The sequence below is a fragment of the Bufo bufo genome, chromosome 11, assembly GCF_905171765.1.
Source record: "Bufo bufo chromosome 11, aBufBuf1.1, whole genome shotgun sequence".
Lineage (NCBI taxonomy): Eukaryota > Metazoa > Chordata > Amphibia > Anura > Bufonidae > Bufo > Bufo bufo.
Genome location: NC_053399.1, coordinates 41,798,142 through 42,086,499, shown reverse-complemented (window position 1 = coordinate 42,086,499; position 288,358 = coordinate 41,798,142). Strand labels below are relative to the sequence as shown.

General features: G+C 44.9%; 3 protein-coding genes across 3 annotated transcripts; 1 reads left to right on the top strand and 2 right to left on the bottom strand.

The window, feature by feature from the left end:
- Positions 1-43,290: 43,290 nt before the first annotated feature.
- Positions 43,291-102,263, bottom strand: RAB15 (RAB15, member RAS oncogene family). The gene is made up of 7 exons (XM_040411708.1): positions 101,808-102,263; positions 77,719-77,779; positions 74,200-74,260; positions 67,289-67,366; positions 64,646-64,735; positions 47,237-47,302; positions 43,291-44,038 (listed from the first exon to the last, which is right to left on the bottom strand). Exons 1-7 carry the CDS (start codon positions 101,929-101,931, stop codon positions 43,883-43,885), a joined length of 636 nt encoding a protein of 211 aa, XP_040267642.1. The 5' UTR covers positions 101,932-102,263; the 3' UTR covers positions 43,291-43,882.
- Positions 102,264-130,727: 28,464 nt separating this feature from the next.
- On the top strand, positions 130,728-166,106 carry LOC120982194 (protein farnesyltransferase subunit beta-like). The gene is made up of 12 exons (XM_040412181.1): positions 130,728-130,866; positions 139,655-139,719; positions 141,008-141,080; positions 141,646-141,737; positions 149,500-149,646; positions 150,992-151,075; positions 152,507-152,593; positions 152,803-152,932; positions 157,655-157,787; positions 158,281-158,392; positions 158,810-158,924; positions 163,749-166,106. Exons 1-12 carry the CDS (start codon positions 130,762-130,764, stop codon positions 163,854-163,856), a joined length of 1,251 nt encoding a protein of 416 aa, XP_040268115.1. The 5' UTR covers positions 130,728-130,761; the 3' UTR covers positions 163,857-166,106.
- A 515-nt stretch (positions 166,107-166,621) lies between these two features.
- On the bottom strand, positions 166,622-269,692 carry EIF2AK4 (eukaryotic translation initiation factor 2 alpha kinase 4). Its single transcript, XM_040411496.1, is given in 40 exon segments — positions 166,622-167,368; positions 168,509-168,624; positions 177,726-177,770; positions 178,317-178,385; positions 179,722-179,819; positions 183,968-184,026; positions 186,291-186,403; positions 186,779-186,865; positions 188,127-188,249; positions 189,269-189,379; positions 191,306-191,440; positions 193,006-193,182; positions 195,512-195,577; positions 197,294-197,410; positions 199,718-199,886; positions 200,478-200,527; positions 203,481-203,602; positions 205,696-205,771; positions 206,052-206,288; positions 210,299-210,349; positions 211,560-211,661; positions 211,855-211,934; positions 212,074-212,134; positions 212,806-212,910; positions 214,427-214,549; positions 216,348-216,428; positions 231,516-231,579; positions 233,510-233,533; positions 233,535-233,932; positions 246,065-246,222; positions 247,222-247,331; positions 247,441-247,976; positions 248,681-248,838; positions 248,926-249,038; positions 252,666-252,814; positions 253,489-253,569; positions 262,116-262,289; positions 262,985-263,087; positions 263,313-263,416; positions 269,426-269,692. Coding segments are annotated over 40 exon segments (5,004 nt in total). The 5' UTR covers positions 269,627-269,692; the 3' UTR covers positions 166,622-167,310.
- Positions 269,693-288,358: the final 18,666 nt, after the last annotated feature.

Sequence of the window (288,358 nt, the reverse complement as noted above, 5' to 3'; positions counted from 1 at the left end):
TATTTATCCAAGTCATTCAGAGATTGTTTTCTCGTGACACATTGTACTTCATGATAGTCATAAATTTGAGTCAAAATATTTCACCTTTATTTATGAAAAAATCCCAAATTTACCCAAAAATTAGAAAAATTCGCAATTTTCTAAATTTCAATTTCTCTGCTTTTAAAACAGAAAGTGATACCTCATAAAATATTTATTATTTAACATTCCCCATATGTCTACTTTATGTTGGCATCATTTTGGAAATGTCATTTAATTTTTTTAGGACGTTAGAAGGCTTAGAAGTTTAGTAGCAATTCTTCAAATTTTTAAGAAAATTGCCAAAACCCACTTTATAAGGACCAGTTCAGGTCTGAAGTCACTTTGTGGGGCCTACATAGTGGATACCCCCATAAATGACCCCATTGTAGAAACTACACCCCTCAAGGTATTCAAAACCGAAACCGATTTTACAAACTTTGTTAACCCTTTAGGCGTTCCACAAGAATTAAAGGAAAATGGAGATCAAATTTTTAAATTTCACTTTTTTGGCAGATTTTCCATTTTAATCAATTTTTTTCTTTAACACATCGATGGTTAACAGCCAAACAAAACTCAATATTTATTACCCAGATTCTGTGGTTTACAGAAACACCCCACATGTGGTCGTAAACTGCTGTATGGGCACACGGCAGGGCGCAGAAGGAAAGGAACTCCACATGGTTTTTAGATGCCATGTCCCATTTGAAGCCCCCTGATGCACCCTTACAGTAGAAACTCCCAAGAAGTGACCCCATTTTGGAAACTAGCGGATAAGGTGCCAGTTTTATTAGTACTATTTTTGGGTACATATGATTTTTTGATCATTCATTATAACACTTTATGGGGCAAGGTGACCAAAAAATTGGTTGTTTTAGCACAGTTTCTATTTATTTATTTTTACAGCGTTCACCTGAGGGGTTCAGTCAAGTGACATTTTTATAGAGCAGATTGTTACGGACGTGGCGATACCTAATATGTATACTTTTTCTCATTTATTAAAGTTTTACACAATAATAGCATTTTTGAAACCAAAAAATTATGTTTTAATGTGTCCATGTTCTGAGAGCTATAGTTTTTTTATTTTTTGAGAGATTTTCTTATGTAGGGGCTCATTTTTTGCGGGATGAGGTGACGGTTTTATTGGTACCATTTTGTGGGACATACGCGTTTTTGATCACTTGGTGTTGCACCTTTTGTGATGCAAGGTGACAAAAATTGCTTGTTTTGACACAGTTTTTTTTTTTTTTTTTTACGGTGTTCACCCGAGGGGTTAGGTCATGTGATATTTTTATAGAGCTGGTTTTTACGGACGCGGCAATACCTAATATGTATACTTTTTTTTATTTGTTTCACTTTAACACAATAATAGCATTTTTGAAACCAAAAAAATGATGTTTTAGTGTCTCCATGTTCTAAGAGCTATAGTTTTTTTTATTTTTTGAGAGATTTTCTTATGTAGGGGCTCATTTTTTGCGGGATGAGGTGACGGTTTTAATGGTACCATTTTGTGGGACATACGCGTTTTTGATCACTTGGTGTTGCACCTTTTGTGATGCAAGGTGACAAAAATTGCTTGTTTTGACAGTTTTTTTTTTTTTTTTTTACGGTGTTCACCCGAGGGGTTAGGTCATGTGATATTTTTATAGAGCTGGTTTTTACGGACGCGGCAATACTAAATATGTCTATTTTATTTTAATTTTTCTATTTTTAATTTTTTTTTTTATTCCTTACTTGGGATTTTTTTTTTTTTTTACATGTAAAACTTTTTTTAATTTTTTTTTTTTAACCCTTTATTTTATTTTTATTTTATTTTACACTTTTCGTCCCCCATAAGGTCATACAAGACCTCTGGGGGACATGTACTTCACTTTTTATTTTTTTTTACACTGTTGATTTCTCCTGTAACTGGGGCTGACATAGTAGCCCCAGTTACAGGACAAATGCACCCCTATAGAGGCTGTACAGCAGCAATCCTGCGCTGTACAGCCTCACAGCAGGGCTGATCGAGGTCTCTGAGAGACCTCACACAGCTCCTGCACTCTCCGGTCACGGCGGTCACATGACCGCCGGGCCGGAACAGGAAGCGCACAGCGCTTCCTGCTCTGCAGACACAGCGCTCGGTGAGCGCTGTGTCTGCAGCGATCGTGAAGGCAGGGACACCTGGGCACTGTCCCTGCCTTGTCTTAGGGTTGCCCTGCTGTCACTGACAGCGGGCAACCCGATCAGCAGCTGCACGATTAGCGTGCAGCTGCTATTTCTGACAGGACGTTTTAAAACGTGCTGTCAGAAATAGACGTCCACCCATAGGACGTTTATATCCTATGGGCGGACGTGAGGCGGTTAAAGAACACCACGACACGGTCCTTGCTGGGCACCCGGGGGCAAGAGCCACACTGGATCTCATCGCTCTGAGATTCTGGTGGCCTGCGCTTCGTAAGTCGGTTGAGGGTTTTGTGGCAGCTTGCGAGACTTGCGCTCGTGCCAAGGTCCCTCATTCACGGCCATCAGGTCCTCTCCTTCCTTTGCCCATTCCTTCCCGTCCTTGGACACATCTGTCCATGGACTTCATAACGGACTTGCCTCGTTCCTCGGGGAAGTCTGTGATTCTGGTGGTGGTGGACCGTTTTAGCAAAATGGTGCATTTTATCCCTTTTCCTGGTTTGCCCAATGCTAAGACGCTGGCGCAGGCATTTATTGACCACATTGTCAAATTGCATGGGATTCCTTCAGACATAGTCTCTGATAGGGGCACGCAGTTTGTTTCCAGATTCTGGAAGGCTTTCTGTTCTCGCTTGGGGGTTCGGTTGTCATTCTCTTCTGCTTTCCATCCGCAGTCGAATGGCCAGACAGAGCGCGTCAATCAGAATCTGGAGACATATCTGCGCTGTTTTGTGGCGGAGAATCAGGAGGATTGGTGTTCTTTTTTGTCCCTTGCTGAGTTTGCTTTAAATAACCGTCGTCAGGAGTCCTCTGATAAGTCACCATTTTTTGGTGCATATGGGTTCCATCCGCAGTTTGGGACTTTCTCGGGAGAGGGCTCTTCTGGTTTGCCTGATGAGGACAGATTCTCCTCGTCTTTGTCATCTATTTGGCAAAAGATTCAGGATAATCTAAAGAGCATGAGTGAGAGATATAAGCGTGTGGCGGATAAGAGACGTGTGCCTGGTCCGGACCTGAATGTTGGTGATCTGGTGTGGTTGTCTACCAAGAATATCAAATTGAAGGTTCCCTCCTGGAAGTTGGGTCCTAGGTTTATTGGGCCTTACAAGATCCTGCCTGTCATCAATCCTGTTGCCTACCGTCTTGATCTTCCTCAGACTTGGAAGATCCATAATGTTTTTCATAAGTCCTTATTAATACCTTATGTTCAACCTATTGTACCCTCGCCTTTGCCTCCTCCTCCGATTATGGTTGATGGAAATCTTGAATTTCAGGTCTCTAGGATTGTGGATTCTCGTCTTGTCCGCGGTTCCCTCCAGTACCTCGTTCATTGGGAGGGTTATGGTCCTGAGGAGAGGATGTGGGTCCCAGTGACGGACATTAAGGCCTCTCGTCTCATCAGGGCTTTCCATAGGTCCCATCCTGAGAAGGTGGGCCCTGAGTGTCCGGAGTCCACTCCTAGAGGGAGGGGTACTGTCACAGCCAGACAGCTGAGAAGCGCTCACAGGAGCTTCTCAGATCCTCCTCATTGAATTTCTTTGTTTTGGTTTAGTTTCTCATCTCGTTAGTCTATCTCAGCTGTCATGCAGTTAGACTGATCGCTACCCTTTAAGTTCCTCCCCATAATGCAGTAGTGTGCGGCTGATACAACTTCCTGGAGTGTGTGTGCATGCTGTTCCCAGTTCCCAGTTCCCAGTCGTCAGTCGTCATTCGTCTGCAAGATAAGTGCTGTTTATGTATTTATGATTTTGTCTTTTCTGGATCCAGGTGACCCTGACTCCCTCCGTGTCAGTGTAGGGAGCCGGTGGTCATGTCCCTTCACTATTGTAGGGTCTTCAGGTAATAGATAGCCGAGGAACGTGGATATGCAGCCATCCACCTTTGGGGTGTTCGCATAGGCCGAGCAGTGAGGGAGAGCGGCAGGTCTATTGCAGGGGTCTCCCTTTGTTCCTTAGTTGTGGATCCAGAGAGACATTGTTTATATGGTATTGTCTTGTTTCCTGTACACCATCCGTGACACTGTGAAGATAGAGATAATGTGACTTGCCAAAAAGCCCCAGTTTTGCCTCATCTGTCCAAAGAACATTCTCCCAGAAGCTTTGGGACTTATAAATTTTTGGAAAATTCCAGTCAAATTTTTATATGATTTGCGTTCAACAGTGGTGTCCGCCTTGATTGTCTTCCATGAAGTCCACTTTGGCTAAGACAGTGACGTATGGTGTGATCTGACACTGATGGGCCTTGACCTTGCAGTTCACCTCTAATCTCTTTGGAAGTTGTTCTGGCCTCTTTGGTTACCATTTGTATTTTCCGTCTCTTCAATTTGTCATCAGTTTTCCTCTTGCGGCCACATCCAGGGAGGTTGGCTACAGTCCCCTGGACCTAAACTTCTGGATAATATGTGCAACTGTAGTCACAGAAACATCAAGCTGTTTGGAGATGGTCTTATAGCCTTTACCTTTAACATGATTGTCTATACTTTTCTTACTAATTGTCACGGGTGATGTTGCAGATAGCTGCAACTTATAAATAAATGTCCAACTGGCTTGATCCCAAACTAAGGAGCATATAGGTGAGCCCTATAAAACCCTAAGAGCTCTCCCTGACTGCTATGCCCATGCAAGGGTCTCAATGGTAGACGATTGCATGCCCACGTACCTATGTGTGACACCTGAAAACCCTATAATAGTGAGGGGACACAACCAACGGCTCCCTGCACCTAGAATCAAGCCAGCAAGGAAACACAGCCTCCAGCAGTGAACACTTCATCCAGCAAGTAGTATAAACCGCAAAGTGAGGCAGTATGGGAGGGAATATAAAGGGAGACGATTAGTCTAAATAGGTGACACCTGGGAGAAGGAAAGGAGATGACAAAGTGAAACCAAAACAAAGAAAGTCATGCAAGAGGTAGAGAAGGACGTCTGCCAGACCTTCTCACAGAACTGGCGGTGACACTAATCTCTTGAGACAACTCTCTCCTTTCTTTGGTCCATGCTCAGTGTAGTACACTCCATGATACCACACAGCACAGTGACTACTTTTCACTCTTTAGGTCACATGCACACATTGCGGAATATGCATGGTTTTTCTGCGCAGATTCACATGTGGAAAAGCTGCAGTGTAGCACAGTACCAGCAAAGTGTGTGAAGTTACGCAACTCTCATGTAAACTTTGCAGATTGTTTCCATGCGGAACTTGACCTGAATTGCGGATTTTCAAATCCGCAGCCTGTCAATTATGATTGCGGTTTTAGATGCGGATTTCCCCCTTTTCAATGGTAGGGTGAGACCTGCGTCCAAACTGCATCTAATCTGCACTAAAATTTGCAGTTAGAAATTGCAGATTTTGTCGTGGATATGCTGCAGAAACGCACATAAATCCGCACAGATAATTGTGTGCATTCATCTGAACTCATGTGTAGGTAGCCTTAAATAGGCAAACTGATGGATTACAAGTTTGAAGACACCTGTGATGCCAATTACATGACATACCATAGTTCAAATGTCCCAATGATCAAATTATTTTCAATCTTTTCTAGAGGTACCATCTTTTTTGTCCAGGCCTTTTATTACAATTAAAAATGAACTCTATTTGTTCCAGGAGATCTGGAATGCCCCTCCTGTGCCTCACTGTCCTGCTTATGGGCTGTCTGCAAAAGGACATAAAGACTGGTAGGCCTCAAACCTTGGTCAAGCCTTGCCCCTTTTTAATGCTACCCAGCCTACAATGCAATAGATCAACAGAAAACTAATCTCTCTGTCCTTTTCATATGTGATTTCTGCAAGACTGTTTTTTTTTTTTCCGGAACATGCAGAAAATTCTGTGCACTGATAACCACTGTGGGCAAATGTATCTCCTATTTACTTTTGCCACTCATTTCAAGGTTTAGTGTTCCTTTAAAGGTTTTTTTTTTCAACTCTTAAAATGATGTGGTTTACATGTAGTAGGAGCAATTGTACCATGTGTAGCTGAGATTCCCCTACAATTGCATCTGAAATACAGTCATATGACCATGCTCATGTTATTCTGCTGCTTATGTAACCACTCATACACTAAACAAATGATTATCTCCCTCCCTCATCACACATTACATGGCTCTTATCCCCACTGCTCTTATGCTCTTCCTTCTACGTTTTAATCTCTGGAGGGATTGTACTTGACATGTTGGGCAGCAGATCAGTGGCTGAGCTGCATTTGTGTGTGGAGATGGTGAGTAGTTACTACCTTATATGATATACTAGAGAGGCATACAGGCAGCTGTAAATAGTGACAGTGCGACGCACGGCAACAGCCATGGGTCCCTTAAAGCAAATGTTTTTCGTGATGCCAGTTGCAGTAAAGCAACAAGGGCACAGGGCCCCTTTTAGTGATGTAGTAGATGGTATCCAGGTGTAGGAATGCCAGAGTGGTGTAGGGTGACCTAAATGTCCCTTAATGTTGGTGCACGTGTCACAGTGCTCCTACCTGGAAACGCTGAAACCCAGGCGTTGACGTCCGAAGTACAGCAAATAGGGGGAATAATCGAGGGATTTGAAGAAATAAATTGAGTCTAGACCTTGTGATGACGTTCAATAACAGCTTTACTTGATTAAACGTTTCTCCAGCAGTTTAAGGCTTTGTCTTGGTTCCCAGCAGGTGTTAGCATTAACTCTGGCAGGGAAACAAACTCAAGTCTGCTACATCTGTTGCTCTCTGGCTCTGCTGTGCTGACAAGCTTACTGTATAACTTTGCTTCTTACTTTATGCTGCAACTTCTCTCTGTAGTCTGTCTTTAGATTAATACCAGGGAATCTATACCTCATGGCTTCAGGCTTTGGTCTCTGTGTCTAGCAGAGCTGAAGGTGCTCTAGCTGGCTTAGGCAGGACACGTCCAGCAGGGACGTGGACCTGCTTCCTTCACCTAGCAGGGGTTACTCTCCACTGACCTCTAACTAGAACCCTCCCCTCCTTAGAGGGAGAATTAGAATGGAAAGAAGGTTCCATCCTCTGCAAATGTAGCTCTGCCATGCTTTCTGCCACTGTAAAGATATGGAATCCTGCCCACCATAAACCCTAGTGGCATAAAAACAAAGGTGCAGTGCAGAGTTGGACAAGGTAATAAAAAAAAATATAACAACTGATCTATGGTGGTGTAACTAAGGGAATAGGTACAATTCTCAAACAGAACATCTTTATTAGAGGGTTCAAAATCTTTCCACAGGAAGGCACAATACTTAGTGTAACAGCGCACATAAGCAGTTTATAGCTGAGACGATTTCTGAGTGTTTTGAATTGAATGATGTCTCCAGGGTTATTACAGGAGGCATATACGTCTATTATTAGCGGATTCTTCAAAGGGCTAGGATCCTGGGTTAAAAAAGTGATATAGTCCAACAATCTAGATCTGCAGTCTCAGATCCAGATGTTATAACTTTTACATAAAAAACAGATGACTCCGGACACCTTGGCTCAATTGAACGACTAAGTTAAAAACCATACTTAATGATTAAACTGCTAAGGTATACCTTTCAGCCCAATAGAAGTATTACGCTCAGGTTCTTCGAGGACCCAGTAGAGGCGGCACAGTGGCTAGATTACCATAAAAGTCAATTGAAAGAGTAGAACAAGGACACTTGAGAAGTTGGCGCCTAGGAGGTTATACCTTTGCTATTCCGTATGATGTCCTGGAGAGGGCTCACGTTTCCCCCCTCCTTCTTTCTTTTTTTCTTTTTATTCTTTTCTTTTTCTCAGTTTTTATTATTATAATGTGCAGGAGGACAACTCCTCACAGGATGGTTCCACGGATGGGACAATCTGATTAGTGGTAGGCAAACGTGTTTGCCGTATTTGTGGGAGGGGAGGCTGGTTACCCTATATAAACCCCCCTCCCCCTAATAGGGTTCTCGACGGCGAATGCTTAGAGCAGCGCTACTCAGCTGAGAGGCACTTCCGGTTTCACGGCCAGACGAGGTTCGCGTTCATTGCAGCAAGCAGCGTGCAGAAGATTGTGGTAGGATCGGGGCTGGGTTGGGGAGGGGAGGGAAAAGCTCTGGACGGTAACCTGGCGCGGGTAGTTGGGGGGCGAGGGGGATCGCAGGCAAGCCTGATCATGCAGGGGTTTGATGTCGGCATTAGCGCCGCGGCAAGGGGGCGTGTATCGGGTGCCGCGGCGTTCTCTCAGCTCGACACTGACGCTCAGGTCGGGTATGCTTTATACTGGCCTCTGGTGTAAGGGGCAGCATGGCAATATGCGTGTGATAAATTGAAGTGAGGTCGTAGTAATACGGGAGATGCGGCAGAGGACATATGAAAAAAAAAAAAAAAAAAGAGAGGGGGGGGCAGGGATGTGGGGGGGAATATATGGGCTAAAAATATATACTATAGGATAGATTGTAGTAGGTTTTAGGTGGCGCAAGCAGGGGTTGAAAAAAAAAAAAAAAAAGAGACAGGGAAGTGATTTAAAGTAGATTACAATAAAGTTATATCATAGAGGGGGGAGGGGAGTTTTATAAAAAAAAAAAAAAAAAAAGGGGGGGGGAGATAGGTACATAGTGGGGATTATTCAGTTAGATATACAGTTAGGTTAGTGGCTACGCTGGTAGCTTAAGTCTATAATATGATGCATTTCGCAGGTTACAAGCTTGTCGACTGGTAGGAGTATACGGCTCGTCACTTCAATTTTTGTTTCGTTGGAAGCCTGATAGCAGGTAATAAAAATAAAAAAAAGAGAAAAAAGGGGAAGGGGAGGAATACAGTCAAGGGGGAAGGGAGGAGTGTGTATTAAAAAATATATATACATTGTTATTTCAGCATACGTTCAGATACAGCATAAAGACCTGCGCATCTTTAAAATTCGATTTTTCAAGCGAGAAGTCTGTCACGTCTACAGACTCAATGTTAGTCCTGTCACGCCTTCAGGCAAGTGTACGTGCTGCCACGTCTGCAGCTATTAAGACCTGTCACGACTTCAGGCAGTTGGTTCGGTCTGGCACGTCTTCAGACATATAAGTCCTGTCACGGCTTCAGGCGTCACGTATAGTCTGGCACGTCCTCAGACTCAGTAAGTCCTGACACGACTTCAGGGTCTCATATAGTCTGTCACGTCTTCAGACTCAGTAAGTCCTGACACGACTTCAGGCACTACGCATGGGGGCCTCACATATCACATTGTGGTTCCGGTCATTGCACGATTGCGGTTCATGGGTCAGGCACAGAGTTGGGTTTAAGAGCACTAGCTGGGGTTATAATTATTTCATCTTGTCTGCAGGGGAGTGGTTCCTTTATACAGAGTTCTGTTGACAGTTCTGCACCTTTCAGGTGGGTGGCAGGGGCTTGGTGATGGGCCTTTTCATAGTGAGATTACAAGTTCTATGCTCAAAGTTCTCTTTTACTATTCTAGTGCAAGATGTCTAATATCTCGGAAATTGGGGAGACTCCTAGCTGTCATGGGAGCATTGATCTACAGTCTGAGAGTGGAGGACCTACCTACAGGTCATGGACCGTGCCTAAACTGATGGCAGAATTAACGAGAAGAGGGGTCCCATTTTCCACCGCAGCCAGGAAGGCTGAACTATATAGACTATTACAGTCAGAGTCTGCAGGGTCAAGTCAGGACGTGGTCTCTATGAACACAATTCAGACGTCCCTGACGCAACTGCACACTTTGATCAATTCGATGGCTACCTCACTGTCTAATGTGCAAAGTAGATTGGAATCTGTTGAGAATAAGGTCATCTCAGGTTCTGCGGCAGGGGCCAGTCGCCCGGCCACTCAGGGAATACAACAGGAACCCCAAACAGCTCCTATTAGTTTTCCTGATATCGCGCCCTCGAATTTCGTCCCTAGCAATATTCGGCAGGACATTGTAGAGGGTAAGGATGTCAACCTAGCTACACTCCTTATCGCCACTCATGAAACACCTGACAACAAAACAATTGCTTGCGGAGAAGTGTCAGTGGTCTTAAAATCAAAAGATGTTAGGCTTAATAGGAAGCTTACCATTCCTGAATTTGTATTAGCGTTTAGTCTTTGGCGAGACGTTATTTGTTCAGTCAGTCCTCAGAGAAGGGAAGAACTAGATTTGTATCTCTATAAGGTTGTAGAATTTGGGTATAAGTATGGGGGTACAGCGTTTTATGAGTATCACAGGTCTTTCTCTGCAAAAGCAGCAGCGGCTTTGTCCCAGTTTAATCAGAGGATCGACTGGTCAAAAATGGACACCGAATTATTCTGCCGACACTTTGCAGGCTTGAAGGCCCCGGCTTGTTCGTTATGCAATTCCTATTCTCATACGACAGCATGGTGCACTAGCAGCAATGGGTTGGTAGAATCTCAGCAGGTGAAGAGTTTCCAGTTCCCTTCCACCAGTAAAATGGCAACAGGCATGGATAAATTAGGTCGACCTATCAGATTCCTAGGCAGGTCACAACTTTGCAATAATTTTAACTTTGCGAATTGTCATTATAGTCAATGCAGGTTACTACACTTATGCTCTATTTGCTTTAGGGCCCACCCAAGGGCGGCCTGTCCACAGAGAGATGTCAAGACCACATGACTAGGCGTGGTAAATATAGATCTATTGAAGCTATTGCTGGCGGATCACCCAGAGGCAGGTTGGGTACAGTTCGTCCTAGAGGGTTTAGCTAACGGGTTCCATACAGGGTTCATGGCACTCCCGCAGGTCCCTTACGAGTGTAGTAATCTACGTTCGGCGGATAGGAATCCATCAGTTGTGTCAGATTTAATCCAGCAGGAACTCGACAAAGGTTATTTGATCGGGCCTCTTAGTCAGTCACCATTTGATTGCTGGCGCGTCAACCCGGTGGGGGTTGTGACCGGGAAATTCAATCCTAATAAAAAAAGGCTTATTTACGACTTGTCAGCGCCTCATTCATCATCCATTCCCAGTTTAAATTCTCTAATACCATCAGAAGAATTCTCCATGAAATATTCCTCAATAGACGAGGCTATTCAGGTAATATTGTCGTTAGGATACAATACGTGGCTATCGAAAGCGGATATTACTGACGCCTTTAAATTACTCCCCTTGCAACCACAGCTTTGGTGTTGGCACGGTATCAAGTGGCAAGATTCATATTATTTTTCCAACAAACTTACGTTTGGCTCCAAATCTAGCCCCTGGTTGTTTGACCAATTTGCGAAGGCTTTACACTGGGTGCTGACAGACAAATTCAGGGTTAATCACGTCATACATTATCTGGACGATTTCTTGCTAATCGAGCCATCGTGGCAGGTTCCGCAAGATTTACATGTTCTGCAGTCAGTCTTTGAGGACCTCAATGTCCCCGTTGCAGCCAGTAAAGTGGAAGGGCCCAGCACTAGAATTACCTTTTTAGGTATACAGTTGGATACACAAAGAATGGAGGCTAGTTTACCAGCTGATAAACTAGTTAGAGTCAAGGAGGCGGTATCTAACGTTACTAGGGCTACAGTAATCTCCAAAACAGAATTGCAGTCTCTCCTGGGGGTTCTCAATTTCGCTATTCGGATAATCCCACAGGGTAGATCATTTATATCTAGATTGTTGAGACTACTCTCCTTGGCACCGGAGCAGGACAGTCCGATTCGTCTAGATCAGCAGGCCAGGGCAGACTTAAGCATGTGGGACAAATTCCTGTCTCAATGGAATGGGGTCTCGTTATTTTTCCCAGTAGCATCTAATCAATCGCCAGTGGTATACTCTGATGCAGCTGCCACTGCAGGGTTTGCGGCTATCTATGGTTCACATTGGATGGCGGGTCGCTGGCCTCCAGAGATTGGTAATTTCCCCGTAAGTATGCGGTCTTCCCCTCTTTTGGAGCTTTATCCTATAGTGGCAGCTGCACAGGTCTGGGGTGCGGAATGGACGAACAAGACAGTCTTGTTCTTGACAGACAGCGCAGTAGTGGTCGAGATTTTAGCTAGTGGTAGATCCGCGGCGTTAGAAATTATGTCCTTTGTGCGGAGGCTGGTGTGGTTATCCCTACAACATCAGTTTAATTTTGTGTGCTCCCATGTTAGTGGTCTTGAAAACACGGCAGCAGATGCGTTGTCCCGCTTCAATTTCCCTCTTTTCTTCCAGGTTTTCCCAGAAGCAGACCCAGTACCGTCAGTTATACCGCGATACGCAGATCTGAGGATGGATTAGAGCTCCATCTCGAAACAGCGCGCAGGCTCATGCGCCAATCATTATCGAGTAATACGATTAGACTCTACAACACAGCATGGGCATGGTTTACGAAGTTCAGTGAATCTTACCCAGCGGAGGGTATGGGGCATATTTCCTATATAATGGCATTCATCGGGTTTTGCCACTCTCAGCTAAAATTAGCTTATAGCACCATTAAAATATATCTGGCGGGAATTCAGCATTTTTTCCATTTACTCCGCCCCGAGGAGCCGTCACTTTTCTCAGCCCACCCCATTAGAGCAGTTCTGAGGGGTATTCAGAAAGAGTCAGTTAAAACTCATGTTACCCGGCAACCTCTATCAGGCCAGACCTTTAAGTTGCTTTCTGATTCTCTGGATAAAAAACCCTTCGGGTATGATATCAGCCTTGCCATTAAAGCCGCATTATACGTGGGTTTCTTTGGGTTCCTCAGGCCAGGGGAATTTACGTGTGGTGCGGCCTCCTCCACATACTTGAGGAAGAAGCACTTCAGTCGGGATGGCGATAGTTATGTACTAAAGTTACCTCACTCCAAAACCGCATCACCAGGGGAAGTGATAGAGGTCAGATATTTTCCTACCAACAATAAGTGGTGTCCTGTCAGTACCATTCAGGAATGGTTAACGTTTATCTCAGACAGACCAGATGAATCCGCATTATTCACAATAGCCCAGAAACCCCTTAGCTTATCGGTATTTCTCAAGTATATACGCATGTCATTAGTCAATGCCGGGGTTAATCCAAGGTCTATTACTGGTCATTCTTTTAGGATGGGCGCAGCATCCGCTGCATCTAGTAACGGGATTCCGGTTCATGTGATTAAAAGACTAGGCAGGTGGAAGTCGTCATGTTATGGGCGTTACATTCCTAATATGCATAATGAACTGTCTATGGCGTTTCAGAAACTGTTAATGTAAGGTAATAAATTTACTGTGCATCGATTAGCTTTGGTTTCTCTTTTTGGCCCTCTTTAGGTTTCTCTTCCTACAGCAGTTACGGCACAATTCTACTGCTTGTTAGTGATAGATATGTATTGTCATCATGCTCTCGATACGTTTCTGATAGCCGAGCCGAGTACAAGTGGTAGGCAAACGTGTTTGCCGTATTTGTGGGAGGGGAGGCTGGTTACCCTATATAAACCCCCCTCCCCCTAATAGGGTTCTCGACGGCGAATGCTTACCCACCCTCCCTCCCACTTTACGGATGGTCAGTATAAGAGAGGCCCTCTTTAGGTTTCTCTTCCTACAGCAGTTACGGCACAATTCTACTGCTTGTTAGTGATAGATATGTATTGTCATCATGCTCTCGATACGTTTCTAATAGCCGAGCCGAGTACAAATAATATATCATCAGTTCCACTGATGCAGGAGTGTGAGTTGCACAGAAAGTGCTATTTACAGTTTATAGTTTTCATTTTGCTTTTTGTGTGGTTGGAATTGAGGGGTTGAATATGCTATCTACAAAGGTGGGCCAGTTTGTTTGTGAGTGCCCTACGCAAGGGATGATTAGGAGTTATGTCTATTGGAATAGATCCTATATTTACGGGGAGGGACATGGGGAGGAGGGAAGGTACTCACTCCGGCATGGTTATGGGGACAATACGGCACTTTGAACAAGTGCAGCAGATGACCTTAATGGGTGGGGATCACTTTTCTGTTTTGATTCTGGAATATGACACGTACGACTAGGATACTCAGCTGGAATGTGAGGGGCATGGCTGACACGAATAAGCAACATAGCATTTTTAACTACTTATCACGGTTTCAGCCGGCTATATGCTGTTTACAAGAGACACATTTGACACTGGCTAAAGAAGTCATGGGTCGGATATGCGGCTCTTGCGATATTCTCCTCGCAATTCAGGGGAGTAAGTATATTAGTGCACAAGAGTGTTAGATTTGAATGTATTAAAGAGTTCCTAGATGGGGAGTAGAGGTTCGTCTGTATACTATGCAATATAGAAGGTATTAAAATGATGCTGCTGGAGGCATATATTCCCCCGCCATTCACATTGACTCCTTTGAGAATGATCCTAGACTTTATAGCAGAATATCCGGGAATCCCGTGGCTGCTTATAGGGGACTATAACTGTACACCGAATGACCAGTTAGATAGATGTAGGGTGGAGGGAGCTGGGAGATCTCCAGGAAGCACTGCGATATGTAACATTATGAAAGAGGTAGGACTGATAGATGTATGGAGGGTGAGACATCCTGCATAACGTTAATACTCTTGCAGCTCGTCCACATATCATACCCTATTCCGAATAGATTTGGCGCTGTTGAATGATGCAATGTTTCCGTTTGTTCACTCCTCTGAATATCATCCTAGATCACTATCAGACCACTCTATACTAGAGGTGGAGCTGGACTTCGGGGAGGCTAGACTGGGGCCAAAATTATGGAAGTGTAATACAATTTGGCTGCAGATTATGGGTGACCTGACAGGCATGACTGAATCCATTAAAGAATACTTTACTTTTAATGCAGGTACGGCGTCCCCACATGCTGTCTGGGATGCTATGAAAGCGTATTTGAGGGCGCTATTGATTAAGTATGTTAGTGCACATAAAACCAGGTCCAAGGAAGCAGACGTCAGGGCTCATAAAGCAGTAGCGGGGGCGGCGGAGGCCTATGGGGCAGCACCAGCACAGTCTATTAGCAGGGCATTGAGAGAGGCTGAGGAACAACTAAGATGCCACCTGCTACAGGCAGCAGATAGGAAGCGCATCTTCTATAAGCAACATATGTTCGCAGAAGGAGAAAAGAGTGGGTCATATGCTATCTGTTATCTCTAGGGCCCAGCAAGGGTCGTCATGTATAACGGAGTTGGTGGATCCTCAGGGGAAGTCATGTGTGGGTACAGAGGATATTCTGGCATACTCAGGGGTTTCTACTCCTCTCTTTATACCTTTAGAAATTGAAGAGTGTCACTGCTCGTCTCACATGCGCCTCTCTAGACGAGCAGTGACACTCTCCTAGTCTCCCGGCTCAGACTTGATAAAGGGGACTTTAGCACCCTGAAACGCGTTGTCGAATAAATGGAACATTACTGAAACTAAAACACTGTCTTTGATCGGTTGTCTCGTGCGCCCCCCAGCAGTCCACACGCTCCACTTAAGGTTCAGCGTACTCTCTTCAATTTCATTACCCTAGTGGCAGGGTGGCTCCTGCCCAAGGCATTAGGACGAATCTTGGCTGCACCAACCATCTCTTATCTACACTCGATCTCCATTGCAGTTGCATCCAATTGATGCAACCGCAATAGGTGAGCAAACCATTTCTTTTATTAGAAATTCGTTTTGTTGAATTTACTTACCCTAGGAGCGCCTTCTCTATCCCATTGGCCATTATCTGCTTTATACCTTTAGGGCCTATAATACAGAGGAGGAGTTATTAAGGTTCCTTAGGGAGGCAGAATTGCCTACACTATCAGCAGAGGAGAGGGAACAATTGGAAACGCCTATTAAACTGGAGGAACTGGAGGAGGCCCTGAAAGATATGGCTAATGATAAAGCCCCGGGATCAGATGGCATTCCAGTGGAAGTATATAAGAAATTTCAGGGAGTATTTTTACCGGAATTACTAAAGGTTCTCAATTACTCGTTAGAGGTGGGCTCTCTCCCAGCTTCTATGCAGGAGACCCTTATAGTAGTGATACCAAAGCTAGTGAAAGACCCTAAATTCCCCGACTCGTATAGGTCGATAACCCATCTAACGTTGGATGTCAAACTTCTAGTAAAAGTCCTGGCAAAACATCTGTCCAAGGTGATTCTTAGAATAATCCATCCAGATCAGATGGGATTTATGCCCCAGAAATCTACGGCTATTAACATTCGCAGAGTATATACCAGTCTACAGGATTCGGCGGACAATTGCGGAGATAGAGCTGTTTTGTCTCTTGATGATGCTAAGGCCTTTGATAGTGTGGAGTGGGCGTATCTTTGGGGTACGTTGAGATGTATGGGCTTTGGACAGCGGTTTATCAAATGGGTGCAGGTCTTGTATTCTAACCTGAAGGCACGCATCAGCGCTAATGGGGGAGTGTCTAACTGCATTCAGTTGGCTAGGGGATCTAGACTGCACTGCTCGCTATCGCCCCTTCTATTTTCTATAGCCATTGAGCCTTTAGCGGTAGCAGTGCGGAAATATCCAGATATTAAGGGGCTTCAATACGGATAGATACAAAATAAAATTGCGTTATATGCTGATGATACTCTTTTATTTTTGGGAAATACATCACCTTTTCTATCGGCCACTATGTCCCTGATAGACCGATTTGTTAGGATGTCGGGCCTCACTATTAATTGGCAAAGACCGTCGTTAATGCCTATTGATGGTTAGACTGCGTCTGCCATGGCCATTGCTAATTATATTCCATGTGTGGAGAGTATTAAGTATCTGGGGATTCAAATCTCGCCCGGATCATGGACTTTGAGGAGTTAAACCTGTGTCCACTGCTGGTGTAATTTAGAGTAAAGGTTAGGGCATAGTGTAAGTTAATTTTCTCAGTTGTGGGTAGAGTAAATCTGCTCAAGATGGTAATGATGCCGCAACTACTATACATACTTCATAATGCCCCGGTCTGGATACCCCTGGATAGATTTCATAAAATTAACGCTATATTCAGGGACTTAATATGGCGGGGAGGTCAGCCTAGGATTAAATTGGAAACATTGCAATATGCTAAAATGGCAGGGAGACTGGCGGTACCAAATCCTTGGATCTATTATCTAGCAGCGCAGTGTCAGCATCTTAAGAGATGGATGGACTATGGTGATCAGTGAAGGGGGCGTGGTCAGGAGCATGCGTGCGGACGCACGCCGGTGACGTGCGCACCCCCCCCCCCAGGCGGTCAAGCTCCTAGCACGATGCGAGCCCGCTCAGGCCCGATGTCAAGACGCCGCTAGGATGCCGAGAGGATGCCGCTTTCCGGCGGAGCTCACTGCCGTGCTGATGCTGTTCTGAGATGCCGCTCTGACTAACGGTCTCAGTTACCTGTCTCGATGCTGTTCTGTCTGAGCTTACTGCCGTGCTGATGCTGTTCTGACCGGGCCCACTTGGGTGCAGCTCTGGGGCTGCCACTGCCTCTGCCCTGGCTGTGGGCTTTTCGCGGATCTTGGATGTCCATCCTCCTGCTGCTCGCGTCGCTGCCTGCGGCTGCCCCGTGGCCGCGTGGTCTCCTCGTTCCTCCGGTATGGTGTGGCTGTGTGGGGTGCCCTCTGTTCTGGGAAGTCGAAAGTGGAGTGGAGCTGCATGTCGGCAGCGTGGTGAGAAGATTGATCTTCACTTATTTTATATGTGGAACTGTGGCTCCCTAGTTTGGCTACAACAGCGAGTGGGGGTGCGACTGGGGGGTTAGAGGGGGCCATGATAGCAGGTCCTAAATATACAGGAGGGACTTGAGTGGTTCCCCCCCCCCCTTTTTTTACAGATAGCAGGCCCCTGAACTTTGAGCATGGCAGAGGAGGAGGAACACTATTGATAGCGGGTCCCGGGATATAAGAATTTAAAGCGGTGGACCATTGGTGACCGGGCGAGTCCACGACAGGTGCAACGGACTAACACGGACTAATACGTATTAACCTAAACAAATTGCATCGGGGACTGCCAACGATCTAGGGGCCATTAACCTCTTGAAGTAAGCGGTAGATAATCAGTTACAAAGGGGGTATTGCGGTCATGCCCCATGGCTCAACTGTCCACGGATGAGAAGATAAGGAACTAGAAACTAGCACGGCATACTAGTTTTACCACTTCGACTTATCTACATGAGACGGCACTAAAATAAAACAAATAATCAAGAGACTACTTCTAACCCCTGTGAACTAACAACCTGGAACTGTTGCTACTAACTGTAGAGCCCCTGGGCCCCTAGTTGTACTACATTATTAACAAGCACGGATGGACTGTCAATGTATTATAGCCTGCTTATACATGCAAGGCCGCTGATTTAAGTGTATGCTATAGAATCATTGATATATTATTGTTGAGGGAATGTGAGCGGTTCTACCCTGTGTGTCTTAGAAGGAGAGGATCTGTCACTTTTTCTCGTTAGAATATTCAGGCCAGTTTGGGGAGGAGGAAAGGGTGGACAGGGGAGTGGCAGGGCAATGGCGAGACAGGGCACAGGGAAAAAGGCAAAGGGGCAACTGGAGTTGAATTCCCACGGTTTTCCCAGTGCCTAAAAGAAATTAGAAATCTAAACAGCTACTCCTGACTAGTATGCGTGGTCACAGCCCTGCTAAGAAAAAAAAAAAAGAGGATGGGTTATTGGACCAGGAGGGGGAACTGCTCTCGGAATTAATGTTGGTGGGGGAAGGCCCCCAGCATGGGGAGAGAGGTGGCAGCCAGTCTGAGGAGGCCGTAAGTAAGAGAGCCGCTTTGGAACAGGCTCCTAGCCTGCAAGATATATTTTAGGAAATAAAAAAATGTAATACGGCGATACGGGACCTCTCTCTCCAGACTGGAAATATTAGGGAATCGGTCAGACTCCTTAGGGCGGACCTACAAGAATATAAAGATAGATTGACAAAAGTAGAGGGAAGAACATCGGAAGTGGAGGATATATTACAGGCAGTGGTTAAAGAGAAAAATAGGTTAAACAAGGAAATAAAATATAAATTAATACAGTTGGAAAATAGGGCCAGGAGGTCAACTTTGAGATGCCTGGGGATCCCAGAGGGAGCAGAGGGGCAAGACCCACACATTTTCATACAAGATTGGTTGCAGGAACAACTGGGTCTATGCAAAAAAAACAGTAAATGAAAGAAGCCGGTTTATGGATGTGAAAAAAATATTGTGGTCAAAGAATGTTAAATACTCAATGATGTTTCCGGCTAAGCTGAGAATTGAATGGGAAAGTAAATCGTGTTTTTTTGAGACAGCAGAGGCGGCAGGAGAATGTCACGGATGGTGTACAGGAAACAAGATAATACAATACAAACAATGACTCACTGGACCCACAACTAAGGAACAAAAGGGAGACCCCTGAAATCGACCTGCCGCTCTCCCTTATTGCTCAGCCTATGCGACCACCCCAAAGGTGGATGGGCGCATATCCACGTACCTCGGCTATCTTAGACCTGAAGGCCCTACAATAGTGAGGGGACACGACCACCGGCTCCCTACACAGACATGGAGGGAGTCAGGGTCACCTGGATCCAGAAAACAGAAAATCATAAATACATAAACAAAACTTATCTTGCAGACGACTGTGGACAGGGGACAGGGAACTGGGAGCTGGGAAAGCATGCACACACACTCCAGGAAGTTGTATCAGCCGCACACTACTGCCTTATGGGTAGGAATTTAAAGGGAAGTAATCAGTCCGACTGCATGACAGCTGAGATAGACTAACGAGGTGTCACGGCTGAGGATGGGGGAAATCCTCAGCCGTGCGATGCCAGATGCTGTAGGCCTACTCGGCCAGGAGAACAGGATAGGGAGCAGGTCACCTCCTAACAGCGTCCCTACCCTGACCCTAACTCCTAACTGCATGGGCCGACCTTAAAGGTAGGAGGACCCATGCGCAGGAACCTCGGATCCCTAACTCACCCTCCGTCCGGTCCCTGCGCTAGGAGTCAGGGTAAGACGACCTACTCCTCCTAGACGCGGAGGAGCAGGAGTCTCACTGGCCAAGCTGTTGGGAAAAAGGGGAACAAAAACAGTTTTACGGGTATGGCAGGCGAACTAGAAGTTCCACCAACCTGCCACAGCCTTGCTGACTGGACCCCTGAGCAACAGGAATCCAGAACCGTAAACTGCACAAAGTAAAAAGGAAGGTCCCAACAGAACATCCCATACAACATGACATACAAGAAGACATAAACATAAACTTAAACTTAAACTTAAACTATGACCACAGTGGTGGCTCTCACTGGCGGATGACAAACACAGGAGGCTGCTATCAGCAAGCATGCTGAAGCAACCTACTGAGCTCTGCAAGAGAGAGGGTCTTTATAGGCCCAAGTGGCCACACCCAAGGATTGGACACACCCAGTGACATCACACACACACTGGGAAGGAAGTTAACCCTTCCAGTAACACAGAAGGGAAAACAAACATACATAAAGGGAAAGTGCACACAATAACTAACAACAAGTGCACACATACACACATCACACAAAACCGCATGCACAACGTAGCAAGCTGCAATGGCACAGCTCCGACTGCTACGCTGCCCATACACACTGTTGCCAGCGGCAACCACAGGTGAGGCAAATACCACAGCCCTCACCTGTGATTGAACACCAAAGAGAACCGCTGACAACCGCATGCGGTTCAGGAGTCACGGTCATAGCCATGGCCGTGACACGAGGTGAGGAACAGAAACCAAAACAAAGAAACTCAAGGAGGAGGATCTGGACGGCTCCTGTCAGAGCTTCTCAGTAGTGATGTCGCGAACATAAAATTTTCAGTTCGCGAACAGCGAACGAGAACTTCCGCAAATGTTCGCGAACTGGCGAACCGGGCGAACCGCCATAGACTTCAATAGACAGGCGAATTTTAAAACCCACAGGGACTCTTTCTGGCCACAATAGTGATGAGAAAGTTGTTTCAAGGGGTCTAACACCTGGACTGTGGCATGCCGGAGGGGGATCTATGGCAAAACTCCCATGGAAAATTACGTAGTGGACGCAGAGTCGGGTTTTAATCCATAAAGGGCATAAATCAACTAACATTCCTAAATTGTTTGGAATAACGTGCTTTAAAACATCCAGTGTGTGTATACGATCAGGTATGATGTTGTATCGATCAGGTAGTGTAAGGGTTACGCCCGCATCACAGACATTGACAGACCAAACTCCCCTTTTAATGCACCGCAAACAGTTCATTTGCACAACCGCAAACTCCCCATTTGCACAAGGTTGGATACCAAGCTAGCCACGTCCCGGTGATGTCATTGAAGGTTTCTTCCTCCACCCAGCCACGTACAACACCAAGGGTCCCCGAAAGGTCAATTGAATTGATTTTTCGAACGGGGAGATGGTTAAAAAAACGCTGGCTCCCTCCCCTTTGTTTTTATCCACGGTGACTGCGTCTGCGCCGTGCAATTTACTGTCACACCCGATATGAGTGGTATTTTCTGTAGTACTATTCTCATCAGTTTAATCCCTCTAACGTCCCCAATCTGGGTGCCATTTATTGAATAGATTTTTCGAACGGGGAGATGGTATCAGTGGTTGGCACTGGCAGTGGGCACACTACAGTCAGTAGAAGCGGGCCTGACACACACTGGCAGCAGGCAAGCAACTGAAATTACACTAAAGTGTAAAAATTAAATGCCTTATTTATCGGCAAGCTACTGTGCCACCCGGTATGAGTGGTTGGCACTGGCAGTGGGCACACTACAGTCAGTGGAAGAGGGCCTGACACACACTGGCAGCAGGCAAGCAACTGAATTTAGACTACTGTCTAAAAATTAAATGCCTTATTTATCGGCAAGCTACTGTGCCACCCGGTATCAGTGGTTGGCACTGGCAGTGGGCACACTACAGTCAGTGGAAGCGGGCCTGACACACACTGGCAGCAGGCAAGCAACTGAATTTAGACTACTGTCTAAAAATTAAATGCCTTATTTATCGGCAAGCTACTGTGCCACCCGGTATCAGTGGTTGGCACTGGCAGTGGGCACACTACAGTCAGTTGAAGTCGGCCTGACACACACTAGCAGCAGGCAAGCAGCTGAAATTACACTAAAGTGTAAAAATTAAATGCCTTTTTTAAGCAAAGTCCTGTGCCAGCCGGTATGAGTGGTGGGCACTGGCAGTGGGCACACTACAGTCAGTGGAAGTCAGCCTGACACACACTGGCAGGCAACTAACCTTAGATTAAAGTGTAAAAATTAAGTGCCTATTTTTTAAGCAAAGTCCTGTGCCACTCGGTATGACAGGGGTGGGCACTGGCAGTGGGCACACTACAGTCAGTGGAAGTCAGCCTGACACACACTGGCAGGCAACTAACCTTAGATTAAAGTGTAAAAATTAAGTGCCTATTTTTTAAGCAAAGTCCTGTGCCACTCGGGATGACAGGGGTGGGCACTGGCAGTGGGCACACTACAGTCAGTTGAAGTCGGCCTGACACACACTGGCAGGCAACTAACCTTAGATTAAAGTGTAAAAATGAAGTGCCTTTTTTTTAAGCAAAGTCCTGTGCCAGCCGGTATGAGTGGTGGGCACTGGCAGTGGGCACACTACAGTCAGTGGAAGTCAGCCTGACACACACTGGCAGGCAACTAACCTTAGATTAAAGTGTAAAAATTAAGTGCCTATTTTTTAAGCAAAGTCCTGTGCCACTCGGGATGACAGGGGTGGGCACTGGCAGTGGGCACACTACAGTCAGTTGAAGTCGGCCTGACACACACTGGCAGGCAACTAACCTTAGATTAAAGTGTAAAAATGAAGTGCCTTTTTTTTAAGCAAAGTCCTGTGCCACACGGGATGACAGGGGTGGGCACTGGCAGTGGGCACACTACAGTCAGTTGAAGTCGGCCTGACACACACTAGCAGCAGGCAAGCAGCTGAAATTACACTAAAGTGTAAAAATTAAATGCCTTTTTTATGCAAAGTCCTGTGCCAGCCGGTATGAGTGGTGGGCACTGGCAGTGGGCACACTACAGTCAGTGGAAGTCAGCCTGACACACACTGGCAGGCAACTAACCTTAGATTAAAGTGTAAAAATTAAGTGCCTTTTTTTAAGCAAAGTCCTGTGCCACACGGAATGACAGGGGTGAGCACTGGCAGTGGGCACACTACAGTCTGTGGGCCTGCAGCTCCTCACACACAGGCAGGCCAGGCAACTGCAATATGTATATAAAGGAAAAAAAAAAAGCAGACTAATGTTGCAGCCCTAAAAAGGGCTTTTTGGGGTGCTGTCAGGACGCTGTCCTTACAGCAGAGATCAGATGAGTCTTTCAGGACTGGAGTGGACACTGAATTCACTAGCCTAGCTATCGATTTCCCAATTAAATCAGCAGCAGTTACAGTCTCCCTCCTCTCACTAAGACTGCAGCTTCAGAATGAATCTAAAATGGATGCTGTGCAGGAGGTGGGAGGGTCTGGGAGGGAGGGTATGCTGCTGATTGGCTGGAATGTGTCTGCTGACTGTGAGGTACAGGGTCAAAGTTTGCTCAATGATGATGTATAGGGGGCGGACCGAACATCGCATGTGTTCGCCCGGCAGAGGCGAACGCGAACAAGCTATGTTCGCCGGGAACTGTTCGCCGTCGGATAGTTCGGGCCATCTCTACTTCTCAGCTGTCTGGTTGTGACAGTACCCCTCCCTCTAGGAGTGGACTCCGGACACTCAGGGCCCACCTTCTCAGGATGGGACCTATGGAAAGCCCTGATGAGACGAGAGGCCTTAATGTCCGTCACTGGGACCCACATCCTCTCCTCAGGACCATAACCCTCCCAATGAACGAGGTACTGGAGGGAACCGCGGACAAGACGAGAATCCACAATCCTAGAGACCTGAAATTCAAGATTTCCATCAACAATAATCGGAGGAGGAGGCAAAGGCGAGGGTACAATAGGTTGAACATAAGGTTTCAATAAGGACTTATGGAAAACATTATGGATCTTCCAAGTCTGAGGAAGATCAAGACGGTAGGCAACAGGATTGATGACAGACAGGATCTTGTAAGGCCCAATAAACCTAGGACCCAACTTCCAGGAGGGAACCTTCAATTTGATATTCTCGGTAGACAGCCACACCAAATCACCAACATTCAGGTCCGGACCAGGCACACGTCTCCTATCCGCCACACGCTTATATCTCTCACTCATGTTCTTTAGATTATCCTGAATCTTTTGCCAAATAGATGACAAAGACGAGGAGAATCTGTCCTCATCAGGCAAACCAGAAGAGCCCTCTCCAGAGAAAGTCCCAAACTGCGGATGAAACCCATATGCACCAAAAAATGGTGACTTATCAGAGGACTCCTGACGACGGTTATTTAAAGCAAACTCAGCAAGGGACAAAAAAGAACACCAATCCTCCTGATTCTCCGCCACAAAACAGCGCAGATATGTCTCCAGATTCTGATTGACACGCTCTGTCTGGCCATTCGACTGCGGATGGAAAGCAGAAGAGAATGACAAGCGAACCCCCAAGCGAGAACAGAAGGCCTTCCAGAATCTGGAAACAAACTGCGTGCCCCTATCAGAGACTATGTCTGAAGGAATCCCATGCAATTTGACAATGTGGTCAACAAATGCCTGCGCCAGCGTCTTAGCATTGGGCAAACCAGGAAAAGGGATAAAATGCACCATTTTGCTAAAACGGTCCACCACCACCAGAATCACAGACTTCCCCGAGGAACGAGGCAAGTCCGTTATGAAGTCCATGGACAGATGTGTCCAAGGACAGGAAGGAATGGGCAAAGGAAGGAGAGGACCTGATGGCCGTGAATGAGGGACCTTGGCACGAGCGCAAGTCTCGCAAGCTGCCACAAAACCCTCAACCGACTTACGAAGCGCAGGCCACCAGAATCTCCGGGCAATGAGATCCAGTGTGGCTCTTGTCCCCGGGTGCCCAGCAAGGACCGTATCGTGGTGTTCTTTAAAAATCTTGTGTCTCAAAGCGAGAGGCACAAACAACCTCCCAGGAGGACAAAGATCAGGAGCTTCTGACTGAGCTGCCTGCACCTCTGCCTCCAATTCAGGAAAAAGAGCAGAGACCACCACACCTTCAGCCAAAATGGGACCCGGGTCTTCAAAATTCCCACCTCCCGGGAAACAACGTGATAGGGCATCTGCCTTCACATTCTTAACCCCAGGGCGGAACGTAACAACAAAATTAAACCTTGAAAAGAACAAAGACCATCTGGCCTGTCTCGGGTTCAGACGCTTGGCTGACTCCAAGTAGGCCAGATTTTTATGGTCAGTAAACACGGTAATAGGGTGTCTGGCTCCCTCTAGCCAATGGCGCCATTCCTCAAAAGCCAACTTGATGGCCAACAATTCCCTATCTCCCACATCATAATTTCTCTCTGCGGAGGAGAGCTTCTTTGAGAAAAAGGCACACGGTTGCCATTTGGCAGGAGAGGAACCCTGAGACAAGACCGCACCCACCCCTACCTCAGAAGCATCAACCTCAACTATGAAGGGTAACGAAACATCAGGTTGTACTAGGATGGGAGCGGAAGCAAAACTCTCCTTGATATTAGAAAAGGCCTTACGCGCCTCTACCGACCAGGAAGAAAAATCTACCCCCTTTCTGGTCATATCAGTGAGTGGTTTAACAACAGAGGAATAATTCAAAATAAATTTCCTGTAATAATTAGCAAAGCCCAAAAAACGCATCAGCGCCTTCTGATTCTCAGGAAGCTCCCACTCAAGCACAGCGCGAACCTTCTCAGGGTCCATGCGAAAACCAGAAGCGGAGACAAGAAACCCCAGAAATTGGATCTCTGGAACCGCAAACACACATTTTTCCAGTTTCGCGTATAATTTATTCTCCCGCAGGATGAGTAAGACCTGACATAAGTGTTCCTTATGAGTCTTGAAATCAGGAGAAAAAATCAAAATGTCATCCAAATACACTAATACAAATTTTCCCATTAAATGATAAAAAATGCTGTTGACGAAATGCTGAAAAACAGCTGGGGCATTCATCAAACCAAAAGGCATAACCAAATTCTCAAAATGGCCCTCAGGGGTATTGAAAGCCGTCTTCCATTCGTCTCCTTCTCTGACACTAACCAGGTTGTATGCCCCTCTTAGGTCTAATTTGGAAAAGACTTTCGCCCCAACAACCTGGTTAAACAAGTCCGGGATCAGAGGAAGCGGATAAGGATCACGAATAGTGATACTGTTCAGCTCCCTGAAATCCAGACAAGGTCTTAAAGAACCATCTTTTTTCTTAACAAAGAAAAAACCAGCGGCAACAGGTGACTTCGAGGGTCGTATGTGTCCTTTTCTCAGACTCTCAGAGATATAAGCACGCATAGCGACCCTCTCAGGTTGGGAAAGATTGTATAAACGAGATTTAGGCAGCTTGGCGCCTGGGATGAGATCAATAGGGCAATCATACTCCCTGTGCGGAGGTAAACCCTGAACTCCACTCTCAGAGAAGACATCCAAAAATTCAGAGAGGAAAGGTGGTACAGTTTTAGTAGAAACCTCAGAAATAGATGTTATGAGGCAATTCTCTCTGCAAAAGTTACTCCAACCATTTATTTGCCTCGCTTGCCAATCAATGGTGGGGTTATGTTTAGTGAGCCAGGGTAGCCCCAACACTAGAGGAGTAGGCAAACCGCTAAGGACGAAACATGACACATCCTCAACATGAGCATCATTCACAATTAAACGGATATTGTGAACTATGCCCTTTAATGATTTCTGAGAAAGTGGAGCTGAATCAATAGCAAAAACAGGAATATCTCTTCCCAAAGTGCATACCTGGAAACCATGGGTTATTGCAAATTGATTATCAATGAGGTTGACAGCTGCTCCACTATCCACAAAAATCTCACAAAAAATGCTCTTGCTCTCTAGCGCCACCCTAGCAGGCAGGACAAAACGGGAACTACAAGCAAAAGGAAAACCTTCAATTTCCGCCTCAACCCTGCCAATAGTAACAGACGGAACATTCTTAAAAGATTTCTTCCTTTTTGTCTCTTTATTACTCCCAGAAAACTGCCTGAATCTCCTAGAGGGACAAACATTTGCCAGATGATTTATACCTCCACAACAAAAGCAAACCCTCCCCTGCGGGCTGAATCTTCTATTGTCAGAGGCAATCAACCCCAGCTGCATGGGCTCCTGCTCAGAAGGGGCTGACAGCGACTGAGACCCCTGTGCACAGAATGAGACCGCTGCACTGTCCCGGGACTGAGTATGACAGGAAGGAGAGATCTCTCCTCTCTCTCTAAGACGCCTGTCAATACGAACAGCCTGAGACATAGCAGAATTCAAGGAGGTAGGTCTTTCATGAAAGGCAAATGCATCTCTCAATCCCTCTGAAAGACCATAGCAAAATTGACTTCGGAGTGCAGCATCATTCCAACCCGTATCTGCTGCCCATCTCCGAAATTCTGAGCAGTAAATCTCTGCGGATTGTTTACCCTGGCATAACAGACGTAGTTTAGACTCAGCCAGAGCAATACGATCCGGATCATCATATATCTGACCCAGGGCTAAAAAGAATTCATCCACTGAACGGAGGGGCCGTGCCCCCTCCGGCAGCGAAAAGGCCCAGGACTGAGCGTTACCCCTGAGCAGCGATATAATGATACCCACTCTTCGTTCTTCATCACCAGAAGAATGGGGAAGAAGGCGAAAATGGAGTTTGCAAGCCTCTCTAAAACGTACAAAATTCTCACTACCCCCGGAAAACGTATCCGGGAGCGAAATCTTAGGCTCAGTACAAACTCCATGAACGCAAGCTGAACCGGTCACTTGAAACTGAGAAAAAGTCTTACGGAGATCAGCTACCTCCAAAGCAAGACCCTGAAAGCGTTCAGCCAAAAGTGTAACCGGATCCATGCTTGAGACGGTTTTGGCGGCTGATAATGTCACAGATGGTGTACAGGAAACAAGATAATACAATACAAACAATGACTCACTGGACCCACAACTAAGGAACAAAAGGGAGACCCCTGCAAGAGACCTGCCGCTCTCCCTTATTGCTCAGCCTATGCGACCACCCCAAAGGTGGATGGGCGCATATCCACGTACCTCGGCTATCTTAGACCTGAAGGCCCTACAATAGTGAGGGGACACGACCACCGGCTCCCTACACAGACACGGAGGGAGTCAGGGTCACCTGGATCCAGAAAACAGAAAATCATAAATACATAAACAGAACTTATCTTGCAGACGACTGTGGACAGGGGACAGGGAACTGGGAGCTGGGACAGCATGCACACACACTCCAGGAAGTTGTATCAGCCGCACACTACTGCCTTATGGGTAGGAATTTAAAGGGAAGTAATCAGTCCGACTGCATGACAGCTGAGATAGACTAACGAGGTGAGGAACAGAAACCAAAACAAAGAAACTCAAGGAGGAGGATCTGGACGGCTCCTGTCAGAGCTTCTCAGCTGTCTGGTTGTGACAGAGAATGGGTTACGGAAAAGCTAAAGGGCTGAGCGGTGGACTGGGTTGCATGGGGCGCCGTAGGGGGGAATGCTAGTTTAGAGAACCAGGACTTAGGTTTCCTGGATTATTGGTGAGGGTTGGGTGAGGTATGCCGGTTGTGTTTTTTTTTTTTCTCTCTGTCGTCCCTCCTTGTCCCCCTCCTCTACCCACATTGTGTCACCCTCCTCCTGCTCCTGTCTCAATATCCCCGAGCCCTCCAAAAAAAAAAAAAAAATGGGGGTCCCCCAAGCTCTGGTAATGGAGGGGATCATGAATAAAAAATATGAGAATTATCTCATGGAATATTAGGGGGCTGAGTAAGGGTTCCAAGAGAGTTGCGGTCTTTGACGCAATACATAGATCACTCCCCGCAATAGTTTGTCTGCAGGAAACACACTTGACAAAGGAGACCAGGGATGGGATAGGTAGACCATGAATGCAAAACGCTTTTCATTCAGTGTACTCAGCATACGCAAGAGGAGTAAGTATATTAATACATCGGGACATAGACATAACAATAGTGAAAGCTACTATAGATCAGGAGGGCTGCTATATCCTGTTGGACTGTATATTGGAAGGTAGAGCATGGTTAATAGCAAGTGTGTATATACCGCCACCCTTTAAAGTTGACGTCCTACTAAAAATTTATGATATTGCACTTAAGGCAGGGGATAAATTACTGCTGGTGGCTGGAGATTTTAATAATGTGATGGATGTAAGATTAGACAGAAGCAAATTGGGGAATAATCAGGGACCCTGTATGGGATCCAAATTAAAAAATATCACTAAAGAGATGGGATGGATTGACATTTGGAGGGTTATGCACCCTAATTTACGGAAATACTAATGTTTTTCAAAGACTCATAGGAGTCTATCACGGATAGATTTAGTCTTCACAAATGAGAAAGCTTCACTGGAAATTGAAGGGGTGAAATATGGGCAACGGGGCGTTTCGGATCACAATCTAATGAATATAAATATTAAAACACAAAAAAAAAAAAAAAGAGGGATGAATATAAGTATAGGATGGATAAACATGATGGATACACACGATAAGATTCTGCGAGAGATAATAGAGTTCTTTGAGATGAACGATGGATCAACGACAGCTAATATAGTATGGGAGGCAGCCAAGGCCTTCATTAGAGGGATTATTAAAAAGTATACAGGGTTATATAAGAAAGGAATAAGGGAGAAAATAATAAAACTAGAAGGTGAGGTAGATAAAAATGAAAAAAACTACATTGCAAACCCTCCAGATCAAAGCTATACTTCTTGGATAGAGAAAGCCTCGGAACTAAAAGATGAATTGCTATTACTGGCAGAAAAACAAAAAGAAAACTATGTAAGGGATAACTATATCTACGCACATATCCCCGGGAAAAAATTAGCGGCCCTGGTAGCGACCCAAACAAAAAAGAATAATTATATCCACTGTATAACGGATGAATCAGATCATAAAAATACAGAGCAATTAGTTAAAATAGAGCTACTCCAAAAGTACTTCACTGATACATACAGAAGTAAGGTAAATAAAAACTCAGAACAAATACAATTCTTGGATGAAATTATTATTTCGAGGTTAACAGCTGATCAATGTAAGTCTCTGGAAGTTCCCATAACCCCTCTGGAAGTATATGAGATGTTAAATGGGATAACAAAGAACAAGGCTCCTGGTATGGACGGCATCCCGTTTGAGGTGTACGTCCAATATAAAGAAATAATAATTCCGAAACTGCTTACAGTCTGGGAGTCAGCGAAGCAGGTGGGAAAACTGCCAGACTCTATGCGGGAAGCCTTTTTTACACTTATCCCAAAGCCTGGGAAGGACCCGACCCTGATGGACTCGTACCGCCCTATTTCACTGATCGCTACAGATATCAAAATATTAGCTAAAATTTTGGCGAATAGACTTAGGAGTGTGATCTCGACACTCGTGCATGAGGACCAGGTGGGATTCATGTTGGGCAGGACCACCACAGAGAATATCATGAGATATTTTGTGAATACCCAGTTTGAACACACAAATTGCGGAGAACGGCTGATTGTAACGATAGATGCCTCAAAGGCTTTTGATAGGATAGAATGGCCCTTCCTGTTTAACACAATGAAGAAAATGGGATTTGGGGATCGCTTTGTTGCATGGGTAAAACTATTGTACACGGAAATCTCTGCAAGGGTGATAGTAAATGGAGAACAGTCAGGAAGCGTACCAATCGGCAGGGGGGTTAGACAGGGATGTCCCCTTTCCCCCCTGCTCTTTGCTATAGCTATTGAACCGCTTGCAGACATGATTAGACAGATATCGCACCCACGAAGAAAAAATTGCCCTATATGCAGACGATAAAATAAAATGAAGTCTCTGTAGAAAATACTCGTCCTCTCTAGCGCTGCAAATCCAAAGACAATGTGGGAAAAGTCCGTTGTATGGGAGTATATAGAAGGATTGCGCTGCAGGAGAGAAATCTTATTTGTGTGAATAAATGTTCCTTTTATCAGTCTTCAACTAGTGTGAACACAGGCCAACCTCACAATCCGACACTGGTATGGAGACCTGTGGTGTAATAAAAAGCGCACTATGGTGTAGCAAATTCCAAGCACTTAACGCACCATGTGAATAGATTATACTCACAGGATTTCCAGTGGGTAAATGCGTGTAGACAACTGGATGGTATCTTCAATTGGATTCTGCTGAAAGAAGAGAACTATAGCGTAGTATGTAGTGACACTTAATGCGCCTGCAACAAAATTCTACTCACAGAACTTCACTGGTAAAGTGCATGGAAAAATTCTCTGCGGAGTCTTCACAGACAGCTGGGCAAATGGAACAGGCACGAATCAGGACACTTAGACATGAGAAATCCTAAAAACAGTCCAGCAGATGAAACGCTTCTACACCTAGATGGCAATGAACCACAGCTTCCAAAAAGGACTAGCAGGTAGGATGGATACGCACCAAAGGGTCAGATAAAAAATTATTTAATAAAAGCCAAAAATTACAGCTTTAAAACATATATTAAAAATCTCTGCATTACAGAGATTTTTAATATATGTTTTAAAGCTGTAATTTTTGGCTTTTATTAAATAATTTTTTATCTGACCCTTTGGTGCGTATCCATCCTACCTGCTAGTCCTTTTTGGAAGCTGTGGTTCATTGCCATCTAGGTGTAGAAGCGTTTCATCTGCTGGACTGTTTTTAGGATTTCTCATGTCTAAGTGTCCTGATTCGTGCCTGTTCCATTTGCCCAGCTGTCTGTGAAGACTCCGCAGAGAATTTTTCCATGCACTTTACCAGTGAAGTTCTGTGAGTAGAATTTTGTTGCAGGCGCATTAAGTGTCACTACATACTACGCTATAGTTCTCTTCTTTCAGCAGAATCCAATTGAAGATACCATCCAGTTGTCTACACGCATTTACCCACTGGAAATCCTGTGAGTATAATCTATTCACATGGTGCGTTAAGTGCTTGGAATTTGCTACACCATAGTGCGCTTTTTATTACACCACAGGTCTCCATACCAGTGTCGGATTGTGAGGTTGGCCTGTGTTCACACTAGTTGAAGACTGATAAAAGGAACATTTATTCACACAAATAAGATTTCTCTCCTGCAGCGCAATCCTATATGCAGACGATATCATGCTATTTGTGGGTTCACATGGATCACTAAATAGGATATTTCAGGTATTCGAGCAATTTGGTGGACATGCAGGACTTAGTATTAACTGGTCTAAATCGGCATGCATTCCGATTGACCCTCTGAATGATTTTAGGCCGGGACAGTTGGAAATTAAGAGGATGAATGAACCTGTTAAATACTTGGGAATCCAAATTACCCCAGATCCCAATGACTATGTTAGATTAAACGTGATTCCTAAAATTCTGGAAATTAAGAAAAAAATCGAGGTTTGGAAAAGATTGTATATGTCAATGGCAGGACGTATTTCACTGATTAAGATGTGTGTACTACCTGCCTCAACTTATACCCTGTGGAACACACCAGTGATAATACCCCAAAAATATTTTAAAACCATAGCCAGTCTATTGACCGATTTAATATGGCGAGGAAAAAAACCGAGGATAAAGGCACAGATATTGAGTATTCAGGAGAGGGAGGGCGGACTGTCCGTACCAGATTTGGAACTCTTCTACAGGGCAGGGACTATAAAAAACATGATAATATGGAGTAACTCGCAAAACTATAAAAACTTAATAGCAGGGATAAATAAAAGACTGGAGAAATGTAATATCTTTCAAGTTATGGAAATGGGTATTCTTGCCCAACAGGGAGGCAAACATAGACCTTTGATTCGATTGATGTCCAAGAGCTGGGAGATGGTAAAAGAACTATGGTCCCAAAGTGGGCTACATGCAGATACCATAATATGGGACAATACTGGCCTTACAGAACTAGATACAATAGACCAGAAGTTCTGGTGAAAACATGGAATATACAAATTGGGACAGGTATGGGAGGAGGGGGATATAACATCTTATGTAGAGTTAAACAGGGAATATCATCTGAAAAATAAAGGGTCGAGGTTCTATTACTTACAAATAAAACATGCATTGCATAAGATGATAGGGAAGGGCACACAAATAGTCACCTTGCCACAGCCTTTGAAGAAGATTACTGGGTTAAGACCCGGCAAGAAATTGATTTCAAGAATATACCAATGGCTGTTGCACCAAAAGAACAACAGAAGAGCAGCCGATAACTTGACCCATAAATGGCAGGGCATTCTGGAACCTGTGCGGGAAGATTTTTGGGACTCAGCTATACAGGCAAAGAATAGGGTGTCAAGGAATTTCTCCTATAGAATAATCCAATTTAATGTATTGTATCGTCTCTACTACTCCCCTAAAAAGTTAATGAAGTACTATAGTACTAAAGTCTTTGCTTGTCAAAAATGTGGAGAGATAGGGGTGGACGATATACATATATTATGGACATGTATAAAAATCCAAAACTATTGGGTAAGGATAATTGAAAAAATAGAGGAGTATCACCAGTTTACAGTGCCTGGACACTTTGAGAAATGTAACTTAGGGGTGCTGGACAATATGGAAGGGTCTCAACAAAGGGAAATTGCAGCTAAATTATTGTTCCAAGCCAGGAAATGTATAGTTGGTCACTGGGGGGGGATTGAGGCCCCTACAATTAAAGAATAGGAGAACCGCACAAGGATGTCGCTAGCCAGTGAGGAGTTTCATTTGACTGGGTGGAAGAAAAAACATAGATTCGCCAGGCTGTGGCGGAGGTGGCTAGTGGGATAGGGAGGAGGAGGTAGGTGGAAAAAGAGGCAAGTAAGAAAGAGGAAAAATTAGGGATGGAGGGGGGGAGAGGCATTGGAGGGGGGACGGTAACATTAAAAAAATAAAATCTTTTTTTCTCTCCTTTTTGTATTTTCTTTTTTTCTTAATTTAAAAAAAAATTTGCTGTGGCAACCGACGTACCATGGGAGGGGAGGGGGGGAAATATTTATATGTAAATAATTTATGTAACTATGTAAAAATAAGATGTTTTTGTAAGAATTGGAAAAATGTAATAAAGATTTATAAAAAAAAAGATGGATGGACTAAACACTGGTGGATATGACTAGTCAGATCCTACAGCAACAAATAGGTGGGAGAGATCTAATGTGGATACTGGAGGGTGCAGGGATCCATATTCTGGAGGAACATCTACCCTTGATAGGGCTTATGAAAAAAGTATGGGCTAAGGTTAAGCCGCTGCCATGGACAGTGTTCCCTCTAAGCTGCGCGGGTGCTCAACCGCACAGCAATTATAGTGTCCCCGCTCACAAGTTTTTAAAGTTCGCTCAGCGCTCACCCTGCTGGCAAAATGCCCACATTTATTTCTCCTACGTCCTACTCCTACAGGACGTTCTGTGTGCCACGCTGCTACCTCCTCCTTCTATTTCCGACCGGAAGAGGAGGACTGAGCACACAGCAGCAGGGCAAGGTAACATGAAGGCGGCGGCGCCATCTTAGAGGCTAGAGTGAGTCTTTAATGAGTGTGTTGTTTTTCCCTTCAGCTCAGGGTAAATGTATGAGGAGAGGAAGTGTCAGGCTGTCGCCTTAGCATCAGCAATAAGAGTTAGAATGCACTCAGCAGCACTACACCAGCTGCATTGTTTCTCCCTGCTAGCACTAGAATGATGGCCCCCTCATTGTATATAGTGATATGGGCTATGATGGTATAACCTGGGCGTCTCCTCTCCTATACATAATTTTTTATGGATAGCTGGTATAAGTTATACATCTTGCAGTTATATGGACCATGATGCTGGTATAACCTAGGTATTCGCCTGTATTGTACAGGAGACGCCCACTTGCCCAGGTTATACCAGCATGGTTCATATCGTTGTATACAAGAATATGTATAACATACCTGCTGTACATATATAATTATATACAGGAGATATCCAGGTTATACTAGCATGGTCCATATCACTATATAAAAGAAGATCTCTAACTGATACAAGCTGTACATATATAATTATATACAGGAGATGCCCAGGTTATACCAGCATGGTTCATATCACTATATAAAAGAAGACGTATAACTTATACCATCTGTACATATATCATTTTACAGGATATACCCAGGTTATACCAGCATGGTCCATATCACTATATACAAGAAGACGTATAGTTTATACCATCTGTACATATATAATTATACAGGAGATGCCCAGGTTATACCAGCATGGTCCATATCACTATATACAAGAAGATGTTGTCACGGTGCAGTGTGGGAAATACACTCCACACTGAACACACAAGGGAAGGGAAAAGGTACTAGGCCTGAAAACTAGGGAAAGGGGAATGGTTACACCTAGTGAGTACCTACGCCGAGCCCTGACTGCTATCAGTATGAACAGACCTTGATGGTAGGAATGTTCATACGCAGGAACCTAAGCCCTATCTCAGCCTAACAGGGCCCTGCAGATAGTGTCAGGACAACGGATGGCCTATTCCTTCCCAAATGAAGGAATAGGAGACCCCCTCAGGCCTAATAACAGAAGGTAGGGGCCAACAACAAACAAATAAGAAGAAACACTTAACTTCCAAAAGTATGCGGACGAGCAGGAACTCAGAGAGAACCAACACCAGCACTTCCACAAACAAGGAACTATCAACCGCATAGCATGATGGGTCAGGCCAGACTAAATAGAAGAGAAGGAATGACCACTTAAGCTACACCTGAGACAAGAGGTGTGGTCATCCCTAGCAACAACACAGTAAAGTGAAACAAAAAAGGCTGTCAATCACGTGCAGCCAGTCTCCTCGATCTTCTTGTCCCTGTCACAGGCAGGACCGTGACAGATGTTTAGCTTATACCAGCTGTACATATATAATTATATAAAGGAGATATCCAGGTTATACCAGCATGATCCATATCACTATATACAAGAAGACGTATAACTTATACCAGCTTACATATATAATTATATACAGGAGATACCCAGGTTATACCAGCATGGTCCATATCACTATATACAAGAAGATGTATAACTTATACCAGCTGTACAGCTGTACATATATAATTATATACAATGATTATCTCTTGTTTGATTGTCCTATCGCCCACCTTTGACTAAGCATTGCCCATCTTCAAGCCGACCCCGCTCATCAGATGCCAAGGCTTAGAGGGAACACTGGCCATGGGCATTAGCAAATTATCCCCGCTATGGAATAACCCCCTTCTACCTGAATTTCTTTCTATGTCAGGACTGCAGGATTGGAAGAATTAGGTGGATAGGTGATCTATTAGATAATGGAGTGTTTAGGTCCTTTACGGATATACAAGAGAAATTCCAGATCCCTTGCACGAGCTTCTACCAATATCTCCAACTGCACCACGCGTATGATACTACGCTAAAAAGAGGCACTAACATTATTAAACTAGAGACGGACCAGAATTACCTGTTTTTACATATATTTACATATATAAAATAACTTGACAGTACACAGCAGATTGTACCAAATAGATTTATTTTTTGTTATGATTCACTATTCTTAATGTGCATCAGTAATAACATTCTTGTCAATAAAAAAAGATCTGATTTAAAAAAAAAAAAAAAAAAAAAAAAAAGAAGTATTACGCTCATGGCAATAAAGCCTTTAGATTTATGATGGCCCAACTTGGAAATAAAAAATCATTAACATATATTTAATCCATCAAACCTGCTGGCTTGCATCTCTCAAGCTACCTTCCTTGATGGATAGAAATATTCATTCACTGTCACTCCCTTATACATTAGGAGAATTTAAAATGGCACTAAAGCATACCCCAATAAAAGCATGTGATCAGGTGGATTCTCAGCTTTCCATTATACCTTTTTTTTAAATATGCTCCTCCCTGACTTCTTACTGTTTGTAACCAGGCTCTCGACGGGTGCCCCCTTCCATCTAGACTGTTAGAGATTAGAATAAAAATAACCCCTAAAAAAGGAAAAGGCCCTGTATTATGTTCTAGTTATCGTCCTATATCCCTATTGAACACTGATCTTACATTAATTGCTAAAATGATGGCCAACTGCCTCAAAGATTTCCTATTCGGATTGGTACACCAGCACCAAGTTGGGTTTGTGCCAAATAGAGAAGGGAAAGAGAATACTTCCCAATTGGTCGATCTAATACAATTTGCTAGGAAAACCGCTACCCCCGATGGTCCCTTTGATAGTGTAAAGAAGGAAACAGGTCAGCACTTCACCTTGGTATTGCACGCTGCACGGGAGAGGAGCAACCTCCAATGTATCAAAGATAAAGGAATCCCAGCTGCTGTGTCTTTGTGAATAAGCCTCTTTTTATTTTCTTATTCACAAAGACACAGCAGCTGGGATTCCTTTACCTTTGATAGTGTAGACTGACAATTTATGACCTTAGCACTGAACCAATAAGATATCCCTACAAATTTCATCCAGACTATCATGTCTATGTATACTTTGCCTACAGCAAGAGTCCTTGTTGATAACACCCTATCACCCCCTTTCTCTATTTCAAAATGGGACTCGCCAGGGATGTCTCCTTTCCCCATTACTTTTTACAGTATATTGTCAGTGGAACCCTTTTTCAGGTTTTGCAGGAGGATAATAGGTTGGAAGGGCTTCGCTCTGGAAAGTGGAACCATCAACTGTTGGCCTTCGCTGATGATTTATTTTCATTACCAACCCAGTGAAAGCTTTTCCGGCTATTGCGAAGCTGTTTAATTTTTTGGCAGATGTTCCAACTTTAAAATAAATGTAGATAAGTCCCAAGTCCTTTAGATTATTTTAGATATTACTTTAGATTTTTGATTTACTTAATTATACACTTATATAGCGCTGCTATATTCCACAGCACTTTATCCAAAGCTCCCTATCAGTATGTCTTTGTAGTATGGGTGGAAGCCGGAGTACCCGGAGGAAACCCATGCAAACACAGGGAGAACATACAAACTCCATGCAGATGTTGTCCTTGGTTGGATTCAAACCTAGGACCCCAGACTTGCAAGGCACCAATGCTGCCCATTCCCATATACATCCTAATGGCCTTTACCCCATACATATGGTCTGCGGACCATATTAAGTTTCTGGGGATTAATATTAGTCTAAAAACTGACCTTTTCGCTAAAAACTACCACAATCTGCCCACTTTTCTAAAAAGTATACTAGATTCATGGGAGATCCCTTTCACTTTATTGTTTGGTTGCAGAACTTTGGTAAGAAGCGTTATACTGCCTAAAGTATTGTATTATTTTCAGACCTTGCCAATTTCACCTTTTTCGTTCCTCTATATTGGAAACAAACTTTCCATCTATCGCTCCTTAGACTGTTTTCTAAATGCGATTATATCTACAGACTGGAAGAAATAGCTCATTGGGAAGTGAAGACACAGAAAATTTGTAAGGGAGTGACTCCATGGGCAAAGACTACCCTTGACTGTTAATATTGACTCTTCTGGCCAAGAAAACAATCTGCTACCATCTTTTATGACTCTATTCCGCCTCCTTTAGCTTTTCCTTGTCCCTCTTACCTTCCCCATTTTACCTTTAACTGTCTCCCTGGTTTAGGTTCGCTAAACAAAATATCAAAGGATAGTTGTTTCTTCTTGTTTCTCCCACCCAAATTTGGTCTATTTTCAGCTGTTCTTTATAGGTGGGGTGATGCGAGGCTCCCTTATGATTTTAACATGTTCATCTATGCTTACGACACTTGTCTGGAAAACAAACTACATGAGCTCTGTATCTTTGTGATACTTAATTATTTTAAAATAAAAGTAATCTAGGCTGAAATCCTGACCAACTTTTCACTTCACTGCTGAAAGAGGTGTGGGAAGAGGCAGCTAACCAAAAGTCACAACATTTTGTGCAAGACACCAGGTGCGAAAGCACTTGTGACATTTCCATGACAAAAAACCGGCATACCAGATTTGATCAATCTTTCTCATAGTATCTTCATCAGGGCGGATTTGGCATTTCTGGGGCCCCAAACAAAGTTATGCCTGGAAGTTCAATATGACGGTTTTCAACTGGTTCTGATTATACAGATACAGTTGATAGTTGTGTAGCTGTCAGGTGGCCCCTAGATTTCTAGGGACCACACACTTTTGCATGGTGTCTGTAAATCGTGGTAAAGACCGCCCTGATCTTGGTAAGGTGAGGACTAGAGATGGATGGTGAACTTATATATATATATATACACACACACACAGCACATATATATATTTTTTACTAATATTACCGATACCCTAGCTTAGTCTACTTTCACACTAGCAGCAGTCTTCTCCGGCAGACTGGGGGGGAACAGCCTGCCGGATCCGTGCTGTCGCTAGTGCACTGTGCCGTCGGAAGTCCGCTCCAGCCCCTTGACTATAATGGGGGTGGGCCGGAGGTCCGGCCGCAGCACGGCAAACATGCCGAGAGGCGGCTGGAATAAAACTACGACATGTTTGCTGGGCTGCGGCCGGACCTGCAGCTGAAACAGCCTGCCGGTGGAGGCTGCCACTAGTGTGAAAGTAGCCTTAGTTCAGTCATATGTATTTTATTTTCAGGATGCATGCAAAAAAACTGCGAGGAACAATTGATGTAAAATAGATATTTATTTTAAAGAGTAGTTGGCTTTTGGTAATGTTATGTTTGACGTCTGTCTGTGGTGTTTCTGCTTCCAAACACCATAAACATAAAAACAGTCTGTAAACATGCCGGTACACCAAACGATTGTCTCTGTTCAAAATGACCTACGTCAACAGGGTAGAAAACAATACTGAATTCAGCATCAAAGCACAGCAAGTACAAATGACGTGTTAATAAGACTAATGGAGGGAAAGCAGTTCTTTACAATACAGATCACAAATACGGTAATGCTTTGTAAAAACCTTTGTCAATACGGGTATTTGGCCACATGAGATGGATGTGAGGTTTTTTTGCCACCAGATGCTAGACTAACACTTGTAAGTACTTATAAGAGACAGGATATGTGGTAAAGATTTTATCATTTGTGTTTAATAAACATAATAAATCATACTAATTACTTTTAGGGAAAACTTTTGCCAGGGAGAGGAGCCAAGAAAGACCTCTCTGATGTGTTGATGTGACTTGTTTTTAAATATTTTGTATACAGGTTATACATGTTTGATATATTACATATACATTTAATGTATCAGGGTTGATACTGTGTACTTCAGACCAGACCATAAGTTGCACTTAGCAAGACAGGGAGGCTAACCAATACAGTAAATATGCAAGAGACCTGCGTGACTTAGAGCTACAGGGTAAATTTTGAGTGGTATTGATGAAAAATCCCCCAAAAAGTCATGCCATTTAGCACAGTAGATATCACCGGGGATTCAAGTTTTAAACAATACTGCAGAGAAAATGTGTTATTATGCCCCATAGCAGCTCCCATTCTCTAAAAACTTCTAGGAAAAAATGTAATGTGAATACAGAAAGTTTTCTATTAGTAACAAAGCTTGTCTTTATGTCCAGTGCTAGATTTATTATAAGGAAGGCTACGTCACTGATCACGTTCCGTCTAATGGTGGCAGGGCAAGTCGGAAGGGAGATCACACGATTGGCAGAACTGCCAAACTGACATCCCCTTTAAGGTAGTTCTATATGTTTTTGACCGATTGACCGTATCAAAGAATGTACACGCAGTCATAAATTCAATGCAATACGTAAATAAATTAGTTTACCTGTAACAGAAAATGGGGAAAATTTACCAAGAATGGCGTTTATAAAATAAACCAATTACATTTGGGCCGGTGCTTAATGGGTGTCCATGCTCATAAACCCCCACCAACACAATCTTCTGTCATGTCTAAATGACATGTCAGAAGTAAGAGAACCCATTAGCTCTACAGCTCCTGACTGATATTACCTTAGTTTGGAGTGTACTTGTCAAATTCACTGTTATCTTCCTAAAATAAAGATGTGCTCCAGCACTCCAGAAAAGCTTGTATTTTATTTAATCTAAAAACATCTGAAACATAGCTCAGACTCATAGCTATGAGTAAGAACTTTTCATACATAGATTGAAACGCATTAGAATCTTTTTTTTTTTACCATGTTTCAGATGTTTTATAGAAGATGAAAGAAAATACAAGGTTTTATGGAGTGCTGGAGCACATCTTTATTTGGATTTTTCACTACAGTGCCTGTTTTCGCACAGGATACTCCTCCCTGCACCTGCTATCCCGTGGCTGATCTGAAGTTTCAACTGATGAGCTGAACTCTGTGGGCGTCGTTTACGGTCCTTTGTGCCACAACCTGTGAATTTTTCCTGCTCACGCCATTCCGTTTTTGTTTTCCGTTATAACGCGGTTATAACAAAAATAACGGAATCCATAAGACGGAAGTCAAAACGGAAGCCTTTGGGAGGCATTCTGTTTTGATCCGTCATAATAGAAGTCTAAGGGAATCATAACGGATCCGTCTGGTTCCCGTTATGCAAGACGGAAAACAAAGTCCTGTTGACAGATCCGTTATGATTCCCATAGACTTCTACTATGACGGAAAGCAAAACAGAATGCCTTTAAAAGGCTTCCGTTTTGCATTCTGTCATAATGCAAGTCTATGGGCAGCATAATGGATCCGTCCTGGTTTTCATTATGCAGGACTGGACTCCTGCATAATGGAAACCACGGATCAGTTATGCTGCCCATAGACTTGTATTATGAAGGATCAAAATGGAATGCCTCCCAAAGGCTTCCGTTTTGACTTCCATCTTATGGATTCCGTTATTTTCAATTATAACCATGTTATAATGGAAAACAAGAACGGAATCCATAACACTGATGTGAACCCAGCCTAAGTCTACAATAACTTTTTCACAATATTCTAGTTTTCTGATTTACTGACTTTCAGGTTTTCATTGGCAGTAAGCCATGAGGGGGGGGGGGGGGGGGGGGGGGAGAAAGTAACCCTACAGAGAGGGAAGCCTGAGAGGCTTGTGTGGTCACAGCCAGGTGGGCTGCTAGACTGCTCCCTTGGACTCATGTTTGGTGAGCTGACCTGCTAAGGGTTGAAGCCTGAGACCCTGTGGGTAAACTGCGCTTTAGAGGTGAGTCAGGGAGAAGACCTCTGTATTAGCTAGGGCCCAGTTGGGCAGGTGTTTATTTTGGTTTGTGTTTGTGCTGGTGCTGAAGTACCACAATAAAGCACCATTTGGACTTGAACCCCGTTGTCAGAGAAGTAGTCTCTGATTGCAACCCCTGTGAGAGAGTGATCCCTTACAATTGTTACACTTATGGGTAGCTACTGTCTGCAAAAACACTTCTGGAGGACAGAAAAGGTCACAAATACCTTTAAAATCCCAAAAATCTGAGTTCTGCAGTACTATTTATTTATGAATATTACTAGAGAAACATTTATGAATAATTTTATCGCTTAGGCCTCATTTTCATTTGAATATTTGGTGGAGAACGAGCTAGTACCTGTGATCTGCAAGAGTCTTTCTAATGTAATAAAAGGGCATTCATGAATTGGGATTAAATATAAAGAGGGTTTGCAACAGCTCACCATTTCAAAGCCAGCAACTATAATGTGGAAAATGCTTCAAATTTTATCATTGCCTAATGAATCACATTATGTACAGTTTTCATTGCAACTTGCCCAAATACAGATAGAAAAAGTGTTTCAAATGTTAAATATAAATAATTTAAGCTTACATTTTGGTGCTTTATTGTCTATGTATTTAAGGGGTATCCTAAAGATAGGCCATATGTGCGTGATCTGTGGGGGTCCATCACCCTTCAACCCCAGGGATCATCAGACTGAAGGGGCTGCAGTGACTCCTTCATTGTATATCCAGACACAGAGGCTCATCCTCAGATGTGTATGTGCCTGGTATTGAAGCTAAGCTCCATTCACTGTGACCCTTTCATACTGCTGATTGATGGAGGTCCTAGGGTTGGGCTCCCACCAGCCACACATTGATGGCCTGTCCTGAGAATAGTCCATCAATGAGTTTTCCCTGGAAAACCATTTTAAAGAGGATTTTCATCAAAGGAATACACCTACAGCTGTCCTCTCCGGCAGGCTGTTCCAGCATAAATTCCCAGGAATGGATTGAATAAAAACCACTGTGTCCAGCAGTTTTTGTCCGACCGATTCCCTGCATATTTCCCAGGTAGCGGCCGGATCTCTTGCGGACCCTATTATAGTCTGACGGGCAGTTGGCAGTAACCGGAAATGCCGGATCTGGTATTGAACAGCCTGCTGGAGAAGACAGCCACAGATGTAAAACTAGCCTTACAGAAATGTTAACATATTTTATTATTTGTGGTGGCCAGGAAGTGCAGTCATATTAGTCATCGCTAGGGATGAGCAAACTTCTGTTTTACAAGTTGTTTTTTTGCAGCCCATAGACTTCTATTATGACGGAATGCAAGACGGAATGTGTCTTAAAGGCATTCCATTATGTATTCTGTCATAGAATTCTGTTATGGCCCATGGTAACGGAATCTATATCGGAATTGTAATAAAACCCGAACTCAAACTTGTAAAACATACGTTCACTTTGAATTAGCTTCACAGCCACAGACATTAATTTTACACTTTCTTATTCATTAAATTTGCAGATCACGTTTTGCCTAAGACAAGCAAAATTGATGACTGTTTCAAAATATGAGTATTTTTAGGTTTTGGGTCTAAAGCTTTTGGAGATTTCTAGAATAATAGCCTAGGGTTATTACATACATAGTTGCCAACGGCATCAACTTTTTATTTAGTATCCCTGTAAATTTCAAGAAGATGTTGTCAACTATGCATCTAGTTCCCAAACCAGATAACGTGAGATTATTTTTTTTCTCGTTACCTTTTCCAAAAAAAATAAAAAATCTAGCAAAAACTGGGGCCTTCCACATTAATAGCTTTGACGTCTGCCAACACCCACAGCGCTTTGAGAATAGAACATGTCAAATGTTCCTTTTCCCGTTGAATCTTCCACCCATACTGTATAGCTCTGTTTCTAGTAGGGAAACTCTAGCACCAACAGGACTTTGAATTTGCTGTTCCATCAGTTTTGCAGCCATCTTCTTCAAGCTCAGCTAGATTCAGTCCATCGTTGGACGCAATACGTAAGACATCTAATTCTTTCTTATGAGCCATCAGGACCAGCTCTGTCAGTCGAGTGAAGGACTAAAGCACACGAAACAGTGAGAAAAAATAATTAGACAATAGCCCGAACCTGCAACATAACAGTTAAGGGCCCTTTACATGGGCTAAGAATCCTAAAGATAAAAGCTAAAGAGCGTTCATAGGAATGCTCTTATCGATTATCTGGTGGTGTAAATGTACCACTGATTACCTTATGAACCAGCGTTTCGCTCGTTTATCGGGTAATCCGATAGTTAATGCACACACAAAAATTGTCGTTTGCTGGCAGCAGATCATGCTATGTAAATACGATCTGCTGCGGGCAAACAACGAGTCAGTATGGGGAAGAGCGATGGCATTAGCGATCGCTCCTCCCCGTGCTCTAGAGGAGAACTGCAGCAGTCAGGAAGGAATACTTCTTTCTTGACAATCTGCTGCTCTGTCATCACATGTAAAGGGCCCTTTAGAGACTGCCAGACAACGGTTCCTTGGGTCCACTGAAAATATTCTGGCGGCCCAGCATACAATTATATAGAATACATGCATGTCCATTTTTCATTGCATCATAAACTTTGTGGGTCATTTTTTAAGCTTAATAAACCCCTGTGCAGGTGATGGATTGCCAAAGTTAGGGTCCATTCACACGTCCGCAAAATGGGTCCGCATCCGTTCCGCAATTTTGCGGAACAGGTGCAGACCCATTCATTTTCAAAGGGGCCGGAATGTGCTGTCCGCATCCGCATTTTCAGATCCGCACTTCCGCATCCATGCTTCCGTTTCCGCAAAAAAATAGAACATGTCCTATTCTTGTCCGCAATTGCGGGCAAGATAAGGCATTTTCTATTATAGGGCCGGCGATGTGCGGTCCACAAATTGCGGAATGCACATTGCCAGTGTCTGTGTTTTGCGGATCCGCAGAACACTTACGGAAGTGTGAATGGACCCTTATGTAGAGGCACTGGCCTCTACATAACTTCAGTGCATGCAGCACAGTTTCTAAATGTAAGAGAGCTTCCTTGCTGTCTTATATTTATTCAGCGCCTAAAACAGATATAGAAAATGATCATTGAGACGGGCCTGCCGGCCCATCCCCTTCCCCGCCATGCCCACTTTTTTAGACCTGTTGTGAGCGGAGAAAAGTCACAGATTACGATGCAACTAACAGTTGTGCTGCAATCTGCACGTGAGATACGACTAATATAGGCCTATTTCAGGTTAATAAATGACCCCCCTTGCGTTTTATGTTGGGTTTTTTTCCATTGCACACGCAGAGGACATAACATGGATGAGGTCTAATAGACCCTAGTGGCAAGTCCAATTGGCTTGTCTTCTACTGGACCTTTGGGGCCCTTCATTGTGTTAGGATCAACTTGGCCTAAACACCTACAAGTTAAGCTACCTTATCTATGTAATAGTTAACTGCATATTTAAAAAGGCCCACGTAGAATATTTTTGGAAACAATTTCTTCAGCTGTGGTGAATTCCGGCACCCTAAATTCTGTACTTTGTCTTTTCTACCATAAGGATACCTGCACACAGGCATGGGGGAATGTGCAGAAGATCCGCACTAATTTCTATGTGGATTTCTTTGCATTTCTGCACCCAAACCGCACCAAAAACTGCAATTTCTAATGGCATTTTTCGTGCAGATTTGAGGCAAATCATTTGAAAAGGGAAAATATTCTCAGCTAAAACTGCAAGCATAATTAACATGCAGATTTCAGAGTCAAAAAATTGTCTATGCTGTGGTTTGGAAATAGAGGTACTCTAGAATAGATTGGGGCAGATTTACTAATCCAATAGATGGTGTAAAGTTAGGTTGCCTAGACCTACACCAGATTTATCACAAGGGCTAGGGCTGAATGATAAATCTGGTATAGTGTGGGGTTTCGCTCTGCTAGACAGGATTAGCGTACGCAGTATAGAGGCAAGAATAAGTTCTTTGGATCAAACAGTTCAGTGTTTTACTCACACTTTAGGCAAGTGACAAAACAAGCAGTCATAATCAAACAAAAAGTCCCCTTGCGGTGGTGGTAATTCACACCATGCGGCAATTCTGCCTCAAAGAGTCCTTGACCATAGCAGCACCAACCTGTTTTCACGCCAAACAGGTAGCAAGCCTTCATCCAGACACAAGGCTCTCAGATCCAAAACAGAGAGACCTCGCTTCTGAGGCCAGCTGCCTCTTTAAGGACAGCCGGGTGCTGCCAAAACCCAGCCCGGCACTTAAAATCTGGTCCGGTATTTGACCTCACCTGGCTGTAAATCAGCCCAGCAGCACATGCTGGGAGGAAAATACCTGTTTTCCCAGACAAAACCTCTCTCTGTGTCACAATACACAGACACTTTCCTCTAACTCTATACCAACTATTGGTTGGCTTACTTTGAGACAAAGTTTTCCCCCAGAATTGTGGTGCAATTTTGGCACAAAACAGCATATATTAGGCAATGTCCCGTCCCACTAAGCCCTGTAGCCTCTTCAAGCAAGTTTAAAGAACTTGTAGAAACCCAAGTTGAGCCAATTTGTGCCACTTTTAGACAGTCTGGGCAAAGGCACATTAGTAAATCTTTGCACTGATGGATCTGAAATTCCTGCAGCCTGACAGGTTAGTGTTAGAATGGTCTTGCAGCTAAAAAAAGGCTTTCCAATAATAAAATTAAAAGGAGTTTTCTGAGATCTTTTAACTGATGAACTATCCTCTGAATAGGTCATTAGTATCTGATCAATGGGGGTTCGACATCCGGGGACCCTACAGATCAGCTGTTTGAGAAGACACCGGCGCTTGCAGTAGCGCCACAGCCTTCTCCAGCTTTGCCTAGGCCATGTGACATCACGTTCTTCAGTTACATGGTCTAGGCACAACTCAGCCCAATTGAAATGAATGGCAAAGCTTTCATACCTTGATGAGCTGAAAGAAGGCCACAGCACTAGTTCGAGTGCTAGTACCTTCCCAAACAGCTGATCGGTGGGGTCCCATGTGTCGGGCCCCCACTAATCAGATACTGATCACCTATCCAGAGCATAGGTCATTAGTTTAAACAAATCTTGGAAAACTCCTTTTAATAAGGGGATTGTTGTGCTTTGCTCCATATGAATCAGAGCTGGCTTTAAGTTGCATTACGCAAAATTATTTATCACTTTAGCTGAATGAATGAAGGAATCATCAAGGTGAACTATGGTATATTTCAACAATGATGGGCATTAAATCCTCTTATGCATCCGAATGCCAACTTTCCTACCTCTTTTATATTATAGTTGGTGCAGGCACTTGTTTCGTAGAAGTCCATGCCATATTCTTCTGCAAGCTACAACGGAAAAATTATTTTGTTAGCATTTTTCTTTTAGAAATATCAGTTTGAAGAAAAGAAATCCAAATGTAATTTGTTATGCAGCACTCTTTAAAACCCCATCAATGGTCTCTTTTTAATCCCAATAAACCAAGTCTTTTGATCAGTTCAGGAGGGGTACTTTTAAGAGATCAGAGCAGGAATAAAAAAAACATTACTAATACAAAATCTAAGGTTGTGGTTGTGCCTGCTCTTAGAATAATAACTTTGTACTTGAAGCACAGTGTCTGAAACCTCCACTGCTATAGGTACTTCGAGTAGGTTGTCCTCATCTCCTTGGCTCTGGCCAATGAGAACCTAAATATGGCTTCCAACTAAGGCTAGTTTCCCACCTGCTGTAAGATCTCCATCAGGCTGTTCCGGCAGAGTTAACCACTGTACTCACCTCTGGAGCCCACTGACTATAATGAGATCTAGTGGGGATCCATACAGTTTCGGGTGGACAAAAGCTGGTGTATGCACTGTTTTTGTCTGTCCGGAAACTGTCCGAATCCCTATCGGATCACACTACAGGCAAAGGGCTCTTGGTGTGTATGGCCCTATCTGGCTATGCTGAATAAAGTGAACTCCAGTAGGTTGTTCCTCTGCCAGAACAGCCTGCTGGATACCTCACCACAGATGTGCAAGTAGCCTTACACAGGTACTATGTTGAAAGTGAATAAGAAAAACAACCTTCTGGCTGACAAAGCATTAATGAGCTTGTCCAGCCAATAACTTTTTTTTTTTCAAGTCCCAGAGTAGCAAAAAGAAACAAAAATGATCATAGTCAGTTCCCTAGCCGCTCCCCTTCTGATGTTCCCTCAGGTCTCCACTAGTCATTTGCTTCCTGATGCCACTTGACACTCTTATGCCCACTTATCTAGTGATTGGAAGAGTGAGCATGTCTTGAGGGTCAAGAGGGACCAGAAAGCATAGCCCGGCTGGGAACCTGGGGGGACATCAGAATAGGACTGGCCTGTGATCAGAGTTGATGAATGATGGTGAAACGCAAAGGTCAATGCCATTTTTTAGGTTATGTAATGTGTTGGACTAGTTTTCTCCATCAGTACTTATATTAGTGTTTATCAGACACAGGTTTCACTCACGCTTTAGAATCACTGAATTACATGCAGATAATGTAACTCTATGCTGAATAGAATAAAACTTTGATGTTTGACCGTTCCTGGTAAAAGTCGGGGTATTTATATAATGCTGACCCTGTCTCTAATATATTTAAATGGATGAAATACCCGAGCCCCTGCAGATATAGAAAGCAATTTCAACAATAAAATATATAATTCCCTCGGTGCTCATAATAACCCATCCATCATCGAAACCGTACACCACAAACTAATAAACCAGAATTTGTGATGGCAGCCATGAATTCACATCAGTAAGGCCTCTTTCAGGCGGGCGAGTTTTCCACGCAGGTGCGATGCGTGAGGTGAACGCATTGCACCCGCACTGAATCCAGACCCATTCATTTCTATGGGGCTGTGCACATGAGCGGTGATTTTCACGCATCACTTATGCCTTGCGTGAAAATTGCAGCATGCTCTATATGGTGCGTTTATCACGCAACGCAGGCCCCATAGAAGTGAATGGGGCTGCGTGAAAATTGCAAGCATCCGCAAGCAAGTGCGGATGCGGTGCGATTTTCACGCACGGTTGCTAGGAGACGATCGGGATGGAGACCCGATCATTATTATTTTCCCTTATAACATGGTTATAAGGGAAAATAATAGCATTCTTAATACAGAATGCATTGTACAATAGGGCTGGAGGGGTTAAAAAATAATAATAATAATTTAACTCACCTTAATCCACTTGCTCGCGCAGCCGGCATCTCTTCTGTCTTCTTGTTTGCTGTGTACAGGAAAAGGACCTGTGGTGACGTCACTTCGGTCATCACATGGTCCATCACATGATCCATCACCATGGTAAAAGATCATGTGATGGACCATGTGATGACCGGAGTGACGTCACCACAGGCCCTTTTCCTGTACACAGCAAACAAGAAGACAGAAGAGATGCCGGCTGCGCGAGCAAGTGGATTAAGGTGAGTTAAGTTATATATTTTTTTTTAACCCCTCCAGCCCTAGTTTACTATGCATTCTGTATTAAGAATGCTATTATTTTCCCTTATAACCATGTTATAAGGAAAAATAATACAATCTACACAACACCTAACCCAAACCCGAACTTCTGTGAAGAAGTTCGGGTTTGGGTACCAAACATGCCGATTTGTCTCACGCGCGTGCAAAACGCATTACAATGCTTTGCACTCGCGCGGAAAAATCGTGCATGTTCCCGCAACGCACCCACACCTTTTCCCGCAATGCCCGTGTGAAACCAGTCTAAGGCCTTTTTTTCTTTTCTTTTACTATTTATTATTAACCACATCCTGATTCATAAAATAAATCGGATCGCATAGCCTTAAAGAGCACCTGTCAGCAGGATGCACTCTATTAAAGCAGCCTGCAGGTATAGTGCATGGTAGGGTTGATCCTGCTGAAAAACGTTTATTCTTTATGCAAATGAGGGCTTTCGTGCACTGAGGGGCTAGACCCTAATGCTTCTTTCACACAAGCAAGTTTTCCTTCAGGGTGTGATGCGTAAAGCAAACACACAGCATCCGGACTGAATCCCATTTTAAGTCAACTTTCACGCATCATTTCTGCGTTCAGTAAAAATCGCAGCATGTTCTATATTCTGCGTTTTTCATGCAGCACTGGTTCCATAGAAGTGAATGGGGCTTCAGTGAAAAACGGAAGGCATCTGGATATAATGCGTTTTTTACTGATGGTTGCTAGGAGATGTAGATTATTTTTTTTATATGTGTGAAAAATGCATCAAAGATTGCACCCGTTTGGAAATAACTAAACCGCTAAACCCAATCGCAGACAAAAATTGCGAGCAAAACCATTAGTTTTTTCCTAAACAGACCCTGAGAGAATCCGTCAAGCTCATGTACATCATCCTTGTGCTCATGCACACGAAAGTATTTTCTTTCAGTGTCCGTTTCCATTTTTTTGCGGACCAAATGCGGAACCATTCATTTCAATGGTTCTGTAAAAAAAATATATATATATTACTCCGTGTGCATTCCGTTTCCGTATGTCTGTTTGTACATTTTTGAAAAAAAAACATGGAACATGTCCTATTATTGTCCGCATTACGGACAAGGATAGGACTGTTCTATTAGGGCCCAGCTGTTCTGTTCGGCAAAATACGGAATGCACACAGACATCATCCGTATTTTTTGCAGATCCGTTTTTTGTGGACATGAAACTACATACGGTCGTGTGCATGAGCCCTAATGCTGAGAGCTTTGTTCATAGGATGCAGAGCGCTAATACCCGTGCTCAACCACTAGAGGGAGCTTAGACTCTACTGTAGCTGCCTATCAGGGTTGCCAACCTCCATATATTTCTGGACTGTCTGTAATTTTAAAAAATAAAGTTTTTCAAGGCTTTTAATATAAAATATTGATGTAGTGTGATTTTTTTTTTTTTACGCTGGTGAAGCTTGTACTTGTAATTTTACAGTCCACATAACTACAAATGTCTTCATATTAGAGAGCTTTCAGCTTTAGGGTCCATTCACACGTCCGTTTTTTCTTTCCTGATCTGTTCCGTTTTTTGCGGAACAGATCTGGACCAGATCTGGACCCATTCATTTTCAATGGGTCCTGGAAAAAATCGGACAGCACAATGTGTGCTGTCCGTTTCCGTTGTTCCGTTCCGCATGTCCGTTTAAATATAAAACATGTCCTATTCTTTTCCGCAAAATTCGGATCCTGGTACAATACAAAGTCAATGGATCCGCAAAAAACGGAAGACATTTGGATGTCATTACGTATGTCATCCGTTTTATGCGGATTCCGTTCCTGGAAATTACATTTAAATTTTTTATTTATTTTTTTCAAAGAAATCCAAACAACTTTATTTGTTTATTGAAATTTATACATGTTTCGGATCCGCAAAAAACGGATGACATATGGATGACATACGGAAACATTTTCAGGAACAACGGATCCGCAAAAAACGGACCGAAAATCGGGATATAGAAAAATACTGACGTGTGAATGTAGCCTAATTCTGCTTTTTCTATGTGTCTTGAAAAAAAATTGTCTGTCTGTGATTTTTTTAATAACCTGTTCAGAAACAATTAACAAATCAGGTTGGCAACTCTTGCTCAAAAGTAGAAGAAACATATGCAGCAAAGTAATGAGCACAGAATTATGAACCAAAAAGCAAAATGGTGCTAAAAAGAATTGCTTACAGTCATGCCCTGAAACAGTCCAGTCCGAGACATGTCAGTCCACAGAAGTAACTAAGATTACTAAAGAAATAAACCTAGTTGTATTATATGTGCACATAGTCATGCATTATCAGCTGATACATTGTAGCAGAGCTGTGTGACCAGCTGGTGGTGCATTACTAACTGATAACGCCAATGTTTGCAATGTGAACCTTGGTTAAATACATTCTTATACGATACAATAGTCTTCTCACATTGTACATTTACAATACTGAAACATTTAGAAAAAAAAACTGTTAAATTGTACTGTATATGTTATAGTTAAGATCCGAGAAAAATTCATTCCCCCCTTCTCGAAATTATACCAACTAAAGTTAGACAATGCTCGAGCATCGCCTCCAACAGCCGGAAGGAGCTGTTTGCACAAGAAACACTGTTTAAATGTTTACTCCAAAATGTAATTTAGGGGTGGGAAGTCCCTTATCTGTCAAGGATATTAGGATTGTTCATAGAAAAAGATAAGCAGGACATTTTTATTCTTTGTAGGCTTTTATCAGGTCCTTGTCTTGTATGCAGATCTATTTAATACACTGTCTACAGAAGAACTTAGTGCTTAAAGGCTGGATTACACTGGCCGATAATCGCTAACGAGCGTTCACACGAATGCTCGTTAGTAGTCATCTTGCAGTGTAATACTGCCGCTGATTGGCCGATTAACGAGCAAACGTTCATCAGGCAAATCGGATTTTTAATATGGATCTGCTGCCGGCAAACCACTATTACAATATGAGGACGAGCAATGGAATAGCAATCGCCCCTCCTCATCCAGCAGAGTAAATTGCTGCATGTAATAGCAGCAGTCTCCTCCGCTAGCTAGCTAGCGATTGACCCTCCTGACAATCGCTTGCTGATCTGCCTGTCCAATACAGGCTGTAGGCACCTTCACACAGGCTGACAATCGGGATAATTATCATGAAGGAGCGCTTCTAGGAACGTTATTTCAAAATAATTTCCCTATGTAAAGGTGCCGCTGCAAACGTTTGTTCATTAGGTGAAAGCATTGTTGATGCGGACACCAAAAACATAATTTCTGGGCAGCAGATTGTGCTGTGTAAACAGGGATCTGCTGCCTAGAAACAATAATTCTCTATGGGGACGAGAAATCACAGTGACTGCTCATCCCCATGCTGAGGAGCTCATTGCTGCATGTCAATTGCAGCTCTAATCTCCTCTGATGAGCAGTTAGTTATCAGGAATGAATGAGGCCTTTACACATTTAGAAGGCTGGCCATACACATTAACCGTATGTATTTTGCGGTCCGCAAAACACGGATCTGTAAAAAGTTCGGATGACGTCCATTTGTCAACCGTATTGCACCTTTTTTTTTTTTTGCGGATCCATTGTAACAATTTCTTTCCTTGTCCACAAAACGGACAAGAATAAGACATGTATCTTTTTTTGCGGGGTTATGGAACGGGCATACGGATGCGGACAGCGCGGAACGGACACGGAAACCAAATTTGTTCGTGTGCATGAGCGCTTAGATAGCTGTTGGATGAACACTTAGACCTCATGCACACAATCATATTTTTTTCTGCGTCCAATCTGCATTTTTTGCAGATTGGATGCAAACCCATTAATTTCAATGGGGCTGCAAAATAAATGCGGACAGCACACTGTCTGCTGTCCGCATCCGTATGTCTACATGACCATCCTGCAAAAAAATGGAACATGTCCTATTCTTGTCTGTTATGGGGACAAGAATAGGCTTTTAATAACGGGGCTTGTGGAAACTGCGGGATGTCCAGGCCAGTAACCTATTTTGTGGATCTGCGGTTTGCAGACTGCTAAATGCATATTGTCCCACGCATGAGGCCTTATTCAAATGACGGCTATCTATCTTGATCCCTCCATACACATGCCCACTTGGATCAGATAAGCGTACATATGTTCTGAGGTAGGAACGTATGTGCCATGGCAGGGGGTGGGAGGGTTCGGTGGCCCCCCATACGCTTTAGATGGTAAGCTGGTCCCACAGAAATTTGCATGTTTGGCTGACTTATCTAATGTGCATGACCAGTTTAACAGAGCAGCCCTCTCTTTTCCAAGACATGAAATATCTCTATATATTCTGCTATCTCAAGCACAAATAGATAACTTAGTAAAATACCATTTAACATGGCCAAATAATTATTTTTATTATGATAAACTAACCCCCCCCCCCCCCCATCCCAACAACTTCCAAAAAAGTTTTGATTATGTGTTGTGAAAAAAGTTAAATATCTATTTAAGAAAGTTGTGTAAATATTCATATCTGAAGCCGCCAGTTCCATAGTATATTTTGCATGGATATTTCATCTCTTTTTAACAGAATGAGTGACTCTGCCTAAGAATCCAAATGAAAAAACACACATGGATTTACATTGTGGACAATGTACACATGTATGGTAGACCTTTTCCCCAGACATCCACACTTTATGATTCTATCCTTTGGTTGACCATACACTAGAAAGCTCTCAGCTCAATGATTATGCTCCCTAACTCCCGCATAAGGGCTCATTCACACGACCGATGTTTTTTGCGGTCCCCAAATTGCGGATCCGCAAAAAACGGATGCTGCCCGCGTGCCTTTTGCAATGAACGGAACAGGGGGCCCATTATAGAGATGCCTATTCTTGTCCGCAAAATGGAAAAGAATAGGACAGGACTCATAATTTTTGCAGGGTCACGGAACAGAGCAACGGCTGCGGACAGCACACAGAGTGCTGTCCGCATATTTTGCGGACCCATTGAAATGAATGGTTCCGTATACGGACCGTATGCGGAACGCAAAATACGAATAGATTATACGAGTGTATTACTGTAGTGCAGCGGCGGCATGAAGAGCACGGCGTCATAGCAACCAATGACGCCGTGCGCTCCTGCTGTCAGCAGGAATCCAGGCCGTCATACCTTGGACCGCTCACGGCCGCAGAACACGGCCTGTGCATTCGGCCTTAGTCCTTGGTTTCTCTGGTGCTACTTATCTCACGGGAAACCAAAGCACCGGATTTGCAAAACATGGATACAGGCTGTGTGCGTTCCGCATTTAACGGAACATCCTGCCCTCTATAGAACTGTCCTAGGACATGAATAGGGGAGGCTATTTTTTTGCAGGGCTGCAGAACAACACGGTGTGCTATCTGCATCTTTTGTGGCCCTATTGAAGAGACTGGGTCCGCATCCGACCCACAAAAAATGTGCATGAGGTTAAGCATGGTGGTCACATATTCTGTTTCATTTGCTGGGAATTCAAGAATTAAATCCCGGTTTATGCATTTTTGCAGTCTATACCTTTTCATTTTAATCAGCATACTGTAGATATGGTGTTTTTGACAGCTAAACAAGGATATGGAGACTTTTATTTAAACAAAATGTAACGTTAATGAATATGAGTTTTAGAAATTCCCTTCCACACACTGTGGCATGTGACTTTCTTATTATTATTATTATTATTATTTCATGCTCTGGTTGTGGCTCCCTCCCATTAGCAACAGTAATTCTAATGCAGTGCCCTATAGAATTGTTGTGGATATGCTTAGGCTACATGCTCATCTGCCCAACAATACCCGAATCAACATATACTGGGCACTGCTGGCGCTTGACAGATCCCTTTCACTCTGATGGGGTCCAGCGTGAATACCAGCATTTTGCCTGATAAAATACTGTTGCATGCAGCGTATTTCGTCTTTTTGCCAGAATCTAGGATGGAGGCGGCTTCTGCTGCAGAGTGAACCTATGCTTAATGTTGTACCCAATAAAAAAAATGTTAAGTTGTCAGAGTAAACTATATAATTTTTTTGGGCTGATATTAAAGTCATGCATAAGATAGAAAAAACTAACACTGACAAATTAATACATACTTATCTGTAGTACATACATTTTCTCCATAGTTCATGGTCCACTGAAAATGTTGTTCAATGTTTGAACACTGCCTGTAAAATAAAATACAGGGTTAATATATATCTACGTTCACCAGACACTTCTTAGTGTTCAAAATATTGAATTCTCAGGAATGGAGTCTAGCAGGTAGTTGTAGGGCTGAAGTGGTTGTTGTCTGTACTGTACATATCCCGAGACAGGACAGCGTCACCACTGATTTAATAACAGATTTGCACTTAGAACATGTTTCAGAGATGTACAAGATGATTTTTCACCTCAATTTTCTTTTCTTTTATAGACATTTTTGTGATAACTAAATGCAAGGTTATTGTAATATTTATAATGATGATGATAAACTGCCTTTTCAGTTTCTCCCGTGCAGCTAGAGCTGGAGCTGAGCCCTCTTGTGACAGTCGGGCTCCCGCTCTAACGGCCCAGACTGGCAGGAGCGCCACTCCCGGTGGTTTAACCCTTAGATGCAACGGCATCTAAGTGGTTTCAGAGGGAAGTGGCTCCCCCTGTCAGGCATCACTGTGAATGAGATTGCAGGGTGCCAATTTCTTCATGCAGCAGCCGGCCCCCTGGTCTGCCCTTAGTGTATGTCCATCAGGATGGGCCAGAGGCTCAACCTGATAGTGTCTGTCAGTATCTTACTGACAGGGTAATACACTGCACTACATAAGCAGCACAGTGTATTATGTAAGCGATTCGAGGATCACAGGTCAAAGATCCCTTGTGGTACTAATAGTAAAAATAAGAATGAAAGTATTAATAAAATTAAAAAATCTCCATTTCTCATGTAATTTATCCTGCACTGTGAACTCTGTACTCTGAACTTTTGGCATCCGTGCGGCCGTTCTGCAGATGATAGAACATGTCCTATTCTTGTCCATTTTGCAGAGAAGAATAGCCATTTCTATAATAGGGACAGAGTCCCATTTGTGTCTTGCAACAATAAAAAACTGCCTGGTCTGAATGGTGCCTAAGTTGTCTTGACTGTAGGAATGTATGTATGTAGTGTGAATGTTCTTGGCTCTGCCTAATGGTTCAAAGGGACTCATAGAAAGCTCTGTCTGCCACCATACACTCATTCATACACAATCTGTAAGAAAAATAATGATGGTGGGAAAAGCCCATAGGACATGCGAGCCAAAGTATTCTATACAGATATACTTCCGATGGACAGAGGTATGTAAGGCAGCTAATGGAAATTCCACCAAATAGTGTGCAGAAGGAAAAAGTCCAGTGTATAAGTAAGGCTACTTTCACACTGGCGTTTTGGCTTTCCGTTTGTAAGATCCGGTCAGGACTCTCACAAATGGTCCAAAACTGATCAGTTTTGCCCTTAATGCATTCTGAATGGAAAAGGATCCTCTCCGAATGCATCCGTTTGGCTCCGTTCCACCTCTATTCCGCTTTGGAGGCGGACACCAAATTGCTGCTTGCAGCGTTTTGGTGTCCGTATGACGAAACTGAGCCAAACGGATGTAAGTCAATGAGGACAGATCCCTTTTCACTGACACAATCTGGCACAATAGAAAACCGTTTTGGCTACGTTAAAGATAATACAAACGGATCCATTCTGAACGGATGCATGCGGTTGTATTATCTAAAACATATGCGTTTGTGCAGATCCGCACCAAATGTGAGTGTGAAAGTAGCCTAACAGGACTAACAGTAAAAAACACAGCAGAACCTGTCCTTCAACTTGACTGTGTATATAGTAACAATGTCAAATTTTTCAATCCGTTTTGTCTTCAAAAACTGCATAAAAAACCCAAACATGTGGCAGCACCCTTACACACCATACTAAACCCTTCTTGCTTTATGACTGTAGCATTACTTTTGGTAGAGTATATGGGAAATGTAATGTAATAAATACTAAATTACCCCAAGAAAAATACACAGCAGCTGGAGGTTTAAAGGGGTTGTCTGACCCCCCAAAAAAAATTCAAGAGGGCTGGGAAAGTGTATAAAAGAAAGAAAAAAAAACATCCATTATCGAATGCCCCTCTCTTTCAGTGTCAAGGCTTTCTTCCTTTCTCCTTCTGTGCGAGGAATTGTAACATCCCATCCATCATCACAAGCACCACTGCAGCCATTCGTTGATCTATGTTTGATCAATCAATCTATGATGTGGTGAGTTTGGGTCATTAGACTTGCAGTGGGGCTGGGACACTCAGCTGTAATATTAGGTCAAAAATGTGCAATAATGCACCCATGTGAAAGTGTTCATACTCTTTATGCACTCAGACAGGTATACTGCAGAAGCCATACATAAAAAGTCAAGAACAGCATCTGATCCTGTCCTGCAAGATCAAGAAAATCTTTTCCTTAGGGGCAGGGGCATAGCTAAAGGATCATGGGCCCTGGTGCAAGAGTTCAGCTTGGGCCCCCCTTTCCTCAGTGCTTTGTGACCAAGGGCAGGAAAGCACATAGGCTTCGTGCTGCCTGAGGAAAAAATTGAAATGCCACCCCCCCCATGCCAAATTCTTGACCTAACCCCTTCCCTCCAGCCAGAGGTGTAACTTGACCAGCATGCACTTTCTATAATACTGGTGTCTTCTTATGTGGCACAAGGGTCTTTGGGCCACCTCAGGCTCCTGGGCTCGGTAGCGACTTCTACCTCTGCACCCCCTATAGCTACGCCCCTGCTTAGGGGTCTTTCATGCGAGCAAGTTTTCGGTCTGGATGTGATGCATGTAGTGAACGCATAGTATCTAGACTGAATCCTCCTGACCCGTTCATTTTAGTGGGTCTGTGCACATGAGCCTCGTTTTTTACTGATCATCTCTGCGTTCAGGAAAAAAATCGCAGCACGTTCCATATTGTGCATTCTTCAAGCAGCTCTGGCTCCATAGAAGTGAATGAAGATTGCGTGAAAAACGGAAGACATCCGGACTCTCCTTCCCCTGTACTATACAAGAAGTGACTGCAATGACTATTACTAAACAGGAACCTGACTATACTCCATCTAATCGTTTTCACCTTCTTGTCAACCCAGGCTTCCTGGAAAGATATCCATGGCCCACTGGACACCAGGAATGTAAGCATTAAAAATACCTCCTTCAGTATTACTATCCTTCTACATAAAGTATTCTTTACACATAGCCCTTATTATATTACTTTCTGTATTGCTGCTAATGAACGCTTTGTATTGCAGCTTTATCAGATTACGTGGAAAACGCCGACAGTCTTCCATATACCAATATTTGAATAAGACGAGAACTGCATAGTAAATGACTGTAAACCTCAAGCAGCATCTGCTATTCAGTAAACACAAGGCTTATCATATCTGACAATACCTGCTAGATGATCAAATAGAAGAAAACACTCCTGGGTCATAATGTTAATAGAAATGTTGAGAAACTATGAAAATCAATTGTCCATAGCTACTAATAAACTGACTTCATTTTCTATGGTCTCCCATACACAGCATAACACAGATCAGACATGGTGTAACATGAAGACCATCATGAAATTGGAGGCACAGGCAGACACAGTATGGTCCAACAGATTTTTTGGGGTGTTATTTGCACTACTTTTCATCATTATGCTGTTTAACTGGACAATCTACTGCCAAGTAGGCTTTGATGCAGAGAAATCGATAAATTGAGGCGTCTACTTATTGGTTGCAAATCTGTTATTAATATCCGGTTTACTCCTTCAGTACACCAAATCCTGGATTTTGTATTGTCTGGAGCAAACATTGGCTTCTATATGCCAGCAATGAGCACATATACATCCATTTCAAAGCACTGACTTTACATGGAGAATTTATATTTTGAACACCAAGATGCATCTCAGGTAGATATATATTGTTTGTTCCCTATTTTATTTTACAGACATGCTTCATAAGTGACAGAATTTCGGAATAATGGTACCACGAACACAAAAATATACTTCACATTTTTTATTTTTTTCCAGCAAAAATATAACTACAGGTGAAGCTTATTTTTGCTACAATGTTGCACAAATTATTTTATATATGAAAGCTACAATTCATGGCATTTATTTTATTTTGCAACTTACCTTAAATATGTCAAAATTTCTTTTCCATTCAGGTTGCTGAAATGCTTTAACTACCTATTGAAGGGAATTTGTTGGCAGTTTTGCCCATGCTAAGCTGTTGGCACCATTAGTTAGGAGCAGTACAAATATACCTTTTGTGGAGCTTTATTTATGAGGAGTAGTGTGAATATGAACTCATACTTTCTGCTCCGGCGAGTGGCCAGGAGGTGGAACTTCACTGTGAAGTGCTCTGATTTGCTTCATAGCCCCTCCCCTCTGATCTGAGTGACAGCTGAAGTAGTCTCCTGGTTGGCTGCACCAGCTGTCACTCAGAGGGGAGGAGCTGTAAGCAGCTCATTGCAGGGAGCACAGAGCAAGTCACAGGGAATCTCTGTCGTTGGGTAGATTCTGGCAGAATACAAGTTCATATTCACACTACTTCTGATGAGAAAAGCTCCACAAAAGGTATGTTTATGCTGCTTACCCAGTTCTAGTACTGTCATCTCACAAGTTTGGGACAGTGGCGAGCCCATTCTAGGGATTGGTGTGTGGAACCTACATCTATCAGAGATTATGTGGCATGTCTTGTGCACATGCCATAAATGTTTCCAATGGGAATACCACTTTCATTGTGAATGATATGCACCATTGCACCATAGAAGATAGGGCCCCCGTTATGTGCCCCATAGTGGATGTTATTCTGTTAAATCTTTCTATAAGAACCAGGTCAACCTTGGAAAGAGACCTTTTCAATTTTCTGATTGTATCAATGTTCCTTGAACAGGTAAGAACATACAATAATATGAAATGTTGGCACTTCTACTACATTTGGTCATATAAAGGAACATTTTTCTGAATTAAACCCAGAGGTAGCTTATCACATACTTCCTGCTTATCGGGAAGAATGTGATTTCCGCTCTTCTCCTGACAGTTATAAAAATGTGCAGTGAACTTACTACATATTTTATCCCCTTTGAGAGATGGGAGATTGTTGCCATGAGAACAGTATCCATTAATACGGGAATTTCAAGGCTACTCTTGAGGCATCACCACTAAACAGGTTAGCCTTTTTCTTACTTGAACTATGGTGGTTACTCTATTAGCTATTCCTTTAGAAGAACTGTAAAGTGCTTCAAACTTAGTGAAGGATTTATAGAGAATCTGTCATAATTACTTTCATTTGAGTAAAAAAAAAGTGGTGCAAGCCTTCAGAAATAGCCTAAACGCCATTTTATTTTTAATAGATTTACAACAGCAAACTGGTGTAAATAGATTGATAAATCTGCCTCATCTCCAGGGGTGGATTGGCCATAGACACTACTGGGAAATTTCCCAGTGGGCCAATGCCCAGAGGGCCTCCCGAGCCCTCCTCTTGGCTGCAAGTCAGGTACATAACCAGCATTATGCCTTATTCACACGTCAGTGATTTGGTCAGTGATTTCCATCAGTGATTGTAAGCCAAAACCAGGATTGGAGCAATTACAGACAACAGGTATAAAGGACAGATCTGCACCTGTTATGTGTCTAGAGCTGTACCTGGTTTTGGCTCAGAATTACTGATGGAAATCGCTGACCAAACACCCCTGGGTGTCAGGCTGTCAGCTACACAGGGGGTGCTGCCATGCCATGCCTGCCGGCACTCCAGGCAGCGTACTGTGAGAGCTGTGATTCTCTAGGACCTTAGATGACATCATCACCATGTGACCAGTAACCTAGCAATATTACTGGTCACATGGCTATGAGGTCATCAAGGTCCTACCAGGAGTGTTGTGACAGAAGTTTGCCTTAACTGTGGAGCTTTTTTTGTGAAGATTACATCAGAAAAAGGTGACAGGGGCTGTTATGCTAATATACTGTAAATTACTGTACTGTGGGGGCCTGTATACTGTGCGGTGCTGTATACTGTGGGGGCCTGTGTACTGTGGGGGGTGTATAGTGTGGGAGGCCTGTATAGTGTGGGGGGCCTGTATAGTGTGGGGGGCCTGTATAGTGTGGGGGGCCTGTATAGTGTGGGGGGCTGTATACTGTATATTGTGGAGTGCTATACTGCTGTACTGTATACTGTGGGGGGCTGTATACTGTATATTATAGAGTGCTATACTACTGTACTGTATACTGTGGGGGGCTGTATACTGTATATTGGGGAGTGCTATACTGCTGTACTGTATACTGTGGGGGGCTGTATACTGTGGGTGCTGTATATTGTGGAGTTCTATACTGCTGTACTGTATAGTGTGGGGGGCTGTATAGTGTGGGGTGCTGTATCGTGTATAGTTTGGGGTGCTGTATACGGTGAGGTGCTATACTGCTCTACTGTATACTGTGAGGTGTTGTATACTGTGGGCTGCTATACTGCTCTACTATATACTGTGGGGTACTGTATAGTGTGAGGTGCTATACTGCATACTGTGTGGTGCTGTATACTATAGGGTACTATACTGCATACTGTGGGTTGCTGTATACTATAGGGTGCTATACTACATACTGTGGTGTGCTGGGGTGCACTGTAACACTAGTGTGAGCCGAGCCCCGGTCTCCTTCCTGCAGAGCGGTGCCCACTTCCAGCCTGAGCCCAGCTGCCCAGAGCACTGATCCTGAGCCGCTGGAGTCTTCAGAACTGGAAGTATTTACAGTTATTCACTGTACTCTACCAGGTGTGTGGATTTTTTGTGTGTGTGTTGTGGTGGAGGCTGTGATTGCATGCTAGGGTGTGGGAAGGCGGGATCCAGGGGGCCCAAGTAAATTTTTGCCCAGGGTCCAATTAATATTAAAGACGGCTCTGGTCTCAGGTGTCCTTCTAAGTATATTGCCTTCTCAGTACGATGATACAGTTTTATTCTGTGGCATGTGAGGCAATATTCTTTTGTGCTGCACTGCGGTATTTTGTTCTGCACTACTTCTGTTGTCCCTGCCTATGTGCCGATATTGCCCATGCCTACTTGCGTTGCCCAGTCATGTGTCAGTTCGGACCCACCTACAACATGCAGCTACTTTTAGGTTTTTTAGAAGGCAACTTTAAGTTCCCTATCGGCGCCTGCTCACCTCCTTAAAATGAACTTTAGGAATACAGTGAGTGTATGAATGCTATCCTCCCATGTCTCTAGCCTCCCGAGTCTCATGTGGAGTTCGAAACATGACTGTCCTGACATCTCTATCCAGGGGAAATATGAATCAGAAACTGAATTTTTAGCTGTCCATTCCATTCTCCAGGAGATTAGCAGCAATGTGGGCATCTGGAATCTCCCCACCTTGATAGAAATAATGGGGCAGATTTACTGAAAGTTTTGTACTTTGCACTGTTTAAGACTACGAATCACATTCTTAAAAGGGGTTGTCTCACTTCAGCAAGTGGCATTTATCATGTAGAGAAAGTTAATACACGACAGTTACTAATGTATTGTTATTACCCATATTTATTACTTTGCTGGCTAAACTCATTTTTCCATCACATTATGCACTTCTCGTTTCCATGAGTTATGACCACCCTGCAATCCAGCACCGATGGCCGTGCTTGCACACTATAGGAAAAACTGTCAGCCTCTCTGGTGGCTGTGACTATAGGCCAGTGCTTTTTCCTATAGTGTGCAAGCACGGCCACTAATGCTGGATTGAAGGGTGGTCATAACCATGGAAACGAGCAGTGTATAATGTGATGGAAAAATTAGTCTAGCCAGCAAAGGAAGCAATATGGATATTAATAATACATTACTAAGTAGCTTATATTAACTTTGTCTACCTGATAAATGCCACTTGCTGAAGTGAGATGTTAGACAAATTTACTATTCAGGCGCATGGACCTATGTACTGTATTTTTCGCCCCATAAGACGTGTTTTATGGGGAGAATACTAATATGCGCTTCCATTGGAAGAGCTCATTAGTACCGGAGGACCAGAAAGCTGTGAAGGCTCTGTACTCACCGCTTTCTGGTCCTCGGCTGTCGGCTGTGAAGGCTGCGCACAGCGTGAGGGCGCTCTGTGACCTCACGCTGTGTGCATCAGTTCACAGCACAGCCGACAGCAGGAGGAAGAAGATCGCGGGCGGTGAGGAGCGGCGGCGTCTGGGAGCAGGAGAGGTAAGTGTTTTTTTTGTTTTGTGTTCTGTGACTGAAGAGAGGCATGGGGGCTGAAATATGGGAAAACATGGCAATGGAGGCTGATATAATGGCTGAAATATGGCAAACATGGCAATGGAGGCTGATATAGGGGCTTAAATATGGCCATGGGGGCTGGTATAAGAGCTAAAATATGGCAATGGGGGATGAAATATGGCAATGGGGGCTGATGAGAGGCATGGGGCTCTTATCTGAGGTCTGATTATGGGTCATTCAAATTGGGGTCTGAGTTGTCTGATTGTGAGTCTAATCTGAGGTTTTATTGGGGTCTTATTAACATTGGGGGTCTGATTGAGGCTGTCATCTGAGGTCTGATTAACATTGGGGGTCTGACTGGTGGTCTGACCTGAGGTCTAATGAAAAATATTTTTTTTCTTATTGTCCTCCTCTAAAACCTATGTGCGTCTTATGGGCCGGTACGTCTTATAGGTTGAAAAATATGGTAAATTTGGAGTATTGTCAATTCTGCATCAGATTTACTGTATGCTGGTATTTTGTCCGTGCGCCAAAAAATTTGTCCATGAGCCAACAAAACTAGTGTAGTCTAAGTTTATACCACTTATAATTTGGTGTAGTTTTACTCCAAAAATGCTTCAAAATGTTGGTGCATTTTTCCCCTTTCCAGCGAGACCACACAGTTGGAAAATGCAAAGTTGGTATGCACACCAGTTTTTTGGCTCAAATTAGGCCAAAAAACGGGCGCATTTTCATTAGTAAATTTGCCCCAGTATGTCTGTTTGGCTTGGTCAAGCAGAACCCTTCGGGTGTCTCTCTGTCTACCACGTGCACCATAGTTGTAGTTGAAATATGTAGGATGTAAAGCAGGGCCATGTTCTTGTAGTGAAGGGTGTCAGGACACATCGGTATGTCTGCCCTTTATGTGCGGGAAGTGCAATTATAAAAGTCAATGTGCGGCATGGAGTCATCATCCATTATTTTCATACAAGTCATTACAACCCTTTCTTGCATTTCCAGTGGCTGACGCATTTCAGCTATATTTTAAGCAGGACTTACCTTCATCCCTTGATGCTTCCCAACCTGCCTTTTTTGTTCTTCATCAGCTTTGTTTCCAATCAATATCTTCTGGACGCCATCGGGTGCATACTGAAAGAAAAGTGCATTTTATTAGCTTTCACATGTAACATGTAAAATATCTCATGGCAGTATAGGGAACGGGGATATTTTAAAACTCTTGGTACACTCTTAGTTGAGTCTAACTATAACCCAAAAACACTTGAAGTGGTAATGGCACCATGGATTCCAGTGGCTGAACAATTCCTATGCTCACATTGAATTGATTCTAAATCCCAAATATCAAGCAAGCATGTGTTATCATTCACAGTGTTATCATGTTAAAGCAGATAACTGCTAGACAAGTCTTTTTATTCGCTTTATATGCCATATAATATAACCTGCCATGCATGAGATCTATGTGTAGGAGGTGTAAGCGTATCTTTTAATGACAGCATGCTGTTCTTCAATGGCTATCTGACGTCTATCCACCTCCACATGGCGATGCATTAACACTGTACCATCTGCTGAGGAAGATTGTAAAACTCTTAGCTTTTCTGAGGAAATCTCTTCACATTAACGGATGACCTCAAGCAGAGATATTGGGGCACATTTAGTAGCTGCAAGCGTCACCAGAACATTTTGTTAATGTCAGTACCTGGTACATCTGAAGCTAGAGCACTTCTATCAATGCATTCAATTCAATGAATTCAAAATATACATTAGTTAGCAATCCATTGCTTCATTCTGAAGAAAAAAAAATTACATTTTATCCATATTCAAATTAGTGCACCAAGGTCAGGCAGGAGACACTCTGTGCACCCTTGCTTCCTCTTCTAGCTTCTACAGTACCTCTTCTTTTTGATTGACAGGGCCAGGAATGATGACTATGCAGGAACCTGGCCCTATCAATCAAGAAGGAAAGGGAGGGACTGGCAAATGGAGGCAGAAGGAGCAAGGGTGCACAGTGTGGTTTGGACCCGCCCTCAGTGCACTTAACTGCTTATTTGCATATGGATACGGATACGCATAAGTACTTTGTCTCCATCACTAGATTGACAGGGCCAGGCAGCCTTCACCTCTAACTGCCGGCTCTGTGCGTTGGGAAAATCTCGCGCCGTTCAGTATTCGGCGCACAGTGAGGAAGCCGGAAGCTTGTGAGCACCCTTCACTCACTGCACCTGCTCCAAATACTGAACGGGACTGCGCAGGCGCAAGATTTACACGGCAGACAGGGCTGGCAGTAGGAGACCAATGCTGCCTGGCCCTGTCAATCTAGTGTAGCAGGGAGTACCAGAGGTGAGAGAACGGAGCCTCTAGGAACAGGGGCAATGCCCCCCCCCCCCTAATTAGCATAATTAGCTAATTATAAAAGTTATATTTCTGGAGTAACGGGGCATGGATAAAAGTAGGAATAGACTAGTTAGGTTCAGCTGACATTAGCACATCGCTAATGTCAGCTAGTTTAATAGGGTTAATTCTGGTGACAGAATCCCTTTAAAGCTCAAATCATCTGGTCTCCAATGCTGTATTTTGTTCTGTCATCTGTTGGCCAAGTACGCTGAAAATAAACTTTATTTCCTCAGCTCGGCATATGTAAGTGAGGCAGGTGGAAGTCAAGGGGCCAGCAGCCTTTTTGCTTCAAGTCAAACTTGCCGTCCCACTTTCCTGCCTCCTTAACTCTTGATGGACAGCTATTTTTTTTTTCTTCTGGCATGACGTGCCTAATTGTCACGGTGCCTTCTGTGGCAGAGGTTAAAAGATCGGAGAGACTGACTGCACGTGAGGTTAACTGACAGCCTCTTGATTCTCAGTGTTGTTTTTGGTAATGACCACACCTCTTGTCAGGTGCAGCTGCGGTCATTACTGCTTCCCTATTTAGTTTGGTTTCACACTTCATACCATGCGGTTGATATTCTCTGCTTGGATTTGGAAGAGTTGGTGTGTGGACCTTACCTGTGTTCCTGCTCATCTATTTTCTATAAGATTATTTATACTGCTCATTGTATTTGGTTGTTTTCTTTGTGCTTGTTGTTATTAGGCCTCAGGGAGATGCTGGTTCGTTCACCTGGGAAGTAACCAGTAGTTTCATTCCCTTTCACTTCCTCTAGGGAATCTCAGGGCTTCTAGGGTTTATGTTGGCGTATGTATTTTCCCACCTTCAGGATCTATACATACTGACAGGAGTCAGGGCCAGATCTAGGGGTCTCCTAGGAGGTGACCTTTCCCCTCTCCCTAGTCTTGAGGCCTAGTTCTTTGTCTTCTCCCTTCTGTTGTCTTTCTGGTGTCCCTCCCCATTATTCGTGACACTGATATCCCATGCATGTGCTGTCCTCCATTGTTTTTGGCACATTTGCGGTGCTCCCAGCTGTAGTATACGGGACTTCTGAGGCTCATTGCTCAGGCCCAGATTCCCAGGAGAGAGCTCGCCTTACACCACTGATCTGTCTCTGGTACAAATTCAAATTCTCCTTATCTTGTCCACCAACAACAAACAAGCCCTAACTGAAGTCAGTAATGGGAGGGATGAGTATAAATACAAGGAATAAGAATTTCAGCCAAGTCAGAAGGTTACAGAAAGTATTAATATTGATCGTTGAATTACATTTTGAAATGTCATCACCGACAGACTTAAAATAAACGTACCTCATCCACATCGCTTGCCCACTTCATTATATGCTGGTAGGAACGCTCGCTTGTTATGTCATATACTAGAAATATACCCTTAAAAGAAAAAACGCAAAATATATTAATAATATTACAAACATACAGATCATACAAATAGTGGCCAAGAAGCCATTCTGCAGAATTTTCCCTAAAGAGAGCTTGAGGATTGTGATCCTTTTGCATGTAGAACTAGAGCATCTATCTTGTTTCTTTCCCTAGCAAAAATACAATAGAAATTCCTGGATATCACCCTCCTCCTGACACAGCGATTTTCAATTTTTGGAACTTCGTTGCAGATTCCAGCAAAAAACTGAACGAAACACCGCTGCATGTAGGGAAACTTTCTCTGACTGAATCAGAGACTACAACGAAACCTCGATGGACCCATTCACCACGCAACAAAAAAAAATTTCATCTGCTACTGGGCAAAAACCATTTGTCCTATACTAAATCGAGTGTGCGGATTACAAATCCGAAGTCAGAATTGTTGTAACAGGTCACAAAATTTTGCTATGCGTAAGTATGCCTAAATGAATTAAGCACTTGGAAAGCATTGAATAATTTTGAACAGAAAGAGATTTACTCCAACAATTATCTGATCTACAACAAAGTTTGATCTACAGTGTATGAAAATATAATGAAATAACAGAATTTCAAAAAGTCTCGTTTTCAGTTTAAAAGTCTTACTTGAGCAAGGCCCAGTACTGTTAAAAGTGCTTCAGGCATCTTCTTTTGCGTTTGTGAACAGTCATATTTTCCCGTTGCAAAAACCAGCAGTGGTCCCCCATCATGTTGGGATTCCAGCTGCCTTGATACCTGTTCTCCATTGTAGAAATATCTTTATGGAACTGCTCTCCATGTTTGTCACTTACGTGTCCCAAATTGGGTGGGAAAAAGTCAAGATGGGAATGTGAGAAATGCACTTTCAATGATATTCGGCAGCCAAGTTGTTCATATGCTGTAAGCATGTTGACTACTAATTCAGCATAGTTTGCAGCTCATCTGTTCCCAAGTAAGTTCTGCACTACTAGCACAAATGCATCCCAAGCTGCAAGGCACACTCGCTTTGTCAGATTCTTGCGCTGATCATAAGTAATGTGTTTGCCACATATGTAGCAGAAATTATCTGGATCGTTAACACAATTGCGTTTATCCATCTTAAATTTCAAAACTGATAGCACTATAACAGATCACTTTATCAAACTCTGTCCGGTTTGCCTTATATACATGTACTTAAAATCTAGACGTGCCAGGCAAATTCCGAGTTCATATTTGGAATCAGCGCGCTCATTTTAGTATAATTCACATGTTTTTCTCTCAATAGCAAAATCATTGTTGCACGGTGATTAGTCCATGGAGTCCATCAGACACTGTTGGTGTCAGGCATACCCTGGATCTGGGTATGAAGAGAATTTGTCATCAGGATAATCGCTATTGAAGTAAAGCAATTGCCTAATAGCACTTAACACCTTATTTCCAGATGTGCCTTTGTTTCAGCAATAGTTGTTCTTTCTCTACCAGTTTATTTGGTAGGCAAATGAGCCACGTAAGGTGCCCAGAGGGGTGTTATTCTAGCAAAAGGAGCCCAAATCTGCCTCCTCTCCGCTCTCACATGACACCCCCTGCCACAATGTGTCCACCCAACACCCTCCAGCATCTCATTGAAGCCATACCTCCCCCCCCCTTTTTACCCTGCTGCGACGCATCTGAATCTTGAGCATAGAAGTGCTGAACACTGCCTGCGCACATCCTGTCCCACTGAGGTCATCAGCCTTAACTCTACAACTAGGCATGCGCTGAGCCCAATGATGTATTTAGCCTATGCTGGAAAGGAAGGAAAAGAAGCGCGTCACTTACATCACTGGGCTCAGCACATGCCCAGTAGTAGAGTTAAGGCTGATGTTCTTAGTGGGACAGGCAGTGTTCGGCACTGCTGCGCACAAGATTTAGACGTGATGCAGCAGGGAAAAGGGGGGGACGTATTGCTTCAATGTGATGTAGGGGGGTGGATAGACACATTGTGGCGGGGGCGTCATGTGAGAGTGGAGAGGAGGCGGGCTTGGGCACTAGCAGGAAGCGTGCCTGGGCTCCTTCCTGCAAGAATAACGCCGCTCTGGGCACCTTACGTGGCTCATTTGCATACCAAATAAAATGGATTTTCAGAAGGAAGAAAAAACTTATTGCTGAAAAAAAGGCACATCTGGAAATAAGGTGCTAAGTGCTATTAGGCATTTGCTTTGCTTCAATAGCGATTATCCTGGTGACAGGTTCCCTTTAAGGCAGGACACATGCGTATTATTAGGACAAGTTCAATGATGTCAAAGCACTGGGAATATTGACCAGTTATCCTATTTGACCAGTGATGTTGTATGTCACCGTAATCCATATTAAATGCATTTATTGTACAACTGTGCAGATCATACATAAAAATAAACAAGGCTTCTCCCTAACTAAATACACCTTGTGTATGTACCTGTTAATAATCCTGATGCGTCGATGCCACAGATTCCAGCATTACCACAGGGGCCTAGACCATAATGCTAATAATTCTGCAACATTGGGCATTAGAGCTTAAACCAGAGGGGATTGAGAAACTCATCGGCCTATATTTACTAATGAGATTGTTTCTATACCTTGATGTAAAATGTGTTAACATCAGGCACATTTAGTTTTAGAAAAATCCACTGCACCTAGCTCGTCAAGGTGTGTGACTTAGCATAGAAAGTGGTGGCCTAAGATGCAACATTTTGTGCCAGAATTTTGCAGCAAAATTATTTTGCAAATTAAGCAAACCAAAAGTGTCTAGTCAAGAACCAAATTTATCATCCATCCTAAGCCATTGTGATAAAAGTGCATATCTGTATATATTTTAAGCAGGATTAGTAAATCTTCCCCATTGTATTTATGCATGCCATGTCCTATTCCATTACTGACGATAAATGAAGCATAGGGACGGCCACGATCAAACTAGTCATTGCAAAGGATAGCATTTGTAATTGTGAAGACAGGACTCATGAACAAGCAATTTCAGGATATCCAGCAAGTGGATAAAATAAGATTTACACTGGTATGTGCAGCATATGCACCAGTAACCAAATCAACAATAATTATAGTGCTCATTTTTAGCTCATCGTTTTAACCTCTTTTTTTTGTAACTTTGTGCTCTATACAGATAAATGGCTAAATGTGCATTAAAAAATGTTAGAAATATTCCTGAAACTGTTCATACAGAAAGACCATGCATGGTGAGGTTTCAAGAGACTTGAGCAGGCCTGCCTGTCTTCTGTTCCCTAAAAGGGATTGTGCAGGATTTTACTATTGATATCCATCAATATCATATCAGCAGGGGTCCAACACCCGGCGCCCCCTTCCAATCACCTGTTTGGCACTGGAACTACACAGCTCCGTCTGTTGTGTATTGTATGGAGGCAGTTACTGAAGCACTGCTCTCATAGAAGTGAATGCTGCAGGAACCAGCTACATCCACTACACAACGGATGAAGCTGGGTAGTTCCAGCACCAAAGTTACCCTGAAATAGCTGATTTAAAAAAAATGTGCAGGGTCGGATATTGAATGCTTATCCTGAAGATAGGCCATCAGGCTCAAAATCCTAGAGAACTCTTTTAAAGGGGTATTTCTGTCTCAGAATGCAAGCCCCTTCTTCCCAGCACAGAGAGCTACTCGGTTTCTGCAACTTACTGTGTTTTATTGTTCCCATATCTCCAATTTACTTGTATGGAAATAGCAGAACACAGTTCTCTCAACTGTTTCCGTAGTTCCCACCATCACTGCCCATAGTATTCAGGCGAGATGAGAAGGGAAGAGGGGCACTGTTCTAGAGAGGGGTTGTCTGTCTCTTATGTGTCATTCACTTTCTCTCATTTTACAGCATATAGCAGTCGCACCTAAGGTTTAGGATGTGTTCACATGACCATTTTATTTAAGAACAGAAAAAAAGCAGGATCCTGTAAAAAAATTGATCCTGTGCATACGTTATGCATATTTTGCAACTGTTTTAGCCATTTCCGTCTGAGATCCGTTTTTTTAAATGGAAAAAAAGTCCTGAATGCAGTACTTTCTTTTTCCATCTACAAAAAACTGATCTCACGTGGAAATGGCTAAAACGGATGCAAAATATGCATAACATATGCACAGGATCCATTTTTTACAGGACCCTGTTGTTTGTTTTTTTTTGTTCTGACGGATCAGAAGAACAGAAAATGGAACAGTGATGTGAACCCAGCCTTACTTGTAACAGATATAGCAAAGAATAAAGAGATCAAAATGACCAATGTGAGAACCAGGAGACCCACCATGTGCATTTTACAAAAAATGCTTAGTTTTAATGGGCAATTTTTTACATTAGTAATGATGGATCATTTTCTCTTGTATTCCTTCTGTGCTTTCTTATGTTGTATTTATGCGATAAATAAAGTGCAATTTGGAGCCCAGTCAAATACTGTATATTAGTGATTTGACTATTGTCACAATTAGTGTGAATAGTAGTATGGTTAATAGATGGGACGGGGCTTAAAGTCTATGTTCTGAGCTTACAGGATTCAGACAATTTTAATCCAGATGATGCTTAGCTATCGGTGTGAAATAATAACATTCATGATAAATTTGTACAGCTGCAAATGGTGCGTGATAAACTAGTGTTCCTGTTCCTTTGTTTTATTGTTTTACAGCTGATTTCCCAATATCCTCCCTGATCACTCAACTGTCTCCTTTTCATAATGCATAGGTATGCGCAGCAGTTTTTTTCACCTCTGTTTGTCTCATTCCATTATTGCAGCATCGCTTGAGTTCTGAATCATGTAAATACTTTGAGTTTTCTTCTCACTTCAAAGCGTTTTTTTGGAGAGAATTTAAAAACAAGGGGGCAAAAGAATTTAAAAACAAAGAAGCTTTACTCACCTCCACTAATCCCCCACCGCCGCTGTTCTAACACTGCTCACGTCCCTGCTGCTCTGTAGTTCATATTCGTGCTCGGTAAACTGGAAACACCATGAAAGGCCCATTCAGCCAATTGTTAGTCTTTTTGTTTTGACCTGCCTCAGCCAGCAAGTAGTTGATCAGGTCTTTCCTAGCATTTACGGCATGACAAGCCAGGACAGGAAGTGCAGAGCAGCAGGGACTGGAGCAGAATTGGAACAGCTGCACCCGGGAAGTTGTGGAGGTAAGTAATGCTTCTTTTCTGGGGGGGTTTTCTCCCAGATCACCACTTTAATGAAAATAAATATGTACTTCTCTTGTTACTATACTTTAACTTTACATTTACACAATTTACAGTCTTGTAATTTAGTCAGATACCTATTGCCAACAGCCATCATCCAAATTTAGTTGTTTAGTTTGTTTTTGTGATATAATCAGCTCTTTCAAACAATTTTTTTTCATTATGGCAATATCACACAAAAAGTGGCATAAAAGACCATCTTATTTATATATGTAGATTTATTATTCTGCTTCTTACGTGCATCTAGATCTTTATTCACATGATAGGTAATGACTGTAGTGTTTGGATATTTATGTAATTTAGTTATCTCGCATATTCAACCACCACGTCATGTAAAATTACTCCTCACTGCAGTCTGAGGAGAAGCAGGGACCCAGGACCCCCATTATAGAAACTAACCTCTACCCAGCCTGGAGTCGATTTAGCAATGGAGCCTTCATTGAAGGAAACTGGTGATAAATGTAGGATTCAAGTCATATAATGGTTAGATATAATGGTATTCCTTGTGTACACACTCAACAGCTTATTCTGAAAATTAACCTGAAATGATAGGTAGCAGAGCCCATTATTAGGACAGTTGTTCAAAATGGATGTGCCTGTGGCAGTTTTCACTGCACCTTCTTCAGGTACCGCTACATAAAGGTATATTGTACCTTTTAGCTTTGTTTATTTTCCTCATTCACTAAAAGGTACATACATGCATTTTTTTTCAAAACCACAGGATTTGTTGTTTTAAATCGTTAGTGACTGGGAATACACCTTTTTACAGCAGTCACTAATGGGCCTTAGGATAGGCCGCCACAAGAGCTGCACAGATTTCTCATTTAGCGGAGAGCAGGAGCCCAGCTGTCTCATGAGCCCAGCTCCTGCTCTAAAGGCCTGGATCAGCAGAAGCTCCGATCTGGGCCGTTTAAGTGACCGCGGCATCTAAGTGGTTTAGAGTTAAGGGGCTTCCTCTCTCAGGCATCGTCCTGCAAAAATCAAACCCTCACACAGCTCAGTAGAAAGAAAAAAGAAAAAAAAGTTATGGGTCTTGGAATGAGGCAATGGAAAAGCATTTTCTTTTTCATTTTTTTTTAAAAGTATTTTATTGTGCAAAAGGAGAGCGTTATTTTATTGTATGGGGAGAGCGTTTGGCGGTGACCATACCCCGGGGAACCCATGTTCCTCTGGCCACCACTCTCCCCGCTCTGTTCTCGGCGAAGGAGCAGGTCCCAGAGGTGGGACCCGCACCTATCAGACAATGGGAGCATATCCTAGCGATATGCCCCCATTGTCTGTCATGGGAATACCCCTTTAAGGTGCTGTTGCATATTAGATGATGACCATCTACTTTACACAGAATCAAGATCAAGCATCAGATACTCCTAGACGAATGGTCTTGGACCGAAAATGTCCAAGTTGCCAAGTTATGTCTGGATAAACTTGCACTAGCCAACAACTGGGCATAAACATGACTATATGAGGTCATTTCTAGTTAGGTTTGTGCCTAAAGATAATAAAGAATGGACCTGGCAGCCATGTTTAAACCATGTTCATGCCAGTACTAGTTGGACCAGAATATACATATACAGGGCACAAAGGCAGCCATATATCATCACAAATACCTTTAAAAGAAAGTCTAAGAGTATGAGATATGCAGACAGCCATTACCTGTGCTCTTCTATAGTACTGTTTCGTTATTGTCTGGTATCTCTCTTGACCAGCCGTGTCCCTATGAAAACAAAATTTTCCGTGGTTAATAGCTCAAATATTATAGGTATCAAATCATTTCTACCAAAGCGTGTGACATGGTCATAATTATGTCAGTTCTGCTATGTCCTGCGAAGACGCTTGATCACATTGTGATGATTTAGACAAATTGACACTAAGCCATGGGGCTTTATGTGCGGGATGTCTTGACTCATTCTATGGATAAGCATGAAGATTGATTCTTTTTTTTTCCAGCCCAATTCTTTGTCTAGACAAGTACTTCAGCACAAATAAGAATTGAATTGCTTTCCTCTATTATTATTTACCACACAGCGCGTACCCACCAGGCTGCATTCAGCAGACTCATTTATAATCAGGACGGCAATGTCCAGTGAAAATACAGAAAATACAGCTGATCAAGCTGCTGGTTAACAGCCGTCCAAATAAAAGTTACCTCTGAGCTTAGAAAACCAATATCCAGTGTCGGTGTCAGACTTTCCCACCAGAGGATCCTCCGGTGGGCCCAGGCTCTGGTACCATAGTGGCCCCAGTGAAAATACAGCTGATCAAGCTGCTGGTTAACAGGCATCCAAATAAAACTTACATCTGAGCTTAGAAAACCAATATCCAGTGTTGGCGTCAGACTGGCCCACTAGACGATCCTCGGGTGGGCCCAGGCTCTGATGCCATAGTGGCCCCAAAAATTAAAGAGAAAATAAAAACATTTGGAGCTGCTTTTGGAGACAATAAATTGCCACTATGGTCTATTTCTTTGTATCAATACCTATTAGACTTTATTGATTGTATGAGGTTTGGGCCTGAACAATAATCTCTTCTGGTAGGCCCAAGGAACCTGTCAACACTTCAAGTCAAGATTAAAGTCTCCACTTTGGAACAGCCATTCAAAGATTACATAAATAATTCATATCCATAATAAATAGTAACTTAATAATTACATTGTGTTCATATCTTATACCGATCCTACGTTGCAGCCTGTATTATAGCTCTGAGCTGCATTCAGTTCTACAAGCTTTAGAGCAGAAACCTCCAAGAATTCCTTGCAGGCTTAACACCCCCACAAAGTTTGCTGTGGTCATTTGCATTCTGGACAATGTAATCTTTACACATGGGACTATCCAGTAATCTGATGTAGGGGAAAACTGCTCAAGCCTGCCAGAGATATTTTGTTCTTTTATAAGATATTTTGTCCCAGAGTTGGACTGGGGTGCCTATGGCCCACCAGTAAAATTCATACTGGGGGCCTACTATACAGCTACATGCAAATACTACTTGCCCACACAGAGGCAGGCAGCAATAAGATACTCAAGATGATTATGGGTCCAACAACTTTGAGAAATTTTGGCCCAGCAGAAAGATGATACTGGTTGGCCTGCCTCTGTACCTAGAAGTCATCTTAGTCACCTTATGCATCTATAATAAACTAGATAGTTTGATAAATAATCTACCCAGTTTTTATATGGATGTAGGCCGGCTGATATGCTGTGCTGTGGGGGCCCATCTTTGTCAGAGGCCCACCAGGGAATCCATCTGTTCCCCTTTGGGCCAGTCTGAGCCTGTTTTCCCCTGTTAGCCATATGGTCTTCTCATTCTGGCCCTGTGCTCCTTATCTCATTCCTAACTGATGTGAATCATGGGCTTGCATTAAAAGGCACAATATGTGGAACCAAATGCAACCACAAAGAGGAAGTTTTTAAAACTTGTAGATGACTGAATTTTCCCAATGATAAAACAGCAAAGTACAAGTTTTAAATGGCCACACTTACACAGTAAATGGCCCAGGAAAATAAACTAGAAGACCATGGCACTACTGTAAGCACCAGTGCCTTCTCAAACACCTGATCAGCAGGGGTCCCTGGAGTCAGACCCCAACCGATCAGATAGGTCATCAGTAGTAGAGTCTCGGAGAATCCCTTTAAGGGTATGGCCTTACTTAGCGGATATGCTCCAGAGTTTTTTTTTTGTTTTTTTTTATGGTGGAATTGCATGCCTATTTTCAAAAGCTCATCCAAGCACCGCGGAAAATTTCTACAGCGGAATCCACACAAAACTTGACAGGAGCTGCAGATTTTAAATCTGGAGCATATCAATTTATTTTGCAGATTTCCCAATCTACTTAAAAATCTGCATGTAACTAATTTTTTCTGCATGGAAATATGCCCCTTGTGGCCTACACTGAAGAATATCTTTCCTTAGAATGCATTTTATATTTTTAATGATGTTTAGAATTGATCTACCTAAAAATGAAAGGGAATCTGTCAGCTTCAAAACACTTCCCAAATTAGAGAAAGCGGTGAAAAATGTAAGTGATGCAGAGTCCAATTATGTAATTTTTATCTTCATTCTCACTTGCATTCTGATGCTGTGCTCAGACAATGCAAAAGTAAAATACATTGAGAGGACTCCTCCTTGAGTCCTCTCCATTATGTGTATGAGCCCAGGAGTCCTCTCAATGCATTTTCCTGCGGGCAGGGGCGGACTGGGAACTTGGCCTCGATGTTGTAGATGGGTCCTAATTGACAGAAGGTGGGGAAAGACAAGTAGATGGGGCCAATAGAAGTTTGCAAGGACAACTATACCATAGTGCCACACAGAATACCATTCCACAGAACCACACAAAATACCTCCCCAAAAGCTGTCCCTTTGTGGTGGCCATCAATAGCTGCCATGTTCTGTCCTGCTCCCCTAATTGTTTCTGATTCAAATATTGAGCAGCAGGTGAAATACAGCCACGGCAAACCAGCCTTACCTTTAGCAGGCTCCTTGACTTTCTGTGATCATGACCCCTATGTTGCCCCAATAGTATGTTCCCCGGCCAGTGGCAGTGAGAAGGCCTTTGGTGGCCATTTTGGGCATTGGCCCACAATGAATATTCCATGTAAGGTCTATGGCCAGTCCGTCCCTGCCTGCTGGTTTCTTGGAGCACAGCGTTAGAATGCAAGTGAGTATGAAGATAAAAATTACATAACCGAACTCGACATCACTTAAACAATTCACCGCTAGTTTGGGGGGTTTCGGAGCTGACAGATTCCCTTTAAGTAGATAACTACATACAGTATGTATTTTATATTGTTCCTAAACCACAGCCTGTACTATAGTCCAAACCTGCATTCACAATGCTGCTGACCTTCAGTGGAAAACGTTAACAAGCTTGCTGTCAGCTCAGTGAACTCATTTAATGCAGTGAGAAAGTTTGCATTTCCTTTGTCAGATTACAATACGCTGGTTAAACACTGTAATTCCCAGAATGTACAGTAAGCCAGAGCAGGCTGTGTGAAGATACTGAGTCAACAAGGGATGCTGGGAGACTTGAGCTCTGACGTTTGTAGATGCAGTTTTGAAATATAATACAAACTGTAACTCAGGATCAATGTATGTACTGTATTTGGATGTTCACTTTAATGTTACCCCTGCTCTACCCTACAACTCTAGATTAATACATTCTCCACAATTCTAACTTACCAGATCTGTATCCGTACTTTGATGCCATCAACATCTATGGTCTTCATTTTAAAATCAACTCCTGAAAAAAAAACAAAAAAAAACAATAAATGAATAAATGAATAAATAAATAAAAAATGAAGAAACTGTTGAGTTACAATTCTTTGTCCACCTATTAACAGAAATTTAGGAAAGTATTCAAGCACCTTACATGGTATAAGCATTATTTGGCAATAATCAAAGTAAGCAATACAAGACTACAGTGCAACTGCTTGTATGGGTATTACAGGATGTGCTATTTCATATTTTTTTTTTAATCAGTTTACTTTTTATTGAAATAAAGGATTATCACATGAACACCAAAAAGGAGTTCTTAGTTTTTGTACAGTTGAAAACAAGTACAAAAGGATGCAAAGATGGTGGTGTATGCAGACACCATAGTCAAATGTGGGAAATCAAGAATTGTATGAGCAATACAGCATTAGAATGATTAAAACGCTGTAACATTTTACTCAATAACACCCTCCCATCCACCCCTTCCGAACTTGAGCAGAGAGACAACAATGTCGGCACATTACGGACAATCTTACGTCTGGGAAACAAGACAGCGCTATCTGAGTATAGTGGATCAGACGATCATTCACTACATGGCAATTATGTAGAACGCCTGGGGAGGGAGTATAACAAGGTCAGTTGTCCCCGTACGCAATCCTGAACTAACGCTTGTGAAGCTAGTTGTGCAGACTCAACCCATCCTTGCCAAAGAGATAAAAACTTATTTGGACAATTTCGCTTAACATATACCCATCTTTCAAGTCTTAGGGTTACATTCATCCTATTAATAAACTCTTGCCTGGTTGGCGGAACTTCCCGTATCCAATGTTTAGCGATCAGTACCCTAGCCTGAAACAGTAGTCTGTGAATACATAAGGAGTTCCTATCCCCCTGTCCCGGGAAATCTATTAGCCCCAGCACACAGATCCTAGGGTCATCAGGTAAACGTATCTGAGTTGCAGTCGCTATAATACTTCTAATTTCCTCCCAATAGGGCCGCAGCCGCGGGTAACTCCAGATCATATGAAGTAATGCCGCTTCAGCTTCCCCACATCTAGGGCACATTGAATTCGGGCGGACACCAATCCTGAAAAGAAATTGGGGGGTCCTATATACTCAGTGTATAAGGAACAATTGTGACAATTGCTGGGATTCACTAATAGTCAAAGAGGGAGTAAGGGCCAAAATATCTGTCCATTGTTCCTGGGACAACGCTCCAAGATCCTTCTCCCACTGGGCCTTTGCCCTAATGGTAGTAGAAGAGGAGGTAGAATCAATAATATATCTATAAAGCAAAAATATGAGGACTTTAGTGGAGGAACCATTTAATAAGTGCTTAATCACAGAGGGAGAGTCAGCTATCTGCACTCCCCTGGGAAATTGTGCCTGAAACGCATGCCTCAATTGTAAAAATTGAAAAAATGCTGTATTGGGCAAGTTGAACTCTTCCTGCAACTGGATAAAGGATTTAAAAACTCCACCCGATTGAAGTTGTCCCAAGAACAATAGACCCCTCTTCTCCCATGGAGAAAAACCTTCTAAACGAAATATCTCCGGTAATTGAGGGTTACGCCATAGAGGGGTAACATCACAGAAACCAGTAATACATATCAGATTTTTTAATTTAGACCATACTTTGGTCACAGGAGACAGTGTGGGAAGTGTTCCATGAACCGACCGGGAGTAACCCAATTCCACTGTGGCAATAGGAGCCTTCTGTTTCATGACAAATTAAACAATGGCAGCCGAGGAGTCCAACTCACCAGTTTGAAGCCACCCTTTAAAATGTTGCAGCTGAGCGGCAATGAAGTAAAACCACGGATTCGGCAGAGATAGTCCACCCCTCTCTTTACTTTTTTGGAGCGTTTCAATACTTATCCTCGGTTATTTTCTCTTCCAAATTAGGGATCTAAAAATCCCCTGAATTTTAAAGAACAAACGCTGTGGGATCCAGACTGGAGAGTTGTGGAGAAGATACAACAACTGAGGCATAAATACCATTTTTATCAGGTTACTGCGACCAATAACCGAAAGAGACAATTTCCACCAGGTATTAGATTTAGTGACAAATTTAGCAATCATAGGTTCTAGATTTACCTTAATATAGTCAGTCGGGGATGGAGTCACCATCTCCCCTAGATATTTAAACCTGTCAGTCACCTGCAAAGGTAAACCACCAATATCTAATGAAGCCGGTAGTGGATCCAATGGAAGGATTGTGGACTTATCCCAATTAATGGCGAGTCCGGAATAAGTCCCAAATCCAACAATTTCCTGCATTATGGAATCTATGGAATTTTGCAGGTCCCCCACATATAGTAACAGGTCATCCGCATATAGCGAGACCCTCTCCTCCTGGTGACCCACCTGGAAATCCTGCCAGCGCGACGATGTATGCAACAAACAGGCAAGAGGCTCAATGGCTATTGCGAACAGCAAGGGTGACAAGGGACAACCCTGCGGAGTACCCCTGTGTAAAGGGAAATATCCAGAGAGCATCCCGTTCGCCCTAATTCTCGCAACTGGGGAGTGATACAACAACCGTACCCAGGAGATAAAACCGTTACCAAAGCCCATAGCTGCCAGGACTTCCCATAAGTAACACCATTCTATACTGTCGAAGGCCTTGGCAGCGTCCAAGGACACCACGGCCCGACAGCCCCCTGTGTGTATCGGTCTTTGTATATTAAGAAACAACTGCCTAAGATTAATGGCTGTACTTCTATCTGGCATAAACCCAGATTGATCTTTATGTATTAGCGGAGAGATGACCTTATTGAGCCTGTTGGCTAGCACTTTAGCTAGTAGTTTGAAATCGTTTGGTAAAAGAGAAATGGGCCTGTAAGATTCGGGTTGAGTTAGATCCTTATTTGGCTTTGGAATCACTACCACTATAGCTTCGCGCATAGATGCAGGCAAAATACCAGCCTGTAAGGCCTCATTAAACGTATTTAGTAAGTGAGGGAGAAGACACTCCTTATATCGCTTAAAGAATTCCGCCGGAAGTCCGTCTGAGCCTGGGGACTTCTCATTAGGAGAGGAGCTCAATGCCACCTCTAATTCTAGTGTCAGGGGTTCATCCAAGAGATCAGTGGATTCCGGGGATAGCCTAGTAAGCAATATTATTACTCCTTATTCACTGCTATTCTAGGAGGAGTACAACTCCCTATAATAGCCGTGAAATACATTTAGTATAAGGGCATCCTCAGCGGAAAGATCTCCGCCAGGAGTCCGTATTGTCGCAATTCTAGGGCCTTCTTGGGAATGAATCACCCTCGCTAGTAATCTACCCGTGCGCTCACCCGCCTCAAAATATTTTTGTTAAAGAAAATACTGCTTATTGTTAGCTATATGTAGTAAATACTCATTAAGCCTAGCTTGCGCCTCTCTCCATTTGGCCTCCATATGTGGGGATGGGGCACTAATGAACCTGTGTTCCCACGTCCGTACCTCCAGGTGCATGGCCTCAGTCAGTGCTCTAGATTTAGTTTTGCGCCTCAGGATCCTATGAATAAAGAGGCCCCGGGCATACGCCTTCATGGCATCCCAAACCGAACTCAAGGATGCAGACCCTACATTATTATCAAAAAATTCCACAATAAGTCTGGTCAGTGGTTCCTCCTCGTCCAATAATTGGATCCAGAGTGTCATGCCTCGGTGACTCCCAGATTCTTAAAGCTTCAGTTTTGAGATGAATGGGGGAGTGGTCAGAGAGGCTACGGGGTAAGTACTCCACTACCGACACATAAGAGGAGGCACCCAGAGACCCAATAGGCAAATCTATCCTGGACAGGGAGGAGTGGGAGGCTGAAAAACAGGAAATCTAATCCTCCAAAGATCATATGAATCCACCTCCCTCAATAGCCTTGCCAATGACTCCAATGAGGTCTCTCCGGTAGGCACCGAGGCCTGAGGCGACGGAAATCTGTCCAATGGAGGATCAAGACAATTATTGAAATCTCCTAGCAACATAATAGGGATCTGCGGGTTGCGAGAAATCCAGTTCAAAATCTCCTTGATTGCTACAGTGGAATACGGAGATGGAACATAGACAGCTATCAACAGGAACTGTACCCTGAAGACAGAGCAGTGTAGACAAACATAACGCCCCTCCGTGTCTAATTTGCTAGAATGGCATACAAATGGGATGGCTCTATGAACTAGGATACTAACCCCCCTGGCTTATGAAGAAAAGGTGAGATGAAAGGCTTGTGAAATCCAAGGCTTAGCAAGAAGTCTATGGTGCTGACGCGACAAATGGGTCTCAGTAAGACATAAATTGTCTGGCTAATAATGTTGAACAGCCGTAAAGACCGCTTGACGCTTGATTGGACTGCGCAAGCCTCTAACATTCCACGCTATGATATAAGTTTTACCCGCCATCACTCAAAGGTAAGTATAAAAGAAGTACAGTAAGCAATCAGCTATGCAGGAGCCCAGCGCCTAACAATAGCATGATAAGAAACGTTTTCTCTCTGCCTACATAAATCCCCAGAAAAACATAAGAATAATATACACAAAAAGGAAAACTCTCAGTAATCTCAACGGAGAGTGTGAGGCACAGAAAACTTTCCTGCAACCCACAACATAGAAAGCAAGAACAAGTCCACATGAGAAGTAGACATAAAAAACATCAGAACTCCAAAACGACAGCCCCGGCCAATAATAAGAAATTATGACAAGCGACTGTTTAGTCCTGTGTGGTATCAAAAGACCACCATAGCAGCAAGCAGCGCCCCTGAGAAAACATGTATATAAGTCCACATTAGGAAAGGGCAAAGAATCATTTGAACAGCGGATATTATCCTACAAGAAAAAGTAAGGTTAGTGCAAATAGAAGGCAGAATACTCATCCGCCTGACTGTGAAGGCAAATGTCCATCATAGCTGCAGAAGAAGAGCATCTTCAGGACTGCGCCGACGAAGCATCCCCTGGCATAGCAGAAAGACATGCCGATTGTTCAGTCCAGCGAGAGGCTTCCTCCGGTGAATCAAAAAAATGGATTTTACCCTGAAATTGCACACGTAATTTAGACGGGTAAAGCATAGACTATTGTATTCCATGGGACCGCAGGCTGCGTTTCACATCCAAGAAGCTGGCTATACGCCGTTGCAATTCTGCCGAATGGAAAAATTGAAATTTTGTATCTATCAATAGAATGATCCGGATGATCCCGGGCCTTACGGAGAATAATATCCCTGTCCTGGAAATGGAGAAGCTTCATCAAGACTGGCCTGGGAGGGCCCCCCTGGAGGCGGTGGACGAGATGGCACCCTGTGCGCTCTTTCAATAGCAAAAAAGGGAGATAGGGAGTCCTTAGCGACCGTATTTCTGATCCAATCTTTACTGTTCCTCAGACCTTTCTGGGATTACTATTAGGCGGAGATTACTGCGGCAGGACCAATTCGATAGGTTATCCGTTTTATTTATCAGGAGTGTAATATTGTGTATGACCTTGGCTAAGTCATGCTTTACCGGTGGAACTTGATCCTCCAAACGACCCACACGGTCCTCAATTTCTGTAACTCTTTCTGTTATTTTCTGCATATCTTGCCAGATAAATGACATATTTTCCTGTAGCGATCCAACCGAAGTATTTAAAGTAAGCAATGTGGAGCTGCAGTGCTGTACTGCAGCATATATATCTTTACTAGTGGGTTCCAGGATCTGTGGCAAGGGAAGGATCGGAGCCCCTGCATGGGCCGCATGGGCCTGAGCTGGAGCCGCAAGGTGGGCCTCTGGAGCTAACTCCTTCTGGACCGCATATTGCCCGCCATCTTGCGTATCAGGGGCCGCTTCATCATGAACGGTGGTCGAGGCCTTATCAGGGGCCGCCAAAACAGGAGGGGAGCCCGCATCTGCAGAACTGCCCGCAGGAGAGGAGACCCGGGCATATTGCTCCAGACGCGCCGCGATCTCCGCCTCTTTAGCTGCTCAGCGAAGTGCGGCTTCCTACATTGCCGGTCAGGCCACGCCCCCGATGTGCAATTTCTAAGCTAGCTCTTTCCACTCTTATAATATAAGAACCAAAATAACTGCAACAGAAAAACCATTAAATATGATCTGTCGCAGTGGAACAATTAGATGTAATAATGATGTATGGTCTATTGTTTTTATAGACTTCCAGCTCCCTGTGCCAATGCTCTCTATTTTCTGGTGAACGAGCGCTTGATTCCTCGTCTCTGGGTTTGCAAATTAATTTCATGTTGTGTTGCCATCAAAATACTTCAGGAAGCACACAATATTGATGCCGCAGGTGACCAGGAACCATGCATTGGCCCTAATTTCAGTTATAGCCTGTGTGCAGCATGTGATATACAGAGCAGCAAAAGATCTGTTCATAGTAATTTTAATGATAAGCATGCTACAGAAAGCATATGGTAAAATAAGAAATGGCAGGGGCAGAGTCTGAGGGCGCCAAGGGCTTTCTGCCACTGTACATAAGAAAGCATGAGTATTATATGGCACTCATAGTATAATCCAGCAAGGGCTTCAGGGAGGACTCTCACTTCTGCCCGACCGCACCAATAGTGAAGTATCACAGGGACAGGTACCTGCAAACGTTTTTATTATACTCACCAGATCAAAAAGTTTAAAGGCATAAAACATCAAACATGTACAATGTACACAAGCCCGACTTGAGTTTAACAATCAGCTTCTTCCGGTGCGGTCGGTTTGTGCTTTGCCTTTTTCTAGAAGAAGGAGTACTTGGCTGCTTGTAAGAACCATACGGAGTCCTGGTACCTTTGCATGCCTTCAGAAGAGCGGTGGGTTGGGCAGGAGAGTCCTCCCTGAAGCCCTTGCTGGATTATACAATAAGTGCCTCCAATACTGTTTCCAGCTGTGCACACCTTTGTTCTATAGTTTTGCACCTTTGTGTAACGGGGTGCCGAAGGCGAACTCGGTCTCCCATCACTTGCAGACCTGCTGCTTAGCTTCGGGAGCGAGGATCTGTGTTTGGCCTCGTTCCCAGGGCGGCTTTGCTAGCTGGGAGGCTCCCTGCTCCTAGGTCTGCCTTGAGCGCCGAGCTGATCACTCGGTGCTCGACGTGTCTGTCTGTCTTACATGTGACGCTGGACACGTCACATGACCCTCACTCCCCACTATAAATACAGGCGGCCTGCTGGCTACAGGTTGCCTGTGATTTTCGTCTCTAGGGCTGTGTGTACTATTATTATTGCTTCCTACTTGACCTCTGGTATTGACCTTGTTTGTTTCCTGACCTTGCTTTGCCCACTCCCTTGGTACCTACGGTATCTCTCGGCTGGTTCTCGGATTTCGTCTCCTGCCTCCCTTGTATTGACGCGACCTCCCGGACCGACCTCGGCTAGTTGACCCGCCATTGCCTTTCCCATCACTGGGTACTGTTGTCTTATCTACCTCCCTGTCTATCCGTTTGCCTTAGTCTTGTGTACTGCCTTCTGCCTTGGCTGTCTGTTACTCTCTTTCTCTGTTCGCTCTGCTCTACACTTATGTAGGTCAGGGACCGTCGCCCAGTTGCGCCCCGTCACCTAGGGCGGGTGGTGCAAGTAGGCAGGGACAGGGTTGAGGGTGGCAGTTTAGGGGGTGCACTTCCTCTCTACCTTCCATACCCGTGACACCAGGGGCGGATTGGCCATAGACGTTACAGGGAAATTTCCCGGTGGGCCAATGCTCATGGGTGCCACCTGACCCTCCTTACAGCCTCCAAGTGGAAGTTTCTGGGGATATATTTTGTGCTGCTGGCAGTATTTGTGATGGAATGTGATATTTGGCTCTGTTGGGGTGGTATAATGTGCCACAATATGGTATTGCTGGCCCTGCCTTCCATCAATTTGGGCCCAACTACAAAATGGGGCCACTTTTAGTATATTTTCCAGGGCCACTTTAAGTTCCCAGTCCACCACTGCGTGACACTTTGGGTGTTACTGCACTAGGTGTGAACAGTCCCCAGGACTATCATTCTCTTTTTTTTGTTTTCATCATCATTATTATATAATATGTGAAGGCCCTGTTAGAGATTTACCATCGGGGTCCAGGAGCTTCAAAACTCACCTCTAAGCACTGGTAATAGTACTGTCATTTCAGGAGACTCCTGCTTTTAGGAGAGATATGCAAAAGAAACCAATTACCTATGTTAGTTGATTTATAATTATGATTTTGTCTTACTGGGGTAGCATTATGGCAAACTTGCCTGTACTGCCAAAACCTTGCAATGATCTAGCAGCACACATTTTATCTATAACCTCTAAGCTGGGCATAAATTGTAGTTTTCCCAGTGACAGGGTCAATTTGATAAGAATTTAGTTATAATGAGCTATCAGTTCAGACAAAAGGGCTACAGATTAAGCTGGCAGAGCAGCTCCCTGACGGATTCAGTCTAAGGCCAAAATGAGTAAAATGCAATGATAAAATAAAATTGCCCTAAAAGAGTCCATCGCCTTTAAGGTATAGAACAGATGCATTTTATTAGTAATCTAAGATGGTAAGCTAGTCACAAGACCATAAGTGACTGACATCCAATGGCCCACATTAACATAGAGACAGTTTTGCCCAGAATATACACGGGCTAAGGGAAGATAACTCCATTGGTTGAACAACCAACTGGCAGTGGTAACCAATTACAAAAAATCCTTTATTTGTGCAATTGGACCATTTTGGTCATCCTGATGCTTCGAATATGCATGGCTGTAATTGGAGACTACAGCTTTGATGATGTAAGGAATTTGAAATTAAAGTAAAGCCTCATTCTCTTTTATATAAATGTACAGTCCTTAGCCATAACCCAAAGAAGCACACAGTAGGAAGCAAATAAAAGATACAGCATTACCAATGTACGTGTTATGCCCCTGGATATTTCTCTAACAAGATGAGCCATTTGCTTTCAGTGCCGCCAATGATTTAAAGGAATCCTAGCAATGAAGCATCAAGACGTTTCAGCATTAATGAGAATATACAGAACAATTTAATTGATGTTAGAAGGCTCTCGGCTATTCTTGACTTCCAGCAGGAATTATGTTACTGAGACAATAGGAATTTGGCTTTTCCTGCTCCAAACAGGAATATACTTGAGAACTGTAATAGAATTACTGCAAAAAAAAGCTAAATTCTAAATGCGAAGAATATAAAAATAATATTCAAGCCAAGGTATTAAAATTATATATGTGTGTGTGTATATATGAGAGAGAGAGAGAGAGAGAGAGAGAGAGAGCGCGAATCCCCATATATATATACATACATATTAGAGATGAGAGAATCAATTCTAAACTAATCAGATTTGTTATAAATTTCACCAAAATTTGTGTGATTCCTAGGGGAAGAAGATAGGGGATCACATAACACTGGGAGGAAGCAGGGGGAGGGCTTGCCCTGATTGGCTTAGAAGCTGACTGCCAGCCTGGATCAGCCAATCAGGGAGCAGTGGACAGGTAGGTCCTTATCTTGAGACAGAAAAATCACCAATCTGTCTTCAGCTTCTGACCTGGAAGGGTGTTAGGTGGCAGTGTCTGATAAAAAAAAAAAAAAAAAGCTCTTACAGACGCAAGTCACTAATGTAGTGTGATAGGGACACTAAGGGAGAGAATAAGAAGATGTAATTGGGTAGATTTTTTAGGGAATTTAATCAGGGGGAGCTTTGGGGAAAGCTTTGAAGGAGTGTGGGACTAGTCACCCAGTTATGTATTTAATACAGCTGCTGGCAGCTAGTTCTGTATTGCAAAACCCCCTGCAAGAAAAACAAACTTATGTTTTCTGTATATGAACAGACAGTTTTGAAAAAATGTGTTTCTACAGTTCATAGGCTTATTGCCAGCACTGCAATAGCATTCTGCTGCAAACGCTGAGCAGATGCACTTTTTTTTTCTTCTAAAAACCATTTCAATGCATTATACCCATGTTATTAAAGTGTTGCATATTACTGCAAGAAAACAGGTAGATATAGCAAAGACATTTTATGGCAATAATGCCATTATTATATCCGTGTTATTAAACACGTTGCATTATAGCAAAAGCATTTTACTGTAATAACACCATTGTGCTACCCATGTAAATAAACACGTTGCATTATAGCAAAAACCTTTTACAGCAATATCACCATTATTATACCTGTACTACTAAACACGTTGCATATTACTGCAAGATAATGGGTAGTTACAGCAATAGCAATAACAACATTTTTATACCAGTGTTGAACACATAGTTTAAAAACATTTCACTGCAAAAATTGCATTGTTATATCTTTGTTAGTGAATGCATAGTTCAAAGACATTTTAGGGTAAACACTGCATTATTATATCCATGTAAGTGAACGCATTACTGATTAAGAAAGTGTAGATCAAAGACCTATCTCTGCAAAAAATTGCTTTGTTATGCCTGTGTTAGGGAACGCATAGTTCAAAAACATTTTATCACAAACATTGCATTGTTATATCCTTGTTAGCGGATGCATTACTGCAGCAGACCGTGTAGTTCAAACATATTTCACTGCAAAATTAGCATTATTAACAAGGTAAATTGTCAATTCCAGTGTGCATTGTGTTTGAAGAAGGGGAGGAACATTTAATTGTGCCTTTAAATTAGAAAATAAAAATTTGCAAGTTTGTTAGTACCATTAGATTTTTCATCTATAGCCCTCATATTAATGTGCAAAATGAAAGACCCAGGCCTTGTCATCTGAGAATCATAATGTGGGTAGTAGCAGCAGTATCTGCACTAGCCATCTGTCCAGTAGTAGCAGTAGTAGGCCATAGTTCTCTCTGGCTTCCGATAGGTGCCACATTATTATTGAGGACAAAAAGGATGAGATTGTGGGCTGGATCGTTCACTCCTCATCTCATTCACAGAAGGATGATGTGGATGTCCATTCTGAGTCTAACAATGTGCCTTGGAGCCAGGGATCACAGCATTCCTCCTGCTCCTCCTTGTAACCCCAGAGAAGCCTATCAGTTGCATCCTTTCTGTCTTCACTGCCTCCTCCTAGTGGGACACCTTCTTTTTTTCTAAGAAGGGGCAACAAAACTCCATGTGCTATGGAAGATACTCAAGATAGTCTACGTATTGATGACTTGTGTGAGCACAGTCAGCATTTGGACTGCCATGTGGCGAAGGATCAGGCAAAGGCAGGGGACCCCTTGCGTAACTGTATTGTTGATGATGTTGGTAGTAGTGGCACCTGTTGCCACTGTGGTGACAATAGGAGCATAAGTAGTGATATTATCACTCAGGCATATCACAATGACATATCACAGTCTGATAAAAGTGGCGTGGAGGGTGAGGATGACGATGATTGTGTGTTGAACAGGACCTGGAAGCCGGATCAGGGTGCAGAGGAGGAGGTAATATCAGAGGAGGAGGAGGAAGAGCAGCGTACGGCCAGGATCTCCCAAAAAACTGCCAAGGTTAGATCTGCCTCTATAATGGTCAGCTTGGAAACTTAGCTGCTCCATGCTGCTCTGGTCCTCCATGTTGCCTCTGCTTTCTCCATCTTCCAGTCCCAGTGGTGTTTACATCCGGCGGTGCATGGACAATTGAGCATCGTCGCATTCACCTCTCCAGCTAGTGAATGGCTTTAGCAGTGGCCACAAGCAGCATGTCACCGTCACAGGCTGGAGTGGTGCATGTGACCTTACCCATGGACTGCAGGAAGAAAACAGTTTGAGGACTGGAAGATGGAGAAAGCGGAGGCAGGACAGAGGACCGGAGTGGCATGGAGCAGGTGAGACTGAATCTTCTGTTTTAGGGGGCAGGCTGCAGGCATAAAATCTCTTTAAAGATGATCTATCACCACAAAATCCAATGAAATATGCAGGTACCATGTTATAGAGCAGGAGGAGCTGAGCAAATTGATATAAAGTTGTAGGAAATGATTTAATAAAACTTGTAATTTAAACATTTAAATCTCTGCTATTTCTGATTTCATTGTTTAATATCTTTATCAGCGAAATTGCAGAAGGCCTCAATGGTAAGGTGTGTCTTTTTGCTGATGACACAAAGATTTGTAACAGGGTTGATGTTCCTGGAGGGATACACCAAATGGAAAAGGACTTAGGAAAACTAGAGGAATGGTCAAAAATATGGCAACTAAAATTTAATGTTGATAAGTGCAAGATAATGCGCCTGGGACGGAAAAACCCAAGAGCAGAATATAAAATCAGTGATACAGTCCTAACCTCAGTATCTGAGGAAAGGGATTTAGGGGTCATTATTTCAGAAGACTTAAAGGTAGGCAGACAATGTCATAGAGCAGCAGGAAATGCTAGCAGAATGCTTGGGTGTATAGGGAGAGGAATTACCAGTAGAAAGAGGGAGGTGCTCATGCCGCTCTACAGAGCACATTGTGAGACCTCATTTGGAGTATTGTGCTCAGTACTGGAGACCATATCTCCAGAAGGATATTGATACTTTGGAGAGAGTTCAGAGAAGAGCTACTAAACTGGTACATGGATTGCAGGATAAAACTTACCAGGAAAGATTAAAGGACCTTAACATGTATAGCTTGGAAGAAAGACGAGACAGAGGGGATATGATAGAAACTTTTAAATACATAAAGGGAATCAACAAGGTAAAAGAGGAGAGAATATTTAAAAGAAGAAAAACTGCTACAAGAGGACATAGTTTTAAATTAGAGGGGCAAAGGTTTAAAAGTAATATCAGGAAGTATTACTTTACTGAGAGAGTAGTGGATGCATGGAATAGCCTTCTTGTAGAAGTGGTAGCTGCAAATACAGTGAAGGAGTTTAAGCATGCATGGGATAGGCATAAGGCCATCCTTCATATAAGATAGGGCCAGGGGCTATCCATAGTATTTAGTATATTGGGCAGACTGGATGGGCCAAATGGTTCTTATCTGCCGACACATTCTATGTCTATGTTGTGTTCAAGCGGGAGGTGAAATCCGTGACTGACAGCTAACACACAGAGATCACCACCACAGCTGAAAAGGTGACCATGTCCATTCACCGCTGGAGTGTAAACAGTCCGGGGACCAGAACTTGGACATGCGGGAGCCAGCACAGAGGAACGGAGTGGCATGGAGCGGGTAAGTGTGGAAAATCCCCTTAACCCCTTAACGCCGTACATGTACGGCACAACCGTACGTGACTTAACGCCCAGCGGCACAAGGTCCGCGTGCTCTGGGGAACGATCGGGGGGGAGTCGCGTCACCATGCCGGCTCTTACCGGCAGGCAGCCATGCTGTGTAAGGGTAGCATGGTGCTGCACCGCCCCCCTGCAGCTCCAAGCGCTGCAATTGGCCGATCAAAGAGACCGGCACATCGCAGCGCAGGAAGCTGTCAGAGCCATCGGGGAGGGTAGGGAGGAGGTCAGGGGGAGGTGGCAGGTGCCGAACAAGTCAGCACCGGTCACCTCCAAGGTGAGGCAGGGGACACCAGTGTTTTGGCTCCCCTGCCAGCGCTGCTATTGGCTGGAGCAACGCTCCAGCCAATGGCAGCGCTATAGCTGCACAGGAAGAGGCAGAACTTCCCTGCATGTAGCCATTCTAGCTGGTGACTGCGTGCAGAGAGGTTCTGTGCTGCTTGTTGGCTTGCTGGGACTTGTGGTGCACACCACAGCAATTTAACCCCTTTCCTGCTGAAAAGAAGAACAACATCTGGAATAGCTGCACAGATTTTTATTTATTTTTTCATTTGCAGCTGTTCCAGATCCCTAAACCACCCTCCGTCCCTGTCCCTGTCCCTGTCTTTCTCTAGTATTTCTGCCTTCTGTGAGACACCTGTTTGCTGAAAAGTACCCTTTCCACCACTTAAAATGTTTGTACGGGGGTGCTCTTTCCGAAATGGGGTCACTTCTTGGGGTTTTTCATTTCTGGGGACCTCAAGAAATGTATTTAATGCAACATAGCACAATACATGTGTGTTTATTCAGGCCTGCAAAAAAAGAGTTTTTGCACTTTGCCTCTAGAGACCTGCTGTGCGCCAATACAGCAGGCTACAAGCACATATCGGGTGTTTGCAAAAAGGGGAGAAAATGGGGAACATATACTGGGCTGAATTTTCTCCTTTAACCCCTTGTGAAAGTGAAAAATTGGGGTCTGCTAATAATTTTTCATTTTTACAAATGTGTGCTTTGAAATCCTCTCTCTAGTATTTCTGCCTTCTGTGAGACACCTGTTTGCTGAAAAGTACCCTTTCCACCACTTAAAATGTTCGTACAGGGGAGCTCTTTCCGAAATGGGGTTACTGGTTGGTGTTTTTCATTTCTGGGGACCTCCAGGAATTTATTTAATGCGACATGGCACCTAAAATCCATGTCTGCCAATTCATGCCTGTCAGCAAAATTCATATATTGCCGTTTGTCTGCTGTGCGCCCATACAGCAGGCTACAAGCACATATGGGGCATTTCCTGAATGGGGACAAAATAGGGAACATATACTGGGGTGCATTTTCTCCTTTAACCCCTTGTGAAAAAAAGGGGTCTGCTAGTAATTATTTTATTATAATTTTTTTCCCCACAAATATGTGAAGGCATCTTCATTTATGTCAGCACTGATCTTTAATGGTAGGAGCCCAGGTATAGCTGTGCTCTGGGGTTCAGTAGATTTAAGTTATTCCTTTCCATGCTGGGTACTATGATTTTGCTTGGTAAAGCCCAGATCATTGTAATACAGGAATATTAGTTTGGTTTCTGCATCAGACTATGATCAGTGAGGCACACATGGCACCAATCACATGGAACTTTTTGCTAATATTAGAATAGTAACATAGTTTGTAAGGCTCAGTTCAGCCTGCTATCCAGCAAGTTGATCCAGAGGAATCCAGATGGGGAAAAAGTCCCTTCCCGACTCCAATCAGGAATCAGAATAACTCCCTGGATCAACGACCCCTCTCTAGTAACTATAACCTGTAATAATATTACACTCCAGAAATACATCCAGGCCCCTCTTAAACTCTTTTAGTGAACTCACCATCACCACCTCCTCAGGCAGAGAGTTCCATAGTCTCACTGCTCCTCTTCTATGTTTGTGTAGAAACCTTCTTTCCTCCAGACACAGAGGATGTCTCCTCGTCACAGTCACAGTCCTGGGGACAAATAGATGATGGGAGAGATCTCTGCATTGCCCCCTGATATATTTATACATAGTTATTAGATCTCCCCTAGTCATCTTTTTTCTAAAGTAAATAACTCTAATTTTGATAATCTTTCAGGGTACTGTAGTCCCCCCATTCCAGTTATTACTTTAGTTGCCCTCCTCTGAACCCTCTCTAGCTCTGCTATGTCTGCCTTGTTCAGAGGAGCCCAGAACTGTACACAGTACTCCATGTGTGGTCTGACTAGTAATTTGTAAAGTGGTAGGACTATGTTCTCATCACGGGCATCTATGCCCCTTTTGATGCAACCCATTATCTTATTGGCCTTGGCAGCAGCTGCCTGACACTGGTTTCTGCAACTTAGTTTGCTGTTCACTAAAATTCCTAAGTCATTTTCCATGTCAGTGTTACCCAGTGTTTTACCATTCAGTATGTACGGGTGACTTGCATTATTCCTTCCCATGTGCATAACCTTACATTTGTCAGTGTTAAACCTCATCTGCCACTTCTCTGCCCAAGCCTCCAATCTATCCAGATCCATCTGTAGCAGTGTACTGTTCTCTGTAGTGTATATACACAATATATTGTCCTCTGTAGTATATAAAAAAAATATATAAATTATATATATATATATATATATATATATATATATATATACACACACAGTATATATACACACAGTATACTGTCCACTTCCATGATAATTACTTGACATACTTTAGTATTATCAGCAAAAATTTATATTTTACTGTGCAACCCTTCTACAAGATCATTAATAAATATATTGTAGCAAATTGGACCAAATACTGACTCCTGAGGTACTCCACTAGTGATGGTGACCCAATCTGAGTATGTACTGTTAATAACCACCCTCTGTTTTCTATCACTGAGCCAGTTACTTACCCACATACAGACGTTTTCTCCCAGTCCGAGCATTTTCATTATATATACACACTAACCTTTTATGTGGCACAGTATCAAATTCTTTGGAGAAGTCAACATATGACATCCATTGACTCCTCCAGGTCCAGTCTACAACTTACCTCCTCGTAGAAATTGGTTAAATTAGTTTGACATGACCAATCCCTCATGAAGCCACATCTGATATCTCTGCATGTACCATAAATACTCTAGTTTTTCTCTTCTGACTTTCTGACTGTAACAGTGAGCTGATGTGTGTACACCAGAGGAGAAGTATTTTCGGTACATGCACAAGTTTTCAAATGCACTGGGATGACTTAGAGCCAGGCAGGGGGCTGTCAATCACAGTTTGGGCAGGCTTGCAGCAGGGACTTTGTAACTCTGGCAGCGGCAATACCTGAAGTCATGTAACACTTATGGCTCTCATTGAACATTTATGCATGAAGAGAGCATTAAGTTATACCTAGCAAATGCCAAAGTGATTTGCTGACAAGAGTGCAATGCTGTAAAGAAGAGTTATAACAGAAAGTCTTTGTCATGCTTCCTATGATTCATGTTTCTAAGCACCAGATGATACTTATATTTTATGGTAATGACACCCAACAAGAATAGCTTGTCATTTTATATGAAAACACCTTATTGTCCCAGAAAAAGTGCTGTGTTTGGTATTACAGTTTATTAACCCGTTCCCAACCGCCTGTTGACTATATATACGCCTGGGTGGTCGCCCTTCATCTCTGCAGGGATGGTTTAAAACATCACTGCGAAAATCGCAGCTGCATAATAGTCTGCGCAAGCTGCTGGGTCTTAGCAGACTCTGATCACCACTGCAGAGAGGTTTTACAGCCCTGTACAACCTCTCTGGGGCTGTATTCCCCCTGTAACTGGGACTAGTATGTCAGCCCCAGTTGTAGGAGAAATCAGCAATACATTAAAAAAAAATTAATGTTATATGTCCCCAAAAGATCTAATTTGATCATATGAATGGGCACAAGGTTAAAAAATAAAATAAAAATAATTGAAAAGTAAAAAAAAAAAATTATATGAAACAATGATTTAAAAAAGGCACCACAGCTCTCTCTGCACTGCCACACACCCTGCACTTTAATTGACAGGACCAGGCAGTGAAAACATCATCACAACAGGCCCTGTCAATCAAAGTGCAGAAGAAGCAGCAGTTGCAGAGTAAGCAGAGCCTCTAGGTGTAACGGCAACGCCCCCGTTGCTCCTAGAAGCTGCCAGGTGCACATGTAACAGGTCAGCCAGTGTCATAGGTACAAATCTGCTGACAGATGCCCTTTAAGAGCTAGAACATGAAGAGCTGCTGCATACAGGAATATCCGATCTGATAAATGTAGCAGTAATGAGTGCAGTTGTATAGAATAAACATTCACCTTATTTAGTTGTGCAGACACATTTTTATACTACATGCTGCTCTTCTAAGAGCACCCATAGGGACCTCATCAAAAATGTATAATAGAGCTGGCTCCCATAAAATATATAGACCAGTAGCAAGCGGTTTATGTTTATAAAGGGAAAGCCACTAGCAGCAGATTGGAAAGAGGTTTTTTTCTTTTTGTTTAAATTGTATTAAAAACAGTTCAATTATTAGGGCTGTTTCACACGAGCGAGTCCATTGCGGGAATCGCGCTCCGTGTGTGAGTGTGATCCTCCACTCTGGACTTGCAGGAGCGCACGGCATTATCATGACTTATAATGCTGTGTGTCTCTGCTTGACCTTATTTCTACAGAATCATACTGACAGCTTTATGTCACTATGATTCTGTGGAAAAAAAGGCCATGCAGAGACACACAGCATTATAAATCATGATAACGCCGTGCGCTCCTGCAGGTCCAGAGCGGAGGATCTCACTCACACACGGAGCGCGATTCCCGTAATGGACTCGCTCGTGTGAAACAGCCCTTACATTGTACCATTGTACTCACTAATACGCAATCCTCTTGGACATAACCACATCCATGATGAGCTCAATTCCTCACATACAATCAGTCAATGATAATATTACTATTTATCTGAGGTGGAACGATTGAAGTCATTGACCGAGAATATATATTTTCCCCTAAAATTGGTTATAGCCTCCTGGGGCATATTGTATCTTTTTCTGGATCAACACTATAGGGTAATAGATGAACTTGAGTCTCACATCAACCTAATACAAGAATGTCATCGGATTAGGCCACATATAATGCTCTTTAAAAAATTATACAGTATATACAGAGAGGATTCAAGGGTTTTTCTTTTTTTTAACTCAGAAGATACCAGAACATTTCCTTCATCTAATCTAGGTAAACCTGTAGCCAAGGCACACTAGCTATGAATTTCAAATGTTATGCTGACATCACCTCCTTGACATATCCACATCGGCAGCTGATGTAAACAATAGATCCACCCTGCCAACTCACATATTCACCTGCTGTGGTGACCTCATCTCTGCTCACCAAGGCATTCAGGGTTTTAGAATAGTCTAGGGCGGGGATCAGCAACCTCCGGCACTCCAGCTCAGGTCTAAAAAAGTAGACTGGTGTGGACAAGCAAGGGGACGGGCCAGTAGGCCCGTCTCATTCCTCATTTTCTACGTCTGGTATAGGCGTAGAAAATGGTCTAAATGTAAGACAGCTAGGAACCATACTCATATTAGGGTTTACACATGGAAAAGTTGTTGCAGAAATTACTGTGACTGTTGAATGTGGTAATGTGGGTCTAGTATTGATTTTTGGGGAAAATATCTCTGTAAGGTGGTGCACAGAGAACCATGGGTGGCACACACAGTCCAACAGCCTCCTTCTTGTGGCATGGTCCACATACTTCGTAGCAGCATGCTTCCATAATATATATAAGCTTTCTTTTCCAGGAGCAATGACCTATTGAGAAGCCATAGTTATAGTCTAGGTATACCTGTATAGGATCCTACCCAGAGGACAAGGATCCCTAAATATGTAACACTTTAAATTAATTGCAATATTATTATTTTTTACAATGCCCATTCTGCTTGTTATTGTGTTTCTGTTCTCCTTTTCCTTTCAAGATGATGATTATAATGATGATGAGATTATAATAACAATACTTCAAAAATTGCACATAGAATGATGCCATTCTTTTACTTGGTGGCTTCAACACTGTGGATCAAGAAGAGGTAGGTGATTATTATCCACACTTGGGACTTTATACTGTACTTACTGACTGTTTTTATGGGGGCGAAGCCGAGTAGCCATACGCAGTGGTTAATGGGATGTATTGTATGTGCCGGACATGTAGCTGACTCTTTGAAATGACACATGCTAATTCTTCCGTGTTTCCATTTTGTTCCATTAAATATTAACCATTCTAATTGATGATTTGCTGTAACGTGTAATCAAACACCTTTTTGCCATAGCACACACTAATTAGGGGTTGCACAACAGCATTTGGCTAAGCAATGACCATTCTTGTAAAAAATGATCAGGTCCTCAGAGCTACAATATAGACTTCTCTACCATTATTTTATGTTCCTATGCTATTTAGCATACAAAATATATTACAGGTGACAGTTACTAGATTTCTGGAGAAGGGTCGTTGATTCAGGGAGTTATATCATGTTTGGGCCATTTGTGTTGTTTACCTGTTTTCTACGGGAAGTTCTCCTACGGGAGATCCTGCTGTTTTGCCAGGTCTTCCCTTCTTTGGTTTTAGCTACTTTTTCCTATGCGATTTTGAGACATATACACATGATGCAGTTTTATGTTTTATATATTAATGTCCGGCCTATATTGTATATGTTCATTATTGTTCCTGAAGCTAACGGCTCTTTCAGGTATGGTGTGCAGGGTTGGGGGTCTAGCTTTTGCTCTCCCTTCCATTCCTGTTTCTTTTTCATTCTTATCTAATTTTCTTGTTCTACCTTTGGGCTATATTTCGCCCTTGTCCCTAGCTGTTTCTTTCTATGGGATTGGAGGGAGGAGCATACGTTTATCACAGCCTGAGCGCACCATGAGGCCGCAGTGTTCGAAACGTGTCAACCGAACTGGAGGAGGGAGGAGATGTCCACCGCATGTATTGTCCCATGTATATGTGAAAAATAAAGACGACAGAATTGTTCCGCTGCTGGATCACTTTTTCTTTTTGATTTTTATGTATGCCGGAGTTTGCCTTGGCTCGTACCGCGCACGGAGGACATGAGGCGAGCTGGACTAACTACTTGTTCACTAGGTCATTTTTCAGCCTTACAAACTATGTTAGTGAGAGTTCACATCACCATTATTTTTATGTTCTTCTAAACCATCTGAAGAACAGAAAAATAAAGAAAAAAAAATGTATCCTGTAAAAAAATTAAATAAACTTATCCTGTGCATCAGTTCTGCACATTTGGCATCTGTTTGAGCCATTTCCATCTGAGATAAAACATTTTAGACAGGAAAAAAGTGAGGCATGCAGGACTTTTTTTTTCGTCAGAAATAACGGATCTCTGACGGATATGGCTCAAACAGATGCCAAATGTGCAGAACTGATGCACAGGATATGTTTTTTTTGTTTGTTTTTTTTCTGTCCTGATGGATCAGAAGAATGAAAACTTGATTTAAGAAGAATAACGGTGATTTAAACTCTCCCTAGGCCTCATGCACACGACCGTTGTTTTATTCCGTGTCCATTGTTCAGTTTTTCGTGATTTTCTGCTGACCCATTGACTTTCAATGGGTCCGTTGAAAACTCGGCTAATGCCCCGTTTGTCGTCCGCGTCCGTGATCCGTGGTTCCAGTCCGTCAAAAAAATATAACCTGTCCTATTTTTTTCACGGGAAAACGGTTCCCAGACCCATTCAAGTCTGTTTTTTTCCTATCATTTGCATGGCAAACTTGACTTAGACTTTTTTTTTACTTTCCTTCATGTCTGGTAATCCTCCAAAAATAAAGGAAGACACACGGAAACTGAAACGGATCAACGGAACCCCATTTTGCGAAACGGAACACAACAACGGTCGTGTGCATAAGGCCTTACTATGTAAAAAAAAAAATATATATGATTTGATCCCAATCAGGGAGTAAAAAAAAGTCCCAATGCGGTTCCAGTTGAAAACAGAGTGGATAAATACACTACTTACCTTATCCAGTGCAGGGCACCAGTGAGCACCTTACTACTACAGCTATCAGGATCAATGTCTGAAGGACTCCCTAATGAATAATTGTAATGGAAAACAGTTTTTTTCAACCAGAGCTCCCTTTTAGTAGTAGTATGTTGCTTAGGCTACTTTCACACTGCCGTTTCTGGGATCCGTTTCAAGGCTCTCACAAACGGCCCCAAATGGGTCAGTTCAGCCCCAATGCATTCTGAATGGATGCGGATCCGCTCAGAATGCATCAGTTTGGCTCCGTTCAGCCTCCATTCCGCTCTGGAGGCAGACACCAAAACGCTGCTTGCAGCGTTTTGGTGTCCGCCTGGCGGTGCGGAGCCAAATGGATCTGTCCTGACTTACAATGTAAGTCAATGGGGACGGATCCCTGTAAACTGATCCATCCCCCATTGACTTTCAATGTAAGTCAGGACGGATCCGTTTGACTTACACTTAGACTTTTTTTTTTTACTTAGTTATGCAGACGGATCCGTTCTGAACGGATCTAAGCGTTTGCATTATAGGTGCGGATCCGTCTGTCCAGATACCAGACGGATCCGCACCTAACGCAGGTGTGAAAGTAGCCTTAGATAGCAATTTCACATTAAGCCGATGAGAAGAAAGATACAAGTGATACAACATTTTCAAATGAATTGTTATTGCGATATACATGCAATAAAAATATTGGGGGTCATTTATTAGGACCGGCGTTTTAGACGCCGGTCTTAATAACCCCTATATTTGGTGTTTGATCCGCCAAAGTTATGAAGAAGCGCCAGCCTCTACATAACTTCAGCACATCCATTGCCAGTTCTGAATATAAGACAGCTTCCAAGCTGTCTTACATTTAGATAGACCATTATTTATGCCAAAAACAAGGGAAGAAAATGATGAATGAGATGGGCCTGTAGGACCGTCCCCTTCCCCGCCCATGCCACGGCCACTTTTTTTTTAGACCTAGCGTAACTAACTGTTGCACTGCAATCTGCGCCAGGAATATGCCTAATTATATATATATATATATATATATATATATATATATATAAAGAAAAAATGGCGGCACTGGCTCCAGAGGGAGAAGGCGGGTGCGCGTCCCAAAGGGAATGGACTGGTTTCCCTGATGAATATTGTCGGAAAAATGAGCGGCACTCCAAGGATAAAAGCAGTGAACCCTTTATTCACACCGGTGGTGCAACGTTTCGGCTCTAGTCACGAGCCTTCCTCAAGCTTGAGGAAGGCTCGTGACTAGAGCCGAAACGTTGCACCACCGGTGTGAATAAAGGGTTCACTGCTTTTATCCTTGGAGTGCCGCTCATTTTTCCGACTATATATATATATATATATATATATATATATGTATTTCTGGATTATAAATGAACCCCATTGTTTGTTTTTTATGTACACTACATTTTTCTCTCTGGTAGCGCCCCCTGCCATTTAACCTTTAGGTCCGCCTTCTCCTGCATTCAGTGGTGGACTAACATGCTCAGTAGCTTTCTTGCTCCCCTCCCTTCAGTGCTCAGTGATCTCATAGAGAAGCAGGTGAAGCCGTCCAGACACCTTTCATTCTGTCGACCCTACTTTCATAGAAATATATGGCTCTACCTCTAGGCGGTGTAAAAGGAAATCGTGGGGTAAGACATACAGGGGCGGACTATGAACTTAGTGGCCCTGGAAAAAAAATACTAAAAGTGGCCCTGCTTTTTTTAGTCAGGTCCAAATTGATGGAAGGCAGGGCCAGCAATACCATATTGTGGCACATTATACCACCCCAACAGAGGCAAATACCACAGTCCATAACAAAATACTTCCAGCAGCACAAAATACATCCCCAAAAGCTTCCACTGGCCGTGAGGAGGGCTCAGGCGGCCCCCTCGGCATTAGCCCACTGGGAAATCTCCCTGTAAGGTCTATGTCCAATCCGCCCCTGAACACATACCATATGTATCTCTGGGACTATATGGAAGGGGTTTACAAGAGCTAACTGCAATGCTTCCTGGGAGATGCAGGGGATTAGAGAGTTGCTGCCCACCCACAGAAAGGAAAGCAAGTCCTCCACATACATGAGTAAGTTTATGGGCTAACTCCATTAAATCAGAGATAGGAAATTTGAACATTTCCTAACCCCCCAGCTGCCTTGTGAATGTAGAAGACTACAGACTCCACCAAGATAGACAGGGACTTTATAATTAGCTGTATACCTGAATGTATCTTAATAGATTAGTCCTACTGCCAATGGGAGCGATTATAGCACAGTAGGTAATTGCTATTTAAGCCATACATCCTTCGCCTCAATAATCTAGACTCCTACAGGTACAGGGTATGATCTCATGGAATCGGAATTCCCAGCGGAGGCAGTGGCTGATCAATAGCAAGGGCTCAGTTCCTTAAGGTAAGCAATTAGCAGAATTACAATGCAATTGTTGATTAGCAGGGAATAAAACCAACCTTGTTATTAGCAGCCTGATTATTAGGCTGGGTTCACACACTGACATTTTCTTCCCCAAACAGACTGAGGTCCCAGTAATTTAATTATGGGGAGGCGAGCTGGTCCTTCACATATGGCGATCATTTACTAGGTAGGAAACTATGTTTTTTTTACACACACAAAAAAAATCATGCTCATTATAGCAAAATGAAACTGCTGTTCTCCATAATGGGTTCCACAGTAACACTCAGCATCAGGATTTATTGGATGCAAATCTAGAGAAACCCCTGCATTTCCTTACATCACACAGGCGATTGGTATAGAGTTCAGGATCATTACTCTACTGGAATAATCTATAAAATCATTACAGGCAGACATCATCACGCATATGCATATGATTACTGGCTCCATTAGATAACACACATCATCGAAGATGAGGATCGGTCACGTCTGTGATAATAAGGAGGGTATATTTCACAGTGGCGGCACATAGTACAATGAATACATGTCTAACACAGGCACTACAATCTCCTTCAGCAACATCTTAAGCCTCCATAAAGACAAAAACAACATCTTACCTATTGTCGAGATGTGGGACGGATGAAACTCATTGTCTGTGAATCTGCAGAGCAAACATGTTTTTCCAACCCCAGAGTCCCCAATGAGAAGTAATCTGAATAGAACATCATATTGTTTGGCCATTGTGTGTCTGCTAGCAGCCTGTGCACATAGACAGTGAGTAGCAGGGAAGGGAGGAGGCTGGAGTCAATCAGGAGGCTCCCTGCTCTCCATCCATCGCTGCTGATGCTCCTTCTTAAAGGGATTATCCTTGGAGCCTCTCCTTAAATCTTAAATGAGAAGCAGGATGTGAACGATTTGATTCCTTCTTCTTGGAGTCTTTAAACAACAACAAAAAATAAAAGATAGACTAAGCCTTGTGTGAAATACCCAGATGGTAGATCTCTTATCAAAATGGTTTTGGAGGAGGGGGAGGAGGAGGTGGCAGCCAGACTCCACCTTATGCAGTAGACTGGATTAGGAGAGGCTGATGTGTACACCTCATACAGACAGAAAAGCTGGGTGTGTGTGGAGGAATGGCCAGACAGGTAGAGCTGTGATGTAGATCAGTAATCGGATGCCAGCAGGTGCTCCTCAGCTATTTGCCGGTCACACGTTCCTGCTTTTTTACATCAGGGACAGAAACAAGCAAAGGACCTGTCACGCTGGTTTGACAGGGTTAGAAATTTAGTAAAATAACTAGTTTATACAACCATATAAAGAAATAATCCCTTTGGATTGCTGACTGCTTTTATATGTTGCAGTGAGTTTATTACATAGCAGCTTGAAAGTTTTAGGCAGGTGTGGAAAAGATGCTAAAAAGTAAGAATGCTTTAAAAAATGCAAGTGTTAATAGTTTATTTTTATCAATTAACAAAATGTGAGGTGAATGAACAAAAGAGAAATCTAAATCCAATCAATATTTAGTGTGACCACCCTTTGCTTTCAGCATCAGTTCTTCTGGATACACTTGCACGCAGTTTTAGAAGGAGCTGAACAGGGAGCTTGCTTCAAACAATTTGAAGAACTAACCACAGATCTTTTGTGAATGTAGGCTTGCTCAAAATCTTATTTCTCTTCATTTAATCCTAGACTCAATGATGTTGACATCATGGGCTTTGCGTGGGCCATATCATCACTTCCAGGCAGGGCTTTTTTTCTCAGAGAAAAGGTGGTGGAACTCACCCCCCCTCCCCTGGCCACGCCCCTCCCCACCCCTAGGACCGCCCCCTAAAACCGCCCCTTTAGAGAACAGGGATGCAAGTAAACTTTGGGGGGGGGATATAAAAGTCCAGCCCAGCAAAGAAACCCCCCAGATGGGGATGGCGCTGTTAATGGGGGATCTGGGGATGGCACTGTTAATGGGGGATCTGGGGATGGCACTGTTATGGGGTGGAGGATCTGTGGATGGCACTGTTATGGGGGATCTGTGGATGGCATCCACAGATCCCCCATCCTATAACAGTTCCATCCACAGACCCCCCATCCTATAACAGTGCCATCCACAGATCCCCCCCACCCCATAACAGTGCCATCCACAGACCCCCACCCCATAACAGTGTCATCCACAGACCCCCCCATTGCCGCTCCAGTACAGTTATAAAATGTGTAATTCAATTAATAATGATTCATGCTGCCCCCTCTGTAGTATAACATTCAATATATCCTACTCACAGGGCTACTGTTATATCGTAATGCAGGCCGGCCGGGCAGACTAGCGGCAGAGTGACTGACTGACGTCACGTGCCTGCGCCGCCTGCTAAATTCATAAAATAGACCGGGCAGGCACGTGACGTCAGTCAGTCACTCTGCCGCTCGTCTGCCCGGCTGGCCTGCATTACGATAACAGTAGCCCTGTGAGTAGGATATATTGAATGTTATACTACAGAGGGGGCAGCATGAATCATTATTAATTGAATTACACATTTTATAACTGTACTGGAGCGGCGGGGATGGAGCACAGTGAACGCACCGGCCCCCAGCTCCTCCTCCCAGTCCCTCCCCGCTGATACATCGCAGCCTGCGATGCTGGAGCATGGCAGGCTGCGATGTCAAAAGGTCGCGGAACGCCGTTCCGGTGCGTTCCGCCAGAAAAAAAGCCCTGCTTCCAGGACTGTTTGTTCTTTACACTAAAGATAGTCCTTAATGACATTAGCTAGATGTTTGGGTCGTTGTCTTGCTGCAGAATAAATTTGGAGGCAATCAGATATTTCTCAGTATTGGGGACACAGTTAATCCTGACCACATTGAAGACTGTAGACCCAGTGGTCATCCAAGACAACCTAGTGTCGCAGATGAAAGACACATTATGATACTTCCCTTCGAAATTGGAAGATGTACAGCAGTGCCATCAGCTCAGAATTGGAAGAAACCAGTGGGACCCAGGTACACTCATCTACTGTTCACAGAAGTCTGGTCAGAAGTAGTCTTCATGGAAGAACTGCAGTCAAAAAGCCATACCTTCAAAATGGAAACCAAGGGACTAAATTATGTGCAAAAACATAGGAATTGAGGTGCGGAAAAATGGCAGCAGGTGCTCTGAACTGATGAGTCAAAATGTAAAATATTTGTCTTTAACAGAAGGTAGTGTTTTCGCTGTAGAGTGATACAATAATGAGTGTCTGCAGGCGACAGTGAAGTATGGTGGAGGTTCACTGCCAGTTTCATGCTGCATTTTAGAAAATGGAGTTTGGGATTTAACCAGGAATAATAATGCCCTCAATGCTGAGAAATACAGGCAGATACTTATCCATCATGCAATATCAGGGAGGTGTCTGTTTGGCTCCAAATTTATTCTGCAGTAAGACGACAGCCAATGTCATTAAGAACTATATTCAGCTTAAAGAGGACCTTTTACCAGTCGTGACATTACAATATAAGTATCTTCAACATGTCCTACAGTGGCAGATACTTATATTGTAATGTCACGACTGGTAAAAGGTCCTCTTTAAGCTGAATATAGTTCGCTTATTTTTTTCTGATGGGATGCTCCGTTCCCCTGCTGTGCCCCCCGTTGGTAGTCCATACCATTGGTACAGAGTGGAGGAGACAGTATTGTTTCTCAGGGAGCGTCTACTTTTCCCCTTCTCCTTGTCACAGCCTGTGAGAAAAAAAAGCTCATCTTCTCCCCGGGCAGGACGTGGACTGTGCTCCGCTGTGATTGGGCAGCTCACAGCCAGGGAGAAGGAGAGGCCCCCTGAGAAACACAGATGTCTCCTCCACCCTGTACCAATGGCATGAATTAGAGTACAGAATGGGGGGCACAGCAGAGGTACGGAGCAGCCCATCGGAAACAAAATAAGCGGGAGGACATTTCCTTAACATGCCCTACAGTGCCAAGTACTTAGATTGTAATGTTAAGACCAGTGAAAGGTCCTCTTTAAAGAAGAACAGAGTTGTGGAAGTGATTATATGGCACCCACAGAGCCCTGATCTCAACATCATCGAGCCTATCTGGGATTACACGAAGAGACGGAAGGATTTGAGAAAGCCTACATCCACAGAAGATCTGTGGTTAGTTAAAGTGCCAGTATGTATAATAGCCCTCATAATGCCCCCTGTAGTACTAGCATGTATAATGCTCTCATCAGTCACCCCTCCCAGAATTATAATGCCCCCTGTAGTGGTAGTATATATAATGCCCCCCTCAATAGTGATCCTATAGTATAATGTCCCTCTGCAGCAGTAGTACTGTATATATAATGCTGTCCCCCTATATAGTTTAATAACCCCTATAGAAAATGATTCTCTACCACTTTACAAATCGCTAGTCAGACCACACATGGAGTACTGTGTACACTTCTGGGCTCCTGTGAACAAGGCAAACATAGCAGAGCTGGAGAGGGTCCAGAGGAGGGCAACTAAAGTAATAACTGGAATGGGGCAACTACAGTACCCTGAAAGATTATCAAAATTAGGGTTATTCACTTTAGAAAAAAGACGACTGAGGGAAGATCTAATTAGTATGTATAAATATATGAGGGGTCAGTACAGAGATCTCTCCCATCATCTATTTATCCCCAGGACTGTGACGAGGGGACATCCTCTGCATCTGGAGGAAAGAAGGTTTGTACACAAACATAGAAGAGGATTCTTTACAGTAAGAGCAGTGAGACTATGGAACTCTCTGCCTGAGGAGGTGGTGATGGTGAGTACAATAAAGGAATTCAAGAGGGGCCTGGATGTATTTCTGGAGCGTAATAATATTACAGGTTATAGCTACTAGAGAGGGGTCGTTGATCCAGGGAGTTATTCTGATTGCCTGATTGGAAGGAATTTTTATTCCCCTAAAGTGGGGAAAATTGGCTGTGGCCTGATTTGCTGTTTTCCAGGTGCTGGTGGTTGCGATGAAATCATTGCGGCCTCCTGTGCTGGGTCACGTGCGGCGTGATGATGTGGTCATGTTGCCACATCAACACGCCACCCATGACCTAGCGGCCAGAGGCTCCTGTGCCACCCCCTGAGAGGCAGGGCGGCTGCCACTTGAGGCAAGATTCTCATCTCGCCTCATGGCAGAAGGGGGCCTGTAGAGATTCACCAAAGACCAGCTTTTTACATCGGTCATTAAAATCTCCTGCACTGCCGGGGGGATGTGACTAATTTATGGCGAGGCACAGGCCTTGTCATAAATTAGGCGCATCCTCTGGCAGTTCATGCACCAGAATAAAATCTATGCAGCTCAGAGTCACCGTAGACTTCAGTCTTAATTTGTGCCTGAATACAGAAGTAAATGAAGATAAATGTGAGACACATGGAAGACCATAAAGCTTGTTGCATAAAAAGAATTTCCTGATATCTTAGCATCAGTTAAAACTGGTTCTTATTCTTAGAAACATATGATTATTTTGGCCTTGTCTGACCCTACACCCCTATGGAATGCTTATAGATCTCTGAAGTGGATAAAAGCCATGCCACATCTTCACCCTTTACTTAAGTTGACCTTAAAATATTTGCTAAGTGTATCCAACAATACAAGTGTTTTCACATGATGTGCCAGAAGAGGTGATTGTGTGTGCAGCTTGTACTTCTATATTACTAAGGTTTGGAAACTCCTTTCCCTTTGTTTGGAGTGTCCGTGTTCCGGCTCTGCCTGCACTGATATCTAGGAGAAATATGTGGCCTTTGGTAGTCAGCGGAAATCAATCAACATCAAAGAAATGCACTGCTTAGGGCTTGTTCAACATAGCACTATTATTTTCCGTTCTTCTTCTGTGCTACAGAAGCAGAACGGAAATAACGGAAGTGCCGGATTCGGCACATAACTGGAAGGAATGGAATCTAACAGATACCATAGACTATAATGGGATCTGTTTGGTTTCCATTCTGGAGAACATTTTTATAGCAGAGAAAAAAGTCCTACGCGCAGGACTTTTCTCCAATATTTTTGACAATTTCTCTGACGGATGCTCCGATGCAGATGTGCACATACCCTTAGGCCTCTTTCACACGGGCGTCATGGTTTTGGGCTGGATAAGATGCGGGTGCGTCGCGGGAAAATGCTCGATTTTTCAGCGCGAGTGCAAAACATTGTAATGTGTTTTGCATGTGTGTACCCAGACCCGAACCCGGACTTCTTGACAGAAGTTCGGATTTGGTTAGGTGTTGTGTACAGTCGTGGCCAAAAGTTTTGAGAATGACACAAATATTAGTTTTCACGAAGTTTGCTGCTAAACTGCTTTTAGATCTTTGTTTCAGTTGTTTCTGTGATGTAGTGAAATATAATTACACGCACTTCATACGTTTCAAAGGCTTTTATCGACAATTACATGACATTTATGCAAAGAGTCAGTATTTGCAGTGTTGGCCCTTCTTTTTCAGGACCTCTGCAATTCGACTGGGCATGCTCTCAATCAACTTCTGGGCCAATTCCTGACTGATAGCAACCCATTCTTTCATAATCACTTCTGGATTGACCACAAGTTCTCAATGGGATTAAGATCTGGGGAGTTTCCAGGCCATGGACCCAAAATGTCAACGTTTTGGTCCCCGAGCCACTTAGTTATCACTTTTGCCTTGTGGCACGGTGCTCCATCGTGCTGGAAAATTGTTCTTCACAAAACTGTTGTTGGATTTTTGGAAGAAGTTGCTGTTGGAGGGTGTTTTGGTACCATTCTTTATTCATGGCTGTGTTTTTGGGCAAAATTGTGAGTGAGCCCACTCCCTTGGATGAGAAGCAACCCCAGACATGAATGGTCTCAGGATGCTTTACTGTTGGCATGACACAGGACTGATGGTAGCGCTCACCTTTTCTTCTCCGGACAAGCCTTTTTCCAGATGCCCCAAACAATCGGAAAGAGGCTTCATCGGAGAATATGACTTTGCCCCAGTTCTCAGCAGTGCATTCACCAAACTTTCTGCAGAAGATCAGTCTGTCCCTGATGTTTTTTTTGGAGAGAAGTGGCTTCTTTGCTGCCCTTCCTGACACCAGGCCATTTTCCAAAAGTCTTCGCCTCACTGTGCGTGCAGATGCGCTCACACCTGCCTGCTGCCATTCCTGAGCAAGCTCTGCACTGGTGGCACTCTGATCCCGCAGCTGAATCCTCTTTAGGAGACGATCCTGGCGCTTGCTGGACTTTCTTGGACGCCCTGAAGCCTTCTTAACAAGAATTGAACCACTTTCCTTGAAGTTCTTGATGATCCTATAAATTGTTGATTGAGGTGCAATCTTATTAGCCACAATATCCTTGCCTGTAAAGCCATTTTTATGCAACGCAATGATGGCTGCACGCGTTTCTTTGCAGGTCACCATGGTTAACAATGGAAGAACAATGATTTCAAGCATCACCCTCCTTTTAACATATCAAGTCTGCCATTTTAACCCAATCAGCCTGACATAATGATCTCCAGCCTTGTGCTCGTCAACATTCTCACCTGAGTTAACAAGACGATTACTGAAATGATCTCAGCAGGTCCTTTAATGACAGCAATGAAATGCAGTGAAAAGGTTTTTTTGGGATTAAGTTAATTTTCATGGCAAAGAAGGACTATGCAATTCATCTGATCACTCTTCATAACATTCTGGAGTATATGCAAATTGCTATTATAAAAACTTAAGCAGCAACTTTTCCAATTTCCAATATTTATGTAATTCTCAAGACTTTTGGCCACGACTGTAGATTGTATTATTTTCCCTTATAACATGGTTATAAGGGAAAATAATAGCATTCCTAATACAAAATGCTAAGTACAATAGGGTTAGAGGGGTTAAAAAAAAATATTATAATAATTTAACTCACCTTAATCCACTTGTTCGCACAGCTCGGCTTCTCTTCTGTCTTCTTCTTTGAGGAATAGGACCTTTGATGGCGTCACTGCGCTCATCACATGGTCCATCACACGATCCATCACCATGGTGATGGATCATGTGACGGACCATGTGATGAGCGTAGTGACATCACCACAGGTCATTTTCCTCCTGCACCGCAAAGAAGAAGAAAGAAGAGAAGCCGGACTGCGCGAACTAGTGGATTAAGGTGAGTTAAATTACTTTTTAACCCCTCCAGCCCTATTGTACTATGCATTCTGTATTAAGAATGCTATTATTTTCCCTTATAACCATGTTATAAGGGAAAATAATAATGATCGGGTCCCCATCCCGATCGTCTCCTAGCAAACGTGCGTAAAAATCGCACCGCATCCGCACTTGCTTGCGGATGCTTGTGATTTTCACGCAGCCCCATTCACTTCTATGGGGCCTGCGTTGCGTGGAAAACGCACAAAGAGGAGCATGCTGCGATTTTCACGCAATGCACAAGTGATGCGTGAAAATCACTGCTCATGTGAACAGCCCCATAGAAATGAATGGGTCCGGATTCAGTGCGGGTGCAATGCGTTCACCTCACGCATTACACCCGCGCGGAAAAGTCGCCCGTGTGAAAGGGGCCTTACTGTGCAAGCTGGATGCTGCATGGTTCTCAGCTTTATTTAACAGGGTGGGCTCCTCAGCAGGACTTCCATCACTTGCCAAACAAAGCCACCAGTAAACAGTGGTTGTTTGAAAGAAATCAGTGAAAATAATACAGTGCACCAGAATATATCCATGTGGTTGGTGGTGCATTTTATCTACTTTTTAGTGCTGTATTTATATTATTTTTCCCCAGTGTCTTAGATGCTCAGATGCTTACAAAGATGTTTTTTGTATACTGCAGTTCAGGTTTCCATCAATTTAGTAACAGACAAGGACAAACTGTAGATATAACGTCAAGCAATGTGCCAGGGATAACGTAAATGTGTCATGTAAAGATGGAGGTACAGAAAGAAGTCAGCACATACAAACAAGCAAACTGTAGTAAATGCATAATGTGTATACAGTATATAGTATAGTACAAGTGATCCCTCAAGATACAATGTCCTCAAGATACAATATTTTAAACATACAATGGTCGTCCCAGAACCAATTAATATGTAACTTGAGGGACCACTGTATAGTATAGTATATACCAGTGATGCCCAACCTACGGCCCGGGGGCCACATCCAGCCCGCGAAGCTGTGTGATGCAGCCCGTGCAGTGACCGAAGGTGGAGCTTACACACAGTTGCAGAAGAGATGCGCCTGCGCCGCCATTTCTAATTATACTGTGGGGCAGTACTATTATTAGTTTTGCGGTGACTAAAGACCCCATCTCCCCACACCTGCCCATACAGACCCCCTCTCGACTCTCATCCAGGCATCAGAGCACGTCGAAGGAGAAGGTCAGGACGAGTCAGATGGGTGCCCATGGAGGATGTGACTGGTGAGGTGTGGTGGAAGTGATTGGACCTGAGCCTATTTCTTAATATGTGATTACTATGTCTGGTGCCCGTGTGGGCCGCCTGGGTTGCTCCTCAGCAATATTAATGAGGGAGAGAGGACTCATAATATTGTACCACAAAGCATTTCTAGAGAGTTTCCTGCATTCCACTCCTTAGTCTTGCTATGCCCAGAGCAGAGATGTGTCACGTTCACAGTAGTAATGCCCAGAGATGTGCCCCCTTCACCGTAATGCTCACATGCTCCCTTCACAGTGGTAATGCCCTTATGTGCCCCCTTCACATTAGTAATGCTCACATGCCCCCTTCACAGTGGTAAATTGCCCAGATGTGCCCCCTTCACAGGGGTAATGCCCACATGTGCCCCCTGCACAGGGGTAATGCCCATATGTGTCCCCCTGTACAGGGGTAATGCCCACATGTGTCCCCCTGTACAGGGTAATGCCCACATGTGTCCCCCTGTACAGGGGTAATGCCCACATGTGTCCACCTGCACAGGGGGTAATGCCCACATGTGCCCCCTGCACAGGGGTAATGCCCACCTGTGTCCCCCTGCACAGGGTTATGCCCACCTGTGTCCCCCTGCACAGGGGTAATGCCCACCTGTGTCCCCCTGCACAGGGGTAATGCCCACCTGTGTCCCCCTGCACAGAGGTAATGCCCACATGTGCCCCCTGCACAGGGGTAAGGCCACATGTGCCCCCTGCACAGGGGGTAATGCCCACATGTGCCCCCTGCACAGGGGTAATGCCCACATGTGCCCCCTGCACAGGGGTAATGCCCACATGTGCCCCCTGCACAGGGGTAATGCCCACATGTGCCCCCTGCACAGGGGTAATGCCCACATGTGTCCCCCTGCACAGGGGGTAATGCCCACATGTGCCCCCTGCACAGGGTAATGCCCACCTGTGTCCCCCTGCACAGGGTAATGCCCACCTGTGTCCCCCTGCACAGGGGTAATGCCCACCTGTGTCCCCTGCACAGGGGTAATGCCCACCTGTGCCCCCTGCACAGGGGTAATGCCCACATGTGCCCCCTGCACAGGGGTAATGCCCACATGTGCCCCCTGCACAGGGGTAATGCCCACATGTGCCCCCTGCACAGGGGTAATGCCCACATGCGCCCCCTTCACAGTAGCAATGCTCACATGCGCCCCCTTTACAGAAAAAAATGCCCAGATATTTGCCCCTTTACAGAAAAAATGTCCAGATATCTGCCCCTTCACAGTAGTGATTCTCACATGTGCCCCTCACAGTGTTTGCATTTCTTTCTGGCAAAGCTACCTGGTTCTGGCCCGCTTATACCATGTCTAGTGCGGCCCTCAGGCAACAAATGGTTGGGCACCACTGGTATATACAGTATTTTATATACCGTGGGGGTCAGCTCAATTGTGGTAGGCACAGCAGTCAGAGACAGTGACACAATGGCACAGTTCACACAGGGATTTTGTAACGGTCGCGTACACAGGGGGGAGGGAAGTGACCACTGCGCTCCACCCTTACCCCTGGCCCTGCCTACTTGCCTCGCGAGTCCTAATGACAGGGGACAACTGGACGGCAATCCCTAACTTGGAGTAAGTGCAGGGATGACAGACAGACAAACAACAGGACGTGAACGGACCGAGTCAATACCAGGAAAGCTGCAAAGTACAAATGGAGCAAGCAGAGAATTGTCAGGAGAAGCCGGGGTCATAAATACCAGGAGAGCAGAGAAGTACAAGAGGAGTCCTAAGAGAGTAGTCAGGTGGGAGCCGAGGTCACAATACCAGGACGAAGCGCAGTACAGGAGGAGCAGGCAAAAGGATGGTCAGGGAACAGATCAGGTAAGTATTCAGCAGTCCAACAAATAGCCAGGAACCTAGAAATTAACAGGCAACCTGTAGCCAGCAGGCTGTCTGTATTTATAGTGGGGAGTGAGGGTCATGTGACGTGGCCAGCGTCACATGACCGACAGACCAACCAGTCGAGCACCGAGTGATCAGCTCGGCGCTCAAGGCAGACTAGGAGCAGGGAGCCACCCAGCTAGTAAAGCCGCCCTGGAATGAGTTCAAACACAGAACCTCATTCCAAAAGCTAAGCAACAGTTCTGCGGGCAATGGGGGACCGAGTGCACCTTCGGAACCCCGTGACAGATTTGCCTGTTTTCTTTATTCTCATCCACATGCAAAATATAAGGCCTTTACATTCAGGCAAAAATACTAAATAAATTCCTGCTCGGCTGAACACTAACTAAACATAAAATTACCCTTTCTATACGGGGGCCTACTACCAGCCACACAACACAATTCCAAATAAACTCAGTGTCCTTTTTGTTGTTTGAGCGGACTTCAGCAGCAATGGTGAAAGCCAGTCAGTTCAACCAGTCCCCCACCTAGACATGCTCATAGTGCAAACCTTTATAGCCCAGAAATGAGCTGAGCTCCATCACCTAGCTGAGAGCTCTATATGAAACCTGTTCTGGACAGGAAGGGAATGAGGAGCCCCGCTACCAACCTGCATCCTCATTTCATTAAAATCCAGGCCCGACAACACCATTTACCAAAGTCCTCAGCAAACTACGTTTTGCTAGAGCAGACCATATTTCCTGGATTTCTGATATCTCACCCAGGTTTCCTAGTTGAGATATCCACCTCCTGCAGCCTAGTACATGGTATATGAAAGAAACCTAGGCGAAATATAACGATTCTCTACTACTTTTCCAGTCACTGTCTCACAATACATATAAAGATAGAGGTAACACATAATTTTATACAGTTCTTTCCTTCAGTGTAATGACACATGGAATGGACAAAGTAACCCAAAAGGGAAAAAAAAAGCTAATCGGGATGCAGTAAAATTAGAGATATTAGCTCAAAGTTTAATAAAGCACGCAGATATAATACATAGAAATAGACTGACCTTTCTACTAGCATTAGTCATATATCTCCCAGGCAACAAGCACAGTGCGTCTCTACATGACATGGAATCCATTAAAAAAATCATAGATTTCAAGGGTGTCTTGGAGGACTTTTATCTCATGTGTATGGAGTTGTCCACTCCTCTGGATAGGCTGTCAAATAATATCTGATCGGTGGGGTTCGATACTCCGATCAGCTGTTCTAAAGTAGCTCCAGCCCCAGGACCCACACAGCTCCGTCCACTGTACAAAGCACAGAGCTGTGTAGTTCTGGAGCCAACTTCCACCACTGAAGATGATGCAGAACACTTGATTGCTAGGGGTGAGGGGTGTTAGACCCTCACCATCACTTGTGAAGGGTTGGACAACCCCTTTAGTGCAAAAGATTTTCATTCCCATCATATATTATGAAGACCACTTCCCTAGACATCCAATTTTCAATGTCATTTTCATCTTCTCAGATAGGCCACTTTGTATTAAAACTTAGGGGGTCATTTACTCAGCTGAAATACGGCTAAATTAGGCGTATTTCAGGCACAGTTGCGCCGCTATCTGAGACTTCTACGTCTCTGAATTTCTGGAGATATTAGGGACAAATTCGGAATTGTTAAGCTCTTGTTAACGAATGAAGACCTCGCTATTTAGTGGGTCTGCATTGTTTCCGGCAGCACCGTATGGTCCTACCCTCAGGCCTCCTGCACGCGAGTGAATGCACATCAGATCCACACAAATTTCCGTGTGGATTTATGTGCATTTCTACAGCATATCCGCACCAAAATATGCTATTTCTAATTGCGGATTTGATGCAGTTTTGCAGCAGATCTCAGGCTTCCATTGAAAAGTGTGGAATCCGCAGCTAAAACCGCAAACATAATTTACATGCTGCAGATTTGGAAATCCACAGAGCAGGTAATTTTTCACACGGAAACAATCCGCAGAGTGTACATGAGATTTGTATAATGGTACTGTAATACGCTGAGGTTTTTCCACGCCGGAATCCGTGTGGAAAAAATGGAGCGTATTCGGCAAAATAGGAGGTTGCATCTTTGGTGTATCTTACTTCGACAGACTTCAGTCTAAGGCCCCTTTCACACGAGCGAGTTTTCTGCGCAGGTGCAATGCGTGACGCGAACGCATAGCACCCGCACTGAATCCTGACCCTTTCATTTCAATGGGTCTGTGTACATGAGCTTTTTTTTTCACGCATTAGTTCTGTGTTGCGTGAAAAACGCAGCATGTTCTATATTTTGCATTTTTCATGCAGCCCTGGCCCCATAGAAGTGAATGGGGCTTCAGTGAAAAATGCATTGCATTAGGAAGCAAGTGCGGATGCGATGCGTTTTTCACCGATGGTTGCTAGGAGATGTTGTTTGTAAACCTTCAGTTTTCTATCATGCGCGTGAAAAACGCATCAAAACGCATTGCACTCGCGTGGAAAAAACCTGAACAACTAAACGCAATCGCAGACAAAAATGATTGAACGTGCTTGCAAAACGGTGCGAGTTTCACTAAAAACACCCTGAACGTATCCGGAGCCAATCCGTCACGCTCCTGTGAAAGAGGCCTAAGGGCTTATGCACATGGTCGTTGCCATTTTTGAAGTCCACAAATTGCGGATTTGCAAAACACAGACACCGGCCGTGTGTGCGTTCCGCATTTTCCGGAAATGGAACATCCTGGCCTCTATAGAACAGTCCTATCCTTGTCCGTAAAACGGACAAGAATAGACATTTTCAATCTTTTGCCGGACCATGGAATGGACATATGGATGCGCACAGTACTGTTCGCATCTTTTGCTGCCCCATTGAAGTTAAAGAGTCTGCATGCGATCCGCACAAAAATATACCCTCAGCACTCCAGCTGCTGTGAAACTACAGCTCCCAGCATGCAAACATGCTTGGCTGTTCTTCTAACTCCCACAGAAGTGAATGGAGCATTCTGGGAGTAGAACAGCTGAAGTGCCGGAGGTTGCTGATCCCTGCTCTACAGGAAATAGGAAACACAGGACACACATGCTTTTGTTTTGGCAGTTTTGTAAATTAGCTAAATTATGGTAATTATGGTGTTTTTTAGGTCTCTGCCCCTTTTTTAAAAAAAAATGGTTTAGGCCTCATGCACACGTCTGTATGTATTTTGCGGTCCGCGAAAAATGGATCCGCAAAAAGTACGGATCACATCCGTGTGCATTCCGTATTTTGCGGAACGTAACAGCTAGAACAGTCTATCCTTGTGCATAATGCGGACAGTAATAGGACATGGTTACGAATAGTCGGACAGCACTGCGTGAAGGTATGGGTGCGCGGTTAGCGGACGTCACTCCGGATGCTTGAATGAAGGAATTATAAACCTGATATAATTGCAGTACAAAGGAGTGCCGGTTCCTTCCTTCAGTAATAGGACATGTTCTATTTTTTGCAGAATGGACATACGGATACGGAATGCACACAGAGTAACTTCCATTTTTTTGCGGACCCATTGAAATGAATAGTTCCGCATACGGTCCGCAAAAAAAACCTGAACGGACACAGAAAGAAAATACGTTTGTGTGCATGAGCCCTTATACCAGGCATGGCCAACCTGCGGCTCTCCAGCTGTTGTAAAACTACAACTCCCACCATGCCCTGCTGTAGGCTGATAGTGTAACACCCCAGAGTTGTGTTACTACATGCCTCTACCCCGCTACTATCTTCTAAGAGCCTTTATACTGTCATCAGATGTGATTTTGCTCATGTCCTCCACAAATGTGCATATAAATCTATGTTAAATGCAATTGTTCATGTAATTATCCTGGTTACCAGTAGGTAGCAGCTTCATTGGCAGAGATAGTCTTAATGTTATGTAATGTTATGGCAGTTCAACAGTGGGCTGGTCCCTCTTTCTGCAGCATGGGAGGGAAAACCAGTTAGAACCAGATATACACTCACCTAAAGAATTATTAGGAACACCATACTAATACGGTGTTGGACCCCCTTTTGCCTTCAGAACTGCCTTAATTCTACGTGGCATTGATTCAACAAGGTGCTGATAGCATTCTTTAGAAATGTTGGCCCATATTGATAGGATAGCATCTTGCAGTTGGTGGAGATTTGAGGGATGCACATCCAGGGCACGAAGCTCCCGTTCCACCACATCCCAAAGATGCTCTATTGGGTTGAGATCTGGTGACTGTGGGGGCCATTTTAGTACAGTGAACTCATTGTCATGTTCAAGAAACCAATTTGAAATGATTCCAGCTTTGTGCATTATCCTGCTGGAAGTAGCCATCAGAGGATGAATACATGTTCTCATTCTGTTACGCCAAATTCAGACTCTACCATTTGAATGTCTCAACAGAAATCGAGACTCATCAGACCAGGCAACATTTTTCCAGTCTTCAACAGTCCAATTTTGGTGAGCTCGTGCAAATTGTAGCCTCTTTTTCCTATTTGTAGTGGAGATGAGTGGTATCTGGTGGGGTCTTCTGCTGTTGTAGCCCATCCGCCTCAAGGTTGTGCGTGTTGTGGCTTCACAAATGCTTTGCTGCATACCTCGGTTGTAACGAGTGGCTATTTCAGTCAACCTTGCTCTTCTATCAGCTTGAATCAGTCGGCCCATTCTCCTCTGACCTCTAGCATCCACAAGGTATTTTTGCCCACAGGACTGCCGCATACTGGATGTTTTTCCATTTTCACACCATTCTTTGTAAACCCTAGAAATGGTTGTGCGTGAAAATCCCAGTAACTGAGCAGATTGTGAAATACTCAGACCGTCCCGTCTGGCACCAACAACCATGCCACGCTCAAAATTGCTTAAATCACCTTTCTTTCCCATTCTGACATTCAGTTTGGAGTTCAGGTGATTGTCTTGACCAGGACCACCCCCCTAAATGCATTGAAGCAACTGCTATGTAATTGGTTGACTAGATAATTGCATTAATGAGAAATAGAACAGGTGTTCCTAATAATTCTTTAGGTGAGTGTAGTTTACCCCCTGTTGGGAAAAGAAGGGTTTTTTGAGTAGTACTCCCTGCTTAGGGAAGAAAGTAAGGGACGTCTCCGCAAGAGACGTGGCCATATACCCAGTCTGAGCACCTTGAGCCTCAGCTGGATGAAGAAGCAGAAACTACAGGCAAACTCCAGAGTTCCAGGAAGAAAGCATCCCCTGAGAATCCATCTGTGAGATAAGTCCAGTGCCTAGGAGAAGGCCATTCCTCCTCAGCTAGTCTGTCCTCACAAAGCAGAAGCTACCAGATAAGTTCAAAGTGAATCCTGCCATAGTTATAGAGCTATCAGACGTTTTGTCACGGATGTAGTAGGGGAGAACACAAAAAGACAACAAGAAGGAAGGGAAGAGACACTAGGTGTACAGTCCTACGGGCTCACCTGAGTCAGAGGACCGCTGGCTGGAGGTAGGAGTGGAGCCCAGTGGCAAGGACCGCAGGCAGGTAGTAGGTGGCAAGAAGTCTGGCAGAGGCGTAGTCGGTAGGCAGGCAGTGGGTCAGGGCAGCGGCAGTAAGCGTAGTCAGACAATCCGGATGGCAACGGTGGTAGCAGTTCAGTAGGTAGGGTCAAGCAGAAGAGTAGTCGGTAGGCAGGCGGTTGGTCAGGGCAGGCGGCAGTAAGCGTAGTCAGACAATCCTGATGGCAACGGTGGTAGCAGTTCATAGGTAGGGTCAAGCAGAAGAGTAGTCGGTAGGCAATTCCTGTCAGCAGTGGACTTCAGTTGTAGCAGGAGCAGCGGATGAGGAGAAGCTTGATCAAGGCTCAGGAGCTCAATAATCAGCAAACTGGAGTGCAAGGGGCTGGACTTAAATAGGAAGTACCAGGTGTGTGGGAATCAAGGGTAATGAGCAAGGCTTGGCAAGACTGAGGTTAACTAATAGGCTTCAGGGAGGAATGTCCTGAGAGGACGGTAGCCTAGTAAGCAGGGCTACCGCCTGGGATGTGGCTGGTCACGGGTTCGAATCCCGACAGTACTCCCCCCCTTCCAAGGTGACCGGGGTGCGTTGGTGGAATTCTTTTACCAGTCTGGGGGCGTGGACATTTTCTTCTCGCTCCCAGGAGTTATCCTCAGGAGGTAACCCTTCCACCCAATTAGGTATTGTAGTCTTCCCCGGTGGATCCTGGAGTCGAGAATCTTTGCGACACATATTCCTTCTTCACCCTGTACCCTCACGGGTGGTGGAGGGGGAGAGTGGCGGCCTGTGAAGGTGTTCTCCACGTATGGCTTGAGGAGAGAGCAATGGAAGACAGGGTGCACCCTAATGGAGTCCGGAAGGTGAGACGGAAAGTGACCTCGTTGATTTGTGCAGTGATCCGGAACGGACCCATGTATTTTTGGGCAAATTTTTTGGAGGGGACCTTCAATCTGAGGTTCCTGGTGGACAGCCACACCTTGTCTCCCACATGAAGCCCGGGGTGGGTTTGCGACGTCTGTCTGCTCCCTGTTTAAAGCGCCTCTGGGCAAGCTGGAGGTTATCAATAATGTTCTTTTGTGCCTCCTGTAGGGTTGTTAGGCGTTCGGCCACTGCTGGGAGGGTGGAGGCGACGGGTAGGTGGGGAATGAACACCGGGTGCGAGCCTGTGTTAGCAAAGAAGGGGCTGTGCTTGGTTGAGCTGTGCTCAGCATTGTTGTAGGCGAACTCGGCCGTGGGAGATGATCCAGCCAGTCATCCTGCAGGTGGGAGCTGAAACAGCGTAGGTATTGCTCTAGGGTCTGATTAGTTCTCTCCGTCTGCCCGTTTGACTGAGGGTGGAAAGCAGAGGACAGGTTCACTTTAACCCCCGAGCGCCAGGCAGAAGTTCTTCCAGAACTTTGAGGCAAATTGTACGCCTCGGTCGGAGACCACGTCGTCCGGGATCCCATGCAGCCTGAAGACCTCTCTGAGAATAAGATCGGCCGTCTGCTTGGCTGTGGGTAGGCCTTGTAGGGGATGAAATGGCCATCTTGGTGAGACGGTCGACCACGACCAGGATAGTGTTCATCCCTTTTGAAGGAGGAAGGTCTACCACAAAGTCCATGGAGATCGAGCCCCAGGGGCGGGAGGGAATAGGGAGGGGTTGTAACAGACCCACAGGGGAGGAACGAAGAGTCTTATTGCGGCACAGACCGCGCACGAGGAGATGTACCTCTTGATGTCCTCCTTGTATGTTGGCCACCAGAAGGAGCGGGAGAGAAGCTCCTGGGTTTTTTTATGCCAAAATGGCCGGCCAGCTTGGAGTCATGGTTGAATTTGAGCACTTCGAGCCGTGCGATTTCTGGTACATATAGTTGTAGGTCCTGATGAAACCAATGACCGTTCTTAAACGTAAGGCTGATATTCCTTGTGGGGTGGGCGAGGAAGGGGTCATTTTCGTATCCTTCTTTGATTGTGCCCAGGAGTTCTTTAGAGTAGGTGGCCCCTACGACCCTTCTCTCGGGTAAGATGTTATTTTGGCCCTTGTTACTCTGTGAGGGCTCGGAAAACATTCTGGAGAGGGCGTCAGCCTTGCCGTTTTTGATCCAGGGCGATAGGTGATGAGATAGTTGAAGCGGGAAAAGAATAGGCTCCATCTGGCCTGTCTGGCTGAGAGTCTCTTAGCGCTGCGGATGAACTCGAGGTTCTTGTGGTCAGTTAGTACAATTATGGGGTTGGTGGCTCCCTCCAGCAGGTGTCTCCACTCGGAGAAGGCATCCTTGATCGCCAGCAGTTCTTTGTTCCCGATGTCATAGTTCTTCTCGGAGGGGGACATCTGGCGGGAGAAATATGCGCACGGGTGTAATAGCATCCTCTCCCCTGTCCGTTGTGACAAAACCTGCCCCCACCGCAGAGTCTGATGCATCCACTTCACCTGTAAATGGGAGCTCGGGGTTCGGGTGGATTAGGATTGGGGCAGAAGTGAAGAGGAGTTTCACTTGGTGAAGGCCTCCTGGGCCTCGGTGGTCCAGGAGAAGGGGACTGCCTTCTTGGTGAGTTGGGTGATTGGTGATAAGACCTTGGAGAAGTTCCGGATAAACTTCCGATAGAAGTTGGCGAAGCCAATGAATCTTTGTATCTCCTTCTCATTTTTCGGAATGGGCCAGTTCATCACAGCTTGGACCTTCCCGGGTCCATACTTAGGCCCTCTGGGGAGATGATGTATCCGAGGAACTGAGTGGTGGTTCGCTCAAACTCGCATTTCTCTAGCTTGATATAGAGAGAGTTCTGTCTGAGTCTCTGCAGTACCCTGCGGACGTGTTCGCGGTGCTGCTCGAGGTCTTCAGAGAAGATCAAGATGTCGTCCAGGTAAACGACTACTAACAGATCCAGCATGTCCTGAGGACGTCGTTAATGAAGTGCTGGAAGGTGGCGGGAGCATTGCAGAGTCCGAAAGGCATGACCAGGTACTCGAAATGACCAATAACGTGTCCGGAAGGCGGTCTTCCATTCGTCCCCAGGGCGGATTCGGACGAGGTTGTAGGCCCCTCGAAGGTCGAGTTTGGTGAAGATCTTCGCTTCCCGGAGTCTCTCAAGGAGTTCGGAAATCAGTGGGAGTGGGTACCGGTTTTTTTACGGTTATGTCATTAAGCTTTCTGTAGTCTATGCAGGGACGCAGGGAGGAGTCTTTCTTCTCTACGAAGAAAAAGGGGGCTCCCGCGGGGGAGGTGGAGGGCCGGATGAACCCCTTCCTCAGGTCCTCGTCCAGGTACTCTTTCAGGGCCTTGAGTTCAGGCTCTGAGAGGGAGTAGATACTGCCAAAGGGTATTTCGGCCCCGGGCAACAGTTCTATAGGGCAGTCATAGGGTCGGTGTGGTGGCAGCTTGTCTGCGTTTTTCTTGTCGCAGACATCCTGGAACTCACGGTATTGAGGGGGTAGCAGATCCTTGACGGATAGTTTTGAGATGGTGGTGTCTTCGGGTGGAAGGACGGGTTTGTGGGAGCAATTTAGCGTGCAGAACTCGGATGGGAATCGTATGCAGCGGGTTTCCCAGTCCACCGAGGGGTTGTGGGTGGTCAACCATGGGATGCCCAAGATCACTGGGAACTTCGGGGAGGCGATCAGAGAGAAGTGGATCTTTTCACGGTGATCAGGTTCAATGAGGAGTTGTAGTTCGGTGGTCTCGTGAGTGGCCGGCCCCGAGGAGAGTGGGGATCGTCGACGGTTTCCAGGTCACGGGGGCTGCCTTGATTGTCAGTGGAATGTTCATTTCGCGGGCGAAGGTTAGGTCCATGAAGTTGCCTCCCGCCCCGGAGTCTAACATCGCTGAACAGGGGAGTTGTCGCCCCTCAATGTCGATGAGGATGGGGACGATGAAGTGGGATCCATGAGCCGCCGTGTTGTTATTTTCCTGGGCTGCTGGCGGGGTTGGAGTCTGTGGTTGCTCCTTTACTCCGTGACGGCATAGTCTTCGGATCTTATGAGGACATTTGATGGCAAAATGACCCGGCTCCCCACAGTAGAGGCAGAGGTTTCGGCCAGCCTTCTCTCCTTCTCAGCTGTGGATAGAGACCTACGTAGGGCGTCAACCTGCATAGGTTCAGTTACTGACTGGGGGTCGCGCTGGCGGTGGAAGAGAAGGAGTAAGTGGTCTGTGGTCCGAGGACCAGAGTCTTTCTTCTTCCTCTCGGAGAGTCTTTGATCTATCCGGATGCATAACTGAATGAAGTCCATCCAGATCGTCCGGGGCCTCAACTCTGGCGAGTTCGTCCTTTATTAATTCTGACAGGCCTCGCCGGAATTGGCTTCTCTGTGCCGCTGGGTTCCAGGTGGTGTCCGTGACCCAACGGCGAAACTCGGCGGTGTATTCGGCGACGGAGCGTCTCCCTTGCCGCAGACCATGTAGTCGCGCCTCGCTGTCGCACAGCGGTTTGGGGTCATCGAAGACTTGGCTCATGGCGTTGATAAAGTTGTTTAGGTTGTCCAGGAGCTGACTGTTAGTCTCCACGTATGGTGATGCCCATGCTAATGCTTCATCCGTCAGGAGATTGACCACGAATATCACCTTCTTTTTCTCGGTGGTGAAGGGGGCCGGGTACATCTGAAAATAGATGCGGCATTGGTTAGAAATCCCCGATACTGGCGCTGTCGCCGCTGAATCTTGATGGAGTGGCATGCGGGTGTCTGCGGGCGCGCCGCGAACTGTCCAGGAGTTGCCTCTGTAGTTCAATAATCTCCCTCTGTTGGCTTTGGGACTACGCCTTGGAGCTGGGGCAAATTTCTCCTGAAATGTAGTACCAAATCTTGAAGTTCGGAGACCTGCTTACGCAGAGTGGCCATTGCGGACTCCATGGTTTGGCTGATTATTCTGTAACAGTCCTACGGGCTCACCTGAGTCAGAGGACCGCTGGCTGGAGGTAGGAGTGAGCCCAGTGGCAAGGACCGCAGGCAGGTAGTAGGTGCAAGAAGTCCTGGCAGAGGCGTAGTCGGTAGGCAGGCAGTGGGTCAGGGCAGGCGGCAGTAAGCGTAGTCAGACAATCCGGATGGCAACGGTGGTAGCAGTTCAGTAGGTAGGGTCAAGCAGAAGAGTAGTCGGTAGGCAGGCGGTGGTCAGGGCAGGCGGCAGTAAGCGTAGTCAGACAATCCGGATGGCAACGTGGTAGCAGTTCAGTAGGTAGGGTCAAGCAGAAGAGTAGTCGGTAGGCAATTCCTGTCTAGCAGTGACTTCAGTTGTAGCAGGAGCAGCGGATGAGGAGAAGCTTGATCAAGGCTCAGGAGCTCAATAATCAGCAAACTGGAGTGCAAGGGGCTGGACTTAAATAGGGAAGTACCAGGGTGGGGGAATCAAGGGTAATGAGCAAGGCTTGGCAAGACTGAGGTTATCTAATAGGCTTCAGGGAGGAATGTCCAGAGAGGACGGTAGCCTAGTAAGCAGGGGCTACCGCCTGGGATGTGGCTGGTCACTGGGTTCGAATCCCGACACTAGGCCTCACCGCTAGGGATGGAAAAGGGTCACCACCTATAAAACCCTGCTCCTGGCCCTAACTCCTATTCATATGGGCACCTCTCGATGGTAGAGATGCCCATACACAGGAACCTAGAAAACCCTGGTGGCCCTCGGATGCCCTAATGGTAATGACAGGGCAGAGACAATGCTCCTTCCCTGGTGAAGGAACCAGCGTCCCGCTGAGGCCTAGTAAACAAAGGTGGGGGGAAATACAAAACACAACAAGCGGAACGCTTAACTTCTGAGGCTGATGGATGATGGATGAACAGGACTTCAATTAGAACCACACTCCAGCTCTTCCAAAAACCAAATGAAGCTATCCAGAGCAAGGAGTGATGGGTAAAGTCAGACTAAATAGGGGAATGTAAAGGTCACATGATCTACACCTGAACAGGAGGTGTGGACATACAAGCAACACACAGCCAAAGTGAAAGCAAGACCAAAAGAGGCTGTCAGATCACTAATGTGCAGATAATCTTTCAGACCTTCTAAAACCTGTCACCGGTGTGACAGTACCTCCCCTTCTACAGGTGACCTCCGGGCACCCAGGACCAACCTTATCAGGATGAGCTCTGTGGAATGCTCTCACCAGACGACTAGCATTAACATCGGTCGCTTGAACCCACATCCTCTCATACGTTTCCTGTCAGCTGCACGCTTATACCTGTTGCCTATCTTTTCCAGGTTATTTTGGATTTTCCGCCAAATAGAAGACAAAGAAGAGGAAAATCGTTTCTCCTCAGGAATGCCAGAATTATGAGCACCAGAAAATGTACCAAACTGTGGATGGAACCCATATGTTTCCTGTCTACGGTTATTTATAGCAAACTCAGCTAACGACAAAAATGAAGACCACTCTTCCTGATTCTCTGAAACAAAACATCTCAAGTAAGTCTCCAGATTCTGATTAGTGCGCTCCGTCTGTCCATTTGACTGAGGATGAAAAGCCGAAGAGAAGGACAATTGTACACCCAGACGAGTACAGAACGCTCTCCAGAATCTGGAAACAAACTGAGTCCCTATATCGGACACCACATCAGAGGGAATGCCATGTACACTGCTCAAAAAAATAAAGGGAACACAAAAATAACACATCCTAGATCTTAATTAATTAAATATTCTTCTGAAATAGTTGAATGTGCTGACAACAAAATCACACAAAAATTTAAAAATGGAAATCACATTTTTCAACCCATGGAGGTCTGGATTTGGAGTCACACTCAAAATTAAAGTGGAAAAACACACTACAGGCTGATCCAACTTTGATGTAATGTCCTTAAAACAAGTCAAAATGAGGCTCAGTGGTGTGTGTGGCCTCCACGTGCCTGTATGACCTCCCTACAACGCTCCTGATGAGGTGGCAGACGGTCTCCTGAGGGATCTCCTCCCAGACCTGGACTAAAGCATCTGCCAACTCCTGGACAGTCTGTGGTGCAACGTCACGTTGGTGGATAGAGCGAGACATGATGTCCCAGATGTGCTCAACTGGATTCAGGTCTGGGGAACGGGCGGGCCAGTCCATAGCATCAATGCCTTCGTCTTGCAGGAACTGCTGACACACTTCAGCCACATGAGGTCTAGCATTGTCTTGCATTAGGAGGAACCCAGGGCCAACCGCACCAGCATATGGTCTCACAAGGGGTCTGAGGATCTCATCTCGGTACCTAATGGCAGTCAGGCTACCTCTGGCGAGCACATGGAGGGCTGTGCGGCCCTCCAAAGAAATGCCACCCCAGACCTTTACTGACCCAATGCCAAACCGGTCATGCTGGAGGATGTTGCAGGCAGCAGAACGTTCTCCACGGCATCTCCAGACTCTGTCACGTCTGTCACGTGCTCAGTGTGAACCTGCTTTCCTCTGTGAAAAGCACAGGGCGCCAGTGGCGAATTTGCCAATCTTGGTGTTCTCTGGCAAATGCCAAACGTCCTGCACGTTGTTGGGCTGTAAGCACAACCCCCACCTGTGGACGTCGGGCCCTCATATCACCCTCATGGAGTCTGTTTCTGACTGTTTGAGCAGACACATGCACATTTGTGGCCTGCTGGAGGTCATTTTGCAGGGCTCTGGCAGTGCTCCTCCTGTTCCTCCTTGAACAAAGGCGGAGGTAGCGGTCCTGCTGCTGGGTTGTTGCCCTCCTACGGCCTCCTCCACATCTCCTGATGTACTGGCCTGTCTCCTGGTAGCGCCTCCATGCTCTGGACACTACGCTGACAGACACAGCAAACCTTCTTGCCACAGCTCGCATTGATGTGCCATCCTGGATAAGCTGCACTACCTGAGCCACTTGTGTGGGTTGTAGACTCCGTCTTATGCTACCACTAGAGTGAAAGCACCGCCAGCGTTCAAAAGTGACCAAAACATCAGCCAGGAAGCATAGGAACTGAGAATTGGTCTGTGGTCACCACCTGCAGAACCACTCCTTTATTGGGGGTGTCTTGCTAATTGCCTATAATTTCCACCTGTTGTCTATCCCATTTGCACAACAGCATGTGAAATTGATTGTCACTCAATGTTGCTTCCTAAGTGGACAGTTTGATTTCACAGAAGTGTGATTGACTTGGAGTTACATTGTGTTATTTAAGTGTTCCCTTTATTTTTTTGAGCAGTGTAGTTTCACAATGTTGTCCACAAACACCTGCGCATGAGTTTAAGCATTGGTAGACTAGGTAATGCAATAAAGTGTGCCATTTTACTAAAACGTCGACAACCACCAGAATCACGGTCTTTCCCGAAGAATTCAGTAAATTCGTGATATAATCCATGGACAAATGGGGTCCAAGTCTTGGACGGGATGGGCAATGGAAGCAGAGAGCCAGAAGGCCGAGTATGTGTCACCTTAGTACGTGCTACAGGTACCACAGCTGACACATAGTCCTCAATACACTTACCAACCCCGGTCACCAGAATCTGCGAGAGATGAATCAACAGTCTATCTGCTCCCAGGGTGCCCCAGCAAGCACCGTACGTGAGGTTCCTCGAACACCTTGGACGTAATTCGGAGAGAACAAACAACTTCCCCTGAGGACAAGAGTCCGGAGCATCCTCCTTGCCTCCAACACCCTGGCCTCGAGATCAGGATAAAGAGCGGATATAACCACCCCTTCAGATAAAATGGGACTAGGGTCAATAGACTCACCCCCCCCCCCCCAGGAAAGCTACGTGACAAAGCATCCGCCCTGACGTTCTTAACCCGCAGGGCGGTAAGTGACGATGAAAGTTAAATCTGGTGAAAAACAATGACCATCTGGCCTGCCTTGGGTTCAGTCGCTTAGCCGACTCCAAGTAGACCAGATTGCTTGTGATCCGTAATTACCGTAATAGGATGAATTGCTCCTTCCAACCAATGCCGCCATTCCTCGGCCACTGCAACGCCAACTTAATGGCCAGCAATTCCCTATTCCCATATCATAATTCTTTTCAGCAGTCGAGAGTTTTTTAGAGAAAAATGCACATGGGCGCCATTTACTGGGTGAAGGACCCTGCGACAATATTGTTCCTACCCCTACCTCAGACGCGTCAACCTCAACAATAAATGGCTGAGATACGTCCGGTTGCACCAGAATAGGGGCCGAAGCAAAACATTTTTTCACAGCAGAAAAGGCCTGTAATGCCGCATCAGACCAGATAGAAATATCATCACTCTTCCTAGTCATGTCTGTTAAAGGTTTAACCACCGATGAATAGTTCAAAATAAATTTACAGTAGTAGTTGGTAAACCCCAAAAACCGCTTAAGCGCTTCAGATTTTCGGGTCGATCCCAGTCCAACACGGCACGGACCTTCTCGGGATCCATACTAAAACCTGAGGATGAGAGCAGGTAACCAAGAAATTGCACTTCCTGTACAGCAAATACACACTTTTCCATCTAGCATACAACTTATTCTCTCTTAGGGATCTGTAACACCTGTCTCACATGATCCTGATGAGTCTCCATATTAGGCGAATAAATTAGTATGTCATCAAGGTATACAACGACAAACCTCCCCACCAGATGATGAAAGATGTCATTGACAAAGTGTTGAAAAACCGCAGGAGCATTGGTTAACCCAAAGGGCATGACCAGGTTTTCAAAATGACCCTCAGGGGTATTAAATGCGGTCTTCCACTCATCCCCCTCCTTGATCCTTACCAGATTATATGCCCCCCCTCAGATCCAATTTAGAGAACACCTTGGCACCGACAATCTGACTAAACAAATCTGGAATCAAAGGAAGGGGGTAAGGATCACGGACGGTAATACGATTGAGCTCACGAAAGTCCAGACATGGTCTCAGGGTACCATCCTTTTTCTTTACAAAGAAAAATCCAGCCGCCACTGGGGACTTGGATGGTCTGATATGTCCCTTTGCCAAACTCTCGGTGATATACTCTCGCATAGCCTTTCTTTCGGGTTCCGAAAGATTATACAACCGAGATTTGGGCAATATAGCTCCGGGAATAAGATTGACGGGACAGTCATACTACCGGTACGGAGGCAACTCCTGATTACCACTCTCAGAAAACACATCAGAAAATTCAGAAATTAACGAGGGTACAATTTTAGTGGTAACCATAGAGAACGATGCATTAAGACAGTTGTCCATGCAAAAATCACTCCAATCGAGAATCTGTCTCGCTTGCCAATCAATGTTAGGGTTATGTTTGCTTAACCATGGTAAGCCCAACACCAACGGAGCAAGCAGACCCTCCAATACATAACAGGAGATAAATTCCTGATGCAAATCACCCACTCTTAAATTAATGTCATTCACTACCTGCGACAGGCATTTTTGGGGTGAGAGGTGCTGAGTCAATTGCAAAGACAGAAATACTTTTCTCTAATGCATTAGTAGTCAACCCGTGAATGCGTACAAACTGTCCATCAATCAAGTTAACTCCTGCCCCACTGTCGATAAATGCTTCGATTTTCACAGTTTTGGACTCTAGCGCCACCTCGGCAGACAGGAGAAAACGGGTACTACCAGTAAAAGACAAAAGTAGGTTTTCTTGCTCCCCACCCACACTACCAATAGTAATTTGGGGATTCAACTTTTTTTCTTTTGTTTACACCTGATGCTGCAAGTACGGACAAATATCACAAAATGTCCCTTCTTGCCACAACAAAAGCAGACTCCTTTCACATGACCTAAGCTTTGCCAGTAGTAGCTCCTCCTAACTGCATAGGCTCATCACAAAGGCACAACCACCCGAGTCTCTCCACCATAATTGTCAAAGAAGCAGTACCCTTATTGGACAGTACGTCCTGAAGGTGAGGACCCCTAGATCTCTCTCTCAGGCGCTATCAAGACGTACAGCAAGGGACATAGCTGCTTCCAATGACTCAGGATTTTCATGAAAAGCCAATGCGTCCTGCAGTCTCTCAGAGAGACCCTGGCAGAATTGCTTCGGAGAGCAGGATCGTTCCACTCAGTATCGGTAGCCCATCTCCTAAATTCAGAGCAATAGGTCCTCGCAGAACGTTCTCCCTGCCGCAAACCCGTAACTTGGTCTCAGCCTGAGAGATCCGATCCGGGACATCATATATAAGACCCAGGGCTCTAAAAAATTCATCTACCGACCGATGTGATCCGTTGGCAGAGAAAAAGCCAAGATTGGGCGTCCTCTTTAAACAAATAAATAATCATACCCACACGTTGACACTCATCACCAGAAGAGTATGGACGCAGCCTAAAGTATAATTTACATGACTCCCTGAACCGGATGAAATGTCACTACCCCCGGAAAACCTGTCCGGGAGAGCTACCTTCGGTTCAGGGCAGCCTGGAACCCACCACCGGAACCTGCAGCCTGTGGCCTCTGAATCTGCAAAACCATCGCACGGAGGTCTGCTACCTGCAAAGTCAGATTCTACACCTGTTCGACCAGTGCAGACATAGCATCCATAGCTGCACAGATCAGAACAAAAAATGGCGGTATTGGCTCTGGATAATGTCACAGATGTAGTAGGGGAGAACACCAAAAGACAACAAGACGGAAGGGAAAAGACACTAGGCCTCACCGCTAGGGATGGAAAAGGGTCACCACCTATAAAACCCTGCTCCTGGCCCTAACTCCTATCCGTATGGGCACCTCTCGATGTAGAGATACCCATACACGGGAACCTAGAAAACCCTGGTGGCCCTCGGATGCCCTAATGGTAATGACAGGGCAGAGACAACCTGTTCCTTCCCTGGTGAAGGAACAGCGTCTTGCTGAGGCCTTGTCAACAACAAAGGTTGGGGGGGGGGGGGGAATACAAAATACAACAAGCGGAACACTTGATGGATGAAGGATGAACAGGACTTCAACTAGAACCACACTCCAGCTCTTCCAAAAACCAAATGAAGCTATCCAGAGCAAGGAGTGATGGGTAAAGTCAGACTAAATAGGGCGAGGTAAAGGTCACATGATCCACACCTGAACAGGCGGTGTGGACATACCAGCAACACACAGACAAAGTGAAACCAAGACCAAAAGAGGCTGTCAGATCACTAATGTGCAGATAATCGTTGTTCAGACCTTCTGAGACCTGTCACCGGTGTGACACGTTTATCCTGCAAGCTCCACATTTAAAGCAGAAGCACTCATTTCTGCCAATCATTGCCAAAACCTGCTGGGACCAAGAGACCAAAGCTGTATACTGCTTGGATGCAAGTTATGTCAAGTAAAGCAACGTTTGAACTTCATCTAAAGGTCTGGACATCATTTATTCTGCAAAGTTCCTCTATTACTCCTACTATCACTACACTCAAATTTATTGCAAGTGAGCCAGGAGTCCGACCGTACCCAGGTAGGAGACGCGGTCCGTGACACAACTACCACAACACTACAAAGACATTATAGGCCATTACACCACTCTGGCATTCCTAACCTGGGACGTGCGTTATAACACTTCATAAGGAGCCTGGGATAGTACCCTGCGCACGCTGCAATTGGCGTCACGACAAATACAGAATATTATCCACCCGTGCCTGGCCACTGCAATAGCTGTAGACTGTCCGGGCATGATGGCGGTTGTAGTTTTTACAACAGTAGTTGGCCATCCCTGCCTATACAGTTGTTTAAGGGGGAAAAAGAACATGAAAACCATATAAAATAACAAATGCAGTTTAGTGAGCAAAGACACCAGAAGAAATACTAGAAAGCCTCACTGCATTAACGTAATTTAATCATTTTATTTAGTTACATTAAATTACTTGTGTTTTGTAAATGCGTTTGTAAAAAAATAAATTAATTAATAATTAAAAAACATAATAATAATATAGAAGCAAAAAGAACAGGAAGCGCATGGTTTCCACATGCGGCACCTTGAGCTGCTGGCCCATAGATGGCGCGCTAAGCTAACGCCGCGTGACTTCCAGTGTCCTGCAGCAGGTGGGCGTGGCTTCGTTCGCGGCTTCGCTTATTCATTTCCTGCAGGGCCACCGTAGTGACAGTTCTGCCGACAGTAGGCGTGCAGTCTGCCAGTCATGGCGGAGACCAGAGAAGCGGCGGCGCTGCGGTGTACACGGGGGAACCACGCCGCCGAGCGGCTGAAGGAGGACTTCACGTCTACGGAGACCTCGGTGGAGCAGGTAGAGGGCGCTGTCCGGGGTGCAGTCAGTCAGAGATAGGCTCCTGGGAAACTTTATGGGGCGCCCATTACTTCTCATGCGTTCGCCTGTAGCTTTATGTCACTTTGTGACAGTCCTGTGCTGTGTGGCCCGGCTTGTCATCTCCAGTCCTTGCCTGTCACTTCAGGTGCAGCCCTGCTGGGGTCATGCCCTAGATCACTGCCTTACTGCTCTGACATATTGCATAATAATAATAATTATTATTATTATTATTATTAAGGGGCTTTTTTATTTTATTTATTTATTTATTTAACAATATGTCCGATGACGTCAACGTGCAATAAATGTGCGTGTTGTAAGGTCATGGAGGCCAAGTATAAAAGAGACGGTGATTGTAATCACGTGCGATGATCCGCAGGTTGTACGCGTCACTGTGAATTACCGTATGTAGCCTGCCTAGGTCACGGACAGTCACCGCCAAGAGCCCCAATGTATATTCCTAGTACTTTAGCTGATAATTAGCAAGGAGTCTCTGCCGGTGTGCCCTTAAAGGGGGTTGTCTCGTACACTGGTGGCATATCGCTAGGATATGCCATAACTGTCAGATGGGTGCTAGTCCCACCTCTGGGACCCGCTCCTATCTTCTCAAAAGGCACCCCGAAGTGAGGGAGAGCGCACAGCGAAAGCAACGTCTACCCTCCCATTGACTGCTATGGGACTTATGAAATAGCAGCGCATGCTCGTTATTTCTGAAATCTTATATGGAGAATGCACTGCGCATGAGCAGTCGGCTCTCCTCACTTTGGGGACCCCGTTCTGGTGATAGTGCTGGTCCACCTCTATCTGACATTAATGGCCTATTTTATCAATATTAAGAAGAGCCAACCCTTTTAAGAGCTCCCCTTAGGGTGTGGCCACACGTGGCATAAATGCTGTGGATTTTCCGATTTACAGTAGCGCAAAGGGAATGGGAATAGCACAGATCTCATCCACACGTCGGGGACATTTTCTGCAAGGAATCTGCACACGATGCGCGGTGTGGGTTTTAAATCTGAAGCATGTAATTTATGGTGGTGAAATCGGTGACAGGTCCGCTACAGATTTTCTGCCGCCACGTGTGCTATAACCATACTTTTGCCCTCTGTGAACTGTGTTCAAGCCATTGACTCTAAATAAAAAAAAAAAAAGTACACTACAGTAGTATACAATTTCATGCAGTGGCCTCTTCTTCTGCACAGCTGGCACAGACCTCTGCTCTTACGATGGCTTGTCTAGATAATTAAAGCTGTGGGACGGCTGCAACGTCATTACTCAAGTCATGTTAATGTTTTATCCATGGTCATGGTCATCAATAGCTGACATTTTAGGCCCCTTTCACACGGGCGAGAATTCCGTGCGGTGGCAATGCGTGAGGTGAACGCGTTGCACCGGACCCATTCACTTTTATGGGGCTGTGTACATGAGCGGTGATTTTCACGCATCACTTGTGCGTTGCGTGAAAATCGCATATTGTGCATTTTTCATGCACCGCAGGCCCCATAGAAGTGAATGGGGTTGCGTGAAAATCGTAAGCAAGTGCGGATGCGGTGCCATTTTCACGCATGGTTGCTAGGAGACCATCGGGATGGGGACCCGATCTTTATTATTTTCCCTTAGAACATGGTTATAAGGGAAAATAAAAGCATTCTTAATACAGAATGCATAGTAAAATGTCCATTGAGGGGTTAAAAATAATAAACAAATTTAACTCACCCCATCCACTTGGTCGCGTAGCGGATCTCCTCTTCTTTCTACTTTCTTCAGGACCTGGTTAAAGGACCTTTGATGACGTCACTGTGCTCATCACGTGGTCCATCACTATGGTGATGGACCATGTGACGTCATCAAAGGTCCTTTAGCCAGGTTCTGAAGAAAGTAGAATAAAGGAGATCCGCTACGCGACCAAGTGGATGGGGTGATTTAAATTTGTTTATTATTTTTAACCCCTCAATGGACATTTTACTAAGCATTCTGTATTAAGAATGCTATTATTTTCCCTTATAACCATGTTATAAGGAAAAATAATAAAGATCTACAGAACACCTAACCCAAACCCAAACTTCTGTGAAGAAGTCCGGGTTCTGGTCTGGGTACCAAACATGCCGATTTTTCTCACACGCGTGCAAAATGCATTAAAACGCTTTGCACTCGCACGGAAAAATCGCGCATTTTCCCGCAACGCACCCGCATTTTGTCCTGCCCTCACACGCGACGCCCGTGTGAAAGAGACCTTAAATGTAAAAAAAAATGAAATGGACCGCCTCCAGCGTAAAGTTTCACGTTGTGAAATTATTTTAACTTTCATGAAATTTTAGAAATGCTAATCATACATATATTTTATGTTTCCATCAATCTAAGTATTTATCAGCAGGGTGTTCTAGTGGAGATAGATAATCAGTTCTCACCTCTCCCTAAGGCCGAATGCACACGGATGTGTTCCACGGGTAAGAGCGTCCGTGGTATGCGGCCTGGATTCCTGCTGACAGCAGGAGCGCACGGCGTCATTGGTTGCTATAACGCTGTGCGCTTCATGCCGCCGCTGCACTACAGTAATACACTCATGATCTATACGAGTGTATTACTGTAGTGCAACGGCGCCATGAAGCGCACAGCGTTATAGCAACTAATGACGCCGTGCGCTCCTGCTGTCAGCAGGAATCCAGGTTGGCATACCACGGACCGCTCACGGCCGCGGAACACGGCGGTGTGCATCCGGCCTAATACTGTAATCAGTGATAAGTAGGGTGTTCTAGTGGTGATAGATAATCAGTTCTCACCTCTCCTGTCCCTCACACAGAGAAAACAGCACCATCTGCACCAGGGGGCACAGACCCACAGACTTGAAAAAGGAGTGTACCAACTCCAAAACGCATTGTCACCTACATATTAAGAAAATGAATCGTCTCCAATACATTGTGATCTTGTTTTTGCGCCAAGAAGTATCGAAATTTGTGGACTCTCCTTGTCCACATCCTTTTATTGTATACAGTGTCATCTGTTGCCATAGAGTTCCATTGTGGGAAAAAAAAAAGTATACCTTAGCGTATTAATATTTTTTTTTTTATCGAACTTTGCATGATGGAGAAGTGTGGTGTGCTTATATGTCAAACGGATGGGAAAAATGTGATATGAGCGCACCCTGAGCTCTATGTTTGTTGTATATGCAATGAAAATATTCCAGCATATATGTTGGATGTATCCATAGGACTCCATTCACCAAGCTAAGGCCAGAAGTGTCAGACTGGGCTTCCTATATAGTGGGGTGACCTCAAGGAAACAGATATTGTGCGGTAGGATTTTTTAAAATAGTGAAGTATGCCACTGTAAGTGCTGGTGCTTCTCCAGGGTCTGGTAGGCACGGTGCCATTTGTTAGTAGCAGCTCCATCTCTTTAATGTGAATGGCACAAAGCTACAGGTAGTACAACACAGTATGGCACCCTGACTTTTAATGAATGGGTGCTGGGCGTCAGACTCCCGGCAATCTGATATTAATGGACTGTCAAAAGTATAGGTCATGGATATCAAAGGCCGTATCCCACCAAAAATGACTTATCACGGAGTGGTAGTGCGCATGTCAATCCACTGCTCCATTCACTTCTGTGTGGGTGGCATAGGCACCCAGTCTTGAGGTCAGGAGGGGTCTGTGGCCAGACCCCCTGGAATCTGTTATTTATCACCTATCCTGTGGATAGGTGATCAGTTATCATGGTATAAGCCCTTTAATGAAGGGGGTGTTCATGGTAAGTCCATAGGATTTGCTATGAATATCTGGTAGGTGATAGTTCCAGGGACAGTCCTGTCGGACTCGCATTGTAATCCGAATATTGCGAGTTGATGGTCACTGGCCAATTTTTCCTCTGCTGACACTTGGGTTAACTCACTAATCTTGTAAAGCGTAGGCGACAACCCAAATACTACATTTCACTATCCAAATGTCGCTAAAATATAACTTCGTCTGAGGGGGAAGTTGACGCAGAGAGTACATCAGCGCCATACACGAACGTCAGAAACAGAGGTAGAGGACGTGGCTGGCGACCAAATGGAGACCGAGGCAGGGGCAGATCTAGCAGGGGGGATGGAGGTGTTTTTTTAGGAATGGGCACGGAGTACCCTCTGAGAAGCAGACAGAACCAATAGCTCCACTGAGAGACACGGAGGACTTGCTAATAATCAATCTGTCAAGCCGCTAGTTAACAGTGCATGAGATGGAGCTTCTGCGGAAGGCGCTGTCTTGTTGTCCCGGTTTGTAAATATAATCCATTTAAAACTGGGTCAAAGACTTTGAACCTCTTTATTAGAAAGCTCAAATGGAGAAAATTCTTCCTCACCACATGACCGGGACCAATGTCGCAAATTGGGCACTAGATGAGGAAGAATTAGCGGACGTGCGCCTGCTGGCAGATCTATGGGATGAGGGGCAAAGACCAATAGAACCGGTCCCTTTACCAGTTTGAAGCCAGTATCTAGAAAAAGCCCACCCATCAGTGACTACTCTCCTAGTGCCTTCCTAGCGACAGTGACGGAGCACACTGAAGGACACGATGTGTATATGATCAGGGGCTAAATAATCTGACCCGGATGAATCTGAAGCTCTAATGGCACTACAAAGTGACATGGAGATTGTGATAAAGGCGGTAACGTAGTAGTCATGGGAAGGGAAGCATATAGGGAAATGTGCCTCCGTATTCTGAGTGATCATGTTACGCCAAGCTGCGCTCGAACCCTGCCATGTCCTTAAGAGTGAGTTGGCAGGGATATTGAGTGAGGCTAAGAAACCAGGACTAATCAATGTTACTGAATTCAACTATTTACCAGAGAACCCCATTACACCAGTGTTTTACGCACGGCCAAAAATACACAAGGGCTGAATCCCCTAAAAGGCAGGCCGATAGTGTCTAATGGTCGGAAGCCTCACGGAGAAGGTCAGCAACTATGTAGATGTGATCCTGGCGCCCCATTCGTGGTGAGCTTACCGGCCCTATGTAAGGCACTCGATGGACGTGCTCAGACGTCTTAATGATGTAGTTTGCGATAAGGGGCACGCTCCTAGCCAGTTTAGACGTGGAAAGCGCTATACAGCATCATTCCACATGAAAAAGGATGTGAGGCTGTGAGTGCTTGCTGGCATATCTGGGATCACATAATGACTGTATTAGATTGCTGACCATCATCCTTGAGAATAACATCTTCCTTTTTGACAGACAAGTTTCCACAGCTCAGGGCAGTCCCTGTGACAGTATGAGTCGATGGACCTCGTCCTTTACACCAGTGTTTCCCAACCAGTGTGCCTCCAGCTGTTGTAAAACTACAACTCCCAGCATGCCCGCACAGCCAAAGGCTGTCTGGGCATGCTGGGAGTTGTAGTTTTGCAACAGCTGGAGGCACACTGGTTGGGAAACACTGCTTTACACTATGGTTGAGGTTCATCGATGACGTGTTCATACTATGGGATAACACCACATCTGCCTTCACGGAATTGGTTTCTGCCCTGAATCATTCTCAATTAAGATGGGACCGGATAGGTCAATCACTACTAACATGTACAGGAAACCTATGGCCACAAATACATTGCCTCAGTGGGAAAGCAGCCACCGTTCCCACTGAAGCGCGGTATTCCAAAGGGACAATATTTACGGGCGAGACGTAATTATTCCGAATGGGCTGACTTTTAGAATTGCTGCAAATGATTTGAGGACCAGATTTAATCGGAGGGGGGTACCCAGCAGAACCACTCAAAGGCATACCATCATGCCTTTCCTAAAACTGTCAGTGCTGACGACTCCAAAGCTAGAATCATTGGCACATTTGATACAGCAGATAAGGAGATACGGAGGGTCCTTAAAGACAACTGGGGCCTCCTGCAATCCGATCTGGTAGTGGGACATCTAGTGGGTGATTACCCGCTTGTCACATACCGCAGGGGTTGTAATCTTAGGGACAAATTAGTACACAGTGCCTTTTCTACCCCAGCACTGGAAACTTGATTACCGAAGAGACCACCGGGTACCTTTTAGTTGCAGTGGCTGTGTGACATGCAAAGCCATAAAGAAGGGGAGAACGGAAAGGGTGTATGACATCCGGTCTTTCATTAATTGCAGAATGACGGGGGTGGTATATGTAGCAACGTGCGTTTGCGGGCTACAATTTGTCGGCAAAACAGAACGCGAGTTTAGACGCCGTATTGGTGAACATTTACACGACATTGTCAACGAAGCTGATACACCTATTGCTCAGCATGTTGCGACATACCACCCCAATGTGACCAACGGCATGAGCTTCCAGGGATGGAGCGTATTAGAACATCTGCCAGAGGAGGGGATGGTGACAATCTCCTTCGTAAAGAAGCTTGATGGACCTTTACCCTGCAGACCGTTCAGCCCCATGGACTAAATGACTTCATCTCCTATGTTAGTTTTCTATAGGTGGATGTAGTATCTGCATGCCATTACTAATTATCATATGGGTCCAGAGATAGACCCTGTTCTCTGGGAACTACACTCGTATCTCTCTCTGATATTTATACCAGTCATAGTAGCAGTGGCATTATGACCATTGTCGGCTCATGCAGGGACATGGAGCCGTCTGGCAACCATGATGGCCACTGTGACTCTCTCATACTGTGCAGCGGCCACATTGGGTTGTTTATGCCGCTGTTCTATTGGCTCCCGCGTCGGCTTGGGCCGGCCTAGGGGGCGTGGCTTCTCTTCTTTAGTGCAGCGCTGGGCGGCGGTCCCAGTGCCGCAGGCTACGTGTCTGCACGCGGTGTATGGAAGCGTGCAGTACACGGTTTGTGTCCTAAAAGCTCCTGATGAAGTGGTTGTACAGTAAAGAGGCAGCCAGAGAAAGGTGTCGAGCTGGGCTAGTCACCTGAAAGAGAGGGGGGGCAGCTCATGTAGGAAGGGACCTTATTGTAGCCATTTTTATCTTTACCATAGGGCAGCAGTGCTCGTGGCTCGGAGTCACTGGAGTTGGGTTGTGCAGGTGGAGAAGCTCATTGTGCAATCAATCCACCTCCCCTAATATCCAGTTAGTCCACTGCACACAGACGTAGGGGTGAGTGTCACACAACATACTCCTACCCGGCACCTACGCCACCTAGGACGTCCTGTGCACGTTTCTGTGTTTACATGTTAGTGGAGAAATCCTTTTTTATATGATGTATCAATAAAAGTTACATTTTAGCGACAACATTTGGATAGTGAAACTCTGCTGACACTTGATGGCATCTACTGTGGTTTTTCTACTTTGTGCCTAAACTAGAGAAACTGGGAGTTGTACTCCAGAAGCAAAGGGGCAACCTATGGACGTAAATCCTTAGTAACACTTTTTTGGGTCTGAGATTGTATTTAGCCCCTTTTGCTAACTTTGGTAGTTGAAGTGGTTCAGACGTTACACAAGCTCTCATTGTGTAGTACAGTGTGGGTGCAGGGGATTCGGGGGAGGCATTCCCTGCATTTGCTCAGTTCATATGTTTTTTTGGTTTGCTCCTTCTTTTGTGTACAGTGTATGCTTTTTTTTTTTTTATCATTGTTCATTTAGTACTTATCCCATTTTTTTTTTTTTTTTTTTTTTTTTTTTTTTTTTTTTTTTTACATTGAATGGATTTTCCAGAGGTTCATGTATGTATTATAGAGTCTTATGTATACTGTAATGTTAAAGGGCATCCGTCAGCAGATCTGTACCTATGACACTAGCTGACCTGTTACATGTGCACTTGGCAGCTGAAGCATCTGTGTTGGTCCCATGTTCATATGTGCCCGAAATGCTGAGAAAAATGCTGAGCCTCTATGAGCAATGGTGGCGCTATTAAAGGCCTGTCCGTGCCGTTCTGCAAATTGCAGAACGCACACGGACGCCATCCGTGTTTTGCGGACCCGCAAAACACACAACGGTCGTGTGCATATAGCCTTAAGCTGCGATACGCTGTCTTTGTAAATCCCATAGAAGTGACACCTGTCTGGATGCTATGGGAAGCCGGTTAGGGGACCCCCTTCTAGAGACGGGTTCAGATCCTAGAGGTGGTACCCATATGTATTAGACATTTATGGCACATCCTGTGGATATGTGTAAGGAGGGAATACCCCCTTTAATGCTGTACAACATCTAACCTGACATTTTTGTGACCCTTCTAGTGGAATCAGTAGAAAACAACCCAAAAAGTTCAGTTCTTGAGAATGTATTTTATTTTTATTTATTTTTTCTGTCTGCTTGATATAACATAGTAATATTTATCCTATGGTATGTTATGTGAACACATTTCAAGTTGCAATAATGCTTAGCTTTTTTTTGCTGCTTATTTTCAGTATTTATTTAAGACCTATCTACAGGATATACCCTAAAGACCTGATGGATGCCGATCTGGGACCCTTGCCTGTCAGGAGGCCAGGGCTCTGGAGACCACCGCACTCTCTGTACACTTCACTGGCGTTATGGATGAAGCTGAGCAAACAGCGCACCACCTTTCCGGTTAAAGTCTATGGAGAATGGGGTGGCAGAGAATCCGCAAACGGGGATCAGTGACCCCTGGAGACTCGAACCTATCTGGCCTTTATGGTATAGATCAGGGATGCTCAACCTGCGGCCCTCCATCTGTTGCAAAACTACAACTGCTAGCATGCCTGGACAGCCTACAGCAAGGCATGGTGGGAGTTGTAGTTGGAGGGCCGCAGATTGAGCATCCCTGGTATAGATACTGCTTACATGCTATGGGTGGGAATACCCAGTCATTCTTTTGTCTACAATTAAGATTTAATTATGTATTTGCTACAGAAAAAGGTCGAGAGTTCAGTGGGCGCCATATTCACAGCTGTCAACAGCCGCCAAGGAGCCATTCAGTGAGTAATGCAATTTCCTGCCATGTTTTGTGATGCCAACAAATGTACCAGTCAAATAGTCTTTCTTTTCCCTTCCCTGGTGGTCCAAGGTGCGCCCAAATAGAAGTCAGAAGTCCAAAGCTGACCATTCTCATTATAAAATTTAGGAGGGTGGTTGATCCAAAACCATTTTTTCCAGATTTGGAGGTTAACGGGAGTCTGTCAGAGCCATATACGCCATACAACGTATTCTATCGCAGGGTGTTGGCAGACACAGCTCTATTGAGGTGTCCAGTGGGTGGTCCCATCACAGCAAGTGCTCATGCCCTTACCCCACGCCACCCCCTCTGTCTCTGTCGTGTCATCTGCTAAACCTTCAAAATTTATTATATTCATTAGATTTTTTAGCCTTTTACCAGAGGTCACCAAACATTTGCATCACTATTTGCATATTAAACATGGAGAAACTCAAAAAATCTTGATATTTCTGACACTTGCAAATAAATATTTCAGTCGGAAGTGGTCACACAGGTATTAAACTATTCAGAATAGTACGGTTCTGGGTATAGGGTACATCTGCTGCTTAGCTAAAGGAGTTGTACAGGCAGTATACATCGATGACCTATCCTCAGCATAGGTGATCAGTATCTGATCGGTGGGGGTCCTTCTTATTCATGTGAATTACACTGCCCGCTTCTGCAATGCCAACGGCAAGCGGATAAATGGTGACGAGAACCCATTGCTCGCAGGAGCACTGCAATCTCTTTAGCTGATGGGTGGGGGTGTTGGGAGTCCTTACCAGTTGTTGGTGTGTCCCTGAAACTATCCAATCAGTTCTACCAGTGTCGGACTGTGCAGGGGCACACGCCCAGCTGGACCTTCATTGCAAACTGCTAGCAATTCATAACTTCTAGTAGGAATGGCACAATATAGTTATGTGAACAGATGCTACAGAATTATTACATGGGGAACGCATTTACTAAAGAGGTTTGTCTGGAGAGGTGATGGGTCCTCTTTGAATGTTCCTTTGTGTTCTGGCCATAGATCTTGGGCCTAGAGTCCCCTTCTTTCGGTGAACACTGCTTAAGCACATGTGGTGCTACGTCATCTTCTGAAGGTCTATCTGCTATACAGGACACTACCTCTCGGCGTCACACAGACTTGTCTCATCTCTGCCGGATACAGGAAACCGTTTCACTTTGCTGCAAAAATAATTATTTTTGAACTAACTTTTGGGACTTATTACAGTGTCCAGCATATTGTGTCCTCTGTGTATATACCACTTATCTTACATTGCTTGTCTTTTTAGACTTGTTCTAGAGAGAGAACTCCATTCACACTACCTGCGGAAAGGCTTACAGCAGCTATCCGAATCGTATGAGGTACAGAATCCTACTGAAATATCTGGGAAAGGCTGTATTTAGGGATATCTTTTTAAGTATAGTACATGGGGTTGTAATGTAGTGGAATAAAGGGAACAAATAAAGCATACCTCCAACCTAGCCTTAGGATAGGCCAATTTTTTTTAGATTTGTGGGTACGTTTTGTAGTTGCTGTTCTGAGGATTGTTGCAGTCTTGGTCCTTTCACGTGGCAGTGCATAGCCGTACCTCCGGTCATCTAATTTTGATTAATTTTTCAGATCTAGATAACCCCTTTAAAAGCTTCTAATGTAATAGAATGTTGCGCGCCTTCCGATTTGCCGGCTTCACCTCCAGATTTAAACTTCTGGTGATGCACAAGAATTCTAGCAGCACTGAAAGTAACCGTCCAGGGTTAGAGAGTCTGCGGGCAGAGCTGCAATGCCAGACAAGAGTGTCGCTGCTCCTGTGACTAATCGGACCCTTTTTCTAATGCCATGCAAGACCAGGTTGAGATTGGGTTAGACGTGAGGTGTTTTATTTAAAAGCGTGTTCACAGCCGGCTCCTCTCATTTTTTATCTCCTAGTGCCTAGATGCCAGCCGACCCTGGCTATGTTATTGGATTGTCCACAGTCTAACCTTGCTAGATGAACCCATCCCTGAATCTGTGGCATCAAGGTGAGCAATGTCCTTCTCAACAGAGGATCAGATTTATTCACATCACCTCTGGAACTGATGTATATGCTGTGTAGAAGAATTGCTCCTTCGGTAAGCAGGAGTGTTGCAGTAGGGCATATTCACAGGCAGCAGATTTGTGGGATAGCCCCAATTATCTGAATGGGGCTTGTAAAAATCCAAAGCAACCCCATTTAGACAAGCTGATTTTCAGCCACAGAAAGTTCTGCACTAAAAAAGTTATGCATCAGCGACTCCCAGAACACCACTCTACTATAAGGGCCATAAAAATATTATTTAAAAAAATTGCCAAAGGGGTTCTTTAAGATGTCTTAAAATGTCTTGTGCTGCCACTCGGATCCCCGTCAGCCTGGAGCGGTGGTCATGTGGCTTTCATTGTTCATGTGACCATTGCAGCCAGTCACTGGCCTTAGTGGGGATGTGCCTTTCATTCACACTTGACCTCTGAGGCTGAGTAATTGCCACTACAAACCCAGCAGGGATCGGTGCAACGGAAAGCTTTTTAAAGGTGAGTTTTATTTATTTTATTTTACAAAATCTCCTGCTCCTTGTCAAATGTAATATTTTTTTTGGTAGAACTCCTTTAGTGGTTAAATGGTCCGATTTTTCATTTTGCTATTAAACAGAAAAATGGTGTCGGACGTAGGAAAGATGGCTACATAGAATCAATAATCGATGAACTAATGCATTATTCAGTGTATAAATGAGCAAATATAAAAATCATTTGTGCCCATCCACCACAACAAGGTAGCCTCTTTTAGATGGGACCCTACACTATAATGACTCCTTTCCTTGTGCCTGCAGGCTTTCCTAACAAACCCATCTTTCCCACAGGCTGATTTCAAGCAGTGTAGTAAATAGCTGGAGCCTGTTGGCACAAGAAGAGGAGTCATTCTAGAAGTTCACTATTGTGAGGGGGCACTCAGAGGGGAGCAATAATGGGTTAGCCTTAGGTCTCCGTTGCCCTGCTGTGGACGTATTGCGTCCCGCTTACAGCTGGTCAGCAATACACGGGCACCGGCCGTGTGCACACCACATCACTGATGCAGACCCATTCACTTTAATGGGCCAGCAGTCTGGGAGATGCGGTGCGGAATGGAGGAACGGATCGGAAGCACTAAGGAGTGCTTCCATGGGTTTTCTATCCATGCCTCCACACTGCAAAAAAGTAGTGCATACAGTACTTTTTTGCGGTGCGGACCCCATTCAAGTGAATGGGTCCGCGATCCGCATGCGGCAGCCCAATGGTCGGTACCCGTGCATTGCGGACCACAATTTGCGGTCCGCAGCACAGGCCCTGCCAGCACACGTTCCTATACATGAGGCCTTATTGTGAGGGGGTGCTAAGGCAGCATTCTACTGTGAAAGGGGGACTAAGGGGAATCCCTAATGTTTCAGGGACACGAGGGTGGATAACTGTGGCGGCCCTAACAGGGCATTCTTACTGTAAGTGGGCACTAAAGCATAACTACTGTGGGGGGGCATTAATGGGAAGTTTTACTGTGAAAGGGGCATGAAAGAAACATAACTACTGAGAAGAGGGCACTAATGCATAAGTACTGTGTGGGGGCACTAAAGGAGTATTCTGTTGTAAAGGGGCACTAAGGGCACATAACTACTGTTACAGGGCATTCATACTGTGTGGGGGCACTAAGGGAGCATTCTACTGTGAAAGGGGCACAACTACTGTGTGGGGGAACTTACAGGGCATTCTTGCTGTGTACGGGCAGTAAGGAGACATAACTGGTTTGTGGGCTCACTAAGGGGGGGCATAACTGGGTGCACAAAGGGGACTGGATGGGATTAGGCGTGTATACATAGAAGTTGGGCTTAGTTAGAGGCATGGCTTAATGTTATAAAAAATTGCTGCAGCGGTCTCCGCATGCCGCTGATATAGGCCTTTCTTGGGCTTTTCAAAAGATGGGATTTAAGAGTCCTGCTCTATCAGATGATTCTTAATTACATACTCCTGTGAAACAAACATGGAGGGCTTCACGTGATATATATTTGTGTCATAGTTTGCTTTTTCAGTAGTCTTGCTGGACTCCCTCTCTGCATGTGATGTGCAGGTTTTTATCCGGCTACAAGTCTGTGTCTTGGACACCTACAGGTGGGATTTGCATTGGCAGCCGGACAACGTTCAAACCTCCTATCTCAGCTAAAAAGCACTGGTTATTTTGTGAGGGGATAACTGCTGGCAGATCTTCAGGTGTATGTTCCCACATTACAACTGGCCAAAATCTGCAACGTATCATGTACATCTCAGTGCAAAAACGCTCCAGATTTCACTCTGTGCATTGTAAAGGATCCACTGTGGAAATCTGAAGCATACATTGACATGCTGTAGACTTAAAGGGGTTTTCCCATCTTGCTAATCCATCCTCACCTGCAGCCAGCTCTGCTGTTCACTTCCTGGTTTCCTGCTTCTAAGTCTGGGGGGGGGGGGGGGGCTTAGGCCATTTGAGTGAAGGCCGGCCACGCCTCTTTATGACATCACACTGAGAACTCAGTACTTGCGTGCTCGTTCGTGTCTCTCCCTCCGTCTCTCGCTGATGTCCGCCGCGCATGCGCAATGATAACTTCTTGCTGGCCGAGTATAGTACAGAGCAGCGCAGCTCTGTAGTATAATCGTGCTGGAAAAAGTCTCCATTGGTGCATGCGCGGCGGCGTGCGCGTTCAAGACAGCGATGTGCGGCGCAGTCGGGGTAAGACAGTGTCATGCGCAGCACACAAGCGGTGGCCGTATCTACTGGTTACCAGAAGACAACAGTGGGGTAGGAGTGACCAAATTTTGCCAAGATAGGTAGGGATTTGATAAAGGAACATAATTAATGAGATGGGAATACCCCTTTAAAATCCACATTGCAAGTCAAATTATATTCATATTCTGGTGTGAATGTTCTCTGTGGATGAGACTTTTTTTTCTCATTTTCCTCAATGCTGAGGATTACAGAGGTAAATCTGCGGCATTTATGCGATGTGGGAACATGCCCTTAGAGGGGTTTCCAGCCTAGGCGTCATCTGATTCTGGGTCTGAAAATAAAAATGCACTCGCCTGTCCACAGGTCTGCCATTCTAGTGTGGTGACCACCTTCCTAGCCACTTTAGGTCTCCACTGGACCAGAAGCTGCTTAGTCCCATGACCACTGACTGCCGTCAGTATCTGGCCTCAGTGGTAACGTGCTAAATTGGTACGTCACTGCTAGTGAGTGTTTTTAAAAAATAAATAAAAATTCTCCTCCATTTTTGTACATATTCTCAGTAATGGTTAAAGGGGTTGTCTCGCTTCAGCGAATTGCGTTTATAATGTAAAGAAAGTTAATACAAACCACTTACTGATGTATTGCTATTATCCCTATTGCTTCTTTGCTGGCTTGATTCATTTTTCCATCGCATTATACACTGCTCGTTTCCATGGTTACAGACCACCCTGCAATCCATTAGTGGTGGCCATGCTTACACAATATAGGAAAAAAGCACTAGCCTATGTGTGCTCTCATGGTCCCGGCCACCAGAGAGGCTGACGCTTTATCCTATAGTGTGCAAGCACGACCACCGCTGATGGATTGCAGGGTGGTCTGTAAGGCTTTATTCACACGTCCGTGGAACACGATGCATAAGATACTGGACTGGCATTCTGCTTAGTGCAGAAGCGCACAGCGTCATTGGTTGCTATGACGCTGTGCGCTTTGTGCCGCCGCAGTATAGTAATACACTCGTATGATCTATACGAGTGTATTACTGTACTGCGGCGGTGGCGGCACAAAGCGCACGGCGTCATAGCAACCAATGACGCTGTGCGCTCCTGGACGTGTGAATAAAGCCTAACCATGGAAACGAGCAGTGTATAATGTGATAGAAAAATGAATCCAGCCAGCAAAGGAGGCAATATGGACAATCGCAATACATTAGTAAGTGCCTTGTGTTAACTTTCTCTACATGATAAATTCCACTTACTGAAGTGAGACACCCCTTTGGAGCTCATGTACACAGCCGTTGTGCAGCTGTTCCGTGCCGGTGGCCAGGACGGATCGAGACCCATTCAACTTGAATGGGTCCGTGATCTGTCTGCATCGTAAAAATATCCGTGCTTCCATTACAAGTGGCCCGCATATGGGATGTGGGGTGCACACGGCTGGTGCCCGTGTATTGCGGGCCGCAATATGGCCACGGCCAGGTAACTGCCGTGTGTATGAGCCCTTAAGATGGTTTTTAGGCCAGATCACCCCTTTTAAAGGGTTTTCCTGTAAGTAAATTCTGGGACATGGTCTCTGCTGCCACAGATGTAACAATTATTACATCATTGATTCTAAAAACGAACAACGCTTTTCCCATCTTTCATATCTTCTCTGCACTACTGCAGTGAATGGAAATTCAGGAAACGTATGATTGTCTTCACATACTGTATGTGTATAATTGACAACCCTTTTTTGTGAAGGTTAACCCTCACATCTGCCCATAGGATATAAACGTCCTATGGGTGGATGTTTAACTCTGAATGGACGTTCTGGAATGTCCATTTAGAGATGGCTGCTGCACACTAATCGTGCAGCTGCAGAGCGGCTTGCCTGCTGTCAGTGACAGCAGGGCAACCCAGAGAGAAGGCAGGGACAGTTCCCAGGTGACCCTGCCTTCTAGATCGCTGCATACACAGTGATCACAAAATTAAGTCAAATGTCCCCCAGAGGTCTTGTATAACCTTATAGGGGACACAAAGTGTAACATAAAAATAAAAAAAAGGAAAAAATAAATAAAATAGACATATTTGGTATTGTCGCGTCCGTGACGGCCGGCTCTATAAATATATCACATGATCCACCCCGTCCAATAAACACCATAAAAGAATAAAAATAAACATTTTTGTCACCTTACATCACAAAAACTGCAACACCAAGTGATCAAAAAAGGCGTATGTCTCACAAAATGGTACCAATAAAACGGTTTCCTCATTGCGCAACAATGAGCCCCTAAATAAGAAAGTCGCTCAAAAAAAAATCGCTCAACCTCTCAGGTGAACACCGTAAAAAAAAAAAAAAAGCCATAAAAAGTGTAATAGCAAGCGATCAAAAAGTCATATGCACCCCAAAATAGTACCAAACAGTCATCTCATCCTGCAAAAATGATACCCTACCTAAGACAATCGCCCAGAAAATAAAAAACTATGGAGACACTTAAATAATTTTTTTATTATTATTTTTTCTTTAAAAAATGATATTATTGTGTAAAACTTAAACTATAAAAAAAAGTATACATATGAGGTATCGCTGTGTCCGTAAGAACCTGCTGTATAAAAATAGCACATGATCTTACCTGTCAGATGAACATTGTAAATAACAAAAAATAAAAACGGTGCCAAAACAGCTAGTTTTTTGTTACCTTGCCTCACAAAAAGTGTAATATAGAGCAACCAAAAATCATATGTACCCTAAAATAGTACCAACAAAACTGCAACCTTATCCCATAGTTTCCAAAATGGGGTCACTTTTTTTGTGTTTCTACTCTAGGGGTGCATCAGGGGGTCTTCAAATGTAACATGGTGTCAAAAAAAACAATCCAGCAAAATCTGCCTGGCAAAAACCACATGGCGTTTCTTTTCCCTCTACGCCCTGCCGTGTGCCCGTACAGCAGTTTACGACCACATATGGGGTGTTTGTGCAAACTACAAAATCGGGGCAATAAATATTGTTTTGTTTGGCTGTTAACTCTTGCTTTGTTACTGGAAAAATTGATTAAAATGGAAAATTTGCCCAAAAAGTGAAATTCTGAAATTTTATCTCCATTTTCCATTAATTCTTGTGAAACACCTAAAGGGTTAAAAAGCTTGTAAAATCAGTTTTGGATACCTTGAGGGGTTTAGTTTCTAAGATGGGGTCATTTTTGGGTGGTTTCTATTATGTAAGCCTCACAAAGTGACTTCCGACCTGAATTGGTTCTTTAAAAAGTGGGTTTTGGAAATTTTCGGAAAAATTCTAAGATTTGCTTCTAAGCCTTCTAACGTCCCCAAAATGATCCAAACATGAAGTAGACATATAGGGAATGTAAAGTAATAACTATTTTTGGAGGTATTACTATCTATTATAAAAAATTGAGAAATAGAAATTTGGAAATTTGCTAATGTTTTGTAAATTTTGTATTTTTTTTATTTTATTAAAAATTACATTTTTTTTACTTCATTTTACCACTGTCATGAAGTACAATATGTGACGAGAAAACAATCTCAGAATGGCCTGGATAAGTAAAAGCGTTTTAAAGTTATTACCAATAAAGTGACACATGTCAGATTTGCAAAAAAAATGGCCTGGGCAGGAAGGGGGAAATGTTCCGGATGTGAAGTGGTTAAAGAGGTACTCCGGTTTTAAGGATCACATTTATTTATGTGTAGAGTAGGATATTGAACAATTTTCTGATATACATCTATTTAAAATTTTGCTTGCAGACCTTTTATTATCCATACAGTAGCCTCTCCATAAGGGAAAAAAAATGGTACAGCCCATTTTAACCCTGTAAATTGCATCCATAGGAGAGCTGGATAGGACTAAACAAGGTGTATCTGGGCTATACCATTCTACTGTATATAGGGATCCACTGTCTGATGTAAGAAAGGTATGTATGCACAATGTTAAATACATATATTAGAAAATTGTATGATTTTGTAAACAAATAAAGCAAAATAAAAACTGGAATACCCCTTTAACATGTATGCTTGGCTATTTTTCCACAGAAATTTGTCACCTTTAAAGGGAGTCTGTCAGCACATTTACCCCTTTTAACAGTTCCCATAGCGCTGTAGCCGCAACACAGATGATTAAAACGGTACTTTTATATGCTTTTGTGGACTTGTAAAACTGCCACAAACGAACTTTGATCTATATGTAAATGAGGGCTCGCAAGTGCCCAGGGGCGGCATCCACCGCGTTGGTGCCCAGGCAGCTCTGCCTCTTCGGCTCTTATCCCCGCCCAGCCTCTTCCTCTGCCCGCCCATCTGTTTTCTCTCCCCCTCAGCGAGATCCCGCGCCTGCGCGCTGACTTCCTTGGCCGGGGCTTGCTCACTGCGATGCCCATTGCTGGCACGGCATCACAGTAGCTTATGCGCAAAAACTGCAGAAAGGAGGCGGTCCATCGGCGCAGGCGAAGAGGAGGAAAGCCGAGCGAGCAGCTGTCACTGCAGACACAGAGAGCCAAGAGAGGTAAATTTATCTGTTTGATCCATTAGCCGGCGCATGTTCATAAGCTACTGCGATGCCGTGCCAGCAATGGGCATCGCAGTGCGCATGCCCCGGCCAAGAAAGTCAGCGCGCAGGCGCGGGATCTCGCTGAGGGGGAGAGAAAACAGATGGGCGGGCAGAGGAAGAGGCTGGGCGGGGATAAGAGCAGAAGAGGTAGAGCTGCCTGGGCACCAACGCGGTGGATGCCGCCCCTGGGCACTTGCGAGCCCTCATTTACATATGCATCAAAGTTCGTTTGTGGCAGTTTTACAAGTCCACAAAAGCATATAAAGGTACCGTTTTAATCATCTGTGTTGCGGCTACAGCGCTATAAGAACTGTTAAAAAGGGGTAAATGTGCTGACAGACTCCTTTTTTAATTATTATTTTTTTCACATTGAGAATACTAGATGTTGCTCTGCTGACCTGTTCTGCTGAAGTGTCTCCAGTATACTTGACTGATATATACTGTATGGCTTTCTAGCAATTTTATATAGCATTTATTTTTGTGTTTTTTTTTCTTCATTTTTTGTACTGTAGCGTTTGTCAGTTTCTAGCACGATGCCAAGGTCCTGGTGGTGGTTTTGGTGGTGGCCCCTGTCAGCAGCCACATCTTGCTCCCACCTATGCAGCAGTCAATGCTCTGTGCACCATTGGAACAGAAGAAGCCTACAATGTCATTAATAGGTATGTACTGTCTATAAGGAGGGTTATATATACACTCGCCTAAAGAATTATTAGGAACACCTGTTCTATTTCTCATTAATGCAATTATCTGGTCAACCAATCACATGGCAGTTGCTTCAATGCATTTAGGGGTGTGCTCCTGGTCAAGACAATCTCCTGAACTCCAAACTGAATGTCAGAATGGGAAAGAAAGGCGATTTAAGCAATTTGGAGCGTGGCATGGTTGTTGGTGCCAGACGGGCCGGTCTGAGTATTTCACAATCTGCTCAGTTACTGGGATTTTCACGCACAACCATTTCTAGGGTTTACAAAGAATGGTGTGAAAAGGGAAAAACATCCAGTATGCGGCAGTCCTGTGGGCAAAAATGCCTTGTGGATGCTAGAGGTCAGAGGAGAATGGGCCGACTGATTCAAGCTGATAGAAGAGCAACGTTGACTGAAATAACCACTCGTTACAACCGAGGTCTGCAGCAAAGCATTTGTGAAGCCACAACACGCACAACCTTGAGGCGGATGGGCTACAACAGCAGAAGACCCCACCGGGTACCACTCATCTCCACTACAAATAGGAAAAAGAGGCTACAATTTGCACGAGCTCACCAAAATTGGACTGTTGAAGACTGGAAAAATGTTGTCTGGTCTGATGAGTCTCGATTTCTGTTGAGACATTCAAATGGTAGAGTCCGAATTTGGCGTAAACAGAATGAGAACATGTATCCATCCTCTGATGGCTACTTCCAGCAGGATAATGAACCATGTCACAAAGCTCGAATCATTTCAAATTGGTTTCTTGAACATGACAATGAGTTCACTGTACTAAAATGGCCCCCACAGTCACCAGATCTCAACCCAATAGAGCATCTTTGGGATGTGGTGGAACGGGAGCTTCGTGCCCTGGATGTGCATCCCTCAAATCTCCATCAACTGCAAGATGCTATCCTATCAATATGGGCCAACATTTCTAAAGAATGCTATCAGCACCTTGTGGAATCAATGCCACGTAGAATTAAGGCAGTTCTGAAGGCAAAAGGGGGTCCAACACCGTATTAGTATGGTGGTCCTAATAATTCTTTAGGTGAGTGTATATGCGCTGCCTATAAGGAGGGTTGTATATGCGCACTATACTATATACAGTGGTTTCCATAGAAATGTAAGCTCATAGGTAATACACATATTTCCCACCTAATTAACTACTATTACCAGATCAGGACCTCAATAGGACATTATAGGCCAGAGTGTTAGGTGTGTCTGTGACCTGATGGCAGATCTTTGTAGGACAGTCAACTGCACCATCATGTTGGGTTTCATGACTGTTTTTTTTTCTGTTTTGTTTTTTCTTTGACAGGGAAAAACTTTTGGAATTTTTGTACGCCTTAAAACAACCAGATGGCTCGTTCAACATGCACGTGGGTGGAGAAGTGGATGTCAGGTCAGATATCGTACAATTGCATTTTGTTTACATCTCTAGCCTATGGACAACAGTCTTGTGGTTTGCCCCTGGGCACTTGGAGCTTCTCTCCTTAGTTTAAAGGGATATTCCAGCTGGTTTGTCCCCCTCCCCACTGTTCTCCATACTTGCCAATATGTTAGAGGTTGCTGGTGGAGATCTCCACTATGACATGCATGCCTAGTCAGTTCTTCGTGGACCTTATACCTGGTCTTTCCCCAGAGTACACATGTAGAAGATGAAAGGGGAGCTGTGTAATGTAGCATGCATAGCTGTGTGTAGACATGGGCATGTGAACGCTGCTTGTAATGCCATCTCCACAGCAAGTCAGAAACTGCCGGCAGCCAGCACATAGTAAAATAAAAGGCTATATAATATAGGAAGGTCTCCGCATTAGGTAAGTAGTAACGCCATTTGTCACAGTTTACGGACAAAACACGGTCACTGGAAAATTCTCTATGGAACAGAACTTCTGGGATTGTATGATCTGTACTGCCTAGAGCCGTATAGGTAGTGAAAAGTGAACTCTGCGTGGTTCTGTATGAATGGTCTATAGGGCTTTATGCACACAGTCGTATTACGGGTCTGTGTTGTATGGAGCTATATTCCTGCATCTGTAGCCCATCCCTTACAGTATGTATACACGGAGAAAAAAGAAGCCATACACATGCAGTGTTATGGAGGTTTTCTCCCCTACTAGCAGTGGCTCCACGTTGCAGCATATGTATACGCCTTTGTCTGTAAACCTGACCCCTAGGGACATCGTGTGCTGCTGGGCAGGGTCCTTTCACACAACTTTTTCATAGTATTCCACATATAATAGCCCATCAAGAGTCTCTTTCCTAAAGTCATATGTGACTCATTAGTGGAGAAGCTCTGATCTATTACTGGGTCATCTAGAAGTATTCATTTAGTTTGTCTATTGAAATAGAAATGTCTAGTAAGGCCTCAAACCACGGATCCGCGATATACATGTGCCGTCCACGTTTATTAATTTTTTCTGGCATAGACTTCAGTTTCTGGCACACGGCAGGGCAGAGATGCGTCTGATTTGTTAAGAGTCCTCTGCCTCTTAATAAGTTAGCCGCATCTCATGCCAGTGCAGGGAGATCAAGACTGGCGGATGGATGCGCCAGTCTGGATATATCTCCCCCATTCTGTCTTTTTGTGGATCATCTGCGTGCTTTCCACATCTGTATGTCCGTTTTCCAAAATGATATAACCTGTCCTACACTAAAATGCAGCACACGGACCCATTGAAGTCAGTTGATCTGCAAAAAATGCGGATGCGTCACAGATGGTATCTGTATTTGGCGGATCCGTAATTTGCGGTCTGCAGAAGACATAGTCATGTGCATGAGGCCTTAAGATTACATTACTCCAACAATATGATTTGTATTATTCCTCCTTTAGAAGTGCTTACTGCGCGGCCTCTGTGGCTTCCCTCACCAATATCGTCACTCCCAAGCTGTTTGATGGCACCGCTGAATGGATTGCCAGGTTTGGAAAATAGAAATATTATCCTAAATAGTGTTTCTGTGATTTCTATTATTAATGCGAGTTGTGTTTTATCTGCCTGAGATGCCAGTGGACGTTTCCCACACGGGTACGATGCCGATTAGAAGCAAATAGGTCACTGTGGCTAATTTAGTACTTTGTTATTTTGCCTTATATCTTTATTGTATGTCTTATGATTTTTCTTGCTCTAGATGCCAGTTTTGGGAAGGTGGCATTGGAGGTGTTCCGGGCATGGAAGCACATGGTGGATATACATTTTGTGGTTTGGCAGCTCTCCTCATTTTGAAGAGGGTCCACCTGTTGGATATGAAGAGCTTGCTGGTAAGCGTTGGCTTTGTTGTCGGTCATGTTGAGTGTTGTAGTACAAAGAGATTAAGTCTGTATATATTCCATAGTTGTATCTACAGCCTGATCATACAGGATTCATTATATAAAACTATAGATTCTGCCCATAGAAACAAGTCAGATGCCAAGTATGTGATTTCTAGTGGAGTCTAGAAAATAAAACCAATTAGCTGGTATTCTGTGGGTAACACTATTAGACATTGTATATACTGTATTTTCACCCTATAAGACACACCTGCCCATAAGACGCAAGTTTTAGAGGAGATTATATAAAAAAACTTTTTTTTTTTTTTTTTTTTTTTTTTTTTTTTTTCCGTCGGGCCTCAGATGAGACCCCAAATATTAATCAAACCTCAGATCAGACATAAAAAAAAACATAAATGAACTTGCAACTCCTGTTCCGGACACAGTCGCTCCTGCGATCCAGCGCCCTCTCTGCCGCACTGTGACTTGACGTCACACAGCGTGAGGTCAGAGGGTGGCTACGTCCGTCCACGCACTGTGCACAGGTCACATCAGTGTGCGGCCCCCGCAGAAGAAGACCAGGGAGTGGTGAGTACAGCCAGCACAGTAATCCCTGTATTCACCGCTCCCTGGTCCTACTGTACTAATGATACATGAGGTCCTACCTGGACTCCCACAGATTAGCAGAAACTTGAGGCTCCTTCACCCAATAATGGATAACATCCAACATTATTTTTTTTTCTTTTAGCTCAGTATAATGAATTTTTTTATGGAGCGATTAAATGACTATAATAGACGTGAAGCAGATCAGCCTCTTCTGTGGCCTCCTCTACATATAGCAATTTATTTCAAGGGATGGATGTAACAGGGCTGACTGTTAGTACAGTGATGTGTTCCTGAATGGCACAAATCCTGGCGTTGTTTAACAGGGTTCTTGAAATATTCATGTAATGTAATAGTACTATTACATATTTTATTGTAATCCATGTATAGAACTGACCTGTGGCCGTCTGATCTATTATATTACATGCAATCATGCTGTGCATGATAGATCTTAGTCATAATGCATCTAAAGGGCTGATGCATTGTGTAACCCTTTCATGCCCAGCACAAACTGTTACCTATTGGAGCAGATATCAATAAATTTTGTAGGTGTTTTTTCAGTGAAAAATAATTGTGAGATTAGAGGCACATATATGAATCTTCTCCCATGCATAGCAATTAAGTGTACATTGTGTAATGAACATATGACATTGGTATAGTGAGCGCCGAGAACATAAACCCTATATTTAGCTTTAAAGGACTTATCCCACAAAAAGTATTACTAGGCATTGAATAGAGCATTTCAAATTATTGAATATATGAAATATTATTGCAATATACATGATAGATAGATAGAGAGAGATATATATATATATATATATATATATATATATATATATATCTCTATCTATCTATATTATTATTTTTTTTAGGTGCATTACATTTCCATTGTTTGTAGCGCCCCCTACTGTTTATCAGTCTGGTCCATCTCCTGCATTCTGATCCCTTCCACTCCCCTCAGTGCTAACATAGTGAAGCGGCCTAGACACCTTTCTTCATCCTTACTTGTAAATTCATAGAAGTATATAGCTATATCTCTCTAGACAGTAGAAAAATAAATGGGGGGGGGGGGGGGGTATTTCATACAAGATGTATCTCTCGGGCTATTTTCTATGAAGCGGAGTAAGGGATTAACAAGAGCTAATTGCAATGCATCCTGGGAGACACAGGTGCATGATGAGCCCACCCAAAAAAAGGGAAAAAGGTCCTGCAGATATGTGAGAGTTCTAAAACTTGTATTGTAAAGAATAAAAATCAGACGTCATATAGTACAAGTCCATCTAACAAAGCTAGAACCAGACCTGTACCTCGCATGGGTCCAGATCCAGAGCTTCCCCCATTCATTGCTTCAATGGCTTTGGTAAATTTGTCAATTGGTAGGTCAGGGGTCATGTCCTTCCTGCTGCCACTATTGCATCTCATGGGGTTTGTCCTTTCTGCTTTATCATTTTATCCTTTCACCAGGCAGTTATGCAGCTTACGAACTGCTGAACTGCCTTTTGCCCCTCCTTTCGACCCCACCATACACAGCAGGACATGAGGATTTATATCTCCTCTGTCCTGCAGAAATCTGTACCTGATGCTCAGGTTGCAACAGTAGGACATAGGAGCTACAAATTGCAGGAGAATAGCAGAGGGCTACTCTCCTCGCCAGCTGTCCACATATGGGCTGTGACGTCATAGGAGGCCAGTAACTGATGCCATACAGAGGCATTTGTCACCCATAAGCTATTATAGCCTCCGTTAAATGGATCCTTTTTATTTTTTTTCCCTTTTTCTGTATACTGACGTATACCAGCCAGTAGGGCCTGTCAAAATGTAGCCCTGGGCAAAATCAAAAGTGGGGTCCGAAATCTTGTAGTAATGTGCTAAAAAACACAGTCCGACGCCCCCGCCGATCAGCTGTTTGAGGAGACGGCGCATGCTGTTCACTGCTGCTGTCTCATAGACCTACAGCAGCAGAAACAGCTGATCGGAGGGGGTGTCGGGTGAAGCTACCCTTAATACTGTGCCCCCCTCCCATGTCCACAAACACTATACTATACACCCAGACTGCCCTCATTGGTAATAGTGCCCCCCCAGCAGTGCAGACATTTAGTAGTAAAAAAAAAAAAAAAAAAAAAAAAAAAAAACTCTCTCCCATCCCCCTACCCCCCGCTGACCTGTGCGATGCAGACCACAGTGTTATCTGTGGCTTGTCTTGCTGCGTCCTAATGCATGCAGGCCCAATGACATCACCGCTCCTGCTTCGGGGTCTCACGTGATCATGTCATCATGTGAGACCCAGCGCAGGAGGTTGTGTTGATGTCACTGCAGCTTCTTGCGCTGTTCTAATGCCTCACAGACTTGAGGCCTAGCGGCCTGAGGCTTGTGCAGTTGGACGGCTGTGAGTGCGCCCCCCTTTATGGGTGGCGCCCTAGACGGACGACTATCCTCCCCTATCCATCGTCCCGACCCTAATGCAGAGCACACTACCGCAGGAGGTATAACGGGAGAGGACTATAACTCCCAACATGTCTAAGCCATTACTATTTAATATCGAAGCACATTACAGGGGGACGTATAAGAGGATGGGAGTACAACTCCCAGCATGTCCACGACTTTATTATGTAATATCCGAGTACATTATAAGAGGAGAGAACTACAACTCCCAGCATATTCAGGGTGTTGTAATGTGCCCTGATAATACATAATAATGGCCTGGACATGCTGAGAGTTGTAGTCCTCTCCCCATACCTCATCTTGTAATGTATTCTGATATTACATAACAGGAGGTATAAGAGGACTACAACTCCCAGCATTTCCCTGGGACTTACGTTAAATACATTCTTCACATGCATGGCAGGTCTTGTATTTCATTACTTTAATGCACTGCTGAACTCCGCCTCCTGTTCTGGTCACATGATGGTGAGGTCATCACAGGTCCTTCACCACCTCTTCTCTGCTGAGCTCCGCCTTCTGCATCTGACATCATCGCAGGTCGTACAGCTCCAGTAGAAGTGTTGGTGTCTGGCGCTGTCAGCACTAGGGTAAGGATTTCTCTTATATGTGAGGGAGTGGACCTTACACTGCATTTCATTGTAAAGTTGTTCAGCTGTCCGCCCGTTTGCTTCCATGGACGTTGGAGCTGAACAGCCCCCCCCCCCCCAACGCCGGTCCTGCCAGCTAGACAGGGCAAATGAGTACTATTTTGTCCTCCGACTAATGAAACCCTATGGACACGTTTAGCATATACGTCTGGGGGCTCCCCAACGTACACTCTAAATGTAGATAAAAACGTGAGGTGAACCCACCCTTACAGTGACAGCATTATGTCAATGTAATACAATAGATCACAGGACTCGCGGTCACACTGGTGATGGAGGCTGATAATTGTATGTCTGGGGTAATGTACATTCTGCGTGAGCGGAGCCAGGACACATGATGCCTGTGAAAAATGTATTTGCATCAAGCAGAATGTCCAACATTGGTGCATGTTTGTTCAGAAAGGTGTGTTTGTTTGTTTTTGGAGAGAGGTGTTATTTTATTTTAATTTTTTTTCAAAGGAAACACATTATCTGCATGTTTCCTGCTGTCCCTGGTGGGTCACTGTTAGCATTGATCTGTATAGGCCTGTGATGGCTAACCTCCGACACTCCAGCTGTGGTAAAACTACAACTCCCAAGATGTACACTTGCTTGGCTGTTCTCAGAATGCCATGGAAATGAATGGAGCATGCTGCGAGACGTATTTCACCACAGATGGACTGCTGGAGGTTAGCCATCATTAATATAGGCAAACCAAGTCCCCTCTACACTGGGAAACCAATGTAATTACTGACATGACTGGGTTCCCTAGCACCCTTTCCCTCATTGAGGAGCGCAGTGTTCGGGGCTTTTTGTGATAGTGGACTGACCAGTTCCCTGTCCCAGTATAGGATTGTGCTAATCAGTGATGCACTGTGTTTAGGAGTATGAAGTGCCATCAAGCTGACCACATCAATAAACAGGGTTTCTGGGACAGATACCATATAGGCAGGAAGTGGTTAATGTGCACATAATTATAAAGAAATAAGCAAAATAAAAAACTGTTGAAACTTTGGAGTGTAGGTGTATGAATGAGTGTCACTGAAATTGCTTTTCTTTATATAAGCGATGGGTTGCGTTCAGACAGATGAGATTTGAAGGAGGATTTCAAGGCCGCTGCAACAAGCTGGTGGATGGCTGCTACTCCTTCTGGCAAGCTGGCCTAATGCCACTTATCCATAGGACATTACATGCTGAAGGTAATTTTTCCATGAATGGGGAAGCAATATAGGCGCAGCTTCCACAGGGGTCAGAGAGGCCATAGGTGGCAAATGGGCTATTTAAAGGGCATCCGTCAGCAGTTTTGTCCCTATGACACTGGCTGACCTGTTACATGTGCAGCTGAAGGCATCTGTGTTGGTCCCATGTTCATATGTGCCCAAAATGCTGGGAAAAGGGTTTTATTATATGCAAATTAGCCTCTAGGAGCAACGGGGGTGTTGCCGTTACACCTAAAGGCTCTGCTCTCTCTGCAACTGCCACACCCTCATCACGGCCAGGAGTGATGACATTTTCACTGTGTGACCCTGTCAAAGTGGAGGGGGCGCAGGAGAACCTCTAGGAGTAACAGCAACGCCCCCATTGCTCGTAGAGACTCATTTGCTTATATTAAAACATTGGGTAGTGGCTGACTGGAGGGAAGGGGTTCACATGGCAGGTATTGCTTGTAACACTCATATGATGATCTTGCAGGAGATCCTGCTCTCAGCCTCACAAATTGGATGTTTGACCAGAAAGCTCTGCAAGAATACATCCTATTGTGCTGTCAGTGTCCAAGTGGTGGCTTACTAGATAAACCTGGCAAGTAAGTGCAGCTGGTGGCGTGGTTTACCTTCAGTCATACGTTAGGTGTCACAGATAATGCTCCTGTATTATAACAGGAGCTCTATAATTCTGTCTTCAGTTTGCACCCTTACACTGCTGCATTGTCTTGTGGCAATGCATTTAGCAAATCTCGTGGATACAGGGATATTACCTAAGCTGCATCCTAGGCATCGCACCCAGCCAGAATCACACTCCGTACAGATGGGGGCATGCCCGCCGAAAACGGCTGTCTACAGAGGGATGCCTGGCCTGGATATTTTCCCTTGTCAGTCGTAAGGCTTGTTAAAAAGTGGATAGTGACTCATAGGGAGCTACTTTCACATGGTGAAACGATAAAAAGGTTAAAATAATAACAGTTACAGATTATTCGTTTTTATAATTTTTTTTGTATTTATAGATCAAGAGACTTTTATCATACTTGCTATTGTCTGAGTGGACTGTCTATAGCGCAGCATTTTGGTAGCGGAGAAATGCTCCATGAAACTATTGTAGGAATACCAGAGAACTTATTGGTAAGTAGAACTGGGCACCACTAAGACGCCAATGAAATAAGAATTGATCTATTAGGAGCCTTTTACATGGACCAACAGAACAGGCAATTATCGTAACTGAATCTTTCATTCCTGATAATTACCTATCGTTAAGCAGAGGAGAGAGCTGCCCATCCCACTAGTGAAGTATTGCTTGCTGGCAGCAGATCTCTGGCTACACAGGATAGTATGCTGCCGCAAACAATGATTTGATGTGATCACTCGAAGAACAAGTTTGCTAATTCATCAGGTGAACAGTGGCACATTTACACAGGGCAATTATCAATTCCCAGTAATTGCCCAGATTGTCAGCCCATGTAAAAGGGCCTTTAAGTTCGATAGCAAAAGTCATACAACCTGTTTTCTAATGTCCTTTGAGCTTGCATGATATAGACACTGACATTAAAGGGCTTCTGTCACCCCACTAAACTCTTCTTTTTTTTTTTTTTTTTTTTTGTGTACTTATAATCCCTATACTGCGATTTATCCATACATAATGTAATTAATCATTTTGGTTCAGTAGATACTGCAAAAAACATACTTTTATAATATGCAAATTACCTGTCTACCAGCAAGTAGGGCGGCTACTTGCTGGTAGCAGCCGCCCCCTCCTCATGTTGATTGACAGGGCCAGCGGACGCGCTCGTTCTCTGCTGGCCCTGTCTGCATTCAAAATCTGGCGCCGGTGCCGTACCTGTCTTGAGTCGGCGCAGGCGCACTGAGGGGAGGACGCTTGCTCGGCCGCTCCATCCTCAGTGCGCCTGCGCCGGGTGTAGATGTGACGTCACCAGTGCATTGAGGATGGAGCGGCCGAGCGAGCGTCCTCCCCTCAGTGCGCCTGCGCCGACTCAAGACAGGTACGGCACCGGCGCTAGATTTTGAATGCAGACAGGGCCAGCAGAGAACGAGCGCGTCCGCTGGCCCTGTCAATCAACATGTGGAGGGGGTGTCTTTATGAGAGGAGGATGCGGCTGCTACCAGCAAGTAGCCGCCCTACTTGCTGGTAGACAGGTAATTTGCATATTATAAAAGTATGTTTTTTGCAGTATCTACTGAACCAAAATGATTAATTACATTATGTATGGATAAATCGCAGTATAGGGATTATAAGTACCCCCAAAAAAAAAAAAAGTTTATTGGGGTGACAGAAGCCCTTTAACCCCTTAAGGACACAGCCTTTTTACACCTTAGGACCAGGCCATTTTTTGAAAATCTGACCAGAGTCCCTTTAAGTGCTGATAACTTTAAAACGCTTTGACTTATCCAGGCCGTTCTGAGATTGTTTTTTCGTCACATATTGTACTTCATGACACTGGTAAAATGGAGTCAAAAAAATATTTTTTTTTGCACCAAAAAATACCTAATTTAACAAAAATTTGGAAAAATTTGCAAATTTCTAAGTTTCAGTTTCTCTACTTCTGTAATACATAGTAATACCCCCAAAAATTGTGATGACTTTACATTCCCCATATGTCTACTTCATGTTTGAATTGTTTTGGGAATGATATTTTATTTTTTGGGGATGTTATAAGGCTTAGAAGTTTAGAAGCAAATCTTGAAATTTTTCAGAAATTTACAAAAACTCAATTTTTAGGGACCAGTTCAGGTCTCAAGTCACTTTGCGAGGCTTACATTATAGAAACCACCCAAAAATGACCCCATCTAAGAAACTACACCCCTCAAGGTATTCAAAACTGATTTTGCATATGTTGTTAACCCTTTAGGTGTTGCACAAGAGTTATTGGCAAATGGGGAGGAAATTTGAGAATTTCATTTTTTTGTCTAATTTTTCATTTTAACCCATTTTTTCCACTAACAAAGCAAGGGTTAACAGCCAAACAAGACTGTATCTTTATTGCCGTGACTCTGCCGTTTACAGAAACACCCAATATGTGGCCGTAAACTACTATACGGGCACACAGTGGGGCGTAGAGTGAATGGTGCGCCGTTTGGTTTTTGGAGGGCTGATTTTGCTGGACTGTTTTTTTGGCACCATGTCCCATTTGAAGCCCCCTGATGCACCCCTAGATTATAAACTCCATAAAAGTAACCCCATCTAAGAAAGGAATGCCATACAGTTTTTGGAAGGCAGGTTTTGCTGGACAGTTTTTTTTTTTTTTTTACACCATGTCCCATTTGAAGCCCCCCTGATGCACCCCTAGAGTAGAAACTCCAAAAAAGTGACCCCATTTTAGAAACTACGGGATAGGTTGGCAGTTTTGTTGGTACTAGTTAAGGGTACATATGATTTTTGGTTGCTCTATATTACACTTTTTGTGCGGCAAGGTAACAAGAAATAGCTTTTTGGCACCGTTTTTTTTTTTTGTTATTTACAACATTCATCTGACAGGTTAGATCATGTGATATTTTTATAGAGCCGGACGCGGCGATACCTAATATGTATACTTTTTTTTTATTTATGTAAGTTTTACACAATGATTTCATTTTTGAAACAAAAAAAATCATGTTTTAGTGTTTCCATAGTCTAAGAGCCATAGTTTTTTCAGTTTTTGGGCGATTATCTTGGGTAGGGTATGATTTTTGCGGGATGAGATGACGGTTTGATTGTTACAATTTTGGCGTACATGCGACTTTTTTTATCACTTTTATTACCTTTTTTGGGAAGTAAGGTGGGCAAAATTTCAATTTCATCATAGTTTTTTATTTTTTATTTTTATGGCGTTCACCGTTCGGGTAAAGTAACATGACCGTTTTATAGATCAGGTCGTTACGGACGCGGCAATGCCAAACATGTGTAGGGAATTTTTTTCATTTTTTATCAGTGATAAATGTGTTTTTTGATTTTTACTTTTTTTTCACTTTTATTCACTTTTTTTTTGACCCAGACCCACTTGGTTCTTGAAGATCCAGTGGGTCTGATGTCTGTATAATACAGTACAGTACAATATATATTGTACTGTACTGTATTTTACACTTTGTCTGAACAGATCTATGCCTTTTAGCACAGATCTGTTCAGCACCATGGACAGCAGGATGCCTGAGACAGCGTCCTGTTGCCATGGGAACCTTCCCCGTCTGCTCAGTTCTGGTCAGAACTTCGCAGACGGGGAAGGGTAAGGAGGGGATCTGTCGGGGGGCTGTCTGAGGGCTCTCTCCCTCCCCATCGGGGGGCTGCAAAGGCACAGCAGCCCCCCGATGGGAGAGGGAGGGAGCTCCCTGCGCTGTTAACCTTTATCCAAACAGCGGTCCGTACGGACCGCTGTATGGAAAGGGTTAAACGGCTGACATCGCATCGCAGATGTCAGCCGTTTATACCAGGGTGCCAGCAATGTGCTGGCACCCTGGTATACCCACTAGAAACCAACGATTATACAAGGGGAGGCGGGCGGGGGATCGCGATCCCGCCTGCCGCTCGCAACCCTCCCCCTGCACCTCCCGCCACCATAAAATCATTCGGGGGTGCGGGGGGGGGGACGTGTATGTGAATAAAACGTTTTTTTAGGCATATAAAGTTTCTGATCCCCGCGGTCAGGGACCAGAAACTGCAGAAATCGCAGGTCTGAATTGACCTGCGGTTTGCCGCGATCGCCGACATGGGGGGGGGTCACGTCGCATTTAGCCTAGGTGCCTGCTCAATGATTTGAGCAGGCACCGGGTTCCGATCACTGCCAGCCGCACGGCAGTGATCGAAAATACACAGGGCGTACATGTACGCCCTGTGTCCTTAAGTACCAGGGCACAAGGGCGTACCTGTACGCCCTATGTCCTTAAGAGGTTAAAGGAATATGACCAGTATTTGTATGATACTTTTGTATTGTACATTTGTGTGGTTGGCTATTTATTGACAGTGTTGTGTATATGCATACAGTGTTACTTATGCCCTCAAATCCGACTTAAAGGGATTCATGTAGAGAAAGTTAATACTAGGCACTTACTAATGTATTGTGATTGTATATATTGCTTCCTTTGCTGGCTGGATTCATTTCTCCATTACGTTATACACTGCTCATGGATTGCAGGGTGGTCGCAACCATGGAAATGATCAGTGTATAATGTGATGGAAAAACAAATCCAACCAGCAAAGGAAGCAGTATAGACAATCACAATACATTAGTAAGTGCCTTGTATTAACTTTCTCTACATGATAAATGCCACTTGCTGAAGCGAGACAACTTTTCTGAGGAAAAAAGAAGAACCTACAGCAGTGGTGTGAATAGAGCCTCTACACTCACCAGATGGCCATTAGTCAAAAGTACACCTTTGTGCTGTATTTGTGTGGTCCGTACAGTCTTTTTGTAGTAGAGCAGTTCCTGCCAAGTATATGTTCAAATCTGTACCATTTTCTGTTCCTTCCTAGGAACATAAAAAGCAGCATTGCAGGATCAATCATCTGAAGGAAAGGAATGGTGCCTAACAGACCCGTATGGTTTCTATCAGGGAGACCGGGATTTTACTGGATAAAATAGTGCCACCAAGGCCTGTAATGGAGCCACTGACACAAGTGTGTGCTGGAGGGGACGAATATTTTAGCTCTCTACTATTAGCCCAAATGGCACAAAAATATTGTGCTGTTTGCCTAATAGGAGCGATGAAAGAACACAGTGGACTCTGAATAAAGAGGCTGGGGGTAGTACTTCTTCCATGAACACGACAAAATCACCTCCACGGTATATTTTGATAGCTCCCCTATTAGAAAAACTGTTATTTGTACCGTTTAATAAGAGAGCAGACCTGTCCCCATACTATGTTCCGGTAAAACAGGACAGAATTGTATGCTGCCAGACCTGCTGTTAGAGTATATTTCTTTACTGAATGGTAACCCCATCTCTCTTATTTCTGTGGCAGAAACCAACGCATCCGGTGTATAACATTGTACCTGATAAGGTGGCCTGTGCGGTCATGCACTTCATGCAAAAAGAGATTCCAGATGAGAAAGATTTCAAGTCAAACTAGACTGACTAATGCATATCACCTTGCCCTTACTGTGTGATGCTGTATAAGACACCCCCTGGAGGAAGCCATCTTGTATCCGATAAGGGCTGTGGAGCGTCTAATGGTATACCCAAGGCATTTTCCTTACGTTGCTTGCAGAGAAACAGTGATTGGATGGAGGAGTGAGCCACTCAATGGCAGATCCATGGTAATCTTCCAAGAGACTTTTTTTTTTTTTTTATTAACCTGTATTAAACTTTAGCAATTCTGAATTTTATAGTTTGTGGTCTATAATTACTTCTGCAGTGACTGAAGATTGCAGAACTTCACAACTGAGATCGTCTCAACAGTGTTGTTACCATACTAAGCAAGCAAATGTTCTAGATGTAATGCAAGTATGCCAATATCCTGTCACATTCTTTACAGGGAGTAATATTTCCTCTCTCTAGTAGGATCCTTACTCTGGCCATATACTTGAGAACAACTCCCATGTGCAGTAAGGGCCGTTTCACAGGCGCGTGTGCAGTCCAGAAATCACACTGTGTGTGAGCGTGATCATCCTTTCTGGACTTGCAGGAGCGCATTGGCATTTTATACTGATTTAAAATGCTGTGTGCCTCTGCATGACCTCACTTCTACAGAATCAGTCATCTAAAGCGGTCAGTATAATTTTGTAGGAATAAGGTCATGCAGAGGCACACAGCATTATAAATCAGTATAATGCTTTGCGCTCCTGCAAGATGAGCAGTGTCCAGAACGGAGGATCACGCTCACACACGGAGCCTGATTTTCAGACTGCGCACACTTATGTGAAGGAGCGTTGTTGCTCACCTTCCATGGCTTGGTCTACTAGTGCCTATGAACCTCTGGTAGCAAAATACTATCTATGGCCAGCACTGAAAAGCACTGTGATAATATGTTATAAGGTGCACTATTTATTTTTTTTGATTGCTCCAGTTCCTTTTAAAGACTTGCTTGTTTGAACTGCTCTATACAACGTGGACATGGAAACTCTGGATCAGTTGCATGTTTTGTGTGTCATATACTGCAGACCTGATGGCATTTATCAGAGCACAGCTCTGCATGTCATCTATGAAAACTTTATCTCCATTACTAAATTGAACCTGGGAAAGATGCAAATTTAGGAGTAGCCAGGTAAGATGATGAGGATGATCAGCACTTAGCCGCAGCAAGTCACGGAGAATTAACTTTACATAATATACTCGCTGCGTGTGTCATTGTGAGTTCCTGTTCTGAACTATACTCCTGACAGGATCGTGCAGCATTATAAGTGTGTACCTGCGAGACCTGGAAGTAAAGTAGATTCCAGGGGTCAGCCTTATAAATAAATAGAATGCTGTGCTATCCTGTCAGAGGAGCAGAGGTCAGAACAGGAACTCGTGCTGCCACACGCAGCAAGTTTCTCGCATGGAACTTGCTTGTCTGTGTCGGCAGTCCTGATTCATGAGCCGTGGGGATTTACACAATTCTCCCTCTTATATGCGTACAGAGAAAGGTAGACGTCCCTGCAGCTCATGAATATCAGGACTGCTTCTCATAGTAGGACTTCAGTGCTAGTTCATACATCTGTGATTTCCATGTGTGGATCTTTCTATTATACTGTATCCGTGTAGGCTCACAATCGCTGATGGAAATCACTGAACAAACACTGACTGTCTGAATAAGACCTTTTTAAAGGTAAATTTCCTTTAAAAAAAAAGGGAATTTTTTATTTATTTATGTAGGGACACGTGTGGCCATTGCCTGACACTACTTGAGGGCAGTTTAAAGATGGTTACAAATGCCCTTTAAATATTGTACTACAATTATTAATTTACTTGATGCGTTAAGCTTTAGCCCCTATGGTGTAAGGCTCTGTTCACACCATGTTTGTGCTATACATTCAACAAACTAAGACACTGCTCCAAGAAATGTTCTCTGCAGACAGACCCAAAACGGAACACATTTACAAAAACATGTATACGTGATCCAAATGTGATGTGGACAGAGCCTTAATTAACACTGACAAACTGGTTTTTCAAAAGTACAACGTTGGACATCTCCAAAATGCAGTGTTGTCAGCATCTTGTAGGAAGACTCTTAGGCCAAATGAATACTGAAGTTCATTACTAAGCAGTGTCACTGCTCATGTTCCTACAGTATCTTCTAAATATCACAATGTGAAATGCTCAAATCAACTCTATATAACCCCTGTAATGTTTAGGCCTTATGCACACAAACTTATTTTCTTTCAGTTTTTTTTTTTTTTTTTGCGGATTCATTTCAATGGGTCCGCAAAAAAAAACAAACAGAAGATACGCAGTATGCATTCCATTTCCATATGTCCGTTCTGCAAATAAATAGAACATGTCCTATTATTGTCTGCATTACGGACAAGGATAGGACTGTTCTATTAGGGGCCAGCTGTTCCGTATTATTTGCAGACCGCAAAATACATACGGTTGTGTGCATGAGGCCCTACTAATGGTATGTTCAGCCATGGCAGAAATCTTCCATGCATCACAAGCAGATCAGTGACATCATGCTATACTGTATTGGCCATCGGTATCTAATCGGTGGGGGTCCGACACCCGAGCCCCTCGCCGATCAGCTGTTTGAGAAGGCACCACGGCTTTCTCTGGCTTTTCCTAGGTCATATGACGACATGTTCATTGGTCACATGGCTTAGGCGCACAGCCACTGTGCTTGGTGAGCAGGGAGAAGGCTACAGTGCCTTCTTAAACAGCTGATTGGCGGGCGGCAGACCCCCACAGATTACTGATGACCTATCCAGTCTAATGCTAAAAAGAGCCCTGAATATTGTATGAAATGTCTGATAGAAGTCAGTTTTCTTTTGGCAGTATCTATGGTTTTACATAGGACTGCTGGCAGGTTATCCAACCCAAAGAGACAGTCATGTCTCACATAACGTGGGAACTAGCGTCCTATATTTGGCACTTGGTGGTGGTGCGCCTTTATACAAATGTTGTGGATTTGTCAGAATTTTATTTCACACAGCTTGTCCATTATGTTTTTGTACATCCTAAAAAGACATTAAAATCACTTGCAGAATGGCTGACTATTGTTCCTAAGGATTTATAACAAAAACTGTTTTCTGTCAAATTATACATATTTATACAGGCAAAGATCTTATTTCTAAATAGGAATGTATACAAAACAATAAAAGCAAAGAAACCTTCCTTTGTCTTTCTATAAATGAAAAGCAGTGCTGCAGCAGCTGTGGGCGTCCACTCCCTGGCGCTGCCACATTATTTCTAGGTAAGCGTTCACAGTTTGTAGCCCTACTCTGCTTAGCATTGTGTGTTAGCTGCAGGGGGTCAATGATATGGCTGGTCCCATGTGTTCCTGTTACTGTACAGAAATGGGGGTCACCCGCTAACGGCACAATCTGGATCCTCAAGTTTGAGAATACTATAAAGGTAAGATTGCACGTCCCTCTAAGGCTGGCGCTGACTTAAAAGAGAACCTTGTAGTAATCATCTCTATAACTGTACAGCATAAGTACCGGCACCCTGAGAAGAGAGAAGACAGCGGTTAAGTAGGAGATATATGTAAGCATTATAATAGACCAGTAAATGCAGGCAAGGGTTAATTCTGCTACTCTGTTCCCCAACTCTCATCCAGTATTCTGTAGTCAGCAGATGACGGCCAATATTGGTAATTATTACAATGTCCACCAGTGGTTAGCCACCCTTCAATACCAATACAGATTAATATAGTATCTCCGGTTCACAGAAGTCTGGCCTGACCCACCAGGATACTGTCCTGAGAGCTGTAAGTGGTTGTCTCCAGCAGCTGGTAACCGTTTACAACACTTTATAAAAGGCAGAAACCGCACCACTTAGGGGCAAATGTGCAGTCAGTTTTGCTTGAGTCTTCATTGGCGTTCTTTATACTACATTTATCAAATGTTTGATAAATTTGGCTTATCCTTAAAGGGGTTGTCTCACTTCAGCAAATGGCATTTGTCATGTAGAGACAATTTCTACCAGACACTTACTAATGTATTGTGATTGTCCATATTGCCTCCTTTGCTGGCTGGATTCATTTTTTTTCCATCACATTATACACTGATCATTTCCATGGTTATGACCACTCTGCAATTCAGCAGTGGTGGTCGTGCTTACACATTATAGGTGCTTTATCCTATAGTGCACAAGCACGACCACTGCTGCACTGTAGGGTGGTCATAACCCCAGGAAATTAGCAGTGTATAATGTGATAATAAATCCAGCCAGCAAAGGAGACCATATGGACAATCACAATACATTAGTAGGCGCCTTGTATTCACTTTCTCTACATGATAAATGTTAGTTGCTGAAGTGAGACAATACCTTTTAATCTTTTCTCTAGAAAAACTACTCCCCCTCCTACTGGATTGAGATTGCAGCTCTAAAAAAATAAATAAATCACAATGATAACTCTGGAGTGACTCATTAACATAGCTAACCACACCCACATTTCAAAGTTGAGACTTTTTGGAGTTTACACCACTCACTCAAAGTGAGCCTAAAGTAAAAAAAAAAGCCCTATTTTGTGACTTTATAAAGCCAGAATTCTGGTGTGAAGGAATGATAAATCAGGGCTAAATAATTAACACTGACTTTCCAGCTGAATGTGTCATGAATGGCACAGTAAGGGGTGATACTTACCGCCTCTCAATCTTTATGCTACAAATTTCATCGAAGATTTCCTTTAGGTATCTCTGTTTTGGCAATTTACACATGACTTGCTTCACCGATGCATTGAATGTTTGTTCATCTACAAACTGAAAAGGAAGCAGAAGGAATAATCAATAATGCAGTCAGTTCTATATTCTGAAATAAGCCACGACAGGTGAATTGTGCTAGACGACCCCTGTCATTAGGAGTATCTATTTCACTATGTTCACATGGACAAAATACTATTCAGAAAAATCTGACAAGTATATTGCCTGTAGAACCCATGGATCTAAAGGCTGATTCGGTCCAACACTAAGGCCCCTTGTAGACGAGCTTGTGTTGCGTCTGTTATCAGGAAAAATCGTGCGAGTAGGTACGCAATTGCAGTCAGTTTTGACTGCGATTGCGTTCCGATGTTCCGTCTTTATCGCGCGGGTGCAATGACTGATAAAAAAAAAAACTGGACTGTGGAACCTGGACTTCTTCACTGAAGTTCGGGTAAGGCCTCATGCACATGACCGTGCCGTTTTTTGCGGTCCGCATTGTAGAAATGCCTATTCTTGTCCGCAAAACGGACAAGAATAGGACATGCTATTTTTTTTTTTGCGGGGCCGTAGAACGGTGCAACGGATGTGGACAGCACACTGAGTGCGGCCCCATCGAAGTGAATAGGTCCGCACCCGAGCCGCAAATAATGCGGCTCACAACAACAGTCATGTGCATGAGGCCTTAGGTGAGCACGGTGACGTCAGCGCAGGTCCTCCTGAATGAAGATCCTTTTATCTTCATTCAGCAGGACCTGCGCTGATGTCACCGCGCTCACCACGTGCAGATCCTGAAAGATGATGATGCCGGCTGGGCGAACAAGAGGATGAGGTGAGTTAATAAGGAGATTTTTGTGAAACTCACCTGTAAAATCTTTTTCTCGTCTTTTCCATTGGGGGACACAGACCATGGGTATAGCTTGAGGTATTAGTAGGAGGGACACTATGCAAATGAAATAGCTCCTCCTCCTCGGGCTATACCTCCCCCCCGACTCCACCAGGAGGAACTCAGGCGTTGCACAAGCAGTAGGAGAAGGAGCAAGAAAAAATTATGGAAACCATCGGACCAAGCCATAAGCAAAAACTGAATTGAAGACCCCTCCTGCAACAGACAGAATGGGTGGGAGCTGTGTCCCCCAATGGAAAAGACGAGAAAAAGATTTTACAGGAGAGTTTCACAAAAATCTCCTTTTCTCGTGCTTTTTTCCATTGGGGGACACAGACCATGGGACGTCCTAAAGCAGTCCATGGGGTGGGAAAAAAATCTCAGCACCGCCAGGAGGAACGTCCAACGGTCAAAACAGGAACCACAGCCTGTAAAACCCTGCGGTCAAAGACAGCATCAGGGATGCAGCTGATAAAACTTATTAAAGGAAAGTAAGGACGACCAGGTGGCCGCCTTACGCAGCTTAGACGCAGAGGCACGATTGCACCTTGCCCAGGAAGCCTTCACCACCCTAGTGGCGTGAGCGGCATTTCGTGCCGGGGGAACCCAAACACGAGCACGACAACAGCAGAGCGGATCCATCGCGCCACAGTGACCTTGGAGGCCGCCAGACCCCTACGAGGTCCCTCAGGAACCACAAGGAGGAATCAGAACTGCGGACGTAAGCGGTAGCCGTGAGATACACTTCCAAGGCCCGGACGACAGCCAGGGAGTGTAGAGCGCGTTCCCTGGAGTTTGCCGGAGAAGGGCAAAAGGAGGGCAGGACAAGATCCTTGCTAAAGGTGGAAAGAAGAGACCACCTCGAGCAAAAAGGAGGGAACCGGACGGAACACAACTGTATCCTTGAGAAAAACTAGAAAGGGGCTCCTGGCGGGAAAGAGCGGCCAGCTCCGACACCCGTCTGATGGTAGATGTGGCCACAAGGAAGACCACTCTCCAGGTGAGAAAGGTCAGGGAGACCTCTCTCAAAGGTTCGAAGGGGGCCGTCTGCAGAGCGTGCAGGACCAAATTGAGATCTCAAGGAGGCAAAAGGGGAACATACGGGAACCGAATGTGCCACCCTCAGAAGAAAAAACCTTCACAGGACCCATAAGAGCAAGGGACCCTTGAAAAAGGACGGCAGCGCCGAAACCTGACCTTTCAGGGAACTCAGCGACAGTCCCATCTCAAGTCCGGACTGAAGAAAAGACAGCACCATCGGGATGGAAAAGCAAAGGGGAGGGAACCCCGAGTTCTCACAAAACGTCATGAAGGCCTACTAGGTACGATAGTAATCCGGAAGGAAGCCATGATCATGATTCTAACCACCGAATCCGAGAATCCCCTCTTCAGGATGGCGGTTTCCACAGCCACGCCGTTAAACGAAGAGACCGTAGATTCCGGAGGAAGAGAGGACCCCGAGACAGTAGAACCTCCCTGTCGGGAAGAAGCCATGGGGCATCCGCCAGCATCCGAGCCACGTCCGAGAACCATGCGCGGTTAGGCCAATCTGGGGTGATAAGGACGGTCGGAATCCCATCCACCGCAATCTTGCGTAGACCCCTCGACAGAAGAGAAGCGGAAGGAAGACATAGAGGAGGCTGAAGACTTGCCACGGAGACACCAGCGCGTCCACCCCATACGCCTTCGGGCCTCGGGCGCGAGCCGGAGACCTGGGAGCTTGTTGTTGAACCTATGACGACATCAGATCCACATCCGGACGGCACCACCCGCCACGCACGTCATCGCAGAGACCCTCGCCTGGCTCCACCTTGTTTTGACTTAGAAAGTCCGCAGCCCAGATGCCTATTCCCGGAAGGAATACTGCTGGCCACACCGGAACGTGTGACTCTGCCCACAGCAGAATTTTATTTATTTATTTATTTATTTACTTCCCGCATCACTGTCCGGCTGCGGTCCCACCTTGATGGCTAAAGTAATTCACTCTCAGCTCAAGGATGTTGATAGGGAAAACGATTCCGTCGCCGACCAAACCCCCAGAATCGAGTGGGACCGGAGAACGCCGCCCCAGCCAGAGGCAGGCATCAGTGGTCCAGGAAAAGAACGGGAGTAACGATCTTCCCGCCGTCAGGTTCATAGGGAGCCCACAAAAAAAGAGCTTGCTGGACCTGTAGAAAAAAACAAAAAACAGAACGCGCCACCTGCAGATGTAAGCGTAAAGACCACGAGAGGTCTCGTCCCAGAGGGAAAGATCTCCTGTCGCGGCGACAGAGTGTGAGAAAAAACTGGACATATGGTACGGCCTCGGAAGAGGCCACCACAAGACCGAGGACCCACAGGTACCCCCGAAAGGAGAAACACAGGGAGCGCGACACCGCCATTTGGATCCAGAAAGGGGGGGGGGGGGAGAGAGTCGTCTGAACACACCTCTAGACGAGGGGGGAAAAACTGAGTCATCCAAGATGGATGCTACCACTCACGCTGCCTCTTATTAGTCAGGCGACCTCAGCGGGAACCACTGCGGGGAGACATTTTAGTAAGCCTTCTGTATTAAGAATGCTATTATTTTCCCTTATAACCATGTGATCAATTTACTCACATCATCTCGTAGCAACCATGCGCGAAAATCGCATTGCATCTGCACTTGATTTTAACGCATCCCCATTCATTTCTATTAGGCCTGCTGCGATTTTCACGCAACGCACAAGTGATGCGTGAAAATCACTGCTCATCTGAACAGCCCCATTGAAATGAATGGGTCTGGCTTCCGTGCGGGTGCAATGCGTTCCCCTCACGCATTGCACCCGTGTGGAATTCTCGCCCGTGTGAAAGGGCCTAAATGGTGTGTGGCCACCCTCTGCAGTCCCAGTGCTGGTTCAGGCTCTGAAAAGCAGAAGATGGGGCAGGGTGCTTCTTTTTACAGCAATGAGAGACAGATCTGAGGTGATTTTGTGATTTTCAGCTGTAAAAAAATGCAGTTTGAACAAGCCATTAGTTTTCCAGGAAACAACATGGATGGCCTACTTGATAATAGATTAGATTTACATAGAAACATAGAAACATAGAATGTGTCGGCAGATAAGAACCATTTGGCCCATCCAGTCTGCCCAATATACTAAATACTATGGATAGCCCCTGGCCCTATCTTATATGAAGGATGGCCTTATGCCTATCCCATGCATGCTTAAACTCCTCCACTGTATTTGCAGCTACCACTTCTGCAGGAAGGCTATTCCATGCATCCACTACTCTCTCAGTAAAGTAATACTTCCTGATATTACTTTTAAACCTTTGCCCCTCTAATTTAAAACTGTGTCCTCTTGTAGCAGTTTTTCTTCTTTTAAATATTCTCTCCTCTTTTACTTTGTTGATTCCCTTTATGTATTTAAAAGTTTCTATCATATCCCCTCTGTCTCGTCTTTCTTCCAAGCTATACATGTTAAGTTCCTTTAATCTTTCCTGGTAAGTTTTATCCTGCAATCCATGTACCAGTTTAGTAGCTCTTCTCTGAACTCTCTCCAAAGTATCAATATCCTTCTGGAGATATGGTCTCCAGTACTGAGCACAATACTCCAAATGAGGTCTCACTAGTGCTCTGTAGAGCGGCATGAGCACCTCCCTCTTTCTACTAGTAATGCCTCTCCCTATACACCCAAGCATTCTGCTAGCATTTCCTGCTGCTCTATGACATTGTCTGCCTGCCTTTAAGTCTTCTGAAATAATGACCCCTAAATCCCTTTCCTCAGATACTGAGGTTAGGACTGTATCACTGATTTTATATTCTGCTCTTGGGTTTTTACGGCCCAGGTGCATTATCTTGCACTTATCAACATTAAATTTTAGTTGCCATATTTTTGACCATTCCTCTAGTTTTCCTAAGTCCTTTTCCATTTGGTGTATCCCTCCAGGAACATCAACCCTGTTACAAATCTTTGTGTCATCAGCAAAAAGACACACCTTACCATCGAGGCCTTCTGCAATTTCGCTGATAAAGATATTAAACAATATGGGTCCCAGAACAGATCCCTGAGGTACCCCACTGGTAACAAGACCTTGGTCTGAATATACTCCATTGACTACAACCCTCTGTTGCCTGTCCCTCAGCCACTGCCTAATCCATTCAACAATATGGGAGTCCAAGCCCAAAGACTGCACTTTATTGATAAGCTTTCTATGTGGGACAGTATCAAAAGCCTTACTAAAGTCTAGATAAGCGATGTCTACTGCACCTCCTCCATCTATTATTTTAGTCACCCAATCGAAAAAATCAATAAGATTAGTTTGACATGATCTCCCTGAAGTAAACCCATGCTGTTTTTCATCTTTCAATCCATGGGATTTTAGATGTTCCACAATCCTCTCCTTAAGTATGGTTTCCATTAATTTCCCCACTATTGATGTCAGGCTTACTGGCCTATAGTTGCCCGATTCCTCCCTACTACCTTTCTTATGAATGGGCACAACATTTGCTAATTTCCAATCTTCTGGGACGACTCCTGTTGCCAGCGATTGGTTAAATAAATCTGTTAATGGTTTTGCTAGTTCAACGCTGAGCTCTTTTAATAGCTTTGGGTGTATCCCATCAGGCCCCTGTGACTTATTTGTATTAATTTTAGACAGCTGACTTAGAACCTCTTCCTCTGTAAAGACACATGCATCAAAAGATTCATTAGACTTCTTTCCTAACTGAGGTCCTTCTCCTTCATTTTCCTTTGTAAAAACTGAACAGAAATATTCATTGAGGCAGTCAGCTAGTTCTTTATCTTCTTCTATATACATTCCTTCTTTTGTTTTTAATTTGGTAATTCCTTGTTTTAGTTTCCTTTTTTCATTTATGTATCTGAAGAATGCCTTCTGGCCTTTTTTTCCTGACTGAGCTAATTTCTCTTCTGCCTGTGCTTTGGAAGCTCTTATAACTTGTTTGGCCTCTCTCTGCCTAATCTTATAAATTTGTCTGTCATCCTCGTTTTGTTTTTTTTTATAATTCCTAAATGCTATCTTTTTGTTTTTAATGATTTTGGCCACTTCTGCTGAGTACCACAGTGGTCTCTTCCTTTTTTTGCTTTTACTGACAAGCCTAATGCAATTTTCTGTTGCCTTCAATAGTGCCACTTTTAAGTAGTCCCATTTCTCCTGGACTCCAATGAAACTGTTCCAGTCTGATAGGGACTTGTATACCACTAATCTAATTTTAGAAAAGTCTGTTTTTCTAAAATCTAAAACTTTTGTTTTTGTGTGGTGTGACTCAGTCACTGTACTTATAGTAAACCACACTGACTGGTGATCACTAGATCCCAAGCTTTCCCCTACAGTAATATCAGATACCAAATTCCCATTTGTGAATACTAAATCTAAAATGGCCTCCTTCCGGGTTGGCTCCTCCACTACTTGCTGTAGAGATAATCCCAGTAGGGAATTTAGAATATCTGTACTCCTGGCAGAACTAGCTATTTTGGTTTTCCAGTTTACATCTGGAAGATTGAAGTCTCCCATAATGATAACTTCCCCCTTCAATGTCATTTTAGCTATTTCCTCAACTAGTAGATCATCTAATTCTTTGACTTGGCTAGGTGGTCTATATATCACACCTACACGAGTTGCCTTATGATTATCAAGCTGCACGGTAACCCAAACTGACTCTAAATTGTTCTCACTAACTTGTATCAAATTAGATTTTAGGTTATCTTTCACATACAGGGCCACCCCTCCCCCCTTCTTGCCTTCTCTGTCTTTCCTGTATAGAGAGAACCCTGGTATTGATATATCCCAGTCATTACTCCCCTTGAACCACGTCTCAGTAACAGCCACTACATCTATATTCTCAGATGCCATTATAGCCTCAAGTTCATTGATTTTATTTCCTAGACTGCGAGCATTTGTAGACAAGACTCTGAGCTTGTCATTTCTTAACCTTTGTGCTACTGCCCTTTTCTGGCATTGTTTCGGGGGGCAGTTGGACTGCTGGATTATCACTCTTTTGCCCCCCTTTCCTAGTTTAAATGCTTCTTAGCAAATACCTGGAACTGTTCACCGAGGACATTCGTTCCTTTGAGAGAAAGGTGCAAACCATCTTTCTTGTACAGTTCTTTTCCATTCCAACAAGAGCTAACATGAGACACAAAGCCAAACCCTTGGTTCAGACACCATTCACCAAGCCATACATTGAATTCCTTAATGCGCATCTTCCTGTCATGCTGAAGGTTATGCACAGGCAAAACTGCAGAGAATGAAACAGTTGATGCAACCTCCTGTATATCCTTTCCAAGTGTGTGAAAAGCTTCTTTCACCTTTGAAACCTCATTGCAAGCCAGATCGTTTGTCCCAAGATGGAGAATAACATCCACTTCCCTTTCCTGCTTTGCTTGCCTAACAATATTAACGATCCGTCGTCTATCCCTGCTAGCGGTAGCACCAGGGAGACATCTCACAACACCATTCTCCTCAAACTTCACACCTCTTATGATGGAATCGCCCACCAACAGCTGCTTACTATCAATCCTCGCCTTCTCCTTTTTGTCTTTGGCTGCAGTCTTGCATACTTTAGGCATGGGAGATGATTGTTTCTCACCCACTGTGCTTGAGCCATCCTCCATGTTGCTCTTGCACTCTGAAAGTGCTGCAAATGAATTATGGAGAGCCACAGACTGTGGGACATGCCTTCTATCCACAACTCTCAGTCTACCAGAACCTACAGTAACCCATCTCCCTATTCTAGGGGGCCTCTGTGGCAGTGGCATTGCAATGTTCTCAGCCTGAGTTTGTTTAGTGGTTAATTTAAAAACCTCATATTTCAAAAAGGTAATTTCCTGCTGCATTATGGAGAGCTGTCTACAGATCAGACAGTATCCAAACCTCTGAAGAGTGGAACCTGAAATAAAAGCACAACAATTCCTGCACAGAACCAGGTCTGCCATTGTAAAGAGGGGAAAGATTTTAAACAAACAACTCTTACTTGTTTAGATTGTATCCACCTCCAGATTACCTCCTGAGTATCTCCTGAATATCTCAATGCTCTTGTAAATCAGCTCTTGGTAAGCAGTCTTGGAGAAGCAGCAAGCTATAATTAGCAAGCTAATACTGTGTGGGTTTATATACACACCCTCCCACAAAGGCTCCTCCCCCAACAGCAAATTAACACCTTACTTGCCTATGCTCATTTGCAATCAGACAATAGAGATACTGTGTCTAGATTTAATCTTCAAGGCTCTCATCTAGATTAGTGAAGCCTAGCACATGGTTGGCAGGGAGAATTACAAGGTAACAATTATAAAGCTTACAGTTTTCTTTAAAGCCAGGAAATTCACCGTTAGGCGCCTTTCACATGAACGATATTGATTATTTCAGGGTGCATTTCGCAAGCAAGTTCAGTCAGTTTTGTCCGCATTTGCGTTCAGTGTTTCAGCTTTTTCCACGCGGGTGCAATCAGTTATGATGCGTTTTTCCACACGTGTGTTTACAAATATCATCTCCTAGCAACTGTCAGTGAAAAACACATTGCATCCGGATGCAATACGTTTTTCACTGACGCACCATTCACTTCTATGGGGCCAGGGCAATGCAGAACTGATGCGTGAAAAAAAATAATCATCTACACAGACCCATTGAAGTGAATGGGTCAGGATTCAATGCGGGTGCTATGCCTTCACTGCACACATCGGACCCACGCAGAAAACTTGCTCGTGTGAAAGGGGCCTTAGAGGGGTTGCGCAATGTGATGATATTGATGACCTGTCCTTAGGATAGCTCATCAGTATCAGATTGTGAAGGGGTTGTGGTGCTTGTGCGAGCGCTGTGTCCCTTTAGTGTCGAACTGCACGCCGTCTACATTATAGTGGTGGTGCAGTATAATTACAACTGCTGGCCCCAAAGTGACAGGAAGACTGTGTGCAGTTTAACATTGAAGAGGTCCACTGCAACCTCTTCAAACACCTGATTGGTGGGGGGTGCTAGGAGTTAGAGCCTTGTTGATCTGATACGGATGAGCTATCCTAAGGACAGGTAATTAATATCATCACACTACACAGCCCCTTCAAACCAGACACAATGTGTTGCAAAGAGCCTATTACACCAGATTTACATCTTACACTAAGATTTATCAGTAGCAACCATCTGTAGTAACACTCCTTAGCGATGATCTGGCAGTGTAATACTGCCGACGATTACCCGATACATGAGCAAACGCTCATTCATCGGGTAATCTGAGTCCTTTCAACATGTTTGAAAATAATATTTTGCCAGTGGCAGATTGTGCCGTGTAATCAGACTCAATATTACTTACCTCCAATGATAATAAATTTAGTATTGCTTCTTTTGGTAGATCTACCTAGAAGAATAAAATTATTCTAATTAATCAGGGCCTTAAAAGTCAGCAAAAAACTTGTCTGATAAGCAGTAAGCATGCTGTATGGTGCAGACAGCCACTAACTAGTCCTACCGCATATCCGGTACATGGATGTAAGGGAGGGAACTCTTCTATAAGCCCAAGGGGAGAGCTGCTCCAAAGAGCTTTTATTCTAAATAGGCCTAATGTACACCAGTGTTAAATCATTGATCTACGTACAATTTGTACCTCCATTATATACAGAGGAATACACACTGTATTATGGAGATATTCTCTTAAAGGGCATCTGTCGGCAGATTTGTGCCTATGAAACTGGCTTGGCAGCTGAAGACAACTGTGTTGGTCTCATGTTCATATGTGTCCGCATTGCTGAGAAAAATGGTATTTTAATATATGCAAATGAGCCACTAGGAGCAACGGGGGCGTACTGTATAGTCACAGTCTAAAAAGATCATCCCTCCCGACCAGCCAGTGTGTGAAAATAGGTCACACTTTATTTAATACTCAGATGCTACAGTGTTTACTTACTGCCAGAATTTCAATTTCTGTATTTCTTTGTTGGAGGTTTGTAATAGAAGTTTGAAGTTTAGAAAGAACCTGTAAAAATGAACATAAAATACTGGATGAAGCATGCATTCACTCTTACACACACCACCATGTAACTGTACATCACTGGTACAGTGTAAGTGCCTGCTCACAGGAGGGCTGCCATCATGCATAGTGTAGATCAGGGGTAGGCAACCTCTAGCTGTTGTGAAACTACAACTCCCAGGATGCACAACTGCTTCTCAGAACTCCCCTAGAAATGAATGGAGCATGCTGGGAATTGTAGTTTCAAAGCAGCTGGAGTACCGAAGGTTGCTGACCCTTCGTGTAGACACACACAGGACCAACACAAGGTTTCATGGGTGGGTTGACATTAGCTACTATGGTTGTTCCCATCTGGTATTTATGGAGGGAACATTGATCAGCCTTATGTATGTCCAGGACATTGTGGGACCAGTCCTGCTGTGTTGTACAACAATACACATTTATCACCTAGCCACAGATCGGTCACTGGAACAAGGGTCCTTGCTGCATGACGAGTCTAAATGGGAAGGCAGTCGAGAGGACCTACTGATACTCTATTCAATGTCTATGGGGCCAATTGAAACAGGAAAATGCTTAACTCTCTAAAATGTGTTTAAATTGACAACTGGGTGTCATCATTCTTCTGGTCTGTATGATCCATATACGGCAATGATTAGACTGTATAAGGACACGTCCTGTTGACAAGGGGAATGGTAACACAGTTGTCTATTTCTACATTTCCAGGAGGAACGGCACAATGTACAGTTCTAAGAAAAGATGCTCCAGAGTTGTTATAGGGAATACTGGAGGTGACAGGTCCTCTTTACTGTGGTCATTTCATGACTGTTTTAGGCTACTTTCACACTTGCGGCAGAGTGATCGGGCATTTATTTTTTTCCCATTTTCTTCAGTCTGCGCATGCGCAGACCGAAAGGACGGTTCCGGCATTCCGGTATTTTGAACGCCGGATCCAACACTAATACATTCCTATGCAAAGAAAATGCCGGATACGGCATTCAGGCAAGTGTTCAGTTTTATTGGCCGGAGATAAAACCGTAGCATGCTGCGGTTTTTATCTCTGTCCTGATCAGTCAAAATGACTGAACGGATTGCTCTCCATTCAGAATGCATGGGGATAAAACTGATCAGTTCTTTTCCGGTATAGAGCCCCTAGAATGGAACTCCATGCCGGAAAAGAAAACCGCTACTGTGAAAGTACCCTTAACTGCTCTTTCAGCTGTATTTCCACACTTTTTACCACCAAACTCATTGTTCACATAATCTTATAAATACACAGATGTCAGCTTCCAAATAAAAATCATTAGTACAGTTAAGAAAGTGAATACAGGAAAACATTTGTTACCTGAGTTTCATAACGCCGTCTCGTACTTGCAGATAACCTCTCTGGGGCAACGATACTGACACTTAGTTTTACAGCACTGCTGTGCTGCTCAGACTGGCCTGTCAAGTAAAATATAGAATGAATACAAGCTAAAATATACACAACTGATACAATATTGAAGAAGAGAAATAAAATAAAATAATAATTTTAAACCCCAAATTTAAAGGGAACCTGTCATCAACTCTATGCTGACCTCACTGAAGGCAGCATAAAGTAGTGACAGAAATGCTGATGTCAGCGATGTGTCACTCATGAGCTAAAAGTAAGTGGTTGCTGAGAACCAGAATCATAATCATTGCAGAGTCAAATCTACCTGAGAAGAGTCACATCTACCTGAGAAGAGTCCTGGTTATCCATAATCTCCTGCTCTCTCCCCATCTGCTGATGATTGGCAGTTCTCTCCTAGAGAGAAAGGGAGAAATCTAGGTAGAAGACTGTCAGCCATCAGCAGGAGATCATGAATAACCAGGACTCTTCTCAGGTGGCCGGGACTCTTTTCCAGGCCCAGTCTGCAATGATTGTGATGTTGGTTCTCGGCAACCACTTACTTTTAAATGACAGACCGCTGAAATCAACTCACCTGTCTCTACTTTATACTGCCGTTAGTATAGTAATAATTGACAAATCTGTGTAGTCAAGAGAACCGGCCTAATAACAAGCTGAATATTGCAAATACATAACCAGTCAAAATCTGTAGTTTACTGCTACAAAATATAATACTGATGAATAAAATATATCTATATTGTGTCAATTATGCAGATTCCCTGAAAGTATATAACACAATAATAATCCTCCCTGGGGCTCTCATGGGGATCTGCCACCACCTGCAGTCTCGGATAGTATTAGGCCACTACTTGTATGTTGATCCTATTGTTCACATTAACCCAATCAGTGGGATGTACACTGTAACGATATAGATGAGCCCATCGCAAATGGTGGTCACCAATGCAGTGCATCAAGCATTTATGTAAGATGTTAAGAGGGTTTTCCAAGAGTTATATATATTTTTTTTTACCTATCCTCTGGATAGGTCATCAGTATCTAATCGGTGGGGGTTTGACACCCGGGACCCCCGCCGATCAGCTGTTTGAGAAGGCACCAGTGCTCGCAGTAGCGGTAGTTTTGGTTAGTGCTGTGAGAGACTGTGCAGACATTGTAGGATTAGTGATCACATATCATAGCTCTGTTGATTGACTCTGGTAACATTATGGTAAGAGTTGATAGTACCGTATAATGTTAGACCTCACTGGACTCAGCAACCATCACATTACTCAATCCAGATGGCCACAGAGCTATGATATGTGATTGCTATTCCTCACAGCACTAACCAAAGCCTTTCTATTTATATTAGGACAGTCTGTACGACTACTAATAGTGTCAGTGGGATACCAGCCCAACATCATATTTGACTCATTTTGTTTGTATCAGCTGTCAGTGACGATTACTTGCTCTCAACATCACATACTGTATTTTCCTGCGTATAAGACTACTTTTTAACACGTGAAAATCTTCTCAAAAGTCGGGGGTCGTCTTATACGCCGTTATACGGCGTGCTGAAACTTACTTCCTAGCTGGACTGTAGAAGCTGTCCTTCTCCAGCTTCAGGGACAGGCGCCCTCTAGCTGAGCCACCGTGAGCTGCATTCCGGCCAGCTGCCCCTGAAGCGGCCCCCTCTCCCTGCTCTCAGTGGTTTTCTCATGCCGGCAGTATCACATTGCGTACTACCGCTCAGATCGTCTTGAAGACAGGGAGGGCTGGGCAGGCAAGGAGTGCTGACCCACCCAATCCAAGCAGGCTTTGTATGCAGTGTGCACAGAAAATACCGGTACATCGCTTGCCGTGATTGGCTGGTTGTTGTATACTGGGTTCGATTGGCGATTCTGAGGGAAGGCGGGGGAAGCAGGAGCATCTGCACTTCAGCCAATTCTAATGTTGGAACGGTGGATCTCTAATGAAGTTTGGTGTGCATCTTATCTGTGGTGAAAAAACGGAGTCTATCTGGGGAGCAGATACATGTGGTGGTGAATACAGTACAGCACCAGTATCTGTACATACAGTACAGCACCAGTATATGTACCAGTTCATACAGTACAGCACCAGTACATACAGTACAGTATACAAATGGCTAACAGTCAAGACCCCATCATGGCTCTACCAGCAAGAAGAAAGAAATATGAAGCCAGTTTCAAACTTAAAGTTGTAAACTTTGCCATGGAACATAATAACTGCGCTGCTGCAAGACAATATGGAGTAACAGAAAAGATGGTTCGGTACTGGAAAGCAAATTAAAAAGCATTCAAGAGTATGCCAAGGGGTAAGTGTGCATTAAGAAGAGGCACCCCACATTGGCCAGAACTCGAAAAAACATGTAGCAGACATGGTGAATGACCATCGCCAAAACGGTTATGTAGTGACACGAAATAAAATACGTTTGTTTGCACTTCAGTGGCCAAATCTAACCCAGATCACAGCAACAGATTTAAGGCCACTGTATCCTGGTGTACTAGATTCTTGGAAAGGCATAATATGGTGCCGAGGCAAAAGACAAATATTGCACAACAATTACCTGCAGATCTTGATGCCAAAGTAAATAGCGTTGGAGGGGTAGTCTTATACGGCGAGTGTAGCCCAAACCCTATATTTTAACTGGAAAAGTTGGGGGTCGTCTTATACGCCGGAAAATACGGTAAGTGAATGGTAACCAAGAGAATGAAATAGTTAACACCTTACATAAATGCATTGGTGACAACCATTTGAGATCCGCTTATCTTACCATCACTATCTCATATTGGAACAGTGTAAATTCCACTGATGATGAGATCTAGACACAGGAAGTGGCATAATACTATGTGAGAGATCGTAGGGGTCGACACATTGACCCGTGAGGGCCCCACTGTGGATTGTTGTATTATATACTTTCATAGTATCACTATCTCCGCACCATTGGCACAATATGAATATATTTTAATGTTTAATATATTATTGAGAATTTTGTAGCCGTAAGCTGCAGATTGTTTATATAATATTTCCAATATTTTTTAGATACTCTATTATCTGTGTAGTCTAGACAGAAGGCTTATTTGTCAACTGTTGCACTACTTTTGTCTCACTGGATACAGGGACCGCCTATACGCTGGACCACAGAGTAGGCTACTTTCACACTTGCGTTCGGAGCGGATCCGTCTGGTGTCTGCACAGACTGATCCGCTCCTATAATGCAAACGATGGTATCCGTTCAGAACGGATCCGTCTGCATTATATTAAAAAAATATATATAAGTGTGAAAGTTAGTCAGACGGATCCGTCCAGACTTTGCATTGAAAGTCAATGGGGGACGGATCAGTTTGAAAGTTCACCATATTGTGTCAATTTCAAACGGATCCGTCCCCATTGTAAGTCTGGACGGATCAGTTTGGCTCCGCACGGCCAGACGGACACCCGAACGCTGCAAGCTGCGTTCGGGTGTCCGCCTGCTGAGCGGACCGGAGGCCAAGCGCAGCCAGACTGATGCATTCTGAGCGGATCCGCATCCACTCAGAATGCATTGGGGCTGTACGGATGCGTTCGGGGCCGCTTGTGAGAGCCTTCAAACGGAGCTCACAAGCGGAACCCCGAACGCAGGTGTGAAAGTAGCCTAATCCTGGTGAGCGCCCCACCTTCCTAATATTCTAAATTACCGTAATTCTATACACTAGTGCTTGATGGCATTAGAGGCTTCAAACCTCCTATGATAGGGTGATGGTCATTTGTGCAAATAATTGTCACTGTCCACAATGTCTGGCCTTCCCCCTTTACTGGAAGAACAAACATCTGAACACTGGGGGCTTGCAGATGCAAATTTGACCTACCGTAGTTTAGGGAGATGCATAGATGAAAAGAATCACATAGAAAATTTATTTTTCCAATTCTTAAAGCCCTACAGATATTTAGTAGTGTTGGGCACAATAATAAAATCTCATCTGTGCTGGGCAGAAGAAAAAGACTTCCAGTACAGCGCTACCATTTTTTTTTAAAGTAATAAAACAATAGACAAGTAACCGGCGTGTGACCTTAATGTATTCATATTGAATCACTGAATCATTGTCCTGAACAGCTAGTGTGTAACAGTAGCGGCCATTCACCAGGAAGACTAATATATAATGGCAGCCCCACATGCCAGGGAACTACACCCGCTATATTCTTACAGCGGCAGCAGCTCAATACTTACTCTGTGTGCTTGAGAAGGATCCCTTCAGATTCTGCCCAGACAGCGTATCCAGCATTTCTCTAGAGAGTAAAATCCTTATATATTACTACTGCTCACAATGTGTGAAAAAAGGAGTGAAAACATCCACATTAGATGTATAAATCTATTGCTAACAATATTTCCAGTATTCCTTTACTTTTTAATTATTTCCATTAATAGAATGAATACCATAAATATCCAGCCCAACACATTGAGAAGCATTATGAAGAAGATCTAGGTCACTTCACTTATTTGGTCATTGTGATCCCAAACCAGGTGCAGGTCAAAAACACAGAACAGGAGGATAGCTTTCCATTATACCTTATCTCCGAGTAGCATCACTACTGGTTTTGGCTCACAATCAGTGATAGAAATAACTGACCAAATAACTGAAGTGTGAACTAGGTCATAGAAACATGGCAAACTAGAATAAAAAGCAATTCATTGAAAAGGAAAGAAAAAACTCACTGATACAAGGTTACAACACTGCAAGATGCAACCAGTGATATATGGTGGGTGCAGTGGTCCCCGACTTTTCATACCCCGAGAGCCACATTCAATGGGACCATTGTGCACATGCCCAATATTAATAGGACGTGTGCATGATACTTGCCGGGCCTTGGATGGTTACCACAGCAAGTGTCCCATACAATATGCTGAAGAATCTCTCTACGACCTAGCTTTCATCTGCATTTCTGCAGCTCCTGGACGCAACAAAAGGCGCTGACAAGCAAGTCGCCTCCCATGCCACATCAACAGCGGCCATTTTCGGGAACTTGGTTAACAAAGCTTACCGAGAGTCCACAGCTACCATTTGTATTTACACCTCCCCCAGACCCTCCACCACTAAACTTATTAAAGGAGTTCTCAAAATCACTAAAACTGACTGAGGGGTCTCTGGGAGACACTTGGGGTCCATTCACACAACCGTATTTCTGGGTCTGTATCCGTTCCGTAGAATTGGGTGCAGACCCATTCATTTCAACGGGGCTGCATCAGTAGTTCCGTTCCGCGGGCCCGCCAAAAAGATAGAGCATGTTCTATTCTTGCCCGCAATCTGGAGTAGGTATCTCTATAATAGGGCTGGCCGTGTGCATAATGCAAAATGCAGAACGCATACGACCGGTACCTGTGTTTTTCGGATCCGTGATTTGCTGACCGCAAACCGCTTACGGACGTGTAAATGCAGCTTTATCGACAGTGGAGGCAGTCAAGACAAGTAACATTATTTTACCCAGTGCTGGGAGCCCTAGTGCCATAAATTGTCAGAATTCATCACCATGATCACATTATTACATTTACGGACTGTCAACATGCCAACACCTTTTCTCCTGTCTAAGCTCCTATGTGGCACACAGCGTGAATAAAAGTTACACAGCCAGCACCCCAAGAGCACATAGGTACATACACCATCAAAGATTTGTATGTTGTGTAATACTTCATGCGCTTACATGCCTAAAAAGGGGTTGTCTGGGAGTTTTTGAAACCTTCAGGGGAGCAGAGGGGGTCATTTAGTATCCAGAAATATGCCTATATTAGGTGTATTTCTGGCGCACATTGCACCGTAATCTGCGACTTTTCCCCTCTCACGCCAGGTCTTAAAAACTGGTTGTGGTGAGGGCGGGGAAGAGGACAGGCCGGCAGGCCCATCTCATTCATCATTTTCTATGCCTGTTTGAGGCGTGGAAACTGGTCTAAATGTAAGCGAGCCGGCGCCTCTTCATAACTTAAAACGCCGGTCTTACTTAATGACCCCCTAAATCTTTACTCACCTGCTACTGGCTCCTCTGTTCCAGCTCTGCAGGTGGGGTTCCTTTCACCATCAGACCAGAATTGGTGATGCCACGTCAACTGTTCACATGACCACTCATCCAATCACTGGTCTTGTGTGTAAATGGCATATGACTGCCGAGTTGTCACGTGGACAATGGATGTGTCGACGTCTCTTCTGATCTGAGGGGGACCAGACCTGCAGCTCTGGAATGGAGGTGCAGGTGCCCCCCAAAGGTAAGGTGATCCCTCACTCTGCTCTCTGCGGTGACTTTCTTCACAATCTTGACTGGATGCTACAGTTGTCACTCAGAGCAGAGGGGAGGAATTGTGAAGTGGCACACTGCGAGAGCAACGATGTCTGCCATGCTCTCCACAGCCCCTACTTTGCATTGTCAGTGGTTTTACATGGTAAAAACTGCTGACAGACTCCCTTTAACCCGTATGACCAGAAAAGACGACTTGTATGTCTGACTGGCAAACACTGTAACAACCTGCCATGTGTGAAGCAGGCCATAAAAACACACGTCCGCACCTGTTATTTCTCTCTTCCTGCCCTCGGAGTCGGAGCTTTTGTAACAGGTGATCCACAAGATCTGACTCCAGGATCCTCTTCTCAGTCTGACGCTCCTTCTCAAATGCTTTCAGCTGTTAGGAACCAAAAAAACAGACACGTTAATAACATGTATTTAGTGGATGAAGCCAGTGTGAGAGCAGCTGGAGATGCTGAATCATTATGGTGACAACTCAGACCTTCCATGGAGTCAGATTCATTTTTACCATCATGTGTTAAACAGGAGTTTAACCCCAAACTATTTCCTCCTGTATTTTTTAAACTTTAGAACTACTTGCCTGGATGATGGTCAAATACTGTAAACATGGCACATCACGGTCTTCTTCCAACATGTCCGATACATTTTATCCAGAACCATAGTTGGTAAACACTGCTTTACCCAGCAAATCATATTAAATATCTGCACATATACACACACAGAGAGATCACCTCTATCTAGCTTCATGTACCTTCACGTGACTCCCTTCTTTATCAGAGACAATAGCAACAAAAGGAATCCCAGACAATCTGCAAAGTTCCTGCAGCTCATCCTGTGACTAAAGAAGAAAGACATGTTAGGTACTGTCATGAGGTCATTGGAATCAGAACTGTATCTTATTTTTATCCAGCATTTTCTGCAGGGCACACTGAAACCAAGATGAATAGAAAGTTTCAATGAGAAGGGCTACAGATATCACTGGCAGAAAAAAGAGACACTAATGGCTGGATGGTGGTGCTTTTCCTGCACAATGCGTCTTTTATTGGGATTTGCCTTTTCCAGAAAATGAGAATAGAGGCGCAGATTTATTAGTGTCTGTACCAAAAAATCTGTCTAAAAATTGTCATATCAAGGATTTCTACACTCCCCCCCCCCCCCAAAAGATATGCCACTTTGAGCCAAAATTGTTCCACAATTCTGACATAAGAAATCCATCTCAAAGTAAGAAGCCACCCAATAGTTGAGGGAAGAGTGTCTACCCCTGCACCAGATGTATCATCCAGCCTGAGCCCCTGTGATAGATCTGGTGCAGATCTAGATGGCCGGTCTAAGCTTACGCCATCTACAAGATTAGTAAATCTGGACCAAAGACTCTGAATTCTATAGGTAGATGAACTATATTCATTTCGCTGTAGTAAAGATGGGAAAGCTAATACACACAGGTCTATAAAACTTTACATAAAAAACACATGATGTATTACAGAAAGGGGGAAACATCATAGACCAGCGTTTTATGCGCCTAACCTGAAAACCAAGCCAGCCCCTACCTGGCACAGATTTCAGTCTTGTTTTGCACTAGAAAACAGGCATAAAAGAAGATAAAATGTTGAAAAAAATACAGCACTCTTCCAGTAAATGCAATAGTGATTTATTTAGACCATTGCGCCATTTCGACTCTAGAAAGGTCTTTCTCAAGGCTTGAGAAGTTTTGCTAAGCAATTTACAAATAAATACTTACACGAGGTTCTTGGTATAAGCCTACTTTTAAGCGGGTCACTAAGCTATGGGAGCGCCACCACATGGTGTAGGAACCGACCTGAAAAAGGAGCTGGCAAGTGTGCTTAGTATACATTTGATCAGTGTATACGTGCCAGCTGCACAGTGACCTCTTTGAAGCGGTTCTCTACACCATGTGGAATCTCATGTTGATTTTCTCTTAGCAGCAATGGATCAATGTATAACATGAGAAGGAACGGTCCATGTGTTTTTTATTTATTTATTGAAAACGCTCTTTAATTACCATAGTCCTATTGGCACAGACTAGTGATACATGATGAAATCTCACCTCACACGGAGAGAACGTAATGGCTGCTACTCACCTCAGACCAGTCATACATTATCTCGGCTGTGATGCCAGCGGTCCACAGCTTCTGAATGATGCCAATAGCCCTGTTCACAGACATCTGGCCAGCACTCACAACAAGCAGGTCACAGCTGCTCACCTGGAATTAATATGGACAAAAAAATATATCCGCAGGATTTACATGCATCTGACTTGTAAAAATGCATGTAGAAAGGGATGACATTGCTTCTATCAAAGTCTAGTCTTTATATCATCATGAACATCAAAGGCCATCACCACCAGAAATTAGCTGGTACAGGGTAAATGTAAACCTTTATGAGCTGCAGGTTAAATATCTGGATAGGAATTTTGGTTCAGATTTTTTCCCTAAGCAGTTAAGGGGTTATCCGGTAATAAATATTGATGACCGTCAGGATAGGTCATAAATATCAGATTGGCAGGGTACAGACACCTAGGACCCTCACCGATCAGCTGTTAGAAGAGGCTGTCGCTCCATGAGCCTCTGAGGCCTCTTCCTAGGCCAGGGATCAGCAAACTACAGAAATCAAGCTGATTTGAACCTACAACTCCCAGAAACCTCCTTTCACTTCTGTGAGTTATAAAAATAGCTACGTCTGCATGCTGGGAGTTGTAGTTTCAAGCAGTTGGAGTGCCATTGAGGGTGCTGATCCTTGCCCTAGGCCATGTGATGTCACAGTACGTCGGTCATATGGCCCAGTTGCAGCTCAGCCCCACTGGAGTGAATGGGGCTGGGCTGCAATACCAAGCACAACCGCTATACCATGTGCTTGGCAGAGATGCCGAGAGCCGACTGTGCTCCCCAGAGCTCTGGTGAGCGTGGCAGTTCCCCATAACAGCTGATTGGCAGGGGTGCTGGGACTCGGACCCCCGGCGATCTGATAATGATGACCTATCCTGAGGCCATCCTTATCTAAGTTTTCTAGTAGCAGGTGATTACTGAATTGCCCCCTTGGTGAAAATGAGAGACTAACAATAAGTCCCTAATTAAGCATTTTCATAGTGTTTACAGTGACTACAAAGCTGAAGCTTCAGAAAAAATGACCAAAATGATAAAATATATCTGGTCAATGATTCTGATCAGGTAATGTACAGATGTGGTCAGTGTATGTGCACATAGAAAGCTTTACATTAACTTACATTTTCATCAGCGCTGGAAAGTGCAGCAGAGATCTTGTCTATAGCTATGCTAATGCCAACCGCACAGGGTACAGCAAAGGATCCCGTCTGAAGTCCTTTAAACTGTGAAATCTAGACATAGAACAAAACGTTACTTCACAGATAATGTCACAAGCCTGTCATCTCTAACAGAGAATCCACCTCTGTAACATTGTCTAAAGAAAAAAAAACTATGGGAGTCATTTACTAAGCTGGAATAGGTCTAAATTAGGCGTATCGCAGATGGCAGTGCAATGGTTAGTTGTGCCGCTATCTGCGACTTTGCCCCGCTCACGGCAAGTCTAAAATTGTAGGCATGGCTCGGGAGGGGAAGGGGCCAGGCCGGCAGGCCGTCTCATTGACCATTTTCTATGCCTGTTTTAGGTGTAGAAAATGGTCTAAATGTAAGACAGCTCGGAAGCCGTCTTACATTAGGAACTGGAGCGGGATGCGCTGAAGTTATGGAGAAGCAGGCGCCCCTTATAATGTCCACGGATCCACCGCCAGTGATGGGGCTTTATTAAGACTGTCGTCTAAAACGCTGGTATCTTAATGAATGTGCCCAATGTGACTATAACATACATTCTCTTCACAAACTTCATGTGTAAGTGTGTGGGCTGTGCAAAACCATTTCTTGACAATCATTCAAGAAATCCTCCTAATCAGGCCCACATATATGTCTGTTCCACAGCTTTGCAAAAAAATGTAAAATATTTTTTTTTAAAAGTGTCCTATTCTAGTCCATATCGCGGACAAGAATAGGAATTTCTACAATAGTACGAGACCTACGGAACGGGAAAGTGTGGAGCACATGGCCGGTATCAATGTTTTGGGGACTGCAAAATGGACACACAGTCATATGCATGAGGCCTTAAAGGGGTTATCCCATCTTAGACAATGGGGGCATATCGCTAGGATATGCCCCCATCGTCTGATAGGTGAACGGAGCCGGGGAGAGTTGTGGCAGGAGGACCCCGGGTTTTGCGGGGTCCGTCCACCACCAGGCGCAGCTCCCCGCCTCTCCCATCGCGGCCACCGCTCCCATTCATTTCTATGGGGCCGACGGAAATAGCTGAGCCAGCGCTCGGCTATTTTCGGCAGCTCCATAGAAATGAATGGAGGGCGGCTGCGCATGCGCAGTGCGCCCTCCTCAAGTTTCTCCGCTCCGTTCTCCTTGTAGGGAGAACCCGCACCTATCAGACAATGGGGGCATATCCTAGCGATATGCCCCCATTGTCTAAGATGGGATAACCCCTTTAAGGACACATGGAGGAAATAAAAGTCAACCCTGTAAAAAGTGACTGCCACTTACATACGGTAATATGCTGCCTGCAGCTGCTCTCTCAAGACCCTGGCAGATTTGAGGTCCTTCAAGATACCAAAAACCAACGCACCAAAAATGGTAAAATAATGTGCCAACCGAACATGGTAGAAGCACTGTCATACATAAAATCTTTTCCCCTGTTCATGTGAATTGCAGTGGAAACTTTGTGAATTCTGTGGGCAGTAGTGAGCCTGATGTACAAAAACTACAAGGTATTGAGCTGGGGCAGCGAACCACCGGTCTTGTCCTAGTGGACGATCCAATGTCTTCTACAGATTAGTTACTAAGTGTTTCCCCAGAAGGAACCTTGAATTGCTGAGGGCCCTGCTCTGTTCTCAAGTGTTCAGACGATACCCTGAGTGTGGTCATGAAAGGCGATCACAGGTGAGACGAGAGACTTACAATGGAGCTTATTCACATGAAATTTAACAATACACAGGTGGCTGGTGGAATAGACAGATAACATGGAAATTATACAAAGGTCATGTCGCCAAGTACAACTTTGTATAATACACAGACCTGTTCCTCTTTCCTGTGGAGTCAGAGAGGAGATAAGTAAATGTCTCAGCAGATAATAAGCACATGCTCCCACAATCTGCATGGTGATGCTCAGTACAAGACAAGGGATTATTTCCTCCACAGCTGTACACACTGCCCAGTCCCTCTGTAAACCCTCCATTATGCTCCAGGCTTACCAGATGGTCATATCTGCCCCCGGCTGCCAGGATCTCCGGAACGGTTCTCTGTCGGCGCTTGATGAATGCAACAAACTGAAAAATGATCCCATTGTGCTGCTGCATCTTATAGACCAGACCGAAATTCACAACGACCTAAACAAGTACAAACATTTCCAAGTATCATAAAATGTAATAAAACATATAAACTACATGACATGCCGCACACACCCATACTGTCCTGTGAGATTATAATTGGGATATCTTTGTAGATGTTCTTAGCAGTTCTGATCAAACATTCCAGCCGACCTCCATCATTTTGTTCTAACTTCCTTACAGACGGGGCGCACATCTCATCCATCTGTCTACATATCTTATAAAAGGGTGTGCAGGTCATTGAAATAAATACAAATGTCAAGAGGAAGATATATGGGGTCATTTACGATCAGAGATTCGCCTATATTAGGTGTATTTCTGTCACAGATTGCGGCACAAAGGTTATTTGCGCTGCAATCAGCAACTTTTCCCCGCTCACGCCAGGTCTAAAAGAGGACTGGCAAACAGGCCCGTCTCATTTATCATTTTCTACACCCGTTTTTGGTGTAGAACATAGTCTAAATGTAATCCAGCAAGGAAGCTGGCTTACATTTAGACCGGCGGTGGATACGCCACAGTTATGTAAAGGCCTGCGCCTCTACATAAACTTTGATGATTTACCTCCAGCTTTAGGGGTTATTAAGACTGGCGTCTAAAATGACCCTCATAGTACTTTTACAACAGGGGATGTCATGTAGGTGTTCCTACCCCTGTGTAGGGCAGTCTTTTCCTTTTTTACTAATCCAAGTAGACATTGAAGTGTCTTATTTTGACAGCAACATATGCACACCTGGATACAGTAGAGGGAGAGCGTGGAAAGAGTCTGTATATAAACCAAAATGGCCGACTTTGGGTGCGGTCACTCAATGTCCCTGGATTACAGCAGAAAAAGCCGATAGCGATGCAGTTTCATGAGAGCCAAGTCTTTAGTATAAAAATGTGGGAGTGTAACTTGTTCTTGTCACATTAAAGGTCACACGAGTTAAGGGATACAACCAAAAAATGTAGAACCATAATGTGTGTTTTTTTAATTTTTTTTATAAGAAAATACTGAATTATTAACATCTTCAGTTATTAGAGATCGATCCTTCGGGATTCATGCGAGTATCTGTTCCAATACTTCCACAGCCCAGGGCAGCAAGGGGTGTGTATCAGTCGCATCTCCCAAAACAATCGCAGCTCCCCTGACCCGAAGAGTGGTTTATGATACAGTCAGTTCCTATTACACCATGGGTCTATTGTACTGTATTCACCTCATCATATGAGTACAGTACAGTAGACCCACAATCAGATAGGAACTGACTGCATCATAAATCACTGTTATACAGTTAGTTCAGGTCAGGGGAACCACAGCCAAAGCACAATCTGAGTCTCCCAGACCGAGCGTGGTCATATGAATCCGCCCTAAAGGGTTATCTCCATCTCAGCCTTTTATGGCTGATATTGGAATAACCCTTCTAAGCGGCCATCAGGCTAAGCAGTTACAGAAATAGCCGAGCACGTCTTGCTGCGCTGTTTCCGTAACACCGACAAAAGTGAACAGAAATGACGGTGCAATAGCAAAAGCTCATACAATGTAATGCCAGTGACATGGTAAAAGGCAGGTATAACATCACAGCTCTAACCTGGAGCTTAATGTTCATCTTCTTGACTAATCCAATAACTTCCTCCAGGTCTTTCAGTCCTTGCTTTGCCAACACGCCAACTGCTGATTTCTGCTTTGTCAGTGAGGCCATCGTGGCTTCCAGCTCTTGAAGCTCTCCTTTCTGCTCAATATACTTATACAGACGATTCAGCTGAAACTGAAAGGATTACAAAGGAAGTTATTTAAAATTCTGGTACTCGCACATATACAATTATAAACTTAGAAGATTCCAAAAAGTCCATTAAAGGGGATAGCTGAGCGCTGTACTGTTCTTTATCATGGCAGTCCCATAAGAAGCAATGGAACGACCGCTGCTCCATTCATATGGGAGACACAGGATCATGATCAGTGGTGATCCCAGAGGTTGGATCCCCAACCCCATCAGATACTAATCCGCTATCCCGTGGAGAGGGGAAACATTTAAAGGGGTTGTCTCACTTCAGCAAATAGCATTTATTATGTAGAGGAAGTTAATACCAAGCACTTACTAATGTATTGTGATTGTCCATATCGCCTCCTTTGCTGGTTGGATTCATTTTTCCATCACATTATACATTGCTCATTTCCATGGTTATGGCCACCCTGCAATCCAGCAGCGGTGGTCGTGCTTGAACGCTATAGGGAAAAGTGACAGCCTCTCTGGTGGCTGGGACCGTGGGAGCGTACATAGCCTAGTGCTTTTTCCTATAGTGTGCAAGCACGACCACTGCTGAAGGTTTGCAGGGTGGTCGTAGCCATGGAGACGAGCAGTGTATAATGTGATGGAAAATTGAATCCAGCCAGCAAAGGAGACAATATGGACAATCACAATACATTAGTAAGTGCCTTGTATTAACTTTCTCTACATGATAAATGCTATTTGCTGAAGTGAGCCTACCCCTTTAAATCTTGGCACAACCATTTCAGGTTCACCCTACAGTCCTACATTGCTCATCCAGTGCAAAAAATCAGCTGTGCCACCATCTGGAGCAACGGTTCAGATTATCTATGCAAATGAAATACCAACATAATGTTCAAGTGATACAGGGTCAAAAAAAAAAAAAACATCTACAGCCTGGGGCTATCTGGGCATGATGGGAGTTGTAGTTTTGCAACAGCTGGAGGACAAAAGTTGGACAGCATTGCCCTATATTAATGTGGGAGTCATTTATAATCGCTCTCTTGAACTAATGGAAGATTTCTGCAAGAAATATACAGTCCCTGGTCCGGAGTTAGTGTCAGTCCTAACTGTAAAAGACACAGAGGTGGTGGGGATTGTACAAGATGATAAATTGAGTCTGAACATAAACAGTTTCAAAGGGGGGCTTTTCTTTCTAAAAATGTGGCTGTAGGTAATGCAGCCTTTTACTGATCAACAAGGAAGAGTTTGGTGCATTTCCACATATTCCTATATTCTGGAAATTATGACGACACCAGCTTCTTGCACCCAAGTGCTCAGTAATCTGGAAAACAGCAATAGCAGTGGTGGCTTTATAATGACCGCTATTACCGATAATCTGTATGTGCATGTAACGTCATCAGACAACTACAAATTGAGAGAAAATAAAATCAGTCATGTTTTCACTGCCTGGTAAGGGTCCATTCACACGTCCGTAAATGGGTCCGCATCCATTCCGCAATATCGGGAACGGGTGCGGACCTATTCATTCTCAATGGGGCAGAAATAAATGCCGAGAGCACACTATGTGCGGAGAGGAGAGCACATAGTGTGCTCTCAGCATCCATTTCTGCCCCATTGAGATGCATCCGCATTTCCAGGGCACGGCCCCGAACTTCCGGGCTGCGGCTCCGCAAAAAAATTAAACATGTCTTATTCTTAGAATAGGCAGTTCTATGGAGGGTGCCGGCCGGGTGTATTGCGGATCCGCAATACACAACGGAGGTGTGAATGGACCCTAATTGTAAGTGCATTTATTACAAGGGAAAGTTGCATTAGAAAATGTGTGGATGACTAATGTTTAGTGTTGAGCGAACTTGTGTTTTAAGTTCAGCGTCCAAAGTTCAGGTTATTGAGGAATCCCATTATGGATTTCGCTACAGCGACCATAATGGGATTCGTCGATAACCCAAACTTTGGACGCCGAACTTAAAACACAAGTTTGCTCAACACTACTAATGTTTCACCTGACAAGTCTTCATTAAGGTGTGCAGGAACTTTTATGACTGGTAATCCTATAAACATGCATGGCCAGACCAGCTGAGCATGCATGTTTAAGCCGATTTTACCCCAGAAATGCACATGCATTACACTCGTGTTAAACTGGCCTTACTGCCGTAGGAAGCAGGGGATAAGCTTCCAACCAGGGGAACAAAGGATTGGACATGCCGAAAACCAACAAAACATGATCCTTGTCATCAGGTTACCCCCATAAACATAAGGCTCTCCATGTATCCTGTTGGATCTGCAGACATGTGTCTAAAGAGCATGGCCAGCTTGTGGCACAGATAATCGCCTATCACACATCATCTGGATAGACTGTACTTACATTGTTCTTTGAAAGTGAGAGGTTACAAAACTTGGCTTCCACTTCCCTTTTAGTAAGTTTGTCAATCTGAGGAGGATAAAACTATGGTGAGTATGGGAGCTGCACACAGTGTCCTACCTGAATGTACACCGCCAACATAGCAAAGTAGACATATAATAGGCCACTACTGTGTGTTGAAGAGGTCTTAGAACCCCTTGAAAGGGTTATCCAGGATTTTGATATTAAAGGGGTTATGCAGCCAGCACATACTGTGTGGATGATCTATCCTCAGGATAGGCCATCAATATCTGATCGGTGGAGGTCCGACTCCCAGCACCCCGATCAGCTATTTGAAGACGCGGCGCGCTTACGAGCACTTCTTCCTCTGCAGGATTACACCGCGCGTTGTCTCGCTTGAAGCTGCGGCGCAGTGTAAATACTCATTCAAGTGAATAGAACACCGCAGAGACTTCCGAGACGACACGCAGTGTAATCATGAAGAAGTAGTGCTTGTATGAGTGTCACCTCCTCAAACTTCTGATCGGCGGGGGTGCCAGGAGTCAGAATCCCACTGATCAGATATTGCTGAAGTGAATGAAAGTGGTGCTACAGTCACCAGCACCATCCACCACACAATGGACACAGCTACAAGGTAACAGCTGATGGAAGGGGCTGCGGGGTATGAGACCCCTGCCAATTTGATATTCACGGCCTTTATTTTTTCATTAATGTAGCTGTATCAGGGATTTCTTATGTGTATTTTGTAATGGCACCCTCTTGGGGTAAATATGTAATTATTATTATATAATAATGCTCGGTGCAAAAAACAGCAAATCAGACATTTTTTGCCGGTATAGTTATGTTATTTACTATGCAGTAAAAACAACAGATTGTCTTTATTCCACTGGTCGATACACCAATATCAAATAAGTATATATATATATATATTTTTTTTTTAACGTTTTATAATTGTTGAACAATAAAGGCGTTTTATGGGGGAAGAAAAGTCATTTTTGTGTTGTCGCATTCTTTGAGTCACAACCATTTTATTTTTCCGTCGACATGAAGAGGGTTCCATTCTGCAGAACAAAAACAAAATCTCCCAAGTCACAAAAACAGCGTAGCACAGCTCACTCGGCTGTATCTGTAACTCTGGCCACCCCTGGCTATCCGCCTACGAGGGTTAAGCCTCATTCACACGTCCGTGTCCAAATCCGTGAAAAGGTGGCCAGTGATGCCTCCGTGAAGACGTCCTTGAAGGATCCGTGTGTCCGTTTTTTGCTGTCATCCATGTTTCACGGACACTGTGCAACTGAAAAATAATTTTCAGAGCATCTCTTCCTAATGATCCTTGAAACACGGATGAAACACGGATGAAATCAATGGTTTTCACGGACCCATAGACTGTAATGGACGTGATGGATCCATGGACAAAATATAGAATGTTTCCGTGCTAAAACCACGGACCGTGGTAAAACAGGGATGTGTGAATACATACATTAAAATGAACGGAGAACACAAACACTGATGAGTAAATGAGGCTTTACTCTTATTTTAAATATAAAATGCAGAGATGGGAATTAACCCTTTAAAGACTGATTTATATAACATTGGTTGCCTATAATGACCTCTGTAGTTCCAGCACATCAGTACACACACATTTAGGTGGACACTGCCCCCTTCTGGTTTTCTGCTTTTTTTAAGGTTACAAGATCTTGAGTACATGGAAAACTTCAGAAATCTATGCTCAGTCTAAAAGCATTGTTTTATGGGTCAACAGGAAATAATAATGAAAAGGATTACCATTGCATCATACAGAATGGTGTACACTTGCATGAGTTTATCTTCTGGCACACCACAATGGAGTAAAATGGCTTTTAATAAAGATGTGTGGTTTAGGTGAATACTGTAATTTCTCTCCTATAAAAGAAACTCGGTTATAGAATGAATCCAATTGACAGTTTAACCACAACCGCATCACAAACAGCAACAGCAATTGATCTCCACTGCTACTGGGATTGCCTCAATGTTGTCAGGGAAAGAGTAATCCCAAGGAGGATTACCGTGTTATACACTGTAATGTACTGCAATAAAGCGGAGATCTAGAAAGAGAATATTTTACTACAAAGGGGTCTTAAAATGAGACACTAATGGGAAAGAAATGAATGTCTGTTGTCAACTCTTAATGGCGTCATGTACCAATTCACAGGACTGCACATCCTAACACAAGCAATAAATTCCTTGGAGTACCGTACCTCTCTTCTGATGAGCTCAATAGGGCCCCATATACTCTATCAGGACTTCAGAGAAGTCGCCCTCCTGTTCTATTAGTCAAAATCAAGAGCTGCTAACAGTCACTCTTGCTCAAACGTACATAGCCCTGCCATGTATTGACTGCTCTCCATTTTAATGCTGAATATATACATTTTCATTATAGTAAGCACTTAGTGGGAATGCAAAAAAAAACCAACATATTAAGTTACGCTTTGAAATGCAAGCGATTTTTCCATGCGTATTCCCGTGCAGAAAAACCGCAGCATATTACAGCACCAATAAATCTCATGTACATTTTGCTGATTTTTTTTCCATGCGGAAATTGACCTGCATTGCGGATTTCAAAATTTGCAGCATGTCTATTATGTTCGCGTAGTTAGCTGCACATTTCACTCCTTTCAACGGAAGGCTGAGATCTGCGGTAAAACCGCATCAAATCTGCACCAAAAACCGCTGTGAGACATTGCAGATTTTGGTGCGGATAGGCTGCAGAACCGTACATAAATCCGCGCGGAAATTTGCGCAGATCTTATGTGCGCTCAACCTCACCCATGTGCAGGTGGCCTTAAAGGGATTGTCAGCTTTTTTTTTTATATTTATGACCTATCTTCAGGATAGTTCATTAATATCAGATTTGCATGGGTCCGACTTCCAGCACCTCTGCTGATCAGCTGTTTGAAGAGAAAGCAGGGCTTGTATAAGCACCGTTTTCGCTTCACTGTTTACCTGCTCACTGTCGACATGGGAGTGACAAGCAGTGTAATTACAACTGCTCCGTCCTATTCACTTCAATGGGACAGCTCCATCCTGTTCACTTGACTGGGAAGGAGCTGCCTCATAGAAGTAAATGGGACGGCTGAGATGTAATTACACCTGCTCACCGCTGCAGATGTGATGGCAAGCAGGTAACAATGAAGGGAAAGCAGTGCTCGTACAGGCAACAGATGACTGGTGGGGTACCAGGAGTCAGCCCCTAGCCAATCTGATAAGACGACCTATCCTGAGGATAGGTCATCAATATAAAAAAGCAGATAACCCCTTTGAGGACCAACAGACATAATTTATAGCATTTAATGCAATGGAATACTGGAGTAAAACTGACAGGCCCCCATTAAGCCATGCTGTCACCAACTGACTGACAAAGGAAAAGCCTTCATTTTCTTGACACCCTATTAACTACAGCATCAAAGGTGATAAACGTCAAGGATCAGAGTTATTTTCAATCTTGGCCATTGCAGATGTCAGAGATGCCACACCCGGCTTCCAGTGGCGATCACTGGGACAAAATAGTATGGTGGTTTGCGGGAACAAGCAGTTTAGTACAATGTACTATTATGATGTGGGGCAGCAAATCTGCCTAGTCATGCAGAGATGCACCTAGGAAACTCTTAGGTTATAATGGTTGTTATCAGTGGTTGTCCCTTCTGATAATAACGTAAGTGGTGGGAAGGGGGGGGGGTTGAAATAACGAAGTATAAAACAGAATAGTGTCAGTGCATAAAAGTGAGGCCATGACTTGGGATCCTGGTACGGGTTGTTGTAAGGCTTTACCACAAATACAAGCGGTTTTGCAATGAACATTTACGTCCAGTTGGTTTTTGCACACAAACATGCTCAAACAAATGAATAATGCAAAACTGTGCCAACATGTGGTAAAAATCCAAGCTGTTGTTTTTTGGTTGTCAACTACTGCAGCTTTCTCAGAAACAGATATCACAAGCACCAAATGGCTAAAAACGAATCAGTGGCATCACAGAATCAAACAACTATAAGACGTCCACTTAATGCCTCGTTCCTACACACAGAGCATCACCAGATACCTTTCAATAGAGGCTTGAGGGAAATGCATGACCATAGGTAGGCTTTGCCCCACTCATGATACCCTGTTCATGCTCCAATATATGGACAGATACTATAACATAAATAAGAGCAGCTTTATACTAATAACTGTACCTGTAATACCGGAAACTCCTGGATAATCTCATATATAGTATACATAGTCTCTGTGACTGGAAAGTAGCTGTTAACAGATGAGGTGATCACATCAAACGCACATTCTGTAAGTTCCTTTGGATGACAGCGGTTCAGTTTCCGAGGCCTAAATACTCGCTCGATACAGTATCTGTAATTAAAATACCAATTAGGGCTTAAAATAATTAAAACTAATACCCTATGTTAGGTTGTTGTATATCAATCCACTGTGTATCGGATAGTAGCTGCCAGGTAACAGTCTAATAATTTAGAGATAATGTGCCCATATACACAACACATTACCAACAGCCTAGACCGCCTCAGTCTGCAAAGTCCTGTAGGTAAAAAAACTGTTTGGAGTTGATTTAAGGTCTCTTTACATTGGACGACAGAGCAGAAGATTGTCAGAAAGGAAGCGTTCCTTCCCGACAATCTGCTGGTTGCTAGCGGAGGAGAACGCTCCATTTACATGCAGCAATCTCCTCCAGAGTATGGGGAGGAGTGATCGCTAATGCCATCACTGTTCCCCATACTGTCTCGTTGTTTGCCGACAGCATATCGTGTTCACACAGCACGATCTGCTGCTGGCCAACGACAATTTGTGTGTCCACACAAACGATCAGATTACCCAATGAACGAGCATTTCTTTATACACAAAGACTGATGTAAAACAAGGCTCATCACGATGAAATCCCACAAGCATGTTGCTTTAGAAGCTGACAGTATGCTCACAAGGTGTTACCTTTTTAAGTTGTTTATGTTGTTTCGTGCAACAAATCGTGCAAACGGGATCTAGAAGAGAGCGAAAAGAGTTAAAGTGGATGCACTATGATTAAATATTTAATTTCTCTGCTAGATCAAGTAAAACATACGTCTTCTAATGGGTTTTTAAAAAACATGATATTGCTGTTAAAGCTTCTTTCACAAGTCCATGTTAGTGATGATGTCTGTGACCAGAATCAGGTTTTATCCATGAAGGATCCATGTTTGGTTTGTGTGTCTATTTTTTGCCCTCCATGTGTCATTCACTTCCCACTTGCACTGCTAGGCTGAAAAAGGGATTACCAGAACATCTCCTAGCAATGGTCAGTGAAAACCAGTCTCAGAACACAGATGTTATGTCAGTGGTTCCCACAGCCTCCAATGGACAGGTCTCTGATTTACTGACATATTTAAGAGGCCTTATAAGCTTGTTATATGGCACCCGCTGGTGTTCTCTCGCTCACAAAACATCCGCCTAATATGTTCAGTACCTCTGAGATGAAGCCACTTCAATTGCAACTTTTATTGGCTGCTCTGCACAACAACAGGAATGACTTTGCTGCGTGGTACAAGGGAAAGCAATCAAAAGAACATCAAGGGGGTCCACAATACATAAAGTATGTACCAGCAACTTCCTTTATGGTTATTACTTTTTAGGTAATAAAAAGGGCACATCAATTAGTATGGGTGTCTGTACTGCAATTTTACAATAGTCATGACTATCTATTTTGGCCCAAGAACTCTTGAATGGCAAGTGTATATAAATTGACTTTTCACATGCACACCAACTTATCGTTCAGATATTTGCTTCACACTTTTCTTTGTAAAACTTCCTATCTAAGTAGTTTTTGGATTAATTCTTGTTCGTTTTAATCTTTTACTCCTAATTTTATTAACCTGCTTGAAGGAGAATAATATAAACCACACTAGAGTAGATTTGATTTAACAAAGCTTTCGTGTTATTGATATCCATGGAAACAAAAGCATTCGTTATATCATATTGTAACTCCAATTGTAATTTTTATTTAAAAAAAAAAAATCGATTGATTAAAAAAAACAAATATTCATGACCTTATTTGTTCTAGACAGATAGTATTCTGATACATTATAGACACAGTGTTGTAATACTTGACACTTGTCTGTGGACCAATGCAGACCTACAGTCAGGTCCATAAATATTGGGACATCTACACAATTCTAACATTTTGGGCTCTATACACCACCACAATGGATTTGAAATAAAACATACAAGATGTGCTTTAACTGCAGACTGTCAGCTTTAATTTGAGGGTATTTACATCCAAATTAGGTGAAAGGTGTAGGAATTACAACAGTTTGCATATGTGCCTCCCGCTTAAGGGACCACAAGCAATGGGACAATTGGCTTCTCGGCTGTTCCATGGCCAGGTGTGTGTTATTCCCTCATTATCCCAATTACAATGAGCAGATAAAAGGTCCAGAGTTCATTTCAAGTGTGCTATTTGCATTTGGAATCTGTTGCTGTCAACTCTCAAGATGAGATCCAAAGAGCTGTCACTATCAGTGAAGCAAGCCATCATTAGGCTGAAAAAACACAACAAACCCATCAGAGAGATAGCAAAAACATTAGGCCTGGCCAAAACAACTGTTTGGAACATTCTTAAAAAGAAGGAACCGGTGAGCTCAGCAACACCAAAAGACCCGGAAGACCACGGAAAACCACTGTAGTGGATGACCAAAGAATTATTTCCCTGGTGAAGAAAACACCCTTCACAACAGTTGACCAGATCAAGAACACTCTCCAGGAGGTAGGTGTATGTGTGTCAAAGTCAACAATCAAGAGAAGACTTCACCAGACTGAATACAGAGGGTTCACCACAAGATGTAAACCATTGGTGAGCCTCAAAAACAGGAAGGCCAGATTAAAGTTTGCCAAACGACATCTAAAAAAGCCTTCACAGTTCTGGAACAACATCCTATGGACAGATGAGACCATGATCAACTTATACCAGAGTGATGGGAAGAGAAGAGTATGGAGAAGGAAAGGAACTGCTCATGATCCTAAGCTTACCACCTCATCAGTGAAGCATGGTGGTGGTAGTGTCATGGCATGGGCATGTTTGGCTGCCAATGGAACTGGTTCTCTTGTATTTATTGATGATGTGACTGCTGACAAAAGCAGCAGGATGAATTCTGAAGTGTTTCGGGCAATATTATCTGCTCATATTCAGTAAAATGCTTCAGAACTCATTGGACGGCACTTCACAGTGCAGATGGACAATGACCCAAAGCATACTGCAAAGCAACCAAAGAGTTTTTAAGGGAAAGAAGTGGAATGTTATGCAATGGCCAAGTCAATCACCTGACCTGAATCCGATTGAGCATGCATTTCACTTGCTGAAGACAAAACTGAAGGGAAAATGCCCCAAGAACAAGCAGGAACTGAAGACAGTTGCAGTAGAGGCCTGGCAGAGCATCACCAGGGATGAAACCCACCGTCTGGTGATGTCTATGCGTTCCAGACTTCAGGCTGTAATTGACTGCAACGGATTTACAACCAAGTATTAAAAAGTAAAAGTTTGATTTATGATTATTATTCTGTCCCATTACTTTTGGTCCCTTAACAAGTGGGAGGCACATATGCAAACTGTTGTAATTCCTGCACCGTTCACCTGATTTGAATGTAAATACCTCAAATTAAAGCGGACAGTCTGCAGTTAAAGCACATCTTGTTTGTTTCATTTCAAATCCATTGTGGTGGTGTATAGAAAGATAGAATGTTAGAAATGTGTTGATGTCCCAATATTTATGGACCCGACTGTATGTGTCCTCCTTGTAAGAGACCAGTGTTCCTGCGGACTAACATGGCTGCCGGATAAGTCTTCACAGGCTTTGTATTCAGTAACAAGTGAGACGTGTAGATGTTTAGTATAGGAATTTGGGATCTGACTGAATGCAACCAAACATTTGCTGTTCTGTACTTATAAAGACACACAATACCCACCCTGAGATTGTACGGCAGTGTCACAAGCATGCCGCTGTGGTCCATGAAACACGCAGATTCACCACTTTCTGACACCATCTTGTTTCGAGGCATTAACAATGGAGTATGTAATTTTACTGCTCCTAAACCAGAGTAACAGAGACAAGGTGACTTTGATACCAATTTACACGTTGTGTGTTTTCTTAGGTGACGTTCACACGGCGGCTTCCTAAGCGGAATTTAGGTGGGGACAGCCGCAACGAAATTGCACAGAGAACCCGCCGACGGCCACATCCTCTCTCAATGGGAGGCATTGCTGAGGATCGCAGAGCGGCGGCTTAAAGCAACGGCCAAGCTGAGAAAGGATATGTGCTTTCTTGGCACGGCTGCAGTTTTAATTCTGGCTCGGTTGTCCGTGCCCAGATTCTGTTTAGGAAGCCGCTTTGTGAACGTCCCCTTACAGCGGCCACAGTAATCATGTCATTCTTGTGTTACATTCTGAAATGTAACTCTAGGAGTTGTGTCTTTCTGAAACCACAACATGCCTAGTCTGTCAAGTGATTGTGGCTTAAACTGGGGAAACACGGCAAAAAATCCAATGTATACACATGAACACAGACGTCTTCAGCTGCCAACTGCACATGTAACAGGTCAGCCAGTTTCATAGGTACAAATCTGCGGACAGATGCCCTTTACTGGACATGACGTACACACAATTTTGCGCAAACCACCACATACATGGGACCTGACATTAGCATTGGTTACTGAAATGGATATATAAGGACAGAACAATATCATAATAATAATAATATTTATATTTATATAGCACCACCATATTCCGCAGCGCTTTACAAATTCAGAGGGTTCATGTACAAAACAAAAGAGAAGTGAAACACTAGGAGTGAGGGCCCTGCTTGCAACATCTTACAATCAGAAATTTACCCTTTTGCTGCAAGGACAATTTTCACATTTTTTGACAAACAAATAAATAGGATTATATCTCATATGTTCTGAAAGGAAATACCTGACATATTGTGAAAATGGCACTGACTACACTCATACATTATGTCTACATGCACATATCTTTAAAAAATGTTCAACTCTTTCAGCAGGAAATAAAGAACCCTTCTATATATGACCAAGGGCACATACAGTAGCCTCCAGGACCAGCTAGAAGGGTGTTGACATGTAGAGAAGTCATTGTATGCCTCCCCCCGGGTTTCAGGAGGTTCTGCAGGAGGTGATAGTAACTGCCTGTGATCGGTCTAAGGTCTGTTTCACATTTGCGGAAAACAGATCCTGGTCGGAACAGCCTGCCGGATCCGTGAATACCGGGTGCTACCTTCCAGCCCGATTCACTATAATGGGGACCGGCAGAGATCCGGCCGCAACCCGGCAAATATGCCGAGGAGCAGCCAGACAAATACCTATGCACGCAAGAATTTTTAGACAGTATCTTGGCAGCACACGATAGCACCGGGTATTCACGGATCCGGCAAGCTGTTCCCTGCCGGATCTGTTTACCACAAATGTGAAATAGACCTTAGTAATACACCCCAAATACTGCACCGAGAATATGGAGCTTGGTATCAATAAAAGCTAGCCTTTACATTCTAGCCACAGCATTTAACCCCTTAAGAGTACAGCTAATTTTTCTGTTCACATAATTTTTTGTGGGACAAGTTGTATTCCTTAATGGCACCATTTAACACCCTCCTGATTTTTCACTCCCCGCCTTCCAAGGGCAATAACTTTTTTTTATTTTTTCGTTCACATAGCCGTATGAGGACTTGTTTTTTGCAAAACTGACTGTACTTTCTAATGTACCCTAGACTGCAATAGAATATTTTTTACAGGCTGCTTGTCTTGGGAGCAGCTTTGCAGGCAGTTCCCTATGACAGGCCTTGGGGCTCAGATTGCAGAACAGAGGGAGCTCCCACCCTCTGTCTAACCCCACAGATGCCATGGTCACCATTGACAGTGGCATCTTCAGGGATAAATTACTGGAATAGGAGATTTCTCGCTTTCCGGTCATTGTCAGCAGGTGTCTGCTTATTATACAGCCTGTACCCACCATGTATACAGCCTATTCCTAATTAGAGGTACGTCATACAGCATTATGGGGTTAAAGACACCATGTATTACACATGTCCTTGGCAGTGTTAGGACCAACAGTATTCATCAACATAAATGTAATGCCTCCACTGTCCACAATGATTATGTAACATGAACTTACCATGTCTTTTAAATACACGGCACACTGTCTCACACACATGATGATGTATCCTAGCGGACCGGACTGTGAAACTACCCTGTAAAATAATGAGATCACCTTGAGTGAAAGACTATAGGTTTTACAACAAGCTGTGATGGCTTCTGTACGGAATGTGGCTTCTGTGCTTGACAAAGAGTGACCCTATTGCAACTGATATATGCTCATTACCTGCGCTAGATGACAAGCAAGAGGAGAATTTTTATTTATTAATACTCATGTTGGGTTCACTGAAGGGACACAACTAAATCTAAGGTATCGTTATCCCCCAATGAAACGAGCAAGAAGATTCATAATCATAAAGAAAGTGCCACATATACCTTAAAAATGTCACTATCATACGTGTAGTCCATAGCAGGTGAAATGCGTTGAGAAAATATCTGACTGATCATTGTGCGATAGGCTTTTCCATCTATATTGGCCAAGGTGTGATGGAGAACTTCATGGAGCTCAGACTCTTCGAGCTGTGGTGGTGGCAAGAGGTCACATTTCAGAAGCTCCATTGCCGTGGGTCGGGCTGCGGGATCATGGTTCAGAAGCCAGGTAATGACTTTTCTCTGCAAAGTACATAATATGTCTGGTTAATTTTAAAAAATAAAAATAGGCCAGAACAAGTTTAAAACTAAGAAGCTTTATTCCCTTCCGCCGAGTCCTATCTCTGCTGTTCCAACGCTCCTTCAGTCCTCACTGCTCTGCATATGCTGTCCAGGCTATCAAAGGCTAGGAAAGGCCCATGCAGCCAATCATTGACCGAGATTGTGTGACAAACATCTGTATGTCATGCAGTAGCTAACACCCATCACACAGAAACGGTCCCCGGGTTCCCACCTGTGAGCCGCATAAATATGACCATTCGTTTCTCTGCATAGGGCACAATATGCACAATAAGTGATTCACCCACATCACCACCAACTGTTCAGCCCTAGATGCATTTTCTTCTTAAGCATGCATAGCTAAATTACCCTTAAGGATCCATGCGGGGTAGCACAGAATTAGGTCACCGCCGTCATCTTGTGCTCCATGGGCAAAGCGGGGAGACAAACAGTGATGTTTATGCAGTCCACAGAGGGGGACCTGGGGTAATTATCTGACATACAGATGTCTGTCCCACAGAAAATAGAATAGGACATATCTGCAAAAACTACTTACAAATTGGCCATACCCTTTAAAACCTTGAGTAAAGAAGGGAATTCGGGGCGTGGGTGTGGGGTGGTGGATACAAATCAATGAGAGTCATTTATCAAGCTGACATATGCCTACGCCGACGCATCTTCATAACTTCTGCAGATCCACCGCCAGGTATATAGGGCCTTATTAAGACCAGCATCTAAAAACGCTGGTTTTAATAAATGACCTCCAATGTCTTTAAATAAGGCTCTAGAGCAGTGGTTCTCAACCTTTCTAAAGCCGTGACCCCTTAATACAGTTCCTCATGTTGTGGTGACCCCCAACCATTACATTTTTTTCCTTGCTACGTCATAACTAATTTTGCTACTGTTATGAATTGTAATGTAAATATCTGATATGCAGGATGTATTTTTATTGCTACAAATTGAACATAATTAAAGCAGAGTAATTAATCACAAAGACATCCACAGATCCCCCCCTAAACAGTGCCATCCACAGATCCCCCCTAAACAGTGCCATCCACAGATCCCCCTCCCCTAAACAGTGCCATCCACAGATCCACCCTCCCCTAAACAGTGCCATCCACAGATCCACCCTAAACAGTGCCATCCACAGATCCCCCTCCCCTAAACAGTGCCATCCACAGATCCACCCTCCCCTAAACAGTGCCATCCACAGATCCACCCTCCCCTAAACAGTGCCATCCACAGATCTCCCCTCCCCTAAACAGTGCCATCCACAGATCTCCCCCCTAAACAGTGCCATCCACAGATCCCCCCTAAACAGTGCCATCCACAGATCCCCCCTAAACAGTGCCATCCACAGATCCCCCCTAAACAGTGCCATCCACAGATCCCCCCTAAACAGTGCCATCCACAGATCCCCCCTAAACAGTGCCATCCACAGATCCCCCCTAAACAGTGCCATCCACAGATCCCCCCTAAACAGTGCCATCCACAGATCCCCCCTAAACAGTGCCATCCACAGATTTCCCCTAAACAGTGCCATCCACAGATTTCCCCTAAACAGTGCCATCCACAGATTTCCCCTAAACAGTGCCATCCACAGATCCCCCCTAAACAGTGCCATCCACAGATCCCCCTAAACAGTGCCATCCACAGATCCCCCTACAGTGCCATCCACAGATCCCCCCTCCCCTCAACAGTGCCATCCACAGATCCCCCCTCCCCTAAACAGTGCCATCCACAGATCCCCCTTAAACAGTGCCATCCACAGATCCCCCTAAACAGTGCCATCCACAGATCCCCCTAAACAGTGCCATCCACAGATCCCCCTAAACAGTGCCATCCACAGATCTCCCACCTAAATAGTGCCATCCACAGATCCCCCTAAACAGTGCCATCCACAGATCCCCCCTAAACAGTGCCATCCACAGATCCCCCCTAAACAGTGCCATCCACAGATCCCCCTTAAACAGTGCCATCCACAGATCCCCCTTAAACAGTGCCATCCACAGATCCCCCTAAACAGTGCCATCCACAGATCCCCCTAAACAGTGCCATCCACAGATCCCCCTAAACAGTGCCATCCACAGATCTCCCACCTAAATAGTGCCATCCACAGATCCCCCTAAACAGTGCCATCCACAGATCCCCCCTAAACAGTGCCATCCACAGATCCCCCCTAAACAGTGCCATCCACAGATCCCCCCTCCCCTAAACAGTGCCATCCACAGATCCCCCCTCCCCTAAACAGTGCCATCCACAGATCCCCCCTCCCCTAAACAGTGCCATCCACAGATCCCCCCTCCCCTAAACAGTGCCATCCACAGATCCCCCCTCCCCTAAACAGTGCCATCCACAGATCCCCCTAAACAGTGCCATCCACAGATCCCCCCTAAACAGTGCCATCCACAGATCCCCCCTAAACAGTGCCATCCACAGATCCCCCCTCCCCTAAACAGTGCCATCCACAGATCCCCCCTCCCCTAAACAGTGCCATCCACAGATCCCCCCTCCCCTAAACAGTGCCATCCACAGATCCCCCCTCCCCTAAACAGTGCCATCCACAGATCCCCCCTCCCCTAAACAGTGCCATCCACAGATCCCCCCTCCCCTAAACAGTGCCATCCACAGATCTCCCCCCTAAACAGTGCCATCCACAGATCTCCCCCCTAAACAGTGCCATCCACACCCCCCCCCTAAACAGTGCCATCCACAGCTCCCCCCTAAACAGTGCCATCCACAGATCCCCCCTAAACAGTGCCATCCACAGATCCCCCCTCCCCTAAACAGTGCCATCCACAGATCCCCCCTCCCCTAAACAGTGCCATCCACAGATCCCCCCTCCCCTAAACAGTGCCATCCACAGATCCCCCCTCCCCTAAACAGTGCCATCCACAGATCCCCCCTCCCCTAAACAGTGCCATCCACAGATCCCCCCTCCCCTAAACAGTGCCATCCACAGATCTCCCCCCTAAACAGTGCCATCCACAGATCCCCCCTAAACAGTGCCATCCACAGATCCCCCTACAGTGCCATCCACAGATCTCCCTCCCCGACGCTCACAGCAGTATATTTATAAACTAATCAGTAACTACTTTAACTTTAATCATTGCTCATTGCTGAGCTCTTTACTTGGATTATAATTTATTTGGATATGGGATATCTTACTTTGTCTTAGCTCCGGTAATAGCAGGCAGTGCGGGGGGCGGCGCTCACTCACTGACGTCACGCGCCTGCGCCGCCTAGTGGGAGGAGCAGACGCGTGACGTCAGTGAGTGAGTGCCGCCCCCCGCACTGCCTGCTATTACCGGAGCTAAGACAAAGTAAGATATCCCATATCCAAATAAATTATAATCCAAGTAAAGAGCTCAGCAATGAGCAATGATTAAAGTTAAAGTATTTACTGATTAGTTTATAAATATACTGCTGTGAGCGGCGTGGCCCTGTATATTCTGACCCCCAGGCAAGCGTCCCTGTCACCATGGGAACGCCTGGGGGTTAGAATATACCATCGGATTTGAGTTTTTACGATCTCACTGAGCTCGTAAAACTCAGATCCGATGGTATATTCTAACCCCCAGGCAAGCGTCCCCGTCACCATGGGAACGTCTGGGGGTTAGAATATACCATCGGATCTTCTGAGTTACTCAGCCGCAAAACAAGCACCGGCTCTGCTTGGCCCCGGGCCAGCTCGGGGCCCCAAACAATTGCTTGTTTTGCCTGTCTGTTAGCGACGGGCCTGGACCCACAAAAGGAAGCCTCAGGCGACCCCCCCGGAAAGGGCCGATCGACCCCCAAAGGGGTTGCGACCCCTAGGTTGAGAACCGCTGCTCTAGAGGGAACACGGGAGTACAACCTGAAATGAGTTGGAAGGAGATCAGAAGCAGTGTCTTAAAATATACACTGCTGCTAGTAATACATTCAAGCTGTTACCTGTAAACTGCTGTGCTTTCAACACAACAGGAGTAAATTACCTGCTTCTCAGCTTCTGGCTTCTCAAAATCATTCGGAAAAACTATAGAAGGCTGAAAGAAAATGAAATATCACTTGTTTTTGTCATGAACCACACTCTGCACAAAATGTACCTGTTCACACACGGAAACACTGTTGTTTGCATATACATATAATCTACATAAAAGTTGAGTGTCAGATAGGTGCACGTCCCACCTCTGTTCTCCCCCTGCCACACTTGAAGTGATAGAGAGAGCACACCGAGCATGTGCGGCCTGGTCTCCATTCACTGCTGTAGGAGTTCCAAAAATAGCCGAGCAAGCGTGCTTAGCTAATATGTGAAGAAGCAGGCACTTTTCTTTAATAAAAATATATTACAAACTTCATTATTAGCACTTATGAAAAATATAAGTTTAGGAAAGCTCAAACTAGGGCTCCATTCCTGAGATAGGAGCTTTTTCCAAATATGCAAATGAGCAATTTGGTGCAACAAGGCTGTCACTGCTGCTCGTTACACCAAAGCTCCGCTCCTTGATTAACAGGGCCAGCCAGTGGTAATGCAAGTTCGCCTGGCCCTATGTTCCTGGTCATGCGCCATAGCTTACCATATAGCCCTGAAGAGACTGACCTTGGCATGATATCATTGGTGCATGTGCAGTACAGGCGATTTCGGCCTTTCCAGGAGAATCAGGGCTGTAGGGCACATACGGCAAAACATAAAGCTTATAAAACAAAGTGAGATTACGTCGGCATTGCCTGGTCCTGTCAATGACAGCAGGGAGGGAAAGGCTGGGCGCTGAAAGGAGTCGAGGTTGAGTGCTAGGAAAGAAATGGTGATGCTCTTGCTGCACCAAAAGAGCTCATATCTCAGGAACGGAGCCTGGGATCGGGAACCAAAAGGAAAACCTTTCACTCGGGTGACCTATAGCAATCTACCCAAGCCTTTGCTTTGATAAGGAGGTTGCTGGTAACATACTCCCTTTCATGTTTAATTAAAGTGGATGGAAGAATACAAAATGGATCCACTAAGATTAAGTAATGCCTATGAACAGCTTTACACTGCGGGGACACATACAGGTAATTGGTATAATTAGGCCATCTACTGTAGGAACCTGTCCAGGATATACTTCTCAGTTATTTCCTACAGAGGTACTAGAACTTTCAGTCTACCCAAGTACAACAAGAAAATGCTGGACAGTGCATTTACAGAAACTTTTTATATACATTTTATGAGCTAAAAAATTCAAGATATATAGCATTCAATATACCCAGAGTTTAATATACCTGTCTCAGCATGCTCAATACAGAAATCCTTTCAGAACTTGTGTCCATAGGTCTGTAAGACATCTCAAATAATATAATTCCCAAGCTGAACAGGTCCACTTTCTAGGCAAAGAAAAGAAAACACAATTTTTAAAATTAGTATCAAATATTAGCTGCATGCCATATTAGAAGCTACGCAATTTTTCAGCTACCAAGTATTAGCTGTATACAGACAGAAGAGATGGATCCCGTTGAGCCCAGTTCTACTTTCACTGCTGCCAGTTCAGGGTCATTCAAACCGTAACATTTTTATTACCTGATTATAGGAAGCTTTGGCGTTCCCCTGGACTTCTGGACTCACGTACAAAGCTGTGCCCACCATGCCTGTAAGTTTCCCTGCAGAAAACGTTTGATCCATTATGATGCAATTTTAGGATACATTCTGTTACTCAGAAATACACAGGCAAAAAGCCCTGCTATATAACGGATGGACAGGAAACCTGGAAGAGTTTTCTACAGGAACTATGGCAATTACCTTCAGGGTCAACCTTAGCACAATCACAACGAGATTGGTCCTCATCTTGTGTTGATTCAGTCTACAAAAGAGAAAAAGCTCCTAAATTCAGGCACCTTGCAATTTAGAAATCTCCCCCAATGTATTTACTTATGTGCAATGTGATTAGTCTAAGGGTCCATTCACACGTCCGTAGTTCTGGGTCCGTATCCGTAGTTCTGTTCTGCAGCCCCGCAGATAGAATATGTCCTATTCATGTCCACAATTAAGGATAAGAATAGGATCATAGGGCGGGCCATGTGCGGTCCGCAAAATGTGGAAAGCACACAACCGGTATCCGTGTTTTGCGGCTCTGCAATTTGCAGACAGCAAAACACTTACAGACATCTGAATGGACCCTTATGAAAAAGAAAAAAGCTATGTTCTGTTTCAGATCTGCTGAAGTATAAAGGGTACTTTCACACTAGCGGCAGGACGGATCCAACAGGCTGTTCACCCTGTCGGATCCGTCCTGCCGCTATTTGCCGTGCCGCTGCTCCGTCCCCATTGACTAAATTGGGGACGGGGGTGGAGCTCCAGCGCTGGACTAAAAAGTCGTGCTGCGCCGGAGCTCCGCCCCGTCCCCATTATAGTCAATGGGGACGGAGTGGCGGTCTGGCGGCACGGCGAAATAGCGGCAGGAGGAATCCGACAGGGTGAACAGCCTGTCGGATCCGTCCTGCCGCTAGTGTGAAAGTAGCCTAAGGCACTTACTTTATAGGCTGGGTGATCTGTAGCCAGACCGAAATCCCCAATCTTTACTTGATCTTCTGAATCCAAGAAAATGTTAACAGGCTTTAAGTCCCTATGTATCATCCCCTGCAAGGCAAAGCAGTAAATAATATTATTAATTATTATTATTATTATTATTATTGCGTCATTCATTCCATAGCGCTGTACATATGATAAGGGGTGCACATACATAATACAGACAAGTGCACTAAGCATGAACAAGACGAGTTACAGACTGGTACAGAAGGAGAGAGGGCCCTGCCCGTGAGGGCTTACAATCTACATGATATTTGACACTGCACCAACCCTAGCAATCCCAATATCACTAATAGGCAGGTCACACATACAAGATGGCCAGCAGACAAACGGTCATTTGGCCAACGGCTATCTGTCCCGATCATAAACATGAAAACTCGGCCAAGTGTGAATGTTTCTTTCAGATCCTTCTATCAGTAGCCTTTCTCCCATGGGAACACAACATTGGGCATCTTGAAATCATCCCCAGTGTGAGGAAGCCTCATTACACGTTAGGCTACTTTCACACTTGCGTTTTGGGCGGATCAGTCATTGATCTACAAACACGGATCCGTTACAATAATACAACCGCATGCATCCGTCATGAATGGATCAGTTTGTATTATCTGTAACGTAGCCAAGACGGATCCGTCATGAACTCCATTGAAAGTCAATGGGAGACAGATCCGTTTTCTATTGTGCCAGATTGTGTCAGAGAAAACTGATCCATCCCCACTGACTTACATTGTGTGTCGGGACCGATCCATTTGGCTCAGTTTCGTCAAGCGGACAGAAAAACGCTGCAGGCAGCATTTTGGTGTCCGCCTCCAGAGCGGAATGGTGACTGAGCGGATCCTTTTCCATTCAGAATGCATTAGGGCAAAACTGATCCGTTCTGGACCACTTGTGGGAGCCCTGAATGGATCTCACAAAACGGAAAGCCAAAACGCTAGTGTGAAAGTAGCCTTAGTCAGCTGATCCTGCCAGTAGATTAACTGCAGAATTTCAACATTGCCCAAATTTCATTTGCTAAAAGTGCACAATACCAAAAACAAAAATACACGAGCCAAGATTCTGTCCAAAGCCAACTACACAGATATAGTTTGATACAGCACTACCACTTATTGTAATCCTTATTTTCAGACACATGTACGACATGTCATTTTTATGGCCGTTTTTGATACCCTTTTTTAAGTCAAACATGAAGTGGATCCAAAAAGATGGAAACGTGAAGCCTTGCACTGGAAATCACACGCAGTTTTTGGAGCAGGTTTGATGCAGTTTGTTGCACCGAAGTCCACTTATATTTCTCCTCCCTTCCGGACCCAATTATGGCTCAAAAAAAATAAAAAATTCCTCAAACTGCCACAAAAACTGCAGGTGTGTTTCCAGCCAAACCTAAAATCTGTCAATAAAACGGGAAGCATCTAGTAGATAAGAAAATCAGCTATGCCACCTCAACCAGACTTACTTTAAAGCTTATTGTTCTGACATATACTGCCTACACAGAAGGTGTAATTACCGTAATTGGAACATGTTAACAAGTATTACTAGCTGAGCCGTCCTTCTATTACAGGGCCCTACATACCTGCTCATGAATGTATGCCAATCCATCCAATATCTCCCTAAACAGTCTCCACAGGCGATTGTTGTCCAGATATAACCCTTGATCTATAGTGTCACGTAACGTGCTTTTCTCACAATACTCCATCTGGTAACAATGAAACACATAAAAAAATGCTATCACCAAAATATTACATTTACAAGTAGGGATCGACCGATATTGCTTTTTTAGGGCCGATACCGATAATTTGTGAACTTTCAGGCCGATAGCTGATAATTTGTACCGATATTCTGGGAATTTTCATTATTGAAAAAAAAAAATTCCTACACAAATCTGCTGAAAATTAATATGTTTATTGTTAACGTGTATTTTATTATTTTTTTTTAAATCTTTCTTTTTCATTTATACTTAATATTTTTGTGTTTTTTTTTACTAACTTTTAGCCCCCTTAGGGACTAGAACCCTTGTCCTATTCCCCCTGATAGAGCTCTATCAGGGTGAATAGGATCCCACACTGTCCCTGCTGCTCTGTGCACACAGCAGCATAGAGCTGAACATGGCAGGGGGCGGGGGCTTGGGTGGGGGGGCGCACTGCGCCACCAATGATTAATACTGGGGGGCTTGGGGGGGGAGCGCACTGCGCCACCAATGAAGAGAAATCTCTCATTAATTCATATACAGGAGGCGGGAGCTGGCTGCAGAATCATATAGCCGGCTCCCGACCTCTATTAGCGGTAGCTGCGATCCGCGGCACCTAAGGGGTTAACTACCGCAGATCGCAGCTACCGCTCAGAGGTCGGGAGCCGGCTATGTGATTCTGCAGCCAGCTCCCGCCTCCTGTATATGAATTAATGAAAGACTTATCTTCATTGGTGGAGCGGTGGCCACAGCCCCTCCCCTTCTTTTGTCTTCTCTCCTCTCATTGGCGGCAGCAGCAGCACAGGGGGGAGGAGACACTGCTTCCTTCTCCCCTGTGCTGCTGAGGGAACACAGAGAGCGCTGAGAGCAGCGCGTTCTGTGTTCCCAATACGTTATCGGTATATCGGCAAAATAGATGCCGATACCGATAACTGTCAAAATCCTCAATATCGGCCGATAATATCGGTAAAACCGATAATCGGTCGATCCCTATTTACAAGTGAAGGATACACGATGGCCGCATAACACAAGATGGCCTCTGGGATGTACTAATGCTTTAAGCACCAAGTAGCATGACCAGTGTCTGACCAGTCTGGCTACAACTGTGGACAAACTACAATAAAGGGCATCTGTCAGCAGATCTGTACCTATGACACTGGCTGACCTGTTCCATGTGCGCTTGGCAGCTGAAGACATCTGTGTTGGTCCCATGTTCATATGTGCCCGAAATGCTGAGAAAAATGATGTTTTAATGTATGCAAATGAGCATTTTAGTAGCAATGGGGGCGTTGTCAGTACACCTCTCTGCTATTAACACTCCCTCTGCCTTCTGACAGGCCCAGGCACTGTAAACATCATCACACCTGGCCCTGACTTCTCCTAAAGTCAATCAAAGTGAAGAGGGCGTGGCAGTTGCAGAGAGAGCAGAGCCTCTAGGTGTAATGGCAACGCCCCCTTAGCACCAAGAGCCTCATTTGCATATATTAAAAATTTATTTTTCTCAACAATGTGGGCATATATGAACATGGGACCAACATACGTGCCTTTAGCTGCCAAGTGCACAATGAACAGGTCAGCCAGTGTCATAGGTACAGATCTGCTGACAGATACCTTTACTTGACACCTGAACAATATTTTACAGTGTACACGTGTGGATACCATATTCCAGCTTAGATATAATGCAAGCTGCATGTAATATGAATATGGAGAGTGTATGATTGGTTGCAGTTGCCATGTTTGCTTCTTCTATAAGATTTCAGGATACATACATTAACCAAGAATTGTAATTTACACAGAATGACCATACCTGGATATAAAGGTAATGCACGGTCTGAATGGACATTTCAGATGGGGACTCCTTGCATCCTTCAACAGCACACTCTTCATCCTGTTGGATTCACAGACAGGAATATTAATGACAGACAAGGATGGCATTAATGCAAGCTCTTTATCTCCAGTGTCACCCACTACAGAAGACCTGCAAAGTGTTAATTTCTAAGAGTCAGCTTTAAGGGTACATCTATTGCAGTGGCTCTGCACGCCGGACCTATGTGCTTCTGCATACATTTAGCATGTCATGTATTAAAGGGGTTGGCCCATCTGTGAGACTGATAGCATATCACTAGGCACTTCTGGGACCTGCACCTATCTCTACAACAGGGACCCCAAAGTGAAAGAGAGCACACCGTGCATGTGCAGCGTGCTCTCCATTCATTGCTATACGAGTTTTGAAAATAGCCAAGCAAGCACACCCGGCTGTTTCCAAAAGTCCCATAGCAGTGAACAAAGAGCGTACCGTGCATGCACAGCAACCTCTCCATTCACCACTATAGGACTGATGGAAATAGCCAAGCTGGCACTCACCTATTTTTGGAACTCCCATAGTGGTGAATGGAGGGTGGCCATGCATGTGCGGCTGCTCTCTGTTCATTTCGGGGGCACTGTTCAAGAGATAGAAGTAGGTCCCAGACGAGGAACCTGACACCTAATTGACATTGATGGTATATCTTAGCGATATTCCATCAATAGAGATGAGCGGATTTCTCAAAAATTCGATTCGGACGGTTCGCCGAATTTTCCGAAACTATTCGATCCAAATTTATTTGTGGCGAATCACATAAAAAAACTGCCATTTCCTGGCTGCAGAGAGCCTGTATAGTGGTGTAGAACACTGTGCCTTGCAGTAACACGCATAGGGAGTCTGCTGTGGTAGTGAAACAATACTGTGAGTCAGTATGACACGCATATGACAGGCGTCGCTCTTAGAATCACTGCACACTTCACTTACAGGTGAAGCCTTACAGGTCAATGTTAGCATCAAGAAGAAGCGCACTCCTTTTACACCATCGTCAGCTGATTTCACATAGATGTCTACAGAACCTGTTCTATTAAACGCTTATACAAGTAGAGCCCCCCTACAGAGTGGAGAGGGTGTCAGCAGTAAGTTTGTGTTGACGTCACTGATTATTTTGCCATTCCTCTGATCCGTCAGAACAATAACCCCCCAAAAATCGGATCCTGTCTGCTGAGCATCCGCCTTCACTTGGTCAGCATTTGGTCAGTAATCCATCAGTATTGCTAAAGCCCAAAAAAACAGGAGTGGATACAAAACAGAGAAGACACGTGAATGGAATATATGCATGTCTTCTGTGTTTTGTACCCACTCCTGCTTTTGGCTACCAAATCATAAGCCAATTCTGATGCAAAATAGGGACCATGTCATACAGACCTTACAGCTGCTACATAGACAGGATACGTTGTGCATCTCATTTTTCTTTCCTTCTAACATATCAGAAGAAGGGTCAAATAAATGATGATGTCAACCAGGCCAAAAAGGAAAAATAGTGGCCCAGTCATGGAGTGGGGAGGGTGGGAACAGCATGAGAAGTCCACAGAGTGGCCCAGTGACAGAGTGGTGAAGTGGCAGCAGCATGAGGAGACCAGAGTGGTGATTTGGCAGCAACATGAGGAGACTACAGAGTGGAACAATGACAGACTGTGGAGGTGGCAGCAGCAGGATGAGGAGGCCACAGACTGAAAAAGGTGACATAGTGAGGAGGTGGCAGCAGCATGAGGAGGCCACAGGGTGGCACAATTACAGAGTGTGGAGGTGGCAGCAGTAGCAGCATGAGGAGACCTGAGTGGTGACGTGGCAGCAGCATCAGGAGACCACAGAGTGACCCGGTGACAGAGTGGGGAGGTGGGTGGCAATAACAGTACCCGCTGATGATAGTGGGTGTAAGAAGGAGCACTTGGCATCAGATGTGTGGCATCAGGCGGGTGGCAGCATCAGAATAGTAGCTGAGGCAGGTAGCCAGAAGAAACCGGTCTCTTTTGTGAAGGTTTGGGTGAGGCAGCATGGATAATCTAATCTGATGCATCAGGCATTGGTGGGTGGAAATCCTGGCTGATCCATGCCTATTCATCTTGACAAAAGTCATTCTCTTCACATTTTGGGTGGACAGACGAGTTCTCCTTGGGGTAACTATGGCCCCCGCCGCACTAAACACCTGCTCTGATGCCACACTACTGGCCAGGCAGGATAGCTTTTCCAGGGCAAACTCGGCCAGTTGCGGCCACAAATCCAGTTTGGCTGCCCAGTAGTTCAGCGGATCTTCAATGACGCAGTGCTCCAGCCTAAAAAAAATACCTAGTAGCCATTGGCTCCTGAACTGAAAAATTTAGGAGCCAAATCAAATTTTTAGTCGCCAAATCGAAACTGAATCAAAATTTTGGTATCGTGACAACGCTATGTCGATCAGATCGGCGTAGGGTTGTTTTGAAACCAAAATTTTGATTCGCTTTCGTCACCATAAAAAAGTATTGCGATACTCAATACCGCACAAAAAAAACAAAAACAAAAAAAAGCCGCGTGCATTTCGCATTTTATGAAACATTCGGCCCATAATAGAACCGTCCTATCCTATTTTTTGGGGTGACAAGTTGACTAAAAAATGGCGAATGCTCACCGCATAGGAGATTTTTTTAATAATTTAATAGTTTGGACAGCGCTATGTAATATGTTTATTTATTTATTGTTTATATATTTTATATGTAAAATTGGGAAAGGGGGGATTTAAACTTAATATTTTAGGGTACTTTCACACTAGCGTTATTCTTTTCCGGCATAGAGTTCCGTCCTAGGGGCTCTATACCGGAAAAGAACTGATCAGTGTTATCCCCATGCATTCTGAATGGAGAGTAATCCGTTCAGGATGCATCAGGACGTCTTCAGTTCAGTCATCTTGACTGATCAGGCAAAAGATAAAACCGCAGCATGCTACGGTTTTATCTCCGGCGAAAAAAAAAATGAAGATTTGCCTGAATGCCGGATCCAGCATTTTTCCCCATAGGAATGTATTAGTGCCAGATCCGGCATTCAAAATACCGGAATGCACCCGCACTAAATCCGGACCCATTCACTTCTATGGGGCTGTGCACATGAGCGGTGATTTTCACACATCACTTGTGCGTTGCGTGAAAATTGCAGCATGCTCTGTTGTGCGTTTTTCACGCAACGCAGGCCCCATAGAAGTTAATGGGGCTGTGTGAAAATCGCAAGCAAGTGCGGATGCGGCGCGATTTTCACGCATGGTTCCTAGGATGAAAGTCTATTCACTGTATTATTTTCCCTTTATAACATGGTTATAAGGGAAAGTAATAGCATTCTGAATACAGAATGCTTAGTAGAAGGTCAATACAACAAACATTGGTGGCGCAGTGCGCCCCTCCAACACCCCAGTATAATAAACATTGGTGGCGCAGTGCGCCCCTCCAACACCCCAGTATAATAAACATTGGTGGCGCAGTGCGCCCCCCCCACAGCCCAGTATAATAAACATTGGTGGCGCAGTGCGCCCCCCATCACCCCAGTATAATAAACATTGGTGGCGCAGTGCGCCCCCCCATCACCCCAATACAATAAACATTGGTGGCGCAGTGCGCCCCCCATCACCCCAGTATAATAAACATTGGTGGCGCAGTGCGCCCCCCCCATCACCCCAATACAATAAACATTGGTGGCGCAGTGCGCCCCCCATCACCCCAGTATAATAAACATTGGTGGCGCAGTGCGCCCCCCCATCACCCCAATATAATAAACATTGGTGGCGCAGTGCGCCCCCCCTCAAAATAATAAACATTGGTGGCGCAGTGTGCCCCCCCCCAATATAATAAACATTGGTGGCGCAGTGGGCAGTGCCAATGAGGGTTAAAAAATAAAAAAATAATTTACTCAACCCTAACCCGCCTCCTGTATTTGTATAAGAAACGTTGGTGGCACAGTGCGCCCACCCCCCCCCCCCCCCCAAGTATAATAAACATTGGTGGCTCAGTGGGAAGTGCCAATGAGGGTTAAAAATAATAAAAGAAAATTAACTCACCTCCTCCAGTTGATCGCATAGCTGCCGGTCTCCTGTACTTACTTCTTTCTTCAGGACCTGTGGTGACGTCACTGTGCTCATCACATGATCCATTACCATGGTTAAGTAGCTCAGTGACGTCACCACAGGTCCTGAAGAAAGAAGTAAGTACAGGAGACCGGCAGCTATGCGATCAACTGGAGGAGGTGAGTTAATTTTCTTTTATTATTTTTAACCCTCATTGGCACTTCCCACTGAGCCACCAATGTTTATTATACTGGGGGGGGGGGGGGCCGCACTGTGCCACCAATGTTTATTATACTGGGGTGTTTGGGGGGGGGGGGGGGGCCGCACTGTGCCACCAACATTTATTATACTGGGGGGGGGGGCGCACTGCGCCACCAACGTTTCTTATACAAATACAGGAGGCGGGTGCCGGAATCAAATAGCCGGCACCCGACCTTTGTGACAGGGGGCTGCGATCAGCTACAATTAACCCCTCAGGTACCGCACCTGAAGGGTTAACTCAACTGCAGCTGATCGCAGCTCCCTGTCACAAAGGTCGGGTGCCGGCTATTTGATTCCGGCACCCGCCTCCTGTATTTGTATGACAGGTCAGTTTTCTTCATTGGTGGCGCAGTGGCCACAGCCCCTCCTCCTCCTCCTGCCTCTTCTTATTGGCAGAGGCGGCGGCAGCAGCAGCACAGGGGGGAGGGAGAGACTCCTCCTGCGCTGCTGAGAACATCAGCTCCTGTGCCTGCCGCTGTATTGAGCAGAGCTGCGGCGGCGGGTCTAGTCGCAAATGGCGACAAGACTAAAAAGTCTTGTCGCCATTTGTAAATTCTAAGTCGCATTGGCGACCATTTTGGTCGCCATCTGGAGCCCTGTGACGGCTGGCAGGGTGCACTCCAAGTATGCAGTTCAGGTTCTGCTCCAGGTCTAGCTGCTGCTGCTGGTGAGTAGTTTCTTCACTAGGCAGGTTGAGAAAGCTGCTCATCATCGACTCTAGACTCAAGCTGCTGCTGATGGAGCTGGTACTGCTGATGGAGCTGGTACTCTGCTCCTACCCCCCCTCCCCCAGAGCAACCATGGCAGTGGAACGAGAGCGCAGCCCCGATCAGACATGCGAGAGGATGGACGTTGGCGCAGATAAGCAGCGGCCTACTGACTACATAGGATGTCTCTATAGTAATTTAGTTTCTCCTCCCTCTCAGCGGGTGTAAAAAAAGGCCCCCATTGGGACCGGTAGCGAGGGTCCAACAAGGTGGAGAGCCAGAAGTCATCCCTCTGCCGAATGGTGACCATTCAGCTGTCACTACCCAAGCAAGTGAGCATGCAGCAGGCCATTTGCACAAGTGACTCAGAGGGACTCCCTGCCTCTATCTCCACTGCATACTGCCACGGTGTGCCTGGGTCATCTGCCTCATCTCCCTCTTGCTCCTCCTCTCCTGTCACCTGTGTAGAAAAACCACCCATTTCGATACATATTGCTTGTGCTTCAATGTCGTCGTCCTCCTCCTCCTCCTCCTCCAGATTAGCCCCCACAGGGCTCATGTGGCCGTGAGATGTAGGCGCCACGTCTCCAGTTGCCTGACCAGCCAGATTTACCAGCATCTGTTCCAGGATATGAAGCAAATAAAATGGCATCCTCAAAGGGCCTGAGCAAATGGCAGGTGTCACGCATGAGCTGCCACTGACTGACATCGAAGTTACACAGGGGAGTACTCCTGTCCGTTTGGATCATCAAGAAATCGTTTATGGCCTCTGTTTGTATAGTCGGTCCAACATATGGAGGGCGGAATTCCAACGGGTGGAAACGTCGCATGTCAGCCTATGTTGGGGGACGCCGTTCTGGCGCTGCTGCTCAAGGAGGGCGTGCTTGGCGATATACGAAGTGCATGCAAAGTTTCCTGGCATTTTTTAGGATGTCTTGCAGATGGGTAGAAGACTTCAGGAACCGCTTGACAACCAGATTGAACACGTGCGCCATGCAGGTCGCATGACTGAGCCCTCCTTGACGCAGCGCCGACACCATGTTGTTCCCATTGTCGGTCACCATGGTTCAGATTTTGAGTTGTTGCGGAGAAAGCCAGGATTCGATTTCTTGATGAAAGACACGGAGCAGTTCCTCCCCTGTGTGACTCAGTTCGCCCAGGCAAATGAGGTGTAGAACAGCGTGACACCGCCATGCCCTGCACATGTGGTATGCTGGAGGAGCACTGTGAATTGTCCCTGCAGTGGAGGCTGAGGACACAGTGGTGGATGAGGAGGCAGAGGCGGACATTGTCGCAGGACCAACGGTGCAAGAACATGGAGGCGGAAGCGGCGTCATCTGGCCAAGTTTCTAGTGTGGCTGGGCAGGAACCACATTCACCCAGTGGGCCGTAAAGGACATGTATTGTCCCTGACCGTAGTTACAGCTCCACACGTCGGCGCAGCCGTGCACTTTGGCAGACAATGACAAGCTCAAGGCCTGGCCCAACTTCTGTGCTACATATTTGTGCAGGGCTGGTACTGCCTTTTTGGCAAAGAAATGACGGCTTGGGACTCTCCACAAGCCATCATTTCTCTGAAAGGTGCAGAGTCCACCACTTGGAAAGGGAGGGACTGCAGTACCAGCAACTTGGCCAGGAGCACATTCAGCTTCCGCGACATAGGATGAACACACGCGTATTGCTGTCTCTTCGCAATCGCTTCGGTGATCGACTGCTGGCGAAATTAGTGACCAGGAGTAGGAAGAGAAGCAGGAGCATCAAAACTGGTAGATGATGGGAAGGACAGACAGCTCCCTTTGGCTGAGGTGGTGGAGCCTTGACTGCCTGAAATCATGTGTGTGCCACTGGGTGATGCAGCGGTTGCTGCGGCAGGCTGGACCACCACATGGGAGCCATGATTCTCCCAGGCCACATTATGGTGACACTGCAAATGTTGACGCAGGGCCGTGTTGCCGACATTGGCACCCTGGCCACGCTTCACCTTCTGCCGACAGATTCGGCAAATGGCTATGTTCACCTCACCTGGTGGCTTAACAAAAACTGCCACACCGCCAAGTAGGTGATATTACCCCCAACACTCCGCACTGTCTGACTGCTACAGCCACTGCCTCCATGAACCCCTGCACCACTACTTTCCAGGCAGGTAGGCTCCTGCAAAGCAGGTGGTAAACCCCGGGCACGTTTGGCTCCCGACCTCCCACTGCTGCCACCCTGCTGACTCCCGGCCACGCTACTGACTTGCTGGCTCTGCTGCTGCCTCAAGAGCAAGCTGCCACCCTCTTCTCCCGATGATGATGATGAAGCCCCTTAGTCACCCGGCTCCCAACTGCGATCGGCTATATCATCGAGTACTGTCTGCACGTCACTGATGTCATCCTCAACTGTCTCTGGGTCAGAAGCCTGACTGCTCACAACACCAGCTCCCACTTCATTCTCCACATCACTAGTTGGCAGCCTACCGGAGGAAGTGGCGGATGTCTCCTCCAGATCTGGGCAGTAGCTGCTGACTGTCCTCTAGTAGCTCATCCTCGCTGTATAGTGGAGCTGAGCCCACAGCATATAATACTTGTCTGGCTGAGGGAACAGAAAAGAATATAGAGGCAGGTTGAGGACAGGTGAGGGCACAGGACCTGCTCCCGGGCCATGCCAACTAAGGGTTGTGTCTGACGTACCCACCGACTCTTGGCTGGGGGTTTCTGATGTCACTTGGGACAAAGTGGATGACCTAGTCAACCATTTAAGCACCTCTGGGTTGCTGGTGTAGACACGACCGCTAGATGACACCGGGAGCTCAGGCCTCTCGCTGCGACTCCTGCTGCCACGCCCCCTTACTCTGCTGCGACCTGTGCCTGCACCAGAAACATTTAGGCCTCTGCCACTCCTTGACACTGTTAGATCAAATAAATTAAAAGAAAATTAATACACCCCAAAAAAGGCTGTAATTTTGTCACTTCACTGCACAATGGCTAACCAGCCTTTTTTCCCCCTCTAATACGCCCGAAAAGGCTTCAGAACATATAACTGCACTGCTGAACAGCTAATAAACACTTTTTTCCAATACACCCTAAAAAGGCTGTAATTGTCACTTCACCGCACAACGGCAAATAAGCCCTTTTTGTTTTCCACTAATACACCACAAAAAAGGCTTTAAAACATATACAGTTGCAAGAAAAAGTATGTGAACCCTTTGGAATGATATGGATTTCTGCACAAATTGGTCATAAAATGTGATCTGATCTTCATCTAAGTCCAACAATAGACAATCACAGTCTTCTTAAACTAATAAACACACGAAGAATTAAATCTTACTATGTTTTTATTGAACACACCATGTAAACATTCACAGTGCAGGTGGAAAAAGTATGTGAACCCTTGGATTTAATAACTGGTTGAACCTCCTTTGGCAGCAATAACTTCAACCAAACGTTTCCTGTAGTTGCAGATCAGACGTGCACAACGGTCAGGAGTAATTCTTGACTATTCCTCTTTACTGAACTGTTTCAGTTCAGCAATATTCCTGGGATGTCTGGTGTGAATCACTTTCTTGAGGTCATGTCACAGCATCTCAATCGGGTTGAGGTCAGGACTCTGGGCCACTCCAGAAGGCGTATTTTCTTCTGTGTAAGCCATTCTGTTGTTGATTTACTTATACGCTTTGGGTTGTTGTCCTGTTGCAACACCCATCTTCTGTTGAGCTTCAGCTGGTAGACAGATGGCATTAAGTTCTCCTGCAAAATGTCTTGATAAACTTGGGAATTAATTTTTCCTTCGATGATAGCAATCTGTCCAGGCCCTGACGCAGCAAAGCAGCACCAAACCATGATGCCCCCACCACCATACTTCACAGTTGGGATGAGGTTTTGATGTTGGTGTGCTGTGCCTCTTTTTCTCCACACATAGTGTTGTGTGTTTCTTCCAAACAACTCAACTTTGGTTTCATCTGTCCACAGAATATTTTGCCAGTACTGCTGCGGAACATCCAGGTGCTCTTGTGCAAACGGTAAACTTGCAGCAATGTTTTTTTTGGACAGCAGTGGCTTCCTCTGTGGTATCCTTCCATGAAATCTATTCTTGTTTAGTGTTTTACGTATCGTAGATTTGCTAACAGGGATGTTAGCATATGCCAGAAACTTTTGTAAATCTTTAGCTGACACTCTAGGATTCTTCTTCACCTCATTGAGCAGTCTGCGCTGTGCTCTTGCAGTCATCTTTACAGGATTGCCACTCCTAGGGAGAGTAGCAGCAGTGCTGAACTTTCTCCATTTATAGACATTTGTCTTACCGTGGACTGATGAACAGCAAGGCTTTTGGAGATACTTTTATAACCCTTTCCAGCTTTATGCAAGTCAACAATTCTTAATCGTAGGTCTTCTGAGAGCTCTTTTGCGCGAAGCATCATTCACATTAGGCAATGCTTCTTGTGAAAAGCAAACCCAGAACTGGTGTGTGTTTTTTTATAAGGCAGGGCAGCTGTAACCAACACCTCCAATCTCATCTCATTGATTGGACTCAAGTTGGCTGACACCTCACTCCAATTAGCTCTTTGTCACTTCACCGCACAGCGGCAAATAAGCCCTTTTTTTTCACTAATACACCACAAAAAAGGCTTAAAAACATAACTGCACTGCTGATGGCAAATAAGCCCTTTTTTCCACTAATAGACCCTGAAAAATGCTTTAGAACAGATAACTGCACCGCACAACTGCTAATAAGACGTACAAATATTTCCTGGTAATACATCCCGTTATTGGCTGTATCACACAGCACTTGCACCCCAATAACAAGCAAGGTTTTCTGGAATTTTTTTTCCCTTTAGAGTATCTCAAAGTGTATAACCCCATATCAGCATGGGTTTATGTGGATTGGTCTGTCAAACTAATTGAAATCAGTTTCTATGAGGAGGCAAGTTCTAGACTTGACCTCAGCGAATCAATGGATGTCGTATATCTGGACTTTTCCAAAGCATTTGATACTGTGCCACATAAAAGGTTAGTATATAAAATGAAAATGCTCGGACTGGGAGAAAAATGTCTGTATGTGGGTAAGTAACTGGCTGAGTGATAGAAAACAGAGGGTGGTTATTAACGGTACACACTCAGATTGGGTCACTGTCACTACCTCAGGGGTCAGTATTGGGCCCTATTCTCTTCAATATATTTATTAATGATCTTGTAGAAGGGTTGCACAGTAAAATATCAATTTTTGCAGATGACACTATACACGGAAGAGGACAGTATACTGCTACAGAGGGATCTGGATAGATTGGAGGCTTGGACAGAGAAGTGGCAGATGAGGTTTAACACTGACAAATGTAAGGTTATGCACATTGGAAGGAATAATGCAAGTCACCCGTACATACTAAATGGTAAAACACTGGGTAGCACTGACATGGAAAATGACTTAAGAATTTTACTGGACAGCAAACTAAACTGTAGAAACAAGTGTCAGGTAACTGCTGCCAAGGCCAATAAGATAATGGGTTGCAAATAGTCCTCAAAAATGCTAAGTAGGGGTGCACCGAAATTCCGGCAGCCGAAAATATCGGCCGAAAATGCGCCTAATCCATTTCTGCCGATATTGGTACATATCGGCAGAAAATATGGGGTTTGGGATTTGGCCAGGCGGGCGGTTTACTTTAAGTCACTGCATCTTTATTTTACCTTACAATCGTGACGCTCCAGTAACAACTCTGCAGGCAGAGCGGAGGGCAGCGTAACGTCACTTACTCACGTGACGCGCCTGCTCCGCCTCCTTCATTCATAAAGTGGGCGGAGCAGGTGCGTCACGTGAGTAAGTGACGTTACGCCGCCCTCCGCTCTGCCTGCAGAGTTGTTACTGGAGCGTCACGATTAGTCTGCTGTGAGCAGCAGGGCCGGGGCTGTTATGGGTAGGGGGATCGGTCTATGGCACTGCTATGGGGAGGGGGGATCTGTGCACTGTTATGGGGAAAGGGATCTGTGCACTGTTATGCCCATAACGGTGCACATATCCCCCCCTCCATAACAGCGCCACCCACATAACCCCCCCTCCATAACAGAGCCACCCACAGATCCCCCTCTCCATAACAGAGCCACCCACAGATCCCCCTCTCCATAACAGAGCCACCCACAGATCCCCCTCTCCATAACAGAGCCACCCACAGATCCCCCTCTCCATAACAGAGCCACCCACAGATCCCCCTCTCCATAACAGAGCCACCCACAGATCCCCCTCTCCATAACAGAGCCACCCACAGATCCCCCTCTCCATAACAGAGCCACCCACAGATCCCCCTCTCCATAACAGCACCACCCACAGATCCCCCTCTCCATAACAGAGCCACCCACAGATCCCCCTCTCCATAACAGAGCCACCCACAAATCCCCCTCTCCATAACAGAGCCACCCACAGATCCCCCTCTCCATAACAGAGCCACCCACAGATCCCCCTCTCCATAACAGAGCCACCCACAGATCCCCCTCTCCATAACAGAGCCACCCACAGATCCCCCTCTCCATAACAGAGCCACCCACAGATCCCCCTCTCCATAACAGAGCCACCCACAGATCCCCCTCTCCATAACAGAGCCACCCACAGATCCCCCTCTCCATAACAGAGCCACCCACAGATCCCCCTCTCCATACAGATCCCCCTCTCCCAGCACCATGTTATATAATATGATTTATTAAATTCATGAAAAAGAATTATTAATAAAATCATTTAAAAAAAAGTATTTTGGGCAAAAAGGCAGTTTCGGTTTTCGGTCAAGGGCATCCTGAATTTTCGGTTTCGGACCAGAATTTTCATTTCGGTGCACCCCTAATGCTAAGAGAAGAGAATGTATTGCGACCCCTAGGCCAATGGTGGAACAGACTTCGATCCAGCCCAGAAGTTTGCATTACATGAGAAAAGGGAGCATACCTCCTGTATCTCGTTTAATATATATAACACATGCTTTTCAGACAGTGGTTTAGAGACTGGTAATGCAACATATTTAAAATAAGAGGTTTAAGGTGCCCATACATCTTGAATAGCAGTTAGCCGAACACGCTCTCCCAAAACCCCTATACATATAGGCCACTCACTCTTTGTTGCTACATTTGGTTTGCAGATAAAGGCATCACTGAGTCACTATTGTCCAGGAAATGCATACAGTGATCGGGGGCTGAGTGTCAAAGATGAGCGCATGGTCAAAGAAGATTGTGATTCTGTCAATGGATGAGCAAGATAGGTGGCCATGTTTCCAGAAACCAGTACTATAATTGATTGTAGAACAGGACTTATGTAGGGCAGAATATAAAGGAGTAACTCCACTCAGAGGTAAGGAGAATCCTCCAAATCTGTGAAGGAGGTTCCTGGGTTTCTGATGGGAGGAGAGGGGGAGGTACGACATTACTCTACAGAAACATAGAATGTGTCGGCAGATAAGAACCATTTGGCCCATCTAGTCTGCCCAATATACTGAATACTATGGATAGCCCCTGGCCCTATCTTATATGAAGGATGGCCTTATGCCTATCCCATGCATGCTTAAACTCCTTCACTGTATTTGCAGCTACCACTTCTGCAGGAAGGCTATTCCATGCATCCACTACTCTCTCAGTAAAGTAATACTTCCTGATATTAATTTTAAACCTTTGCCCCTCTAATTTAAAACTATGTCCTCTTGTAGCAGTTTTTCTTCTTTTAAAAAAAAATCTCTTTTCTTTTACCTTGTTGATTCCCTTTATGTATTTAGCAGTTTCTATCATATCCCCTCTGTCTCGTCTTTCTTCCAAGCTATACATGTTAAGGTCCTTTAATCTTTCCTGGTAAGTTTTGTCCTGCAATCCATGTACTAGTTTAGTAGCTCTTCTCTGAACTTTCTCCAAAGTATCAATATCCTTCTGGAGATATGGTCTCCAGTACTGAGCACAATACTCCAAATGAGGTCTCACTAGTGCTCTGTAGAGCGGCATGAGCGCCCCCCTCTTTCTACTGGTAATGCCTCTCCCTATACACCCAAGCATTCTGCTAGCATTTCCTGCTGCTCTATGACATTGTCCGCCTACCTTTAAGTCTTCTGAAATAATGACCCCTAAATCCCTTTCCTCAGATACTGAGGTTAGGACTGTATCACTGATTTTATATTCTGCTCTTGGGTTTTTATGCCCCAGGTGCATTATCTTGCACTTATCAACATAAAATTTTAGTTGCCAGATTTTTGACCATTCCTCTAGTTTTCCTAAATCTTTTTCCATTTGGTGTATCCCTCCAGGAACATCCACCCTGTTACAAATCTTTGTGTCATCAGTAAAAGACACACCTTACCATCGAGGCCTTCTGCAATTTCGCTGATAAAGATATTAAACAATATGGGTCCCAGAACAGATCCCTGAGGCACCCCACTGGTAACAAGACCATGGTCTGAATATACTCCATTGACTACAACCCTCTGTTGTCTGTCCCTAATCCATTCAACAATATGGGTGTCCAAGCCCAAAGACTGCAATTTATTGATAAGCCTTCTATGTGGGACAGTATCAAAAGCCTTACTAAAGTCCAGATAAGCGATGTCCACTGCACCTCTGCCATCTATTATTTTAGTCAACCAATCAAAAAAAATCTATAAGATTAGTTTGACATGATCTCCCTGAAGTAAACCCATGCTGTTTTTGATCTTTCAATCCATGGGATTTTAGATGTTCCACAATCCTCTCCTATTGATGTCAGGCTTACTGGCCTATAGTTGCCCGATTCCTCCCTACTACCTTTCTTGTGAATGGGCACAACATTTGCTAATTTCCAATCTTCTGGGACGACTCCTGTTACCAGTGATTGGTTAAATAAATCTGTTAATGGTTTTGCTAGTTCACCGCTGAGCTCTTTTAATAGCTTTGGGTGTATCCCATCAGGCCCCTGTGACTTATTTGTATTCATTTTAGACAGCTGACTTAGAACCTCTTCCTCTGTAAAGATACATGCATCAAAAGATTCATTAGTCTTCCTTCCTAACTGAGGTCCTTTTCCTTAATTTTCCTTTGTAAAAACTGAACAGAACTATTCATTGAGGCAGTAAGCTAGTTCTTTATCTTCTTCCATATACCTTCCTTTTGTTTTTAATTTGGTAATTCCTTGTTTTAGTTTCCTTTTTTCATTTATGTATCTGAAGAATGTCTTATCGCCTTTTTTCACTGACTGAGCTAATTTCTCTTTTGCCTGTGCTTTAGAAGCTCTTGTAACTTGTTTGGCCTTTCTCTGCCTAATCTTATAAATTTGCCTGTCATCCTCGTTTTTGTTTTTTGTTTTTTATAATTACTAAATGCTATCTTTTTGTTTTTAATGATTTTGGCCACTTCTGCTGAGTACCACAGTGGTCTCTTCCTTTTTTTGCCTTTAATGACAAGCCTAATGCAATTTCCTGTTGCCTTCAATAGTGCCACTTTTAAGTAGTCCCAAAGTCTTGGCTCTAAAGGTACCATTACACAAGCCGATTATCGTGTAAATTATCGTTAAATTGAGCAAAACTGCACAATTAACGAGCAGTGTAAAAGCAATAAACGATAGAGCGATAACCGGCAATCTGTAGATTTCTCGTGGGTACAATCTTTTATGTGGGCACATAAAATAATAATAATTGTTGGACGTTAATGATTTCATACGTGTAAACAGGAATCGTTTCACTGCACGCCAAGTTATCGCTTTGTGTAAATGCATCAGTGTGCTTTACAAACAATAGAATATGCAATCAAAATTACGATTTTGTTAACAATAACCGGCACGTCTAAAAGGATCATTGCTGAAACTTCCACTACACCAAGAAAAGACTCGTACCAATCATTGCCTTGTGTAAAAGGTACCATAAGGTAATGTTAAAGGTCCTCTCAGACAATTCCTCTGATTTTGCCAGGGCATGCTGGTAGGATACTTTTAAACAATCTATTTGAAAAGTTGCTTCATTGGTTGTAAAGGTGAAAATACATTTAAAATGAAAAAAAAAGTCATGGCACTTAAATTCTCAAGCAGCCTCAGACACTACTAGAGAACATTCATCACTTACTGCTGTCCATCACACTATTTCTAAAATCTGGGCAAATTGGCATGTAGATATGAAACCAGGTTTTAATCAAAGACACGGTGAGGGTTAAATGCAGTCATTACCTGATCAGGACTGTTCTCATCCTCATTTTCAAAAACAATCTCACTATCAGAGTCTGTTCCTGGCCTGTTCAAAGAGGAAAAAAAGTCAATTTCTCAGAGCTGGATAATGGTATACATCTATCAAATACGGTGGGTGCCGTCACATGTCCAGGTTTTGACAGTTCTTAAAGGGGGTTGTCCCACTAAAAGTATTCTAGAGTTTTCAAACCAGCACCATGACCTTGTTTTTATAGCCACTGAGTTATTCAATAAAACGTATCTGTATAGCACCACTTAATTTCTTATTTCTTTGACCTGCTCACTGAGAAGGCCGCACATGCTCAGTTTCATCTTTCAACTGCCTGCTGAGCTGTGATAGGGAGATCATGGACACACCCCCTGAGCTGTGATAGGGAGAGCATGGACACGCCTCCTGAGCTGTGATAGGGAGAGCATGGACACGCCTCCTGAGCTGTGATAGGGAGAGCATGGACACGCCTCCTGAGCTGCAGCAAAAAAGACACTCCCCTTGAGCTTCCAGCTTGATATAAATCTAGCAGAGCAAAGAATGAGGAGATCTCTGGATCCATGTGAGGTACAGGGCTGGTTCTAGCTTTGTTAGAAAGAGAATGTCATGGAATATAATGATGTCTGAATTTCATTTTTTACATTATTCATGGGATAACACCTTTAAGCCAACGCCAGGAGTGAGTCAAGAAGTGAAAACACATGATTTCATATACATGTCCTCCATTAATGATCAGTTTATGGGTTTGGCTTCAAAAACTGCACCAAAAAAACCTGTAAGTGGAACCAAGCCAAAAAGGGTGCTATAACAAGTGCTTGAGCCACGGGGACCACACAGCAGTTACCGCTACTTGCCAGGTCGCACTCGATCTGCACCTCTGTTTCAAGTGGCAATTTCAGGTGCGTACTGCTGCTAAAGTTGCATGTGTAATAGCGCCCTAATGACTTCTATCCTTTCAGGATCCACATCCGATTTGGGCTTCAAAAACTGCATAAATAAAAAAATCTGCATGTGTGTGTGATGACACCCTACCTAAGGCTAAGTTTACATGTTAGGCCTCTTTCACACGGGCGTTGCGGGAAAATGTGCGGGTGTGTTGCGGGAACACCCGCGATTTTTCAGCGCGAGTGCAAAACATTGTAATGCGTTTTGCACTCGCGTGAGAAAAATCGCACATGTTTGGTACCCAAACCCGAACTTCTTCACAGAAGTTCGGGCTTTGGATCGGTGTTCTGTAGATTGTATTATTTTCCCTTATAACATGGTTATAAGGGAAAATAATAATGATTGGGTCTCCATCCCGATCGTCTCCTAGCAACCGTGCGTGAAAATCGCACTATGCATTCTGTATTCAGAATGCTATTATTTTCCCTTATAACCATGTTATAAGGGAAAATAATAATGATCGGGTCTCCATCCCGATAGTCTCCTAGCAACCGTGCGTGAAAATCGCACCGCATCCGCACTTGCTTGCGATTTTCACGCAACCCCATTTATTTCTATGGGGCCTGCGTTACGTGAAAAACGCACAAAGAGGAGCATGCTGCGATTTTCACGCAACGCAAAAGTGATGCGTGAAAATCACCGCTCGTGTGCACAGCCCCATAGAAATGAATGGGTCGGTATTCAGTGCGGGTGCAATGCGTTCACCTCCCGCATCGCATCCGCGCGGAATACTCGCCCGTGTGAAAGGGGCCTTAAGATTTAAAAAAAAAATAATAATAAAATGTACACATTTTACCACAATTTTTGCAGTGGTGCAAGGCGGTAATTTCACACCCATTTTTTACAAAACAAAGGGGCACAGCACTAGTTAAGGAGGTAGTGTCTTAAAAGTTGTAAATGCTGGGTAACCCACTAGAGGTCGGGCCCCCAACAATCATAATGATATGGCATATCCTTGTGATATATAATGCCATTACATCATGGGAATAAACCTTTAAAGCAATGAAAACAAATCTGCTAAATATGTGCTTAATCAACTTACAAGAACGATGGAGAAAAAAACCCCCTCTTCGTCATCGTCATCTTCATCGTCACTTGAATCCTGATCAGATTTCTTGCAGCGTGCACTTGATGATCGTTCGCATGATGTGCTCCACTCCACAGAGCTGGTCACTATGGGGGCAGGAGCATTGGCCTCTATGTCGTCAGCGAGGCCAAACTCATTTTTCACCACCAGCTCCGGCTTCACTACCACTTTTTTGTCTACTGGTGTTTCCGCTTTAGAGGCACTGGAAGATGGAATTTCATGCTTCTCAATCCAAGCATTGTAGTACCTCACTATATTTTCATGGTTCAGTCGAGACAACAGCGTCACCTCACCTTTAATTCTCCTAAAGTGTTTGCTGGCAGGATTAATCTGAACTCGCTTGACAGCATAATAGCAGCCATCAAGCTTGTTCTGAACCTGAAAATAACATATGAAATATCAGAGCATGCTAGGATACGGTTAATTCACTCAACAGGCCACGTGGGGTAAATGTTTTTGCATCTATTGTGGAATTCTTTTAAGATTAAGTAACATGAGCCAAGTAAGACCACTGCTCTCCTCATGGATACCGTCCACACCTAGTGGTGCATGCGGACCTCCTGTATCGAGGGCTATCTTGGTGTGGCTCTCAGATGAAGCAGGGGTTATTAACCTCATTCTAAGGTTTGTCAAATAGCACAAAGGCCTGTAAGTGAACAGTCCAGGTATAACGGATACTTTACCTGGAGTTCTATGCACTGTTCAGGCATAAGAGGTGTAGTAAGGGGACAGATTCACTTTTTGGTATTCTTTGAATTTCTGTGCTATGCACCCCACTAAGAAACCTAGGGTAATACACATCACACACGACTGCAGTTTTCATTTCAAGTAATTAGGGTACTTTCACACTAGCGTTTTTCTTTTCCGGCGCTGAGTTCCGTCCTAGGGGCTCAAATCCGGAAAAGAACTGATCAGTTTTATCCTAATGCATTCTGAATAGAGAGCAATCCGTTCAGGATGCATCAGGATGTCTTCAGTTCAGTCTTTTTGACTGATCAGGCTTTTCAGAAAAACGTAGCATGTTGTATTTTTACCTCCGGCCAAAAATCCTGAACACTTTGACTGAACGCCGGATCCGGTCTTTTTCCCATTGACTTGCATTAACGCCGGATCCGGCGCCGTGTGTTCAGTCAAACCGGATCCGGCTTTTGCATGTTAAACCCGAAAAATGTGAAAAAAAAGTTAAAGTCCATAAATGGCGGATCCGTTTTTTCCAATGCATTTTTTCATTGTGATCAAAATCAGGATTCAAATGTAATCCGTTTTCACACGTTTTTCTGGATCCGGCGGGCAGTTCCGGTGTCGGAATTGAACGCCGGATTAAAACAACGCTAGTGTGAATGTAGCCTAAGGGTACTTTCACACTTGCGTTGTTTGATTCCAGCAGGCAGTACCGTTGCCTGAACTGACTGCCTGATCAGGCAAACTGTATGCAAACGGATGTCATTTTTTCTGACTGATCAGGCATTTTTCAGACTGATCAGGATCCTGATCAGTCTGAAAAATGCCTGATCAGTCAGAAAAATGCATTGCAATACCGGATCCGTTTTTCCGGTGTCATCAGGCAAAACGGATCCGGTATTTTTTTTCTTCTCATTTTTAAAGGTCTGCGCATGCGCAGACCGGAAGGACGGATCCGGCATTCCGGTATTTTGAATACTAATACATTCCTATGGAAAAAAATGCCGGATCCGGCATTCAGGCAAGTCTTCAGTTTTAAGTGTGAATGTAGCCTAATGTTCAAGGCCATCATAGAGACTACAGGATTGTGGATGCAGCTTTGCACAATAATACAAACTAACTTGGGTGCAATGCAATAATTAATTCAATGTATTTACTAAGTTACGCGTGTAGTAGAAGAAAGCTTTATCCGCCATGTGTGAATCGACCCTATGCTGCAGATTCATCACACAAAAATCTGTGTGTAATCCACACAGGGCGCGGGTACTCGAAAGGAATTGTATAGAATTTCTGGAGAGCATTAGTATGAAATTTTATGGGTGGAACTAAGATTTTTCAATAACCTTTCTGACGTTACACTTTTTTTTCAGATCAAAGACAAATTAAAGGGTTTGTGCAGCTTAGAAGCCAACAACCCCAATGGCCCTTACTTGTGCACCAACAAAAAAAAAAAGAAAACACCTGTCTGCAGTTCCACAGGGGGTGCTGCGCGGGAACAGCAGTACTGCACGAAGGTGCACAGGGTAGGAAGTGTTTTTTTTTTAAAGGTGCACAGGGTAGGAAGCCTTAAAATGCAAGGTTTTACTTAAAGGGAACCTGTCACCAGGATTTTGTGTATAGAGCTGAGGACATGGGTTGTTAGATGGCCGCTAGCACATCCGCAATACCCAGTCCCCATAGCTCTGTGTGCTTTTATTGTGTAAAAAAACTGATTTGATACATATGCAAATGAACCTGAGATGAGTCAGAGCTTGAAAAACGAGATTTTTGTATAACTTACCAGTAAAATCTCTTTCTCGCTCTTCCTTGGGGGACACAGGAAACCTTGGGTATAGCTCATCTCCATAGGAGGCGTGACACTAAGTGAAAGACTGTTAAGCCCCTCCTCCACAGCTATACCCTCAGCCTGGAGCGAGCGACTACCAGTTATGTGCCCAAGTAGTTAAAACAAAGGCAAGGATCAACCAAATTAACACCAACAAGTCAAAACTCCCGTCAGGGCAACCAAAACAATGGGTGGGTGCTGTGTCCCCCAAGGAAGAGCGAGAAAGAGATTTTACTGGTAAGTTATACAAAAATCTCGTTTTCTCGCCCAATTCCTTGGGGGACACAGGAAACCTTGGGACGTTAAAAGCAGTCCACAAATAGGGAGGGACCACAACCCAAGAAGAATTAAAGCACCATAGGCATTAAGGCACCACCGCCTGCAAGACCAGGCGGCCCAAAGCAGCATCCGCCGATGCATAAGTGTTCACCTTGTAGAACTTGGTGAAAGTGTGCAAAGAAGACCAGGTGGCCGCCTTACACAATTGTTCAGCCGAAGCTCGATTTCGCTGAGCCCAGGAAGCCCCGACCGCTCTGGTAGAATGAGCGGTAACACCAAAAGGCGGTTCCCTGCCCTTAGCACTGTAAGCCTCAGCAATAGCCATCTTGATGAAGCGGGCAATAACCACTTTAGATGCCGCCAGCCCCCTGCGCGGACCCTCCGGAACCACAAATAGAGAATCCGAGCGCCGAAAGGGTCTAGTTACATCCAAGTAGATCCTCAGAGCCCTAACAACATCCAGACGGTGAAGATCCCGTTCCCGAGGATGAGACGGGGACGGGCACAGAGAAGGAAGGATAATATCTTCATTCAGGTGAAAAGCGGACACCACCTTCGGAAGGAAATCCGGAACCGGGCGGAGAACCACCTTGTCCTGGTGAAAAACCAAGAGGGGTTCTACGCAGGAAAGTGCCGCCAATTCAGACACACGCCGAAGAGACGTGATGGCTACGAGGAAAAAAACTTTGCAAGACAACAAGCGAAGGGAAACCCTGCGCAAAGGCTCGAAAGGAGAAGATTGGAGAGCCGTCAGCACAACATTAAGATCCCAAGATGGAACGGGAGCGCGATACGGGGGAGCATAGTGAGCAACCCCCTGCAGAAAAGTCTTAACTGGACCGAGCGGAGCCAGAGGTCGCTGAAAAAGGATCGAAAGCGCTGAGATCTGACCCTTTAGGGTACTGAGACCCAAACCCAAGTCCAGACCAGACTGCAAGAAGGATAAAATCGTGGGGAGAGAAAACCGAAGGGGATGAACATCTAAGGTCTCGCAGAAGTTCAAATAGGCCCGCCAGGTTCGGTAATAAATCCTGGACGATGCCGGTTTACGCGCACGAATCATGGTACGGACCACGTCAGCAGAAAACCCCCGCCGCGTTAGGACCGCGGTCTCAATAGCCACGCCGCTAAACGTAGCGACCCTAAATGCTGGTGGAAGATCGGCCCTTGAGAGAGGAGGTCTTCTCTTAGAGGCAGAGGCAAGGGGGCGTCTGCCAGGAGCAACATAAGGTCGGCGTACCAAGGACGACGAGGCCAATCCGGGGCTATTAGGATCGCAGGCGTGCCCTCCGCCGCGATCTTCCGAAGGACTCGTGGAAGAAGAGGCAGGGGCGGAAAAACGTAGAGGAGAGAGAACTCCGTCCAGGGAAGGACGAGCGCGTCCGCGCCGTAAGCGTCCGGATCCTTGGTTCTGGCCATGAAGGTGGGGAGCTTGTGGTTGAATCTGGAGGCCATGAGATCCACGTCCGGACGACCCCAACGGAGGCAAAGAGACTCGAAGACGTCGGGGTGCAGAGACCACTCGCCCGGGTCGATCGTCGTCCGGCTGAGGAAATCCGCCGCCCAATTGTCCACCCCCGGGATGTAAATGGCCGAAATGGCTGGAACATGAACTTCCGCCCAGCGAAGGATTAGAGACACCTCCCTCATTGCTGCCGCGCTGCGAGTGCCCCCTTGATGATTTATGTATGCCACAGCCGTGGCATTGTCCGATTGGACACGAACAGGGTGACCCTGAAGCAGCGAAGTCCAATGCCGGAGTGAGAGGAGAATCGCCCTCAGCTCCAGAACGTTGATCGGCAGTTTGGACTCCGATGGAGACCAAGTGCCTTGTACGGACCGAGGAGGAAACACCCCCCCCCCCAACCCCGCAGACTGGCATCGGTGGTAATCACCAACCAAGTTATCGGTAGGAAGGACTTCCCTTGGAGAGGGGTCCGTAACCACCAGAGTAGAGAGGAGCGAACCTGGGGGGGAAGAGGAAAGTGCTGATCCAGACTTTCCTGGGACTTGTCCCATGCGGACAGAATGGCAGTCTGAAAGGTGCGGGAGTGATACTGCGCGTAGGGGATTGCTTCGAAACAGGATACCATCTGTCCCAAGACCCGCATGCTGAACCGGAAGGAAGGACGGCGGTGGTTCAGAAGGCTCTGAACCGACCGATGAAGGAGCTGGCGCTTCTCTGACGGAAGCCGAACCTCCGCTGCATCTGTATCCAGCAGCATCCCTAGGAAGATCAGTTGCCTGGATGGAACAAGAGCGGATTTGGGAAGATTGATAATCCAACCGAACCGGCGTAAGGTTTGTAGCGAGAGGTCCACACTGGCAGATGTCAGTGACAGAGAGGGTGCCTTGATAAGGAGATCGTCCAAATATGGAAGAAGAAAAACTCCCCTGGAACGAAGTAAGGCGAGGACAGGGGCTAGGACCTTTGTGAAAACGCGAGGGGCTGTCGCCAGCCCGAAGGGGAGGGCAACGAACTGGTAGTGGTCGGACCCCACAGCAAAGCGCAGAAAGCACTGATGACACCGAGCGATTGGAATATGAAGGTAGGCGTCCTGGATGTCGATAGAGGCCAGGAACTCCCCTTTTTCCAGAGAGGCCACCACCGACCTGAGAGACTCCATCCGGAACCGCTGAAGACGAAGGAAACGGTTTAACCGTTTTAAATCCAGAATGGGACGAACCGAGCCTTCCTTTTTGGGGACCACAAAAAGGTTCGAATAGAACCCTTTGAATCTTTCCTCCATAGGAACCGGAGCGATGACCCCCTTGTCCAGAAGGGTACGAGTGGCAGTAAAGAAATCGGCCGCCCTTTGGGGATCTCGAGGAACCCGGGAGCGAAAGAACCGAACTGGGGGGAGGGACGCAAACTCGAGTTTGTACCCGGAAGACACCACCTCGAGAGCCCAGGCGTCGGAGACGTGCGTCTGCCAGAAGTCCCTGAACAGGAGGAGACGTCCCCCCACCCGGGTGGGTGGGGGCGCACCTTCAGGTAGGGTTCTGCTTGGTCGCGGGAGGACGAGCAGGCTGTGACTTGCGCCAGGAGGGCTGGGTCCGAAAAAAAGGCTTCTTACGTCTGTCTTGGACAGGGTTAGAGGATGGACCTGAAGTGGTGCGAGGTGTGGGAGCTCTGCGGGAAGACCTGAAGCGAGAAAAGGTGGGACGGCCTCGAGTGGTGCTCCTAGTCCTGGATTGGGGAAGATGTGTACTCTTCCCTCCCGTGGCTTCAGAGATGATTTCATCCAAGCGGGCCCCGAACAATCGAGAACCAGTGAAGGGAAGGCCAGTAAGAGACCGCTTTGACGTGGCGTCCGCCGTCCAAACCTTTAACCAAAGCTCCCTTCTAGCCGAAACGGCCAGGGCAGATGAACGGGCTATAAGAGCCCCCGCATCCAGGGATGCCTCACAGACAAATTTTCCGGCTTGAACGATAAGTTGGGCCAGAGCCCGGAGGTCCTGAATAGGGACGTCGGATTCAAGCTCCTGATCCAGCTGAGACGCCCATTCTGAAACCGCTTTTCCAGCCCAAGCGGAGGCAAAGACCGGCCTGAGGGCGGAACCGGAGGCTGCAAAGATACCCTTTGTAATGGCCTCTATCCGACGATCTTCCGTGGATTGTAAGGAAGAACCATCTGCAACGGGAATAGCCGTGCTTTTGGACAAACGGGCCACAGGGGGGTCGACTTTAGGTGGCGACGCCCAGTTTGTAATGCAATCCGCCGGGAATGGATAACAGATATCCAACTTCTTAGGCGGGGTAAAACGGGCATCAGGACGGGCCCAGGCCTTAGAAACCACCGACGAGAAGTCAGCGTGGAGGGGAAAAACCGCAGACGCCTGTTTTTGGCGAAAAAAGGAAACACTGGCCTTTTCAGAATTAGGAGGGTCATCGTGAATCTTAAAGGTATCACGGATATTGTTAATAAGATGGCCCACAGCAGAAGCCAGCTTTGAAGGCAAGGCCGAGTCCATATCCCAATCAGAATCGGCTAGTTCCCCTTCAGAGGGCATATCCTGTAATGAGGAAGGACCCGACTGAGGGCGCACCCTTGGGGGTGATACCGAAGCATCCGAGGATGATAGGTGCTCCGCCCTGGACCGCTTCTGGAGTTGACGGACTCTGGAGGTGTCGCCTGGAGAGAGAGACTCAGACGGGTCAGCTAAGGTAGCGGACCCGGAGGGCCCAGCAGGGGAATTATCCAGCTGCGGTAAGGGCAATGTATCTGCAAGGCGGCCCACAACATTAGTGAGACTGACCACAGCCTGGGAAAGGGATCTAGCCCATTCAGGGGGATCCAAGAGGCCAGGGGGTGACACAGCAGATGGCGGACCCTGTAATGGGGCTTTGCAAGCCGAGCAATGCGGGTCAGGCTGCCCTTGAGGAAGGGGTCCTTACATGCGGTGCAGGTATGATACCAAGGACCAGCAGGCACTGAGGGGTCAGACATGTTGGCTGGAAGTAATATACAAAAACGTCCAGGCCAGAGGGCTGCAGTGCTGGAAGGGGTCAACAGTCCTACCAGGTCACAGTGGGAGCAGACGGCACAGCAGCGGCAACAGCAGCGGCAACAGCAGCGGTCCTCAGAGCCCTGAGGTAATCTGTCCTGAGAGCAGGCAGGCACGAAGAGGAGGCGGGGCTAGTGAGGAGCGGGAAGAAAGACGTCCGCCCCTTGACTGAAGCCTAACATGTACAGTGGAACGGAACGAAGCTCCGCCCACCGATAAAACTTCTCGCGCGCGCGCGCGTGATTCAAAATATTACATGCCGCCGAAACCCCACAGAATAATGTCCCCCGTTCACTTCCATATAAGCGGAGGCGAACGCACACCAGTGGCCGGACAAGAGCGTGCGCTTGTCAGAATATCAGCCGACAGTTGAACACAGCCCAGTACACGTGTGCCTGCTATCCAGCAGCTGATAACGAAAGGCGGCCCACGGCCGCCGCACCTGAGGTAAAACTGCGCTGTAACCCTCCCCCACGAGCATCGCTCCGCTTTTGCCCACAAACACAAAGGAGCCGCAGGACTCACAGCTAAGAGAGCTGTAACTTGTAACTGACATGAAGGTCAGGCAGAGGGGACAGCAGCATCAGGCCCTAACGGGGGGGGGGGGGGGGGGGGGGGATGGGGGGAGTAGAACGGCTGCACAGCCACCTCACCATCGACGTTTTCACCCTCTGTCCATCCAGCAGGGACGCCCCTTCAGCCACTGGCACCGAAGTGGCAGGGAGCTGGAGAGGGGCTTGCATTTGGGCGACCCTTGTGCTGGCGGGATGCAGGGGAGCTGGGCTGCCCTGGTCCTCCTTTTCTTCTGTGGGGGAGGCAGCAGTGCGGATAACCGGCACTGGCGCAGCTCAACCCCGGGAAAACAGAGAGGTCTAATGCGACTCTGTTGTCCCTGTTGAAAAAGGAAAAAAAAAGTTGAAAATAATAAAAGAGAAAAAATAAAATCTTTAGCAAAGACAGCTCTGCAGTGCAGAGAGTGTCTTGCCTCCTTGACACTAAGCAAAAAACTGGTAGTCGCTCGCTCCAGGCTGAGGGTATAGCTGTGGAGGAGGGGCTTAACAGTCTTTCACTTAGTGTCACGCCTCCTATGGAGATGAGCTATACCCAAGGTTTCCTGTGTCCCCCAAGGAATTGGGCGAGAAATATGACTCTCACACAAGTAAGATATGACTCCTGTTAATTTGCATATGTATCAAATCGGTTTTTTTACACAATAAAAGCACACAGAGCTATGGGGACTGGGTATTGCAGATGTGCTAGCGGCCATCTAGCAACCCATGTCCTCAGCTCTATACACAAAATCCTGGTGACAGGTTCCCTTTAACCACTTAAGGACCACAGGTTTATACCCCCCTAAAGACCAGGTCCTTTTTTACAAATCGGCACTCCACAACTTTAGCGGTTTATTGCTCGGTCATGCAACTTACCACCCAAATGAATTTTACCTCCTTTACTTCTCACTAATAGAGCTTTCATTTGGTGGTATTTCATTGCTGCTGACATTTTTACTTTTTTTGTTATTAATCGAAATTTAACGATTTTTTTGCAAAAAAATGACATTTTTCACTTTCAGTTGTAAAATTTTGCAAAAAAAACGGCATCCATATATAAATTTTGCTCTAAATTTATTGTTCTACATGTCTTTGATAAAAAAAAAAAATGTTTAGGTAAAAAAAAATGGTTTGGGTAAAAGTTATAGCGTTTACAAACTATGGTACAAAAATGTGAATTTCCGCTTTTTGAAGCAGCTCTGACTTTCTGAGCACCTGTCATGTTTCCTGAGGTTCTACAATGGCCAGACAGTACAAACACCCCACAAATGACCCCATTTCGGAAAGTAGACACCCTAAGGTATTCGCTGATGGGCATAGTGAGTTCATAGAACTTTTTATTTTTTGTCACAAGTTAGCGGAAAATGAGGATTTTTTTTTTTTTATTTTTTTTCTTACAAAGTCTCATATTCCACTAACTTGTGACAAAAAAAAAAAACTTCCATGAACTCACTATGCCCATCAGCGAATACCTTGGGATGTCTTCTTTCCAAAATGGGGTCACTTGTGGGGTAGTTATACTGCCCTGGCATTCTAGGGGCCCAAATGTGTGGTAAGGAGTTTGAAATCAAATTCTGTAAAAAATGGCTGGTGAAATCCGAAAGGTGCTCTTTGGAATGTGGGCCCCTTTGCCCACATAGGCTGCAAAAAAGTGTCACACATCTGGTATCTCCGTATTCAGGAGAAGTTGGGGAATGTGTTTTGGGGTGTCATTTTACATATACCCATGCTGGGTGAGAGAAATATCTTGGCAAAAGACAACTTTGTATAAAAAAATGGTAAAAGTTGTCTTTTGCCAAGATATTTCTCTCACCCAGCATGGGTATATGTAAAATGACACCCCAAAACACATTCCCCAACTTCTCCTGAATACGGAGATACCAGATGTGTGACACTTTTTTGCAGCCTAGGTGGGCAAAGGGGCCCATATTCCAAAGAGCACCTTTCGGATTTCACTGGTCATTTTTTACAGAATTTGATTTCAAACTCCTTACCACACATTTGGGCCACTAGAATGCCAGGGCAGTATAACTACCCCACAAGTGACCCCATTTTGGAAAGAAGACACCCCAAGGTATTCGCTGATGGGCATAGTGAGTTCATGGAAGTTTTTATTTTTTGTCACAAGTTAGTGGAATATGAGACTTTGTAAGAAAAAAAAAAAAAATCATCATTTTCCACTAACTTGTGACAAAAAATAAAAAATTCTAGGAACTCGCCATGCCCCTCACGGAATACCTTGGGGTGTCTTCTTTCCAAAATGGGGTCACTTGTGGGGTAGTTATACTGCCCTGGCATTTTCCAGGGGCCCTAATGTGTGGTAAGTAGGTAAATGACCTGTGAAATCCTAAAGGTGCTCTTTGGAATATGGGCCCCTTTGCCCACCTAGGCTGCAAAAAAGTGTCACACATGTGGTATTGCCGTATTCAGGAGAAGTTGGGGAATGTGTTTTGGGGTGTCATTTTACATATACCCATGCTGAGTGAGAGAAATATCTTGGCAAAAGACAACTTTTCCCATTTTTTTATACAAAGTTGGCATTTGACCAAGATATTTCTCTCACCCAGCATGGGTATATGTAAAATGACACCCCAAAACACATTCCCCAACTTCTCCTGAGTACGGCGATACCAGATGTGTGACACTTTTCTGCAGCCTAGATGCGCAAAGGTGCCCAAATTCCTTTTAGCAGGGCATTTTTAGACATTTGGATACCAGACTTCTTCTCACGCTTTGGGGCCCCTAGAATGCCAGGGCAGTATAAATACCCCACATGTGACCCCATTTTGGAAAGAAGACACCCCAAGGTATTCAATGAGGGGCATGGCGAGTTCATAGAATTTTTTTTTTTTTGGCACAAGTTAGCGGAAATTGATATTTTTTATTTTTTTCTCACAAAGTCTCCCTTTCCGCTAACTTGGGACAAAAATTTCAATCTTTCATGGACTCAATATGCCCCTCACGGAATACCTTGGGGTGTCTTCTTTCCGAAATGGGGTCACATGTGGGGTATTTATACTGCCCTGGCATTCTAGGGGCCCTAAAGCGTGAGAAGAAGTCTGGAATATAAATGTCTAAAAAATTTTACGCATTTGGATTCCGTGAGGGGTATGGTGAGTTCATGTGAGATTTTATTTTTTGACACAAGTTAGTGGAATATGAGACTTTGTAAGAAAAAAATAATAATAATTTCCGCTAACTTGGGCCAAAAAAATGTCTGAATGGAGCCTTACAAGGGGGTGATCAATGACAGGGGGGTGATCAATGACAGGGGGGTGATCAGAGAGTCTATATGGGGTGATCACCCCCCCTGGAAGGCTCCAGGGAGACGCCTGTATGTGTTTTGCGGATCCGATCCATGTATCTGTGGATCCGTAAAAATCATACGGACATCTGAATGCAGCCTGACAGGGGGGTGATCAATGACAGGGGGGGGGGGGGGTGATCAATGACAGGGGGGTGATCAGGGAGTCTATATGGGGTGATCACCACAGTCATTGATCACGCCCCTGTAAGGCTCCATTCAGACGTACGTATGCGTTTTGCGGATCCGATCCATCTATCAGTGGATCCGTAAAAATCATGCGGACATCTGAATGGAGCTTTACAGGGGGTTGATCAATGACAGGGGGTAATCAATGACAGGGGGGTGATCAGGGAGTCTATATGGGGTGATAACCACAGTCATTGATCACGCCCCTGTAAGGCTCCATTCAGATGTCCGTATGCGTTTTGCGGATCCGATCCATCTATCAGTGGATCCGTAAAAATCATGCGGACATCTGAATGGAGCTTTACAGGGGGTTGATCAATGACAGGGGGGTGATCAGGGAGTCTATATGGGGTGATCACCACAGTCATTGATCACGCCCCTGTAAGGCTCCATTCAGACGTCCGTATGCGTTTTGCGGATCCGATCCATCTATCAGTGGATCCGTAAAAATCATGCGGACATCTGAATGGAGCTTTACAGGGGGGTGATCAATGACAGGGGGGTAATCAATGACAGGGGGGTGATCAGGGAGTCTATATGGGGTGATCACCACAGTCATTGATCACGCCCCTGTAAGGCTCCATTCAGACGTCCGTATGCGTTTTGCGGATCCGATCCATCTATCAGTGGATCCGTAAAAATCATGCGGACATCTGAATGGAGCTTTACAGGGGCGTGATCAATGACAGGGGGGTAATCAATGACAGGGGGGTGATCAGGGAGTCTATATGGGGTGATCAAGGGTGAATAAGGGGTATATAAGTGACAGGGGGGGGGGTGTAGTGTAGTGGTGCTTGGTGCAACATATTACTGAGCTACCTGTGTCCTCTGGTGGTCGATCCAAACAAAGGGGACCACCAGAGGACCAGGTAGCAGGTATATTAGACGCTGTTATCAAAACAGCGTCTAATATACCTGTTAGGGGTTAAAAAAATCACATCTCCAGCCTGCCAGCGAACGATCGCCGCTGGCAGGCTGGAGATCCACTCTCTTACCTTCCGTTCCTGTGAGCGCGCGCGCCTGTGTGTGCGCGTTCACAGGAAATCTCGGCTGACGCGAGATGACGCCAATCGGCGTTAGTGTGACCTGGGAGCGCCGCAGAAATGACGCCTTTCGGCGTTAGCGTGGCGGGAAGTGGTTAAAAGCTACACGAGTTAAACCAGGTGTATTACCTTAATAACTGCTCCAAATGCCCCTCTACCGAGCATCTGTAACTCCTCAAACTCATTGAAGTAGCGAGAAAGCTGTCTCTGTGATTCTATATGGAATGCAGCATTTAATAAGGAATTGCTCGGTATCACAGTCTCTGTGCATTCGACACCTGTGTAATCTGGAAAAAGGCAACAAGTTAATTACTCCAGAACTATAGTCCAGATTCCTATGTAGAAAAGGTTCAAACCATCCCAAACAAGTGCCGACTGACGATACGCAAGCTGATCAGCACCCATTTAAATGGCTTATTCATATTGCCCGATGCAAAGTGAACGAGGAACGAACAATCGTTAAATGGGTTCTCCGAGTTTTTAAAATTGATAACCTATTCTCCGGATAGGCCGCACTGTAATCTCACGTGAGCGCTTTTACTTGTCACCTATGCGCCCGCACAGTCTCCCATCCTTGTCAGCCTCATGGAAAGAGCTGCACATGTGCCAGCTTTATTTTTTATTTTTTAAGCTGGCGCATGAGCATTTCTTTCCATGAGGCTGATGCCTGCCCAGGGATGGGAGACTGTGTGGGCGCTTAGGTGGCAAGAAAAAGCGCTTACGCAAGATTACAATGCGACCTCAGAATGTCATTGGGGCATCGAGAAGGGGACTTGAGGATGATGGTAGGTGCTGGTCTCATTTGGGCACAGCTGGGCTCAACTAACAGTAAGGACAGTCTCTTGGGCTCTTTTCACATGTGATTTGCAAACATTATATAAAATCATTATTCCAGCAAAACTACAGCATTGATAAGTTACACACCAGCATATTTCTGACATGCTATAGGAGACCTCCAATAACATGTCATCAGGTCTATGTGCATAATCTTGCTGACAGAATCCCTTTAACACAATCCAGTGCAATCACTCTCACAAACAGCAATAAGAAGAGCTGCGGAGGCAGAGATCGCACTGATGCCATTAGTGATCACTTGCCCAGGGACCACTTTGATTTCCTTGTGTCCACTGCTGTACAGTAACAACGTGGTCACAGGGCTTAGCTGCTCCACCAGGTGCTCACAGAGCTCTAATGAAGCTGCGATATAGAAAATGACAGCCTACCAATGTGAAATACTGTACAGTAGGCAAGAAACAAAACCGGTAATAAATGTCCTATATTCTTACCATCTGGGCTGTCTTCACTCGCAGGACATTTTAGTGGAGGAGGGTTTATGAAGCTGTGCCCCAATAACTGCTGAGTACCCCAGCGCTCCTTGTCTTCCAAGCACACGCACCTAATAAGAGACGAGAAAAAAAAAAAATGTTCTGGAAGGTTATGGAAAACTGCACCCAAGTTTATTTCCACAACTTCCTGTTGATCCGCTAAATTTGAACCCCACTTACTTTTTCAAAAAATCCTGAAAATCAGAAGGCAGGTCACTAGGTACTTTAACTGGATATTCTTTGGCTACCTTCCCTTGACTTAGTGACAGCAGCAGAAGACCAAGCTTCCACGTGTCTCCTTTCTTGCCAGTTTTGCTTGGGAGAGCATCCTCACTGAAACGGACCTTGGTCTGTTCAAAGACATCCTCTTTGCAGATGTCAGCAAGCCGCTTGGAAAGGCTATAGTCCGTCAGCTTGACTCTCCCGTCACCGGTCACCAGTACACTAGAAGCACATAATACTTTGTGTACCACTGAATTGCTATGCAAATAGTCCAGCGCAGATAGAAGCTGTGTTGTATAGTGTCTAAGCTGATCCACAGGAACTGGAATTTCCTGCTCAAGGAAGCCGGAAAGCTTAGAACCATTCACATGTTCAGCTACGATTCCGACAGAAATGGAATCTTCATTCTCATTAACTCGCATAGCGAGATAATGCACAATATTCGGATGACTGAGCTTGATGAGGGAATTAAACTCTGCTTCCGTACCTTGAACCTATTAGTAAAAAATATATTATAATAATAAATAATAATAATAATAATTAGATGATTCAAAATCTATATTCATAAAGTGATGCTGTAGGAACTAGTAGCTGTAACTCATCAACATGTGCAATCTGGGAAAGTGGAAGCATCAGACAGGGGTAAAGCAGATTTTGGGCGTTGTGCAGATGCAACCTGACCATCCTATCCGATGCTTCAACTCCCGTCAATAACACATTTTGACGAGATGCAGCTAATAGTTCTTGACATTATCCTTTTAAGACTACACAGAAATTTCGACCGCCCAGAACATATACAGTCACATATATACAAGTACATAAAAAACTAGTTAAACTGGTGGCCAATGGTTTAACATGTGATATTGTTTATTGAAAAAAAAATCCACAAGCTACATTGTGGAAAGGTTGCGTTCCCACAGCTAACGAACGGTGCGGTGCGTCTTTAGGTCACAGCGTCACGTATTATGGTAAACTGTATTACAGGATTGCCTTGAGTGCTCCTCCTGTACCTGTATTGTAGGCCATTGTCATTACTGCTATGTGTATGGCTGCCTATTATCATCCAATGCCAAGCCAGCTTCACAAGAAAATCTTTGGCACCATATTTTGGGGACAAAAAAAGTGCATCTTATAGTGTGAAAAATACTGTATATGTGAAAAACCAAAGTAAAAGAGTAAAGAACCCTTCCACTCTTACCTGTTTTTTACACCTGTCAACTTTTTCGCTTTCCTGGCTGGTAAGAAATTTGCCCATCTTCTTTTGCCACTGTAGAACCCATTCATAAATGACAACAAAATGTCCAGATGACATTTCTAAGCCATTATAAATAGACTTGCCCAGCTGCTCATCTTTTCCTGTATGAAATGTACCGAGTGCATTTGTAAGTACAGTATATTAGTAACAATATTCCTTCCATTTATGATAAGGGCAGGTTAACTCACCTAGACACTTTCCCCTGTGTACAACCAAATGGCCGCTGCAACAAATGTCAAACGTCAAAACTTCGTAATTTGATGCAGACTCATCACTGCTCACAGAATACGGTCGGTCACGCCTTTATAAAAAATTAAAAAAAGATCACAACCTGACTTATACGTGGCAGTGTCTAATGTAATTGCATTGTTTTACATGTGTCTAGTACTCAAGTAGCCAAAATCTTGAAATGGTTTTATCTAAAAAGTAGAAATCTTTGGATAGCAAATGTGGATGACATCATGCATATGGAGAATTGTACAGCTTTATATAAAAAGGTAATACTAATATCTTCACCAAAACCCTCACCATGTGATGTTTTGGGAGGAGACCCCCCTTCACCATGCATTTTAAAAGAGTTTTGGTTTGCATTGTGAGTGGTGACCTCAGTGGGGCAGGTGAAGCTTAGCAATTAGTTGGTTGGTGTAGACATTTAAAGGCCATCTGTCAGCAGATTTGTACCTATGAAACTGGCTGATCTGTTGTATGTGCACTTGGCAACTGAAGACATCTGTGTTGGTCCCATGGTCATACGTGCCCGCATTGCTGAGAAAAATGAAGTTTTAATACATGCAAATGAGCCTCTAGGAGCAACGGGGGCGTTGCCGTTACACCGAGAGGCTCTGCTTTCTCTGCAACTGCCATGTCCTCTTCACGTTGATTTATAGGACCTGTGTGATCACATTTACACTACCTGGCCCTGTCAAAGTGCAGTGGGTGCAGCAGTGGCAGAGAGAGCAGAGCCTTTAGGTGTAATGGCAACGCTCCCATTGCCAAGCGCACATGTAACAGGTCAGACAGTTTCTTAGGTACAAATCTGCTGACAGAAGCACCTTAAGAGACTTTGTTTTCCCATGGAGTTTCTGGGAAACTCTGATCTCTACCTTTTCTCTACCTTACTTTCTTACAATTATGCATTTCCTATTGTCATTGCCTTAGGCTACATGCACACGAACGTTAGGGCTCCGTGCCCGTGCTGCTGACCGCAAATTGCGGTCCGCAATGCACGGGCACAGACCGTGGGGCAGCCGCATACGGATCCCAGACCCATTCACTTGAATGGCGTCTGCGATCCGCATCAGAAGGTCTGCACCGCATAAAAGTAGTGCATGCGCTACTTTTTTGTGGTGCGGAGGCACGGCCAGAAACCCCAGGGAAGCACTCCGTAGTGCTTCCGTGGAGTTCCGATCCGTGCCTCCGTTCCGCATCTCCGTGATTGCGGATCGATTCAAGTGAATGGGTCCACGATCCGTGATGCGGAATGCACAGGGCCGATGCCCGTGCATTGCGGACCCACTGTATGCGGGCCGCAATACGGCCATGGGGGGCACACTGTTGTGTGCATGTAGCCTTACTACCCTTTTAAATAATTATAGTTGCATAGTTAATAAAGTAAAAAAAAAATAAAAAACACAACACACAGGTCCACTCGATAATCCTTCTATGTTAACCCAGAGGAACTAAAAAAAAAAAAAAACGTTATGAGGTAGAAGTGGTACCTGTAATGCAATCTTATATTTTTGTAAGAGGTACCCAGGTCCCTCTTGAAATTGTTCAATGAGTCAACCATCACAACCTCCTCTGTCAGAGAGCTCTATAGTCTCACTGCTTTTACAGTAAAGACTCTGTCTATTCTGATGGTGAAATGTAGAAAGTGCCATCTTCTCAATTCATTTAATAAATAAAAATAAAAAAAACAGGGAAAACTATTGGATTACTGTGTACCAGTTGTTTCAGTATATTTTAATATAGTGCAGGGACAGGGATGTTAAAGGGAACCTGTCTTCAACTTTGTGCTGCCCATACTAACGGCAGTATAATGTAGAGACAGGTGAGTTGATTTCAGCGGTCTGTCATTTATAAGTTAAAAGTAAGTGGTTGCCGAGAACCAACATCACATTAATTGCAGACTGGGCCTGGAAAAGAGTCCCGGCCACCTGAGAAGAGTCCTGGTTATTCATGATCTCCTGCCCACCTGCTGATGGCTGACAGTCTTCTACCTAGTTTTCTCCCTTTCTCTCTAGGAGAGAACTGCCAATCATTAGCAGATGGGTGAGAGAGCAGGAGATTATGGATAACCAGGACTCTTCTCAGGTAGATTTGACTCTTTTCCAGGCCTGGGCTGTAATGATTATGATACTGGTTCTCAGCAACCACTTACTTTTAGCTCATGAGTGACACAGCGCTGACATCTGCATTTCTGTCACTACTTTATGCTGCTCTCAGTGAGGTCAGCATAGAGTTGATGACAGGTTCCCTTTAAGCATTTGTGTAACATACGTTAGTTGAGAAAGGTGTTTATTTTTATTGGAAAATAGCGTGCAAAGAGCCTCCTACCCTTGCTGCTCAGAAGAGTTGGTCCTCAGGGTCTACTAAGAGCTGAAGACAACTATGAGGAACATACAGAGGCAGACTTTCAGCCCCAGCCCCCTCTACGTGCCCTCTGCCTGTGTACCTGCCCATCTGACGTGCTGCCAGCACTGACCACTGGCAGCTCTGCTCATTTAGCTCTACTACCTGCAGTGGCAATTTTTGCTAGCTCTGTTGCTCAGGACAGTCTGTCTTGAGTTCTTCTGAGTGCTATGTGGAACATACTGAGGCAGGTTTCTCAGCCTGCCTCTTTTCTCACTACCCCTATATGTTCCCTGCCTATGTCTTTGCCTATCTAACTTGCAAAAATGACCACTGGCAGCTCTGCTCCTTTAGCGCTATTAACTGTGCTTCTCTGTTAGTTACTGAGTGCAGGGAAGAGAGAGGAGATCAGGACTGCCAGTGCTTAGCGCTGACCGTAAGTGTACGGTGTTCATATATACGTATTGTCAGCACTAAGCACTGGCAGTCCTGATCTCCTCTCTCTTCCCTGCGCTCAGTAACTAACAGAGAAGCACAGTTAATAAAGCTAAAGGAGCAGAGCTGCCAGTGGTCATTTTAAGAATGGGCAAAAATCCCAGTAAAGATGTGGCAAGCTCCTAGAGAATTATCCAAAGCGACTTGGAGCTGTGTTTACCGCAAAAGGTGGCTCTACAAAGTATTGACTTTAGGGGGGTGAATAGTTATGCACATTGACTTTTTCTGTTATTTTGTCCTATTTGTTGTTTGCTTCAGAAAAAAAAAAAAAAAAAAAATCTTCAGAGTTGTGGGCATGTTCTGTAAATGAAATGATGCAAATCCTCAAACAATCCGTGTTAATTCCAGGTTGTGAGGCACCAAAATACGAAAAAAGGCACTGAATATAAGTGTATAGGAAGGAGCTGTCCCATAGAAGTGAATGGGACGACTTCTTGTAGTTACAATGCTCACTGCTGCGATGTCATCGGCGAGCAGGCAAACAATGAAGAGAAGGCAGGGCTCGCATGGAACGCAGCCTTCTTCTCAAGCAGCTGATCGGCAGGGGTGCCGGGTGTCGGACCCCCATCGATCTGATATTGATGACCTGTCCTGAGGATAGGTCATCAATATTAAAATCCTGGAAAACCCCTTTAATTATCTACTCCTCCACCAATTCCTTTTCCAGCCATGTGGGCATACTAAAAGATAAAAGTAGTATACTAAAATAAAAATCTGCTTTTAACCTTCATAGTCAAATAGTCTAGAACACCTTATCCTATTTTGCTTTAAACTACCAATAACTTAGGCTTAATGTTTTTACATGAATTGTTACAAAAATAAAAGCGTGAAAAAGGTTAGTTTAAGCTAATAAAAAGTTTACTTGGATCGCCCAACAGAGGTAGTGCGAGTCCTGTTAGTTCCTCCATGGTCAGCAAGCCCTCCATTAGTAGTTGGTGCCTTAGGCCCTCCATTATTAACAGTCTTGGTTGAATTTTCCTGGCAAGTTAGGTTGGCACTTTCAAGTCGTTCCTACAGCACACAAAAAAAGCTATTAATAAAAAGAACCTTCAAATATATAGTATTAATAAAGCATATTCTAGGCATAGAATGGAAGTATACCGGAGTAGCATTATCAGCAACTTCAAATATAAGTAAGAACAAAACATCATTTTGAGAAGAGGATTTGGAGAAAACAAACCACAAGATTTGCCCCTGGAGCCAGTCAACATATTGAACACCTCAGTCCACTATAATATACCTATAGAGTGCAGGTAAGCGATTCTCACCTCTAAATCAGCTGGACGGAAGACCTCAGAATCTGACTTCCATCTAGCTTCCCTGTTTTTGCTACACTCCGTATCGTGGTGCGGACCCTCTAACTTGAATTGGTCCGCGATCTGCAACGTACGGCAAAAGACAGGACATGACCGATCTTTTACAGAGCAAAAGCACGAATGGAAGCCCACAGAAGTCCTTCCGTGGGCTTTCCGGTCCGCAAAAGATAAGACATGTTGCAGATTGCAGACCTATTTATTCAAGTCAATGGGTCCGCACCACGATACGGAGTTCACACAGCCGGGGCCCATGTCTTGTGGACCGCTATATGCAGTCCACAACATGGTCAAGACAGCCATATGGTCATGTGAATGGACCCTAAATATGATATCCAGGTGTTACTCTAACAATAAGCTCAACATGGTTACCTGCTTTTCAATCTCTTTCCTTCTTCTCTCCTCCTTTTTCTCTTCTTCCCTCCTTTGAATTTCATCAAGGATTTCACGTCTCTGTCAGGAAAATGAAAAGGTAAAAAAGTTAAAATGTTGACAGCAGGACCAGCCAAAAAACTAATGTGTATGGGGAACTCCAGGTAGATGATTTTGTGTGGAATATGGATGGTCTCCAGGGGGATAGCCATTGCCTGATATCTCTTGGTATGGCTTTTTTCTTCTATCCCCATGAAAACACACTTAAACTAAGCATCTATGTGTAGGAGGTCAGAGGAGAGCACCTTAAAGGAAATGTGTCATCATAAAACGACCTATTGTTTAGATAATGTTTAACATATTTTTAAAGAATTTTTATGTTATTTTTAATTTTTTCATGCCAATATCTATATTTAAACAAAAAACACTTCTTGGTCTGTACAGATTACAGTTATCTGCTTATTTGTCATACGCCTGCCTGTAATGATATCACCACTGTGTACAGATAAGACATGATTCACCATTTACAGTAGGTATTTGTCAGCGCTCATCTATTCCTTCCTTGTACAATGACCTCTACAGAGGTCACAGATCAGGCCTAGAAAACTCTCCTATAGGAGTCAATGAGGTCCCCTCCTGTCCATTGGGTCTATGGCCCATGGGGCTACGGTAAAGCAATTTTCTTAATGCTGTTAAGAACAGCTCAGGCAAGAGGACCACCACCATAATCATGTTCAGTAAACAGAATAAAAAGATTTGTATTCAGAAAAAAATAAAAATAAAGAGAGATGTGTCACTATCTGGTTTTAACTGACAAGAAATATTTGCCGATACATTTAGACATAAAACAGCATTTGTAATAAAGCAGCATTGGACAGCTAATATCAATATTCAGCACTCAATAGAAAACAACAAAATCAGTAGTAGGTCAAATTAAATTTCATTTTAAAAATGGAGCATTAAGATGGAAATCAATAGAAATGATCCCACTTATTATTTCTCTGTGTCACTTGTGTATCTGATCTCTGGGGCGATTAGACTGCCCACAGTCAAATTTCAAGACCAATATTATAGTTTCTCCATCAATGCCTCCTCTTCAATATATTTTAACTGACTGATTAGACAACTACTTTAAAAAGGAAGGGGTCTCACCCTGTAGATCCTTCGGAAAATAAATCTGCACGCACCACTGCCCTCCTTGATTAGACAGCCTGCCTAGAATACTACAGAACAGCTATCAATGGGTTGTCTACAGCAGATTGATCCTTTAATATCAATGTTCAGCCAATCAAGCACTACCCTAATGGGTTTAATGGCTTCCGCCGAATGCCCGATACCAACTTATAGTGTTCGGGTCCATTTATATGGGCAACACAGGGCAATGGTCAGGAACAAACATTACTTTTGGATCACTGCCTGCTTCTTCCGCTGTATTTGCAGGGGGAACACTGTTTGAGGTTTTAGACAGCTAGTGCCTAAGGTTACAAGCAATTCATATTAGATTGAGTATTTAGGGTACCTTCACACTTGCGTTTTTCTTTTCCGGCACTGAGTTCCATCAAAAGGGCTCAATGCCGGAAAAGAACTGATCAGTTTTATCCCCATGCATTCTGAATGGAGAGTAATCGGTTCAGGATGCATCAGTTCAGTCATTTTGACTGATCAGGCAAAAGATAAAACCGCAGCATGCTACGGTTTTATCTTCGGCCAAAAAAACTGAAGACTTGCCTGAATGCCGGATCCAGCATTTTTTTCCATAGGAATGTATTAGTTCAAAATACCGGATTCGGCCTTCCTGTCTGCGCAGACCGAAAAAAGGTGAAAAAAGAAAAAAAAAATGCCGGATCCATTTTGCCGGATGACACCGGAAAGACGGATCCAGCATTTCAATGCATTTTTCTGACTGATCAGGCATTTTTAAGGCTACTTTCACACTAGCGTTCGGAGCGGGTCCGTCTGATGTTTCATCAGACGGATCCGCTCCTATAATGCAGACGTTTGCATCCGTTCAGAACGGATGCGTCTGCATTATAACTTAGAAAAATTTCTAAGTGTGAAAGTAGCCTGAGCGGATCCGTCCAGACTTTACATTGAAAGTCAATGGGGGACGGATCCGTTTGCAGATTGAGCCATATAGTGTCATCTTCAAACGGATCCGTCCCCATTGACTTACATTGTAAGTCTGGACGGATCCGCTTGCCTCCGCACGCAGCGTTCAGGTGTCCGCTCGCTGGGCGGAGCGGAGGCTGAACGCTGGCAGACTGATGCATTCTCAGCGGATCCGCCTCCACTGAGAATGCATTAGGGCTGGACGGCTGCGTTCAGGACCGCTTGTGAGCCCCTTCAAACGGAGCTCACGAGCGGACACCTGAACGCAGGTGTGAAAGTAGCCTAAGACTGCAAGTGTAAAAGTAGCCATAGTGTAGGGATAGAAGCTAAGTGAGCTTATAGCAGTGCACTAATATGACTCACTACATCCCTGACTTTGGTATAATACACTGCGAGTGAAACAGTGTTACAAATAAACAATATAACAAAGTATCCAAAGACACAGCTGATATTTTTAAACAGTTTTATTAGTCAGTAGACTATTTACATGTAGCAAATAAAAGTTATGTTTTAAGATTGAATATTAGCACATGGCATAAAAAAGTCTTTCTTGGTCTTATGGACCATTTAAAAATAACTTAAAGTTGCATAAACAATTGCATCACCAAACGCACGTTTTTTTCTTTTATCGAATGGTCGGCTGCACATTTGGGCCAGTTATTGGGACTGAGCATTGGTAGACATGTTTGTTCCCAATAGCTGGCTCGATAATTTTCCCATGTAAATGGGTGCTTAGCTGTATGTATAAAGCAGCTAAACGATGCCTCTTAGCCAGTTGGCAAGAGGGACACATTGTTTTTTACGCACACTGGAAGATTCAGCCATAGGCCGGGGGTTATGCTGGTCTTTGAAATCTCCTGCACTGCCAGAGGATGCGCCTAATTTCTGACGAGGCACAGGTCTAGTCATAAATTAGACGCATCCTCTGGTTGTCCATCCGCCAGATTTCTGTCTTCATTTGCGCCAGAAAACTGGCACAAAAGGAGATTTTGTATAACTTACCAGTAAAATCTCTTTCTGGCTCTTCATTGGGGGACACAGAAACCGTGGTTATAGCTATGTCCTCTAGGAGGCGTTGACACTAGTAAAAGCTGTTAGCTCCTCCCCTGGCAGCTATACCCCCTCCAGCCTGGAGAGAGAGCTTCAGTTTGTGTAGAAGCAGAAGGAGAAGCAAGCCAACCAAGAAAAAACTTGGAACACCAACCATGTCAAAGGACCCATCGGGGTTCAAACCAGTAACAGCCACAACTGTGGTTGAACAACAATACTGGGTGGGTGCTGTGTCCCCCAATGAAGAGCGAGAAAGAGATTTTACTGGTAAGTTATACAAAAATCTCCTTTTCTCGCCCATATTCATTGGGGGACACAGGAACCGTGGGACGTCCAAAAGCAGTCCACAGGGAGGGAAAAACCACAGACCCATGGAAGCAAGCGTCCCTGTAGGCATCTAAGAACTGACGCCTGCAAGACCACGCGGCCCAAAGCAGCGACCACCGATGCATAAGTATGCACCTGGTAATTTTTTGTGAACATGTGTAAGGAGAACCATTAGCCCCCTTACACAACTGTGCAGCCGAAGCGCGATTCCTCCGAGCACAAGAAAACGCCCACCGCTGTGGTGGAGTGAGCAGTGACACCTAAGGGCAGAACCCTGCTCCGGGCGCGGTATGCTTCAGCACTTGCAGACCGAATCCAACGTGCAATCGCCACCTTGGAGGCCGCCAATCCCTAGCGAGGACCCTCCGGAAGACAAAAAGGGGTTCCGTACGCCAGAAGGGACTAGAGGCTGCCAATAATGATTAGAGCTCTGACAACGTCCAATAATGTAACTCCCTTCCGTGTGAAGGAGAGTGACAGTGAAGGAAGGACAATTTCTTCATTGATATGGAAGTCAGATACCACTTAAGGGGGGAAGAAGGAATGGGCCAGAGAACCGCCTTATCCTTGTGAAGAACCAGGAAGGGGATTTTTGCAAGAGAGCACCCCCAACTTAGACACCCGTCTAATGGATGTGATAGCCACAAGAAAAACTACCTTCTAGGACAGGAGCCGGAGAGAGATCTCGCACAAGGGCTCAAGGGGAGAAGACTGGAACGCTGAGAGAACTATATTCAGATCCCAAGGCGGTAAGGACGGTACGGAGGAACCGTATGTGCCACTCCCTGAAGGAAGGTTTCCAGGGGAACCAGAGGACGCTGGAAAGCTGCCCCAGGACAGAAGCGCCAACACCTGACCCATCAAGGAACTAAGGGGTAAACCAAGGTCCAACCCTGATTGTAGAAGGATAGGACCGTGGGGAGAGAAAAAAAAACGGAGTGAGGGGATGTCCCGGCTTTCACAGAAGCCCAGGAAGGACCTCCAGGTCCCATAATAGATCCTGGGCGATGCAGACTTCCTGGCCTGAATCATAGTGCGGATGACATCCGCCGAAAACCCTCTCTACGTCAGAATGGCGGTTTCAATAGCCACGCCGTCATCTAAATGCTGATGTAAGTCCGGACCTTGTGAAAGAAGGTCGACTGAGTGGCAGTGACCAAGGGATGTCTCCTAGAAGCAGAACGAGGTCGGCGTACCACGCGCAACGGGGTCTATCTGGAGCGACCAGGATTTGTCGGAATGTCCTCCGTCTTGATCTTCCGTAGAACCCTGGGAAGGAGGGGAAGAAACACATAGGGAGGGAGAAGTCCCGCCAAGGAGAAATCAGGGCGTCCACGTCACATGCTTCCGGAACTCTGGCTCTGGAGAGAAAGGTGGGAAGCTTAATGGAAGAGTCCCTGTTAAAGGAGGGATGTGGAGGGCGCCACAGCCCACCATTCGGGACCGGAGCGTACCTGGAATGGAAGACCACCAAACAAATACCCCGTGCAAATGCAGATGAGGGAAGGTAGTAACGTAGGAACTACCAAGGCATGCGGGGTGGCTATGAACCATGAGCCAGAGGAGGAAAAGACAGGAGAAGAATAGGCTAGGTCTAAGCCCATTCCCCGTCTGAGACCGGCGCTATACAGAAGTAGCCAAGGATTAAGTGGCTGTGCAAAAACTCTGCCTGAGGAGGAAGCCAGGCAAGGGGAGTCACACTGTATTGCTAGCCCCATACCCCAGCAGAGGAGGGGGCCACCCGCAGAGGCCACCAATTCAGTGCTAAAAAGAGTCCACCGCCTGACGAAGTATTACCCAAGTATGTAGTGGTAACGCAATACCGCTCCCACAGTAGTAGCCAGCACTTGCCCCATCAGCGCAAAACTGAGGGGGAGGCTTGACTATCCGTTAAAGCCACGTACCATACTGCCCCAGTTAAGTAGAGCTAACCTTAAAAACTCTACCTGGCAGGACGCTGAACAGGCGCAACTGCCAAGCTAGCGCCAGGGTAGGACCCACTGCAGCGACCACGAACTCGAGCATTAGCGAAAAGCTGCACCTGTGGAGGAGAACAAGCTGTAGCAGCTAAACCAGAGTGCCAGCATAACCACTTCCCAAAGAAGGAGGAGTGGTGGATAGGGAATACAGAGTCAGTGAACACTCGACTCGCTGGAACGTACTTACCATATATGTGCAATGGTGTACGCACTACGTATTGATGCGGACCATATCATGACCGACTGTAACAAGATGGAGATGGGGGGTCTCTAGGACACATAAGTGATGCTAGGTAACCCCCTGCCCAAAACCAGCACCAAAATGAAAAGAAGGATACAATGAGGAATAGCCACCATATCCACTGGCGGCACCCATATACCACTAGAGAAAGAGTACCGGGCACCCGCGGGTACCGTGCCACGCCCCCCTTGTGAAATAAGCGAAGGCACCTAGAGCTGTGGCGCAGTTGAATTGCAGCATCCGAAGATGTTTAGTTATTCCCCCGCTAGTGGATCACTTGTGGAAGGGGGTAATGCAACAGGAAGAACGGTGATGTGCAACACTCCGCCTATGGAAGGATAGCGCGACAGTCGGACAATGTATAAGGCAAGTACTGTATCCCGAAGTAGTGCAAGTACTCCACCTATGGAAGGGCGACAAGTATTGCTGGCCACCGTAGACGCAATCTTGGGAGATTGCTTCGGATTCATGTCAGGGTCTGAATCAGTGATTCCCCCCCTCGGACGGACCCTCTCCTGTGAGCGAGGGTGTGTCTGAGCGTGACCCAGGGAGTAAGGGTGGGCTTGCGAGGAGAAAGATGTGCTGTGGTCCACTCGCGCGTAGATCTACCCCTCAGAATCTCGCCCCTGGCAGTCGCGGACTGTGCAGGTGGGAACTTATCAACCAAACTACCCAGGGGGTGGAATGGGAACTTCTAGAGGTCTCTCCACCGGATTGCGCAGGCGGTGCATTATCAATCAAACGACTCCGGAGGGTGGATTGCAGAGGTGGAGAATTATCAACCAAACGACCCGGGAGGGTGGATTGGGAAGGTCAGAGGTCCTTAATTGAATGGCGCCGGCGGAGAATTATTAACCAAACTACCCCAGAGGGTGGATTGGGAAGTTCCAGCGGGCCCTCACTGGATTACGCAGGTGGGGAATTATCAACCAAACGACCCAGGGGGGTGGATTGGGAATGTCAGAGGTCCCTTATTGAATGCGCTGGTAGAGAATTGGATTGGGAATTCCGGAGGTTCTCCACTGTATTGCGGAGGTGGAGAATTATCAATCAAACGGCCCCAGAGGACGGAATGGAATCCTTCAGAGGTCCTTCACTGAATTGCGCAGGTGGAAATTATCAATCAAACGACCCGGAAGGTGGATTGGGAATACTTCAGCTGTCCTCCACGGGATTTGCGAAGGTGGAGAATTATTAACCAAACGGCCCCGGAGGGCGGATTGGGAACTATGAGAGGTCCTCCTTATCCGAGATATGACACGGGCCCAGTGTGATACCACCAGACAGGGTGGTCCTGCGGTAGTGAGGGCAGAGGAGGGGGACCCGTATGGCGCACATTTTTATTTATTTTTTAAACTAAGATGCCGACCTCAAGCGCACAAGAGGCAGGAAAGTGTTACGTTTCTCCACATTACTAAACTTGCACTAGGAGTAGATCCCCAGATATGCAGGCCTAAGAGGTGGCTGGGCAGAAAGGGTTAAGGCCATTTGAGGACCGGGGGCGGAGCTCAGCATGTTTCTGGGGAGGGGGAAGTAGGGCAGGAAGAACTCGCGTCAGAGTGCCCCCCCTCTATCAGGGGACGAAATTTGCGGCCTAGCAGGCCGCAAAGTGGCGAACCAAGCCCCTGCGCACAGCCGATTAGGGCATTGCTGGCCCCTGCATCGGCCGGCCACAGAGACCAGAGCAGCGCGTGAAATGCGCCCGCGGGCAGGGCAAACAACATCACGGCTGGAACACCGATGCGGTGCTGGCCGAACGCATGGCAGTTATCCCCCTCCGGAGCGACGCGCCCGGCGTCCGCTCCCGAAAGGGGTGGCAATGTGGTAGGTGCCGCTCAGGAGATTCCTGTCAGGGAGCTGGAGCCTCCTGCGCTCCCCTCTCTGCATGTGCGCTCCGGACGGCGGTCATTAACCCCCTATGTGCCGTTGTCCCGGCTTTGAGGACAACAAGAGGGGGAGTGAAGGGAATGACTCCAGGGGTGCTGGGAATGACTCCAGGAGGGTTAACATACTTACCTAGTCTCGTGTACTCACCTCATCTTCATCCTCTTCTCTGCCGCCATCTTCACCCTTCCTCTTCTCCAGCAGGGTCACCCCTTCAGCTACTGGCAGCATAGTGGAAGGGCGCTGGAAAAGGGGCCTTAGATGGGAGACCCTTCTGCTGGTGGGATGCAGGGGAGCTGGGCTGCCCTGGTCTACCTTGTCGTCTTGTGGGGGAGGAGGCAGTGTGGCGAACCAACGCTGGCGTGCTCTCCCGGGAGAACAGGGAGGCTAGGCGACCACTGTTTTCCATCTGAAAAAGAAGTAAAATAAGAAACTACTGCCTCCTATTGACACTATAAAAAACTGAAGCTCTCTCTCCAGGCTGGAGGGGGTATAGCTGCCAGGGGAGGAGCTAAGAGTTTTTACTAGTGTCAACGCCTCCTAGGGGACATAGCTATACCATGGTCTCTATGTCCCCCAATGAATATGGGCGAGAAATAAAGATAAATGAGTCAGGCCCACCGGTCCTGCCCCCCTTTCAGAAAGTGGCGAGGTCGGCGTAAAAAGCCACTTGCAACAATATTTGTCACAAGTGGTGTTTAAAAAGTCAGCAACTTTTTTTTACGTAAAAAAGTGGCACAGGGAGATGATAAATCTTGCCCATAGTGTCCGCTTCCTGTTGCCCACACAGTAAGAGGTTTGCAAGAAAATGCTGCTCTGTTCGAACATCCTATAGATGTTGTAAAATACAAAGTCATTATTCTAATGACCGCAATACAGTCGAAAAATAAGACAAAATGGTGGTGTAATCAGAGACCACCTATCATATGCTGCAGTGGCACTTGTTACGATTGTGCAGTGATTTGATTCCTGGAGGGGAGGAAAGGCTGGCCAAGTAAAATGTACCACAGATGGAGTATCCACTGTCACCGGCTTACCGTCTGCTCCTCTCTCCTTTTCAGCTCTTGGATTCGTTTTTCTTCTTCCAAAGCAATTTTCTCCTGCTGTCTCTGTAGGTTCTTCAACATCTCCTCATGAAATGACTTGGGAGGCGGCTGGTTATGTTCAGTCAGGAAAGTCTGCACATGGTCAGCGAGCTGATAAATCATCACCTGGAGAAGACAAGTCAACAGTGAGGATCAGTTGAAGAGTATTTAATATTAAAGGGGTTGTCTGCTCAGCTATATATTTGTCGCCATTACAAAGGACACTCGCTTTTACATTTTGGGTGGGACTCCTCTTCTGCCTGGCTGTCATGTAGATTTTACAGTTGCAGCGTCCTTTCTGCTGACCACATGATCTCCACACCAGTTTGCCCGATCCCCTTAGACGGAGCACAGCAGTTATTTGGACAAGCGACCCGCCCATAGGCATACAGTGCGCCTGCCCTGTAGAAATCAGCAGGCAATTATTCCAAATAAGCAGCACAGAGGAGGAAACGACAAACCAGAGGGGGGAGATCGCACGATCGGTAGATAGGAGGTCTTGCCGCAACTGTAAAGAGGGTTCACACATTTTTTGGCGCTGTTTTTCACGTTTTCTCTAAAAAGCCTCCCATTCATTTCAATAGTAGTCAAAAAAAAAACAGCATGGGAAAAAACAGCAGCATGCTGTATCTTGGAGCGGATTCCATGTTGATTCTCCCATTTAAATGAATGAGAAGCTCAAAAATTGCACTGATTTTTTAAACGTGTTTTCTAAATCTGTTGTGTGAACATACCTTTACGGTCATGTGACAGTCAAGCAGAAGAGGAACGACAACCAATTGCAAGATTGAACAATAGGAGCACAGTGGAGGGTCTCTTACCTCACCACAAAGTGTTTTGGCGAGTTCCTCCAAACTGGAAGTCAAGGAATTCACATTTTCCTTTGATAACCCCTTCACATTCTTCAGCTGTACCTCAGGCGGGCTGTAATAGGAAAAACAGATTTACGGTATGGTCCAGCCATATTCATAACTCCTATAAATGATAATAGAGTCGGCAAGGAAGGAATCCCATAGATGGAAGCCACATCTGTCAGACATTAGCGGATCATCCATAATTTCTCAGAATACTCATCAATCACATATAATGGCTGCACATTACCAGTGTGTCTGATTAAATGTATTAGAAAACTGGCATAGAAATACTCACACGTCAGGGTACCTCTGTGGACATTTTACCCAAAGGTCCAGTTGTACATAGAACTCATTACATTGAGGGCGTAACGAGAGGGTAACTTCAGGTGGCTGCTTGACCTGCAGTAAACCAAATAAAATTAAAAAAAATAATATATATATATAGAAGAATTATACCCCAAATCACCTAATTTTACCACATCTATTTTAAAGGCTTGTATTGCATTGTACACATTTTGAGGTAGAAATACATTTTTCAATTGGTCTTTATTAAAAATGTTGAGCCCCTTTCTCTGTACAGCCTTGAGATTCTCTAGTAACACGCTCTGTGTTCCGTCAGGCAGCTCAGCTGATCTCTGACCTCCTAAACACTCATTATAGCTTAATTCTTATCTTTCTGATAAGAACGTGGATTAATTAAGTGTTAATGACCTTTTAGTAATTTAGCAATAAGGGCTTTAAGGACAAAAAGTGAAAGTACAATTCACACAGCTGTGACAGAACATTTAAATATTTTTAATAATGACCAATTAGAAAAAAATATTTTTAGCCCAAAATCAGTAAAATTTAATCAAAGGTGTACATAGTTTTTGAGTGCTCCCGAAGCAGTGCATTTCTGATGATTGTTTTGTTCCTGAAGGCAGATGCGGTAAAAGCTCAGAAAACTTTGTTTTATCCCCTGCCGGCGCGCTTCTCTAGTCAGGCTTGAAGTCACGGAGGCAGCGGCCTCCTTGCTTCAAGTCAAGATAACCACGTCCCCTTCCCTGCCCTTCCACTGTGACTGACAGCCGGCAGTTTGGCTGGCTTTGCCGAATTTACTGCATAAGCGCTGTCAGTCACAGCGAAGGGGCATGTCTAGAGAAGCGCGCCGGCAGGGGATAATGGAGAGTTTTCTGAGCTTTTGCCGCATCTGCCTTCAGGAACAAAACAATCGTTGGAAACACACTGCTGGCGGCTTCAGATTGTTTTTGGAGGTGACAGGTTCCCTTTAAACAACCCTATGCACAAGCAGCATTAAAAAAAAATATCAGAACAGGTATGTGAACACTCCCACCTCTAGCCATGCCTTGCTAGATTTGATTGACAGGGCCAGGCAGTGTTCACGTTCTCCTGCCTGGTCCTGAGTTCGGGATTAGGTCATGTGACTTTTTTATAGAGCAGACCGTTACGCACGTGGCAATACCTAATATGTCTACTTTTTCTTATTTATTTAAGTTTTACACAATAACAGCATTTTTGAAACCGAAATAATGATATTTTAGTGTCTCCATAGTCTGAGAGCCATAGCTTTTTTATTTTTTGACCGATTCTCTTAGGTAGGGTCTAATTGTTTGCGGGATGAGGTGATGGTCTGATTGGTACTATTTTGGGGGGCATACGCCTTTTTGATCACTTGCTGTTGCAATTTTTGTGATGTAATGTGACAAAAATAGCTTTTTTTTGTTTGTTTTTTTACGGTGTTCAGCTGAGGGGTTAGGTCATGTGATATTTTTATAGAGCTGGTTGTTACGGACGTGGCAATACCTAATATGTATTTTTTTAAATGTATTTCACTTTAGCACAATAATAGCAGTTTTGAAACAAAAACAAAAAAAAGATGTTTTAGTAGCTCCATGTTCTGAGAGCTATATTTTTTTGGGGGGGCGATTGTCTTAGGTAGGGGCTCATTTTTTGCGGGATGAGGTGACGGTTTTATTGATACCATTTTGTGGGACATACGCCTTTTTGATCGCTTGGTGTTGCACTTTGTGATGTAAGGTGATAAAAATTGCTTTTTTTTACACTGTTTTTATTTTAAAAATATTATGGTGTTTATTGGACATGGTGGATCATGTGATATATTTATAGAACCGGTCATTACGGACGCGGCGATACCTAATATGTGTGGGTTTGTTTTGTTTTTTTCTGTTTTTTATTATAAAATAAGGGGAAAGGGGGCGTTTTTTTTTCTTTTTTACTTTATCAATTTCATTACTTTATTAATTTTATTAAAAACACTTTTTTTTCCTTTACTTTATTTATGACATTCACTTTTGGGGGTCTGATCCCCTCTGCAATGCATTACAATACATCTGTATTGTAATGCATTGCCTGTTAGTGTATTACTCTGTGTCATGCACTAACAGGTTGCCTAGGAGACCCAGCCTGAGGCTGGATCTCCTCGGCTCCCGTAGAAGGCCTCTGCACGGCATCGGGTCCCCGCCACAGCAGCGTGGGGACTCGATGCGATCACTCCCCCGACACAAACCCCTTCTATGTCGCGGTCAGCGCAGACCGCGGCATAGAAGGAGTTAATCGGCTTTTACAGCGATGCAGGCGGATACAGCATGGGCCCGGCTACCACGGACTGCCGGACCCCTGGAGTGATCATGCGCGCACCGCTCCTGTGCCCGCGCGATCACTATGACGTACTATTACGTCAAATTGCGGGAACGCAGTGGTTCCCCATGACGTAGTAGTACGTCATAGGTCGGGAAGGGGTAAAGGGCTCATGCAGACGAACGTATTTTCTATCTGTGCCTGTTCCGTTTTTTGGCAGACAGTATGCAGAACCATTCATTTCAGTGGGTCCGCAAAAAAAACAATAGTTACTTCGTGTGCATTCCGTTTCTGTATGTCCGTATTTCCGTTCCACAAGAAAAAATAGAACATGTCTGCATCACGGACAAGGATAGGACTGTTCTATTAGAGGCCGGATGTTCCGTTCCGCAAAATATGGAATGTACACAGACGTCATCCATATTTTTTGCAGACCACGAAATACATACGGTCGTGTGCATGAGCCCTAAGGAGATTCCGCACCCTGGCTAAATTACTGTCATGCAAAGGTTGAAATTATTGGTAAGTCTATATGTAACAGATTTTCTATGGATTTAAGACATCTCCACGACTGAAATTATCAGTTTGCCTGTGCACATGGAGGGAAACGCTGCAAACCTGCAGGATGTATAGGAGGGGGTTAACTACACACATAAAATGTCAAGTGGTGTCATTCAGAGCATTTAGTGACAGTAAAACTGGGACAAGTCCACAATTACTGGTAATTTACGGGGAGACTTGTAATTAATCTGCTATGAATGTCACAACGTAAAATAAACCAGAAGTGTTCTTCACTGTGAAAACCACGTGTCGCCCTACAGCAGGAACCTGTCACCTCCAACAAACGCCCCAGGCCGGCAGCAGTACCCGAGAGTAGCCGGCAGCATGTTTGTAACCATCAATTTCCTCCTGCAGGTAGTTAAGCAGAAGCTGTAAAAACGTTCTTTAATCCCCTGCCGGCGCGCTTCTCTAGCGGCCTCCTTGCTTCAAGTCACGTTAACCACACCGCCTTCCCTGCCCCTTCGCTGTCACAGTAAGGACGAATGCACGCGGTCGTGAGCGGTCCGTGGTAACACGGTCTGGATTCCTGCTGACAGCAGGAGAGCACGGCGTCATTGGTTGCTACGAGTGTCGTACGAGTGTATTACTGTAGTGCAGCGGCAGCATGAAGCGCACAGCGTTATAGCAACCAATGACGCCGTGCTCTCCTGCTCTCAGCAGGAATCCAGGCCGGCATACCATGGACCGCTCACGGCCGCGTGCATTCGGCCTAATTTATAATATGCAAATTAGCCTCTAGGAGCAAGGGGGGCGTTGCCCCTGCCCCTAGAGGCTCCGTTCTCCCTGCTCATTCCACGCCCTGGGTGCATGAGCCCTTATCCTTAGGATATATGGCATCGACTATAGACCGGCGGGGTCCTCAGCACCTCAGGGGACCAGCTGCTTGAAGGGGCAGCGGCCATGATGCAACCACTCCGCCTCTTAGGGCCTGTTCACATCTCATTTTTGAGATGTATAGATATACTGTAAAAAAAAAAAAAAAAAGTATACAATGTATGCAATTTTGTGGTTATGTATCCTTTTTTTTTTTACAGTACACCTTTGACGGGTGTGCATATGTTTCAATAGGTTTGTGTCCTTTTTTACCACAAAAAACATGATTTTTTTGTGAAACCTTTTTTTAAATAAAGATTTGAAGCGTATCAAACAAAGTAGGCAATATCTTGATAAAAACCGATACGTTTAACAGATGGAAATGTATCGTCTTACGTTTCCATCCGTCTCCCTTTCACAGAAATGTAATAAAGAAAAAAAAAAAAAAACATACGTTTCTACCCTTTTTTTTTGCAGGACAGAAAAGTGCAGTACGCTACGTTGTTCTATCCTGCAAAAGAAAACGTCCAAATACAAATGGAGTCAAAAGCACGCACATCTGAACTACGTTTGCCCAATTATCGGCTATGCGTACATTAAGCCATACGTTTCTATACATTTTTCTGTATAACATACAGCACAAGATGTGACTATCCTCTTAATGGTTTACTCTGGTTCTTACTGCATAGCGCCATACCAGACCTACATACCGCCCTGCGTCACCTACGCTGAGGGAGATTTACAAACCAAAATACATCAAGTCAAATGCAAACTGCACCCCGACAGCGAAGTACACCCGTTGTATTATGGGCCTACCTCCACAAGGGACCATGCGGCGGCCATAAGAGGATGTCAAGTCTAGGCTGCTGCCATTTTGATAATTTTGGCACAATTTATGCCGAGGCGGTCACACCACAGGCGTCGCAATGCAAATCAATCTAAAAGTCGCACACTCTCGTTCTCTGTCACATACGTGCAATGTGACCCTGCGGCTACAAGCAACGTGGAAAGACGCATGGCCGCTGCCGGTGACTGGACTGACAACTGCTCACGAGTCACTGAAATGCTATTATTTTCTATGTTGTACGGCTGCTCATGATTTTATTGTTGTCACGGGTTATCAATGCAGCCCTGGCTCCACCACCATTTTACCCTGACAGAAACGGCTCTCATAAACCCACCATACTAACCGGACACTACACGTCGTGGGCACCGTTCACCTCACCTGAAGGATGTGCCCCAATATATGACCCTTCACATTCACACACGTCCATTCCTGTCGAAATGGCGCATGGCCAATACCGTTACAACTTGTAATATTCCCCTCAGAGTCTAGGTGAGTGAAGGAAGCGATGCTCATGTTACACCGGACACAGAGCTTGTTCTACTATTATCTGCAGCAATGCGGACATTTTATACAAAATGGACACTTATTAGAACTGTGCACATGAAATAGTGGAGCAGCCACCCACGGCAACCAATCAGGTCGCTTCTTTCAGTTTATACCCTGTGCATGAAAAGATGAGAGCAGCGATCTGATTGGTTACTATGGGCAATGTTTCAGCTCTGTCCTGCTCTAGTTTGATAAATAATATCTGCAGGACCTGTCCTTGTTATTGGCCAATATACCACCCCCAGCGACAGACCGGCGCCTGCACCGGGCCCCCAGCGACAGACCGGCGCCTGCACCGGGCCCCCAGCGACAGACCGGCGCCTGCACCGGGCCCCCAGCGACAGACCGGCGCCTGCACCGGGCCCCCAGAGACAGACCGGCGCCTGCACCGGGCCCCCAGAGACAGACCGGCGCCTGCACCGGGCCCCCAGAGACAGACCGGCGCCTGCATCGGGCCCCCAGCGACAGACACACACACCGGCGACCAAATGGCAGGCGCGCGGACCTGCGACCAACTGACCGATGCTTCTCCGACAGTTTAACGTGTGCATTGGCCTCTGCAACCGATCAACTGGCGCTCCCTTCAGCCCCTGCGACTATCCATGCATTCATGTGAAACCAACCGACGCGCATCTGCAACCAACCAAATGACCGACGCGCGCATCTGCAACCAACCAAATGACCGACGCGCGCATCTGCAACCAACCAAATGACCGACGCGCGCATCTGCAACCAACCAAATGACCGACGCGCGCATCTGCAACCAACCAAATGACCGTCGCGCGCATCTGCAACCAACCAAATGACCGACGCGCGCATCTGCAACCAACCAAATGACCGACGCGCGCATCTGCAACCAACCAAATGACCGACGCGCGCATCTGCAACCAACCAAATGACTGACGCGCGCATCTGCGACCAATACATGCACCTGCCCCTGCGACCGATCAACGTGTGCATCTGCATGACCAACTGACACATCTGCCCCTTTGCCCTGACAGTGCATCCTTCATATGTCACAATGCACACGTCTCACTCTCTACCTTCCAGGCAGAACTTTTCCGCAGGTCAGTAAAGTCCTTCCCATAGATGGCCTCCAGGACCTGCAGCTCGTTCTCCTGCCTATGCGAGTGTGTCTCCATGGGGTCTGCCTGCAGGGGGCGCCACTGCTCTCCGGGACCGAGCAGGCTCCCCGAGGAGGCGTGTTCAGCGGGAAGTTCGGCATTTCCCCGGATGCCTGCCATGCTACACCGGACACATCGCGCTCCTCATCTCATGGACACACAGCTCAGCGACCAACCCACAACAACCCGGAGGGGACGGCCCACAAGTTCATGAACGCATTTCCGCCATGTTTGTTTGGGGAAGTGTACCTGGAAGTGGATGACGTGGGCCTGGTTATCAGGGAAGGAGCCTGCATCCGCCATATTTGAAACTGGCATCGTTTTAAAGTGAACGTATCCTCATAATAGTGCGATAATTGTTTGAATGAATCAGTTACTAGACAACTTGTACATTTTTGCACAAATTCTGTCACTTTCACATATTATTGCTTAGTGTTGTATGACAGGTCCATAAAGCTGTCACCTCCCCTGACATGTCTGTTTTAGTAACTCCTTTCATCCCCCATGTAATAACACCTCTGGAGCATCTATTCTTATGCTGTGCCATTCCTTTGTTAGTCCTGCTAGAAGTTATGAATGAATTGCCAGCAGTCTGTAATAAAGGTCCAGCTGGGTGTTACCAGTAAGGGGGGGGGGGGGGGTGTCCCTGCACAGTATGACACTGCCCAATCAGGGCTTCCAGTGTCAGACTGTGCAGGGACCAGAGGCGTATCTAGTGAAAATGGCGCCTATGGCAAGCACTGAAACTGCGCCCCTGGGGGGAGAGAGGAAGTAGGATCACCAGCGGCCCTGTCTGCTTAGCACATACGCACAATCGCACCTGATGATGACTTTAAGGCCTCTTTCACACTGGGGGGTGGGGGCGTCGGTGGTAAAGTGCTGCTATTTTTAACGGCGCTTTACCGTCTTTTTTGCGGCACTGTTCAGCCGCTAGCGGGGCGCTTTTAACTCCCGCTAGCGGCCGAGAAAGGGTTAAAAAAAACGCCTGCAAAGCACCGCTTTGATTTCAATGGGCAGGGGCACTTTAGGAGCCACTCCTACAGCGCCTCAAAGATGCTGCTTGCAAACGCACTGCTCCAGTGTTAAAGCCCTCTGGCTTTCTTCACACAGGAGTGAATGGAGCCGCTCTTTCAGGGCGCTTTGCAGGTGCTACAGCGCTACAAAATAGAGCACTCCAATGTGAAAGCCAGAGGGTTTTAACACTGGAGCGGTGCGTTGGCAGGACAATAAAAAAAAGTCCTTTTAGCCACATCTTTGAGGCGCTGTAGGAACAGTGTACACACTGATTCGAAAGCGCCACTGCCCATTGAAATCAATGGGCAGCGCCGCCGAACCGCCAGCAATGCACCGCTGCAAGCTGCATTTTGCGGGCGGTTTTAACCCTTTTTGGGCAGCTAGTGGAAGCTCAAAGTCCTGCGAGCCGCATATTTGAGGCGCCCTGCTAGCGGCTGAATAGCGCCGCAAAAACTACAGTAAAGCGCCGCTCAAATAGCGACGCTTTACCGCCAATAGCGCAACGCCCCAGTGTGACAATAGCCTAAGCCTGGCATCATGACAGTCTCAAACAGAAGCAAGCAGCCCATCCAATATAGTGCTTGCACAATATGGATTAAATTAATTATAATTATGCATAGCCATAGATATAAATAAAGTGATTTGTGCAACAGCAGGTACAACTTGCACAAATCACTTTATTTAGGATATCTATGCATAATTCTAATTTATTTATTCCATATATTTAGCAGCACTATATTAGGTATTTAGCAAGGTTACATTTATTAGGTTGCCTGCAGTGCTTGGCAGATTGCAGAATGTCAGTACATCATTATACAGTGTGATCATGATGTGTGTGTGTACCGTAGCAGACTAGCAGTGCTGCCTGGCTGGGGGTCCAATCGTCCAACTTCTCACAGTTCTTCTCCTCACTTCACCTCAGTGCAGTCAGTCACCTCACGAGTGACACGCTTGGATAAATGAAGCTACGATACGCAGAGGAGGGTAGGCGGAGCTGGAGGCGGAGCTGGAGGCGGAGCCTCTGCAAGTTAGCAGATACACGGACGGACTGGGCGATCCCATTCATAGAAAATCATGGGGGCGCCTGTCTTTCTCCTACATGCCAGCTCTCAGTCCAGACTGTCCAGCCAAGGTAAAAGTACTTTCCAAGTTAATTTGCGTGCCGCCGCCAGCGCTGGGGCTAAAGGAGGTGGCTGCAGAATGGGTGGGAATTTTTTTTTCATGATATTTTTTTTTTTGTCGCCCCCCCCCCCCGCTTGGCGCCTATGGCACTAGCCATGGCTGCCATAGCTTGGATACGCCACTGGCAGGGACACACCCCTAACTGGTAACATCCATCCGAGCTTTTTTTTTCCAGACCTCAGGCAATTCATTTGTTAACTTCTAGAAGGAATAATAGAGGAATGGCACAGCAAAGAGTCATAAAAATAGATGCTCCAGGATTGGTATTACATGGGGAATGGAAGTAGTTACTAAATAGACATGTCAGGAGAGGTTATAGCTCCTCTTTAAATTCCTCACACACTGAACATGAGTTCATGAATGTCTTTGACATTTTAAAATTTGACATTAAAACCATATATGTTGTATATTCCCCCAGGAGTTCTTTGTTAGGCTACTTTCACACTGGCGTTTTGGTTTCCGTTTGTGAGATCCGTTCAGGGCTCTCACAAGCGGTTTAAAACGGATCAGTTTTGCCCCAATGCATTCTGAAGGGAAAAGGATCCGCTCAGAATGCGTCAGTTTGCCTTCGTTCTGTCACTATTCCGCTCTGGAGGCGGACACCAAAACACTGCGCAGCGTTTTAGTGTCCGTCTGATGAAACTGAGCCAAACGGATCCGTCCTGACACACAATGTAAGTCCATGGGGACGGATCCGTTTTCTATGACACAATCTGGCACAATAGAAAACTGATCCGTCCTCCATTGACTTTCAATGGTGTTCAAGACGGTCTTGGCCATGTTAGGCCTCTTTCCCACTTGCGTTGTCCGGATCCGTCGTGTACTCCATTTGCCGGAAGTGCCCGCCGGATCCGTAACACCGCAAGTGAACTGAAAGCATTTGAAGACGGATCCGTCTTCAAAATGCGTTCAGTGTTACTATGGCAGCCAGGACGCTATTAAAGTCCTGGCTGCCATAGTAGCAGTGGGGAGCGGGGGAGCAGTATACTTACAGACCGTACGGCTCCCAGGGCGCTCCAGAATGACGTCAGAGCGCCCCATGCGCATGGATGACGTGATCCATGCGCTTGGGGCGCCCTGACGTCATTCTGAAGCGCCCGGGGAGCCGCACGGACGGTAAGTATACTGCTCCCCCGCTCCCCACTACACTTTACCATGGCTACCAGGACTTTAGCGTCCTTGCAGCCATGGTAACCATTCAGAAAAAGCTAAACGTCGGATCCGGTAATGCGCCAAAACGACGTTTAGCTTAAGGCCGGATCTGGATTAATGCCTTTCATCGGGCATTAATTCCGGATCCGGCCTTGCGGCAAGTCTTCAGGATTTTTGACCGGAGCAAAAAGCGCAGCATGCTGCGGTATTTTCTCCGGCCAAAAAACGTTCCGTTCCGGAACTGAAGACATCCTGATGCATCCTGAACGGATTTCTCTCCATTCAGAATGCATTAGGATAATCCTGATCAGGATTCTTCCGGCATAGAGCCCCGACGACGGAACTCTATGCCGGAAGACAAGAACACAAGTGTGAAAGAGCCCTAAGAGATAATACAAACGGATCCGTTCTGAACGGACGCAGACGGTTGTATTATCTGAACGGATCCATCTGTGCAGATCCATGACGGATCAGCACCAAACGAGAGTGTGAAAGTAGCCTTACAGGCAGAGAGTGTGGACCCACTGTGCCAACCAACCGGTCTGACTTTGGGCTAGTCCTGAGGACGTTATCCTGCCATTCCCCCGGTTTTCACCCTTTAAACCCTATACAGGGATCTGGCCTTTACTGCAGGAGAGCCACCAGACCACTATCTCTTGGAATAGTCCTGGTGTCGTGGACTGTTGACCCACTAGGGGGTCAGAGACACCGGAGCCAAGCACCAAGGGATCCGGCAATAATCGTAGTCAGGAATCAGGCAGAGGACAGGGCTGGCAGAGTATATGCGGATCCTAGAAACGGTCCAGAGGTCAGGGCAGGCAGCTCAGGGTCAGTATGGTGACAAGGCACGGGTCACGTCAGGCGGCAGAGATGATCCAGGAAACAAGCAGAAGTCTATACACAGACAGACAAATTACCTAGCAAGAAAGTGAAATCAAAAGGAATCTATTGCCGGGGCAAGGGGTGGAACAAACAGCCCAGAAAATATATAGGAGAGCTGATGAGCTCATTAGTCGAATAGCTGGACACAGAGCAAAAAAAGGAATTAACCCTTGCAGTGCTGCAGGGAGAGGTTCAAATAGACACTAATGCACACACAGAAAGAGACCTAGCAGCCAGGCTGCAGCATGGGTCTGGTGGCTGGCTCCGGGCAGAAGCTAGGTGAGTGATGCTGCGCTCGTGCCCGCACCTAATAGTAGAATGACATTCTGAACACATTTGTCTGAAATTGACCTAAGAGGTTAAACATAGATTTTTAAGGCTCATTAACATCTTGGAGTGTCTTCTGGCCATAAAAATCTTTTTCTTCTATAGTGTTAAAGTATTTAAAAAACTTCTAACAAACAACTTTAGTTTTTTTACAGAGCTCCATAATGTTTTTCTCACAGATGTTATACAGTGATTTTTTTTCTTAACCCCTTAAGGACACAGCCCTATTTCACCTTAAGGACCAGGCCATTTTTTGCAAATCTGACCAGTGTCACTTTAAGTGCTCATAACTTTTAAACGCTTTGACTTACCCAGGCCGTTCTGAGATTGTTTTTTCGTCACATATTGTACTTCATGTCACTGCTAAAATTGGGTCAAAAAAGTTAATTTTTTTGCATAAAAAAATACAATTTTTACCAAAAATTTTGAAAAATTAGCAAATTTCAAACTTTCAGTTTCTCTACTTCTGTAATACATAGTAATACCCCCAAAAATTGTGATGACTTTACATTCCCCATATGTCTACTTCATGTTTGTAGCATTTTGGGAATGATATTTTATTTTTTGGGGATGTTACAAGGCTTAGAAGTTTAGAAGCAAATTTTGAAATTTTCAGAAATCTTCAAAATCCCACTTTATATGGACCAGTTCAGGTTTGAAGTCACTTTGTGAGGCTTAGATAATAGAAACCTCCCAAAAATGACCCCATTCTAGAAACTACACCCCTCAAGGTATTCAAAACTGTTTTTTCAAACTTTATTAACCCTTTAGGTCTTCCACAAGACTTCATGGCAGATGGAGAAACAATTTTGAAATTTCTTTTTTTTGGAAAATTTTCCAATATAATCAATTTTTTCCAGGAGTAAAACAAGGGTTAACTGCCAAACAACACTCAAAATGGGTTGCCCTGATTCTGTAGTTTGCAAAAACACCCCATATGTGGTCGTAAACTACTGTTTGGCCGAACGGTAGCACATAGAAGGAGGGGAACACCATATGGGTTTTGGAAGGCAGATTTGGCAGGACTGGTTTTGTTTATACCATGTCCCATTTGAAGCCCCCTGTTGCACCCCTAGAATAGAAATTTCAAAAAAGTGACTCCATCTAAGAAAGTACACCCCTCAAGGTATTCAAAACTGGGTTTACAAACTTTGTTAACCCTTTAGGTGTTCCACAAGAGTTAATGGCAGATGGAGAAACAATTTTGAAATTTCTATTTTTTGGAAAATTTTCCAATATAATCAATTTTTTCCAGGAGTAAAACAAGGGTTAACTGCCAAACAACACTCAAAATGGGTTGCCCTGATTCTGTAGTTTGCAAAAACACCCCATATGTGGTCGTAAACTACTGTTTGGCCGAACGGTAGCACATAGAAGGAGGGGAACACCATATGGGTTTTGGAAGGCAGATTTGGCAGGACTGGTTTTGTTTATACCATGTCCCATTTGAAGCCCCCTGTTGCACCCCTAGAATAGAAATTTCAAAAAAGTGACTCCATCTAAGAAAGTACACCCCTCAAGGTATTCAAAACTGGGTTTACAAACTTTGTTAACCCTTTAGGTGTTCCACAAGAGTTAATGGCAGATGGAGAAACAATTTTGAAATTTCTATTTTTTGGAAAATTTTCCAATATAATCAATTTTTTCCAGGAGTAAAACAAGGGTTAACTGCCAAACAACACTCAAAATGGGTTGCCCTGATTCTGTAGTTTGCAAAAACACCCTATATGTGGTCGTAAACTACTGTTTGGCCGAACGGTAGCACATAGAAGGAGGGGAACACCATATGGGTTTTGGAAGGCAGATTTGGCAGGACTGGTTTTGTTTATACCATGTCCCATTTGAAGCCCCCTGTTGCACCCCTAGAATAGAAATTTCAAAAAAGTGACTCCATCTAAGAAAGTACACCCCTCAAGGTATTCAAAACTGGGTTTACAAACTTTGTTAACCCTTTAGGTGTTCCACAAGAGTTAATGGCAGATGGAGAAACAATTTTGAAATTTCTATTTTTTGGAAAATTTTCCAATATAATCAATTTTTTCCAGGAGTAAAACAAGGGTTAACTGCCAAACAACACTCAAAATGGGTTGCCCTGATTCTGTAGTTTGCAAAAACACCCCATATGTGGTCGTAAACTACTGTTTGGCCGAACGGTAGCACATAGAAGGAGGGGAACACCATATGGGTTTTGGAAGGCAGATTTGGCAGGACTGGTTTTGTTTATACCATGTCCCATTTGAAGCCCCCTGTTGCACCCCTAGAATAGAAATTTCAAAAAAGTGACTCCATCTAAGAAAGTACACCCCTCAAGGTATTCAAAACTGGGTTTACAAACTTTGTTAACCCTTTAGGTGTTCCACAAGAGTTAATGGCAGATGGAGAAACAATTTTGAAATTTCTATTTTTTGGAAAATTTTCCAATATAATCAATTTTTTCCAGGAGTAAAACAAGGGTTAACTGCCAAACAACACTCAAAATGGGTTGCCCTGATTCTGTAGTTTGCAGAAACACCCCATATGTGGTCGTAAACTACTATTTGGCTAAACGGCAGGACATAGAAGAAGGGGAACGCCATATGGTTTTTGGAAGGCAGATTTTGCTGGACTGGTTTATTTACACCATGTACCCTTTCAAGCCCCCTGATGCACCCCTAGAGTAGAAACTCCATAAAAGTGACCCCATCTAGGAAACTACGGGATAAGGTGGTTGTTGTTTTGGGACTATTTTAGGGGTAAATTAGATTTTTGGTTGCTCTATATTACTCTTTTTGAGGCAATGTAACAAAAAAATTAAATTCTAAAATTGTTTCTACATTCGCTATTTAGTTTTGTGGAACACCTAAAGGGTTAACATAGTTTGTAAAGTAACTTTTGAATACCTTGAGGGGTGTAGTTTCTTAGATGGGGTCACTTTTTTGGAGTTTCTAGTCTAGGCTACATCAGGGGGGGCTTCTAATGGGACATGGTGTCAAAAAAAAAACTGTCCATCAAAATCTGCCTTCCAGAAACCATATGGAGTTCCCTTCGTTCTATGCCCTGCCGTGCGGCTATATAGCCATTTACGACCACATATGGGGTGTTTCTGCAAACTACAGAATCGGGGCAATAAATATTTAGTTTTGTTTGGCTGTTAACCGTTGCTTTATTACCGGCAAAATGGATTCAAATTGAAATTTTGCCCAAAAATAGGTGTTTCGGCACCGTTTTTATTTTATATTTTTAACACCGTTCATCCGAGGCGTTTGGTCAAAAGTAATTTTTATAGCGACGACTTTTACGCACGCGACGATGCCCAATATGTATGGCTCTCAGACTTTGGAGACACTAAGCAGGCATTCTAAAACTGCGGCCCTCTAGATGTTGTAAAACTACAATTCCCACCATGCCCTGCTGATGGCTGTAGGTTGTCTGGGCATGCTGGGAGTTATAGTTTTACAACATCTGGAGGGCCGCAGTTTGAGGATGCCTGCACTAAAACTAATATTTTTTGGGGAAAGAAAAATTGTTTCTGTGTCTCCAAAGTCTGAGAGACATAGTTTTTTATGTTCTCTAGTGGACTGTTGGGGATTATAAAAATTTAGTACTCCATGGAAGTGTGATACTCCCTGAAGCAATCGATAATGCAGAGGCCCGGATGATCGGGGCACGTGTCACACTGAGTGGTGGTGTCCTTCCGTATCCCCCTCTTGTGACACACTCTGCATCTTTTTTGGGTTCGTCCCTTCTTTCCAGTATGGGGGACCACACCTGGAAAGTGTTGGCCAGGGACGATCCGGGCGCCTCCAGTTCCCGAGGTACTCCGGCCTGCTCTTTCCCGGTCCGAAAAGATCAGGTCCTTGAGGACTGCCTCATAGAACTGGAGGAATGTCCCTGTGCTGCCAGCGCTTCGGGATAGTACAAAAGAGTTGTACATGGCAACCTGTACCAAGTAGACCGCAACTTTTTTGTACCATGCCCGGGTTTTGCGCATGGCATTATATGGCTTGAGGACTTGATCAGAGAGATCAACTCCTCCCATATACCGATTGTAGGCGACGATACAATCGGGCTTGAGGACCGTTGCCGCGGTACCTCGCACAGAGACGGGGGTGGTGCTGTTACCGTGGATTGTGGACAGCATAAGGACATCCCTCTTGTCCTTATACCTGACCAGCAACAGGCTTCCACTGGTAAGGGCACGGGTCTCACCCCTGGGGATGGGTACCTGGAGGGGGTGGGCAGGGAGGCCGCGTTGATTTTTCCGCACGGTCCCACAAGCGAACGTGGATCTGGCGGCAAGGGACCTGAACAAGGGAATGCTGGTATAAAAGTTGTCCACGTACAAGTGGTAACCCTTATCCAGCAGTGGGTACATAAGGTCCCACACGAGTTTCCCGGTAACACCCAGAGTGGGGGGACATTCTGGTGGTTGAATCCGGGAATCTCGCCCCTCGTACACACGAAATTTGTAAGTGTACCCTGAGGTACTCTCACAAATTTTGTATAGCTTCACGCCATACCTCGCCCGCTTTGTGGGAATGTATTGGCGGAAACTGAGTCTCCCCTTGAACGCAACGAGAGACTCATCAACCGCGACCTCCCTTCCAGGTACGTAGGCCTCCATGAATTTGGCCCCAAAGTGATTGATGACCGGCCGTATCTTGTACAGCCGGTCATAGGCAGGATCACTTCGGGGGGGACATGCTGCATTATCGGAATAATGCAGACATTTCCGGATGGCCTCAAACCGGGAGCGTGTCATGGCCGTACTGTACAGTGGGGTCTGGTAGAGTATGTCCCCACTCCAGTATTGCCTGACACTGGGTTTTTGCACTAGACCCATATGCAGCACGAGGCCCCAAAATGTCCTCATCTCGGCTGCACTGACCGGCGTCCAGCCACCGGGTCTAGCCAAAAATGAGCCCGGGTTTTGAGCGACGAACTGTTGGGCGTACAGATTCGTCTGCTCCACCATCAGATTCACCAGTGGGTTACTGAAAAAAAAACTAAAAAAGTCCATTTCAGTAAACCCCACTGTGGGAATCTGGATTCCTGGATTGCCAGCAAAATCCGGAATCTCGGGCTCAAAGTCCACTGGGGGACACCAGCTAAGTTCATCGGCAGGGGGCTCCGATGGGCTTATTTGGTGGGCCGGGAAACCAGTACGAACCCCAGGGCGGCTCGTACTAGGGTGGGCCACAGGATCCCTAGCATGTGGGGCCCCTGGCTCCGCCTGGCGGCGTCTCCGCTGCCTTGGTGGCTCATCGTCATCCGATGATGATGAGGAGGATGCGGATGACAAAAGGAACGTGGGGTCATCCTCATCCTCACTGGGGCTCTCGGAGTCGGAAGCAATCTGGGCGTATGCCTCCTCCACCGAGAACATCCGGCGGGCCATGGGTGTGTGTGTGTGCGTGTGTATGTGCGTGCGTGTAAACCTTTATTCTATGTGCGTGTGTGTGGGGGCACGGGTGTTCACGTACTAAAAAGTCCAGGCAAAAAAAATGGGCAAATGTTAGAAAAAAAAAAAAAAAAAAAGTTCAAACTTGCTGATCAGCGGTTCAACGCTGATCAGCGGTCGGTGGGGTGGTGGGGCGGGCGATGCGCTAACAGTGGCCGGACGCTAAGAGTGCCGGACAGTCAGCGCACGCAGAAAAAAAAAAAAGTGGTGGGTGGGGGGGGGGGGGGGGTTGCTGGGTGGATTAGGGGGGCTGGTGGGGGGGGGGGGCTGGTGGTGGGGGGGATGCGGGGGGGCAAGTGGCAGGGGGGGTCTGGGGTCTGAAAGCTGAAACAAAAAAGTTTAGAATAAATGTGCTTTTTTTTTTTTTTCTAACTTTTCCCTTCTTTCCCTGCCTAACGGTGCCTCTCCCTCACTGACCCTAACCTACCTGGGTGGCGATGGGTGCAGGTGGGTGATGGATGGCGATTAGGGGGACACAGGAGCTGGTGCTGGACGATGCTGCACGGTCAGGGTGCTGGACAGGAAGAGGAGGGGAGAGAGGAGCGCAGGAAGTTTGAATCTCGCGCCTCTCTCCCCTGCACCAATCAGCACCCTGGACAGCGGCATTCAGCACCAGGGCCAGCACCGCCTCTCCAAATCCTCGGACTGCGATAGGTGGTGTATAATTACGCCACCGATCGCAGTCTTTTTCCGGTTCATCGGGTCACAGGACACCCGAATGGACCGGAAACGCAGAAAACCGCAGGTCTGAATTGACCTGCGGTTTTCTGCGATCGTCGATGCGGGGGGGTCAAATGACCCCCCCCTGCATTGTTACAGGATGCCGGCTGAATGATTTCAGCCGGCATCCCGTTCCGATTAACCCCCGCGGCGCCGGCATCGCTATTTAAAGCCATGACGTACCGGTACGTCATGTGTCCTTAAGGACTCGGGAAACATGCCGTACCGGTACGTCATGTGTCCTTAAGGGGTTAAAGGGGTTGTCCAGCTTTTGCTAAGTGATGGCCTATCCTCAGGATAGGTCATCAATGGCGGCTAATCGGCGGGGGTCTGACAGCTATTTGGATGTAGGTCCGGTTCCGAAAGTCAGAAGCAGGACTACTCAGCACCGTCAACTGTGTAATGGAGGGACCTTGTTACTATAGCACTTCTCCCATTGAAGTCAATGGGGGTGGCACTGCAGAGACAAGCTCTGTCCACTAAAGTCCAGCAGCCACTTCCGGTAATGGAACTACACCCAAACAGCTGATCGGTGGGGGTGTCGGATCCCTGGCTAATCAGCTATTGATGAAGACCATGGGCATAGCCGCTGCCACTAGGAGGCGACACCAAGCGGTTAAATGAAAGTGTTAGCTCCTCCTCTCAGCTATACCCCTCCTGCAGGCACTGAGATAATCAGTTTTAGCTTGGTGTCCATAAGAGGTAGACATGCCTGTCTGAAGGTCTGCTATCTTTTTAATTTTTATATTTTTTTTTATTGCCATTGTAAGAAGGTACAAGGAATCATCGTGTATGATAGGTACGTGTCACCGAGGTTTCTGGCCTTGGTGGAGTAAGAGACAGTTTTTATGTGTCAGCAGCAGTTGCTGTTTGACACCTTGATACTTAGTATGGCTGTAATAGCTGATCCAGGACGGCTCTTACTGGGAGTAGTCAAAGTGATGGGTGGGTGACTACTCCCCATGTTCCAGGCCGGGTTTTGCCAGGCATAAAAACCAGTCAGCACTGCCAGGTGTGGTGGATTTACCTCCCTCTGACAGTGGAGCTCATGAGTCTGAGAGCTGTGAACTGAGGGCTGTGCTGGGATTTGAGGTTTGAGCCCGGCTGGAAGACTCAGGCCCCTCTAAAGGCGAACAGGCCGCCTATGGACTTGATGAGGCTGAAAGGCTAACAGGGTGTGAATTAACACCCAGGAGAAAAGGTGACTTTTATTGTTTATGGACTTTCCTTGTGTGTGAACAAACACCAAGCCACCTGCGTTTTGTGATACACCTTATCTGCATTTTGTTATACATCAATGTGTGAATAAACACTGCTGTTTGATTCAAGAACTGTGTACTTTGCCTCTATACTGTATACGCTAGTCCTAACTACCAGAGCGAATCCCCACAATTGGTGGAGGACACGGGCAAAAGCAGTGAGGCTGGCGTGAACGCCGATATATTTTTGGGTTTGCATTTTTGGGCACAATTGTATGTTGTACATCAAACCAGCTGTATTTCAACCCATGCCCCACAACAAAATGGAGGTTGTTGTGAAGTCCCTCATGTAGGCTAATTTGCAGCAGCGAGAGACTAACCTGCACCAACGGGAGGCTAATAAGCAGCAGCAAGAGACCAACCAGTTGCTGCTACAACACGTGATGGCTTTGCAGACAGCAGGAGAATACCCAAGTGTCCACGATGCCCGGAAAGCAGTCTGTGCAGCGATCCCTAAGATGATACCTGCAGACGACATTGAAACCTACCTGGACGATGTACGAGAAAGTGGCCACCAGGGAAAAGCTGCCCCGAGACCAGTGGGCTGAGGTCGTCGCTCCTTTCCTGGCATCAGAGTCCCAGCGGGTGAATTTCGACTTGCCGGACGATCAAGCGGCAGACTACCCGAAGGTAAAGGGTGAGATTTTGGCAAGACTGAGGGTGAATGTGCTGGTCTGGGCCCAGCTGGTACATTAGTGGGGGTTTAAGCCAGCTGAGCCCACAAGACCCCAGTATTATGACTTACTCCACCTTTTGCAAAAGTGGCTACAGCCTGATGTGCTGAGTCCCACGGCTATGCTGGATAGACTATTGGTAGACATATTCTGGAGGGTGCTGCCACCCCCTCTCCAGCACTGGATCGGCTAGGTATCTCCTGGAAATGGTGGAACGCTATGAGGCCACCAAGAATCTCACGGGGGGTTCTTTTGGGAGGAGGGCAGGCAAACTCCAGAACTCCCCACCCCAAGCCCACAGTTATGAGCCAATGAAACCCCCCGGGAGGTTCCCCCTTTGGGCCGAACCCAGTTAATCTGCTGGCGGTGTCAGGCACCTGGCCACACCAGGGCTGAGTGTCCTCATCGGGTTGAGCCCATGGACACTAAATGTGGTTACAGACAATCGATATATGCTAGGAAACTGTGTGCCACAGGTACCCCGGAGGCTCTAGACCACTTGTGTCAGGTGGAATTGGGAGACACTCAAGCTGAGGCGCTGCTGGACTCAGGGAGCTTGGTGACCCTGGTAAGGGCTACCCTGTGCGGTCCGCTGAGTATACTGGCCGGAAAGTTGGGGTGATGTGCATTCATGGAGACTTGAAAGACTACCCCACCACGCTGGTGTCTCTAACCACGGTGGCCGGCAGATGGACCCACAAAGTGGCAGTCGCCACAAATCTCCACTATGAACTCATAATAGGGAGAGACTTTCCAGGTTTCCCTGCCCTATGGCCGGTTGTGAAAGTTAAGGACACTTCTGAGACAGGAATAAGCCTGTTCAGGGGGACAGCCAGAACCCTGGGAACCTGAGGCCGAAGGGCCAGCAGTAGGGGTGATCGCCACTTCGGTGGAAGAGAGGAGACAACCCCGCGTAGGGTAATGGTGGTAGACGTGGAGGAGTTGCCACCAGGTCCTGGGTTGGCAGACCTCAACGTCTCCGGGGAGAATTTCAGTACAGCCCAACCCTATCCCGGGCCTGGGAGAATGTGGTAATACTTGATGGTGTACCCCAACAACCTGGGGCCGAGTCAATGTTTCCCCATTTTGTGGTCCACCAGAATATGCTATATCGGGTAAACCAGCTGCAGGGTGAACCTGTTGAACAGTTGGTGGTGCCCAGGGCCTGTCGAAAACTCGTGTTAGAGTTAGCCCACCAACATATTCTCAGGGGTCATCTGGGACTCCAGAAGACACAGGACCGGATACTACAATGGTTTTACTGGCCCAGTGTGTTTAGAGAGGTGCATTACCTTTGTAAGTCTTGCCCGACCTGCCAAACCACTAGCCCCCAGCACCTGTTCCGCAGTCTCTTAGTGCCCCTCCCGATTATCGAGGTACCATTTGAGAGAATCGCTATGGATCTCGTAGGCCCAGTGACGAAGTCCGCTAGGGGGCACCAACACATCTTGGTCGTCCTGGACTACACCACGCTGTAGTAGACTCCCTTCGAAACGCTGGACTAAACGCTAACCCCAAAAAACGCGCAACGGGGTTAGATGAGACAAAATACCTGGGGTATGTCATTGGGCGCGGAGTGATAAAACCCCAAGTAAACAAAATAGAGGCGATAAGAAATTGTCCCCGACCTGACACCACTAAACAAGTAAAGTCATTCCTAGGAATAATAGCCTATTACATGAGATGTATTCTCCACTTTGCTACTGTAGCCACGCCATTGACAGGGTTATTGAAGGGACGCAAGTCAGTGATGGTTCACTGGAATGACCGGGCGGAAAGTTTTCCTGTAGGATCTATGGCCAGTCCGTCCCTGTGGACTCTCTCTATTGTCAGCTGCACTATCACTAGGTGTCCTATCTGAGAAGCCTTCACATTGGACAGTTCTGTTGTGCCTACTTCATTCATATGTGCACCTAATTATTGCATTACTCCCTTCAACAGGTGGAGTATTTTTGCTAGCACTTGATGGTGAAGCCCAAGCCTATTAATCTTTGTTAGTGCTGGTCAACCGTATTACCCCATTCAATGACTGGAGTACTGTGTTGTTCACATGTGGGCAGCAAAGTTTGCCATATTTCGGACGTATTCCCAGATATTATTTTGCTCGGCCTCTTCTCCTGAGAGAGGTGCTTCTTTGTTTATGACCGTATTGCTCGCCCCCGGGCTGTCTCTGGCCAGACTCCATGGACCACTCTCTTTTTCTTCTAGTTTCCTCATTTTATGGCAACAGCCTTAGGCTACTTTCACATTTACAGCACTGCGAACCGGGCACCAGTTCTGGCAGAGAATGCTGGGAATCGGCCAGACACAAACCGCTGCTGTTTCTGTCCGGCTGATTCTCTACATATTGGACAGATTGCGGCCGGATCTCCACCAGACCCTATTATAGTTAATTGATCTGGCGGGCATTCCGGTTGCTTCTGGCAGTGCCGGATCTGGAGAATTCCAGTAGGCTGTTCTCTGTGGGAACAGCCTGCTGGAATCCATGCCGCAGATGTGAAAGTAGCCTTATCCAGTCTGACAGCACACACAGAGCTCTTCTGTTTTGTCTTCTGCTCACTCCTTTTATGGTGACACAGACAATGACTCCATTGGTGGCCCTCCAGTGGTGGTGGTCCACTTGTTATCTGTTTCCTCCAGAGTACTCCAGTCCCATACTAGGTCCCCTACTAGGTTCCCCCTCTCCTACATCTTCAGTAGACTCAGTTTTTTTCCTGGGGGTTGCTGCATCTTCATGTTGATCGTTTTCTGTACCTTTCCTGCTACCTTTTATCTGACGTGCTCCGCAATCTGTCCAGAGATTCTGTGGTTTTTTGATGGTTTAGCTCAGTTAGTCAGGGCTCATCCTTGGCTTGCCCTTGCCGATACATGGTCATCTCAACTCTTCTCAGGCTGGCCTCCTTTCTGTCTCTTGTCCTACAAGAGGTTGTTTTAGGCATCCTAGATGTATTTTGGTGCTGGACTGTACAGCCAGTGTTATATAGTTGGGTTCTGGTCTTTTGTCCTCCTCGGTACTGCTTGGGAACGTCTCATAGTCATTCTGTGTTCCACAATGATATGAGCGAGAATATAAGAATTTTTTTGTGATCACCTGTAAAATCCTTTTCTTGCCGAGTTCATTTGGGGGACACAGCACCCACCCAGTTCATTTGCTGGTCCTTGTTGATGGGTCCCACTTGTCCTTGATTCTGACCCATCTCCAGTTCCAGCTGTATGTTTCTGTCTATTCTGTTGGCTTCTCCTGGCCGCTCCTACTGCTTTGATAGAAACTGATAGCTCAGTGCCTGCAGGATGGGTATAGCTGAGAAAAGGAGCTAACACTTTCTTTTTACAGCTTAGTGTTGCCTCCTAGTGGCAGCAGCTATACCCCATGGTCGTCTGCATCCCCCAATGAACTCGACAATAAAATGATTTTACAAGTGAGCACATAAAATCCTATGTAAAAAAAAAAAGTTGCTGCTGGTGGCAACTCCTTTCCAATCACTCATGCAAAATGGCTTTCACCGTAATAAAAAAATTACATAATGCACAGATTGTAATCTTTAGCCTTCAAAACTTTATTTGTGATTCACAATTTTTAATAAACAAACTAGAAAATGTGTAAAACTTTTTTTTTACCCACCTGAACATGTAAAGCCCTTTGACATCATTAGCACCACTTTGTGATCAGTAGTAGAAACAAGGCGATTGTACTGAAAATGTAAATATAAGCTGCAGGTCTTATACTGGCCGCCTAAAATATAGGCTCGTGTACAGGCTATAGCTCTGCAAGGAAGAATGCATGAATCATCTACACCATAGTGTGTCATCCTACCGACAGGACTCAGCCATGAGCAAAGATGGACTGTGAGGGTATTCAATGGTATCAGGAGTTTCCTCCATACTTGTAGAATATTCTACCACTTCTGACCAAATAGGACCTGTTAGCGCTTCTGACATTTCTGGTTTAGTAACTAGTTGTATTCCCCATGAAATAATAATTCTGGAGCATATTTTCTTAGTGCTCTCTGTTGTGTTGTTCTTCTGTTATTCCTCTTGAAACTTTATGAAGAAATTGACAATAGGTTGTTATCATAACTTTTGTCAATGGGACATATCCCTAAACACGGTCTGCCTTTGCTCAGTCAGTGCTGACAGTGTGTGTAGAGCCACAACGTATTGACAAGAGGAATGGGAACATACAGCTGTCAAAGCAGTCATACATTTCCAGGAGACATAACAGAGGACCACCAGAATGCAGGGACCTGTGGAAAGCTGCAACAGAATTGTCAATAACTTTAGTTACTTTAACACATATGTTGCCTGGTGTAAGAGACTGTACGCTGCAAACTGTACCTAGTGAAGACATACAAAAGTAAATCTTAAGCAAATACAAAAGACAGGGCGTATATTTCTAGATGCTTAAAGGCTATGTACACCTTTGGGGTAATTTTTATTGCATTGTACTCATTTTGAGGTAAAAATCATTTTTGCAATTCTTCTCTATTCAAAATATTGAGCCCCTTTCTCTGTACAGCCTTGAGATTCTTTAGTAGCAGGCTCTGTATTTTTACTGTTTCCCATCAGGAAGCTCAGCTGATGGCTCTTTATCTTTGCTCTCTGACATTATAGACACTCATTGTAGCTCAATTCTTATCTTACTTAAGTGTTTATGACCATGGAAACGAGATAAGGGTTTTTAGATAACCGGCACAAAGTGAAAGTACAATTCACACAGCTACACAAACAGTTAAGGCTATTTTCACATCTGCGCTTCCAGTCATAGGATCTCAATAGCGGGGGGAAACACTTCCGTTTTGTCCCCATTCATTGTCAATGGGGACAAAACTGAATTAAACTAAATGGAAAGCAACAGAATGCATTCCGCTCCGTTTGGTTGTGTCCCCATCACGGACAGAATAACGCTGCAAGCAGTGTTTTTCTGTCCGCGATGTGGTGCGGAGCAAGACGGATCCGTCCTGACACACAATGCAAGTCAATGGGAAGGGACCGTTTTCTCTGGCAGAATAGAAAACTGATCCGTCCCCCATTGACTTACAATAGAGTTCATGATGGATCCGTCTTGGCTATGTTAAAGATAATACAACCGGATCCGTTCATAACGGATGCAGACGGTTGTATTATCATGACGGAAGTGATTTTGCTGATCCATTACGCTGGTGTGAAAGTAGCCTTAGCTTTTGTGACAGAACGGTTTAATATTGTTAATAAAGACCAAATGAAAAAAAAAATTTTGCCCAAAATGAGTAAAATGCCATTATAAAAAATAATTGGCTAGAAGGTGTATATAGCCTTTAAAGAGCAAGATGTGGAAATAATTGTCAGGTTATGTTGTACAGTTTGGTCATGACACAGTTCAAGTAATGCAGAGACGCCTACAACTAAATCAGGAAGAGCTTATGTTTAAAGCCAAAGGGCCCGTTTACACTACGGATGAATGATCACTAATACGATCATTCATCCCCACTGAAATTCATTATTTGTTTACACAGGGTGTTGTGCTGCCGACAAACAAAGACTTTATGTTCTGCATAAACTATGAAGCATTTGTCGAGAGACTGGCTGCGACTTTACATGTGGAAATTATCGGGAATGAGCGTTTGTAGCAACATTCATTTACGATTAATGGCTCGATCCTCAAAAAGGACCTTAGCTCCATTCAAAACTTGAATATTTAGGTGATACTTCAGTTTTAGCCCTTCCAACCTCATTTCTTAGGCTACTTTCACACCTGCGTTAGGTGCGGATCCGTCTGGTATCTGCACAGACGGATCCGCACCGATAATACAAACGCTTGTATCCGTTCAGAACGGATCCGTTTGCATTATTCTTTAACAAAAAAACTGATCCATCTTAACTTATATTGAAAGCCAATGGGGGACGGATCCGTTTTCAATTGCAGCATATTGTGTCAGTTAAAACGGATCCGTCCCCATTGACTTGCATTGTAAGTCAGGATGGATCCGTTTGGCTCCGCATCGCTGCAAGCAGCGTTTTGGTGTCGGCCTCCAGAGCGGAATGGAGGCTGAACGGAGGCAAACTGATGCATTCTGAGCGGATCCTTATCCATTCAGAATGCATTGGGGCTGAACTGATCCGTTTTAGGCCACTTGTAAGAGCCCTGAACGGATCTCACAAGCGAACCCATTAACGCCAGTGTAAAAGTAGCCTTACAAGAGTTTACGAAGCTGAGATATGTGGA

What these genes read in the sequence shown, in the direction of transcription:
- LOC120982194 (XM_040412181.1), top strand. Translation starts at nt 130,762, where the DNA reads ATGGCGGAGACCAGAGAAGCGGCGGCGCTGCGGTGTACACGGGGGAAC. An exon ending in GCCTACAATGTCATTAATAG is followed by an intron (nt 149,647 to 150,991) that starts GTATGTACTGTC and finishes TTTCTTTGACAG; the next exon opens with GGAAAAACTTTTGGAATTTT. An exon ending in ACCGCTGAATGGATTGCCAG is followed by an intron (nt 152,594 to 152,802) that starts GTTTGGAAAATA and finishes TTCTTGCTCTAG; the next exon opens with ATGCCAGTTTTGGGAAGGTG.
- RAB15 (XM_040411708.1), bottom strand. Translation starts at nt 101,931, where the DNA reads ATGGCCAAACAATATGATGTTCTATTCAGATTACTTCTCATTGGGGAC. An exon ending in GGGCAAGCGATGTGGATGAG is followed by an intron (nt 64,736 to 67,288) that starts GTACGTTTATTT and finishes CTTTTCTTTCAG; the next exon opens with TATGCACCCGATGGCGTCCA. An exon ending in GGAAGCATCAAGGGATGAAG is followed by an intron (nt 47,303 to 64,645) that starts GTAAGTCCTGCT and finishes TTTCCGTTGTAG; the next exon opens with CTTGCAGAAGAATATGGCAT.